The sequence below is a fragment of the Lepidochelys kempii genome, chromosome 17 (genome assembly GCF_965140285.1).
Source record: "Lepidochelys kempii isolate rLepKem1 chromosome 17, rLepKem1.hap1, whole genome shotgun sequence".
Taxonomy (NCBI): Eukaryota; Metazoa; Chordata; order Testudines; family Cheloniidae; genus Lepidochelys; species Lepidochelys kempii.
This window is the reverse complement of record NC_136396.1, coordinates 13,124,407-13,412,764: the sequence shown is the minus strand read 5'-3', so window position 1 is coordinate 13,412,764 and position 288,358 is coordinate 13,124,407. Positions and strand designations below refer to the sequence as shown.

General features: G+C 41.6%; 5 protein-coding genes across 20 annotated transcripts; 3 read left to right on the top strand and 2 right to left on the bottom strand.

Annotated features, from left to right (window-relative positions):
• Nucleotides 1-92,065: 92,065 nt before the first annotated feature.
• On the bottom strand, nt 92,066-213,821 carry LOC140899651 (S-adenosyl-L-methionine-dependent tRNA 4-demethylwyosine synthase TYW1). 12 transcript variants are annotated; one of them, XM_073315486.2, is made up of 17 exons: nt 213,423-213,818; nt 212,171-212,468; nt 209,356-209,498; nt 208,403-208,543; nt 207,745-207,846; nt 206,824-207,018; nt 205,005-205,286; nt 203,563-203,685; nt 189,971-190,097; nt 178,887-178,939; nt 175,657-175,775; nt 165,282-165,391; nt 161,256-161,433; nt 157,245-157,380; nt 120,397-120,507; nt 108,711-108,878; nt 92,066-93,839 (listed from the first exon to the last, which is right to left on the bottom strand). In XM_073315486.2, exons 2-17 carry the CDS (start codon nt 212,202-212,204, stop codon nt 93,618-93,620), a joined length of 2,244 nt encoding a protein of 747 aa, XP_073171587.1. In that variant the 5' UTR covers nt 212,205-212,468; nt 213,423-213,818; the 3' UTR covers nt 92,066-93,617. The 12 variants fall into 12 exon arrangements, 9 of the variants coding, with proteins under 9 accessions (XP_073171587.1, XP_073171588.1, XP_073171586.1 ...); XM_073315487.1 differs by having other exon boundaries at nt 213,469-213,818; XM_073315485.2 differs by lacking the exon at nt 213,423-213,818 and adding an exon at nt 212,799-213,400.
• SBDS (SBDS ribosome maturation factor) lies at nt 213,615-227,954 on the top strand. 3 transcript variants are annotated; one of them, XM_073315497.2, is made up of 6 exons: nt 213,615-213,829; nt 216,060-216,189; nt 217,356-217,556; nt 218,189-218,353; nt 219,136-219,290; nt 226,788-227,954. In XM_073315497.2, exons 1-5 carry the CDS (start codon nt 213,702-213,704, stop codon nt 219,262-219,264), a joined length of 753 nt encoding a protein of 250 aa, XP_073171598.1. In that variant the 5' UTR covers nt 213,615-213,701; the 3' UTR covers nt 219,265-219,290; nt 226,788-227,954. The 3 variants fall into 3 exon arrangements, with proteins under 3 accessions (XP_073171598.1, XP_073171597.1, XP_073171596.1); XM_073315496.2 differs by having other exon boundaries at nt 225,416-227,954; XM_073315495.2 differs by lacking the exon at nt 226,788-227,954 and having other exon boundaries at nt 219,136-221,411.
• LOC140899653 (merlin) lies at nt 223,908-250,802 on the bottom strand. Its single transcript, XM_073315499.2, has 17 exons — nt 250,485-250,802; nt 245,904-246,012; nt 243,022-243,147; nt 242,502-242,624; nt 237,206-237,289; nt 236,006-236,074; nt 235,670-235,752; nt 234,371-234,446; nt 233,693-233,830; nt 231,905-231,979; nt 230,781-230,894; nt 230,207-230,329; nt 229,019-229,236; nt 227,968-228,070; nt 226,724-226,851; nt 224,959-225,109; nt 223,908-224,227 (listed from the first exon to the last, which is right to left on the bottom strand). The coding sequence occupies exons 2-17, from the start codon at nt 245,991-245,993 to the stop codon at nt 223,979-223,981; spliced, it is 1,950 nt and encodes a 649-aa protein (XP_073171600.1). The 5' UTR covers nt 245,994-246,012; nt 250,485-250,802; the 3' UTR covers nt 223,908-223,978.
• A 2,228-nt stretch (nt 250,803-253,030) lies between these two features.
• MRPS17 (mitochondrial ribosomal protein S17) lies at nt 253,031-257,400 on the top strand. Of its 3 annotated transcripts, XM_073315436.2 has the most exons (5): nt 253,142-253,240; nt 253,491-253,571; nt 253,919-254,007; nt 255,558-255,704; nt 256,969-257,400. In XM_073315436.2, exons 4-5 carry the CDS (start codon nt 255,582-255,584, stop codon nt 257,257-257,259), a joined length of 414 nt encoding a protein of 137 aa, XP_073171537.2. In that variant the 5' UTR covers nt 253,142-253,240; nt 253,491-253,571; nt 253,919-254,007; nt 255,558-255,581; the 3' UTR covers nt 257,260-257,400. The 3 variants fall into 3 exon arrangements, with proteins under 3 accessions (XP_073171536.2, XP_073171537.2, XP_073171538.2); XM_073315435.2 differs by lacking the exons at nt 253,142-253,240; nt 253,491-253,571 and adding an exon at nt 253,031-253,126; XM_073315437.2 differs by lacking the exon at nt 253,491-253,571.
• Nucleotides 257,401-261,458: 4,058 nt separating this feature from the next.
• NIPSNAP2 (nipsnap homolog 2) lies at nt 261,459-285,875 on the top strand. The gene is made up of 10 exons (XM_073315780.1): nt 261,459-261,611; nt 267,972-268,111; nt 268,197-268,242; nt 273,798-273,892; nt 276,238-276,308; nt 277,590-277,730; nt 278,987-279,018; nt 282,087-282,181; nt 283,613-283,696; nt 284,522-285,875. The coding sequence occupies exons 1-10, from the start codon at nt 261,514-261,516 to the stop codon at nt 284,584-284,586; spliced, it is 867 nt and encodes a 288-aa protein (XP_073171881.1). The 5' UTR covers nt 261,459-261,513; the 3' UTR covers nt 284,587-285,875.
• Nucleotides 285,876-288,358: the final 2,483 nt, after the last annotated feature.

Genomic DNA, 288,358 nt, shown 5'->3' with positions numbered 1-288,358 from the left:
CTTCTCTGCAGGCCTCACCCCTCGCTTTTAACAGGGGTTACAATCATAGGACCAGAGCTACATGAGTGCAGGTGTCCTGGCGCTCAGGAGTATGGGCCAGGCTTTTATTTGTTTCTTTATTTTTGGGTGGCGTGCACATGAATTCACCTTCCTTCCCCTTGGATTTCAACCCCAAAGGCACACCAAAACATGAAGTTAAACTCAGTCAAAACCACCACCTCTCCCTGGATTTGGATCAAAATCCGAGGTTGGCCAAAGAGAAAGGGTTTGGGTCTGGATCAGATTTAAGCTGGAGTTCAGAGTTCCGAATCAGGGTGGAACCGGGGACCAGTGCCAAAATCTTGTGAGCTGTCCTGGCAATACTTTGGGGCTCAGGTTACAGGCCCTGTGGTGGGGGGCTGAAGCCTTTGGGCTTCGACTTTGACCTCTTCCCTGTCTTGGGTGGTAGGGCTCAGGCTTTGGCTTTGTCCCACCCCCCGGGGCAGTGGGACTCAGGCGGGCTCAGATTTCGGTCCCCCCTCCTGGGGTTGGGTCGTAATTTTTTGTTGTCAGAAGAGGGTCACGGTGCAATGAAGTTTGAGAACCCCTGCGCTAGTCAAACCCAGCGTTTTCTATGGTTCCCCCCCAATACCATAAATTGCCCCAATCTTGCTCAAAACTCAACAAGCAATGTCCCATAATTCAGCACAACTTCATTTGAATCTTTGTCAAGGTTTGCTCTCTAGTCTATTCATGCACACGCATATATATCCTAAACAAAAAGCTTTGTTAGGAAAGACTTACGATGGAATTCATTTCAATAGAGTCCAAGTAACTCAAAAATGTCCTTACAAAAATGTAACATTTTTAAAAACATCAAACCTCACGATGTCTGGAAATTAACACTGAAGGGAGCCAGCCTGCCCTTAGTGCCATAAAATAATCCTTCATCACTAACTCTTAGCCACCAGTCTTATTTCTTTAGTTAGGAGTGATGTTATAGTCTTGACTTTCCATTCCTGGAGTTTTGTCATTTGCAAACCTCAAACATCCATGAGTTTATCTGCACCGATTTCCCATTCATTATCATCACACACGAAAAAGGAAAGTTTTCCAAATAGGTATCTGTTTACTATCCAAAGGCTGTTTGTGGGGCCTTGTGCAATGAATTGGTGGGTCTCAGGCCAGTTCCCAATGGACACATGGCCTCATTATAAATATCACCATAGAAAAGAAGACTGATTGTTGACAGGGATAGCCAAGATGGCAGAGGACTGAAGGGGCACTGAGATTTAGCCAACCTCTCACTCTTGTTTGGTGGTGCCTCGACATCAGTGCACATCTGCGCTATCACTGCCTATTCTGAACCTGTTCTGGAGCGAAACAAAGGAGGTAAATCTCCAGAGCTGTCACCATGGAGGATGCTAATATCGGAAAGTAGGGAGATGAAACATACACATAGGTGCATTTAGAGCTAACCTACTGCAGAAGAGGAAGAACAAACTGTATCTGATTCAAAATAAGCTACAAGAAACCTAAGCCCAAGGAGCCTCTTGTTCTACCCAACAGCGCCTACCCCACTGCCCCTCAAGGAGCAAAAATATGTCAAAACAATACAATAATAAAAAAGAAAACAACAATAAGCCACAATACAGGAAGACTAGCTCTGTGCATACTTCTGATCTTCCCCCTACCCCACTATCCCCATGACCACCCCCTAGGCTAATGAGATTAGCATAACTAATACCCTACCCTAAAGCTATACTATCATGGAATAAAAGAGATCAAATCAAGCTGGTGCAGGTCATTACATTGGTTTAATGCTGTGGCTGTTTAAGTCAGGAGCAAAATTATCATTGACTTCAGAGAGTGCCAGACTGGTTGCACAACTGTATATACAGAAGACTTTGACCTTGACTCAGGAAAGCACTTAAGTGTGTCCTTAAATCCATCCCTATTCAGGAAAACACAAACATTTGCTTAACTTTAAGCATGTGCTTATCATAGAATCATAGAATATCAGGGTTGGAAGGGACCTCAGGAGGTCATCTAGTCCAACCCCCTGCTCAAAGCAGGAAATCATCCCAGCCAGGGCTTTGTCAAGCCTGATCTTAAAAACCTCTAAGAAAGGAGATTCCACCACCTCCCTAGGTAACCCATTCCAGTGCGTCACCACCCTCCTGTTGACCCCTGCTTGAGTCCCATTGACTTCAGTTACTTCAGTGGAAGCTAAGCGTGTACTTGAGCGTTTTCCAGATCAGAGCTTTGGCTAGAGACTCTAATTTCCACAAGATATTACTATTTATTATTCAGACCGTGTTACAGTAGCACTCTGAGGCCCCGGTCACCACTGGGGACCCATTGGGCGAGCTGCCGCGCATACACATATTAAACAAATATTCCAGGCTGCAAAGTACTTCCAACAGCAATTCAACGCTTTCTCAAATGCTCAATTTTCTGGAAAACCCGAACAGGTTCTGTGCTAAACTGTTGAAATTCTACCACGCACAATATCAGCTGTGCTAGGCTTTTTTTGCTTAGGTTATATATCTTGATTAATTGCATTCTCTCTCTCAGTTCCTCTCCTATTTATTTATTTATTTATTTATTTATTTAATGTTTCGTTTGAATTAAGCACCAGAGTCATCATTCATAGATCACTGTAATTGTTCTCCCATTCTTCTTCCGCCAGCTATTCGGGAAGCCTGTTTAAGGTTGACCCTACCAACCTGTATTCATTTGACTTCAAACATTTCAATTACTGTAGCGTTTTGATCCACTTGAACAGTCGTCGTGTCTAACACGAGCATTGCCAAACCGGTGTCCACTTATGTTTTATCCTCCCTAGATGGCATGCTGATAATGCTACTTAGCTCTAACGAGTAGTCTCGTTATCCCTATTGTACAGATGGGGGCACTGAGGTACAGAGGTGAAAGGTCACACAGCAGGGCAGTGATGGAGTGGGCAATAGAATGCGGGTCTCCTGAGACCCAGTCCAGTGCTCTAGCTACTGGATCACACTGATGGTGCTGCAAAAATAAGATGTGGGTGGCTTAAGAGGCACTGTGAACAGCAGCTCCCTGATGGGCATCTGGGATTGGCTGGAGACTGTAAACCGGCCCCGCCAGGCAATGTGGAAAAGGGCAGTACTCCTTGTTAACATATCAGCGAGTCAAGACCAGATCCAAGTAAAAAGGGTGACGCCTGGCACTGTTGCCTTTATCACAGAGAACTTGTGGAAACAATTACAGTTATTAAGTGGTTGTTAGCTGGGGAATCGACACCGAAGGTAATACAGGCTTGTTACGGGGGAGTTCCAGAAACAGTCACCTGCGCAGGATTCCTGGTAGCTCCACTGACCCTTGGGGATCAGAGGGGCAGGGGTGCTGGAACAATTTGTATAGTGGGAGTTCTGAGAGTCACTGAACCAAACCATAAACCCTGTATGTGATAGAAACCACTTCAAGCCAGGGGCTGCAACAGCACCCCCAGCACTCCTAGTTCCAGCACCCATGCAGAGGGGTTCAAATGAGGCCTCTGTTGCAGAGGTGTGTTGTCTCTGTACAGTTCCCTGAGATATGCATAGGCTTTCCTGCTGCGGGAGGCAGGGAGGAAATTATTTCTTCCCTTCGCCTCACCCTGGGATAGTAAGAACTCAGAAGATATTCTCCATCAGGCCCCAACAGTTTTAAGGTAAGTCAAATTTTAGGCATAAACTATTTAATCTAATGGTAAGGGAAAGACCCAGCAAATCAGCATGTTTGATCCCTCCTCCAGCTTTGCACAGGGCAATTTCCTTATGTAATTCCCACTATTAGTCTCAGCTAATCTGTTTGTGAATACCTCCCATGGTGATCTCCGTTAAACACATTAGCACAGAAAGAGAAATAACGTTCTCCAGTGACTTTCATGGCCCGCCTTTCAAAAGCTGTGGAACAGAGATAGATGCCCTCGGATAGCATTATATATGTGGATAGCATTGTTGCTATTGGTATTACCGTAGGCCTAGGAGCCCTAGGCATGGACCCCTTTTTGCTAGATGCTCTACAAACACAGAACAAAAAGACACCTCTCTATATATTATAGTACAACATACTATTCTCCCCTGCCTCAATATGTGGAGATTTCTACCTGAATCAATGGAATATTGAAGCATGTTTCCTATCTGTTTTTACCTTGATTAGCTCCTATCACATGGGCCTGCACGAATTTTCATTAAGTCCTTATTATGATCACTATGATATGGCCCTGTGTGTAGAACAGGGCTAATTTAGATATTATATGACTGATTACACTCTTGCTTGCACCGGTGTAAATCAGGAATGGCTCCATTCACTTTGGTGCAGTTACACCAGTCTAAACGATAGCAAAATAAAGCCTATGTTGAAAGCAGACTTGTGTCATAAATTGGCTTACTGCATATATACACGATCTTTGCGCATGTCACCTTAGTTTGAACTTGTACACCTTTCCCTTGAAAATCTTTTACAAAGTAGCATAATTTCTTTGGAGCATGGACTGGCTTTTTGCTACATGTACGTAGAGTGCCTAGGGACAATGGACTCTCAATCCCTGACTGGAGCCTTTAATTGCCACGACAATACAAATATTAAACAATAATACCCACTGCAGTCCTGGTCATGCCACTGAACGCCCTTCCTTTTCTGACGTTTCCTAGTAAACTAGCAAGTCTGCTCCGAATCCCCTGCACATAACCGGTCCAATTCTCTTCTCACTTACACGGGTGTAAGTCTGCATTCTTTCCACTGATGTCAATAGTGATGCACGTTGTTATAAATCACTGAGATGCGGGGCACATTCAAGCCTAATGTATCCCTCAAGTAGAAGAGGAGAAGCCTGCATCCACCTCAGGTAAAACATAGCAGGGCAGGTTTCTGATTCTCAAGATTAGGCAGCCCCTATGCCCTTCTAAAGTCATGCCTTTCCTCTCCATATGCTGTTTCAACAAACCCTTACTTCCAAGGGCATTATAGGAAAATAAAAATCTCTCCCTATTTTATCTTTGATTCCATATATTCCAAAATAAAGATATTTATCTTTGGTCCCATAACAACAGGAGGGGCACAACAGGATCAAGGGTATCATTTTCACAAGCATCTGTGTAACTTAGGAGCCTGAGTCCCTTTGGTTTCAAATGAGACGTAGGTTCCCCTAAGTCCCAGTTGAAAATGGGTCTCGTAAGTCACTAAGGGCGCCTGTGACATTTTTTCCCCCAAATCTGGAATCAATCTTCTGGCTAGGGCCTGAATGCAGCATAGTTCAGCTGCTCAGAACTTCAGGCCCCAACACAAAAGAAATAATCAAACTTAAGCCTCAATCAAATTAAGCACCACCTCTTATACACATCCTCCTTAAACAACTACTTTAAAGGTGCCCCAAGGCCTCCATTACAATTTTGTTTCACTTTATTTAAAAACCAGTCCCTACCAGGCAATTGCTTTTTGCTGCTCTCCTGAGCAATCACTGAGGACAAGGTTTTCAATGTCCCCTGTACATTCTTTTTCTCTCCTCCCTCCAAAACACATTTCAAGGAGTACCTTAAAAGTAGCTTTATATTTAAAGGGGGGAAATATAGAAGTCCCTGAATAAAAAAGATAAAGATTCAGAAAGAAAATACCCCAGCAGATGGAGGATTTAGCCCATATTCAAAGGGGACCTGAACCAAGCTAACACATTCGGATTATCAGTAAAGATTATTCCACATCTGGATCACTTAGTTTTCTCCTTACGTGAATGTTTCCCACTTTTCCCAGCTTCAGGTTCATGCTAATGCTTCTAGATCAAACACCTCCGTTAATCATTGTGTGATTTCACTCAGACAATACATTTTAACAATTTAAGACTGCTGTACAATTTTACAACTATTTTTAATTTATCCTACTAATTCAAACTGTAATATCCTGTGTGGCAGAGCTCCAGCCTTGTCCCCGTGGGTCCCGCGCTTCCAGGTGGTTTATGCTAGCTTCAGATGCTCACTGCGACCCTCCACGTAGCCCTTCTCTCTCTAGGGCCAGGGTTACAGTCTATTGAGCCCTTTTCATTATAAGCCAGCAAGGAGGTTGGTGAGAGAATTCCCACAGTCTCTGTTGTCCCTATGGGCTTATTCCCGAACAGTTTAGCCTCCTGTCCTGATAGGGGCCTGTCTTCCCCTCCCAGGAGGTGTTTCTGTAGTGGCGGGTTGTGGTGAACCTGGTCTCGCCCTGTACTCCAGGTTCCGGCCCAGAGATCCTAATGGCAGCAGCTGTTGGCAGCCGACCTTTCACTGCCAGAGTTGCTACATTTCCCTGGGCCACTTCCCCACAGCTATCCCGTTTCTCTCTCTTAATGCCTTCTTCACCCTTATCTTAGGGCTCCCTTTCCTGCAGCTTGAGGGTGTCTTCATTACCCAGCCCTTCAGCCGCACTTCCTCTCCTCTGGCTCCCTGGATCTCTTCGGCCTGACTGGAGTGAGCCCTTTTATAGTATCAGAGGGGCCTTAATTAGAGTCAGGTGTTCACATGAGCTTAACAGCCTCACCTGACTCTTTGCAGGTTAAGTGGAGTCAGGTGTTCTCATTAGCTTAATGGCTTCAACTGACTCTCTGCAGGCTAATTGGAGTCATGTATCCACCCTAGCCTGTAGCAGCCCCTGCTCTGGTCAGTCAGGGAACAGAAAACTGCTTATCTAGTGGCCAAGTATATCTGCCTTCTACTACTCTGCTGTACCCAACTGGCCTGGGTCTATCACACCTGCCAGAAACACAGAATGGGTTTGACACATGTCCCTTGCTCTGAAAAACAAAATAGGCTAGCGCAGTGTTTCTCAACAACTGGTCTGTGGCCTGGCACCAGTCCATGGCAGCCTTCTCCGGTCCCCGAGATCTCCCTGAAACAGTTTAGGAAGGCAGCAAGCCAATCCCTGGTATCAAAAAGGTTGAGAAACACTGAGCTAGAGTGAGTAAACAGATTTTACCTCTTCAGACCCACTTTGGTCCCCTCCTGTTCCAGGTACAGTATAGTATTTGTTTTGCGGGTATTAGACTTGTGCTTTTTGTGGTTGTGTAACAAAGAGAACGATTTTTCTGCTTGTTCTTCATTCCAGATATTCAGGTCTTGTCTATCTTAGAAGATGCTATGACAACTGGAGACTTGGAGCCAGACCCACAGCTTGTGTAAACTGATGAACTATGTAGTTTACCCCAATTGATGATCTGGCCTGTGGTAAAGGTATGATGCAGTAACAGAGAGAAAGCTGAAAGTTTGAGGGAGGAACAGGGTTGAGGTTATTTAAAACATTTTGATTGATTGCTTTTGGTAAGATCTTATGTAAGCCTACTGTGTCATGAACACTTAGCTAAGAGGATGTGTATTAAAAATTCCAAGGTCCTTCTTTTAAGAGTAGAGAGAGATCATAACAAACATTTTCAAGACCTCCAAGAAGTCCTGCATCAACACCAGGAAAAGACAAGAGTCATAATCTTGAAAAGTCTAAGGTTTAAAAAAAATCCAGACCTTCTTTATCTATCATAAAGCAGCAAAAACAGGGCACAAACTCAATTTAAAAATAGTTTTTGCAGGCCACCTTTAATTTAAGTGATGCCAGGTGAGTGCTTTTCTGCTTGAACGTGTGTCTTCCAATCCTCTCTAATTCCATCTGTCGTTACAGTTCATGAGCATTATTGAAGCACAGAACACAGAGTTTAATTATGAAGGTTAATACATTGAATTATACTAGCTGCTGATCTTGGCTTTTTCTTTTTTAAGAGCCGCATTTGTAGAATCAAATTAAAAATGGAAAAATCTTGTTCAGTCATCTACTCCATCGCCTGCCAGTGAAGCATTGCTCTGTATGTTAAGTTTTGTCCTGTCTAATTGTACATGTCCATAGCTAACTTCCTTTAGGGGATTATTCCACAATCCAGCATCCTCTCCCGACTGCTTGTCACTCTTACTTGGTGTATCACAACCAACATTTAGGCCTTGATTCTCCATGTGGGTGGATCCCTGTGCCTGGATGGAGCTCCTCTGTCTTCACTGGGGCCTCACACAGGATTCTGTCTAAACAAGATTCATTGATGGATTGGGGCCTTAGATTGTAAAGTAATTGGAGGAGGGGCTGTATTTCTCTTCAGCAGTGCAAAACATGCTTTGGATGCTGTAAAACACATCTCAGGGTCAGGAAGCTTTTCCCCATAGCAGGAATTGTCATTTTCTTAATTTCATACCATTACTCCTGGTTATACCACCATAAATAATTACTACCCATTCTTGGTGTTTGCACCTGTCAAAAGCTTGCAGGTTGGTGTCACATCACTAAGCCAAGCTGTTTAGCTCTTCATTCTTCCTCCCTGTAATGGGTTTTGTTGTTCATCTCTGAATTCCTTCCAGTTTGTCGGTCTTTCTGGTAGTGAGGTGCTCTGAAATTAACACCATGTTCCAGGTGAGGTCTCTCACAATCATACAGAACGCAGAACCACCTCTCTTCTCTAGGATATGCCATCTCTGGATATGCAGCAGATGCTTTAACGCCTATCGCAACGGCGCCGGGACCAAAAGCAACATCTACAAGCAGCAATAGTTTGAGAGCCCAGCAAAGCTGCTGTTGGAGCTACTGAGTAAAATGTCAGCAGATCTGTGCGTCTTTACAAGCAAGCCTGTTTCAGTGAAAGAGTTACAGTACTTCCTAATTTAAGAGATGGAGCAGCAAGACTATAACAGGGTTCAAAAAAGAGCTAGATAAGTTCATGGAGGACAGGTCCATCAATGGCTATTAGCCAGGAAGGGCAGGAATGGTGTCCCTAGCCTCTGTTTGCCCGAAGCTGGGAATGAGCAACGGGGGATGGATCACTTAATGATGACCTGTTCTGTTCATTCCCTCTGAAGCACCTGGCACTGGCCAGTGTCGGAAGACAGGATACTGGGCTAGATGGACCTTTGGTCTGACCAGTATGGCTGTTCTTAGGGTTAAGAAATGGGAATCTGAATACACTTGTCTTTTATTATACGGCTGATTCAATTTATTTAGTACTTAACTAACATATTGGTAGATACACCTGAATGAACGAAATGTAGTTACCACCATTTTTGAACTACATATGTCAAGTTGTGCGTAGCACAGGCCAAATTGCACATTCAGTTTCTTCCCTGCAACAACGGAGTTGCATGAGTGTCAATTAGTGCTGAATTTTTTTGTGTTCATGCAGCGCATGCTGACACAGCACATGCCATGTACCCCTCTGGTGGCTCGTGTTATGGGCTTGAGGCAAAAGCCACTTGGTGAAGTTCTCTGGCCCGTGTTAAGCAGGAGGTCAGACTAGATGATCAGAATGGTCCCTTCTGGTCTCAAAAAAATCTGTTAAGCTAGTGGACATGCTTGATAACAGCCTACTATAGCTACTAGCTAACAGAGTTACTCCTTTAACTCAAGTGATAGAGATCTGCACTATGGGTCTGAAGGTACTAGAGTCAAACTCTGCTAATTACCAAGGGAAGGGAGGGGGTTACACAAGAGGCAAGAGTTTATATCTGAAAAGCCACCGGCCTGGGCCAGATCATACACACTATTTTTTTTCTAATAGAACTAAAAGGCACTTTCAGGTTTCCTTGCCAGCTTATTTACTTCTCCTCTGCAAAATGAAAACAGCAGACCTATTATCCTGGGCTTTAGTCACGAGGCCCAAGCTCCTTCATATGCTCACCAGCCGAACAAACAGTTAACACTTTACAGTCAAGTAAATCAGGGAGGACAGAGTAAATGATGAAGGAAACCAAGATTGTGGAAACCTGTTAAAAGTATAGGGCACAGAAAATGTGCATCTTCTGTAGGCTTACTCCTTTAATAGTTAATAATAGATTCTATGGTGCAGATTTCACTGTGCTCTGGCATCTTTAACTTTGGCTTGCAGAGACTGCAACCCTTCACTACATTTGTTCCTTTAACTATTCAAATCATGGCACCAGCAGCCACCTCTTGGTAGACAGAAGATATATGGTACTTGGAGTTGCATCTGTATTCTTCTTCATGCAACAGCTGTTGGTATATTACTCTACATTATATTATTCACTTTGAAGTTTCTTGCCCCTTCTTCCTCCCATGCATCTGGTACTCAACACAGTCAGAGAGATGGTACTGGTCTAGATGGACCACTGGTCTGACCTGCATGGCAATCCTTATGGTCTTATGCACTTTGATACATGCTGAATTTACAGAATTTCTTAAATGGGTGTGTTGGTTGTCATCAGATGTGGCCATAGTAAGGTATAGTTCTCTGCCCACAGATTAATGGCAGAGTTTTTCCTGCGCTAACACTCCATGTATAAACAACCTGTCTCATTATATGCTGAAACATGTGGTTAAAATTCTAGCCCTTTTCTGGGAGATTAGTGGCTGCTTTTTCAGTCCTACTTCAAGACGGTCTGTTATTTGTCAAAAGTGTTATTAAACTCAGATAGGCATCAGCGAAAATGCTTTTCTTCCGAAGCCTGTGTTCCCCTTCAGAGAGCCACACCACATAAGGGCTTCTGAGGACCCGCAGCTCACCTGGGATCTGACTGCAAAGATAAAGAGAATTGCTCATTAAGATTAAAAAATCTTAACTGTGCTCATAACCGGACTCTCAGACATAGAAATGAAGGAACATCACTGCGTAATTTAAAGAAACAGCTCTGCTGTTGGGAATGCGGGATTAAGATATCGCTCAGTAAAAAAAATCAATTGGTGAATGTGATGGGTCACTGTTAACTGTTCTCTGTACACATTGTTCTCACTAAAAGGCAATTTCTAAGACTAGATAAATCCACTATGGTTATACTCCCGAGTATATCAAACTCCAATCCAAACACAACACAGTCCTTAATAGACCTAACATTCAGCTGTTATGCTCCCAAGAAATGCTCTGCATTAAGAGTGCAATGCTCATGGAAGACTATGGCAAAACTCAGTTAGGCTGGTACTCTTAAAAAGGAAAGCAAAGAGGAGCAGAATACAAACATTGTAGTCCAGCTGGGGAAATTTACAGAGTAAGTGACAGGGAATGAGTTCTCCAGTAATTTACGAAAGAAGTGGCTCAACTTATCTTCCATTGACTGGCAGGTTATTGATTTAAGGGGCAATAAAAACTCTAGGTCATGCACTTAATTATTTTTTAAACAAAGGGGGGGAGGGGTCAAGGCATACAACTGTGCCCTAAAGGAGGACAACTCATACTCCTCTTATCATCCGTTTGTAATCAGAACAAAGCAAAGAGCCAAAAGAAATCAATTGCATTTATACCCAGAAATCAGAAACAGAAGAAAAATGGGAACACTTTCAATCTGGCTGCTAGAAGAGAGAGAAAGCATGCAACTAGCCCACTTTCAATATAAAAGTCCCCCTCCTCCCCCACAAGGCCATCAGCAAACAACATACCTACTACAGTTGCTCTCAGGTGAACAGCTTCCAAAATCCATGATATGGGGCCGGTGAATGGCTAAACTGTTCTGAAGAACCTAGAGTAACTGTAGCTATTTGGAAAGACAGAATATAGTACAAGCTGTAATTAAAAGAGTCTTAAGGCTCTTTTTTAAAAAAGTGATTTAAAGGGCTAGAATCCCAATTTGGTGTTGTAGCTCGCTGAGGAGTGATCCTCTCTCACTTCAGTCCATCAGCTGCAGCAGCAAACCAGAGCCTGCAGATAACTTGCTGACAATACAGTAACCATGTAGCAAGCTGCAACAACAGCTCCTGGTGGCAGCAACAACAAATTGTAAATCAATACTACGAGGTCTAGGCATGGAGGCTAGCAAACCATGACGTGCAAGTAGTGATGCTGGCAACGGTGTCCACGAGGTGACCTGAATGAAGCATATTAGGAGCAGGAGGGAAAGAACGTTTGCAATCCACAAATGCTTTCCAGCTTTTTCAGTTTAACATAGGGTTTCTCTGTCCTAGTTATTAAAATGCTTGCATCTCTCCCAATACCAGGAGAGATGCGGACCCTGAGTATGGGGACAAATCCCTCACTGAAATCCGTTGGAATTTTGACCGAATAAGGACTTCAGTAAGTGGTCCAAACCGAGCGAGGGGTAAAGGACCTGCAGCTGAAACTGATGCACTTCCCTTGCTTCTGCCTGGCAACCATGTTAATACAGGGCCCTAGTCTACAACCGTCCTGGTCCCTTGTAATTTACATCTGTGCAAAGTGAACTGGAAAAGCTACCACTCTGATCTGGAATCTCTGTTTCTACCCAAGGCCGTAGGGAATCACACCCAACATATGCACTGGATTTCCAGGTGCCCAGATTGCAAAAATACTTGTTCTTCCTTTGATTTCCCAGGCTATTCCGTCAGCAGATTCATTCAGACCTCCCATTGTTCTCACAATGGATATCAGAATTCCAGTGTGCAACATTCCTTAAAGCTACAGTGTCTGCATTTTCTTAGGCATGGCAGTTATGATGGAAGCATGTTTCCTAACTTTACTGGGTTGTTTTCTCACTTTTGTCTTAGCAAACAGCGACTGAAGACTTACTATAAAGTACAGAATACTGAATCAACATACCTTGGTCCAGGCTTTGCCAAATCTTAAATAAGGGAAGGGAGAAGCAGGGAAAGAAAGACTATTCCTCCTTTTCCTCATCTTCTCTGGGCTTGCTTGAGATGGCAGCAAAATTGCAAAAAATGCTTGCGTGAATTTGAGATTGCAACCAATTCCAAGCCGTTGAGATAATTAGCAGGGTTATAAATGAATGAAGAACACTAGCAGAATGGAGGAACTAAAAGATGGGGAGAAGGGGTCACAAGTCACTTGTGGGTTTCATTCACATTCTAAAACAAATGCATCAAAGTTCGAGATGGTCCAAGCTGCATAGCTGAGATCGAGGGGCAAGGTTCTCCCTTTCTGATCCATCTTCTGGCTTTCTGTTGCTTGTTCTATGAGTTCTATGTTTGTTCTCTCATTAACATCAACAGGCGCTCCCAACAGAGAACCAGCATATTAAAACACCGCATTGTAGATGAGAGAGTTCTGCATAACGGAGAATTTAGGCCTAAATTTGGAGTCTTTCCATTCTGTTTGGATTGAAATGGCTTCCATGAATCTGCAATAGCTTCTTGACACCCATCTGGCTCAGAGAATTTGAGAGAAAGCAAATTTGGAGCCAGATTTTCAGAGGAATCAAGCATCCACAGCTTCAATTTGCATCACCTACTGACCCTTCTGAAAGCCAGTTTCTCTAAAATATCTGAGGCCTGATCCAAAGTCCAACAACTCCCCTTGACTCCAGTGGGCTTCAGATAAGAATTTTCACACAGCTCTGGAATATTGGTAACCAACATGACTGCCTCTGATTCTTCTCTCCTAATCAATTTGATAAAGAGTATACAGTAGATGTAATTTCCTGAGCTACCACTCTTCCTCTGGTTGAGGTTAACCATCAGTTGTAAGTTGCTAGTTAAATAAGCATGGTACAAAAGCACTTTGCTAAACAAAGAGGTAAAATGTTAGCAGAGACAGTCTGTCTCTGGAGACTCATGCCTCCAATCTAAGCTGGGAGATGTTGCTCTCTCTTATGAGTCTCAAAGACATTCAGTAGTAGTTATCCCTTGAATTATAAAATCTGTGTACTGACATATGTGAATTTATATGGGCTTCTAAAGGATGCTCACAAAAAATGAGAAATACACATCCACATGATTTGACTTGTCTTCATCCCATGACCAATTGCATTGTCCTTCCAGCCTAATATTAAACCCACCATAAAATACTACGCATTTCAATTAAAGTACCCATCCAGAAAGTTAAAAACTGTATCACATGCTGAAGTGTGATACACATGAAAAATTCCAGTTTGATAGAAGTGACAGGCCTTCATGTGCGGAATCTAATTTCCTGATAAGATCCTTTTGCTGACAATGTTATCACAGGATTCACTGGAGCCACCACGCTAATGGTTTGATCTGATAGTCAGGAATGAGCGTTATCAATTAAGTGGTTATGGAGCTGTGCTTTCAGAGGGCCCTTCAGCACTGCTTTCATTTCCAAGCTTCAACTCCAGACCTAGGTTTTTTTAAAAATGGGTCTTTCATTCAAGTCTTCCCATTTAGATTGAACGAAAAATTAAAGATGTCTCCTCCCAGAAAACTAGTTAATGGGCCTGATAAATCTCAAAGAACATCCCTGAACTTTGAGGATGTCTGAAATCCATACCGGAATTCTGCATGTGGCTGTTTTCCTTTATATTGGGCTGAACCAAAGCCATAGCAAACATCCCAACGTGTTCAAAATCGCGATTTGAAACTCGCCCCCTTGAGCCCATCCTTAGTTAAATCATATTAAAAACAGTTCTCATTTAATGTATATTTTAAGTGTCTTGATATCATTTCTATTCACGTAGGTTTTGTACAACTTTTTTTAAACAAAACCTAAATATTGTGTCCAATTCACGCAGCATTATCTCCTTCAGCAAATAAGTCTGCTGGTCTGCTTTCAAGGATGTGAGATGTTTGTTTTAATATATAGGCAGGCCCTGTGACATTGTACACATTCACTCAGAAATTCTTGTGCTATATAGCATTGGAGTGCATCACATTCCACATTAACAGATAGCAAACATAGCTGCTCACCATGTTTTCTTCAGCCAAATTTTTTACTCGTAAACATACATTGTGTTTACAGTGCTTTAGTAGCTGAAGTGAGCTACTGACATTATTCGATATTTGAGCATTTGCATGACAGATGTGCCTGGTGTTTACATAAAGATAAAAGACTTGGGATCAAATCCAGGTCCGACTGACTTCGGAGTGGTCTGGATTTCATCCATGGACCCTACCCAAACAAGGTTACATTCTCACCGATTGTAACATGGGGAAACAACAGGAGAGAGGGATAAGTAAATGCAGAATATTACAGTTGCTTGATTGGTACAGTAGCTGTTAGCGCCTAGGTTTTTTGGTGTTCTTTTTTTCTTTAATAGAAATTACATTGATTTGATTTTATTACATTGTAGCTAAAATAGAAATAGAGGATCACGAGTTAAGAGATTGTGGAGAAAGTGATTTTTGAGGCGAAGGTTGAAAGACCAGATGAGGTTGCATGTTGTATAGAGTCAGGCATCATGTAAAAAGCGTCATAGGAAGAGCCACTTGTGGGAGAACATGGGACTTGCCAGACTGGATTAGACCTATGGTCCATTTAGTCCAGTATCCTGTCACTAACAGTGTGTGAAGGGACAAAAAACCCCATAGTAGGCAGCTATGGAATTATCTACCTACAGGGCTAGTTTCTTCCTAACCTCCATTAACTAGAACAGTGGTTCTGAAACTTTTGTTTTCGTGGACCACTTGAAAATTGATGAGGGTCTCGGTGGACCACTTAAATGATCTTTCCAAATGTTGTTTGTACCATTTGCTAACTATTGTAAAGCACTTCGGATAAAAGTGCTATATAAAAAAAAACTTAATAACAATTAACTTTTTTTTGTTCTACAAATAAAAGCACACAACTCGTATTTTAATATCAGTAGTCTTACCTTTCTAATGCAATGGATGTGCCCTCTCTACCCCACAGCAGCAGCCCCCGAGCTGGGGCTGGGAAGGAGGGGGTTCTCTCCCCTGCCACAGCAGCCACAAAGCTGAGGCTGGGGAGGAGGGCTGTCTCTCCGCGGCAGCCACAGCCCTGGAGCTGGGGAAAGTCGCCTCTTTCTCTGGCCACTGCAGCCCTGCGTATCCCAAATTCCCCCCACCCCCTCTTTTCACCCCACTGCCCCCTCCTACCTACTCCCTATTCCCCCCAAGGCCACCACCTCACCTTACGTGTGTCTTCTCCAGGGTCCAGTCACCTAATTAACTGAGCCACGCCTGTGCAGCTCCACTAATTAGTGGGTGGCCTTTCATTCTCTCATGTGTGGCCATCCAGGCATGCTCACTTCATTGGATGCATACTGTGGAAAATACAGATGATGTTTGTTTTTATACACACAAATCATGAAAAAATGGGTGTTTATCACTACAAAAAGTTTTCTCTCCCCCCACCCCACTCTCCTGCTGGTAATAGCTTATGTAAAGTGATTTTGTAATCTTTACTATTGTAACTCTGGATGGGAAAGGACAAAAACGGAGCATTGAGGCAGATCTAATGGAGTACAGGGTCCAAGCAAGGAGGTGATGAGTGAGGATATTGTGAAAGCAGAATGAATTATATTTGAAATTATAATTCATTAAAGAAATGCTACTTGAAGGGTTTGTTGAAATATAGTTGTCAGGAAGAGAAACATTAAGGAGTGTGAGACAATGGGTCCTCAAACTAATTAACTTAGAGCTCCTACTGAGCTAGGAGATTGGTAAACAGTTAGTATGCAAATAAGATATGTATGTATATTTGTCAGTTTCTGCTTCCTTTTGTCTCTTATGTTAAATTGGCTTTGGCTTATTTGTATAAATAAGTTAGCTTGAGTCTCAGAGAGGGGCTCACATATCTGGGTGCACTGGCAAAGCGCTTTGCTAATAAACAGAGTGGTCTGACAAATTATGTGAGTCCTGAATCTGACTTTGACAACATGTTCAGTAGGCAGGAATAGAACTGTGCAGATTCTTGTCCAAAGCCACCACCTTATCGTCTTTTAAATCCCTCTTTAAAACTGACCCGCCATGCTGCCAGCAAATCACTGCCACTTCACGTTGGCTAGGCAAGTGGGGAGCTCAGACTTCTGCTCTTATGCTAAATCCTGTTCATTTCATGTTGTTACCTCATCTTTCCACCACACACTTTTTCTGTTACATCTTGCCTGCCATCTAAAATGTGAGCTCTCGAGGGCAAGGAGTGTCCTCTGTCTCACTTACATTGATTTTAAGGCAAGAAGGCACCACTACGATCATCTCATTTGCTGCGTAACAGAGGCCAGAGAAATGCACCAATTTTACTCATCTGTACAGTGCCTAGCGCTATGGGGCCTAATCTGTGACCCCTAAGTGCTGCCATAATATAAATAATAAATAAATAGTAACTATAATAATAAAAGGGGCTGGGGTTTGCTTTGACAGGTTGTACTTGTTTCCTACCAAACAGGAGGAGGATTAAACACAACTGCTCTGTGACGGGAGCGAAACCTTAAAATGCAGGATTATGTTAAACCAAAAAATACCAAGTATAGACATTCCCCATTTATATTTATTATATAAGTTTCATTCTGCTAGTGAAGAAAAAGCAAAGGGAATAAAACATATCAGAACACATGTCCCGTCTGGCTTTTCTGATTTCCAGCAGGAAGATTTGAACACCTTGTTTGTTTTACCCAAGTATCACAGAAGATTATTTAGGACTTCAAATGGAATTTGGAAACAAAAAATATAGTTAAACATAGATATGAGGCAATTCTTAATACACCTTTGTAAATTTGCCCCTATCCCACACTTTCCTGGCTTTGCAAATCATTCTGTCATGGGGCAAACAAATGTATCTCTGAAATCTAGATAAGTTACGAGCTCTGTTCCACCTATCTGGGTGAGTGGGTATTTAACCAATTTCCACAACAGTGCTGGTTACAATGATAAATGCTCCAGAAAAATCATAGAGGAGAAGATAAAAGAAAACAGAGGGTTTAAGAGGCAAGTTTTCTGTTGAGTGAGATATTGCAGTCACTGAACAAGAAGAAAAACTCCAGGAATTACTGTTTATATAAAATACAATCTCACCTGGAATATTGTGTTCAGTTCTAGTCACCCTATCTCAACAATGGAGTTGGGAATCAGAAATAGAGGAGGTCCAAAGACAGGCGACAAAAATGATTACAAACCTGGAAGCGCACTCATATGATGAGAGATTGAAAAGGCTGGGACCATTCACCTTTAAGGTAAGATGAGTAAGAAGGGACACAATAAAGACACACAAAATAGTAAATGGTCTATAGAGAAGGTAGGCTGGATTCTGCAATTCACTCAAGTGCACAGTCAATTAAACTAAATTTAAAACTGATAGAGAATTTTTTTTTGCACAGTTAGCCTTTGGAACTCAGTGGTACAAGATATCAATGAGGCCAAGAGCTTAGCAGCATTTATAAGAGGATTGGCCACACATATGGATAACAAGAATATCTCATAATAACAGAGGGATCTTGTTTAAAAGTGGAGGATTTTTGAAAGAATAAAAACGCTCTTGCTTCAGGACATAAATCAAATTCTAACTAATAGGCGTTTAGGAAGAAACTTTGTTCATGGGAAGGTTAATCCATAACTGCCTGCTGCAGTGTAGATTTGGTTGAAAACTTTGAAAACTAAAAAAAAAAAAACACAGGAAAATGTTTAATACCATTTTTGTTACATTTCCCCCTGCTTAAACCAGTTAGAGAGGGGGTTGTATATTTTCAAAATTTCAACACTTTTCCAACAATATCAAGAACATTTTCAATTAGTAAATTATGATTTTTCCCCAACCAGATTTGCTGCTGAGTTGAACCTTTGTCTCCAGCCTCTGATGCTGGTGACTGGTGGAGACAGGAGAGGGGATTAGATGGATCACAGATCTGATCCATTATAGCAATTCCTCTGTGCCTCTGTGATTATCATAGGGTCACTGCTACTTTATCACCTGCCCAGGGCCAAGAGTCACCAGCTACAAACAACAAAAACCTTAAAAATACAGCTTATAGAACTCCTCCCTTTATTATCCCAAAGGGAAGTTCTTGAGCTCTCACTTTTGATGACTTTTCCAGATCCCTTCCAGCCCTACCTTTCTATGATTCTTTATTCTTTTCTGCTCTGTTTCAGCATGTCTTTGAACAACCTGCTTCAACACAGGTCCCATTCTAGAGCGAGCCAAGAAGTAGGTTTCATTATAACAGCAAGACAGCTGTCAACACACAAGCTTTATGCTTTTATCACACGCACAGACCATTTCAGGAGGTTAGTGTAATTTTCGGTCCATGCTCCCTTAGGAGGAGAAAAAGGTTTCTTACGATCAGAAGGCCACTAACATATTTTTCAATCCTTTTGATTGAGAAATCCTTTTGATTGAGAAATCCTAGGGCTTGGTTTTACTACTGCATTTCTGGCTTGAGCTACTTTTTCAGTAAGGAGCTCTCACATTTGTGGACCATGTTCTACAATATTCATGCAATTGCAAATACCCAATAGTCTAATGGAGGCATGACTGCAGACTCCCAACAGTCGGTACAAAACTTCGTCCTTGATTCAGCATCCAAAGAGATTTTGCAATCATCAATTGGGTTTTATGAGCTTCTATATCTCTCTTGTTTGAGTGAATTTGAGGGGATGGGAAAGGAGGAAAAGAGTCACTTATCAATGCTTTGAAGTGTAGCAGTTATCATCAAAACATTAAGCAAGATTTAATGCTAACAAATTATGTAGCTTGAGTTCAGCCAAAAACAATATAATCAAATCATATTCTCTCTCTTATACATATATCTCACATATGATTGTGAACAGTAGATAGAGTAGGAAAGATTTCATTTCAACTCATACTTGACTGTTAACATTTCAAATGGATTCAAGGTATTTGTCTAAACTAAAAGCGATAAGTGAATCTGACAGCAAAGACTAATTGCATGTGTATAACTGTAGAAAAGCTTTCTGTGCCGGTATTTTTTACTGCATGCTGCGGATACAGTAGTACTGTGAATGAAGTCCATTACCCGCAAGATGTTGCCAAGAACAGTGTGGACTCTACCTTAGCTTTCTGTTGCCATGGTGAGCAGAGTTGCGTCATCCTTTTACAACGGAAACCCAAAACTAAGCAAGATCTGGTCTAGTTTGGGAAATGAAATGAAATGGAAATGAATCCAGCAGAGCTTCTTGTAAAATTGTCTTGGGCCCACAAACATTTAGTTAAATGCAAAGAGCTTAGTCTATGTGCTGTGGTTTCATAATGATATAGGAGCGATGATTAGTCACAGCTGGACAGGTGGTCACAGAAGGTGTGCTGAGCTGAGCAAGCTTTTGAGGAATGGCCCACAGATATCATGACAACGTGTGGCATCATAGGCAGAATGAGCCAGATCCAAAGTTGGGAAAAGTTTACCCTCTACACAGCTGAGAGGAGCAGAGAGAGAGCCAGGCACTCTATTGGACCTGGGCTTTCTAGGGGTCAAAATTGCTCTGCAGTGTAATTTACAGCAGCCCTAAGGCTTCAGCCGCCCCACAGGGACTGCCCTGTCCCTGGAAAATGTCACTCGCTTTGCCCCACTCCCAAAATTGCCCTGTCCCTGGAAGGGAGGGGAGAGAGTATCTGGCAAAAGACATATCTGGTTTCAAGACTAAGCTTGATAACTTTATGTAGGGGATGGTATGATGGGATAGCCTAATTTTGGCAATTAATTTATCTTTGACTCTTAGCGGTAAATATGCCCACTGGCCTGTGATGGGATGTTAGATGGGGTGGGATCTGAGTTACTATAGAGAATTCTTTCCTGGGTGTCTGGCTGGTGAGTCTTGCCCACAGGCTCAGGGTTCAGCTGATCACCATATTTGGGGTCGGGAAGGAATTTTCCTCCAGGGCAGATTGACAGAGGCCCTCGGGGGTTTTTGCCTTTCTCTGCAGCATGGGGCATGGGTCACTTGCTGGAAGATTCTCTGCACCTTGAAGACTTTAAACCACAATTTGAGGACTTCAGTAGCTCAGACATAGGTCAGGGGTTTGTTGCCGGAGTGGGTGGGTGAGACTCTGTGGCCTGCGTTGTGCAGGAGGTCAGACTAGACGATCATAATGGTCCCTTCTGACCTTAAAGTCTGAAGTCTAAGTCACACCCTCTGTCAGGAGAATCCAGAGCTGATATTTAGAGTACCATTCTGGTTTCTTTGCGTGGTGTAAACCAGCTGGAACCAAAGATCTGGCCTCTAGATAGGAATGCTTAAAAATACTCACCAGTTTCAGCTGGCCTCCATCTTGGGTTCAGACAACACCCAGAACCAGAACACAACTCTCACGAGGTGCAAACACCTCCAAAATTGTACTGCAACTCAAGCAAACTGAAGCGAACAGGTTGTGATGTAGATCACAAATTGCTGTGGGAACATAGTACATCAAGTCCTCCAGGAAAAGAGTAAGGCATGCAGGCCATACTATCCTTTGCAAACATCCTGGTCAAAGGCCAATGGGAATTAGGTGCCTAGTTGCCATTTGTGCCTTTGACAATATCCTCCCCGATGCTTAGTATGGAGCTTTCTCTAGGACAGAAAGAATAAGTTTGCCTTGATTTAGTATCAAATAGTAGCTATGGAGAAAGTAGGCGACAAGAACAAAGTGACGCATTGGATGCCCTGTTTATCTGGCACTCTGATATCATGAATACTTGGCAAACAGAGCCTGTCTCACTCTCATTGCTCTGCTCTTCAACAGCGGGGTTGAGAAAGTGCACAGTGACAGGCATGATAATGCTCTCTCATTTTGCACCTGTTGTGCAGAAAGATGCAGTATCAACGTTAATCTATCTCAATTCATATGCTAATATAGTCCCCAGGAAGTAAATTGTGAAAGGTGTGTGCATGCACGTAAGAAAATCAAAGGTGATTTTTATGGGTAGATCAAGGTAAAGTCATTGCGTCCCTATCATAGGATAGGAATCTGAGGAGTCCAGTGATGCAGTGAGTAACCAAATCTATTTGGGGGAGACTAATAAGGGGCTTAATTTGGAGTCACAGAAGAAACAGAGACTTCCCAAACTAGGGTGAGGGAGACAGGGAGAAAGAGCTTATTTATGGAAGCTTTGAAAGCAGAGATGAGGGAGTTAGGGGTTGACTGATGCTCTTCAGGGACCCCCAGTGCCCAGTATTGTTTCTGATCCAGGCCCCACTCAGTGTTAATCCACTGTGTTGGTTCTGTTCAGAAGAATTATGGAGTGTAATGGCTTCCTGCTTCCCTGAATCTCTGCGGCTCTTTCCTCTGCTGCTGCAGCATACTCTTGCATCCCTTTCTAAACTATCGCAAGTGAAATCCACAGTGAGATTTATGAATCCCCTGAAACTAAACTAAAAAGAAAAAGAGTTTCCCTTGTGAAACCTTGTTCTTGGGTTAATCCTGAACTGATATTAAATGGGAGCAAATCAAATAATGGTAGGACTAGGATGTGACGACTGCTAATATCTTCATGCAGCGTTTCCCATTAACGTATGTAGGATTACATCAATTCAATTCAGTTAGCGAAGGACAAAGATTAACCATTAGTGTGACCCTTATCCCTTAATCAGGATTCTTTTCAAAACTCATCATTTGATTCCCTTCCCCTCCTCCTGCCCCCCCCAGCCCTCCATGGGCTAGCTGTATGTTTTAAATAAGAAGCGCAAAGAAAACATCTTAACATGCAGGGAGAAGCGACCATTATGTTGATAAAAATTAGGAAGATGCATTGCCTTTTCAAACAGCTGCAATCACCCATGTGAATGGAACAGGGTGCTGTGGGTATATGTGAGGCTGAAGGGATGACAGAAGGAACAGAGATTAGCACCCAACTGGTCTGGACCTTGGAGTGGGTGGAGAGTGGGGGAGCAATGAGGACGTCCTCATTTACCCACTCACATGTCTGCACCTCCTGGCAAGGGCCAGAGTGTGTCACACTTCCTGCTGGGGACACAAATTACCCCTAAAGGGGGAACAAATTGCCCCCAAGCAGTTGAGGAGAAGGCAAAGGGATGGGGGAGGAGGCAGGACCCTGAGCTCATTCCCCACCACACCTGCAACCCCTAGAACAGTGTATCAATTGGAGGCCCATATTCCCTGCTTACTCAGCCAAAACTCCCTTTAACCTCTATGGAGAGTTTGCCAGAGTGAGCGCTTCAGGATTTGAACCTTAAAAAAAAACATATGGAGCTATAAGCAGAGTCAGGATGAGCTCCAACCTGACATCTGGTGGTGAGTTGTGGCAAGTTGTGGAAAAGAACTTCAGGGGCTGATCTCATTTGCATAGGCACACCCACCCCGCCTAGCATGAGCCCATAGCTGCCCAAATGGTCACTTTGGCTGCTGTGGGATCCCCAGTTTCTCTGTTATTGGGGCAGGAAGAATAAATTGTTATTATCCTGACTATGTGAATCAAGGACAGTGGAACTGTACTTGGCCTTTTGTTATAATGGAGGGACTCGCCATCAACCAAGTAGCACTCGCTAAACAAGGGACATGGGTTCCAAAACTCAGTGAATTGAGAGAGGTTGAGGACTAGTATTAATACCTGGTGGTATGGACCCCCTAGTGAGGGCCTTACATGCTAATTGCACTTCCTCCTTTCTCCACTGTGGAATATCAGAGCTAATTTTGATTCCATTAGGAGCCTAGTTACAGGTTGCTGAGCTGAATTCACTTTGGGCCAATGGTGCACCAGCACTGAGGCTCCCCTACTACAAGCTGAAATCACAAAAAAGCTGAACTTACTAAGAGCTGAAATCACTGAATGCTGTGTTAAGCAGTGTGGGGAGCCTGAAGATATATTGCGGAGCAGTTTATGGGATGGCTGGCGGAGCAGAGCAGCTCTTGGAGCAGAGCGGTTTGCGGGACGGCTGGCAGAGCAGAGCAGCTCTTGGAGCAGAGCGGTTCGCAGGATGGCTGGAGCAGCTCATGGGAGCAGCTCATGGGGGCAGCTGGCAGAGCGAAGCAATTCGTGGGATGGCTGGTGGAGCGGAGAGGAGCCCCATGGAGAGGTTGGGGCAATCGGCTTTGGACCACGTAAGGTGCCCCTTAACCCCCCCCCCCATCTCCACGCAGGTTGGGAGGTAAAACTCTGCAGATAAACTTTCAAACTCTGGTGCTGCACTGACCAGGGACAGAGACTTTTGGGTTGCTGGACTCAAGAACCAAAGGGAAAGGTCATGCCCCAATTTCCTTGGGGTGGGTTTTTGCTCATGGGTTGTGTTATGAATCCTGTTGGTGGTGTTTCCCCAACATAATGCCACATTGTTTCTCTCTGTTATTAAAAGGCTTTTTGCTACACTCAGACTCTGTGCTTGCGAGAGGGGAAGTATTGCCTCTTGGAAGCGCCCAGCGCGGGTGGCATATATTTGTCCCAGGTCACTGGGTGGGGACTCGAGCCGGTTTTGCGCTGTGTTATTGGAATGGAACCCCTAGATACTGAACCCGGCCCTTGTTGCTGCCAACTCTGACGGGCAGAAGGGTTACAGCACGGACAGGACAGAGCTAGCACAATGACAAGCCCCAAACCACGTCTCTTCCTTACCGTCTGTTTGTATATACACTGCACTGTTCCTTTCCAGGCATTTTCCCCCCAACCGACTTTTCACACCTTCCCCTAGCATCTATGAATCTGGGGACAGCAGCAATTGTCTGACTTCCTACAAAGGTACAGTATCCTAAAAATGCAAATACAAGCCTGTACATTTTATTCAGATTGCTGGAATTATTCAGTTCAAGGAAGATAAGTAACAGCCACCTCTATTGAGGTTACCTGAGAGCTGTCTGTTCCATTCACATAACTGTGTGCTGAAAAATGCTTACTTTTATAATAGTCACTCAATGTACAGGGAAAGCTCTGAATTAATGATGGAAATTTCAGGACAGCAGCTCTGTTCCACAATACGAAGAGTTTCTGATGAGCCTGTTCACTTCAGTTTTCATTGTATTATTGCTTTTCATTGCTTATTAACCTCCTATCAATATCACAGTCACTCAATGGTAATTTTATCATTTCATCATCCCATGCAGAGGGATTTAGGATGCTATGCATCATCAAAATGCAGATTAATAGATTCCAAGGCCAGAAGGAGCCTTTATGATCATCTACTCTGACTTCCTGCATAGCACAGGACAGAGAAGTCCATCCAATGATTCCCACATTGAGCCCAATAACTTGCGGCTCAGCCAGGCCACCTGTTACAGAAAGACAACCCATCTTGATTTAAAATACATGTAAACATGTTGAAATATAAGGCTGCCATGTAAGAAATGTAAATTCATAAAACTGATTTATGGCACATTCAAGGGAAATGGAAAAGAAAGTTTGGGGCTAAGAAATATATATATAAATCAGCCTCGGTGCTAGGTGACAGGAGGATAGCTAATGTAATGCCAATTTTTTAAAAAGGCTTCAGGGGCAATCCTGACAATTAAAGGCCAGTAAGACTAACTTCAGTACCAGGCCAATTAGTTGAAAAAACTATAGTAAAAACAGAATTCTCAGACACATAGATGATCACAGTATGCTGGGGAAGAGTCAACACAGCTTTTGTAAAGGGAAACCACGGCTCACCAATCTATTAGAAGTCTTTGAGGGTGTCAACAATCATGTGGACAAGGGCAGTCCAGCTGATACAGTGTAACTGGACTTTCAGAAACCCTTTGACAAAGTCGCTCACCAAAGGCTCTCAAGCAAAGTAAGTAGTTATGGGATAAGTGGTAAGGTCCTCTCATGGATCAGTAACTAGTTAAAAGATAGGAAACAAAGGGTAAGAATAAATGGTTAGTCTTGATGGTGGGGAAAGTAAGTAGTGGGGTCCCCCAAGAATCTGTACTGGGCCCAGTGCTGTTCAGCAAATTCATAAATAATCTGGAAAAGGCAATAAATAGTGAGGTGGCAAAGTTTGCAGATAATACTCAAGACAGCTAAGCCCAAAGCTGACTGCAAAGATTTACAAAGGGATCTCACAAAATGGCAGATGAAATTCAACATTGATAAGTGCAGTAAAATGCATATTGAAAAACGTAATCTCAACTATATATACAAAATAATAGGGTCTAAATTAGCCGTTACCACTCAGGAAAGAGATCTTAGAGTCTCTGAAAATATCTGCTCGATGTGCAACGGCAGTCAAAAAAGGTAATGTTAGAAACCATTAGGAAAGGAATAAATAAGAGAGAAAATGTCATAATGCCTTTATATAAATCCATGGTATGCCCACATCTTGAATATTGTGTGCAGTGCTGGTTGCCCCATCTCAAAAAGATATATTAGAACTGGAAAAGTAGAGAGAAGGGCAACAAAAATTATTAGGGGCATGGAACAGCTTCCATACAAGGAAAAATTAAAAAGATTGGGACTGTTCATCTTAGAAAAGAGACGACTAAGAGAGGATGTGAAAAAGGTCTATAAAATCATGACTGGTGTGGAAAGAGTGAATGAGGAAGTGTTATTTACTTCTTCACATAACAACAAGACCCAGGGGTCACCCAATGAAATTATTAGGCAGCAGGTTTAAAACAAACATAAGGAAGTACTTCTTCACACAACGTACAGTCAATCTGTGGAACTCGTTACCAAGGGAAACTATAAGGGTCAAAAGTATAACTGGATTCAAAAAAGACTTAGATAAGTTCCTGGAGGATAGGTTGATCAATGGCTATTATCCAAGAGGGTCTGGGATGAAACCCATGCTCTGTCCCAAAACCTCTGACTGCCAGATGCTGGGGACAACAGGGGATGGATCACTCAATAATTGCCCTGTTCTGTTCATTCCCTCTGAAGCATCTGGCATTGGCCACCCTTGGAAGACAGGATACTGGGCTAGATGGACCATTGTTCTGACCCAGTATGGCCATTCTTATGTTCTTAATATAAAGGCATCTAGATGCTATCGTGAGGAATGCCATAAATGAGATAAATAAGTACAATGATGGGACCTCTAAGCAGTGAGCCATGCCCGAATGCAGATATCTATCAGGATGAGGCTCAAGGAGATCTCAAACTCAGCTTGGGCCTAAGTCAAACTGGCACGGTATATGTTTAATATATTCAGTTATTGGTCACAAGACAGCCTGAGTGATTAGACTCAGCTACAAATGGACATACACTTCTGGACCCAGGTGAGGGAGAGAGGTTCAAACATCAGGAGCTGACCCTAGGTCCAAACATTGAGCCTCAGCCACATCTCGGCTCTAGCCCCACAGTCAGGAGGGAAGCTTACAGAACACACATTGATTAAGTACGGATGGTGCAAGCCAACTGAACAGCTGCACCTTTATTTTCAATTTGAACTTCAGTCTTAACTCATCCTGCTTTAAATCAGTTTACAAGATCATTCTTCCAGGAGACTACATTCATCCCATCTCTGTGTAATTTACAACAGCCTCCAGTCCCTGACACCCACTGACTGGATCACAGATTGCCCAACCCAGTTGAAGAGACAGTCTGTTGAATTTGCCAACCTCACATTTGCTTCAGCTAAAATCATTTCCGTTCTCATACAGTGCTCCGTACTGTGCTAGACCTGGTCATAGTTTTCTCTTTTTGCTTCATGCCAGGGATACCAGTTTTGAACAGAAGTGGAGCCAAGCTTCAGAGCTCAAATCTGAACCCAAAATCTGCCCAAGGGTCACAGCCCTTGAAAGTTGTGTGTTCCATTTTAGGCCCATGACAGAGACAGACCTTAGCTATCAAGTTCGGATCAAGAGCTGAACACAGAGCAGAATTTCTCCAAAGTTTAGATGCAGTGGGACTGATCTCATTTGCACTGAGATAAGTAAGGAGTAACCCCATTATCATGATTTTTATATTATTTTATCCGGACCCTGGACCTTGACTATACCTTGACCAAGAAATTTGGACCTTGACAAAAAATAATTGATTACCCCTGTCCAAGGCAGAAATGGTGACATAGTTTGTTTTCAGTGCAGAAATGGCCCCTCACAAGATGCTTCTGTGCATCTCATAGCAATTTCAGACAACTGTATGGCACATCCATAGCGGGGCCAAAGTATCTGAAAAGAAGATATGAGGCTTGATCCAGTGGCATTGCTACAGTCCCAAAGCATCCTCAATATTCCTAACTGGCATATCTGAACCCTGCAAGAAATGAAGATCATGCTTAGAAACCTCTTAATTTACGTGCCACAACCACTCCAGAAGTGAAGCCACAAGGAAGTTGATAGGATGCATCTGCCAATGTAAATATCACCCATCATACATCAGTAATCCCCAGATTATCATGTTAATAATATATCATCCAGGGAGAATTCATGTCCCAATTGCCCCATCATTTATATTATGAGCAATTTCAGACCAGGAGCCATCTTCTGTGTTCAGCATGGAGCATGCTTGTGGGTGTTGTAACAGTTGCCTTCTACACACTCTCTCATATAGCATATTTGTGATGCAGCCGTTTGGAGAATGTGTGTACTGAAGGTAGCCTTGTTTTCTGTTTTACACACGTAGCGGTTGTTATCAGAACACTGGTTCAGTAGCAAATGGTGACTGTAACCGTGGTAACACCCTGTAACAATTCTCCCACAACTGCTTTTGCACGAGTCAGTTCTTTATGTTCACATGAGTACTTTCTGCATAATAGGAAAACAAATCCTGGCTGTATTAAGATTAGAGTTCTATATATATCCCAGCACATCATACAGTGCCCTCTGGTGCATGCTTAAGTGAGGAAAGTTTAGGTTTTACAAAAGGATCTTGGGTATTAAATACAATACAATTCAAAGTTCAATTCATTTTAATTAAAAAATGGCTAATCAAAGTATTTTTGTGGATACTTGATCCATTTAAGATAAATTACTTTAGAAGCTATTGAGCATTTTTAAAAAACCCTTTCATACCATTTCTCATATGCCCAATGACATTACAGCACTTGATGGAACTCTGGTAGAGCTGTCTGGAAAACAAGAAAACTGTTTTTGTAAAAAAAAATCTGTAGTTTTTGACGTTTGTTTGCTCTCCCTGTTGGAACAAAAACCAGACCTTTCCAAACTTTTCAGAAAAAGACAGACAGGCTCATCCCAGAATAGATAGCAGCCTGGTGCTAAGCGCACTCCCTTGGGATATAGGAGACCCAGGTTCAAGTCCCTTCTCCAAATAAGGCAGAGCAGGGACTTGCACAAAGGTCTACCACATCCCAGGGGAGCACCCTTATCACCAGACTCTTGACTAGTCAGGGGCGGTGCCCTCTCTCTCTCTCTCCTTCTTTCCTTCCAAAATTCCACCCTGATATAGACACGGTCTAGATGAAATTTTCATCAAAACCAATAAGTTTCTGTGGAAAGTTTTGGTTTTGACAAATCAGCATTTTCCAATTAAAAACTTTGTGTCAACAAAATTCCAAGCCAACTCTAAACATTAGCGACATCACAAATTTCCATTATTTAAATGGATGCTGCCAAGTTGAAAAACAATGATCCTGCTCTCCGATACACAGTGTAAGTCTGGAGTAGCACCGCTGGCATCAGTGAAATTACTCTGGACTTGCATTAGTGTAACTATACATTAAACATAAATCAATAAAAATTTTGTACATTAGCAACAGAGAGAGGCCTGAGTGTCAAAATCTGGATCGAGTTTTGTACTTAGAAGACAGCCGGTGCCTGGCAGATAAGCTGTCAGCATCTATCTGGGAATGGAGGTGTCAGAAAAGGTTTCCTAGTGCGACGAGGTAGGGTGACATGGGAGTCCCTCCAGATAAGAGCTGCATTGCCTGACTTAGCTGCCAGGAAATATCCCAGGACTAAAGCCCACACCTGACTTGCCTCTCAGGTGTTCTGAATGCTCACTATCAAGGTAACTTCTGGTTGAAAGCTCTGCCATGTTATAAAGGTTGAGGTGAGGTTTATGGAGGAGTCACTTCACATGAGGGCAAGATGGCTGCCTAACCTGCTGGTGAGACAAGTTGAAGAGCTAACATTAATGTACTTATTTTTTTACTAACCAAAAATACTTAAAGTGATTTGAGGCAAACGGCAGTTCTGGTTAGTGTTGTTATGGCAGACATTTTCAACTAGATGGTCTCCCCAGTAGAAACCCAGAGGTTTCATGAGAGAGGACTTCCTGCCAGGAGCCAGAATTGACCACTATTCACCGAGGGTCAACAGTGTGCAGGCTTAGAAATCCTGTTCCCTCACCTGCTGAAGTGAAGACACGTAGGAACTATTCACTGATTCTTCCTCAATTCAATTCTAGTAAGGGGGAAACTGTTCAATCCAGATGTGACATAGGTAATTACCAAAAGAGCTTCTACAATTAGAAGAGAGAACTAGCCTCATAAAGGATATGATTGCTATACTGAATAGAAACTGAGAAGAGTTCTACTCCCTGGAGAGAAATAGTCACAATCAAAATGGGGTTTCAGGAATTAGCTATGAGGCTCAAAAGAGATAGATATGCAAAAGTGACTTTTTAGTGTACTACTAATTAGGTATGTGGGAGACAGAAACCAAGTAGCAAATACTAATATAAATATTTGACTGAAGGAAAGTGCATCGGAGGAGTGACTTGATTTTGTAGAGCACGGAAGCACTCATTGCTGTGAGAAAAATAATTAGTACCTAAAATGAAAAGAAAGGAAAATTGAAAAGAGCTTGGTACAGTAAAAAGACCTAGAAAAACAAAAATAATACAGGTAGTGGAAAAGGGTAACATTTTCAAAAGCACATAAGTGACTTAGGAGTCCCATTTTCAAAAAAAAGAATGACACGCTTAGGAGCCTAATTCCCATAGGCTTTCAATGGGATTTAGGCTCCTAAGAGCCAGATTTTTAAAGGTATTTAGACACCTAAAGATTTGGCTTATTCTTTTTTATTACCTTTCTTTGTGCTTCCACACTTAGAAATGCTGACAACTCCATTAGACAAGGCATTATTTTGGCATATCATGCCAAGCTGAAAGGAAATCTCAGCACATTTACAATTTTATTATTATTATTTGTATTGCAACAGCACCCAGGAGCTCCAGTTGTTGACCAGGATCCACTGTGCTTCGCACTGTACAAATGCACAACAAAAAGACAGTCCCCTGCCTCAAATAGCTTGCATCTAAATAATTTCCAGCCTACTTTTTTGCAGAGCCAAAACGTTTGTAGAAGATGGTTTAAGCACATAATAGAATAAGGTGTTTTGTGTTCCAATTGCAGTGTCAACACCAGATCCCTCCAAATACATCTGGGCAAAATTTTCAGTCAAAACATTTTTCAGGAAAAAATGCAAGTTTGGGTGACATCAAAACATTTGAATTTTTTCAGTTCAAAACCACTTTTCGTTTAAAAAATTCCTTCACATTTATTTTAAAAATGTAAAAACATTTTGTTTGACCTGAAGCTCTTTTCTTTAACTTTTGATTTGCCAAAAATTTTGAAAAAATTCATTTTCTCTTTGTGCCAATTTTTCTCCCCCAGAATTGTCAGTGAATCAAAAAATCCATTATTCACACAGCCCTACCTCCAAGGCCTTGGGGAGCTCATGCAACATATCTGTCTGTTTCCTCATCCAGGGACTGAGCGTAGCAATATTTACCTACCTCAGAATGAAGATGAAATAGCTAATGTTTGCAAATCATATTAGAAAGGAAGGATGATGTGGTTAAGGCATTGTTTCTCAGGAGATCTGGGTTCCTGGCTCAGTCACAAATTCCTATGTGACCCTGAGCAAGTCATTTAAACTCCCAGCACCTCATTTCCCCCTCTATAAAATGGGGATAGGCCTACTTCCTTTTTCCAATTGTCTGCATGTCTTGTCTATTTAGATTCTAAACTCTTTGGGGCAGGGACACTCTTATTTTGTGTTTGTACAGTGCCTACCAAAATAGAGCCTTGATCTCAAATTGGAGCCTCTAGGCAAAACTGTAATACAAATAGATAAAATACTATAATAATCAAACTATAATATTAACACAATCCTAATAATAGTATTTTAAACACAAAAGTGTTAAGTTTGGGGTGCTTCTGTGTATTCATCTCTTCAGAACCTTTAGGAAGTAACCTATTTCTACACAGAGGATTCTTGGATTGTAAAGCAGTACCCACATCAACTTGTGAATATTCCAGTTATCCCTCATTGAGAGATTCCATTGCCCTGTTGCTGTATCATTGAAAATTATGGAGATCATACTGCGAATTCTTCTTTGGTAGGTAAAAGAAAAAGAAGTCAAAACACACTCCGTGATCACGTGTAACTGTTATTAGGAATGTAAAGGAAACGATCAGATGCATGCAGGTAGTGCCAAGAATATTTTTTTTATTATCATCATAAGAGATGAAAAGATCCGTGGGAACAGCGAGCCTATTATAGGATAAAATATGAAAGTAAATTGTAGAGGAAGATAAAATAATTGAAGTAATAAGTGAAAACATGAACTCAGAAGAGAAAATACTATCATCTGATATTGGCTTTCAATGCAATAAGCTGGAAGGCGTCCATGGAAGTGAGAGTGAGGTTTATCCATTTAGGGCCTGCTACATGACACACTGGGGTTTTCTTTGAGCTTTAAAGTACATCATGGAAAAATTATAGACCAAGAAGAACTAGAATAAAAAGGATAACAGATCAGTGAGACTAGCTGAGGAAATGACAGACCTGGCACCTGGATGCACAGAATAAAAATAAACCATGTAAGAGGATAAGTTAGGGGAGCACAATCCACACAGATGCTTGTGATCTTAGGCCAGATTTATCACTGATGCAACTCCATGGATTTCATTACAGTGGAACCAGCGATCGATGTGACTCTTTGACCCTATATAGCATTAGAGCATCTTTCATCCTAATGGCTCCAAAAGTGCTTTACAAACTCCTGCTCACTTTAATGTACAAAAATAAAAAATTTGGATTTCAATGGGAGTTGGACTGGGCCCTAATTATAAGAACATATAAAGCATATAGATACCTTTTCTCTCACTAATAGAATACAGCCACCTGTGGGGTGAACAATAGCAGCTGTTTAACAATGAACACTCAAAAACAGTTCAGAACACGAAGTGAAACCATCAAGTTTTGCATTTTCTCATTTCTATTCTAGTCTGTTCTCCATAGGTTCTTGTACCTCCCTCATCACTGTACTATCTCAGTGTCTTCCAGTAGTGCAGTAAGCATGCATAAGTAATATCTGTCACATTTGGTTCAAAACTGTAAACCCCCTGAACTCTTTCCCCTCTTCAGTTTCACATTTCATTCAAAAGGCGGGACCTTTATCAGCAAGTCACTCCTTAGTATCTTTATGGAGCTTTCGCTCCGTGCTAAGTCAGATGCATTACAATCCTACTTAGAGTGTAAATTTATCGGGGTAGGGTTCGTCTTTTTCCTATGTGTTTGTACAGCATCTTGCACAATGGAGCCCTAATCTCTACGGGGGCCCATAGGCATAGCTGCAGTACAAATAAATAGTAACAACAGATACAATAAATGACGTATTGTAGAAACAGAAATAGGTTTGAGCCAACGTATCTGGATCTGAACTGTCCCATGTTCGGGGAGTTTAGTGTTGTTCAAATTCAGACTTTTCATCTGGGCCCATCTCTAATTGACACGCATCATTACGATGTTTATTTTCCTTGGAGGAGGTTACAATAGCTCTAACTCTAGGCTTTGGATTTTTATATAATCTACTCTAGCTAGTTACACCCAATTCCCATCACTAGAGTACCACAGCATGACAGTAACTCTTCCTTGGCTTCCACCTAGACCTTGGAGGTCATTCAACGGTGTCTGTTTAGGGGTGGCAGAAACCTTCCTCTTGAACTTCCCTGCTTAAATGGAGGCAGAAAGTCATAGAGTTTAAGGCCAGAAGGGACCAGAACAGTTAGTCTGACTTCCTGTGTCTCACAGGCCACCAACACCACCCAGTGACAGAACCCAACAACCAAAAGTAGACCAAAGAATTACACCCCACAGCAGACAAGACTGTTATGTGTCCCAGGAGAGAACAGGAGAGACTGAGGTGCACCAGGGCCTAGGGCAGGAAAATGATTAAGTGAGATATACCCAGACAGTCCTGGCAATTGACCCGCGGTCACAAGGACAAAGGACACCAGTGTGCTCTGAGCATACTTTGTACATCTGCAGGAGGCTCTTGTATGACGAGATAAGTGATCGCATTGCTGCTGACACACACCTACACACACAGAGGCATGTTTTAAAGCAGAATTCATTGTTTAACTCTAGCTTCCCCCTGTTTTTCATTCCACTGACAGCAAACGATCTAGACAGACCAAATGACTGCAGCACAAACTAGAACAATTTGCTGATGAGACAAAAAGAGGAGAGTGTAACTGTGGCAAATAGGAAATGCTAAAGGAGTTGGTTTTACGATCAGGCATGTAGAAGATTGAATTTGAGATTGAAAATGGTAAATAAATTTAGATTGACTACAAATAATCCAAACGAGAATGAAAATGAACTACGGGCAAAAGGACCTTGGGTGTCCCGAGTAGCTTTTTAAATTTCATTTCCACCTTGCATAGCTATTTACCGAAAACTGACGTTCAAGAGTAGAACGCTATGGGACATACTTTATTTCCAGGGAGATTTTTAATAAAAACAGGATATTAAGTGCGGCTTTCAAAGTAGCGAGGGGTGAAGGGCCTAGGTCTCAAAAAAGGCTTGAGGTTTGGGCTTGTTACACACACACGATTAGATGCTTGTCTGAATTATCTGGACTTCTCGGCTCTGCCGAGTTAGGTTGGAGAGGCTCTCTCATGGAAAGCTCAGAACTTCTTGTGTCAGTCAGAAACCAGCCACGCTCATGGTACTTTGGTGTTATCTCTTTGAACCCCGGTTGGAACCCACAAGGGCAGAGATGTTCAAAAACTGGAGAGGAAACAAGGAGGAGTTGAGGGCCAATTCCTCCCCATCCACCAAGGCCAAGAAGCTACCCTTGCCACAGTAGGCTTCATGAAGGGAGAAAAAACTTTCCCCATGCTTCAGACCACTGAGGGGTAACAGAGCTGCTTCAGGGATGCTACTACAGCTCTACTTTTACAGTTACACCTTTGCTCCATGAGTAGCTGGCCCTGGCCTTGTCTCATCCTCTGTCTCCCAGCTGCATGGGATATGGCGTGAGCTGGGCCCTACAGTACATGGGGCTATGCACCAAATCCTGGCTATACCAGCCCCACATCAGTTCCACTGCAGGCAGGATCCTCTTGAGGAGATGATGAGGGCAGGGGCAGAATTTGCTCCTCAATAAGCTTCGTTGACCATGAAAATAGGTTTGGTTGTAGTTCTTATGAGATTCAAGGGGAATTGCCAAGTCTCACTAACCCAGGTTCAACCATCGTCAGATAGTCATTCTCTGCATCTTCAAAATGCACAACCAGTCACAGCCAAAATCTCACAGAGGAATTATTTTCCATTCCCAATAGACTGGGAATAGTGAGGTACTTCAAAGGGGTGGGTGAATATTGCAAAGTGTTACTATGATAAGGGCTTCCTAATGCACAGCAGTTCCTTGGTTTCCTGCAGGATTCATATGAATATTCATATCTCTCACCTTCTTTGGTTTTTAAGGAGCAACAGTCACCATTGCATGTAGATATGTGTTACTCCAGAAGGTTTTACAATTGAGAAATCCCAGAAAGGTTTGCACATGTGTAACCCTTCTGCCTGTCAGAGTTGGCAGCAACAAGGGCCGGGTTCAGTATCTAGGGGTTCCATTCCAATAACACAATGCAAAACCGGCTCGAGTCCCCACCCAGTGACCTGGGACAAATATATACCACCCCCGCTGGGCGCCTCCAAGAGGCAATACTTCCCCTCTCGCAAGCAGATAGTTTGAGTGTAGCAAAAAGCCTTTTAATAACAGAGAGAAACAATGTGGCATTACGTTGGGGAAACACCACCAACAGGATTCATAACACAACCCATGAGCAAAAACCCACCCCAAGCAAATTGGGGCATGTCCTTTCCCTTTGGTTCTTGAGTCCAGCAACCCAAAATCACCCAAAGTCCTAAAAATCCAACAACCCAAAAGTCTCTGTCCCTCGTCAGGGCAGCCCCAGAGTTCAAAAGTTTATCTACAGCGTTTTACCTCCCAACCTGGGTGGAGATTAGGGGGACGGGAGGGGGGTTAAGGAGATCTTACGCGGTCCAAATCTGATGGCCCCCTCCTCTCCATGGGGCTCCACTCTGCCAGCCACCCCATGAGCTACTCTAGGCATCCAACAAACTGCTCTGCAATTAGCAGTAAGGCCCTCACCAGGGGGCCCATGCCACCAAGTATTAATACCTGTTCCCAGCCTCTCTCAATTCACAGAGTTTTGGAACCCATGTCCCTTGCCTAGTGAGTGCTACTTAGTTGATGGTGAGTCCCTCCATCATAACAAAAGGCCAAGTACAGTTCCACTGTCCTTGATTCCCATAATCAGGGTAATAACAATTTATTCTTCCTGCCCCAATAACAGAGACACTGAGGATCCCACAGCAGCCAAAGTGACCATTTGGGCAGCTATGGCCTCATTCTAGGCGGGGTGGGTGTGCCTATGCAAATGAGATCAGCCCCTGAAGTTCTTTTCCACAACTTGCCACACCTCACCACCAGATGTCAGGGTGGAGCTCATCCTGACTCTGCTTACACATGTAAGGCAAGATTTTCTTAAGTCACTAATGATTTTTGGTTCCTAAAATGTTAGCAACTTAAAGCAGCTGGATTTCAGAAAGTGTTGAGCACTCTGGAAATCAGGCCCCTGTAAAGGTTATCTAATATCCAAAATCAACAGTCACTCCTGAAACTGAAAAACTTGCCCACTGATCCCACTATTTCCAAATACCTGGAGTCAAACAGTCAGGTTCTCACAATGGGAGCAAAATATAGAAGGAAGAAATGTTGATCAATATCCCTGGTGGGTTTGGTTTGGAAGAGTATTCTTTAGAAACACTGCTGACCATTCTACGAGGTTATAGAAGACATCACTTTACCTTCAGAATAAAACTTGATAAGCAACCAGATAGTTCAACACTCTACGTTGGGAGACACAGATCGGCGTATCACCATGCCGCCTGCCAGAATCCAACCTAGGTCAGCAGTGACCTGCTGTAACCCACTGGTCAGTATGTGCTACACACGTATGCCCAATGTACAGAGCACACCAGTCTGTTACAGCTTCTCTGCTTGACAGCCTGGCTCTGTATATGTAACACACCGGTCAGTGTGTGTTACCTTTTCCCCTTTTGGTATGAGACTGGTTATAGCTCTCTGCTTGAGAGACATCCAGGGCCTGAACCAGGGACCTCCAAAGCTAAAATCATAAGTCTCCACAGCTCAAGCTACAGAAACAAACTCTCTACCTGGGGACTGTACAAGATCCATATCCTCCATGGATCTGGCACAGTAGAGGACACAAAACACATTCTGAGCAGCTTGTTACGCTACCATATGTGTAATGAGTTGGGGAGGAGATGTTCAGCCCAGCTCTTAGTGGACATGCTCTCATAGTACAAAAACTCCCATGAGAGTCAAGGCCTGGATGGGCCACTGAGACAAAGCTATCCTCTCATCCCTAGATATAGTTCCTCCAGGAACGTTGGTGAGACACTAAAGGGGAAATCAGACTGCCCCTACAGCACCTGTAATTCTGTGCACCGAGAGTGAAGCAGATTCTAGGGTTGTACCTATCAGCCATGAACATCACACTCATTTTTAAAGCTAGTTTTCAAAAAAGGAGAAGATTCTTATTATCTGTTTTCATAACTAATTATTGGAATTGTGGAGGGGAAAGCACTGTGTAATAAACATTCACATCAGGTATACTGCTGCTCTGAGTAATCATGCCATGGGGACCCATGCCATTGGAATTCAGAAGAACAAGTATGTCAATGTCTATAGGTGAACTCATCAACTTACAGTTGTTCAGGTTGGTAGGTCTGTGGTCTATAGCAGTTTTGCAGCCTATCCAGAGCAGCAGCATCCTTGAACTAAAGCAGGGTTTGCTGGCACTAGTCCATTTGCAACCATTCTAGGAGTGCCAGATGGGGGCTGTGTTCCTTCAGAGAGCTCTCATTAAATTCAAGTGTCGATCAAAATCAACGTAATGCTATTCCAGGTCAACACTGCTTTATTAAACATCTGTGTGAAATTCCCCTGGCTCATACCATGATTCAACTCCACCATCAAATTTATCCCTTGGTGCATTTACTTGAGAATGCAGAAACACTATTAGGGATTGGAACGCTTCTGGATTTTAATTTAAAAATGTCTATATCCTAGCAGATGAAATTAAGCTAATTTGGGGGAGAGAGGTTTGGGACTCTGAAATGTTTCCTACAATGCACATTTGGACTTGCATAAACTCTCATCTTCAAGGTACACTCCACTGTTTAGAAGCCCAACAAAGGTCTGACTGAGAAACATTAAAAAAAGCCAAGTGTGAGCAGGTAGAGTTCCCACCCTGCTCTGAACAGAATATCAGAAGAGGGCATAAACCAATTCAATTTCACCCTCTTCCCAGAATTTTTTTTTTCAGAAAAATGTTATCCCACATTTTTCAGTTTCCAGATTTTCACTGAAGAAAACCCCTCCCAGAAAATGGCAACCAAAATGAAATTTCTCCACACTCAAAAAATTCCATTTTTGTTGAAAGCCGTTAAAAAAATAATGTGTCATCCAAACAATTCCGAGCAAGTCTGACATGTAGGTTTCTCTGTGCGTCTCTGTGCACGTGTGCAGAATGAATACTTTAACAATAACACAGCTCAGCACCTCCACTTTTCAGATGCTCAGTGACGTTTTGGACACTTGCTCTGATCTGATTCCTTTTGCCCCAACTTATCTTGTTGAGACTGTATTTTTTTGAATGGCATAACCCCCCAAATATATTGTTTTAAGAGCCTGATCAAAATCCCATGGCTCATCAAAAGGCCATGGATCAAGCCCTAAAACTTCAGCAACTTTTCTTACTGAATTCAGTTTTTTCCAACTTCTGTGCGCCCCAGCAATGGAAACCCAAACCGGAAAGCAGTAATGCAGTTAACATGGTCACAATCAGGTGAGCTTTATAGTTTCCCTAGTTCCAATCAAACACAAAATGAAACTCTGAGGAAACTGCTCAGCTTTGGTCTTCACTGTTGTTATCCCTTAAAGTTTCTGCATCTACCGTCTAATGCCTAGCACCCTTTTCATAACCTCAGCTGTTGGGTAGGGTCCGTTCCAGGGACACTGCAGTTTGACAATCTATGCTGCAATGTGGCTCTTTCCCACATTGGCTGTCATAATGGAAAGCATAGAAGTACACATAGCTGGACATTTTAAAAAGTTGAGAATAACTACCCATTTTAAACGGAAACAGTAAAGTTACCCAGATCACAAGAAACCCAAATAATTTAAAGGGTAAAGAAATCTTCTAAACGGTAAAATATTGGAATTAGCGGCTTCCCTACAGCTCACCTGAACATTCTCAGCTCACCTCTCACCCCCATATTTTTAATTACTATCGGATATGTTCTGTGTATCAATTTTTAATGTGAACTGTCCACATCACTAAGCTTCTAAAGCTATAATGGTGGAATCCCAGCCAGCTGCTTTTTCAAACCACAGATTTGAATTATTTTTGCCCAAGCCTGAATGTCTACACAGCTATTTTTAGCCACACAGCGCCAGCCCTGCAAGTCTAAGTCAGTTGACCCGGGTTCTTAGACTCACTGTAATGGATCTTCTGTTACTGTGTAGACATACCCTCAAGGGCAGATCCTCGTCAGCTGGTGTTAGTTGTCATAGCTTTGATGACTTCCAGATGAGGATCTGTTTAAGTCTCAAAACTGAAGTACTGCACATAAATCATGAGATTTATAGATCCTGGGTAAAATTTTCAAAAGTAACTCAGGCTCTGAAGTCCCATTTTCAAAAGTGACTTAAGCTCAGATGTCCAGGGGTGTTAGGTGCCTAAATAACTTGAAAAATATGGAGAGACTAATCAGAATTTTTTTTACTCTGAATTGCAAAAAGTGAGCTTTCCAGAACGAGTGAAATTTGCCAAATTGTTGGAGGAAAAACAGAGCTCTGGGGTGACATCTAACTCCTTCCATTATCATGGATATTTTATTTGTTCTTGTTTAAATTATAAAACAACCACTCTTGTTTTCTAACTAATCTGTCTCCCTAATTTTAATTTTTTTCCTCCATTATTTTCTTGCTGCATTAAATAAAGTGCTGCTTAAATAAGCTGGTCCACAGCTCTGAAAACTCACCTCAAGGCTGGGCTTTGAGAATGTCATAAAATGGATTCCAAATTAGAGCTGAATGTCATCACTTAGGGATTTGCGCATTTTAATCAAGGAATGAGGCATGCATTGGACTCAGAGGTGAAACAACAGCAGCAGCTCTCTTTCGACAAGCGATGAGCCTAGCCTACTTGCCTCTGCCGGAACCATCCTAAAGATTACCTCTCTCTTTCTCATCACTAATTCCTATAAAATGCATGTCATCAGTGTGATGTTTTGAGGTTCACCCAGGCCAGCAAGGGGTTCAGTCACCATCTGCCTTGTAACCTGGGCTCTCTTGTGGCTGTGCAGCATTAAACCAGAGCTCTGCTGGCAGCCCACAAGCTTCACCCTAGCTTTGTCCCACTTGTTTACTCCTTGCAGGCTGACCTTAGGACCCTTCCAGCCCCAAATTCATCCTACTGCAGGGACCAGTACCTCTCACTGGACCCTCAGAGAGAAAGTGCCAATTTGCTGCCTTTTCAGAACCAGCAAAACACTCCAACCTGTTAGCTTTTTGCAAGCACGCACCTTCCTGAACTTACCCAGCACTGATGATTTATAATGAAAGCAAAACAAGTTTATTAACAAAGGAATCATGGATTATGTGACGCCAAGCAAAAGAGAGAAAGGTAGAGATGGTTACAAGCAAATAAAAGGAAAACACATGCCTAAAAGTCTAAAATTTAATCTAGCAAGATACAGTCTTTGTTCAAGATGGATTCTCTCTCTCTCTCTCTCTCTCTCACACACACACACACGCACGCCATCTCCTCTACTGGCCAGGATCCATCACAGAAACCAGATCACTTGGTCTCTTTGTCTCCTAAGGAGAAGGATAAAGATGGAGTCTCTCTGTATTCCTTATATCCCTAAGGGATGTCTGTTTTACAAGTCAGGAAGGCCCCCTCGGGATTCAGTTTCTTGTGACTCTGGGGTACAGGAGCCATGTTAATTCTCTGTCTCTCGAGTTCAGGAGTAGGAAAATTGCCCCAGTTTAGCTCGATGACTTTGTTTAATACTAATCTGTAAATCGAGGTAAACCCACATTCCTTTGTCTCGGACAGACCTGTTCATCACCTTTATCGAGGCTAGGCAGTCTGGTCTTACACAAGTACTCCTTTTCTTTTTTCATCATACAGAGAGAATTCATAACTTCACATATATGGTTAACACATGCATCTTACACTATGAATAAACAGTGTGTTATTGGCTTTCATAGGATATCTCACAGGCCTGCTGTGTACAAATGTTACTCCAGTAGCATGTAGGGTATGAATACAGAGGTGCCTAGGGTCACAAGCTGAGCAAAAATGACTCCTGGTGCCCCACACATTGCAAAGCACCCCCGTAAGCCCAAACACTACACACACAGAATCATAGAATATCAGGGTTGGAAGGGACCCCAGGAGGTCATCTAGTCCAACCCCCTGCTCAAAGCAGGACCGATCCCCAATTAAATCATCCCAGCCAGGGCTTTGTCAAGCCTGACCTTAAAAACTTCTAGGGAAGGAGATTCCACCACCTCCCTAGGTAACGCATTCCAGTGTTTCACCACCCTCCTAGTGAAAAAGTTTTTCCTAATATCCAACCTAAATCTCCCCCACTGAAACTTGAGACCATTACTCCTCGTTCTGTCATCTGCTACCACTGAGAACAGTCTAGAGCCATCCTCTTTGGAACCCCCTTTCAGGGAGTTGAAAGCAGCTATCAAATCCTCCCTCATTCTTCTCTTCCGCAGACTAAACATCCCCAGTTCCCTCAGCCTCTCCTCATAACTCATGTGTTCCAGTCCCCCAATCATTTGTGTTGCCCTCCGCTGGACGTGTTCCAATTTTTCCGCATCCTTCCTGTAGTGTGGGGCCCAAAACTGGACACACTACTCCAGATGAGGCCACACCAATGTCGAATAGAGGAGAACGATCACGTCCCTCGATCTGCTGGCAATGCCCCTACTTATACATCCCAAAATGCCATTGGCCTTCTTGGCAACAAGGGCACACTGCTGACTCATATCCAGCTTCTCATCCACTGTCACCCCTAGGTCCTTTTCTGCAGAACTTCTGCCAAGCCATTCGGTCCCTAGTCTGTAGCGGTGCATTGGATTCTTCCATCCTAAGTGCAGGACTCTGCACTTGTCCTTGTTGAACCTCATCAGATTTCTTTTGGCCCAATCCTCCAATTTGTCTAGGTCCCTCTGTATCCTATCCTTACCCTCCAGCGTATCTACCTCTCCTCCCAGTTTAGTGTCATCTGCAAACTTGCTGAGGGTGCAATCCACACCAGCCTCCAGATCATTTATGAAGATATTGAACAAAACCAGCCCCAGGACCGACCCCTAGGGCACTCCACTTGATACCGGCTGCCAACTAGACATGGAGCCATTGATCACTACCCGTTGAGCCCGACAATCTAGCCAGCTTTCTATCCACCTTATAGTCCATTCATCCAGCCCATACTTCTTTAACTTGCTGGCAAGAATACTGTGGGAGACGGTGTCAAAAGCTTTGCTAAAGTCAAGGAACAACATGTCTACTGCTTTCCCTTCATCCACAGAGCCAGTTATCTCGTCATAGAAGGCAATTAGATTAGTCAGGCATGACTTGCCCTTGGTGAATCCATGCTGACTGTTCCTGATCACTTTCCTCTCCTCTAAGTGCTTCAGAATTGATTCCTTGAGGACCTGCTCCATGATTTTTCCAGGGACTGAGGTGAGGCTGACTGGCCTGTAGTTCCCAGGATCCTCCTTCTTCCCTTTTTTAAAGATGGGCATTACATTAGCCTTTTTCCAGTCATCTGGGACCTCTCCCGATCACCATGAGTTTTCAAAGATAATGGCCAATGGCTCTGCAATCACATCCGCCAACTCCTTTAGCACTCTCGGATGCAACGCATCCGGCCCCATGGACTTGTGCTCATCCAGCTTTTCTAAATAATCTGTTGGACTGACCTGCACACTGGCCTGGAGTTTTCCCAACAAAAACAAAGGTATGTCATAGCATAACCGCTTCCTGAAGAAAATTTCTTCTGGTAAACTACTTTTAAAATATTTATATATTCCTCTGCAGTTCAGAATGCATGGCCATGTCAGGTTTCTATTAGCTCCATTTCTTCCACATCATTAATATTTACAGTGAAGGAAAAGCCAAGTCCTGGGGTTTGGCTGCGTTGCACAGAATACAGGTCAGGAGGGGCTGGTATACTACGGTGACTCAAAGCTCATCTTTGTATCCCATTGATCATGGTACTTCTCTGCACACAGCCAGTTGCCCTGCACCATGTTAGAGCAGCCCAAAAGCTGCTCTACCTTAAGCCAGGTTGCAAGCACTCAGAAGAAGCAAAAAATGCAGTCTAAGATCAAAATGGCTAATCCAATCAGAGGAAAGGAGTGGGGGCATTGGTTCTCTGCCACCAGAGAGTCACCCTAATGCTGGGGTAATTTCTCTGGGTACCTTAAATTGGTTTTAGGTCACAACAAAGGTGAAGGGCAAAGCAAGAGACATCTAGCCAAAAAAGTTTGTCTGACTGGGACATATCCCCTGCCCTCCTCTAAATTGCGCAAAATGTCAATCTTTTCTGAGGCAGCAGTGGCATTAAAACTATTTATGTCTGTGTAGCGGGGTGGTCACCCGCTCCTGCCCTGAAGGGCCTAAAACAGCCCAGGAGAGGGCTGTGGCTGGGAGAAAGCAGTTCCCAGGCTAATTGGGGGAAGCAGGCTCAGCTGTGGCCATGCCCCAAACAAGGCTCAGCAGGCCCTTATAAGAGGGCAGTGGGCCAGGAGCAGAGACATTCTCTCTCAGCCTTTATAAGGAGATGGGCCTGGCTGCTGGGGCACATACCTGGTGAAGCATACTAAGGTGAACCAGGGCTGGGGAAGGCCAGAGGAGCTGGGAGGCTCCAGACTGGAAAAGTCCCAGGCTTCAAGCCTGGCAGACGGCTTAAGATAGGTAGTGGGGTTGCAGGGGGCAGCCCATGGGTAGGCAGAGGCAGCAGGTCCAAACCCCCCTTGCCTGTTATGATTGGCTTATATACTGCAGTCTGCCCCAGTGAACAGGTGACTGGGAAGTAGCCATATACTGAGGCGAGGTGGGGATAGTGGGTGGGGGTTCCCCTGGGAGGGGGAGACCCAGATCTGTGGGGGTACTGCAGGGGGCAGCACCCCAGGTAAAGGGGCACCGTGGCTCGGGACGGACACAGGGGCCAGCAGCAAGCAGGACACTGGCCTGCAGAGGGCGTGCCAGAGACTGGAAGAGCTAATTCCCAAGGACGACCAGCAGGAGGCGCCGCAGGGTTGAGTCGCCGAACCGTTACAGTCAGATCCTTAGTTGGTATAAATTAACCTAGATTGACTTCAATTGGGCTGTGACAATTTACACCAGCTGAGGATCTGGGCCTTTGTGTTCATTGGAACTTTAAGGGATTAAACAAAGTACCTTTTCTTTATAAGCAAAACATATTAACATTGGTGGTGTTTACAAACTTGGTGACTGATTTTGCACAAGTGATGGGTGAACCCTAAATGGTTCAGTTCAGATAACTATCTGAAAGCTCACCCAAAGCTTCTCTGAAGTATCCAAACCTCATGAGTCTGGAAAACCAATCTGGAAATCTATAAGAAAAGGCTTTATTGTGAGATTTCATTATCTGTTCACTAATGGAAATACCTGCCAGAACAGTTTTTCTTGTGGTATCTCAAGCATTTCTAATCCCAGTCCTGGATGCAAACTGGGCATGGAATGCAAAACTTTTTCCAAACACTTCAGAAACTTGCAAAGGGTTCATTCTCAGCTTCTCCAGAGAAGAGTTATAAGGGAAGCGGGAAGAGTTATTAATATTTCTCAGTGGGTTCACACAACTGATTTCAAAAGCTTGGATCCATATCCAATATTCCAGGGCAGTTTTAGATCCAGAGTAAAGGCCCACACCTTTCAACTCTGGGATCCAATACAATTCTGATCAGAAAGATTAAATGCAATGCACTTGGTGGAAGGAATTTAACAGCCACTGGTAATGAGAATTTAGTATCAGAGTAGGACGTTAAATGGATTCTCAGCCTCAAAGGAGGAAGGAGAAAGTAGATATATACAGCCATTAATTATAGATATTTTTCCACCAACCTCTTTAAATAGTGCCATTGGGAATCAAAGAACTTCCTCCTAAAATATGTTTTTAATGTTAAGGTTTCATATAAACAGAATAATTTAATGAATACTAGGCAAGAATAAAGATCAACCGAATCAATCCAATCAGTCTGTGCAGTCAGGGGTTTTTAAAATTTCATAGGCAACACCACTTTGCAGCCCTTATGCTTGGCTTTTTGCAAATCTGTGACATTAATTGCAGTATAGAAGAAAGTAAACAATGTGAACAGCTCTTACGATCTGCAATATCTTGTACTTTATGCAAGATCAAAGGGGGAATAGACAGGAAAAGCTGTTAAAGTAGCCACCAATATCATTGTGTTGACAGTGTAGCAAAATATTAAAGAGCCCAACCCCCAAAAGGCATTTGATTAACCCTTTGGAGGCTGCATATACAACCTCCCAAGCACACAACTGTCCAGAAAACACCATCATGCTGTGGTTTATGCTGTTACATTAGATACTAAACCACATCAAACCAGTGGAAGATACAATGATGTAGTCACTCAAATCAATCAAATTATTTGAGCCAACTACATTCCTACAGTTTAAGCAACACAAACAAACTGGGGGAAAGGAGAGAAATGAAACTATAACAGCCTGGTGTGAAATGTTCTCCTGTTAGAAATGTCTCTGACTGGCTGAGATTAAGTAAAACCTGATTCCTCTTCCATTAAAGTCATTGGCCACATCTAGATAAGGAAAATAGACCATGACTAGCTAACACATTTTAACTAACATGTTTTACACTATTTTCCAAGTGTAGCCAGAGCGAATCAGAGGTTTGCGATTATGGAAGTGAGCCCTCGGTGTCCAGCAGAGAATAGAGTGAGAGCATTAAACTTATATTTACTTCTGATGTGCCCATGATTTCCACACAGATATCCAGAAAAGCTCCCTCCCTGTAATTCCACCTAACTTCCCATGGGCCTGTTAATAAGTGAGCCTCCTAAGTCAATATCTTAGACTATTGTTTTACCCCTGTAAACTCAGTTCTCGAGATTCTCATAGAATCATAGAATATCAAGGTTGGAAGGGACCTCAGGAGGTCATCCAGTCCAACCCCTGCTCAAAGCAGGACCAATCCCCAATTTTTGCCCCAGATCCCTAAATGGCCCCCTCAAGGACTGAACTCACAATCCTGGGTTTAGCAGGCCAATGCTCAAACCACTGAGCTATCCCTCCCCCCCATGGTCATCAGGCATTTTGTCACAACCTCAGGGGTTGCCCTGGGGAAGGCAGATCAGCACTGCATGTTGCTAACGCTGTTGCAAGCATCGCAAAGCATTTTGGGGAGGGTCAAATGTGTAAGTGAAGAGTGAAAGATTCTTTTGCAGGCTGCAAGAGGCCAAAGGGAGAAGAAGAAGAGAGCAGAGAACAGGTTAACTCAACATTTCAGCTAGCTCAGTCGGAAGATAAGACACTGGCCTCCGCAGCCCAAGGACACTGCTCACAGCCGAGACTTGGCTGACAGCCGAGAAAGACGGGGGCTTGAGGCTTTCCCGAGCAGCCGTGAGAAAGAAAAACCCAACTGCACAGACCTGCAAGGCAGCAAGGCCAGCAAAGAAGAAAACAAGGTCTAAGACTGCAGAGATTGAAAACACCGGCGAGATGGCAAGAGGGGGAGCCGAACCCTGCATCCTTGGAACCGGGGTGTTTTGAGAAAACTGAAGACACCATGGAAAGCTGGTTTGGACTGGCACAGAGGGCACCAGGAGCAGAGGTCCCTGAACGAAGCACCCCCCGTCCCCCTGCCCCCAAGGAGCCCGGGACTTAAAACCCTTCTGAGAGCTGGAGCAACTTGGAGATCACAGCGGACCTGGACGACCTGTGCACACAGGACAGAACTCTTGTCCACCCTTCCCCCTCTTCTTCTTACGTTACACCCAGGCCTGGCCAGCCTCGGGTAGTGCACGTGTGAGTATGAAAGTGGTTAGGGCTTGGGACACTAATGCTTCCTTCCTTCCTTCCTCTGAGTGACATGGGAAGCACCTATCACTCTCCGGTGTTATTTTATTATTTTATCAATAAAGTTTTAAAATTTAGACACTTGGTGTGTTACGTCATCTCCTCCCTTAACAATCCTGTGGCCTCAGACTGATCACCTGACACTTCAGGCAGATTAGGAACAGAAATCTGTCAGAATTTCTCATGTATCCTGAGACCCATAGCCCTGAAGATGATACACCCTCGGGGCAAGGAATTCTTAGCCTGTGCCATAATGGCCACAAATCTTGAGTAGGGGATTCTCCAGACCCCTTCTCTTCACTGCCTCTTAGAGGTTGAAAGTTGTTCTACCTCTTGAAGATGGCTTGTGGGAATTTCCCCAAACCATCTAAAATTCCTGCCTGGGTCATAATGAAACAAGAGAGAGAAATATTACAACCAAACACCATGCTCTGCCTAATAGATCCAGGGTTATATTGTCAAAAGACACTTAGAGCCGAAGTCCCATGGATTTCAATGGGATTTAGGTTGCTAAGTCACTTAGGCACTAGTGAAAATTTTACCCCCTAGTCTTAAATCTATGCAAAGGCTCCTCTAGATAGGCCCACTGTGTGTCCATACAGGGAATAAGCCATAACTTCTCGAGCATGCATCCTCTCCTCAGCTACCACTTTTGACACTTTAGCCCTGGCAACATGTCGGAGACCCGGTGTCTCATCTCATCCTCTATTTGACTCCGTGCTTTCCTGTATGTTTGATGTGCCTGGCTTTTCAGCAGAGCAAACACTTCCCACCCATCCAAATGTCACCCCACAGAGGGGATATTGCAGCCTGTCTCTCCTGCCAAGGTCAATGTCTGCTTTCTCACATCATTCGCTATTGTAATTAGGGCTCTTTGGAAAACCAGACTGGAATCCTGTCTGCCTCTCTGCCCTGCCATCCCCACTGCCTTTCTTATATCTTATTTCCAATAGGCAGCTCTCCCTTCCCTGTTTGTTCTAGCCTGACAATCATGCTTTTGCTTGTTGTCATGGCTGGAGGTATAAGCCTGAATCCAACTCATTGTCTAGCTTTAAAGAGACAGCGCTCATGTATGCATAGCCCTCCCTCTGAACTGTTTTTTTTCTGTGCTTTTTTAACCTTAACTTTTAATGAGATCAAACATGTCTTCATCTCAGCTATAATCCTGAGAGCCTCAAGCCTCTCGCTAAACCTCTCTCTCTTCCACTCCACCCTCATATGACAAGCGTAATTGAAATTAGATTTTCACAGTGCAGCTGCAGGAGGGTTAAGAGCGAACTTGTCCTACGTACAGCTTAAAACCCCAGGAGGGGCTCTTGCCAGCATACTGAGATCCTATTTAGTGATTATTTTCTTTAATACTGGAACTTAACACTCACATTTGTGTGCACAATACAACTAAAAATAATCCTAAGGAGCAGTCCAGTAGCTTCCTTGGGGTTTGCTTTAATTTTCACCATCACGTCAAACCTGCCATTAAATAACATCATTGCTGTCATGTCTCATCTGCTTTTCTCTCTTCTCTGCTTCCCCCATTTAGGCATCTCCTCTCTTTTACATTTCCCTCACTTACTTCTCAGCACTCCCCGGGCTTTTTTATCTTGCCCATCATTCTTCCAAGCTTAATGTCTTCTTCCAGCACAGACTTCTGGGAGATGCATATCTTTTTCGGTTCTTTCCTCTCTCTTTGCTCTGTGCACACATGCACACTCACTCATTCTCTCATATCTATAGCTGCCTGCATTCTCGTGGCTAATATTACAGTCATGAAAAAGCAGAGAGAAGTGGGGCAGCTCTAATGTGCGTCCCTGTGAGCCCTACAAAAACGTTAGCGGAGTCGATGGAACCTGCCTTATCTGATGTCAGGAGAAATAAAACGTTAGCCAGTCTCAACCAGCATTAATGCAAAAGGGAGAGAGTGTGGTCAAGTGGTAGTAGTATGGGAGAATTAGACTTAACGTCTTCATAGGGGTGGTTCAGATGTCTCGGTGATGTGTGTGGCATAAATGCCTGGACAGATTAGATGGCACGCCGCAAGGCTTATTTAAGTAACATTCAGGGATCCTCAAGGTGGGGGCTCCAGTACATTCTGAGCTATTCCAGTCCTGGTGAGGGTCAGCTCCACACTCTATTCCAAGCTCAGGCACTAACCCTGTAAAGTCTTACATACACGCTTGACTCTATGCATGGGGATAGCTGAGCAGGGATTACTCAAGGGCATAAATGTAAGCGTGTGTGTAAGTCTTTGAAGGATCAGAACCTTTGTGCATTATCATTAACTATGTCAATCAGTACGTAAAAAGCCTCTCCCCTCACACAATCAGAATTTTGTCCCCTTTAATAATGGATGGCTGTTTCTGAGACTAATAGAGGGGCCAGTGGCTCTAAGTTGTCCACTGCACACCAAATGTTCCAGCCCTGTGCTTTGCAACTCCAAAACGATGTTTAAGGCACTGGACCGGGACTCTCAAGAAGTAATATAGAGGGGCTCAATGCCAGTACAGAGGCTTCACATAGGTGGCCCAGGATCTGTGGGGCAGAATCCTTAGCTCCTTTGCCCCAACTGCAACAGAACCATATCGGGGAAAATCTTCACCATGGGGTTATCTACGGGAAGGGGTTCTCTAGTTCCTGGTGAATAGGCATGAGAACTTGGGTTTCATTAAAAGGAAGCCTTTTCCCCTCCCCTCTTTCTCAGAATTTTTGGCCACTTTTATCTGCAAAAATGGTAGCATTTAATGCTCTGGAAGAAATTGGTGATAACATTTCAGCCACAGCCTCCTCACCCTCAACTCCACTTCTCTGACCTCTCTGCGGCAGGATGGAGCATCTGATCACAACAGAGCTCCCTTCATCCCAAGCAGCAACCAAATGTCAGTGTTTTATCCACTTTTCAGACCACGGTTTGCCCTCAGCACTGAACTGGCTTTCCACATGGTCAGAGAATCGAAAATCACTTGGACAGAGCTGATTCTCTTACAGGGGTACCAGCTATATCACAAGAGCCCAGGAATAAATGTGATAGGGCATTAAAATAACAATGACAGAGGTGTGTTTTGGGGGTGACACTAAAGGGTGTGTGGGTTCATTCTGAAATAAAAGCATCTCATTGTGTTGGCCTCCCAGCCACTCCTGAACCACAAACTCCGTTGACACAGAAAAAACACAAGAGGGTTTATCTAATTCATGCCCAACAACCAGACCATGCTGCATAGCTGCTAAAGGCTCATAGTCAGCAGAAGATCAATTTCTGGAAGTGAGCCAGAGCTGCTCTGCCTCAATGCAGTTCCTATTGAACCAGTCACCTGAAAATCAAGCATCGCTTTATCTTTACTCTGCATTTGAAGGGTTTAATATGGGGTCAGCACTCCCAAATTGTCCCTTCCTCTTGCCCTCAGCTTTCACTAATTCCCCTAGGGTGGCACAAAATACACAGATGGCCTTTGTTTATAACCATATGTGGATGATGACTCAGATCATGTAATAAGGGAAGCATCCTGCTTGAAAGTCCACGTCAGCCGGGCTACATGGAGACAAGCATCTCAAGCTGCTCTGAAACTTGGTATCCCCAAGTATCTAGTTGAGAACCTTTCACTACGTCGCTACATGTGCATTGATACACAGATGACCATCAATATGCTCATTTTACATATACCACTATCAGAACCAAAAGTAGCATCCTGAAGGGACAACAGGAAAATCCAGCCATTTGGGTTATTCTCTGGCAAAACAGGCAGCTTGTCGATTACAGCTGACCTTTTCAGGTCAGTATTTTTCCAGAGCTACTTGATTTTTTCCAGCCTGAACAGTATTGCTACAGCTAAGTACATCCTGTTTTTTGAGGACAACAGTATTCCCTAGTGGCTAATACATATTTCCACTAATCTCATCTTTTGCATACGGCACTTTAGTTTCCGTGGCCAGATGGAACCATCAGATTTGTCTGGTGCTTTCCCCCCCCATCACAATCAGGTAGCTGTGATAGTATATCTGTGTTTGCCCGTAGGTAGACATCATGCAAACCACCCACATTCAAACCTTGCAGTGGATACCAGGTGCCATCATGTCAAGATCCCAGGTAAAGGAGGAAAGCCACCTACCTTCCTAAAGTCCCTGACACCTGCTTCTGCTCCTGATGTTTTTGCAACAACATCTCTCCCTGAATCACTCCTTCCTTGACAGGCCACTGGGTCACAGTCTTCTGCCAATTATGATAATCAGGAATCGCTTTGTATTATGGGGCAGAGCTCAGATCTTGCTAGCCCTTTAATCTGCTTCTCCAGCACAAGCATCAAGAAGAAAGATGGGCCAAAGACACCTGAGCCACTGGAAGTGCATGTGAGGAGAGAGATGGGAGCGTTCCAACGCAATAGGACCCAGGTGTGCCCCCCCCCCCGAATTTCAACATGAAGAAGAAGACTCTGACCAGTAAGACTCTGCACAATCAAAGCCACCATCCAGTTTGCCCATCGTTGTCCAAAGCCTCCACAGCACACCCTGCTCAGCTCAGTCCCTGGAGAGGGGGAAGCTTCGTGCCATTCTCTGAGGTAACACGCTTGACTCCACCCATCAAGAAGCACTGATAGGCTCCAGAGGTGCGTGCTGTCATTTGCAACGAGGACAGCCACCATTAGAGCGGAGACACCATTTTCAGCTGAACCCCCCACCCCACCCCCTTTTTTTGTTTTTTGCTGAAAAATGCAGATTCGGTGACACCCAATCATTCTGCGAATTTGCTTCAGTTTCACCAAATTGTTCCTTTAGATAAAAACTCTAGAAAAATCGGGGGGAAAAAAAGCAAAACATTTTGCTTGCAATGTTCTGGATCAAAATAACATTTTGTTTCGACTTTTCCCTTAATTTTAATAACCTTCAAAACCATTCAGAAATGTTCAGAACATACTCAGTAGGGAACGAGCACGGAGATGAGCTTTTAGATGGGACTCATGCTTCCAAGTCATGCAGTCACTTCTACAAACGTTACACTCAGCATATGTGTATGCAGCCCGTGGCAGGGACCTTCCTAGCCTGCTGCAACGTACTTAGGCTAGCAGGGTTCACACAAGCACTCTAAAACCTATCAAGGCAGACAGTGCTTTGAAGTTGCGGCTCAGGCTCAGAGGCCAAGCCGTAACCTCAAAACACTGTCTACGCAGCTGTTTTCAGAGCACTAGCCCAAGTCTATCAGTCTGGGCTGGGAGGCACACTGCCACGGAGCCATTCGCCTAAGGTCCCAATGTAACCCTCTGGCAGACCGAGGAACTGAGCCCAGATGTCCTGACTCCCAGTCCAGTGCCTCAAGCACGAAGCCGCGCTCCCTGCTACAACCTCCCATAATAGCACATTCGAAGCATGGAACAATAGTACAGTAAAAGCACCAGTAAACAACATTTGAAACAATCCAGCAAAGTCAGAACTGAACGCAGCACAATTGGCTAAAGTGAAAGAATTGCCAGCAAGTTTCTAGGAGTTATGAGACTTCCCCTGTGGCAGGGAGCAATATAGAAACCTCCCTCCTGGCAATGCCTTGCCACTGTTAATTAAGGTTCCTGCAGTCTTACTGGAGCTAAAAATGTTCTGTGCATGACCCAGAGAGGCAACTCCTGCACTTCTCCATCTGGTATGCCCGACCATGAATCTCCGGCTAGCGCTGTGATTGTGGAATTCAGACCAGGCTAATGGCAGCAGAATCCATCTTGGTACTTTAAAGGCAGAGCAGGATCACCTCCCTACAGACTAAAAAGAGTGGATGAGCCAAGTAGGCCCATTAATATGTTCTCTCCCTCTCTCCCTTTAATCACTGAAAATCTATTTTCAAGGGGTGTAGCGATCAATAATGTTAACAACAGGATAGCATGATATTCGGATCAGGAAGAGAGGCTTAAAGAGGCCACTTTGTTGTCTGCATGAGATAAGAGTGATCCTGAAAGCAATCTACTAATGATGTTGAATGGAGCAAGAAGGCTATAATATAGCTCAGGGTCAAGGGCACAGGAGAGAGGTAAGCTGCATGACCCTGTGGTTAGAATTTGAAAAAGGGTATCAGGACTCTTGGGTTAAATTCCCAGATGTGTCTCTGAGAAGCACAGAACTTGGGCACATCACTCAGTGTCTCGGTTTTCTCCTCTGCAAAATGAGGATAATTTTTTTATTATGGCATGAATGTTTAAATACTGTAATAGATTAGTACTAATAGCCATTTCACAGGTGTGCCAAGAGGCTTTGTAAAGTGCTCAGAGATTTGACTGAAAATAATGTGTACTGAACCCAATTATTATAATGAGCACAATCTATTTATTGTGCTTATATGACCCCCAATACCAGAGTACCTGAGCACCTCACTGCCCCTGTTTATCTTCATGACACTCTTGTGAGGCCGGATAGTGCTATTATTCCCTTTTTACATAAAGGGAACAGTAGCACAGGGAGACTAAGTGACTTGCCCAAGGTCACAAAATCTGTAGCAGAGCATGGAATTGAACCCAGGTGTTTCAAGCCCGAGGCTAGCACCCTAGCCACTAGCCCACCCTCCTAAAAACACAGAAGGGATTCAAATCCATCCATCAGGAGAGAGGATGCTGAGACACCCATTGATTCACTGGCTCAGGATTCAACCATAAAGACATCAGGATTAGTCAAAAATATTAACTAGGGCCCCAATTCTGCAATGACCTCAGCATAAGCAGACTCCTGTACCCACATAGGAGTGGGACCCCAAAAAACAAAATTGTCAAGTCAACATCCTGCACTGCTGAGCCTCTCTCAATTCTCTTTATCAGCATTTTAAGTACAGTTTCCTTCTCAGAGGATTTCAGTAACTATTTCACATGCTGTTTAAAGAAGATTCCTCTTTTAAGCCTTTGTTTAATCACATAATCCTGAGAAACACCCTTGGGGGAGGGGCGGGGGGGAGGGGCTGCTGATTGCTTTATCCCCACGTAATTGGAAAAAATTTACTGATCTACAGTAAGTCTTCTGGAAAAGTTTACAGTTTATAGCAATAATACCAAGGCAGTTTTTGTAATAAAAGGAAGCTAACCACACGCTTTGGAGAAAACAGGTCCCATTTTGGGAAACAGCAGCACATATTCAGCAAACATACAGCTACAAGGTAGGGTGCTTTAAAAGTTAGCACTGCAGAGTGGAAGGACAGTCTGGAGAAAAGGGACACAATAGAAAACACTTCCTGCAGGAGGCAAGGGAGGGAAGCCTGCAGAATACAGATTTTGAGAATATAGAGAGGGGGGTTGATACTTCCAAATACAGGGTCTAATCTTGCAAGGTTCAAGACCTCAAATCCCCACAGGTTTCAGAGTAGCAGCCATGTTAGTCTGTATCCGCAAAAAGAACAGGAGTACTTGTGGCACTTTAAAGACTAACAAATTTATTTGAGCATAAGCTTTCGTGGGCTACAGCCCACTTCATCAGATGCATAGAATGGAATATATAGTAAGATAGATAGATAGATATATACATACACACATACAGAGAAAGTGGAAGTTGCCATGCAAACTGTAAGAGGCTAATTAATTAAGATGAGCTATTATCAGCAGAAGGGGAAAAAAACAAAAAACTTTTTGTAGTGATAATCAAGATGGCCCATTTAGACAGTTGACAAGAAGGTGTGAGGATACTTAACATGGGGAAATAGATTCAATATGTGTAATGACCCAGCCAGACCCAGTCTCTAGTCAAACCCAAGTTAATGGTATCTAGTTTGCATAATAATTGAAGCTCGGCAGTTTCTCCTTGGAGTCTGTTTTTGAAGCTTTTCTGTTGCAAAATTGCCACCCTTAAGTCTTTTACTGAGTGGCCAGAGAGGTTGAAGTGTTCTACTGGTTTTTGAAAGTTATGATTCCTGATGTCAGATCTGTGTCCATTTATTCTTTTGCATAGAGACTGTCCAGTTTAGCCAATGTACATGGCAGAGGGGCATTGCTGGCACATGATGGCATATATCACATTGGTACCAGTGGGTATTAAAGGTGCTTAGCACATGGCAGAACCAAGTCTCTAGGAACTCCAGGTGGGCCCATAACAAAAAGCCCAGCAGCTCTTTGCACCCTCAGACGTTGTGTCTCAGACTCATCTTTAATAGGAACGTCCGACTTACCGAACTAAAGGGGACCACTGATACTTTGTCATCTGATAGTCTGTCTCCAGCAAGATGGTTCAGAAAAATGCTGATGCAATTCCTTCCTGACTCCTGGAGGTGATCGGATAACATGAGATTCAATTTCCATGGTCTAAAATGAGAGTGGTCTTCTAGGTAAAGCACAGGGCTGTGTGCAGCATTTCCCCTGATCTCAGCTGGAATGTCTAGGCACTACTCTGATACAAACAGCACTAATCATGCCACTTACGCTTCCCAACACTGCTGTGCAGTATTTCACGAATGTTAGTCACGGACATTGAGGTCCTCAGGTGGAAGATATGGAGGAAGGGCAAAGCATTTTTGTGTTAGCTGGTAAAAATGTTCAGAAACTAAAAATGTTTTTCAAAAAATAAAGCAAAGGATGTGAATTCTTGTAAAATCCAGATAGATTTCCAACCCTGAGATTACATGATCTCTTGATCTCCATCACAAAACTTGAAAAGCTTCATTTAAACTTAACATAGCACAATTTACATTGAATGCAATTTCAGCATAAACGTGTTTATAAAAGGGAGAAAAATTGTTGTCCATTCACCATGACAAGTAATCCATTACTGCCTGTGCCCCTACAGAAATAATCCCTTATACTTCAATTAAAATTTAGAACCTCATTAAGGAATTCTTCAGAGAGCGAGAAAGTGGCCTACACTGCAGTTGTTCCTTTATTTATAGAAAGTGGAGACCATAAGCAGTGATATAAATAGCTTTATTTGCATGCACGTGACTTCAGGATGTTTCTTTTATGATAATGAAAATATTGACTTAATGGACCATTATATGAGAAAATAGAAAAATAAACGTGCTGATGTATTTCATCCTAGTGTCTATTCCATATTAAAATACTGGCACTTAAACTATGGACATGGATAATGTATTGTCAGGAGCATTTTGTAAATGCGTCATGCGGAAAAACTAGTTAGAAGATTTCACAAAAGCTTCTGATCCTGTCAAAGCCTTTTCTTCTGTATTAAAGCTGTCTGGGCACTGAAGAAATTATGCTCACAACAAAATCACGTGTTTCTTGCCAGCTGCCAATATACTATTTGCAAACCAGCCACCAGAAGTACACAGTGTCAGATCATGATCTGTAATTATCACCAGAGTAGAAAACACTACAGTAAATCTACTATATGAAAATCAACAGAACAGTCACAGTATAATGGTAGTGGCATCATTTTACCAGGTGTGGTATAAACAGTGGCATGTGGACATGGGGTGCAGAGAGTTTACCTTATGGACATACATCGGATGGTTCACAGGGCCAAACCTATTAGGAAATGGAGTCTTTCACCTCTAGTGCATTAGTTCACATATGACACCAGGTAAGGACTAACTAAAGTGGATGATGTAATGACCACACCACTCCCTTTTCATTGAGAAGTACAGTCAGGCTGGACTACGGCAACTCAGACTTCCTGAGGGTCATCAGGGGAGCTATACAGAGACCACAACTAATGGGGTTGCTTCATGTGCTCATTTGCATTGTGCTACCCAGAATCCTCCTCCAGCTCACTGTGCTGTTCCAGTATCTCTGGGCTGGTATCTGAGCTCTAGAAACAAATCAAAGGTTTACTTCTCTGTCATGGTGGGTGCAAGATGCTCCCTCCTGCCTATTCTGAGAGAGTCATAATTAGGAAGGATTTTGTGCCAATGGTTTCATTCTCCATACCTCACTGTTCTTGGGTTAATAGAAAAGGAGCAAAGTGATCATTAAGTGCAACTCCAGTTGTATAAGCAGAATCTAAGAACACTGAATTTCCTTTAATCAAAGGAATCTAGATATAGCGCCGCACTCTTGTAATGTCCCACAACACTGCTTTGAAAAGACATTTAAATGAAATCTGTCTGGCATCTTAAATCAAACATCGAACAGCGCCTTTGAAGAGATCAGAACCTTACAAGTATTGTTCAAAAGTGTTCTCGGTTTAGTCTTAGGGAGGAGAAGGAGAAGGAAAAATAAGAAATAGATGTCTCTGAAGACATGAGTACAGTAGAGTGAAATAGATCTTTGGGGGGAGGAGGAGGAGGAATATCAAGGTAGCATCCAGGTAGGAATTCAGGGAAGGTACCTGATGCTACATTGTTAAGGCAATGCACTAAATTCTAAGTGATAACAAAACTGCAAAATGAGTTTACTTTCTGCGTTCCCTGCAATTAATAAAATCCATGACAAGAAATTATAATTGTGAGCTTCTTGGACAACATGGTAACAGGGGCCACATAGACACCTCAGATAGATAGACAGAAGCATAAAAAGAAATGCTAAGTGTAATGCTTATTTTTAAAACTTAACCTTTTAAAATAAGTATTTTCTAGTATTTACTGCTTTATGAGCTATGAGAACTGATTTTGTCAGCCTTTTGGCAGTTCTACCCTCAAGCCCAAGTTTTTCAAAAGTCACCAGCAATTTGGGGCACCTAACCTGAAACACCTTAGAGGGGCCTGATATCCAAAGGTGGGTGCTCAAGCACTTGTTTAAAACCAGTCCTCTTTAAGGAGTTTCACGTTACGTGTGCAAAAATTGAGGCACCCAAAATCACCACCATGTTTGAAAATCTTGGGCAAGAATCCATTCACTGTCAGATGTCTCTTATGCAGACACAGCTCTTAGTGAAGGCAAAAGCCCTTAGAAGCCACAAGAGAAGACAGAACACTTTTATAACCTGCACAAGTACGTGGCTCACTGTGACTCAAGTCAAGTTTCTGGAACCGTCTCTCTCATACTGGGAATGCTCAGAAACTTGACACTGGCATTTACATAGTCACTCCCATACTACAAACTTGCTGTCCATTCTTACATTAAGGACAGGTCCTTCCAGCAGGACTGGACCCTTAAGGGATGATGCAAATAAGTTAGACTCAACAGTGACCATCGCAAATAAAAGAGTCTAGGAAAACACTAGGTAAGTCTCAGAGTAACAGCCGTGTTAGTCTGTATTCGCAAAAAGAAAAGGAGTACTTGTGGCACCTTAGAGACTAACACATTTATTAGAGCATAAGCTTTCGTGAGCTACAGCTCACTTCCTCAGATGCATATCGTGGAAACTGCAGCAGGCTTTATATATACACAGAGAATATGAAACAATACCTCCTCCCACCCCACTGTCCTGCTGGTAATAGCTTATCTAAAGTGATCATCAGGTGGGCCATTTCCAGCACATTGTGTAAAGAGTTGTCACTTTGGATGGGCTATCACCAGCAGGAGAGTGAATTTGTGGGGGGGGGTGGAGGGTGAGAAAACCTGGATTTGTGCTGGAAATGGCCCACCTGATGATCACTTTAGATAAGCTATTACCAGCAGGACAGTGGGGTGGGAGGAGGTATTGTTTCATATTCTCTGTGTATATATAAAGCCTGCTGCAGTTTCCACGATATGCATCTGAGGAAGTGAGCTGTAGCTCACGAAAGCTTATGCTCTAATAAATTGGTTAGTCTCTAAGGTGCCACAAGTACTCCTTTTCTTTTTACTAGGTAAGTCCTCACCCTTGCAATCTTACAAACAAGATTTGACTTTCTTTACTTTACCTCACTCACAACACACTCCTCTCCAGCCTACTCCTCCACGCAAAACGTGCTGTCTTCATCTCTAACCATGCTTGTGGTTAGAAATAACATTAGATCAGTATTATACTGCAGACTTAACTGGTTGTCTCCCACCCTCTGTTATGGTTGTGTTTGGGACTTGAGAAACCCGAGCTGTTTTTAAAGAAGAATTTTGTTTGGTGGAATATATAACAGTCCCTCTCTGCTCCTACCTCATTCATTCCCTTCAGTGCAGCTATGCTTGCTACACAGCACAATCGTCCCATTATTAGACAGTTTATATAATGCTAGCTCTGCTTTAATAAGGTGACCATTGCTGCAGTTTCTGGCTCTGCTCCAGTCAACTGAGATACTGAAATTTGCACTTACACTGTGGGAACTAGCCCCCCTTAAAAAGGCGGGGGATCTAAATTTATTGTCGGGGCTGCAGTCTTTAGTTCAGATCTTCACTAACAGTCTCAGGAGAGACCTCAGCAGCTAAAAACTACAGAAAGGAGTACAAGTCTTGTAGCATGAGGATCCAGGAACAGACAGGACAATTAATGTGATTGAGGAGCGTAGTAAGAAAAAATGCTGACTTTGAAAAAAAAATATTTTGCCAAATCTCAGGGAAGCCAAAGTACACATTTGACAACTTTTATTGGAGCTGCACCTTGAACACTAGCTACATTTCCGAAGAAACAAATGGCACTGTTCTGCCTCAAACAGTGAATCCCCAATAGAGTCAAATCTTAATGGAAGCAAACAAAGAATTAAGGTAAAAAGAGGTGACAAATTATTAATTCCTCTTAAAGATCCACTTCTGCTGTACTCAGTGAACTGAGTTCACTTGTATATAAATTGCCTATTCCCTACTGCTGTTCCCTTCCCCTAACCTTTGTCTCCTTACTTATCTTTCTTAGAACGCAAGTTCCATACAGTGCGGAATCATCTTCTCTGGCGTTTGAAAATTGTCTCACACACAGTGGGCACTAGACGTGTGTGAATTATGGATTTTTCAGTTTGCTGGCAATTCAGAAAAATAGAGTTTTCGATCAACCCAAAATAAAAAAAATTCAAAATATTCAACAAATTGAAAAGTAAAAAAAATTGTTTTGATTTCAAGCATTGTTTTGTTTTATATATATGGAAATTCCTGAACAAAACGTCTTTTTGAATTGAAAAGCCAAAAAGTTTCATTTTGAAAATGTCAAAACAATGTTTTGGTTATTTTCAGAATTTTTTTTTTAAGGTTTTTTTCCAGCTGATACAATTTGCCAAAATCTACATGAATTTGAGACATATTTTGGTTGAACTGGATCTACATTTTTCACTAAAAAAAGTTTCATTTGAGAAATTTCAGCCAGTTCTAATGGGCACTACCATGAATAAAGTGTACCTAGAAAGAAAGAAAGAAAGAAAGAAAGAAAGAAAGAAAGAAAGAAAGAAAGAAAGAAAGAAAGAAAGAAAGAAAGAAAGATAATTAAGAGATTGTGACAAATAACAACTGCTTGTGCCTTGTCCTTATGGTCCCCTGCATAAACACAGATTGTTTCAATTGTGTACTACCTATTTATTTAAAAGTGTTCAGTGACTGTATCATTATGGAATTTGATATACAATGCTCAGGGGTGGCTCCCAAGGAGACATTCCAGTCTGCTGGGTAAACATTACACATCTTAAAACCACATATAAATGCATCTGCCTCCCACAGATCAGCCATTACAGACTACCATGTGAATATGTATTCATGGACTGATTGCCAGATTGTACCCAATCGACACGCAGACTCTCAGAACCTCTCAAGAAATAAATGAATCAGACCACTAGGCATATTCCTATTGGGGGGTGTTCCTGCAATTCTAAGGAAAATGTAAAGAGCAAAGTTGCAAGGGTAGCCTACACAGTACGGCATACTATTTATTAATTATTATTAATTATTATTATTATAGAGACATTCCAGAAGACTGGAAAAGGGCAAATATAGTGCCCATCTATAAAAAGGGAAATTAGGACAACCCGAGGAATTACAGACCAGTCAGCTTAACTTCTATTCCCAGAAAGATAATGGAGCAAATAATTAAGAAATCAATTTGCAAACATCTAAAAGATAATGAGGAGATAAGTAACAGTCAGCATGGATTTGTCAAGAACAAATCGTGTCAAACCAACCTGATATCTTTCCTTGACAGGGTAACAAGCCTTGTGGATAGGTGGGAAGCAGTAGATGTGGTACATCTTGACTTTAGTAAGACTTTTGATACTGTCTTGCTTGACCTTCTCATAAACAAACTAGGGAAAAACAACCTAGATGGAGCTACTATAAGGTGGGTGCATCACTGTTTGGAAAACCATTCCCAGAGAGTAGTTATCAGTGGTTCACGGTCATGCTGGAAGGGCATAACGAGTGGGGTCCCGCAGAGATTGGTTCTGTTCTGTTCAATATCTTCATCAATGATTTAGATAGTGGCATAGAGAGTACACTTATAAAGTTTGCGGACGATACCAAGCTGGGAGGGGTTGAAAGTGCTTTGGAGGCTAGGATTAAAATTCAATATGATCTGGACAAACTGGAAAAATGGTCTGAAGTAAATAGGATGAAATTCAATAAGGACAAATGCAAAATACTCCACTTAGGAAGGAACAAACAGTTGCACACATACAAAATGGAAATGACTGCCTCGGAAGGAGTACTGAGGAAAGGGATCTGGGGGTCATAGTGGATCACAAGCTAAATATGAGTCAACAGTGTAACACTGTTGCAAAAAAAGCAAACATCATTCTGGGATGTATTAGCAGGAGCATTGTAAAGCAAGACCCAAGAAGTAATTCTTCTGATCTACTCCATGCTGATTAGGCCTCAACTGGAGTATTGTGTCCAGTTCTGGGCGCCACATTTCAGGAAAGATGTGGACAAATTGGAGAAAGTCCAGAGAAGAGCAACAAAAATTATTAAAGGTCTAGAAAACATGACCTACAAGGGAAGATTGAAAAAATTGGGTTTGTTGAGTCTGGAGAAAAGACTGAGAGGGGACATGATAGCAGTTTTCAAGTACATAAAAGGTTGTTACAAGGAGGAGGATAGGACAAGAAACAATGGACTTAAACTGAAGCAAGGGCAGTTTAGGTTGGACATTAGGAAAAACTTCCTAACTGTCAGAGTGGTTAAGCACCGGAATAAATTGCCTAGGGAGGTTGTGGAATCTCCATCAATGGGAATTTTTAAGAGCAGGTTGGACAAACCCCAGTCAGGGTTGGTCTAAATAATATTTAGTCCTGCCATGAGTGCAGGGGATTGGACTAGATGACCTCTCGGGTCCCTTCCAGTCCTATGATGCTATGATTGGCGTTACCATCGTGCCTAGCAACCCTAGTCATACACCAGGGCTCCACTGTGCTAGGCGCTATACAAACACAAAACAAAAAAATAGTCCCTGCCCCAACGGGCTTACAGTTGTATGTGTGTCCTGGACCCTGCAATCTTTACTCTCCTCTCATATAAGTAGCCCCATTGAAGTGAACAAGCTTTTAACGAAAACTTATAGGACCAGGTCCAATATTAGCTTGTCAAGGCTGAATCCCCACTCTGAGTGCAGGAAGTGGGGGCCTGCAAGGATTTTAAAAATTAATACTTGCCACTCCAGGCTTGCATTACACTCCCAAAGTTACAGCTTTTCTCTGACCTTGCCTTGGCAAACACTGTCACCACCCAAATGCAAAAAAAAAAAACCCTTTGAACCCAGGAAGTAGCACTTAGGAATTCCTCCCTTTGGGGTACCCTCAAGCCCTTTCACCCCTGCTCCAGGGAAGAGCTGAGAAAGAAAACAAAGGAAATTAGCTGTGCTACCAGTTAATCAAACAACATGCACAAACCTCTTAGGACACTAAAAATCCAATCCTGTTCGTAAAAAAAGGTAAATTTTATTAAAAACAAAAATGAAAAAAATACATCTGGAACTTAGGCTTTTTGCTAGATCTTAAAAGAAACACTTACAAAAATTAAGCTTCAAGATAGCACTCTTGAGGTTCAGCATAAAGGTTACAAGCAAAACAAAAACATTTGGGGTTAGCACAGAGGAGATCCACAAGCCAAAATAAGAAATAAACCTGATCGCGTCTAACTAAACATTCCCTAACCAAATTATTTCTTCTAGGTATGAAAGATACTTTTGCATACCTGGTTCAAACCTTACACAGCATTTCTGCTTATAGCATTGCTGCTCCGTGTCCCTGCAGCCCAGAGAACAACAGACAAAGGGAAAGTTTCTTTCCCCATTTTAAAAAGTTCTAGCCTTCCCATTGGCTCTTTTAGCCCACTTTTTTTTCTTTACCTGGGGGACGTGTTAACCCTTTACAGGTAAAGCAAGTAGAGAACAGCTACCAAGAGGAATTTTACAGCTAACTGGCCAGCTGGGTTTCCAACAAAGGGAGCTATCCCCCACTTTATTTATCACATAGCTATTTTCATATTTTTCATTTTTAAAAATGGAGTTTTTGCCTGATCTTGATCCCATTGAAAACAATGGGATCAGAAGCAGGACCTATCCACCTGATCTTCTTATGGGCTAGTGAGCACCAACAGTTCCCAGTAAAGCCAATGAGAGTTATGGGTACTCAGCATCTCTGAAGAGCAGACCAGAACTGCTTACAAATTGCCTTATTTTGGCAAATGAAGGGCTTTTTTGTTTGTGTTTTTCAGTAGGGGTTGCAAAAAAAATTTTTTAAGTAATATCTAAAATGCCGACTTCTCTCACTTTTGCAGAGAGGCCATACCCACAAGCTGAGACCTGGCAAGACAATTCTGAGCCCACTGCAAATGTTTTCAGCCAAGCCATAAAACGGCAAGCACAGGGATTTATCACAAAAACACTGACAGACGCTTAACTGTAATGTCATGAACAGGTAAACAGCAAAGATCCTACAAAAACAATTCCTGTCTCAGTCTTTGTAAGAAACAGTAAATCTGGCTACCAGTTAAAAAAGCATTAGAGGAGATTTGAAGTAGGCATATTGGCTTGGCTCCTGATTCAGCGGTATCTAGGAAAAGCAATAACTACTGATGATGGAATGCCTGGGCTTGAAGCACTAACTAGAACAAGTGTTTGAATTTATAGAGCTAGTAACTGAAAAAGCCTGCTCCTGCTCCCACTGAAGACAATAGGAAGTTTTGGCTTCAATTAGAGCAAAAGTAGGTTTTTAAAGGAAACCCTGCTAAATGGAAACGGGCAGTGTTCACATTCATTCAGGCAGCCTTGCAGGGTGCATCTTCGGTTCTGTCACTGATCTTGAAGGCCTTGACTACACCCCGAACAAACTGGACTCATCGTTTTCAAGCTGTTTGCTGCCACTGGTGGGAGCATTACAACATTAACCCTACTTGGAGTGTCTCTGAGATTAGATTTCAGAGTAACAGCCGTGTTAGTCTGTATTCGCAAAAATTCGGATGCATCCGATGAAGTGAGTTGTAGCTCACGAAAGCTCATGCTCAAATAAATTGGTTAGTCTCTAAGGTGCCATAAGTACTCCTTTTCTTTCTGAGATTAGAGGATGTCAGAGTCCCAAGAGCTTTATTATGCCTCCATTTACACCAGAATAACTCGGGAGTAACTCCAATGAGGATATAGCAGTAAAAAAAAAAGCTCTGGAGCCCTGTCTACACTACACTTCCCACCAACGATGGAGCTGGACTAATGGTGAATTACAGGCCTGTAGTTTGTCAAGGAAGTTGCAGCCGGATTCTGCTCTCACAACAGTTTTACACCAGTGTGATGGCTTATATGTGCAGTTATTCCTGTTTTACATTAGAGTAAATTGAGATTAGACTCAAGCTCTCAGGCTTCTGCGATCCCCCAGACTCAGACATGGATGGCCCAGCAGTTTGTAAAACCAGCTGCTAAATCTCCATACTTTTTCTCTTCTCTTGAACTGGCCCAGTATGTACACTGGCTATACCTATGGGTGCCCTGTAGGATTGTGCTGGTCATTACAAGGACATAAACAATGCCCCTAGGGAGGATAAGGATGTGTGTAATAAGCTCTAGTATTAAGGGTTGTTTCTTGCAATTGAGTACCACTGATTTAAATGAGTTTCCATTACTGTAGATGAGGCAAAGTGATTAAACGAGCCCCTTGCTATTAGCAAAGCTTGAGAAACAGAGGTGTTAGCTGTCAACCTATTATCAGCGTAAAGCAGAAAGATGGTTTAAAGAGGGAGGATGGTCTTATGGTAAAAGCATCAGACTGGAACTCAGGAGATCGGGGTAATTCCCAGCTCTACAACACACACTTCCAGGGTGACCATGGGGAAGCTACAAAGGGTAATATTTTCAAAAGCACCTAAGTGACTGAGGAGCCTATGTCCTTTTTTCAAAATTGACCTAGACACTTAGGGGCCTACATTGCGTTGACTTTCCATTAGACTTAGGCTCCGAAATTCCTTTTGAAAATTTTACCCTTAATCTCTCTGTGGCTCAGTTCCTCATTTATTAGGTGGGGATAACATCGCTTACTTACTGTCTCAGTCTCATCAAGAATGTATGGTTTTGGGGGACTATGTCTTTTGCACAGCACCTAGGACAATGGGGCCCAAATCTTGGCTGAGGCCTATAGACGCTACAAACAACAGCTACATTCACAGTTTCAAGTGGCTGAAGCTGTTTGCACACACCGAAGACCAAACACCGTCATCAAATTTTATACAGAAATTACCACTGAGCTACAAAGCGTTCTTTTAGAACTAGCCCCTTCCAGCTGTAAGGACAAGGAGTCTGCCACCGTTTGCCAGCTCAGTGCAATCTGATTGGGCAAAGGGTGCTGTGCATTCAGCCAGACTCCCTCCTTGGTCTTAAAGGGATATCATTCCTTACAAAACTCAAAGCACAAGGGGCTTCCGTTCTTCCCATGTTAACCACGGGGCACGGCCAGGCTCAGCTCTTCGGAACACACGTTGGCCTTGCTACTGTGCTGTGAGGAGAGTGCAGAGGAGGCTGGACTGAGCAAGAAAATTAAGCTGTGCTCTGTCTCCATTAAATAACAGCTTAGCGTTAAATGAGAACCGCATCTGCATACTTGATCCGCTTGTGCAGCTTATTCTCAAGATGAATCCTTCACGGACATAAAACAGATTGCAACGGGATTGGCCTGGCCTTAAATGCAATTTTTTTAAAGAGAATTTAAGCAATAAACCTTTATACCTGCCATTTTAAAGGAAGCCAAAAATGCACGAGAATGAATACCCTGAATTTCCAGGCTTACTCCTTTGGGTGATGGATGGTGTCTAACAGATAGTAAATAACTCTCTTGATTTTAAGCTTGGTATCTTCATACCATACATTGCGTGACCAAATAGAGAGGTTGCCACCACATTTTGAGCATTTTCTGCTATGATATAAATTGGGATTACAGCCAAAGGACATTTTTCATGACTTTCTAGGATAAAAATGCTCAGTTTGGGGAGCCTGAAGCTGCATGTGGCCTTTATGTGCTTCCATTTGCTTTTAAGTATTACTCGGTCTTCCATCAACAATGTGGTGTGGGAATGAGACCCCACAGCACATTCCAAAAGCCAGGCATGAAAGAAAGGGCAAGTCATGATGTATGTGCTGCTTCCGTGTGACTTCTTGTTCTTAAGTTACCCGTGCCTACCTTTGTTATTTGTATTATAGCAGCACACAGGAAACCCAGTTACAGGCCCCAGGGTGGTAGGTGCTGTACAAAAAAATAAAGACAACCCTCCCTGCCCCAAAGAACTTACAGTCGAGGTGTCAATCAGAAGGTAACATCCTACTGTAAGATTCTATTTCATCCCTTTGGGAAATTAACACAATATTTCTAATTACTTTTACTTCTGGTGAAAGAAGCCAGATAGGCAACCCTGGAGAGTGAAGTCCTCTACTTTTTGATATATTAGACCAGGGGTAGCCAAACTGTGGCTCGTGAGCCACATGCAGCTCTTTTACACTTGAAGTGCAGCTCATGGAGCCCCTCATAGCCCCCCCCCCCCAATTCTCCAGCTACCAGACTGGGAGAGGGGAGCTCGGAGCTTCTTCCCTGCAGCAGGGCTACGGGCTTCTGCCCAGTGTGGAAGGGGGTCTCAGGGATTCAGTCCTACGGGAGGTGCCTGCCCAGGCTCAGGGCTTCAGCAGGAGTAGGGCTGAAGCCCCAACCACTGGCAAGTGCTTCCCGCGGGGCTGAAGCCCTGAGCCCCAGCACTATTAAAGATGGCCCCCACTCTCCACTGGTGGAAGTAAGTTCACCAAGATCTTTAAGGGTGAGAAAACTGGGGAGAAATCTGTGGGTCTCCTGAGAGACAAGCAGAGACCATCCAGAAAACAAAAAGGAATGAAATTATACATTCTTATAGAGCAGTGACAGCATGCAGGACACTACAGTGATACGAGTGCATATGCTCTAGCTGCATTTCCCATTAAAGAAGCCTGTCACAGTAACATACACTCGCTGTAATTACCTGCCTTTGACCACACTGCTTTACAATTTATAGTGTGCAGATGGGTTACTTTAGACTGTGTACTGTTCTATTACCTACTAGACAGGCTAGTAGTGGAATTCTGTCATCAAATTACCTCCAGGGCATCTGATAATGAATATTCCACCACTGCCTGAATGTTCTAACATCATGCTGGGAACATGCCCAAAGCAGGGAGGGCTTTTTGGGACTCCAGAATCTTATTTACAAAAGTAAAGTTTCCTAGAAACACAAAACTACAGGAGCTCCACCCACCCCACCCCAACTATTTCCTTAGTGCAGTTTTCCAGCTGGAATAGCTTCAAATGAATTTGGTTTTATGTGGCTGTATTTTCTCACTACTGTTTCTCAAAGGCATTTAATGTCTTGGGTAGCCTATTTGCTGAAAGGAGATGAAATGTTCTGTTCCAAGCAGATTTTAGCAGCTGAAATGGGAGGTGAACAAGGGATTAGGCTATTGCAGGGCTATCTAAACAAGACTAAATACTGTACCAGAGCAGCTTTAGTTATAATGCCATAAGCCTTCTACCAAAGAACAATATTTTATTATTAACATACTAATTTTCTGATCCACAGCAATCCTCTTGGAATCATTACCCAGTCCTCTGTATGGAAACACCACTGAGATTTATTTTTTGCAGAATTAATCTATGGAGTTGATTTCTACAATATGTGGATGATATATTGTATCATTCAGATTGTAGCCTATTGCTTGAGATTGAATCTCATTAGAATTCCCCCATGGTCCCTGGCCCTGGGTTGAAATATGCAAATGGTGTCACTCCTACATGATAATTCTGAAGCAGATTTTTATTTATTAGCTACTTTGTAAGTGTCGTGCATGCAAAATACACCAGCCCCCAGTGCAAGGAAATGTATTGTCAATACACAGCGTTGGAAATGACAGCTCTGTCTATTATTATGTAAATCAGCCCAACACACTCAAACAACAAGTGTGCTTTTGAAAACCCTCTCATTTGTAGATAAGATTTGACAGTGACCCAGCTGGGAATTCAGATTTAGCCTCCACACACAATAGTTTACAGCAGGAAAGTTGAGTGTTAACTGTTACAATAAAAACTGGGCCAAGGATCTACATGCCCTTTGTCCATTCTGTCCAATACAGAGGATTTTCAGAGCAGCGTCTCCTCTTCATGGTAGATACCACATAGGGGAGACAGTATGAGAAATTTCAGATCCTTCAGCAACACAGCCTGCAGCCTCCCAGCCCTTTTGCCATCACATGGACTAGGTCATCTGCCTCTGTCAGTGTGCGCATTGTGCAGGCTGCATTAGGGAAAAGGGAAGATGGGCAGCTTGGGCACCCAGTGCCATGAGCAGAGAAGAGCCAGATATATAGTATTAAAGCAGACAGCGCCCACTTCCATTTCTGAATCAGGTCCGAGTAGGAATTTGAACCCAGGTCTCCAACTTTCCAAATAAGTGCCCTAACAACTGGGCTACTGGCTATCCTGAGATCTCTCTCTCTCTCTAAATTCTGCACTGCAGCAAAATGCCCCTTTTTATGACAATGGGAAAGCAGGATTTGAGGCCAATCATTTGGCCCAAAATGACAAAGGAAAATTACAAGTTAAGGCTAAACGTCTTTATATAGGGGAATGTATTTCATACTAAAAGGTGGGGTAGGGCAGGGATCTGATTTACATGAATGCCCCACAAGAAGCAAGGAAATAGGTAAACCACTACATTTCATACCTTTTAAAATATTTTTAACCTTTTTTTTTGCTGCCAATACAAAGCATTGTTCACCTTAACCTTCTCAGAGTTCTGTTTCATTGAACATCACTGTCTCATTGCTCAATAAGAAGACAGAGTAACAATGAACTGAGCAAACCCAAATTATGCCACATGGAATCACAATACAATTGACTTTTACATTATGAAAATTGAGTTTTCTCCATACCCTCTGTGTATAGAGAGGGGCTAAAATCCACATCATTTCCCCAGAGCTCTCTTTCTGGTACAAGGGAATGGAAACAGGGTCCATTACAGGAAATAAAAGGAGGACCACAGTGTCCACCTGACATTTGCATATAATGAAAACTGTACTGCAAAGTTTCTCTTTAGCAAGTTTACGACTTTCAATCAACAATTTAAAGTAAAAATAAGCAAACTATGTTCATAAAAAGAAAAGGAGTACTTGTGGCACCTTAGAGACTAACCAATTTATTTGAGCATGAGCTTTCGTGAGCTACAGCTCACTTCATCGGATGCATACCGTGGAAACTGCAGCAGACTTTATATATACACAGAGAATATGAAACAATACCTCCTCCCGCCCCACTGTCCTGCTGGTAATAGCTTATCTAAAGTGATCATCAAGTTGGGCCATTTCCAGCACAAATCCAGGTTTTCTCACCCTCCACCCCCCACACAAATTCACTCTCCTGCTGAGCATTTGCTCAAGAAACTTCCTGAAAAAGCACAAGATCAAATCCGCACAGACACACCCCTGGAGCCCTGACCTGGGATATTCTATCTACTACCCAAGATCCATAAACCTGGAAATCCTGGGCGCCCCATCATCTCAGGCATTGGCACCCTGACAGCAGGATTGTCTGGCTATGTAGACTCCCTCCTCAGGCCCTACGCTACACCAGCACTCCCAGCTACCTTCGAGACACCACTGACTTCCTGAGGAAACTTCAATCCATTGGTGATCTTCCTGATAACACCATCCTGGCCACTATGGATGTAGAAGCCCTCTACACCAACATTCCACACAAAGATGGACTACAAGCCGTCAGGAACAGTATCCCCGATAATGTCACGGCAAACCTGGTGGCTGAACTTTGTGACTTTGTCCTTACCCATAACTATTTCACATTTGGGGACAATGTATACCTTCAGATCAGCGGCACTGCTATGGGTACCCGCATGGCCCCACAGTATGCCAACATTTTTATGGCTGATTTAGAACAACGCTTCCTCAGCTCTCATCCCCTAAAGCCCCTACTCTACTTGCGCTATATTGATGACATCTTCATCATCTGGACCCATGGAAAAGAAGCCCTTGAGGAATTCCACCATGATTTCAACAATTTCCATCCCACCACCAACCTCAGCCTGCTCCAGTCCACACAAGAGATCCACTTCCTGGACACTACAGTGCTAATAAACAATGGTGACATAAACACCACCCTATACCGGAAACCTACTGACCGCTATTCCTACCTGCATGCCTCCAGCTTTCACCCTGACCACACCACACGATCCATCGTCTACAGCCAAGCTCTGCGATACAACCGCATTTGCTCCAACCCCTCAGACAGAGACAAACACCTACAAGATCTCTGTCAAGCTTTCTTACAACTACAATACCCACCTGCAGAAGTAAAGAAACAGATTGATAGAGCCAGAAGAGTTCCCAGAAGTTACCTACTACAGGACAGGCCTAACAAAGAAAATAACAGAACGCCACTAGCCGTCACCTTCAGCCCCCAACTAAAACCCCTCCAACGCATTATTAAGGATCTACAACCTATCCTAAAGGATGACCCAACACTCTGACAAATCTTGGGAGACAGGCCAGTCCTTGCCTACAGACAGCCCCGCAACCTGAAGCAAATACTCACCAACAACCACATACCACACAACAGAACCACTAACCCAGGAACTTATCCTTGCAACAAAGCCCGTTGCGAATTGTGCCCACATATCTATTCAGGGGACACCATCACAGGGCCTAATAACATCAGCCACACTATCAGAGACTCATTCACCTGCACATCCACCAATGTGATATATGCCATCATGTGCCAGCAATGCCCCTCTGCCATGTACATTGGTCAAACTGGACAGTCTCTACGTAAAAGAATAAATGGACACAAATCAGATGTCAAGAATTATAACATTCATAAACCAGTCGGAAAACACTTCAATCTCTCTGGTCACGCAATCACAGACATGAAGGTCGCTATCTTAAAACAAAAAAACTTCAAATCCAGACTCCAGCGAGAAACTGCTGAATTGGAATTCATTTGCAAATTGGATACTATTAATTTAGGCTTAAATAGAGACTGGGAGTGGCTAAGTCATTATGCAAGGTAGCCTATTTCCTCTTGTTTTTTCCTACCCCCCCCCCCAGATGTTCTGGTTTAACTTGGATTTAAACTTGGAGAGTGGTCAGTTTGGATGAGCTATTACCAGCAGGAGAGGGAGTTTGTGTGTGTATGGGGGTGGGGGGGATGTGAGAAAACCTGGATTTGTGCTGGAAATGGCCCACCTTAATTATCATGCACATTGTAGGGAGAATGGTCACTTTGGATGAGCTATTACCAGCAGGATAGTGAGTTTATGTGTGTGGTTTTTGGGAGGGGGGTGAGAGAACCTGGATTTGTGCAGGAAATGGCCCAACTTGATTATCATGCACATTGTGTAAAGAGTTGTCACTTTGGATGGGCTATCACCAGCAGGAGAGTGAATTTGTGTGTGGGGGCGGGGAGGGTGAGAAAACCTGGATTTGTGCTGGAAATGGCCCAACCTGATGATCACTTTAGATAAGCTATTACCAGCAGGACAGTGGGGTGGGAGGAGGTATTGTTTCATATTCTCTGTGTATATATAAAGTCTGCTGCAGTTTCCACGGTATGCATCCGATGAAGTGAGCTGTAGCTCACGAAAGCTCATGCTCAAATAAATGTGTTAGTCTCGAAGGTGCCACAAGTACTCCTTTTCTTTTTGCGAATACAGACTAACACGGCTGTTACTCTGAAACCTGTCATTATGTTCATAAAGGCAGCTTTGCCCATACAATGATCAAATGTAACTTGAGAATGCATCTGTCAACAGAAAGAATTACAAAATGTATATTATGGTGTGGTTTATTTGAAAGCAATCAGTCAATTTGTAAATATTGCCATTTCTTGATTTGAATCGTGTTAATCATAAATATGATCTGAGGAATGAAATAAACATGGAATTCTCTAGATTATCTGCACCCATACTAAACCTAAGTGTTTCAGTAAAATAAGGTCCCTGCAGTTTTTTCCATATTTTACAGATATGGCTGGTGGTATCTATTTCTTATTTTTAAAATAATACTGAAACCCTAAAACTAATAACAGAAAAGAGACCTACAATCTGTTATTCTAGATCAGAGCATGTATTAGACAATATTTAATAAAGTACCAAAGGTTCTGATCCAACAAAGTGCTGAAACCTCTGCACCAGGCCTAGTGCCCTCAACTCTCAAAGACTTGAATGGGAGTTGGGGATGCTCAGCTCCTCCCAGAAGAGGAATCTCATAAAAGCAGGCCCAAACACAGCTACAGAACAAAAATATGAGGACAAGAAATATTGCCGATGCAATTTTAAGCCACATTCACGTTATATAGCTAACCAAATCATCTACCCTCAGGATTATATATTTCCTCACCCACCTACAAAAAAAACAAGGCACAGATAAAGAATATAGGAAAGATAAAAGATAAACCCTGCAAGGTGAGAAATATCAGTTTAGCCTTGCTAGATTTTGCAGATCAGACTCATCTTTAGCAAATCGAAGCCAATTGCAGCCCTCATGGGAACAGGAACGTTCTCCTGACTTCAGATGGGAAATGGACAGCAGGAGCAAATCAGAACAAACATCCTGTTTCCATGCTAACAATGAACACCAAGGGCCATAAAGGTAGAAAACTTAATAACCTAAATGTTTAGCAAAGTTTCTGTATGAGGCATTCAGACCTCAAAAACCTGTGTAAGCACAAAAGCTTGTCTCTCTTCCCAGACGAAATTAGCCCAATAAAAGATATTTCCTCACCCACCTTGGCTTTACCATATTAAGGAATCATTACACACTAAATATTTAGGCCAATATTTATTCCCACTTCTCAGGGCCTAATCATGGTTAAGAGACCACATAACATGTACCTGACAAATATTTACTCTTGTCCTTGCAGAAAGGGAATGAAGTTCTCCAAGCGAAGCTAGAACCCAGATGGAGCCTCTTTCCCTCCCTCCCCCCACCATGTGGTTCCAGAGCAAAACCTGCAAAGAGGAGACAGAGATTCCAATGGGTTGGCGCAGATACAGCCAAAAAAGGGACCTTCTGGTTCCAGAGAATTTTCTATAGTTCTGACTGAATCATAGAATATAGAATATCAGGGTTGGAAGGGACCTCAGGAGGTCATCTAGTCCAACCCCCTGCTCAAAAGCAGGACCAATCCCCAATTAAATCATCCCAGCCAGGGCTTTGTCAAGCCTGACCTTAAAAACTTCTAAAGAAGGAGATTCCACCACCTCCCTAGGCAACGCATTCCAGTGTTTCACCACCCTCCTAGTGAAAAAGTTTTTCCTAATATCCAACCTAAACCTCCCCCACTGCAACTTGAGACCATTACTCCTTGTCCTGTCCTCTTCTACCACTGAGAATAGTCTAGAACCATCCTCTCTGGAACCACCTCTCAGGTATTTGAAAGCAGCTATCAAATCCCCCCTCATTCTTCTCTTCTGCAGACTAAACAATCCCAGTTCCCTCAGCCTCTCCTCATAAGTCATGTGTTCCAGACCCCTAATCATTTTTGTTGCCCTTCGCTGGACTCTTTCCAATTTATCCACATCCTTCTTGTAGTGTGGGGCCCAAACCTGGACACAGTACTCCAGATGAGGCCTCACCGATGTCGAATAGAGGGGGATGATCATGTCCCTCGATCTGCTCGCTATGCCCCTACTTATACATCCCAAAATGCCATTGGCCTTCTTGGCAACAAGGGCACACTGCTGACTCATATCCAGCTTCTCGTCCACTGTCACCCCTAGGTCCTTTTCCGCAGAACTGCTGCCTAGCCATTCGGTCCCTAGTCTGTAGCTGTGCATTGGGTTCTTCCGTCCTAAGTGCAGGACCCTGCACTTATCCTTATTGAACCTCATCAGATTTCTTTTGGCCCAATCCTCCAATTTGTCTAGGTCCCTCTGTATCCTATCCCTGCCCTCCAGCATATCTACCACTCCTCCCAGTTTAGTATCATCCACAAATTTGCTGAGAGTGCAATCCACACCATCCTCCAGATCATTTATGAAGATATTGAACAAAACCGGCCCCAGGACCGACCCCTGGGGCACTCCACTTGACACCGGCTGCCAACTAGACATGGAGCCATTGACATGGAGCCATTGACATTGTTGAGCCCGACAATCTAGCCAACTTTCTACCCACCTTATAGTGGATTCATCCAGCCCGTACTTCTTTAACTTGCTGACAAGAATACTGTGGGAGACCGTGTCAAAAGCTTTGCTAAAGTCAAGAAACAATACATCCACTGCTTTCCCTTCATCCACAGAACCAGTAATCTCATCATAGAAGGCGATTAGATTAGTCAGGCATGACCTTCCCTTGGTGAATCCATGCTGACTGTTCCTGATCACTTTCTTCTCCTCTAAGTGCTGGATTATCTCTGGTCTGTGGTGACTGTCAGTTTGCACCAACCCTCTCCCTGCCTCTTCACCTCAGCTTCACTCCACACCTACCCAGTCTCCCCTCTTCCCTATCTTCCTCACCTGCGACCCTTCAATGTCTCTTCTGCTTTTCACTTTTCTTTCTATTCAGCTGATCCCCTACTAAATAAACCGACCCCCCAACAAATCGTGACGCTAACATGCCATTTGCTGCCATCACATTGTTCACTCTGCTTGTGTTCTACCCCTTTCCCCACCCTGTGTCTGTCTTGGCTATTTAGATTGTAAATGCTTCAGGGCAGGGGACCATCCACTACTCTATATTTGTACAGTGCCTAGCACAAGGTGTCCCATTCTTGGTTGGTCCTCAGGCACTACCCAAATAAACATGACTATTAACAACCACCTAGCACAAAAACAAGTTCCATTCTGATACGTTAAGTTATAAAGTGCCAGTGAATCAAGAAAGGATCAAGGTGATACCAGAGAGCTTACAGTGGGCGAGATAATAACTTTTATTGGAACAACATCTGTTGGTGAAAGAGACAAGCTTTCCAGCTACACGGAGCTCTTCTTTGGGTCCAAGCTTGTCTTTTTCACTAACAAAAGTTGGTCCAAAAGACATTACTTCACCGACCTTCTCTCTCTAATATCCTGGGACCAACATAGCTACGCTGCTTACAAGGTTATACCAGGCGTAGATGATGTTTATCCATCATTTTAATCTACTAATTGGCAGAGGGACCCAAAATCTGCACAGTTGTCACAGATGAACAGCATGAACCCAAATATTTAAACTTGTAACTGGATTGCTCAGACAGATGAAAGATGTTTGAAAGCTACATTTAGCTAAAGAGATCCCAATTGGTTACACAATGGAGGGCCCTCAACTGTAATTTATAACTATTAAATCAGCTATGTACAACAGCATAAGAACATCAGGGCTTTGCTAAATTATTTATTTGTATTGCAGTAGTGCCTAGGAGCCCCAGTCATGGACCACAACTGCATATGCTAGGTGCTGTACAAATACAAGATAAAACCATGGTGCTTTTCAGAAGCCAGACTTTTCATAGAATGGCAAAAAGTTAGTGAACTGAAAGTTAAGCACACTCACTGTTCTGAACGCTTAACCTACTTTAAATTGCTGAGACAGCCAAATTCTGCTTGCAAATCTGTGCTCTGGCTGTTATTTTGTATATTATACTAGCATCTAGAGGTCCCAACCACAGCTGAATCAATATAACAAGTGTGACAGGGTCGAGTCAGATGGCTATAGGAGAGTAATAGAAGGCAGATATATTAGCCCCAGGCTAAGTAGGTCCCTTTTCCCTGGGTAAGGTAACAGGGAAGGTTCCAGAACAATCAGGAACCTTCTGGAGACAATTAAGACAGGTGGATTAGAACACATGCAGCCAATCAAAAAGCTGCTAGAATCAATTAAGGCAGGCTAATCAGGGCACCTGGGTTTTAAAAAGGAGCTCACTTCAGTTTGTGGTGTGCATGTGAGGAGCTGGGAGCAAGAGGCACTAGGAGCTGAGAGTGAGAACGCGGACTGTTGGAGGACTGAGGTGTACAAGCATTATCAGATACCAGGAGGAAGGTCCTAAGGTGAGGATAAAGGTGGTGTTGGAAGGAGGCCATGGGGAAGTAGGCCAGCGAGTTGTAGCTGTCGCACGGCTGTTCCAGGAGGTACTCTAGACAGCTGCATTCAACAGGGCCCTGGGCTGGGACCCAGAGTAGAGGGCGGGCCCAGGTTCCCCCCAGATCCTCCCAACTCCTGGTCAGACACAGGAGTCGTCGACCTGGACTGTGGGTTCAGAAAAACGGCCAAGCTGAGGGCTGCCGTGAAGCTCCAAGGCAAGCAAATCCGCCAATAAGCGCAAGACCCACCAAGGTAGAGCGGGAACTTTGTCACACAAGCCACACTTAAAAACTAGAGGAAAGGCTTTATACCCAGTGTTGAAACCAGTAAAGGCAAGAATTTGTGCATGATACAGTTTGAAAACTTCCCTTGAACTGACTGCGGCCATGTATGGCAACTATACTGTACAGGAACAATGCACAGTCTTTCAGCTAAATGCAGCAGAGACTTTTTTCATCATGATCCTCTGTTGGAGATTTTCCATCACCTTTGAAGCCAGGAGATTTTGGGTGAGACACAAGATAACATGGAGTAACAAATGAAGCTGCCAGCACTGACCGGGAAGTGGAAGTGAGTCAGTGCAGCTGTAGGATAATGTCGACCGACCTGATAAATGTGATGCCTAAATGCATCATTTCCTCCCATATCAATGTACTGTGTAGGGGAACCTAAGGGTAATGAGCTTTATTGTCAGGCTGCACTCAAAACTATAGAGTGGAACAGGACTGCTTCCCTGAAAAATATTTCAAAGCCAAGTTCCATATTCTCAATGTAATTAGCCAGGGAAATATAGAAAAATTTCCTCCTGCAAAAGTTCAGTCCTTGTCTACTCTGGCGATATGCACAGATTTCAGCCACATATGTTACTGCATCACAGCAAACCCTTCGTGCAGACAGGGTAAAATGCTGACACTCAGACTTGCACCAGCATAGCTTGGCCTAGTCTCAAGCACTGTAAATAGTAGATATGCCTGTCTACAAAAGGGGTTCCGCACTCCAAGCAACTACACCAATGGCTGGTCATGGATGGCTGAAACTGAAGCAAAGGTGTCGTGTAGACAACACCTTAGTTTCACCTAGGTTCCCATGAGCAACCTGATTCAGAAGGAGAAATTACAAGTCGCTGACAATAGGACAACCACTCGGGGACTGCGTAAGTGCCAATAATTTTAACAAGTATCTTCTCATTTCCTGGGGCAATCCACTGAATGGGAATGGAGTATTTATTGGCTAATTATTCACGTCTGACGCTTTCTCTCTGTTTTCTAAATAACATGTATTTAGTGCTAAGATGATTTAAACAGCTGATCCAATCTGAGCCCCTGGCAAAGAGGATGAAATTTAGCATGGCAATGGCAGTTTAAACTCCCAGATGGCTGACCCAGAGGTGAGGATTACACTATTATCAGCATGCATAAAAATTCCTGGAGATAAAAGACATGTATGGCAAATCCATTAGAAGAGGGAGACGGAGAAATCGACCAAGAATACTAGCACTGTGGGGGAAAACAGTAACTAATCAAGCCTCTAAAATTTCCTACCTTTCCCATCAACTGGTTGTTTTCTCTCATATGAACAATATCATCATGGACCTGATCCCGAAAAAATTCGCCTGTTTTAACTCGATTCATGTGAGTTGACCCATTGATGTCAATTAAGTCAAGCATATGCATAAGTCTTTGCAGGCTGGGACCCATAGCAAAAATGTTGAAACTAGCGAACAACCTTTAATGCTAGTCTATAACAGTCATATCAACCCTTACTGGAGCTAGATATGGAGGCAAGCCAAATACAATAGGTTCACACATCAGATTTCCCAGTGCAAGAGCCCAGTCCAATTTGATCACACTCATGCAAGAAGTCCCTAAAGCGAGTTCCACCTAGGCCAGTGGTTTGATGAGAAAAAATCAAGGATCTCCTATGTGCTGTAGGAAGTATTGTTGGCTGGCTATCCAGCAGGAAGGAAGCCAAATAGGTAAATAGTTACCTTCTGCCTACTTCCATTTCAACTGGATAAGGCAGTACTCTTTGATTCTGTCATAAGCAATTCTGTGATGCTATTGTGCAGTTAAACAGCTGCCACATTCCACCCTTGAGATGGCCACATTGCAGAGGCAAGGGAAGTGATGTCTATTTATAACTTGCATAGGAGTTTGCAAAGCTGCTATATAAATGTAAGTGATACCTACATATACATTGTATATAAGCACAGTGTGAATTCTTTTCCTCCATGGCATCAGTCAGTTTAATTATGTTCTCAAGAAAAAACATAGAAGCAAAGGAGATACAGGGTTCAGCCTACTGTCCATATTCCCAGTGATTTTACTGGGATTTCTTGAGTCAAGGTTTGACCCCAAATTAATAATAATCTGAACAGCCACCCGTATAGAATTTGTCTTCTACAGAGAGCGGACACATGTTTAAATAGATATCAGTCAATATTTCACACATTCATATTCATGAGCTGTGAAATCGGTAAGTCCTGATTGCCCTTGGATTGGAAGGTAAAAGTTTTCATATCGTGCTTAAAGAACACCGAGCTGAGATTAAATCTGTATGAGGTTGGCTTCAAATACACCAAACACCAGTGGAAACAGATGTGAAGGCTCTGATGAGCCTGATGGGGAGCCTGTGGAGAGAAGAGTGTTCAGCAGTAATGAAGTGGGAGAAAGAGAAGTACAGGTTAGGACACAAGACTTCAGCCTCCTGACATCTATCTCTACAAAGGGTGAAATGATTTGTGAAGGACTGATATTTAAAGGCATGTAAGGCTAGCTTGTGACCTGGCCTACACAGCGGCTCAGAGTAAGGGTTTCAGAGTAACAGCCGTGTTAGTCTGTATTTGCAAAAAGAAAAGGAGTACTTGTGGCACCTTAGAGACTAACCAATTTATTTGAGCATAAGTTTTCGTGAACTACAGCTCACTTCATCGGATGCATACAGAATAAGGGGGAAATGAGAATTCACATTACATGCCTGCACAGACCTTGGGAATCAGCAGGCATGCTCCCCAGAGTGGCTGGGCCGGGGAATGGTTGTACCTTTGCTCTGCCCTTTTGGTGCATCCAACCAGTGTAGCTGGGCTAGCTCGGAAGGTGCTGTAATGTACTGCTGATATAAGCTAATAACAAACAACAATCTCACCAGAGTAAAGCAGAGAGAGAAGTATTATTAGATATTTGTATTACAGTAGTGCCTAGAGAATAGAGATTGGAGCTCCAATGTACTATACGCTGTCAATATACACAGAAAGAGACAGTGTAAACGCCAAAGAGTACACCACCTAAACGAACAAGACATAGGGGTGAAGCGACTTGCCCAAGGTCTCGAAGCCAGTCAGTGGTAGAGCCAGGCCTAGAACTCAAGTCTCCTAACTCCCAGTCCAGTGTCCTACACACTGACTTATGCTGCCTCACAGGTGGGTGAGGTTTACGAAACATACCATGCTGAGGGCTGTGACTGAAGGCACAATGTTTAGCTTGCCGTTTTCAGGGCAAGGAGGGTGCTGTATAATCACACAGAGCAGCAGCTGCAGCAATCGGAATTTCAGCCCTTGACCAGCAAGGGCAATATCATATGGCAGCAGCATCTTACTGCAGTGGCACTTGCATCATATTGCAGCATATCATTACAGACAGCAAAATGGAAAAGGCTTCGGGCCAGAGTCTATAATCCTCCGTCTGGCATCCAGACAACAGAAACCCCCTCCTCTCTAAAACACTGGGCTTGCACAGCACACATGGCAGATGGAGTTTTTATTGAACCAGGCCCAAGAGAGAAGAAACAATTAAGATTATTCCATAGTTAAGGTATAAATGTGATACAGGAAAGGCAGGTAATCCATCTGTCAGATAATCATCCTGAAACTGTAATTAACAACTGCCCCTGTAATGAGATGTACCAGTTCTCAAATATACTCCTCTCCATTTTGTATCTAACCAGAGTAGCAAGTTAGAACAAGGGTCTAAAAATAATTTATATTTCACAATTTTTAGAAGGTTTTTTTAAATCATCCTGTTCTTACTCCTAATCCCCAAAATTGCAAATTTAAGGGCTCATCTACAGTTCACAGCAAGCTGAGGCGTAAATCTACCCTACCTCACCATGTGGACACTGCTGACACACATTAAAAGTTCCCTAGTGCACTTCGATCTACCCTGCTTTGAAACAGGAATAGATCAAAGTGCACGAGGGAACTTTAAGTGCATCAGAACTTAGTCCGTGGCAGGCTAGTGCAGGGGAGGTTTACACCTCAGTTTGACATGAACTAAGTGTTTGTGTAGCCAAGCACTACAATTCATGCTACTTACATTTTTTTTTTAATATGGCTGATGAGCTGATTCAAAAGCTTTTGTCTCTATAGCTGTATGATATTACTAACATGTGTCTGTTTGCATCAGGGTTACCTCTAGAAATATTCCCTGTCAAAAAAGAGAATTTATGATGAAAGCAATATTGCTGACTTGTGATTTTATCATAGGTTTTGCAACATTTCTTAAATTCCCAGCTCCTGGACTCTTGTGAATACATGAGAATTTCAGATCTCATTTTTTTTAAAAAATAATTTTCTAGTCCTCATGGTAGCAGAGAAAAGCTTAAAAAAAAAAAGCACATCCTAAAGATTCAAAAGTCAGACTGGTGAATAAAGAGAGAACATCCCTCCCATTAACAAGTCTCATGATTTTTATTAAGCCAATCTTGATTTTTGAACACTTAGGACTGACAATATCATTATCAAAGTGAAAACAACTGCATGCACTGACTCTCCCATCAATCCTCTATGATAGAAAAGTGTACCCATTTTATAGCTAGGAGACTCTTCGATAAAAATTGAGGGTCTGATTTTCAAAAAAGTGTTGAGCACTCCCAATTCTCACTGATGTCAGTGGGTGCTCAGCACCTCTGAACAACGTAGCCTAAGCAACTTACCCACGGTCACGCAGCAAGTTAGCATAGTTTGAACCAGTCTCAAATAGGAATCAGGAGCCCTGAAACCCAGGAACTGCTGCGCTTGCTGTCACTTCAAATTATTCCCAGCGTGACGTCAACAACTTCTTCTCAATGAAATATTTTTAAAACCACAGGACTAAATATAACCATCCTCTACATCTGCATCTACAGGTCCCTGTTGGGTCTCCAACCTTCTTCATAATTAAAGATTTAACAAAGAGTTCTAAAATAAATCTCTTTGAGCATCAAAGATCCATCACAACCCCCATGATTAATATGTATGTTCCAAACAAAACCTATCTTCCCCCTGCCCCGTCTCCTACAAGCTGCCAATTTGCTACTTGTGTGTTTCCAGCTAGTCATTCACAGAAACATTTTACATAATAGACCACCTTCTTCTAAGCAGATTGCTGTTCCTTCCAGTTCATTGGGATCTACTACTTCAGAAGAGGGCTAGATCAAACAGTGTATGTGTCTCAGACCCTGCTGTCACAATCACATAACTCAGCTTGAAGGAGCCAGGCAAGCCAGATGAAAGCTTGTCTAGACAGCACAAGGGGAAGCTGTTAGGTCTCACGCTAATCTACAGGTTGATCTGGTGGAGCACAAATCTCTAAAGAAAAAACCAAAACCCAACTTTAGCCACAGCTCCACTTGCCACACAATTGACTCAGCTCCCGTTCTTACAATGTGCTCTGGCTGTCGCCTCCTGTTTGGTGGTTTATAGCTCTTTTAAAAACTTCTGCACTATTCCATTTCTAAAAGCAGTGGCCCAAAACATTGCATCTTCCCGTAGTACTGCTGGATTGCCTGTTGGTTACAGTGCTATCCTGGCATTTGGGCAACATGGCTTCAATTCCCTGCTCTGCCCCAGACTTCCGATGAAACCTTGGCAAGTCACCGAGTTTCTCTGTGCTTCAGTTCCTATCTGTGAAATGGGGATAATAGTAATTCCCAACCTCATGAAGTGTTGTGAGGGTAAATACATTAGAGATTCTGAGATGTTCAGATATGATGGCAATGGTGGCCAGATAAGTATCTAAGACAGCGTTTTGTGTGATTGCTGTAGAATAGCATCGTATTATTTTCCTAAAGGAGGACACGACATCTAACAGACAACCAGTGGATGTAGCAATTCTTTAGCTCCAGCATTTTAGTCAGAGTTGTCTGACTCAGCATCCAGCAGTTAAAACTTAAGGCAAAGTCATTTGTGCTGGAGCAGCTACAAGTTAAAAATTATCACACAAGTATCTACCCTGACAGGAAAATTAATTTCCCCCCTAGTTCAGGCATGAAACAGAACAATACCTACTTGTACAGCAAGACCCTTTCTGACTATATTTCTGCGGGGCATACAACCAGAAAGGACAACACAAAAATGGGAGGGTTAATAATAAATAATCTCGCTGCCTTTCAACACGTCAGTGTCTGCCTGTAAAAGCCATTGAAAAAGGTGTCACATTTCAGTGTGCACTAAAGATAGTGCTTTCGAAATGTGAACTTGCTGGAACAAACACCTGTCATAGCATCTTGAGAACCTTTTTCCTTAGTATTAGCAGAGTGCAGGTGAAGAAAGTCAACCTTGGTTTAGAGGAAGACTGGATGTAATTTTAGACCAGATGATAGCAAGGCTTTCTGCAGAAGAACCCTGGATCCTTAAGAAGCTCATTATATATGTATAACCTGAATTCAGACAGCCTGGATGTTCTTGACTTACAAGTTTGCCCTAGAAAAAGAATGCACTTTTGCTTGTTTGAATGATTCCACATGATGCTCAAAGCCGTTCAGGCACAACGCAATGACAACATAGCTAATGTTAGCTGGGAGAATTTAATTCAATACAATTTGCAATTGTAAAAATGTAACTACATGTTTGTTTTATAGCTGATTGACCATATCTGAGTTTAAACATAAAGCAACTCAAACCATTCTGTATGCTCCAGCTTCTTTTTTCGTTGCAACAAACACTTGCATTTCTTGATTTTAAGAACTTTTCATGACTTTATCTTAAGAAACCCTATGAAAGTAAAATGAATGCACAGAAAGCCTTAAAGGCATGCATAAAATATGAAGGGGGGAGACCCCATGTGCTAGCAGCAGGAGTAGAGTAGGGACTCTAGAACATGGGTAACAAGATGGACATCTTCCCTGCGTGATTGCAAGAAAATATCTGGTATTCACAAACAGAGAAGTTAGCTAAAAAACATTAAATACTCTTTCTTGGAGTCTGCAACATAACGCTACTTTATTTCTTAGAACCCACATGACAACACACAAGAACCCCAAAAACAAAGAGACAAAGCAGGCTGCTTGCTAAGGCAGAGACACCCAACTTGCTCTAGCTCTTCACAGATGGACTGCTAAATGCCCCAGATTGAATGCTTCCAAACAGACCCCCTACCCTGTAGCAGCAGGACCAGGAAAACCCCTGAGAATTTAAACAGGTTTCAGAGTGGTAGCCATGTTAGTCTGTATCAGCAAAAAGAACGAGGAGTACTTGTGGCACCTTAGAGACTAACAAATGTATTAGGGCATAAGTTTAATTCCAGTTCTGCAGTTTCTCATTGGAGTCTGTTTCTGAAGTATTTTTGTTGAAAGAAAAAACAAAAAAACTTCAAAAACAGACTCCAGCGAGAAACTGCAGAACTGGAATTAATTTGCAAACTGGACATCATGAAATTACGCTTAAATAAAGACTGGGAGTGGATGAGTCATTACACAAACGAAAAAACTATTTCCCCATGCTAATTTTTCTCCTACTGTTACTCGCACCTCCTTCTCAACTGTTTGAAATGGGCTATCCTGATTATCACTCCAAAAGTTTTTTTTTCCTCCTGCTGATAATAGCCCACCTTAATTGATGAGTCTCATTAGAGTTGGTATGGCAACACCCATTTTTTCATGTTCTCTGTATATCTATCTTCCTACTGTATTTTCCACTACTTGCATCCGATGAAGTGGGTTTCAGCCCACAAAAGATTATGCCCTAATAAATTTGTTCGTCTCTAAGGTGCCAAAAGTACTCCTCATTCTTTTTGAGAATTTAAAGTGATACCTTGTCATTTTAACAGTATTCAATACACTGCAGCATTGAGCTGCACTTCGTTAGCATAGAAGTTTGGCCTTGCCCTAAGGCCAATTTGTGCTGTTGCATGAGCAAGATGGAACCCACAGCTTGGTCTCTGATCACACTGGCTTTTTCAGACTTTACTCAGGCCTTTGTAAGAGCCTCCAATAATTGCGCTCATCTCATATGTACCACCTAGTAACTCCAGACAGACTCAATTCCTTGCACTCCTGGACTAAGGATTGTTCCATTATTTGTTTGGTCTCTCTCATTGTGCTTGATGTTATCATTTCAATCCACTCTTAAACATCAGTCAGTGAATCCGAATTCCTACCTGTCCAGCTTGACAATGAGATTCTATTGGATACTCCACTGGCAAATTTATCCCACCTTTTCTAGGCACTTGGCTTTCCTCAAGGAGGCTATCCTAACTTGCCTTGTCCAAGGTGATTTTGGACTCCCCTTCATAGAATTGACACAATATGGGCCTGGTTCACATGAAATAATTAGAAAGAACATAGAGATAAGCCAAGCGCATCTTGGTTGAAGAGAAGAAATGGCAGGGGGTGGGGGAGAAGCATCTTTTATCTCACTATCAAGCCTTCTGTTTTGCTTCTCTGGGGCATCCAGAACTACTCCTTTTGATCGTAAAAAGACCCTGTGAGGAATCATAGCACTAATGCAAACAGCCTTTATTCATGTAAATAGTCTCCTCAAGCTAAATTGGCCCCTCACACTCTATTAAATCCCATTGGCTGGAATGGGATTTCATGGGATGAAAGTAGATGCCCAATTTGCCTCATTGATTTCAATAGGACTGCAGGATGAGGCCCTAGACCAGCACATCCTTTTCAGATTGACAAAATAAGAGGGATAAGTCAGAAAAGATCAACAATATGGGAAGGTGTGTACATGTCCAGACTGGAACCCATTTAAAATCAACCACAGTCAAAGTCAGAGACACTACAGTACAGCCCCACAGTCATTAATGTTTACATTCAACGAACCAAGGAAGAGGTGCACAGTACTTAACCCACGTGTCTCAGTCCATGTAATCCAGCCAACATACGAGATCCGCTGCAAAGCCTGCTATTTTTCTCATGCATATGGAAGCGAGGTGGTTTGACAGGAGGATGTAATGTGGTGGTGAAGTTATGGTGATCTGAGTTGAAGTTAAATTTACTGTAGACCTATAACTACATAATCTTACGTCTCCCTAATATAAAGTTGGTTTTAGTATTTGTTAAGCATAATGGGTCTCAGTGAAGCACTAGAAACCCCTTCTGCCAATGTAGGAAGCCTTTGCACTATTGCACGTTAGTGGTACAGTTGCAGGGCCACAGCTGAGCTGCCATAGCAGCTATAGTGTAGACATGCCCTACATCATATGGACTTTCAATGAGACATAAATACCCAGATGCCTGCATCCCCCCTTTTGGAAATGGGACTTAAGCACTTTTGAAATTTTTTTACCTCTACTATAGTAAATGAATCGAACCAAGTGTATATTGGTGATTGACAAAACAATAAAGAGAAACCAAAACTTATTTCATATACATCACTTTTTAAAAAAACAAATAAACAAAGCTGAAAATTCCTGCAAATCAGGCATACAGACACAAAATTATGGGGGAAAGGAAAAGAATTCAAGTTCTCTGCTCAGCAAAGAGGAAGGAATGTGTGTCATTTTTATTGATATTTTCCCCAATATTCATTTCCTTTGCTCCATCATATTAAGTCACTTGCACAAACACCCGGTCATACTTGCCATCAGTTACTTTCACTCAGGGGCCACGACTCTGTGCCAGCTCATGAATCAGTTTGCACTGGATGAAATGAAAGAGAGCACCTTATTTAAATGAAGATGTCTCTTTTCATTTTCTCCTTATTGCATCATGCTAAATATAATATTCAAAATAATTCACAGGTGAAGCAAAGTAAAGGCAGAGCTGATGGAGAGCAACTGTTCTGGGGAAGTTTCTAATCATGATTTTGCTCTTTATGAAAAAGCTATTTCTATCCTTTGAAAAGATGAACTTTAGTGGGTCAGGGATGAAAGTGATGGTTCTTTACTCCATCCCTATCCATAACTCTACAGTGGCTGGATGTTGCAGCTACGAACATCAGCAATTGAACAAAATTGTGAAATGTCAGCCTTGATGATCATCATGAAGCTTCAAAGTTATCACTGAGATGAATTGGGATAGTTCACCCTCCTAGAGCTATTATTGCTAACCACAATCTCAGTAATATAGTGCTGCACTGGTGTTAGATTCAGGTGTGTGTCGTGGTGTGTGTCCTCCTCCCTCCTCACCAAGTACAGGGAAAGACCTTTTTAAGTGAAAGCTTAAATTCTGCAGAAAACGATGGCACCACTATATCACAAAATACCAGCTCTTCATGATCCCGGATAGGTTAACTTAGTTTACTGCATGCTCACTAAGAAGGTCTTACCAAGACAATGCAGAGGTTAAAATCCATCTTACTTTTGGATCCTGGAGTTGAACTTTCCAGGAGAAGCAGCTGGGTACTCTCAGCAAGAAAAGTCATGGTTTTGGACATTGCCCCTTGTAGTGGTGCCAGATCCTAAGTCTGGGGAGCTTCAGGCCACAAACAAAAGACTGAGCTGTTAAGTCAGACTTTTAAATGGACACGTGACCATTGCTAACAGTAACAGGCAGCAGGTTTAAATACCTAAGGAAATACTTCTTCACACAACGCAGTCAACCTGCGGAACTCATCGTCAGGGGATGTTGTTAAGGGCAAGGGTTCAAAAAAGAATTAGATAAGTTTGAGGAGGATAGGTCTACCAATGGCTATTAGCCAAGATGGTCAGGGATGCAACCCCATGCTCTAGGCATCCCCAAACCTCTGACTCGGACTGAACAATAGGGGATGGATCAATGGATCCATTGCCCTGTTCCGTTCATTCCCTCTGAACCATCTGTCACCAGCCAAAAGTCAGAAGACAGGAAACTGTGCTAGATGGACTACTGGTGTGACCCAGTGTGGCCATTTTTATGTCCTTAATGTATGGGAGGGTGGGAGTTTGATATAGTGTATCTATTCTGAATAGTATAAAGGCACACAATTGCTGAGACAATAGGCTCTGTTACAAACTGATACATATAAAAAATAGTTTGACATTCCCTGACTAGCAGCTTATTCAGTAACGCTTATGGAAAAGTGACATCAAAATCTCCGAAGAGGATGGGCCCGAGCCTGATCACTGAGCCCTATGGGAATTCTCCCACGACCAGGCCCTTTTATAAATCTATGTCAAAAGGGAAAGGATAGAGTTTGAGAACCCTAAAGATCACACTTTTTTCTTGTGCAGGCTGGATGAATACTGTCGCAGGACAGCCCTAGCACAGAAAGGGTGTAAATCACAAGCAAAGTGAATGTATTGTCGAGAGGCGATCTATTTTAAATCTACCTTAAAATAAGCAATTTCTGAGACGGCATCAAATGTTATCGTTGATTGTTCAGAACCAAAGGACCTTTGTCCGATTAAAAAAAAAAATGTCCAGCAAAACTAACAAACTTCAAAGTACCAAATATCTGAATCCAAATACAACAACATCTAGCCTATCTTCTTCAGATATATTAACCTAGGAGAGCACTCCATTCTGGTTGCATGGGTCTGAGTTTTAGCACATTTTAGGAACAGCACGGGATGGCAATTTATATTAAGTTTTACACTTGAAAGCTAGCTGTGTAAGAGGATTTGGTTTTGGATGTGGGCATTGAAAGACATGCATTGTGCTTAAAGTAAATCAGGTATAACTGCAAGACAAAATCCAGCTAGTTTTATTCACTTGAATAGTCCTAAAAGTGAATGGAACTACTCAAGTGAACAGCGTTTGGCCCTTAGTTTGCTCAATGTTCCTAATTTTCAAGGTTTTCACGTTTCACTCATCTCTGTAATCCCAAAGCCTTGCTCCTTAAGGCAACTAAAATATTGTACCTTGATCATGCCATTAACCATTGCCACAATCAAGGTGAGATATTCCAGCTCCAGTTATGCCTTTGCATACATGGCTGTAATTCCAGTGACTTCAATGTGAACTATGTCTGTGCATTTTAGGCTGGGATTGAGCCCTTAGCTGCACTCAGTACTAAACCCTATTCTGTTTTCCACTAAATGAAAAATGAACTTTTCGTTCTTTTTTCTCTCCACACCTTTGTACATTTCCAGTTGAAGTGGCCACCTGCTAGCGATCACAACAAATTTTCACTGTGCGCCGAGAGATTTATATTTACAAATCAGTAACCAACACCAGTCATTGAAACTCTTCCCTCAAGTTTTGCTGAATATTTTTTAAAAAGGCTCCAAAGCAATACAGGCCTGTTCAACTCCTGGGCATTTAGGTCACTCCCAAGTTAAAGACCAGGCCACACGTTATTTTGAAGATTAAACTATTCTTTTCTGACAAATTGTGAATGGTTTGTCAAAATACTTCGTTCAGGAGGGTTGGGGAGTTGGAATCGCACCTTAGCTGCTGCATTAGGAGCCTGCATTCAAATTACGCCTCAAGAAATCTCAGTGATGACACTTTCCTGATGTTAGCGAGCAAGCTCTTACGCAATGGTGCTTCTTATGCGAGTTAACCCCAACAGAAGAGCGGTGCGCAGCTGGGCTTTTGTGGGGAGAGGGACCTCTGACAAGATGGGATCAGAACAGAGAGGAAGGATGGGCCAGTGGGCACTAGCCTAGAAGTGGAACAATGTAGCTTGAAGTCTCTGCTCTTTCAGACTCCACATGTGACCTTGGGCACATCACTTAGCCTCTCTGTGCCTCAGCTCCCGATGTGTGAATGGGGATAACAGTGCTTGCCTTCCTCACAAGGGTGTTCTAAGGAGAAATACATTAAAGATTGGGAGGTGCTCAAATACGACAGTAATAGAGAATCTTAGAGAGACTGATAGAACACATGGGAGCATTTTCTGACTCTTTAGTGCTTCATGGGAAAGGATGATCCAGCACTTAGATGTTATAGAGCATTAACTGCCTAATTATCACCATAGCCGTCAACAGCAGCACACATCCCATCAGTAAAATCCAACTCTCAGCCTTCAATGATTAAATACAAGGGGGAAGCGAAATTGAATAACTATACTGCAGTGCATGGTCTGAACAGGGAGGTTAGGGTAGATTCAGAGCCAGGGGGCCAGATGCTGGGCTGATTTATAGCTGTGTAATTCCATGGAACATCAGTGAGGTTTGGAAGTGATTGGAGTATCTGGCCCTAGGAAACCAGAACAGCTACATCACAGAAAGCCTTAAATGGAGTATTGTAAGTACATTATAGTGCATAGATGGGCCCCAGTTCTACAATTTGCACGAATAGGCATGAGCAGTCAATTGCAGTATTGAGGCCTAAGTGCTAATACTAATCTAATAGAACCTATGCAGGGCATTAGATTTCTGGCAATTATCTTGATTTGATTTACACGGGAAACTAGAAGTGGCTTTACACTATGGTGCTTCTTAGCAACACACAAAACATCCCTAATTTCAAAGAAATATGTTTTTCACCCCACTGTCCCACCCTTGAAGGAACTTCTAATAAGACATTCAGGCTGCCATGAAACGTAACAGGATTGGACAAGGTCTCAGTCTACAGACATCTCCATCAGAGGGTAATTCCTCCTGTAATGTCTGTGCCGAGGAGCAGTAGCATGTCAATGTTGTTTAAACTTCAGCTCTTCACGAACAAATATGCTGTGTGATGATAGCTAAACTGCAAGGGAAGCCAACTTCTATTGGAACATGTTATTTCTCATTTTAAATCCAGTGGAGCACTTCTGAGTAAGATCACTTCTTTCCCACTTCCTTACTATAACATACAAGATGACTTTCACTATGGCAAAGCAAATTTGCACACTTTGATGCAATGAAATACTTCTGACCTCCACTGTATAAACAGCTCCACACCTTAAGGATTTGACAGACAGAAGATCGTACGTTAGCATGTAACAGCCATTCCAGCCAATGAGAAAAACCTCATTCTAGAGTTGAAAAAACCCAAGGGGATTTATCCAGACCAGTTCTGGTTCTTGTTTTGCAAAACCAGAACACAGCCTCCTCTGAATTCTTGGGATTTGTAATCTGTATTTTGAGATCTGTAATCCTTATTTTAAAAAGCCCTATTCACTTGGAAGAGACAGAAACAGCAAAACTCAAGTTTTACTAGTAAAAGTGAATTTTCTTACAAAATAGCTTCTAATGACGGAAAGCTGGGCATCTCAGTTTGCAGATGGTATAAAATAATTTCCAATATTGGCATCTTGAGACAGTAGTTGCTAAAATGTAGTTGAAAGGAAACAAGTGAGTAATCATAATGATGTGATTTTTTAAGATGTGATATCTTGCACTAACACCTGGATGAGAGCACTAAAAATGTTTGCAGAGCCAGTAAGCTAGTCCAAGCCCAGATCAGTGAGCAGAAAGGAAAAGCGTTGCTCCCTAGACTTTTTAACTGGGAAAAACAGTGAAAAATTGGAACCATGAAGTTGTTTTTCACACTAGGGTTTGGTAAGTATTTTGCAGAGGTGAATGGTGAAAGGAAAAAAAATCCACGTTTGATTATGGCTTTCTGACCATTACCTTAACCAAATATGCCAACTGCATTACATTATGAGTTTCCAATACCTTTAAGGGATCGATGAAATCTAATTATCTTTCCTTTACAATTCACTGAACAACATTCCTAGCATATTAGTATCAAAAGATAGATGAACTCCAGTCTCCAATTAATAGAGTAGAGATAGTCTAAAGGCCAGCATGCTGTCTTTGTGGTTGACGGTATGGGGATAACAAAAGGATGCTTACTTTTGACTTTGTAACCATGCACAAAAGCTATCAATTTTATTATACCCAATATTACAGTGAGCAAAATGTTCTAACCACTAGAAATCACTCTCTAGAGAATCATGGCTGTTTGTATTTGTCACCTTTAACCTCCATAGCATGAGAACAAACTTGAACATTTAGAAAAAAAGCTGGAGAAATTACCTATTAGGACATCTTCACACTAGCTCAGACCTCTCTCTCTCTCTCTCACACACACACACACTTTTTTCTAAAAGCAAACCAAAAGCTCAAACATTTAAATTCCCATTACAAAATTTTTTTTAAATGTTTCGTTCATGTCCCCATATAGAAAAAATGGTGAATGGTGCACAATCACACACAAGAGACTGCATTGAAAAGTCAAGTACTTTATTTCCTGCCTTTTCTGAATTACTTTTACAGTTTATGAATTGCACTTTTAAAAAATTACAATCCCACGAATACCAACATGTCCAAGCTATAAGGCAGGAATATAACTAATTTTGAAAATACCAGCTACTGTAACAAAGAAATTAAAAATTGCAACGACCTTCATAAAACAGCCAGGTTAGGTAGTTCGGTTTCAGTCAAGATACATTATGGCATTCTCTGGGAACCCTGAGAGAACACATCTAAAAGATGCATATATCTTAAAAACATGGCAGCAAGCATAGCTCTCTTTAACACATAGCTATAATATGCCTGAGATTGTATTTTTTTAACCTGCACGAGCAAATTATACTCGTCCTTAAAGTTTGCTGTAAATGGAAAATAGTAAAATACAACTCCATTCTATAATCATTATATGCAACAGGAGTCTAAGATCCATATAGATGGAGATTATAAATAAACCCACAATCCTCAGCTGGTCTAAGTCAACACAGCATCAATACTTCCACAGAGCTATTCCACCAGCTATTTACACCAGCTGAGAATCTGACCTCAGATATTTTCACACTGAGGCTTAGTAACTTGTACATGAGCAGACAGTGACATTGCACGGGGTTTTCATGGAGCACACTCAAGCGTATTTCATAAACAGAATGGTGCAAACTGTTGGGCTACAAAAGCAATTATTTCCTCAATGGTAAACAAAAAACACCTTTATTGAAATGTGAATTCCTAGTAGCAGTTACTTTAATCTCTTACAATATCACAAAAAGCCATCTGTGGCCCAGCCTCTCTGACAGATACATTTATAAGACGCACATCAGTTTGACCTTTACTTTTCTGTGATAAAAGACAACAGTTTTCTTGGAACAAAAATCCCAAACCTGATTCAGACTTTACTTACACCAGTTTTACACTTATAACTTGGACAAATTCACCGTTGTTACTGTATATTTACGCAGGTGTAAGGAAGTTCACAACAAGCCCCAAAGTCCACGCTCTACCATGACAATCGGAAGTTGTCACAAAAACTGAAACTGTTGAAGGGTTTAGACAACAAGTAACATTCCTGAATAAATGTACTGCTTAAAATCAAAACTGCTCTTCATTCACAACTGACAATTTTGATCAAACACACTGGCACTTAGGCTTGAAGATTAGCCACCATCACCCTCCCATACACACACACACACTGCCAGTAATGATCTGGTTCGAGAGATTCTGTTGGTGCCTTATTCCTAGTCGTTTCAAAATATTGTTGATTGTTCAGTCTTTCTGTTCAAAGGCAGAAGTGATTCTTTAGATATTAAGACTTGATGTATTTAGGTTTTCCTACTGGTCAGGGATTCAAATTAAAATTCACTGCTGCTTACTCAAAAAAATCAAATACTGATAGCCTACCTCACTCAAAACTCGCAATCAGTAGGACATTGTGCACAAATCTGATGAGCACGATTCAGCCCAAAAGAGTTCATACAAAACTGAACTCATTTTGCTTGGAGGCACAACTATTTAGAAAATATTAAATATAAGAATCCATGAAGTTGGAAGACACTTGGGCATGTTTTAAAGGCTTGACACAACCAGCATAATTAGAGGTGTTTTATGACTTCAGTGGATATTCTCCACCTTGCTGGATCGGGCTCTAGATTTATTTGTCTTTTCTTTATAGCAACGTGTGTTTGTGATTGACATACATGTTCATAAATCTTAGGTGCTGCCAATGGCATGGGTATGGGTCCTGGTATGGGTCAGGCTTTTAAAACCAGAGCTCCCAGGTTTCAAGCCCTCAGACAACCAGACGAGGGGGACAGTTACACTGAAAAATTCAACCTCCCTATCGTTGTTATTGAAACAGAACATTTAAATGTTGAAACAGGAAGCAAACAGACACCAGCTCTCTCCACTCCAAAAAGGCCAGCAACAAAATAATAAAAGCTGTAACACTAAATTGTGTGGGTCACAGTTACTCTCTAATTGCAAGGTCTATACGCTTAGAATAAAATGTACATGGCACCATGCCAATTATAGCAAATTGTTTATATGGATCATTTGTACTAGATTAAAAAGTGTCTGATATTTTAATTCGCAGAGCTAGAAGGAACAGAAAGGAAGAGATTATGAAGGGCTTTTGCCTTCTTGTTGCTGTCAAGGGTTAGGGCTTCATGCAAATATTCTGTATGAAGGTTATGCTATATAAGTAAGAAAACCAAATAATAGCTCTATCTATCAATCAGGTTAGTGATATCAACACCCCGAGATGTCCTTTGTTTTGTTCTTTCGCTGAAATCTAGTGTCCAAAGGATCAAAGCCCCTCTCTCTGGAGCCAAACACTGCCCAGTGTGGTGTTTTGGCGATGTAATCTGCTGCGGTGAAGGTCTTTGATCCCCTGCTTTCTTCATACTCCTGGACCAGCTCCTGAAAACGGTCATAATTGATCCACGTGCACCATTCTCCACCGATCTTGAACTAGAAAGGGGAAAAAAGAATATTGTCATATCTGGGAGCAATAAAGAGTACCAAAAAAAACTTGACTATATGCTTAGCCAAGCTGATGAATTCATAGCTACATTTTAAATTGGGTCGAACTGCAGCATTCTTATTCTCTAGACACAGCATTTCTCCCTGGGAAAAGAAGCCATCTAAAAATTAAGACATGATAATGACTGAATGTGAAAAGCCATACAGACTGCGTATTGTTCACCATCAATGGGAATCCACTTTTTCCAGTTCACATCTTGAAGCTTAACAAAATGCACACAGATGTGGAACAGTCCGTTTTCTTAAGGATCTAGTCAAAATTGAGTGTTCTCTACCGGCATATAGACTTAATTTCTTGGATGCATTACCTGCATGTCAAAAGTGAATGTCCTTCTGATCCTGTTAACACTCAGTGCTGCCTCCTCGGAAGGAATACCTCATCCTATCCTCTTTGGCTACACTCGACAGCCTATTTCGCAGCCATCTCAGCATTCACCCGAGCGTTCATTCTTATCTGAAGAATATGGTTTCAGGTGCTGGAAAAACTCTGTCTCAGCCTTGTGTGTTACAAAATGTTAGTGGGGTATCCCTGTTTTGAGGATCTTGTCCCATGACAGTGATCGACCTGTGTAACAGCCATCATCTTGACTGACACACTGGGATTACAACGGGTTCCTCCAGAGCTAAAAGCAAGAGATGCTCCCCGTTCAGCTAAATAGCCAAAACCCTGTAGCTGAGGGCTTTAACAACTCATATCCTCTGCAGATCAGCATGGATGAGGACTTGTAACACACTCTCATCAGTGGGTTACATAAGCATGCTGTAATACCGGCTAGAGGACATTAGCAACCACCGAGTGAAACGAAATCGGGTAAATAATACAGGTGTGCCTTTGTAGGAAACAGGTTTGAATTACTCTTCAAGAATAAGAGGACAGGGTCTGGGGAACAGAAAAAGGAAGAGAAGCTTAATTACATGAATTCTCCTTTTATGCAATGGGAATTTTAAGAATTGCTCATTTTGACAAGTCTATACTGCATTTGTCTAATAAGCCAGCTCTGCTAATTTAGCAACAGCCTTGACTGAATCCTCAATTAGGCGTTGTCGGTGCTAAGTAAGTGCCTATTACACGCTCCATCCAAGAAAGACTGAGAATGTTCTGGCACAGAGGGGGAGGGGGTTTTAAAAATTGAATGTTATGCATTTAAATGGCATCTGACTTGATGCCCAAGAGCTAAAAGCTTTTCAAGTAGGGGGAAAAAAAAAGCTAACATCAGCAACATTTGAAATAAAACTTTGCTCCTGTTACTATATTGCTGGCCATCTAATAGTTATGAAGATGGCTTGTCTGAAGATTCCTCAGCTTAGTTCTCTTAGCCAAGAACAGGAAAATGCAGAGTCATAATTGCAGGCAATGATTTCATTGTCAAATACTTTTTATTCAATGTTTGCTCTAAATATGTGATGATACGAAGGCAGTGTTCAAACTAGACGATGTATCTATTGTTCTACATACAGCTTGCAATAAAGCAACTTGCAATTTAAAGAGATGTTTTTGCCTAAAAGGCAGTGTGGTCTAGTGGATAGGGTAGTGCTCCCGGTGAGAGGAGAGCTGGGCTCTACATCCATTGTTGTCCCTGACACTGGGCAAGCCACTTCACCTTACCTTTGTTGCTCCCTTGCACCCTCTGTCTCTCGTCTACTCAGACTAAAAGCTCTGCAGCACAGGGACTCTCTTCTCATGTCCTACGCTCCTACCACAATGGGGCACTTCTCTTGGCTGAGACCTCCAGATGCAGTGGTGCTCAGTAGCTAGAGCTGGAGAATGGGAATCGGGACTTTTGTATTCTATTTGTAGCTCACTTTGACTCTTGTGACTTTGGGCAAGTCAGTTAACTTCTTTGTCCCTTACTCCCTAATCAGTCAACTAGCTATCATGCTCCCCCATCCTCATGGGAATGAGAGAGGCTTATTAAATGACTTAAAAGAGCTTTGAATCCCTAGAACAAAAGACATTTCAGAAAGTTCATAAAATGTATAAGGATGCCAACAAATGTTGGCATACAATGCACACGCAATATTTAAAGAGAGAAAACCAAAAAATGGATGGTCATTGCAGCCTTAAGCATGTGATACAGTGAAAGTGAACTGTTTAACGCACAGTGAATTAATTTTCATAACTACACAAGGAACTCCATAGATATGGAATGGATCAAAGAAATTTAAAGAAGCAAAGATAAAGGGCAACCTAGTGGATGGTGATCAAAGATCAAATAAAATTGTTAAAACCTGAAACTAAATCAGCAAATGAATAGTTCAACAAGCCTACTTTCTTGCAAACAAATGAGGTGCTCTTACCTTGGGGGGGGATGGGACGACGACTTTGCAATAAATTTTTTAACTGCATTCAGCAGCTGACAAACTTTGTACCCACTCCCACAATAAGAAAAACTGCTATTACCATAAGTCATCAAGTCAAGATGAAACAAAGATATAGATTAAAAACTACAGCAACAGTCCAGACAGCAGTCTACTGTACAAGCTAGATTATTAAATTGGAAACAATATGGCAATTTTGTGTATTATCTGAAGGATGAACAGAACTACCATCGAACCCATATCTGCACTGACAAGCTAATCAATAGTGATTCAGTTTCACCCGCACTCAGTAGAACATGAATGTGTGGATTACAAAGAAATTAAATTCCCGAATGGGCTAGCATTCAAGTAGTCTTCTTCACAGTGCACAGCAGCTGCTACAGATACAGAACTCCACTGCTGTCCAATTTAGTTGGGGAAAGTGGTCTCTTACAGAGATGAGACTTTAAAATGAGCTTTGGAGAAAAATTAGCTTTTTTTTTTTTTAAATAACTACTTACTTTTCTCAGACCACAATAGTGTTCTATTTCATTGCTCTAACTGTCCAACTAAGACTACACTCATCTTTGTCAAAGCATACTAGAATAATTGGGGGATCTAAAATGGTATGTCCAGCACTAGTGTCCAACGGGCTATTTTTGTAACAAGGGGGCAGAATTCTTAAAAGTTATGCAACGTGAGCTGTCAGATTCCTGAAGAAAATGTTAACCCGCACAATCTCCTTAAGAAAATCAGAAGATATTCATGACCGAATGCAATTATGCAAAGTGTCAATCTGCTTTATCTGATATGCAGGCTCTGAAAGGTCTATTTGAGCATTTTTTACATACAAATGGCACTGGGAACCATGGGATCAAATGCAATTACTCAATAGGATCATATATATGCAAAACAAACCAAGTGAGAACCTAAAACCAAGCCCTTATTGAAGCCCAAATAAACTGGGGTCAAACAACAAAAACTTGATAGTGCAACAAAGGGAGTGTGCAATAAACAAATAAGACCTGAATTATAGCAGGGAAACCAGTGTAGAATTCCAAATGCAACAATAATGCTTGCAGATCCATGCATGAAAAGTATGTAAAGTGCTTAAAAAGGCACGTAAGAATAAGGAGTCATTTTTAATTGGGCAACCCAAGGCACAGTGAAAGGAAGCAACTTACCCAGTCAAGGTCAATGTGAGTTGGGAGAGTTCCCACCCAGCTCCAAGCAAAAGACAGGCACTCATCATAATATCAAAAATTCACCCTTTCCGGGTTTTATTACACAAAGGAAATTCCAAAACAACATCCCAGGAAACCCAGGCTAAATCTTTTCCCAAGGACACCTTCCCTTCCGGACCCATACCAAATGTCATCATTCCCACTCTGAACTAGAGCTAGACAGCCCAAAAAGTCTAGTCAAAGATGCAGGCCGTTCTAGTTACTTATAGTTTTTGTGATGAACGCTCAACTCTTGTGGTGTCTAAATTAGATTTTAAGCAATTCAGCTACATCATCTCATGTGGATGTATACCATGTGGCACAATGGGGCCCTTAATCCCGATTGGGGTCCTTTACAGGCTTTCATAATCATCATCATCATCATCCAACTCCCTTAGCAACAATCAAGCTAAGATTCTATGGTATTTTGTTACAAAAACAGAAGAAATATTTAATATTTTTAATGCTGTGGTGCAATGGCAACAACACATGGATATGAAAAAGTCATCTTTAAGCACAGTGGAACATGGATTGACTTTCCTCCAAGGCAATAAAAATCAAATAAACTTTGCGGGGAGCGGGACAATGACTTCTTCAGTTGTCCACACAGATTTACTGATTGGAGTTCAACAATTTTATGAACATTCTCCAGCTAGCAAAAGATTTAAGACTTTCTATAGTATTTCAAAGTTCACACAAACAATGGAACGATAATGCTAAAAACTAGTGTTATTTCAAAGGCCAATACAGTTGGGATTTTTATTATATTTTTCACTACCTAGTTAGTCTGTTAAGGTAATAAATACAGGAACAAGGGACTACTTTTTTTTGTTAGATCAGTTAAAAAAACAAACAAACAACAACAAAAGCCACCACACAGGCTATGTGAGATTGTCTTTTCCAACCAGCTCTAAAATTAAGTCACTGAAGAGTGAAAACTCATCCCCTTTCTGGGTTTGGCTTTATTAACAGTAAGGTCAGACATTCACCTCAGGCTTGACTGCTCTACTGGTTCCTATCTCAGGGATGCTTAGCCCACACCATAGATCTGATACAGGCATATTTACACCACCTTCATTACCATAGTGCCTGAGCACCTTCCAGTACTTACTCTAGGGAGCCACTCCCCTCCACCCTGCCTCAATGTGCACAAAAACCCACTTAATCTTTTCCCAGCAACATCTATGGGGGGCCCAATCCAAAGCCCACTGAAGTGAATGGGAGTCTTTCCATTGATGAACTCTGGATCATGCCTGAGGGAAGAGGTTGATGGGAAGTGTGTGTCATTTCAGGCCAATACTGACAGCACATCATGAGTTAATGTTGACTACTTTGTTTTTTATTTATCCCTAATGGAAGTGTATCTAACATTATTTCAAAGGGCATTATCTACTGGAATACCATTTCCACTTGAATTTCTTTATGCTGAAAATAGAGTAGCTTATTATGTAAAACTGAACATTCCTGAAGGAAAGAACAGATTAAAATGTGGAAAACAGTTAATTGCTGCAGTGCATAAGCAATTTTTAGTAACTAATGTATAAAGAATTTATGTTTGAGATAATATAATTTGTAGTACAACATACTACATTCCATCAGACAGGCATAATTGCAGAGAAATAAAAGTCTCAACAGATTTATATGGAGGGATATAATACAGAAGAGAACCAAAGATTGTGACATGAAATGCTACAGTTGAAAAATGGAAGTCAGCCAAAAATCAATTAGTTTATCCTAATAAGGATGACACTATTATTCTCTTCTGAGGAACGTGCATTAAACTGAAGAATAAGGTGTCTCTTCATCCATTCACTTTGGTAGTTCTTTATATACTTATTCCCAGACAAAGAGAACGTACTCTAGGCAAAATAAGAAATTCAACCAGAGTGGTGCAGTGAAGCTTGTTGCCGTTACTATCCAGGTTTTACCCTTCTGGAGCTAATCCTGAGCTGGAAGGACATATCCTCTCATGGGAGAAGTGATAATTAGCTGCCCTGTCCACTTCATTCATTAGGGTCTTCTCCTTGCAGACTGTCAGGAAGGCTGAACTGAAAGGGCTATGAAACATGGAATTCTTTCCACTATTGACTGAATGGCAATAATCATGTTTCAGAGTAGCAGCCATGTTAGTTTGTATCCACAAAAAGAAAAGGAGTACTTGTGGCACTTTAGAGACTAACAAATTTATTTGAGCATAAGCTTTTGTGAGCTACAGCTCACTTCATTGGATGCAATCATGTTGTGTTTCATTTATGCCCCAAACTGAGGTCAAATGCAAGAGTTTAGCTACACAGCAATTCTTCTCACCACCACTATACAGGAAAAACAGGGCATTACTTTTTTCAATCAGTTATTCTTTAATAACCTCAAGGTTCATCATTTTACATGCAGAAGTTACCAAAAAATAATGGTTAAGCATAAATCATTTCTAGACTACATAAAAAAAATCACTCAGTGGAAAGAAAAAGGTGTGACTGCTTCAATGGCATTGCTTAGCGACACAAACTGCTCCAGGACTGTACTGTAGGAAATGATCCTGCATTGGCAGAATGATGGACTGGAGGATGTAATAGAGCTTTTCCATCTCTAACTTACAGAACTTTAAAATCTGGTTTCTGCAAGTGTTCAACCAACATTTTTCCAGTCTGCTAACAGCATCACATGTTAAAAGAGGGGTTTTCACCAGCAAATATTGAAGGGGAAGCTTTTTAAAGCTGACAGATGCAAGGTTTAATTCTGGTTACCATCTTCCTCCTCCTTCATCTCCCCATTTCAAAAAAACAAATGAAAATTTACTCTCTCACACCCAATTATCAGACATTCAAAAACTATTTATTAGGTTTCAACAGGAAGGACTCCAAGAGTGTTAAAACTCAAGCTTCTCAGCTGAGCATTCCAACTAGGGAACTCAGAACACAGGCTTGTTAAATTTTCCAACACACACACACACATATTGCTCTCCCCCTTGCTTTTCCAAACTGCTTCACACTCTTGTGAGCCAGTTAGGAACTAAACTTGACATGAACGATGCCTCAAAGCAACATTGTGTCTTTCTCCATTCCTGGAAGGCTCACAGAAACCAGAATTGTTAATAGAGGTTGCTTGCTTTTGTGTTTGGATCCCCCAGCCCCAGAGCAACTGGGGCTTGGGTGGGACTGGTCACACATATCCACTTGCAGAAAATCATTTTACATACTTTAGAAGTGTTCCATGTTGGGCTCGCAAACCTTAATATGTCCCTTTAACTCTATTGCACAGTACAGTCATTTGATGAAGTACTTGATCAAAAAAAGACCACCGCTTCCACATGCATTTTACTAAAATGTAAGACTTATCTTCAAAGCACAGGTTAGGGTTGCATCAGAACAACCCTCATGAGTCCCTATTTTCAGCAGCTTCCCTCAAATGATTTCTTACTGAGCTTAAACAATTCTTTTTCCATTAAACAAAAAACGTTCTTAGGAAGACGGCACAGATGTGCACACATAGCTTAGGATGCTTTTTTTTAGTTGCAGAAACTCCTGCAACTTAAAAATGTGCTATCTTGTAAAGCCTGTAGGAACACTAGCACATCATATCAGATACTGTCATTGATGGCTTGTGGTCATCTAACATGATTGTTACCACACGAACACACACCAAAATGCTTTTCATTTTCAAAGTTGTCTCAATATATTTAGGTTTCAGAGTAGCAGCCGTGTTAGTCTGTACCCGCAAAAAGAAAAGGAGGACGTGTGGCACCTTAGAGACTAACCAATTTATTTGAGCATGAGCTTTCGTGAGCTACAGCTTGCATCCGATGAAGTGAGCTGCAGCTCACGAAAGCTTATGCTCAAATAAATTGGTTAGTCTCTAAGGTGCCACAAGTCCTCCTTTTCAGTATATTTAGAGAGCCGATTTGTAAAAGCAACATGGCACTCTAACTTCCCAGAAAGAAGCACTAGATGTTACACCTGGGTCAAAATAAACCCGTATTTTGCCAACTAAGAGCAACACTCTTCTCCCAAAACACCAGCATAAAACAGATGTTTCCTTTTAGGCTAGTGTAAGTGCCACTCCATTAATTGCTCATTTGCTGGCACAGAAGGTAAGGGCTGTTGCCCATTTTCTCTCTCGCTCTCTCCCCTCCCCCCCATACATTTTCATGGAGACCAAGTGTATTAGCTCTGCAAGACTAGACAGCATTAAAATGGCTATTGACTATCGGTCTACCGCAGTATATTATTCTCTGAAGCCATGGCACCAGGCTTACAAAGATTCTACATGTACCATATTTGTGCATGTAATATATTGATGTATGAAGTGTGATACGATACAATGATTGACAGAGCCAGAAGGGTACCGAGAAGTCACCTACTACAAGACAGGCCCGACAAAGAAAATAACAGAACGCCACTAGCCGTCACCTACAACCCCCACTAAAACCTCTCTAGTGCATCATCAAGGATCTACAACCTATCCTGAAGGGCGATCCCTCACTCTCACAGACCTTGGGAGACAGGCCAGTCCTTGCTTACAGATAGCCCCCCAACCTGAAGCAAATACTCACCAGCAACTACACACCACACAACAAAAACACCAACCCAGGAACCAAACTCTGCTACAAATTCCGGTGCCAACTCTGTCCACATATCTATTCAAGGGACACCATCATAAGACCTAACCACATCAGCCACACCATCAAGGGCTCATTCACCTGCACATCTACCAATGTGATATATGCCATCATGTGCCAGCAATGCCCCTCTGCCATGTACACTGGCCAAACCGGACAGTCTCTATGCAAAAGAATAAATGGACACAAATCTGACATCAGGAATCGTAACATTCAAAAACCAGTAGGAGAACACTTCAATCTCTCTGGTCACTCAACAACAGACCTAAAAGTGGCAATTCTTCAACAAAAAAAACCTTCAAAAACAGACTCCAACGTGAAGCTGCAGAACTGGAATTAATCTGAAAACTGGATACCATTAGATTAGGCCTGAATAGAGACTGGGATTGGTTGGGTCATTACAAAACCTAAACTTAACTTTCCCAATACTAATTTCTCCCTACTGTTACTCACACCTTCTTGTCAACTGTCTGTAATGGGCCACTCTCTTACCACTTCAAAAGTTATTTTTCCTCCCTTGGTATCCTGCTGTTAATTGATTTATCTTGTTAGACTGACCTCACATTTGGTGAAGCAACCCCCAATCCTTTCATGTATTTATACCTGCTCCTGTATTTTCACTCCATGCATCCGATGAAGTGGGTTCTAGCCCACAGAAGCTTATGCCCAAATAAATTTGTTAGTCTCTAAGGTGCCACAAGGACTCCTCAATGTATGGAACAGAGAGGTATGAATTGGCTACTGATTAATGCCTGGAAGCAGGAGTCAGAAGGTACTCAAATACCATGGTCATGCGGTACAGTGCAAAAACCTAGACCAACAAATATATCTGGTTCTAGTCATGGCTCTGCCACGAGCTTCAAGTTATTTCACCTTTGCATACCTCTGTTTTCCCATCTCTGAAATGGGAATATTGCTGCCACCTCCACTTTCCCTCCCTATGTTGCTTAACTCAAATGCTTAAGACATCCAAGTTCCTCAGACAGAAGGAGCTATCTAAGTGCAATGTAATATTATAGGAAGTTTCCTTTTTAAAAGTTATGACCACTATATTTACTTATCTAGGGCCCCTCAGTGCAGCAATTTATGCCATTTTCTTTGCACCATTTCAGCATAAACCACCTTTTGTTCTCATTAACGTGCGCCTTGAGGAAAATTCTTAAAATTAGGTTAGTTGGGAAAAAAATTAATCCATTTTCTCATGCAACCTTTCCAGCCTCAGTTCCTTAATTTAAGCTGATGACAGTGAGATATCTTAATAAAACAGCTTTTATTATTAAACAGATGAAACATAATGGCAGTGCACAGTATTACATTATGCAAATTTTCATAACAAGGCTATTCACACCACCTGCCAATAGAAATCTGTCTGAGTCAACGTGAATAATTCATTAAGTTATTGTGGACAGTTTCTTTACCTAACTATTTAAGGTTCTTAATATATGCTTTCTTGTATGGCAGGAGTAACTGGACTGGAGCTGATGTGAAACCAAAAGAAATATGGCAGACAGCTGAATTCTATCAGGCTCATATCACCACTTCTAATTCAGAACTCAGCATTATTTTTAATTGCTAGCTATAACTTTAGGCTCCACGGGAAGCAACTAGGACTAGGAGATGAATCAAGTCATAAACATGTGACATGGAATGTTATAAAACTCTAACAGTGTATGGGACATCTAATTATGAGAATTTTACCACATACTATACCCTAGGGGTAAAACAAAAATCAGTATATCGGCACTGACCACTGGGGAACAATGATACTGGTGCAGAACTATATCCTTCCAGAAATCTTAAAAACCACCATCCATGAACAATCACACTGAAGATTTCCATTTTCCCCCCAACAATCTCTCTGTCCATAAGTACCCTAGTCACATGATCAGTGATTTTTTTAAACCCTTTAACAGCATTATCACCAGTTTAGACAATCAGACCATCATCCAAATTTAGCACTGATAAAGTTTTATACATTCAATTTGTTATCGCACTTTCTAAAAGAGTAAAAGCCTTGCAAACTGTCTGTACCATCCTCGGTACAGTGGCATAATGCCATCCACACATGGGATCTCTCTTCTGTAACTTATTAGCTGCTATTTATTAAGTCTAATCTTATACAGATTATTCTACATAAAAGATGCATTATTGTAGATTTTTTTAATATATAATTCTTACCATCATTATGGAGCAGCCCATCTACCAATTAAGCCATAGATACACCCAGACAGTTTTAATTCTAATGGATGAAAAATGGATTACTTCAGAATAACCACAGTGCCCTTTTTAATAACTAAGGGATCAAGCACAGCAGAACCAACCTCATATTTTGAGAGCGACACTAAAGAAAATCACAGAAGCATCAAGTTACAATCCCATGCCTGCAATAATATTGCTGTCGAGAAGTTAGACTATTTCATGGACAGGTTAAGGAGTTACATGGGTCTCCCTGCCTGCTGTAAACATTATATCTGGTTCAAATTTATGGCAGTGGAGGCTCAATTCTCCTCTCACCATGCAACTCTACTGTTGTCGGTACAGTTACGCTGACATCAAACTAGCATAGAATGCAGTCCAGATTTTGGATCCCAGGTTCTAGGAGGACAGAGAATACTTATACCCAAAAATTGACCTGCAAAATGTGGGACTGTTAGGGACAGGAAGGAAATAAAATGCTGTGGATCTTTCTGAAAGACAAGAATAATATCTTTTATTGGATCAGCTTCTCTTGATGAGAGAGACAAGCTTTGAAGCTTACACAGACCCATGTAGAACCCACCCGCCACCCTCTGGTGGGTCAGGACTCACCCTACTTGGACACACTGATTCTAAAGCACTGCAGCCCACAAAATCCAGTGCTGAAACCTGCAGACAATGTAGAACACAAGAGAGGGTTTGAGCTATAACCGTCACATCCAGAGCCAAACATTCCCAAAGTTTTGGGATCTCTGGATCCACTGTTTGGATTCAGATCCACCTTTACAAGGTCTGTCAATTCACAGATTTTAAGGCTAGAAGGGACCATTCAATTATCTTGACTGACTTCCTGTGTAACACAGGCCTTTGGATTTTACCTGTTTACCCCAAACTTTGATTTGTTTCTATCCTGTTTCGAACTGGGGACCTTCCACATGATAGGCACCTACACTACTGAAACCTCCTAAAGACTGATGAAGGTGGGATTCGAACCCACGCATGCACAACATAATACAGTAGTAGCCCAATGCCATGTCCAACTGGCCACCTCAAAATGCAGTCTCCTGGCAGGGAGAAAAAACCCAGGTGCCCCTTATGACAGGTGGGGATACTCATCACTACACCAACAAAGAAGAAGCTCACAAAATACTTAAATTCTTAAAAATAATCCTTCAGTGTTAAGGACTTGCCTTTAGCTGATCAAAAATGAACAGCAACAGAAGTAGAAAGCAAGAAAGGTACTACAAATACAAATAGCATTCATGAGAAACCCAGGAATGTAAAGCGACAGAGACAGCATTGATGGAAAACAAACCCATCACAAAAGCAAGGTAGGTTATTTAAAATCTGTATAATAGAATGTAATTGGCAAGCAAGGGTTTCAACACAATGGAATACATGGCAAACACCAGGGTAAAACAAATCAACAAAACAAAAAAAGAGAAGCAGACGTTTTTATTCCAGAAATTACTGCGATTGTAACTTTCATTCAAAAAGATATTTGCTGCGAGGCATCTGCAGAAGATTTTCTCCCTTATTAGTCACTCACTCTGATTGTCTCAAGGATACCATTTATTGTTACAACACAAGGAAAACCAGCTGCCTAAGTTCTCTCTCTGAAAAGGTTATTAGAATTAATTGTTAAATTAGAAAGTTGCCACTGTCTCAATATCTCCACCAATTAATTCAAAAGCACTGCAATAAATTAGATTTTTGTACTTGACTGTTCATAGGATTTGCCACAAAGCAAATGCAATTACTTGAGACTATAACAGCTATGCTGGGAAAATATAATCAGACGGGAGGGAGCTGGAATACTCTGGACACCTCGCAAGGGGAGGTGGAAGTCATCCGTTTAAGAAAAGACACAACTGGGAGGACACAGAAGAGACAAGTGGGACTGACACCTTCTGAAAGTGGCACACACTGGGCAATACAAGCAAGAAACAGATAGCTAAGGGGACTACTAATGTTGCTGCTACAGGGCTATCTACCTTCACTGAACACAATGGCACTTGCTAGCAATGGCTACTCTACACAGATAGTTTCAAGCCAACCTCAAAATAGTACAAGTATTAGCTTCTTCATCTACAGGTTAATACTGATCTATTAACCAAGTGTTTTTAATCACAGTGGCTAATGCAACACTGAAAGCCAGATTCAATTTCCACTGAAATAAATGGGAGTCTTTCAGCCAGCATCTATGGGAATTGCATTGGGCCTGAACGATAAAATTTTCAAATGTGCCCAAGTCCTATTTTCAAAAAGGATTTAGGCCCCTAAATCACATTCACTATCAATGAGTCAGCCACCCAAATGCCCAAGTCCTTTTGACAATGGGACTTAGGGTGAAATTTTCAAAAGTGCTTAAGTGATTATCCATATTTAAAGCAGTTGGTAGTCAATGCCCCTAATTTAAGACAAAACAGGTATTAAACAGCTCACTCTCTATGTGCCATTTTTAAATTCTCTTGAACATGCAGGCATTTCAATGAAGGGTTGGATTTTTTTTAATTTGAACTTAATAAAAACAGCTAGATCTTGCAAAACAGAATGAAGCAAATGAAGTTTCTTAATTATTTCTACTATCCTTTTTTCTCCACTCTTTTTTATTTTAAAAGGTTCCTTTTATGCAGCCTAATGGCTCCCATAGCTCTGGTTTTCCACGAGTAAAACATTGATGAGTTTTATTCTCTACTGGAGCTTAAAATCCAGAATTAAAAAGGAGTAGAAATAAATTTACTTTTTATTAGTTATTTTAGCTCCTGGGTATTGATTGCCTCCAACAGACTCCCTCTCCTCATGAATTTAGAAAGCAAAGTAGTTGTAGAATTCCTCACAGGTTAGTATCCATCTATTCTTGTTACTGTTAATAATGGTGTTACTTAGATTATGTATCAATGACCTAGGGGAAAATTGGTTTCCTTTCCTTAGGCCAGACTTTCACCTTGCTATGGAAGAGATTTTTCCATTGTGAATGCACTCTGGCACAGCTACCAGTTCCACCACATAAGATTTGAATTGAAAAATAAGGAAATATTATGAGGACATGGGCCAAGAAAGTAGCATGTCAGATTTTTTTAATCCTACTCCACACATACCCCCACTTGTTTTTTTAATGTGAATTTGGCACCTTTGAAAATTTCCTACTGGACATTTTCAGCCACTATAATTAGTTGCAAACACCAATTAAAAATAACTTCTGATTTTCTGCAAGTCGGTGTCTGCAAGGCACCGTACACGCAGGAGACAAGAGAACAGCCCCAAAAGGAGTTCACAATTTAAGTAAATGATCAGAGGTAACAGGTGAATACCACACAGACAGACACACACAGCATAATCTAATACCAAAATAAGAAGTAGTGATGTCATCAGCTGCCTAGCAAGTCCTTCGTTTTGCATTTTAAAATGTTTTCCTGTACAACAGAATGCCAAATAGTACAATATTTTCTGAACCCCACACGCTTAAAAATTAACCATCCTTTCAGCATTTCACATGCATTTCAAATGACTTTGATGGCATTTATAAGAAACATACATTATATATACACATACATATATGCGCCACTGAAACATGCTTTGCCTACAAAGTATTTCAGTGCCTGACAGAACTGCTGGGCTGGTGTTGCTGTTATGACAGCAGTAGTAGTTTCACAGTTGTTTATCTATCATTTATATGGATAGAGAGTGTATGAAATTATAACAGAGCTGCTTTATTGTTTGTCCTTTAAAATCAGTTTTCTAGAAATACAGTTGCGGAGACCTCTCAGATACTGCAAACCAGATACATCAAGCTGTTCTGAGGGGAAATTTTTCCATGCTTAACACCCACATATCAATTTGTCTTGTGTAGAAATTGTTTATCTCAAAGAAGAAACGCAGTCCCCAGTGCTCCTCCAACTTGGGAGTAAAAGGAATAAAGATGTCTACCGCTTTGACAGGAATTCTAATGATTAAAAAAATATATATATAAAAATATAACCCGAACCCCTCTAAGCTCTGGTGCCCCTTCAATGTCTAATCTGCATGAGGACACTCATTGCTGAACAGCATTATTAAAGAAGCAATAGGGGCGGGAGACAGCAACAACCAACCCATCCCCATTTAGTTTATTCCTGCTGCCAAAAAATACAAAGCAAAGACAGCAAGAGAGAGACTTTCATTTTCTTTGAGAGCCAAATGACTGACTGATATTTTCAAGATCTTGCTTGTGTCATCAAGGACAGTACTGCAGGTTGTAACAGGGCAGTCACTGAACCCATAACCATCTCCAAAACTAATCCACAGAGCTCCATGGGATAACTGCATTAAGGGATTTTTAAAAAGCTAATCTTCCAAACCTAGAAAGAAAATCCTGCTGAAGTAAAGCAATTGCTTAGACTCAGCAGCTCACAGCTTTTTGGAAGTGAGGCGTCAAATCTTTCTATGCAGTGTCTGTTTTCACCCACCAGGAGAGAGACGCCTTACCTTTTTGTGAGCTATCAGGAGGCAGTTTGAGTGTTCATGTTCACACGCGATGTCATAGTCTGGAATCAGGTCAGCCAACTCCCGGACGAAATGCACCACCTCTTCGTGCCAGGGGACATTGGCCATGGTTAAGTTGCTGGCCAAGTTTTCACCGCAGTATGTCACTCCCTGTCGAAACATGTTGAAGTAATTACCAAATGTCTTTTTAAGATGACTACAAATTTAAGGCAGCATTTACACACGCACATGTACAATTCACACTTAGCTATACTCTGTGAGCTCCTTTTTGACAATTTCACCCATATTATCAGCCAAGTGTGTGTTGGATGGGGAAGGACGGTCTTGCAGCAAGGACATAGGAATAAAGAGATATTCTCACCTCTGCGGAAGGCTCTCTCTCCACCATTTTTGGTAATCCACACCTCAATTTCCCCTTCTGTAAAATAGGGACTAATCCACCCCTTCCAACTCACACACTTTAATGCATTAGGATGTGAAAAAAAACAGCAGCAGCAACATAGCAAAAGTCAATAGGGCTTGTGCTCCTATGCCATTTAGGTGCTTTTGAAAACCACACCTTTAATGTTCATAGACAACTTTGAGATCTTCGGAAGGAAGGTACTATCACAGTATAAAGTATTACTGTATGTACAGCAGCCTAACAAAATGTAAAAAGTTACAAGAGAATAATTCCTTCCATCCCCTCACAAATGAACTCTCTGTCCCAGTGGTTTTTAAATTTTGCTCCCTAGAGCAGTAGTTCTCAACCAGGGGTACACGTATTAAATTTTGTTAGGTCCTCCAGGAGGTACATCAACTCATCTCGATATTTGCCTAGTTTTACAGCAGGCTACATAAAAAGCACGAGTGAAGTCAGTACAAACTAAAATTTCATACAGACAATGACTTGTTTATACTGCTCTATACTATACAATGAAATCTAAGTAAAATGTTTCAATTCCAAATGATTTATTTTATAATTATATGGCAAAAATGAGAAAGTAAGCACTTTTTCAGTAATAGCGTGCCGTGACACTTCTGTATTTTTAGGTCTGATTTTGTAAGCAGGTAGTTTTTAAGTGAGGTGAAATTTGGGGGTACACAAGACAAACCAGACTCCTGAAAGGAGTACAGTAGTCTGGAACGGTTGAGAGCCATTGCCCTAAAGAACTGGCTCTCATTTGAAGCTTCTAAATTTATTTAAGAGACAATTGAAAATACACCCACTAACTCGCTACTATTACTTTTCAGGATACACAATTGTAGTTGCCAGAAGTGTAAAGGAGATCATAAATAAGAAAAGGGGAGATAGGCCACACAGTTATGAATGGGATGTGCAGGAGACAATTATTATTAAAATGTGGTTCAGACTATGCAATTTTTGGAAACCAGAGCCTGCCTTCCACAGAAATCTCCACAACTGGAAGCCATCTTGTGGGGCTGCTGCAAATGGTGGACTTAGCTATAGGCCAGCACAGACTGCATTTCTGCTGCTACAGGTCAGCTAGTCCACTGATAGTAATGCGCTTTGTTCTACTTCCACAACTGATTGCATCCCAAGATCTCATAACTCACTACTGGCCATTTTAATTTCCTGCCACTGCTATTCTAAAAGAATAAAACAGCCTGCATAAAACAGACAGTAGGGAATTACAGTAAAATACACACAATGCCAACAACAAACCCATTAGATATTGTTCTGGAGGGGTTGACGAAGGTAAGAAAACTGATGGCCCACCCAAACCTCAAGGATGCACACTCCCATTCTAATTTCAAAGGAAAGAAAAAAAAGTCATACTGCAGGCATGCAAATGTTTCCTAACCCTCTGTGCAAGTGCATGAAGTGTGAAATTACTCTGACTCTTTGGAAAGCTTTGAGATCAAATCTGCTCATTTGTAAGGGGGTCAAGGAGCAGTATAAAGCAGTAAAGTGCACATGGAGAGCCCTCAGAAGGCAGGTGCTATTTGTGAATGCACAACAATGAAAGATCTGAATTTTATATCAAAAGCCTCAACTCATTGGGTCCAGTTCTCACCTCACTTACCATGACTTAAATCACAAACAACTCGGTCGAAGCACAAGGAGCTCTATTTGGGAGGTGGAGCTGTGCTCTTACCCCCACTGTACAGATGGGGAACTGAAGCACAAAGAGACCAAATGGTTTCCACAAGGTTACATAGGAAGCCTGTGAGGAACCAGAAATGGAACTCTGGTATCCCATATCCCAGGCCAGCATCCCTAACCAGTGGCCCCTTCCTTCCATCCAACACCCCCTTCCTTCCTCGTGACAACCCTGGTTTCCTTTGCTTCACTTCAGAAAGACCTTCTTTCTGTTTCTCCCTCTGTCTCACTCCCACCTCCTGACTTCTATTTCTCAACAACCCTGAGAGAAAAAAAATCTGAACTGCTCAGTAATATGAACTCAAAAAAAAAAAAAAAAGTGACAAAGACTCCTGTTGTAACAACTCCTCTGGCTTAAAGAAAAGTATGCTTATTTTTTTTTCCCATTACTGTACCTAGCTCTATTTTCATGACAGTGTAACTTGGACAAATATTGGCTCCAAGATGAAAGCAGGAACATAAGGCCTCTGCCAGATGACAGGTAGATTTTTAAACAAGGTAAAGAAGATCTCCTTGGCTTTTTCAGCCATGCAAAAAGAAACAAAAGATCCTAGTTTCAGAGGCTATTTTGTAGTTCTACAATTCAAAACCTGCAGCATTATCTACACTGAAATTTTGCAGGCTATTAGTTTATGTGCGCCATTTGAATATTTGGGGGAAGCCACACATTTTTCATAAATTCAGGGTTCTGAACATGCCACTTCCCTCCCTTCTAAGACCCGGTCTACACTAGGAAATTAAGTCAGTATAACTACATCACTCAAGGGTGTGAAAAATCCAGACCCCCCTCAGTGATGCAGTTAAACTGACCAAAGCCCTGGTGTAGACAGCATTAGGTTGACAGGAGAATTTTTCCATCGACCCAGCTACCGTGTCTAGGGGAGGTCAAATACCTATACCAATGGGAGAATCCCTCCCTTCAATTCCCAGTGAAGGCAGTCGAATCAAGAATGCTCAGCATTGTTCAGGAGACATCTGGCACCTTACAGGACTGGGCTCTAAATGTACAAAGTGAATAGGGAAGAAAATCACATTGCCCAGCTCTACTTAAATATTAGAAAGGAAATAAGTGTTTGAATACCATGCATTTCTTATGGATGTTAATGTCAATAAGGATCAGCATGGAAACCATTACAAACTCCCCTTGCTAGTACACAAAATGAAGGATATGGCATAGGAGATGCATTAAATTGCTCTGTTGACCCACATGCCATCTACAGGTCTGATTTACTCACACAGCTTTTGGATACTTAAAAATCCACAAGGCCATCCCTGAAGTGTATTCACTCAAGCATCTGCTGTGAATTCAGCCAATTACATCATGTTAAGGCTCCATGCCATCCCTTCACACCCCTTATGGCCAAGTGCATCTCTGTGATCAAATAAAACATCCCCAAACAAGTAGCAAAGATGATACAACGGCCAATGAGAGCGTGAGGGCAAGAGGTGCTCTTGCTTTTACCGGAGTTCCTCTACTCCGGTAAAAAGTTGGCCCCGTTGGCGCCACATTCCCACTGGCCATTTTATTATCTTTGCTTCATGATTGGGGATGTTTTATTTGGTCCCAAAATGCTATCAGATATGTGCCTTTAAAAACAGAGCACATGCAATTCTATGGAGGATTATGTTTTGAAACCTTTTTTCCATGGAAAGAAACTTCGGTTTCTTTTAATCAGTATTTGCATCTCCACCAAATGTTTATGGAGCCCTGATCCTTTCCAGCATTACATTCTGAAGACCCAATCCTGCAGGTGTTATTAACGTTTATTATAGAATCAGACATATAGGACCGGAAAGAACCTAAAAAGGTCATCTAGTCTAGTTCCCTGCACTCAAGGCAGGGAGGGTTAAGTAATAAGGAGACCATTCCCAACAGGTGTTTGTCTAACCTGTTCTTTCAAACCTCCAGCGATGTCATGTGCATTACTGTAGCACCTCTCAAGCACACTCAGAGACCAGGACCCCACTGGGCCAGGAGCAGAACAAACAGATCAAAAAGACAGTCACTGCCCCAAAGAGTTTAAAATTTAGGTACGGAAGTTGAATGTGCTCAGCACTAAAAAGAGGGCCAAGTCCTTACACTGCAAAGGCTTGAAATGGGGGCAAGTGATGAGCTGTAGCTCACAAAAGCTTATGCTCAAATAAATTGGTTAGTCTCTAAGGTGCCACAAGTACTCCTTTTCTTTTTGTAAATACAGACTAACATGGCTGTTACTCTGAAACCATAAAAGCAGCAGAGACTCTTAGGCTAGTGGAAACGTCCTGAAGAAGAAATGGAATAGCATTAATTAGAAACTGCACACATTTTTCACATTTTTAATTTATGGTGGGCTGCCTCCGTTAATCTACCCAAGTGAAGGATATTAAAGCAGCATACTGTAGCTCAGTACCAGTGAGGTAACAGATGCACTGTGCAAGACAGAAGAGACGCAGAGGGAGTACTGAACAGAAAAGTACATTAATTTAACCCTGCACTGGAAGTTTGAAGAGATTTTAAACGTGCCTATATAAAAGCAACCAGACACCCAAATAATGTAATGTATATCTCAAAGGCTCAGCTGTATAGAAACAGCTTTGTAGAGCAATATTTTCCCCTCATTCATTATGCAGATTATGATTGGAGCAGCATGAAAAATGTATGATTACAGAGGGGAAAAACTCCTAGGAAGCTACAACATGACTCATTCCTTTAATAAACTTCAAAGATATCATTTACAAGCAAAGAGAATGCAGTGGCAAATGGAATTACCAAGTACTTGGATGGTTGATTAATTCTCTCTCTCTCACACACACACGAGTGAAAATCATCTTAGCAACACACTGTACAAAAGCACATCAGCTTTCAACTTCTTAAAACTTGAGCTAATTAACAGTGCCAACAATGTCTGTAAAACATAAATGGTTGATTAGAGCAGTCCTGTTATATTTTTCACCAATACCTGAAAATAGCAATTACTAAGAAGCAAACCATTAAAAAGGAAACAGTTCTATTATACACAATAGCTTATATATAAACTTCTCCGTAGTGGAAACATCAATGACACTCTTAATTAGTCTTTAATATGCATGTTTTCAGCATGCTAATTATACTAACAGCTTTCAGACAAATACCTTGAAATCCAAACCTCTTCAAAAGTGTCTTTAATGCTCAGGCCAATTTGTGGTTTTGGTTCTGCGCATGTAAATCCAGAGTAACTCCACTGAACTGGTGTAATGGAGCTGAATTTTCACCACTGATTTTATACAATGTCTTGTGCTAGGTTGGCTGTAATTACAGTGAATGAGAAACACAAAAAGGAGTGCTGTCTGGTGCTTGCTCAGTCACCAGAGAGTTTCTTCTACTGAGATTTGGATCCTTTCCAAGGACCTGAACAATCATGAATCATTCTAATCCAAATGACTGTGGAGGGAGATTACCTGTGAACTAAAAATGAGAGAGTATTGCTTCTTTTCTAAAATAAACTGCAGGCCTTCCAATTTAATTATTATGAACAAGAGAACTCTCTTATCTTCTAAACCGCTGATTATAAGTTCATTAAACAGAGTACTGTGTGAAATGACAAAAGAATAAAGTGCTGCCATCAAAATGTGGCTGACCTACTATTAGAGAGACTGGATTACTGCTCAGAAATTGGGGCAATCTTGACCCAAGGCAAATATAACTACCTTAAACTGCCCGTTGATGGATCAAATACTCTGCAATAAAAATGCAGATTATTTGGATTTTAATATTGTCTAAAGCTATAATACACAGCTACTCCTCCCTGAAATGTGTTTTTTTATATCCATGCTCAAGTGGATTGACTAAAGGACATCAGTTTATTTGCATCAATTATATCTGCCAACCCAATAATTCAACTGTTTAGTCATGAATATAAAGACTACTTCCATGAATGTTGGTTGTACTCTAACATTTAGAAATGGACTGTATAGATATTTAAAGAAAAAAAGCAATATTAAGTTTTAAAGGACATCATGTTCCAAATCTGGCTGGTTTCTTGTTTGTTTAAACACCTGCCCATAGAGCACTTGATTAGCTGTCAGGACAACTGATCCCCAGCTAAGATACTGATTTGCTGTGTAACCTAATGCTAATCACCCTCTTTATGACTCAGTTTCCGCATCAGTAAAATAGGGATAATGATACTTATCCACCTTTACAAAGCATTCAGATCCACAGATGGAAAGCATTATATAAGTGTTATTATTTACTCCATTGGCATTAAGTGGTGACAGTGTTTAAAAATCATGGTCCAGATTTGGCTACCACCTTACGTTAGTTGTGCCATAATAATACTTTTAATGATAACAAATACTTTCAGATAGCTACATCAGTTTTCATGGTTTATATCTGCTATTTACTTTATACATTACTCTTGGCTTAGACAATGAAAATAGACGAGTCTTTCAGATTGGTTTCTGATTATTTTCACACATTGATACAACAACACAACAATGCCGCAATGTTTGGGCTGCAAAAAGAATGTGGGGAACGATTAAATCAAAACAAAAAAGTAACCTGCTTTAATTGTTTTCTCTCTCACATCATGAAAACATGTGTAATGATGCTAAATTTTGTTAAATGACTAAATTTTCAGCCCAAAATACCTGACAGGGTGTGTCTAGAATCCGAAACGTTTTAAAAAAAAAAAATACAACCTCCTGCTAAAATGTTCACACGTCCTGAACTTGAAGTAACTGATTTGACTTCAGTGGGATGTCTGATACAATTCGAGTTAAGCACATATCTATGCAATTTGCCACTCCGGGGCCTTATCCTGAAAAAGGAATAGCAAAAAGTGCTGGCTGTATGTTTTTCCAATACAAAATTTTACTTAGCCTGGTATTCAAAGGGGCTGGGCCTTTAGTGGGAGCTCACCCTCTCTGAAAATCACACCATGCAGCGTGCAGCTTTGGCATTTCCCTTTCTCTCTGTTGAGCTCTAACTCATTTAACCTAGAGTTCTGTAGATAACGGCAAAGGTCAGCGTTTCTCAAGCATGAAAATTATACATCAGTTGTTTTTGTTTTATAGCACTCGCTAGGACACGTGACTTAACTTCATCTTCTTTCCATCTAATTGCAGAATGGAACGCTACCCAGGCTCTGAATAGCTTTTTGACAGGTGAAGGCAATCAGCTCCCGCTTCTTGCAAGTAAAAGCTCATTAAAGAAGAGTTAATTTTCCTCTGTTTTAAACACTTACATAATCTTTAACATTTAATATGATACGGGTAAGCAGAACGGGGGAGATGCTTCTGTGTGGCTCTACCCAGCCAGCCTATTAACTGGTCATTTTAATTTGATAGCAAAGCCTCTGATAGCAGTTCCAGAAAGCCCTTCCTCCTTCTGACTGACACTGGATCCACCATCCCTTATACACTAGCCCAGAATCTCTGAAGTGCTGAGCGGTGTAGCTAGACAAATGCAGCAGCAGTGGTCAGAAGACTGAATGGACAAAGGCTTTTGGAAATTATACTGGGCCTGAATCTCATTTATACTTAAGGCCCCTTTACCCTTCCAGAGCTCTTCCTTGAAGTAGCAGCATGGTGTAAAATAGCCTTTGGGTAACTGGGAATCTGGCCCAATATTTTATTTTAAGTGAAAGAAATTGGTTAAATACAAAGATGACAAAGGAAGTGGACAGATTATGGGCCCGATCCTAGAGGCTTTCCTCATTACATGAGCCTACCAAAATCAAGTGTTCTCAGGGCTGCACAATTGGGCCTTTCTTTAGTAGTGCCAGCCTGCTCTCCAGGCGAACTGTTCCTGGGTAAGTTAGTGTCTGTTTATCAATTATGTACAAAGGGCCACGCACACACAATTGCCAGGTTTACTTCACTGACTGGTGAGGGTCTGCAAAATCAGGGTCAGAGCTGCAAGAGGGTATGTACACATGAACGCTCACACACACATTGTCTGAAAGCTACTGTCAGTTTGCAGAGAGAGGTTTGAAGTAAGTGCACACAAGGGCACAGATACAATGAACAATGTTAGTGTAACAGATTTGCTGTGTAAACCAAGCCATTTAAAGGTGTATTTGTTTTCTGGGTGCTTATCTGGCTTTCATCCCCGTAGCACCACCAGAGCTTTTGTAAATAAGTTAATCTTCTGCATATGCACTTTGTTTTCCATATCTTTGGTATTAATTATTAAGGATCCAAACACTGAATCTTTTATTAAATTTCACACATGTTTCTCTAATAAGTTGTTGAGCCCAATGTAGGGGTAACCCCTGCTGAAATTTAATGGCCTATGCATACAGAACATCTGACTACATGATCTAATGCTCCCTTCTGGCTCTAAATGCTATGAATCTATGAATGCGCTTGATTTGAAAAAAAATGCAAGATACTGCGTGTTTATTAATATAAACTGGTGGCTTTCTAGGTAAAAATCTGATAAGGTAATAAGTCTGATCTTTTAATTTTGATCTCCATAAACCTCATTCTCCTGACCCAGAGGTGTTACACAAGGGTAACCACTGCCAACAACAAAATTAATGCTAGTTTCCACTAAGTGAGAGAAGAATAGGGTTCAACAGAGTTGCACCAATGTAAGATGTGTAAATGAAAGCAGAATTACATTCTAGATCTTTTGACCTTCCATTACACCCCAGAGTGTTTCTGGAGCAACAGGGGATTAGCTACATTCATTTAAAACTAACAATTTATTTCAAGTATTTAACCAGAAAAATCCCACAGATGAAGCCTCATTTTGTAGCAGATGCTCTCCAGGACCTAATTCCTTTTCCTTTTCTTGGTCTCCTTTCTTGAACCCATTGCACTAGTGTAACTAGGGCAAAAAGGACTGTGATGACTCTTGGTCTCCAATGAGTTCTTCAATCTACTTCATTCCCAAAGGATTAAAAATACCACCTTGTAAATCAAAGAAAGATCTGAGGGAAATTTCAACATCACAAGAGCTCTGTACATCCTCTCCTGGGCACTACTCTATCAAAAATATTATAGCTGCGCTAAAGGACAGACCCCTATGTCTATCAGCAGGAGTGAGATCAAGAAGTTAAATAGCACCTAAGAACTCTAAGTAATACATAAAACTGTACCCAGCAAGTGCAGAAAGAAAGAATTGGCTCTGCGATACTTAGAGCCCCTGGATCTAATCCCTTCTTAGTGCTACATGACATCCATGCTGCTAGGAGTTTAAACTTTGACTCATTGCACTTAATCCACATAGTATTGCCGAAACTGTTGGATTACGTTCCTGGGCCAAATGCATCTCCAGCAGACCTTACTGACTGCAACAAGGGGACAGTTGGAGTGGGTTTGGCTCTTATTATACTTACATACAGCATAGCTCAATGGGGCCCTGACCTCAGCTGAGGTCTCGATCGTCCTCATCCCCACACTAGGCAGCCAGAGCTCAGGTACAAATGGGGAAAATAATTTAAGTAAATAGATAAAACATCCCAAGACAAAGTCATTGCAACTGATATACGCCATTGTTGTTAAGACAAAGATGTAGGTGTTGCCTTCCCATGTTGGCATTATTTCACTGGGGTATAAGTGGTCACAACTGTGTCTCTATCATCCTTGTTGGGATGCACAATTTCTCGATACCAGCCAAGAGGAAAGGGAGGCCAAAAAATAATAGGGAAATCAGTTTCACTCTTGAAGTAAGAAACCATGTAATCACATTCACAGAGATAGCACAGTAAGAGGAGTAAACTATTGCACCTTCCCCACTGAGCCAAACCCTCTGCACTTCAGAAATGCTGCTGTTTAGCAGAAACTGGCAAATAAAACTATGTGGAACAAATAAGGTTACTGGTTGGCCTAATGCTATATTTAGTGTGAGATGCTTTTTCCTATGCAGCACAAAATTTACCCCCTTTAAAATGTTACACCCATTTTAAAGAACTGAAAGATGAAAGAAAAACGGTTAAAAAAAAAAAAGCCTTGCCCCAAAATAAAAGCACTAAAAATAAAAAATCCACTGAAAAACCCATGAGGCAGTGTTTGTCCTTCATTGACTATAAATTACAGTCCATTTAAACAAAATAATCAAGTGTCAAGCAAATCTCAGCTGCAGGAAAGTGTCAGAAAATTTCATGACATTTTAAAGAGACGGAAATGTCATCCAAATCTAAAAATGTTCCACTGATGCATAGACAGCTGTGCCATTTGGTTCAGAAAGTGATCAGATCAGTTCAGTTCTCAGGAAAAGAAAAATCCCATCTTGAATGGGCATTGCCTGCAAATGCTGTAAGTAATAGGGTGCTTCATATTTAAGCTTGCTTTTTAAGGACATATACACTGCTGCAGTTCTTATGCATTAAAATAACAGGACAGTGCATTTCAATTTAAAAGCTCTGTGATGACTCAAGTGGAGAAACGGAGGCTATTGCAGGATCTGCAATAGATGGAGGTTCACCTAGTTTGCTGATAGTCTATTTCTATCAGGTGAATATGCCAACCAATTATTTGTGTTTTATGGTATTGAACTATCCACTTTTCTCTTCTATAACTTAGCTGCTGTCTTAATGTACAGTACCAAGTGCATTGTGAAAAAAACGCCCCTTTTTTCCATCCAAATTTAAATGAGAAAGCCAATGCACGAGTCGTTTTCATACCCTAAGAACTATACAGCTTATGTTGAAATTGTACATTGCAAAAATTTTCAGCCAGCTGTAATTGAGGGCCATGTACAGGGGCTGACAAGAGGAATGGAGAAGCCCCAAGAAGGTTTCCCACCTCTTTCTTCCCATATGCAGAGTCTTCCATTGACAGGCAAAATGCATGCGTTCTCCCCTTAAAGGACATAAGCATGAGATACTCTGGCCCACATACCGTCTCTGTGCTGGTGGCACTGTGCCTGCAACCCTCCAAGGATACCAAATTTATGTCCACAGATATAAAGCAGATATCCATGGAGTTGCAGGACGCTAGCGACAACGAGCGAGACGAGCAGGGCCATGGCCAGTGACTAGGCCAGGAACTGCAGCAGCAAAAGCAGCAGCATGTCAGGCCACTGTTTGCAGGAGTCAGTGCCCAGCCCAGGCAGCTCCTCCGGCATGGCTGTACCGTCCCAGCCCTGCACACTGGGGCCGCCACCAAGCTCATTGGCAGCTGTCCCTGGTCGTGCTAATGCAGTAGTCGCCAGGGCCGGGAGTAGGACTGCAATTCCGGGAGCGGGGGACATGGACAGAGTTAAGGGGGCCAAGGCTGAGGCGGGGCTAGGAGCAAGGCCCGGGCACAGGGCCAGGAGCTAGGACCCCAGGCCTGGGGTCGGTAGCGGAGTGAGGTGCCAGCAACCGCACACACCCCTGAACATTCCTCTAGGCCCTCCCAAGGGGACGTGCCCCACAGTGTGGGGACCTCTGTGCTAATGTGTACAAGAGGCTTGCACGCTCCCAGACAGGAGTCCCTTCCATGCAGCGGTGTGCCTCCCCTGTCCAGGAGCGTGCGAGCCACTTGTGGTGGGAGAGCCATGCTTGTGTCATTTATTTGCTCAGTGCTCGGGTAATCTTGAATTATTGTGTTAAAGAAAGTGGAGAGGAAAAAAATAGAAGCTATGTAGTGGAAAAGCACTGATACGCAGCTCACCTTAACTTCAATGAAGTCTGGTTTACCAAGGGACACCAGCTCAGCATAAGCTTTGAGTTCATCCACGTTCCAAGCTTTCACCAGTGTCAGTCTATATACTGTGCGCTGTTGCTGAAATAGAGGAAAACTCAGTTCAGTGACACTTGCTTTGTACTCCACTTAATGAGCCGTTGATGTTTCCTACTTTCTAATTCACAGTCTTCAAACTATCACCAAAAAAAGCATTTTATTGTAGAGTTATAGTTCCAAGTACTTGTGGTGAGGGGGGGAACTGCAGTCATTTAGATAATAAAGTGAATAACCCATGCTACATGAACTAACTTTTGATCTAGAATGACTGCATCTAACACTCTCTCTCCATATACAATTACATATGGGAGTATTTACTTATCAGGACAATCACTTGGTTCCAGCAGGAATCAAGAAAGTTTCTCCCCCTGTGGTATGATATTTCACCGTTAGTTGCAATATGGATATTTTACTTCATCGAGATGAATCATGTGACATTGCCAGTAATGGAGACGAGCAACTAGACTAGAGGGAGCCTTCACCGGTCCGGGTCTGACCGTTGCTATGGTACGCTAAATGCACTGTAGCTGTGGAAAAAGCTCCCTTGTGACAAGTAATGCATTTTATTGGAAACAAAAGTGACAATTAAAATTACTACCAAAAAATGTGTGTCCCATTCACGACCTAATCCATAAAGACTGTGCTATAAACCATTAAAAAAAAAAGTGTGCATTATTTGCAATGCTATTAAATAAACCAACATCAATCCATCAGCAGCTCTGAATCTCATCAACACATCACCACCACTACTGTTTGGTTTCTACCTGCTCTCCACAAAGCTGTTCTCTTCAAAAACTGCTTTATCGAAGCACTGGGATTTCTCCTTGCACTAGCCTATTTCCTAGGATGTCCACAGTAAACACGTTCATGCATAATACTGGCCCTGTGCATCTCTTAAGAATAAAGTGATTTTGTTCAGCAGCTTCACTCTTTATAGTCATAGATTTAAGGTCAGAAGGGACCATCATGATCATCTAGTCTGATCTCCTGCGTATTGCAAGCCACAGGACCTCACCCACCCACTCCTGCAATAGACCCCTAACCTCTGGCTGAGTTACTGATGTCCTCAAATTGCGGTTTAAAGACTTCAACTTACAGAACCATTACACTGATTTAAACCTGCAAGTGCCCCATGCTACAGAGGAAGGTAAAAAAAACTCCCGGAACCTCTACCAATCTGACCTGGCGGGGGGGGGGGGGGGGGGGGGGAGATTCCTTCCCGACCTCAAATATGGCAATCAATCACTTAAGACCCTGAGCATGTAGGCAAGACCCACCACACAGACACCCGGGAAAGAATTCTCTGTAGTAACTCAGAGCCCTCCCCAATTAGTGTCCTATCACCAGACATTGGAGATATTTGCTGCTAGCAGTCGCCGATGGGTCACATGTCATTGTAGACAGTCCCATCAGACCATCCCCTCCATAAACTTATCCAGTTCAGTCTAGAAGCCAGTTAGGTTTTTTACCCTCACTGCTCCCCTTGGAAGGCTGGTCCAGCGCTTCACTCCTCTGATGGTAAGAAACCTTCATCTAATTTCAAGCATAAACTTGTTGATGGCCAGTTTATATCCCTTCATTCTTGTGCCCACATTGGTGTTTAACTTAAATAACTCCTCTCCCAAACATGGTACTTATCCCTCTAATGTATTTATAGAAAGCAATCACATCTTCCCTGAGCATTCCTTTGGTTAGGCTAACCAAGCCAACCTCTGAGTCTCTCACAAGGTATGTTTTCCATTCCTCGGATCATCCTAGGAGCCATTCTCTGCACCTGTTCCAGTTTGAATTAGTCTTTCTTAATACAAGAGACCAGAACTGCACCCAGTGTTCCAGAAAAGGTCTCACTAGTATCTTGTATAACAATACTAACACTTCCCTTTCTTTACTGGAAATACTTCACTCGAAGCATCTTAGGATTGCATTAGCCTTTTTTCACGGCCATATTACATTGATGGCTCATCCGGCGATCAACCAATACACCCAGGCCTTTCTCCTCCTCCGTCACTTCCAACTGATACTTCCTCAGCTTGTAGCAAAAATTCTTCTTGCTAGTCCCTTTCTTAGGGCAAGTTTGCTCAAGCAGATACTAGCAACAACCTTTCTGTAAGTAGGAAGCCACTTAACTATGGGATAAGGTGATGCTCTAGTTTTATTTTTTGAGAAAGCTCATTTGCCCCCTTATTCCCCCAGCTCCTTCATCTTTCACTATATTCCAAACAGAAGCTGGTAGAATAAAACATTATTTATAGAGCAATTTTCCAGCAAAATTGTTTTTTCAATTAACTCATTTTACATCCTTGGCAGAGAGTACATTGTAAAATGTTTCAACAGTACCAGCTTACTTCGAAAAGATAATGTAACAAATCCATGGCAACCAAAGACTTCACGGTTGTCAGTACATTGCATACCACGGCCAGAAATTCACAGCAACAGCAGGGAGAAAAATCAAATGTTTCTGGAGCAGAAGAATCAGGCCTTCACTACTTGAGTTAGAAGAGACTCTCCGCTAGCTGTCAGAATTAAAGGGCCTAGGGCAGAATTTCATAAGCCATTCTAATTCCATTCAGTATAGGTGAGTTGTACACATACACACTAACCAGTTTATTACAAAATATACTAAATATTTCCTCACTCCAGAAGTATATGCTAATAATGATACCTAGCTCTTATATTATATTCACAATAATAATGATACCTGGAGATTTTATATAGAACTTTTCATTAGTAGATCTCAATAGGCTGCACAAAGGAGGTCAGTACTGTATCATTATCCACTTTTTAAAGATAGGGAAACAGGCAAAGGGAAAGGAAGTGACTTGCCCACAGGGTGGATTTGATTTAAATCACGAGTCAGAAAGACTCGATTTAATCATGGTTTTCTACATAAAAGTGCATTCTTGTTGGTTGTTATAACTTTAATACATATTCTTCACAACTCAGAGATAGATGTAGGTTTCATTTTTAGAAGGTACACACTATACATTTTTAAACAGTGATTTATTTTGAAAACTTTTCAGATTAGTTTTACAGCTATATCAGAAAATGGATGATTGTTTGATTAGTTCATTTACCAAAAGTAATTAAAGCAGATATTTATGAAGTCATTGGGAGGGGAACTATCTCCAATTCAACAGGTTAATCATTAATATTTGGAGGATTTTCTTGCCATGCTGTGTTAGGAGGAGATCACCACCAGACAGACATTTAAATTGTTTTATTTAACTAAAACAACAATGTTAATTATTCTGGATTTTTTTCTTCAACAGCATACATAATATTTTAACAAAACAAGCATATGTCCCTCGCTTCTCACATTTATCTCCAAACTTCTTCTCCTTGTCCAGATCTATTCCGCCCCCAACAATCTTCTATTCATTGAACTTTTTGAAACTTTGCACTTTTAGAGAGAGGTAAGGGATTGACTCTGTGTACACAAAATTGCAGAGGGACAATAGAGTTGAGGTCTGTTATTTCTCACCTCTATATATTTATTTATTTTAAAACATTTTTGCTGTTAACAAGCATGTTACCTCTGGAGACTACAAATCCACAGTTTGAGAACTGCAAAACTAAGCATCTCGGATGGTATCTTTAGACTGAGCACTGAGTCCCACTGGGTAGACCAAAATAATCTATACAGAAGCCTGTGGAACCCCATAAAATTGGGTCCCTAATCCATGAACTATTGGAACTCATTTACAAAATGTTTCTTAAACATTACATGAATATATTGTCTCATAGTATAGAATTAGAACTTATAATCCCTATTCCATGATGAGATATCTTTGAGCTATAGTGTATCTTAATTAAAACTATCTTTAGGTAGGTTTTTTCCTAAAAAGCATTTTATCAAAAAAATCCGATTTAAATTAAAAAAAATCCAATTTTTAAATTTTTTTTTTTTAAAAATCATTGATTTTTATCCACCCTGCTTGACCAAAATCACCCATTAGGTCAGTGGCAGAGCCAGGAATAAAACCCAGGGCTCCTAAGTCCCAGCATGGTGCTCTATCCACTAGGCAACACTGCCTGCTGATAGCCAAAAGGTTTCAAGTACCATTCCCAACTCCCAGGAACATCACACTTCCTCAGGTCTGTATACATCTAGTTTCCATATAACATCGTTTTCCACCTGATTTTTATGAAACTTTCACCTTTAAGTAAACTAAAATATTTAGTTACAATCTACAGCATATAAAAATATATAGTGTTTATACCTATATAGATATAAATCTAGAATCCATTTTGGATCACTTACTAACAAAGGACTAGCAGACAAAACCAGACTGGGTGCCACTGCCTGAAAACAAAGGTTGAAGACTCACTGCTCCTTTAGTTAATATTTCAAAGCATCTTGGGCCAGGTTTTTAAAAGGTATTTAAGTGCCTAAAGATGCAGATAGGCACCTACCTGCAGCTGTAGGCACCTTAAAAATCCAGCCCTTTGTGCCTTAGCGTTTCTGCCCATTATGAGCAAAAAAGCCTCAGCATGTCATGGTGGTATACAAGGAAAAAGGGTAAAATTTTCAAGAGTGCCTAAAGTAACTTGGGCCCAAATCCTCCAAGGTATCTAGGCCCCTAGCTCCCATTGAAATCAAAGGCAGTTATGGGCCTAGAGACCTTTGAGGAGCTGGGTCTTAGCAGCCTAATTACTGTTCACTTTCAATCAGACTAGGGCTTGGCTACACTTGCGAGTTACAGCACAATAAAGGAGCCCCGGGCGCACTAGCTCACTACCCATCCACACTGGCAAGGCATGTAGAGCACACTGACTCCGCAGCTACAGCGCTGCTGGTACTCCACCTCGGCAAGTGGAATAACGTTTGCTGTGCCCCCGCTGGAGCGCTGCAGCGCCAGTGTGAACAAGGTGTTGCTCTACTGCGCTCTGATCAGCCTCCAGAAACGTCCCATAATCCCCTTAAGTCAAGTGGCAACTCTTCTCATTGTTGTGAAATCGGCTGCAGAAATGCGGAAATGCCCTTTCAAAGCTCTGTTCTGGAGAAGTCGGCTGCTTATCAGCTCCGAGAAAAAGCAAATATTTACTATTTGTTTGAGTGAGTCAGAGAGAGGAGGGGGGTCTGAACTTACAAGACAGCATGCTGACGCACTCTCAGCATCCCAAAAACCCACTCTCTCTCTCCCCACATACACACAACACACTCCCTGTCACACTCCACCCCACCCACCCCCGCGATTTGAAAAGCACGTTGCAGTCACTTGCATGCTGGGATAGCTGCACACAATGCACTGCTCCCAATGCCATGGCAAGTGCCTCAAATGTGGCCACGCCAGTGCGCTGTCAGTGTGGATAGACTGCAGCGCTTTCCCTACTGCGCTCTACGAAGGCGGGTTTAACCCACAGTGCTCTACATCTGCAAGTGTTGCCATGCCCTGAGGCACTTTTAAAAATTTTACTGCTAGCCTTAAAAGCTGAACCCCCGAAGTCCTTGAAGGGATACACCTCTTGTAGGACCTTGCATATAAAGAGTCAACAACAGTTGGATATGATAAACTAACACAAAAGCTTATAGAAGAGAAGAAACCTGAGATTAATATACATTTTACCGGAAACCAACAGCATCCCTCTTGAAAGTTGGTGTGCTAGCTGCCAAATTCTGGATCAGTTACAATGCGTAGAAAGCCCACCTGTAGCAGCTGAGATAATCAATGAAGACACAATAACAACATTAATTTAATTTACTTTAACGAGTGATATCACTTCTAAAAGACTCTAATCCATGTGACAAGTATCCTGGCACATCAAGAAGAGGGAATGATTTCTAAGCCCAGAGTTTGGCATGAATGAAGTATCTGTCCTCCCCCTCTGGCTCTCCATTGTTCATAACCTTGTTGCCTTCTGGGAATGGTAGGGTGAAGGCTTTTGTGATATAACTGAATTAGCAAAAGGAAAGTTCGGAGGAGAGATAACAGCAAGGTCATGAAATTGATTATTAAAGAGAGAAAGAACTATGGGAATGCTAAGGATACAGCATCTTTTACAAGGTTATTGGTGGGAAAGGAAACCAAAGATTACAAAAAATCTAAACTTCAGTAAAATCTCTTCTGCACTGCATGCCTGACCATTTTTGAAGCAATTGTGACATTACTCAGGGTACAATCTGGACTGCTGACCAGCTGTGTCCCTCAACTCTAACCTGGGGTGCCTTTTACACAGCTTTGCTGTGAGAATAACCACTCCTGATCTGCTCCCACACAGCCTCTAGCATGTAAATTACTCCCAGCTACGTTACATGAGTGTTCTAGCCCGCCAGTCATGTACTATATTATATGGCGACACCAGCAAACTTCCAGCCCCAGACATTCCCCCCCCCCCCCCCCCCCCCAGAAGTGTGCATCTCGTACTGCCCAGCTTTTTGCTTCTGGATAATACAAGCTCATAGAAAGTCCATCGCTTCATTAATAGAAAATGATATGCACAGACCCTGTTATCTCAGATGGAGGTTCCCAAACACTTCAATCCAAACACACTGGTTTAGATAAAACAATAAAACACGTTTACTAACTACTGAAAGAAAGATTTTAAGTGATTACAAGTAATGAGGCATAAAAGTCAGGATTGGTTACAAAGAACCTAAAAAGTAAAATCCAACTAACACCTAACTTAACGAATTTAAATAAAAATGTCTCTCACCACACACTTTTGCAGTCTCACTGGCTGAAATCCTTTCAGCCAGGACCCTACTCCTAGTTCAAAGTTTTCTCTCTCTCTCTTTCAGGTGTTGTGGCTTCATAGGCAGAGAGAAAGGCAGGAGTATTTTGGGGGAATCTCTTCTCATTTCTTATAGTTCTCTTTTCCCTTTGAAGATCATTTCCAGCTCAGTTTCAGAAGACAAGAGGTCTGGGGGACAGGAACCTCCAAGCTGTTTTCTTTGCTGCTATGTAAATGTTTTTGCTTATACTCTTCTTCCTGCCAAAGAATGGCCACGTAACAGATGATAGTCCATTTGATTTTGTTGATACCTGGCTGAGGCGTTGGCTAGCCTTTTGTCCCTGGGGAACTGGTTTGAAGCTGTTTCCCCATAGTTGGAATATGTCTTATACAGTAGAATTTTATAACTTTACAAACCGTGTTGCCACACATATTTAACCACTACTTTAATGTTCAGCGGATTATGAGTTTTCAAATGATACCTCACAAGGCATACTTGGTACAAAATTTATCATAGTCTTGTAAAAAGGGTGAACACAGGGGTAGAGATTGTCACACCAATTAAATCAGAAATTGCTCCCCAAGGGTCAGCTAGGACTGAAAAATAAATATTTGTAGCTTCAACGTAATGTTAAATAAACTAATGGCTCTTAATACAAGTTTATCGATGCAAAGGGCCAAAGTCAGAAAGAATACACTCCAAATGTAATCAGTGAGTTTTGTGCCCTGCATTAATTAAGTCTAGAGGTAACATTGGAATGTCATATAAAAATAAGAACAGGGCCCAGTGCATTTCTGCTGTGTATGCGGAAAATGCAACATGCTGATAATACACATGCACAAATCTTTAGTGACTCAGAGAAGGAAGATACCGCCCTGTCAGGAGGTTAAAGCCCCAACAGAAACTTTTCATTAAAAAGTGGAAATGCCCGTTTGTATGGATTTCCATCACAGTCTCAATAATCCCCATTGGAATAGGCAGATTGAATACCAGTAAAGAAAAACTACCCACTCCATTTAGGCTACTCACAGAACCCATAGCAATTCTACCGGGTTACAATCTAAAGGAGGTTATTGACTCAAGGAAGGACACATTGAAAACACAACTACTGCCAGAAGCCAGATCTACAATAGCCCCTTTTTGGAAAAGAACAGATTACTAGCATGGAGATGGAGAAATGAAGTATGTGAAATCCATTCAATGGGGGGAAAAGATAGACAGCCTTATATCAGGATCAGCCAGATTTTATGAGATATGGTTAGCATTTTGGGGAATTTGACCAAAAATACACAGAATTTGACCAAACACAAAAACATCTTTTCAATATAACAAATACGGGCTAAGAATTACAATATTTGTTAATACATGAATGGAAAAGTCATGGTTGTTAATAATGACAAAATAAAAATGGGGAAAAAATTAGCCAAGATACAAATGGGGTGAGAATCTCTTTGCAAAATCATGGTAATTGCCACTATATGTAGCAGATAGCATGCCCCTTAGCCTAACTGAAGTGTTGACAGCTCAGGGCAGAACCAAAGATTTAAGAAACACATGCAATTCACAAGGCACCATGCACAGCTGTAGTATCTACTTGGAATGTGTTATCCACTTGAGTACCATTGGTTTGTAGCAAGATCTCTGGGAAAAGGCCGTAAAATGTTCTCCCAAAATTTACCAACACCTCATAATACCATTAAGTGTACGTTAGAGTAAATGTAATGAATAAGCACACTTAAATTGTGTAAGTGCCCACTTGTATCAGTAAGAGGTGACAGGAGATGTTTTTAATTGAGGGTAAAGATTAAAGGAGAGCCACAGAATTCTGAAAATGGAAGGAGGATTTTACATGAAGGAAATTAAATATTTTAAAATTTAAATTGGGGAAAGTGATAAACCTATTGTGCCCATGCAGATTTCCTTCTGTAATAATGAAGTACTGTACAGATTAGTCATTTGGTTTCCTGTCATCTAGATCTCAACTGGAACTTTCAGATCGAAATTTTAGTCTGTTTTAAAAGTCTGACACACTTCACCCAACTTTGTGAAACTGAAACTGCTACAAGTATATGAATAGTATTTTTAAATGGGAGAGCTGACTGATATTTAATAACTGCAGTCAACGTATATTATCAATCACTTTAACAACCCAACTGTTACAAAAAAATATTAGCTAATCATTAGTAGCTCTGAGAGAAACAGATGAAGAACACTGAAATATTGCCCAAAGAGATAGGAAAAAAATTAGCAAGCATCAGGGATTAATACTGCAACTGAAGTAACATCCTTCCAGAGGGCAATATACTTCAAGTGTAGGCTGAGTGGGGAAGAAAAAGACTAAACTCACTCACTTTTTCATTTAAAAAAAAAAAAAGTATATAAAAATGACTAAGGGTCCAATCCCTCAATGTGTTACATGTGAGTAATCCTTATATGTAATCATCAGCACTAACCCAGCAAAAATAGCCACATATTATTAGTGTTTGTATTAGGTCAGCGTATAGGGACCCCTGCAATGGCTATTAGCCAGGATGGGCAGGGATTGTGTCCCTAGCCTCTGTTTGCCAGAAGTTGGGAATGGGCAACAGGGGATGAATCACTTGATGATTCCCTGTTCTGTTCATTCCCTCTGGGGCGCCTGGCATTAGCCACTGTCGGAAGACAGGATACTGGGCTAGATGGACCTTTGGTTTGAACAAGTATGGCTGTTCTTATGTACGGACCCCACTGTAGTAAGCACTGAACTAACATAGAATAAGACATCTTACACTTTAAGAGTTTACAAGCCAAAACACTGGAATGTTAACATTTACTGTCTAACGTTACATGCCTTATGTTCCCAGAAAAAGCAATCGGTATTTCAATTCAGACAGCTATCACAGTAACTCTAGTTAAAATGTTATGAATAATAAAAGCTGACAGACTGTTGTCCAAGTGATAATTCAGTTGAGAAGAAATTTGAGGGTGTGGAAATGCAAAAGTTTTATTTAAAAATCTACGCTCCTCATCCTTCCAAACGCAACGACACATGGAACAGCGCCACTTAACATTGCTGCTATTGGAACTAGCACGATCTGACAAAGGCTGCAAAAAACTATATGCTCTTCTTCTAAATGGGATTCCTCTGACACAGACCAAGCTAAATCAGGAAATTAAAAGTTGTAGAAATGGCATCTAGGAGGAAGATACAAACATGTCACTTTGGAAAAAGAAAACAACATATGCCAATGAATAGTTCCGACTTGCTCCAATAATACAAAACACATCTCTTCTAAAATCACCCTTCGCAGGGGGAGTTGAGGGCAGTGTATAATTCAGCTCTAGGAAAATATCCATGATTAACAACAATTAAAAGGAGCAACAAACATACGGAACATTTCTTTAACCTTGTTTAAAATATCGACCTAGACCAACAATTATCAACAGCAGCAGAAAGTGCATTCTACAGTCATGGGGCATAAATACAGAAGGGAAAAACACTAGCTCCCATCATCACAAGGTTATAATCAAGGTAGATTAGATAACCAACTGATTCAGATCTTAGTGAACAGCTGGGAGTGTAGCAGGAGAAAAGAGCAGTAAAGCACACTGAAGCAATCCATTCACAGCCATAAGAGTCAGATCAACTGTAAAATCAATATATTGAAAGAGAGCTGAGATTTCAGAAAATTACTAATAATATTTTATAATGTCTGCCTACCTAAGGACGTGAGCTGCCACATTTGAAATAAGGTGTATCCTTGATACAGTACAGTCTGGTACTCTGAGATAATATATCCTTGACTATGAGAGCATATATGAGAGCATTCATCAGCAATTATAAACCATTCTTACTGACCAATGGCTTCACAGAAGCAACTGGGTTTTACAAATTATTGGTCCATTATTCTCAAAAAACTGAACAACAAACTCCTAGAGGACTATTTTTTACACTAACAATCTCACAGAGATAATTAAGATTTTTTTAGAGGCACTTAAGGAAAACTCTTCTTTAGATTTGCTTCATTCCACTAGCAAAACCAGATGCATAAACCAAGGAGTTCCTTCTACAATAAACTAGTCTCTTTGCAGGACACCAACAGATCTATTTTGTGTTTTTATATTTCTTGACTGGGCTGTATTGAAAACTGTTAACATTATAAGCTGCCACTTTAAATTCTCAGGAGTTTTCCTTGTACTCCTTGCAGACTCTGGGCCTCTGTAAGGAAGAGTGCACTCTGGTTCTTTAGCAGTCAGCCTGCAAAGAGTTAGCCCAGAGAAAGGTGGGATGAGTTGTGAGACTCTGCATAAGGGAGCAGCCTCCTTTGTGTGTCTCTGGTTTTTGGTTCTTGCATGTTAAGATTCCTGATTCTGAGAAATAAAGGAGCATTACATTACAATCTTCCAAAAAAAAAAAAAAAAATTTTATGTTTATCTAACTTCTGCGTGTATGCTGTCAACATAACACTGACATACTAACGTGGCTTTTATAGATGTGTTTGGTCAGTATTCCCTAGGCAATACAGTGCAAATGTAGCTTTTTATGTCCACATACTTCATGAGTTATTTACAACATACTTAATATATTTTTGTATAGCCAGAGCAATTACAACACTTAAAAATTTTTCACTCATTATTGAATTTTACTCATGATGAACAACTAGGGTTGCCATCTGTCTAATCACACAAACCCAAACACCCTTGCTCCCGCCAGCCCCTTCTCTGAGGCCCCGCCCCGCTCACTCCATCCCCCCTCCCTCCCCTCACTCACTTTCACCGGGCGAGGGTTGGGTTGAGGGAAGAATTGTAGGCTCTGGGCTGGGGCTGAGGGATTCGGAGTGTGGGAGGGGGCTCCGGGCTGAGTTGGGGTACAGGTGCAAGCTCTGGGAGGGAGTTTGGGTGCATGAGGGGGCTCCAGGCTGGGCAGGGGTTGGGGTGCTGGAGGGGGTGAGGGCTCTGGGAGGGAGTTAGGGTGCAGGGTACAGGCTCTGGGAGGGAGGTTGGGTGTGGGAGGGGGCTCAGGGCTGGGGCAGGAGGATAGGTACAGTAGCGGGTAAGGGCTTCAGCTGGGCGGCGCTTACCTCAGGCAGCTCCCAGTCAGCGGCACAGCAGGGCTAAGGCAGGCTCCCTGCCTACCCTGGCCCCGCACTGCTCCTGAAAGCAGCCGGCACGTCTCTGCGGCCCCTGGGGAGGGGGCTCCATGTGCTGCCCCTGTCTGAAAGCATCGCCCCTGCAGCTCCCAGCCAATGGGAACTGCGGAGGGCAACGGCAGTGCTCAGGGCAAGGGCAGCACGCGGAGACTCCCTTCTCTTCGCCCCCCTCCCGCGCGCCCCTCCCCGGGGCTGCAAGGACATGTTTTCGCTTCCAGGACCCGTGTGAGGTCAGGACAGGCAGGGAGCCTGCCTTAGCCCCGCTACACCACCGGACTTTTAACAGCTTAAAATCTCCTGGATTGGCTTCAGTAGCTTCCAGGAGATAAAGCCTGATTCCGGAAGACTCCTGGTGAAACCGGGAGGGTTGGCAACCCTATGAACAACAACAACAACTGTGTCTAAATGACAGACTCCAAAGTGTCTAGGTCACTTTTGAAAATGAGACTCAGGAGCTTAAGTGATGTAGGTACTTTTGAAAATTTTACCCTATGACTGTAAATGAAGTTATAGGCCCTATTTCTGATCTAACTGGCAATTGAAGAATCATCAGGTGATATTCCATGGCCTATGATTTGCAGAAGGTCAGACTAGAGAAATTTAATGATCCCTATATAAAAATAGAGCTCTGTGAAATTTTTTTATATATATAATTTTTCATTTCATTTTGGGGAAATTGTGTTAGCTCTTTTTATCTGGGGGTGGGGGAGAGTTGGGAGGCCCTGTGAGGGAGGGGAGGGGTTGCAGAGCGATCCCACCCCGCAATCAACCAGCAGTGGCAGCTCCTGTCCCTTGGGACAGGGCCCTGCTCCCCACTTCAGACACTGAGACCTTGCGCATGGGACTGCAACGCCACAGCCCCTCAGTCAGAATTTTTTCTTGCTATCCTCACCGTTCTTTTTTCCTATAGAATCCTCATCGATATCAAATCAGGGCAAACTTCTGAGAGGTAGCAAATTTGCTTATGAGAGGTTTTTCTGGAGCTCATAGTGCTATTCAGTTCATTAAAATCAGCCTTAGTACAGTATTTGAGCAGGCTAGAAGCCTGTTCAATATATACCACATGGCACAACCTATTCCCGCAAAATTCTTAAACCTTTACTATACCAGGGAATACTTAAACCAGGCAAATCTAGGCATCACACCAGAGACACTCATAAGTATTCTCTACCGATCTTTTCCCCTCTGTCCACAACAAGAACGAGTTATTGGCACTGCCATACTTTTGCAGTAAACGCCAAACACACTGACTCTGGCTCTTCTACTTAAGGAAAACACATTTCAAACAACTCCATGCAATAGGAACCTTGATGAAAAACAGCATTTTCCTATTAGATTCCTGTTGCATCTGAAGAAGTGGGTTTTTACCCACGAAAGCTTATGCCCAAATAAATCTATTAGTCTTTAAGGTGCCACCAGACTCCTCATTGTATTTGTTCCTATTAAATTATTATTGTACAACTGATTCGTTTCTCGAAACATTGCATCTTCCAATTGCCAAGGAGGGGCACAAAGAACAAAAATGTAATAAAAATCCTACAATAAAAAGCTTTGGAATCCAAAATTATTATCCAGTAGACAAAGAGATAAAACCTTTTTCTCCAGAGGAGACTTTTGAATCCTGTTACCCATCAGTATGGTCAGAATTTATGTCTCACTGCTAGAGAAGCAGAGAACACAACTGACACTCACCACTGATGTTGGACACAGGCACAGAAACTTACCGGAGTTTTACCATGCAATTAAATCTCACTTTTGAACCATGTCAAGAAGTTTTCCACTCTTGTACAATTTGCAAGTGAGCGTTTGTTCTAGATACAAGCTTTGACTTTGTCCACATCGCAAAGCCAAACTATCCCATACATCTGAGCAATCAGCTAAAGCCAATATAGGAGACAGTGCTCTCTTTACTATCCATCATTCCAGAATCTGCTAATGTAGGTTTTGCATGTCAGCTTGACAAAGTGCTCCCTTCCTGCTTCATAAACCAAGAGGGATTAGTCTGTTTTGTTTTTTCTTAAGTCATCTCTTTTTAATTCCCTCCTCCTTAACATTCATCTTTTTGTAGATCAGATACAATTATTCTCCACAGAACATACCAGTTCTAATTTCAGATGGGGGGGATGTACATCACAATTGTTACTATAAATGGCCCTGCACAGGTACAGTTAGAAGAAAGAGGAAAAATTTCCCTTCAAGGAGGGAGAAGGCACAGAATCCATAACACGTGTTACAAAAGCAATGCTCAAGCTTGTGCTTGATCGTGAACATCTGCAACTGATTTCAGTAGGAGCTGTAAGTACTCAGCAGCTCAGGATCAGACCTCAGGCCTGACTCCCAATTGCCTTGCATCTTGTGCATATCTGTGCAAAGCAGGTACAAAACGCTACCAAATCAGAACTCGCCACTCCCACCAGTGAGCTGTGTTGCTAGGGAATCAAAAGCAGGGCCCACAATGGCCAATGCCAGTAGAAGCACTCTGGGCTTACACACGGTGGGCCTTGGCATTCTGCAGACCACCAAGCTCCAACAGATTTGGGGCAAACTTAGCCTTTTTCATGGGAAACCCATACCTAATGAGACACTAGGAGAGAGATGCCTGCAGATATTTCCTCCTCCCTGGGAGGGCAGGATCAGGCATGCAGTCAGGCACCGTGCTGATTTAACATCCTCCTCCATTAAAGTGTGAGAATCCTCTGGTAAAGTGAACTCAGCATATTCATGGAGTTATAAGTCAGATTGTTACGTGTTCAATACACCCAAAATGTATGGGATTTCTATTCTACTGCTTAAAGCAAAGTCTTCTGAATAGTTATATACCTTCCTTAGACATAAGCAGACTGAAGAAGAGCTCTGTGTAAGCTTAAAAGACGGTCTCTCTCACCAACAGAAGTTGGTCCAATCAAAGATATTACCTCACCCATATTATCTCTATACTAAAATAAGAAATTTTATTCACCTGATCTTCAAAGTAAATTCATATTCTGTGCCTAATGGGATTAAATAAGTACCGTAAGTGGTACAAACGAAATGCAAAGGTAGCTTTGCTTAAATGGGAAAAAAGACTTGTGGAAGATTAGATTACATAAATCCTTCATGAAAAGGACTATTGTCTTACTCCAACATTGCAGATACTTGGTAGGTATTAGATTATAAATAGGAAGCTACTGCAGAAACCAGCTTTTGGATTTTTCATTAGTATTTCCTGCTCTCTCTTTGACAAAGAGCCTTGACTTGCACCCTGGCCTGAGACAACATTTTAAAAGGATCTGAATTGCAAAGTACTAACCCTTATCAAAACATAGAATAGCTTAAATTCTTCCACACAGACACAACTTTAGGACCACTGTTTCATTCCTGGTGGCCATGGCAGGTGGTTTATTATAAACATGGGAGCAGTAGGCAAGGTTAACTTTTGGAGTGGCAGCCCCTCTGAAGATAGAAAAATAGTAATTTCCAGCAGCCAGATTTTGATGCTCTTTCTCGGGTTGAGGAGCATCTTACTCCAAAAGCAATCTAACTTAAGTCCTGAGTAAAGTTATCATAACCTTGGCCACAATTTATCACACAGAAACAATCACTTGTTACAGGGATTTGCTATAAAAGAAAGCTGTAGCCATGCATCAATTTACGATATGCAACGTGCATAAGACCAATAAATCCAAGACACAGCAAATAAATTCAAAGGCCATGAGGTCAACAAATCCCAGATTTCAGCCCCTAATTTTAATGCAGAAGCCTCCAAGCTTTTGTAAAGCAACCTGGTGACAGAGTTTTAGCAAACAGATTCTTGGTTCTGAGAGTAAAGTGGCCCCATCTGATTCATCCAGGCTTAACTCCCAGCCTGTGGGAGAGCTCAAACTAGCCTTTCCCTAATTCACTACAACACCTGAGTTTCCAGGCTCTCAGAAGACACCATCCCAAGTGAACTATACCACCTAGTCTACTTACAAGTTTAACTCAAGTAGCACATAGCAATGAGGTTTCACTTCCTCTCTTTAGAATGTCCAACAGAGTCATTCAGACAAAAACAGTACTGCCTCTTGCTGAGGTGGTTTTATTATGCCGACAGGACAGCACTCTCCCCTCAGCACAAAACATCTGCATCAGACGCACTGCAGTGACACAGCTGAATAGCTTCTAGCGTAGATTAGCCCTTGGGCTTTGTCTTCACTGGCTTGAAAAAAAGGAAAAAAAAGGCTCTCTGGCAGTAAAAAACATAGGGAGGACAAGGCACTTCAGTTTTACTGCCAGATAACCTAGGCACAGTCAGCCCCAGGCAGGTGTATAGGGCTGATCTCTGGTTAACTCTATCTTATCTCCACTGAGAATTTTGTTACCAGGCTGTAAGAAAATATCTTTTTAAGCAGTGAAGATAAGGCCAGTGTTAGTTCAGATTTGACCCCAGGTTTATAATGTCAAAGAGAACCTGAGATGTTCCTTTAAAAAGTTATAGTTTTATTTACAAAATATAGATACCCCCCTACAGTGGTTGCATTCCAAACCATTTGTGCTCTGCATCAGTGGTGGAAGTGCAAGAGAACCGAAAGTGAAATCGACTAAGTAAATGTCAAACTGATTCAGGACCGGATCCTGTAAATACTGACAGCTTCTCTACACAAGAAAGTTGTACCAGCCAGGACAAAGAGGCAAATGCAAATCAGATCTATAAAATTTTCAGATTTAATGATCAGCTATTTTTATCCTTAGGTACCAAGGCTGAAATCCATAAAACCATTTCTCATTCTTCTATAGCCTCAATATATTTCCCTGTTATCAATGCAGAGAAATCCGTTTGTCAAAATGTGTATTTGTATTAAAGACGTGCAAAATCCTGCAGTCAATTCTTCTACATTTTATATCTGGTCCTTGGATGGGAGTTCATTTAACCCAACTGTTACTGGCCACATCTACAATCCTTCCAATGAAAGGACAGGAATAATCTACAGAGATGCTTTGGGAATATACCACTACCAATTCCCTCACCAAGACCCCCTTATCCAAAAAGCACTTAAGCATGCCAATGGAACTACTCACATGCTGAAAGTTAAGCATGTGCTTAAGTGTTTTGCTAGATTGAGGACTAAAAAAAAGTAGAGAACTAACTATGATTCATGTCTCTTGCTCACCTACCAAAATCGTACCACTAAACTTTGAGATTCTCTGTGACCCATTGTACTTCTACACCAATATTTGTAAGCTATTATCACCACTTCATTATCCCAATCATAGTCTTTGTTCTGTTTATTTGATTAAAAATCGCTGGAAATAAAACCTTAACTAAATGTTTGTGCTGAGGCCTGAAAACTGTTTTACTAAGTAGATCCAGAGACCTCACTATTTTTTCCACTTTAACATACTTATCTCTATAAATCATTTACCAAATTTCCTTTGGTGATTAAGAAAGATTTTTATTTCTAGGCTGGCTCCAGGAGACTGTCATGTAAAATTTATACTCACAGTAGAAAATCAAGTGTAATGTTCCTGAAAATAAAAGAAGAGCAGCAAACCAAATTATATCCAGCCATCAGCAAAAACATTCTTCAGATTTATTGTTAAACAGGCCGACAGGAATAATGATATTTCAGTTCCTTTTGGGAAATTAAGTAAATCCAACATTAGAGAAGACAAGTATCAGGAGCAGCATGGATACTGCGAACACATGGCCCAATCCTATAATGTTATTACGAAAACACAGGGCTTGAGCTACAGGAGAACTCTTAGGGTATGTGTACACTGCAGCTGGGAATGAGCCTTACAGCCTGGGCAGACAGACGTGAGTTAGATCTGCTCAGGCTACTGTGTTAAAAATTGGAGTGTGGCTATTGCGGCACGAATGGTTGCTTGGTCTAGTCACCCACGCTTAGATCCAGAGCTCGGTTGCCTTGGGCTCAGGAGCCTATGCCAACCTACCACCTGTGCCACAACATCCACGCTGCTATTTTAGCGTACTAGCTTGAACAGAGCTAGCACAAATCTCTCTGCCAGAGCTGGGAATCACAACTCCCAGCTGCAGTATAGACATACCCATAGGGAATAAGCACACTAGTAATAAGACCCCATTCAGCATGTGCTGAAGTGTTTTCCTGAACAGGGATGCTTTTGTGATTTCATGTCCAAGTGTTCACAAGATCAGGGCCTCTATGCATAAAGGTCTCGCTTTACCGACCAATGACATACAGCAGCAGTCACTAGGGTGGATACAGCAGCTGTTAAAACATCAGGCAACAACTATTCAGAATAGGAAATGACAACCACTATATCCAATTCAAATCGCATGGGCAATTTAGCGAGGCGGAAAGTAATAATCAGCCTTGGAATCTGGCCAGTACATGAAGGCTACCAATGTATTATCATGAAAAGAGCCACAGCAGTTTTAACAAAACTCAAGCAGTCAGCCCTCAATTTTAAATCGCATCTGTAAAACAGCATCTCCCCATATCACTGTGTTGGGACCCTGGTTACAACCCCAGCTGGAATACCAACTCAGTTCTGATTCCACATGACCACCGCAACATTTTAATGAAAAAGTGACAAGTATAGTTTAAGACCATGAAAATGCTATTAAAAACCAGAAACATTAGAAATAATTGTTCCTCAGTTTCCATCTCTGTGAAGTGCTTTGAGAGCGAAAGATGAAAAGCACTGTATAACAACTAGGTATTATCATCATTACTGAAGAGCAACATTTACAGTCTATTGACAAACAACATGGGGAACTTCATACGGGGAGGAGGAGGGAGGAAAGAGAAAAGGGCATGCTACCTATGATTATCCTCTGCAACAATCTAAATGAAAACCAGGGCCAAAAGGTTTTAAAAATAATCAACAGTTAGGAATATAAATAAGCAGACTGATTACCAAAATTGCAAAGCACCCATCAGCTCCACTGGCAGCTGCTAGCCACTCAGCACTTTTGAAAGTCAGACACTTATTTACATGCCTGTAGAAGACCCAAGAAGTGGAAGGCCAAAACTAACCCCCCCAAAAATAAGTCACTTTTAAAGTGATCTGCAAACTGATTCCAGCCACCTGCAACATTCCTAGTTCTCTTGTTGGTCTAGATGGCAAGCAGGTGCTCCCCCTTTTCCTTAGGTCAAGTTGGTGAATGAGTCACTTTAACCCAGTTCAGAAGGCCCCTGACTCAGAGCCACCAAATGTATAGTCAGCAAAACAGTCTACAGGCCAGTAACCTGGGGCCTGTCCTCGGTCAGCCAGCCTGGCTTCTGGTCCCCAATCTCTTATTCAGCTTTCTTTTCCTGTTTATATAGCCCAGTCCCAAGGACAGGGCAGGGCATTCCTGGACTACACGCAGGTTATCTTAGCTGTGAACTCCAGACTGTCCTGTAAAGGGGTAGTACACCCTAGCAGGGCGCCCAGCTAAAGACTTAGGAGCCTTACTGTAGGTTCCTATTGTTGAAAATCTTGGCCAAAGAAAATTACTTTTCAGCTCCAGTTGGATTTGATATGCTCTCATGCCTTTGTAATTTCTCCAGCTCTTAGGTGCTGGACTGCCAGAAGCAGTAAGTCCCCCTGCTCTGAAGTCCATTGTTTGGGGGAGCTCAGCCCCTCTGGGAATCCCATGCCCACCTTGGACAGCAAAACCCTCAGTGTGAGAAGGGCAGTGAGAGAACTGCCCGCCACAGCTGTCTGCATCCTCAGACAGAGAGTCCATGGTACTGCTGCTGTTTGCAAGCAAAAATAATCACACTCCAAAGACAGAGCCCCAGCCCTGGGAACTGATCCCATCCCCATCCTGTCCAGCTCAGACGCAGCTTCCCTGAGAGGGTGTGGCTGTCTGCAAAGCAGGGGGCACGGAGTGGGGGCCTCACTGAGGTACGGATGCACCATGGACCCTGCCACAGGATCTGCTAATGTAGAGCAGCTGTAGGAAAGGGGTGGGGGAAGATGTACCACCCCCCACTAGGGCAGCTCCGGGAGATGGGAGGCAGCAAGGAGAGAAGGTTCATGGATCAGAGACACAGGAGGGGACAAGGCAAGTCAAACATGCCCCCACTTGTGCATCAGCCCAAATGCCCCTCCCCAATCATGCCTGTGTCCTGGCAACCTAAATACCCTTCCCCACACAGCTTGGTAACCCTAATGCTGCTCCTCCCCTGCACTGGTGCAGAAGGTCACAGGGAGATTTTTTCCCAGCTTGGCTTCATGGCTGATGCACTCCAGCAACTCCAGCATTCCCCAGTGTATGGGGGAGTCAGCAGGGATCCACCCCAGCGGCTCCCAGGGTGGGAGGGTTGGTTCAAACTGTCACATTAGCACAGCTACCAATCTAAAATGCAGCATCCCCATCCAGGACCCAGAGTTCCACTCCCTGCTCCGATCCGTCTGGAGCCCAGAGTCTGCCCGCCCTGTGCAGAGCCCCTTGTCCCATCCCATGTCCTTCCATCAGTTCCATGGATTAAATAGCCGGGCAGTGCCCCTCCAGCAGCCCCTCCAGTAGCAAGCCCCCCAGACCCTACTGCATGAAACACTAAGAGGCATGATGCCTACTAAAATGAAAGATTTTCACAATTTGACAAAACTTCAGCTCTGTCACAGGTATGGTTCACTGAAAGCAGCAGCCAATAACTCAGACCTAATACATTTTATGTATGATTAATGCTGTGGTACATTGGCATGCCGAATGGACTGATATATGACAAGTTAATATTATGGTTAAAAGAACAGGGCTAACACGCTAAGCATCAGGAAAGCAACAAAGAGCAGTGCAGTTGCAAGGGCTAAATAATGAAGTACAGATTAATCTGCCATAAAAATATAATTACCTTATAGAACACCTCTCAAACACTCTATGAAGCAAGAGATTTATGAGTATTTTTCTTTGGGGTTGTCTAATTTACCTTAAAAAAATAGATTTAAAAGACCTGATTTGCTGTAATTCCTGCCTATTGAATTTAACCAAAAAAACAGCACACGAAAGATACGTTTTATGTCTTGTTGATTAAGAGAGCTTCGAAGGCAGCTGCTTTTGTATGCCATTATATTACTCCAATAGTTACAATCTAAGATAATGATTAAAATAAAAGGTAAATGGGCTTTAAAAATTTTAATTGCCCATCCTATTAAAAGCATAGCTCCAGCAGAATGCTCATGGGATTTTAAAAGAACATAATTTTTATATAGTACCAATTGCATGCTTTAGAGACAAGCAAGAAGATACAATCTGGGGCCGAAGGCGCTCTGATCCAGCTGATAGGGAGCTAAGCAGGGGTTGGGGAAGTGGGAATCCAACCACTGATCCATACACAGGGCACAAATCGGCTCTGCATCCATTCCATGACTGTTATTAATGGACTATAACAAGGTTCAAAAAAGAACTAGATAAGTTCATGGAGGATAGGTCCATCAATGGCTATTAGCCAGGATGGGCAGGGATGGTGTCCCTAGACTCTGTTGCCAGAAGTTGGGAATGGGCAACAGTGGATGGATCACTAGATGATTACCTGTTCTGTTCATTCCCTCTGGGGCGCCTGGCACTGGCCTCTGTTGGAAGACAGGATACTGGGCTAGATGGACGTTTGGTCTGACCCAGTATGGCCATTCTTATGTTATCAGCTGCCAATGCTTTTCTATGCAGAGCTTCTAATCTGCTGCAGCCACTTGTTTTTGGATCCAGCAACCCTTTCCCCCATCGTTCACCTCTGCATCCTGATGGTTAGAACCGAGGTGGAGTCTGCTCGCCAGCACACAGTGAGTTTGAAGGCCTTTCAGAATGGACACTCCCCATGGCTCTAACTATATAGCATTACAGGCATGAGGGTTTCACAGCACGGGGAGCCTTGTGTGAGACCTGCCAAAAGGGGAATATTGCTCATGCCAACTGCACTGATCTGGACATGGTCTTGCTCCTGCGTCTGTTGTATATCTAAACGAAGAGACATGGACATTAATTGTCTGTGTCCTAAAACTGCCAGATGGGACTCCGTCTCAAACTATGAGGAATTTTTATAAAAAGTTACCTTTGACTTTCCTGTAGGAAGACACTGCTGTTAGAAGCTAGACTGTGAAAAGCTAAGTCATTTTCATAGAGGCCATGTGCTAGAACCAGAACTATCATTTGCCCATTGCAATGCACTGAAACAATTTTGGACTTTTCTACTTCACTGTAAGGAGAGTTTCATTCCATCCGAGTTGGCTATAAGCAGATTCTCCGTACGTGACTTTACAACAAATTAAAATATTTAGAACAGGATCATGAGGAATTGCTCACTAATGTGATAGCAGGGGAGAAAATGCAAGTGGTGGGAGCACATCCAAAACAATGACTAACATTAGGACCTAATTACCAAGTTAATATTCCTGTAAAACAAATTGGGAGCAGTTTTCCCTCCAAGCCCGTTTGTATGCAAAATACAGAACCTAATAGGCCCTCTAAGCTGTTCTGCGCCACTGCTGGTACGTTACCCGATCTGTCAAGTCTCCCACATTTCGCAGTTGCAACATATCTGCCTCCTCGGGTATTTCTTTTTATTATTAATTTTATATTTTGTTGAGGTTTTTTTTCCCCCCAAAAAATAAGGGGGAAAACAGAAAAAAACCCTAAAAAGTAAAGGGAAGGAAGGTAGGAAGGAGAAAACAAAATTATATCTGTTTCTATCCACTAAGAATTAATCAGACTTCTAAAAAAGTTAGAGCAAATCCTTCCAAATTCGCCTGAGGTGCCTCGTGCCTCTTCTCTCTACCGCCACCACTCTACCGATGCTCCTGTCAGAGGGAACCATTTGAATCCTTTATAGTAACATTTTCTAAACTGGACTCAGCACAAGAGATGCACCTAGATAGTTGTGTGCCTTCTCAGGTGTCATTTTGTATTGATCAGAATCTCAAACCTGCTCAAGGCTTAGGCAAGAGATCACTAACTGGTTGTAGCCTACACAAATCATGCATGTTTCTTAGGTGTCCATCGGCTCAGCTCAATAAGTATTACACATTATTAAAACCTTTAGCCAAGGTTTTGGGTTAGTGACTCGGGGGTCCAAGATGAAACTCCTGCAAATGGAGCCTGGTTTTGAGGGTAGGTGCTTAGCACCATCTGAAAACCAGGCCCCTTCCAGGCATTTCAAATTAAGCACTCCAAAACTGAGGCAACAGTCACTACTGAGAACCTTACCTTCCCCTTGTTGTGGGCTGGGATTTCCAGAGGAGCCAAATGAGTTAGGTTAAAAGTCTATGCCTTAGGATCCTTTGAAAAAATCACAGCCCACAAAGACAAGAGCAGGTTAGTGCAACAAAGTCAAGGCACATACAGGAACAGAAAGACAAAGGCAAGTTTGTTACAAGGCTGGAAACCGTCTCTCTAGATTCCAGGCTTCGCCTTATAAGAAAATGTGATGTCTCCACATCGTATTTCAACTGCTATTCTCTTTGCTATTTGAAATTCTGGCTAAATGGATTTTACTGCAAACTACACATTCAGGAATTGTGGTTTCTCTGAGTGCTAAAATTAAAACAAAGTTCAGTCTCTTTTAAAAGAGAAACCAGGATAGACTACTGGTGTTAGCATAAAAACATAGAAGTGTAGGGCTGAAGAGGTCGTTTGCTGAGGAAGGATTAAGTATACCTAATGGATTTGCATAATGGCTTTATGCAGGATGTGTCGTTATTACAAGGACACTTCCTAATTCAGATTTCATAGACTTTTTTTTATGGACTATTGGAGTTTAATTTTAAAAAAAGAATGAGAAGAGATCATTTATATTGTGCCTATTGTAAAAGCATCCATCTGATAAACATGGAGACAGCAGAGTACTCTTCTGGGAGTAATAGTGGGGAGAGAATCCATCTTGCTCACCACAACCATCATTCCTCTGGCCCAAGAGAAAGTTAAAAATGTACACAATAGATTTGTTTATTTACAGACATTTGTACTGTGGACCATTTGTGTGGGGGTGACTTCATCTGGAGAGAAATGGGTAAATAAATGTGTGCAACTTCACAGTACCCAAAGCACATGCTTTCAGCTTCAGATTCATCTGCACACTAAATGCGGCCACATTAAAAATGGCCTGTTCAGTGATTTTGGAGACTTTCCGTTCTCTGTCATAGGAAGATAACTAGGGCACTCGGCTCAGAGTCAGGAGATGTGAATTCTATTCCTTGGGCAAGTCACTTTGCCACCCGATCCCTCCATTTTCCTTCCCATTCTTCATCTATTTAACGTGTACGCTCCATGGAGCTGAGACAGGCTCAGAGCACCCAGCACACCAGGGCCCTGATCTCAGTTGGGACCTCTAGGTGGTGCTGTAATATGAAGAACAATAATTTGAAGTTATTTCTCCCCATGAATCCCCAACTAAGTTTCTAATTTTTCTTGCCAGATCCCATTTGGCTGGCAGATTTGCAGCCTTTGTGGAATATAACTTGGGGAGCAAAACGCTGACTGTGAAGAAACTCCACTCCTATCCCCAGGGGGTGACTTTAGGAGCCCAACAGAGCACATGGGGCAGCTCAGAAGCTAGAAAAGCTATGACAATGCTGTGACCCTAACAATATCCCTATGCAAGAGGACAAGGTGCACATTGGTATCTGGATTTTCACCTGGCCTGACCTGATCAGTGTACCCCAGACCACTGATGTCATAACCTGTATCTAAAAGGTGTCAGGTAAAACATTAATAGAAAGCTAACCACATTCTGCTCATTGATATTATTGTGATATATATTTACAGAGGTCAAATTCAAAATTTACAAACATGCTGGAAATTATAAATGTGTCTGCCAACCAGGACAAAAGTTACCGTATCCTAGACAAAGAAATAGGTTCTGCCATCTGGAAGGCATCACCAAGGTACATTAAGACAGAGGCTCTCTACCTTTTCCTTTGAGGCCCACCCCTCCAACATGCTATAAAAACTCCACGTCCCACCTGTTCCACAACAACCTGTTTTCTGCATCTAAAAGTCAGGGCTGAAATTAGAGTGTAGCAATCAGGGCAATTCACTGGAACCCCATGCCACGGGGTCCTCGTAAAGCTAAGTTGCTCAGGCTTCGGCTTTAGGCCCAGGTGGTGGGGCTTGGGGCCCTGGGCTACAGCCCCATGCAGCAGGACTTCAGCTTTCTGCCCCGGACCCTAGTGAGTCTAACCTCAGTCCTGCTTGGCAGACCCCCTGAAAACTTCACGTGGCCCTGGGCCCCCGGTTGAGAACTGCTGCATTAAGAGACAATGGGAATGCAAATTACATAGAAGATACACAAGACCATCAAGACAGCATGGGGAGGAGATTGCAGAAAACAGATCAATTTGCATTTTAGCAAACACCAGTCGGGGAAGAAGCAGCATGAAACTTCCTTCACCAGGAGACTCCACGTCGCCTTCCTCACAGTCTGAATGAACTTTATTTTGGGGGGTAACCTTCAGAAGAAACCATTTCAAAGCTTCATTGAACTATAAAGGGAGAGGCAAAAAAACCCAAGTTATTTTTCACCTCAGACGACAAAGGAACTGAGCCCTTTGGACATTGTGGGAGATCCTAACCAGAGGGCTTGGTCAGCCATCTTGCTGGTAGGACTATCAGTAAGGAAACTGCCTTGAACAAAGCCTGTAGCTTCTTGTGTTCAAGTCTTTGCCTCTGGAAAGTGCTTTTCACTTTTACTTGCTTGTACCCATTTTCATATCTATCCTTTGTACTTTGAACTAACTTGAAATCCTATCTCCTTTTGTTAATACACTTGTTTTACTTTTAATCTAAACCAACCCAATGCTGTGTTTGACTTAAAGTGAATGTTAATTCCAGTTAAGGTGGCAAGCTGCTTGGTATTGTGCCTTTAAAGAACAATGAACCTTAATCTCTCTCTGAATGGTCCAGGAGAGGGCTGGACATTGCAGAGCACATGATTTTTGGGAAAATTCATGTGTTGAGGTCATCTTGCCAGATGTCACCAGAGCATGGCTGAGGTGTCACAAGCAAGCTGCTGGAACCAGAATTGCTGAGTCAGAGCTGCTTAACTCACAGAAACTCAGCACAGGCTTGGATGCTGGCTGGGAGCATCCAGACAAGAGAACCACAGTAGAAGAACATTTTGAGGCACTCAGGGTTACAGGGCAGGCACTGACAACCCCTCACTTCAGAATGTGACGAATACAAATTAGTAATAAATATTATTATTAGGAAGAATAATAATAAATATTATTATTAGGTACAAGTTACCAGCTGGTAGCTCAATGAATAAAAGGGACTTAAAAAAAACAACAGGATTGTATGCATCATCCCTAAGATTTCCTGAAATTAAACAAATGCATAATAAAAAAATACTTGCAGCTTTTTTTTTCAGATTTTGAAACAAAATAATTACCACTAGAGAGTGGTATGCATTTCCTAAAGCTTTGTACCAATATTAAGGCAATGACTTTTAAAGCCCTGACACTTCTTTTCATTGCACAGAATGAAAAATTAAAACTGCAGAACCCATAGCTTGAAAAATTAGTGGGATTCAAAAAAAGGATTTGACATTTATATGAATAAAGAAAACATCCAGAGATTTATCACACATGATTTTAGAAATGTGTTTTTATGGGGAGTTATAAACCCTCATGCTTCAGGCCCTAAGCTGATAACTAGCTCACAGTGGTTAGGGAGAAATTTTTGCTGTGGTCAGGTACCGCCATGATGTATCCTCTGAAGCATCAGATACTGATCACCATCAGAAAAAGGACTACTGGTCTGACCCATCCTGATAATTACTATCTTCCCATTATAATGTTCACACAAGGAAGAAAGGAAAGCAGCAGAATACAGACCCTGGACTTCAGAAAAGCAGACTGACTCCCTCAGGGAACTGATGGGCAAGATCCCCTGGGAGAATAACATGAGGGGGAAAGGAGTCCAGGAGAGCTGGCTGTGTTTTAAAGACTCCTTATTGAGGTTACAGGGACAAACCATCCCGATGTGTCAAAAGAATAGTAAATATGGCAGGCGACCAGCTTGGCTTAACAGTGAAATCTTTGCTGATCTTAAATACAAAAAAGAAGCTTACAAGAAGTGGAAGATTGGACAAATGACCAGGGAGGAGTATAAAAATATTGCTCGGGCATGCAGGAGTGATATCAGGAAGGCCAAATCACACTTGGAGTTGCAGCTAGCAAGAGATGTTAAGAGTAACAAGAAGGGTTTCTTCAGGTATGTTAGCAACAAGAAGAAGTCAAGGAAAGTGTGGGCCCCTTACTGAATGAGGGAGGCAACCTAGTGACAGAGGATGTGGAAAAAGCTAATGTACTCAATGCTTTTTTTGCCTCTGTCTTCACGAACAAGGTCAGCTCCCAGACTGCTGCACTGGGCAGCACAGCATGGGGAGGAGGTGACCAGCCCTCTGTGGAGAAAGACGTGGATCGGCACTATTTAGAAAAGCTGGACGTGCACAAGTCCATGGGGCCGGATGCGTTGGCGGATGTGATTGCAGAGCCACTGGCCATTATCTTTGAAAACTTATGGCGATCGGGGGAAGTCCCCGACGACTGGAAAAAGGCTAATTTAGTGCCCATCTTTAAAAAAGGGAAGAAGGAGGATCCTGGGAACTACAGGCCAGTCAGCCTCACCTCAGTCCCTGGAAAAATCATGGAGCAGGTTCTCAAGGAATCAATTCTGAAGCACTTAGAGGAGAGGAAAGTGATCAGGAACAGTCAGCATGGATTCACCAAGGGCAAGTCATGCCTGACTAAACTAATTGCCTTCTATGACGAGATAACTGGTTCTGTGGATGAAGTGAAAGCAGTGGACGTGTTGTTCCTTGACTTTAGCAAAGCTTTTGACACGGTCTCCCACAGTATTCTTGCCAGCAAGTTAAAGAAGTATGGGCTGGAGGAATGGACTATAAGGTGGATAGAAAGCTGGCTAGATTGTCGGGCTCAATGAGTAGTGATCAATGGCTCCATGTCTAGTTGGCAGCCGGTATCAAGTGGAGTGCCCCAAGGGTCGGTCCTGGGGCCAGTTTTGTTCAATATCTTCATAAATGATCTGGAGGATGGTGTGGATTGCACCCTCAGCAAGTTTGCAGATGACACTAAACTGGGAGGAGAGGTAGATACGCTGGAGGGTAGGGATAGGATACAGAGGGACCTAGACAAATTGGAGGATTGGGCCAAAAGAAATCTGATGAGGTTCAACAAGGACAAGTGCAGAGTCCTGCACTTAGGATGGAAGAATCCAATGCACCGCTACAGACTAGGGACCGAATGGCTCGGCAGCAGTTCTGCAGAAAAGGACCTAAGGGTTACAGTGGACGAGAAGCTGGATATGAGTCAACAGTGTGCCCTTGTTGCCAAGAAGGCCAATGGCATTTTGGGATGTATAAGTAGGGGCATTGCCAGCAGATCGAGGGACGTGATCGTTCTCCTCTATTCGACATTGGTGAGGCCTCATCTGGAGTACTGTGTCCAGGTTTGGGCCCCACACTACAAGATGTGGAAAAATTGGAAAGAGTCCAGCGGAGGGCAAAAAAAATGATTGGGGGACTGGAACACATGAGTTATGAGGAGAGGCTGAGGGAACTGGGGATGTTTAGTCTGCAGAAGAGAAGAATGAGGGGGGATTTGATAGCTGCTTTCAACTACCTGAAAGGGGGTTCCAAAGAGGATGGCTCTAGATTGTTCTCAGTGGTAGCAGATGACAGAACAAGGAGTAATGGTCTCAAATTGCAGTGGGGGAGATTTAGGTTGGATATTAGGAAAAACTTTTTCACTAGGAGGGCGGTGAAACACTGGAATGCGTTACCTAGGGAGGTGGTGGAATCTCCTTCCTTAGAAGTTTTTCAGGTCAGGCTTGACAAAGCCCTGGCTGGGATGATTTAATTGGGGATCAGTCCTGCTTTGAGGACCGATATTCTATGATTCTGTGATTCAATTAACTGTAATATGGTAGACGGCTTTACAAAAATCACCTCAGCCATGCTCACCACAGAAATCTCTCTTCAGCATGTTTTCAGTCTCTCAGAGCAGTTTATCTTTCATTCCATGTTCCACAACCACCAGTTTGCTTTGATGTGCATCTAACACCGTACATTCCTGATTATCGTTGCATGAAATTCAGTAAATTCCCATGGTTTCTTGTACTTAAACAGAAGATTATGCAGGCAATTAGGTGAGAAAACAGTGATGGAAAGAATGATCTAAATCCATTTGTCCTTTCAGATTTTCTGTACTTTACATGGTCCTTACATCAAAAATCAATGGTGTTAATGCTAGTCATAAAATTGACTGCTACACTATTCCCTTTCTGTATTGCTGACATTAATCAGAGCAGCTGAACCAACCCATTAAATTGAAACATAATGACAAGCCTTAATGTAAAAACAAACAAAAAAATCACCTTTAATTGGCAATTAGTTTACAGCCTTTGGTCAACCTCTAATTAAGAGATTCCAGTTCCAAAACGACTCCTCTCTGTTCAAGGTTGGTAAGCTTTCATGAGTAGGAATCCCCCAATTTAATTTTTTGGAAAACAATTCTTCAGTGTAGCAGCTTCAGAAAGGGCTCTGAAGATCGCTGTAGGGCAAGGCAAGCCTTCCAGTCCTTAGAGTGGCAAACCAAATGGGAATTTTGTCCAAGGAAGAAATGCAGCATCTGGCCCTAATGCTCAGATCCAGCAACATCAACGAGACCACAAATGGCCTGACCTGGCTGCCCTCAAAGGCTCCTAATTCCTAAAGTTGATGGATGTGGCTGGAAAGGTCAAAGGTTACCCTTCATATAGCCATGCAGGGCTCTGAATGCTGTCCAGTACGCAACGTCCTGACAAAGCTAGGAGCAGCTTTGGTCTCATGTCCTGCTAGGTGGATGTAGAATTATAATAAAGGAACTGTTTAAGGCATATATTCCTTGCATTCATGCAAAGACCCCAAACATGGCACACTATAGGCTGCAAGAAAAAGAACCCAGCTCAAGCAAATTGGCACTCAACTCACTCACAATATAGCAACCCCAACAAAAGTGAAAGTTTAGGGCCAGATTCTGCTCTCATTTGCACTGAGATCTAGAATAGTCTAATCTAGAATAAGGCCACCAACCTGAACCTGAACACCAAAACCTGGCCCTTTGTCTTGGAATGCATATGTACTACTTCAGTGTGCTGGGGTAAATCCTTTCTAGACATGTAGAAGCAATTAGCCAAAATCTGTCCTTGGTAGCTCAGGCATAATTAAGAGCACAATTTAACCTTATATGGAAGTCACAATTACAACCCAAACAGCCTACCACATGGAACAAAGGTTACATATTCAACCTTGTTGCGGATTTCTCTTATTCCAGTAAGAGCTATCTTACTATTCCATTTTTCTTGGGTGTGGAAGGATCCACGTTTCTTTCTTTCCCTCTGTTTTCGATATGCATTAGCACACCAGTATCTATGTTCTTCACAGTACTGAATTTCTCACTTTTGTTTGTGGTGCTTTTGCATCAGTTTTACATTCGCTCTCATTGAAATGAAAATGTAAATCACCCTTGGAAATGCTTTGTCAGCTCCTCTTCTTTCATGAAATGTCAAATAAAAAAAATTCAATGGATGAAATAAATACTTTCTTATAAATCACCAAGTTAGAGCTTCTTGGTATTTGTTTAAAAACAACAGAAACATCTAACAGTTAAAAGAGGTTACATCATTTAACAGATGGGAAAACTTGAACAGACCCAGTACAAGTCCACACAGCATTTGGTCCAGCACCATTCTAAATTAAATGAGATTTAATTCTCCTTTGCTTAGCTGACACAACCAGTGATCAGTCCCCATCTTTCCCCTGCAAGCGTTCCAACGAATACATATATGCATAGAACCTTTTCAGCTAAAGATCTCTGAGTGCTTTTCAAAAGTCAGTATGAGCAGCCCCGTTTTACAGATAAAGAATAAAGAAGTTAAGGGACTTGCCCAAGGTCACACAACATGTCAGTGTCAGAACAGAACTCTGGCTTCCCAAGTCAACCCAGTGGGACACAGTGACTCTTCTAGAAGGACAGAGAATGCTCTCTTTTGGGTATTTCCCAAGTCATCAACTCTCAAGGGCAGCATGGTCTAGTGGACTGGGACTAAATAGAGCTGGATTCTATTCCCAGCTCTGGCTCTGAATTGCAGGGTGACCTTGGGCAAGTCACTTCCCCTCAGTTTGCTCATCTATAAAATAGGGAAGATGATGCTTACCTCCTCTGTAAAGCGCTTTGAGATCCACAGCTGAAAAGTGATATATAAGAGCTAGGAATTAACAACTCCTGCAGAGGAAAAAATAGAAGTCTGACACCAGGTAAGCAAAACAGGAACTGATCCTTAACCAGTCTTTTAAAATGTAATTATTTGTAATTTCAGGTCTCCAGGTATCCCAATAGAGACCAATGATGTGGAATATTAAACAGGTTTGATTTTGCAATATTATTTACAAACTTCTTCGTTCCCTTTTCCTTTCTACAAGAGATATTAGAAAGGTTAGAAAAGGCTAAGTATGTGTTTAACAAAAACATCTGGACTTTGGAAAGAATAAAGATTCATTCTGGTTATACTCGGTACGCCATGCTGAAAGAGGGCAACATATTTCAGGGAGTATCATTTAACATAAAACATTGTACCTTTGTAACTTTCATGATGTTTCAATTCACAATGATTACATCAATAAATCTTGTCAACAAAATCATTAAAGCTAGCAAACAGCTGGTGGAGAAGAGATGGTCTACTGTGCATGAGAGGCAGATTTTTCTAAATTTATAGTGACACATAATTGAATACTGATTTCAATGTCTGTTGCAAATTTTGAATTTTACAGTCTCCTTAAAAAAATATATCTTGGTTCAGAAACAAAGACCAGTCTTTCCAAACCAACTAACAGAGATTTCTCCCCTCAACCACACAAAATAATCTCCACACAAACCAAAATCTGTTGCAAGCATAAAAGCTATAATTATTGGCATATATTATGTAATAGAGCATTAGCGCCAAAGCACAACTAAGATTTTACTCTGAAGATACATATTTACAAACATCATGTATAAACACACAGAACCAAAGAGTAAGTTGCAGTAAGGATCACATTAAAAAGAAGAGCTAAGTAAACAGTACCAGACACAAGCTTGCATAATTTTGAAATCTAGATCCAGGCATCTCCATATACACTCAGATATCTATGAGGAATTACGTAGAAGTGTGTCATAAATAGAGTCAGAAAGTGGTAAACTGATGTATAAGTGCCGTTTCACATTTTGAGGCCCTGATCCTGCAAATGGGTCTGCAAACACCACCCCTTAAGGTGACTCCATGCATGGAATACAGATCTACGTGTATGTATCGCTTGGCAGGATTGGGGAATATGGCACCGTATTTAAGGGTCTCGCTGTTCAAAATGTGAAGTCCTCAGTTAAACACAGTTAAGAACATTCTTTCATACTGAAGATGAGGAACTTCTGCAGCACTGCATCTGCAAAGAGTCATGACCCTTTTCCCAATGAAATTTCAATTAACTTGAAGAAAGGAAAAGATCTGAAACTTAGGATCTAAATCCTACAAAAAGATACAATTTAGAATGAACTCTGGAAAGGCTCACCAAGGAGTTCCTTAGCTTGTTTGACCCTTTTTTAAGGGCAGGTTAATGTCCTACTTGGTCTTCAATTCTTGCAGGGCCATAATGTTATATTAACCTAGGGTTTGGACTCCCCCTGCCCAAACATTCTAATCTGTTTAAGAGAACACTGGCACCTGCACTCTGAAAGTTAAAAGAGTGCAATAATGCCTACTTGGTGTCTGGCAACACAGCAAGTACTTTGAGGTACAGTGTACTGAGCAGATTGGAAAGGATTTATGATGATTAAGTCAAGGAGATGGAGAAGTAAGAGGTACCTGGGGGGCACCTAAAGATGACGAAGAGGTGGCACCATGCGGAGGTGGAAAAGAACTCTGCAGAATGCATCAAGCTCAGAAAATTGACTTTTTCCTATACTCTGGTATTCATCAGCTCCATGAATTTTTTTTTTCTGAGCAAACACAGAACCCTGCTTAAAAATTAGCTGAACTAATTTCTCAAAGAAAAATATACGTGTGAGCACACAGGTACCACAGGATGATGAAGAATCCCAAACCCAGATCTTAACACTCTGCTGGCACCTACTTCAACTTTTCTCCAAGATAATTTTATAGTTTCTGATGTACAAATATGTAAGTCACATACCAAAAAATAAAATGTGCTCCCTTTAAAATCGGCTAAATTATTATGCCATTTTTCAACCCCCCCCAAAGTAGCTGACCAACTATGAGCCAAGTGATGCTTGAGGTCCCCATGCAAGGTCGCTCCATCACTTGTGCTAACCGCCACACCCTCTTTTTAGGAGACATATCACCGGATTTGCATTGTCCAGGCAGCACAGACAGGTGCTTAATTTTTACCAGCTGTCATCATACAGAACCTCACCCAGTAGAATTCATGGAAATCAAGTCCATAGAATCATAGATTTTAAAGGCCAAAAGGAGCCATTAGATTATCGAGTCTGACTGTGTAACACAGGACACGGAATGTCACCCAATTACTCCTGTAGAGAGCCTAATACCCTGGGTTTGGCTAAAGCATCTCTTCCAGAAAGGCATTCAGACTTGAGCTAAAGACTTCAAGAGATGGAGGATTCATCATTTCCCTCAGTAGTTTTTTCTAGTAATTCAAGACCCGCACTATTAAAAGCAACAGCTTTATTTCCTAATTTTAATCTGTCCAGCTTTACCTTCCAGCAATTGGTTCTTATTATGTCTTTCACCACTAAAATGAAAAATCCTTTAATCCCAAGCACTTTCTCCCCAGGAAGGTACTTCTCCACCGTAAATTAAGTCACCCCTTGATCGTTTTCATCACCTAAAGTCATCTGCTTTGGAAGGATGAAGGGGTGAGTGAGCTCTGCTGGGTATTTCAGACATGATGTTTGGAAAAAGCACACTTTAAATTAGATGTTAGTTTAAGCACTCAGTTGACACCTGTCCCTTACTTTTCATTGATAAACAGTGCTTAAGACATGTTCAGAATATACATTTGGATCCGAAACAAATAAAGCTTTCCGAGTACTCACCAGCTATCTAACACTAAATCACACAGATCTCTCGGGAAGAGTATTTCAGAATGGAAAATTCATCATAAAGACCGCTGCAATAAAGATTACTTTGGAGAGAGCAAGACTTATGCCCGAAAACAGCTTCTCCACATGAGCTGGGAGATACACTGTTGCTTCCACTGGAAAGTGATAGCCTGATAAGAGATGGTCAGAGATTTTCTGAAGAAACTGTTTATTCAGAAAACACCAGGTCATTGAACCAGAAATTTCTCATGAAAGCAAGACTGGTTTGACAAACTAGAGGTGAAACTCTGCCCACTAGGGTTCTGATGAAATCCTGCAGTGCCACACAGTCTGCCCTGGAGCCAAGGACCCCAGGCTCCTAGGGTTTTCAGCTCCAGGACAGTCCCGCCATGCCAGGATTTCCAGGATCTCTGCTGTGGAGTCAGGACTCTCAGCACCACGGCAGGGAGCCCTGACTGAGACACTGCTCCTGGCTCTGCAACAGGGAGCCTGGAATTCCTGTGGTCTCTCAAGGTTTCCAACCCCCTGCTGCAGAGCTGGGATCCTGAAAGTCCTGGGATGATCTCCCCGGGGCTCTGACTCCAGACAGCCCTACCACGGGGCTTTCCCTGGAGCTGGAGACCCCAGGGCTCCCAGGCTACCTGGCTTCCCAAGATGCCAGGCAGGGACTGACTCTCATACTTGCAGTACCAACCACAACAGAGCCCTGCTCTTGTCTGGGCCCTCCATGTACTACTGTGATACAAGCAACCAACCACAGGTAGGATGAGGGAGAACGAGAATACAGGAACAACTCTTGCCAAACAAAGTTGTAGCAAGCACATGAAGACATTTTATGTCAGTTTTTAGAAGCCTTTTGGTTTTTGGCAGCACAGGGGATGAAAACCCACTATAAACTCTTAATAACAATGACCTTATATCAACTACAATATCATCTTGTCTGTGTCTTGGAGGAATTATGTAAGACACGACAGCTGAATGCAACGTGCAAAACTGAGGATTTGTGTTCCGTTTCCTGATACATAGCACTGCTTTCCTCAACACAATGCATCATTGCTTCCTTATCCCAACATCCATATTGTAGTGTGAACCGTGTACCTTGAGATCATCAGAGGCAGCATCAGCTTTCCCCACACTTAATTTATCAGAGTCCTACGAAACAGTGCTTAATCTCCAACTTGGACACAAAAGCATGCACACCAAGGAGAAAACCTGGAAGGTTCTCCTTCTTAATAAGTCACTTCAGGTGTTTCTAGACACCCCCTATAACCACAGCCATGTGTAAAATTACAAAATCATCTAAAATATACAAGATTCCTAGGGGATTTTGACATTTGCATATTTTTGCCCTGGCATTATGCAAATCATACCCCATTGCTGATAAAGGATATTGTCAACCTTGGCTGCTATTAAGAGGGTGCTGTGTTGTCAGTGTTATAAGAACACCCAAATCTGTCTTTGAAGGGAAAAAAAATGCAGCTATCAGCTTGGCTTTTTTTCCCCTTTCCTCTTCACCTTGACCAAAAGTATTTTTAGCTCTATGGATATAACTGCCAATATGTTCCTCACAAAAAATGAAGGTGGAAAGATTGTGACAACAGACAGGAATTCAGCAGTGACTGTACCTTATATAACCAAGGTCAAGAGAGATATTCTGCCAAAGGCATATTTCCTAGTACATCAAAATGTCCCCCTTTTTTGTTTGGTTGGTTTTGTTTCATTTTGGTTTAATCGAGTTTGGGCGTCCCCAAGCCAAATCCTGATCCCATTAAAGTTAACGGAAATTTTGCCCCCGACTTTGCTGAAGCCAGATTTAGCCCTGAGTTTAACAAGATGATCCTGTACACAGCCACTCTACACAAGTACCTTTACCCATGTGAGTACTGCCAGCAAATGAAACGGGTGTATCCGAGTGAGAAAGCTAATTGCGTGCGTTTGCAGGACCAAACCTTCAGGCAGTTCCATTGAAGTTAATGGGTCTATTCATGTAAGTAAATCTGGCAGAAACAGGCCTAATATTTGTAGTCTCAGAACACAGCAAAGCTTATTATATACACTAAATAGCATCTCCCATCTGCTCAGTACCAGAGGCAGCATGTAAAGTTGTGCCAGAAATATAAATAAAAGATTTTTTTCTGAGTGCTGCAATAGTAAAGACAAGAAAAAATATGTACACAAAACACCTAGCTTGTTAATTCACACAGTGCCCAAGTCAGATAAGTAGGGCTCTGTCAGAGAGAAGGAAAAATATAAAGATTGTGGCCTAAACTCACAGCTGGTATAAGCAGGTCATAAGCCTGCCGTGAATTTGGCCCAGTGTTCAACTGCCTTATGCAGTACAGCAAGAAAGTTACAACCTGGAAATATCAGGAAGAGGCAGCATCCTTACATTGCCCAAGTATATACAGCCACTATCTTCAGCCCCAATCCTGCAAACAAACTTTTACACATATGCTTATTTTTAGACATCAGTAGTCCCATTGCAGTCAATGTGTAAGTGTTCACAAGACAGGGGCTTTACTGAGCTCCTGGTGAAAGCTTTGGAAACAAATGTTAGCTATCACATGTGCTTTCATGAACTCTTCTGGGCTTCCTACCTTTCTCCAACTGCCTCGTTTTGGCTGCAAGCAGTTTTGGCAGGGACTACCTCCATTTTGGACAGCAAAATAAATACATGATTCTCTTCCTGACACACATTCTACCTCTCCTCTCCTGAAATTTATTCCCACACAAAAAAACCCAGAGTCCTTTGTTAGCTTTGAGTTTGGATTGCTATACTCCTTATCCTAACACCACAAACTATACAAAGCACAGAAATAAAGCTCTTAAGGCGTTCAGCACCCCATTTCCTTCAAGCCCCACAAAACCACACCCCCCTCCTGAGCGGAAAATGGGAAGAAAGGGAAAAAAGTTAACAAAAACTGTTCTTAATTTGGTACCTTTTCAGCCAAGGCCTTTAAACTGTCTAGAAACCTTTGCCAGAAATCCTTGAAGAGGGGACGGTCAATTTTCTTCAGACTTTCTTTGGTGCTAGCATCCACGCTGACATACAGCTGTGTTACTGGCTCAAGGTTCCTTGGCAATAAAAAGGAGAGGGGAATCATTATTTTCAGACATTACAGCTAACTGAATTTATGCTTTTTTACAGACGCATCCATAAGACATAACATGGCAGAGCAAATAACTATGCTGGACTCTGCTCTGTTCCCAGAAGCAAAAGCAGTAATGTAATATTTACAGCATACTCTCTCGAAGTTCAGCAGTGAATCTTTGCCAAATGGCTGGGGTTTCTAATAGCAACAGAAAATAGTCTTTCACCACATAATGTGCCACAAAGCAAGAAATACCACATACTAACCATTCGCGGAAGGGCCAAGCCCAGTGATAGTTCAACAATCCAATCCTCACTGAACAGCATCTTTCATCCAGGTAGAACACTAATTAAGAAAAGCCTTCCCAAGTGGCCTGTGATCAAAAGAGCCTGGAGTCTCACCTGAAGCATTTAAAAGCTTCACTTCCTATTGGAACATCTGCAGGCAAAGTGCCCTAAAATTCCACCTGTCCTACAAGAAGGCAGCCCTATTCAACAGAAATGCAGTGCTGCTCAGTGGAGTTCACCCGGCAGGGTGGGACATCTCTGAGCTAGGCAGGTGGAACTTTAAGGCTCCAAAACTGTAAGCCACATGCAAATGGGCTTTTTGCAACAAAAGAAGTATAAAAGTGGCTTTACAAATGTGCTCCTGGTACTTTGTAGAGGACCTTATTTCATGGGACCCGCTCAAAATTTTGCACTGAATCCTTTTCAGCTAGCACTACTGTAAACATGCTTGGGGCCAGAGACCTACTGTCATATGAGACATTGATTCCAAAGCATATCCTTAGTTATGATTTCCTCCCCACATTTTAACAGCCCAGGCTCCCAAGTTCCCACATTTTGAGGAGTGTTCCTCTAGTGCAAAAAGCGTGGGATATAGCTCCCACAAGGACATCAATGCCTTTGTGAAGTTGACTAAAGAGGTCATTACAGTAATCCCAGCCCACATCAGTCAAAGTGCAAAGAGCTGCAGCTTGGATTTCTGCAGGAAAGCGTATTATGCTCTAGCTCTTTTATAATTTAAGACATTACTCTTTTTACAAGTGTAATTTCCTAGTGAATGCCCCCTATGCTGATCCACAGAGGACAGGAGTTGTCACAGCCCCCAGTTAAAACACACATTCACCAGTGGGTTAACACAAGCACTGCGTAAGTGACTTCTAAAAGCTTAAACCTATTTTGCTGTCCAAGAGCCTGTGACCGATTTCATCCATGCTGGAACCCCAAGGCTAGCAAGTGTGATGCAGACACAGATAACTGGAGATGCAAAGAGCAGAATAAATAACACTGTATTCTGCTATGCAAGGAATAATGAACAAAGAGTAACAAGCTGAGAGAATCAGACTTAGCAAGCTCCTTAAAATCAAGAGAAATAGACAAAGGCAATTAATTTTTATACCCTTTTGTCTCTTCTGGGGGGCTGGTGATATTTGTCAAACACCAGGCAAAAACACTCTACCACAATGCCTTCTAGATAAAGTGACAGCTTCAAAATTTTATCACACAGCTCTGTGGGTCTACTAGCCAATATCTTAGGAAATTAAGGAAGAGCCTTCCACAAATGCTGCCTGTGAAAGCTGCTAACGAGCAGGCTACAACTCCAGTCTGATCTAGTGCTTTTAAAAAAGAATCCTTCATACAGCTGTCAATCACTCCTTCTTTAAAAAAACATGAAGGTGAAAACTAAAAGTGACAAGAATTGTCTGGAATGAGACCAGAGCTGAGCTGTCAATGGTTAGAAAATCCAATTACTCGACATGAACTTGCAAAGTACCCAAGCATATACCTCCTCTCCAGATTCAGACAAGAACAGATCATTAATGGGAAACAAATCTAACAGTTTAGATTAAGAACCGGTTTACTAGTGAGCATGCTCTGAACTGACAGTCCAAGCAGCAATTGCCCAAATGGCCAAGTGTTCCAGGTATTAAGGGATTGGAATATTCAATTACAAAGAGCGTAGCCAGTCTTTTGCATGTTACATTTGCCTAATAAAATAATATAATAATAATGATAAAAAGGTATCACTGAAAACAGAGCTAGTCACTTTCAGAATGGTAACTGGAAAAGTTCCTCTTCTCCAAGGAACCAAAGCACGCCCCATCCCCAGCAGCTGCAGGCAGCCAGCAGAATTAGTACAGTTATACCACAGAAAGATGGGGACTCGATCATGAGCGGAGGTTTTACATACCCTCTTGCACTATGCTGTTCCGCTTTGCAGTGACCGACTGAGCCCCAGCACCCACAAGGGGGCATAGCTGGGTCTGAAAGTACATGAATACACTTGTCATTCTACCCCACAAGCTGTGAGAGCTGCTGTGATATTCCACGGAGCTCTGACATGGATTTAGTAGCGAACAAACAAGGGACACAACCTAATGTAGTGGATATAATTACCAGCTAAACCTGAAAATGCTTTTGTACACAGCCAGTGTCAGATCCCTAAGAGACTTACAATACCGACAAAACATGTCAATAAACTGTACAGTCTAAGTTCAGCAGCAGGAATAAGACCACTCTTATCTCAGCAAGGTTTGTGTGTTCTTAAAGCAAGTCTTATTAACTGCTGTACCATATACCAGACTCGGATTTTGCTAGTTGGGATCAATGGACATGCTGATGAGAGAGCAAAACTAGAATTTTATCATTTTAAAAAAAAACAAAAAAAAAACCCATCATTTTCCAAGAAATATATTTTCAAAAATAGTGTTGGCTCTCTTTTTAAATTCTATGTTTAGTTTCTATCTATCAGGCTCATAATACATGGTTTGAAAAGTAACTTGATTACACAATTACCCAATCATTTGGAATGGCTTTGGAGTACCTAATTACTCACTCTAAAAAATGTGTGCCTCCAGCCCTCACATTCAGACCAAAAAAGGGAGCCAGAGAGGAAGCCAAAATATCAGAGATTACTGATGTGTAAATTATTATTTTGCAACAAATGGAATGTCCTATTCACCTGGAATTAGAAATTGTGGGAAATATAACACACCAAAGCCATCGCGGCTGTACCCTCCAGTGACACTGCTAGTGTTCCACCAGAGAGGAATTTGGGCCTATGCTGTTAACTAATGCCTTTCGAAGTGCTCTTCCTCCCTCTCCCCACCCCAAGTTGTGGGAGCTGAAGACAGGGTCTGAACATTAGCAGCAAGTTTTTCACTGCTGTTCTGATTTTTGGTTAAACAGGTGTCAAGCACTCTCAAAAGAGACAAATAATACTTTTAATTCACCCAGGACCTTTAATCAAAGTATCTGAAAATGCTTTACAAATATTAAATTTCACAACTCCCTCTGAGTGGTTAGATAAAAATGACTAATTACCTTTTGCAGGTGGGAATACTGAGAGAAGAAGTGAGTGAATTGCCCAAGGTAAAAAGGAAGCGAGCAAGTGAACTGGGAATAGAACTCATGAGCTTTAATTTGTGGTCTGTTTATGAGGAACACTCCCTTCCTTTACTCAATTGCAACACCAAAAGCAAAACACAATTTGCATTTCATTTGTTTTATTCTTATAGACTTTAGGTATCTCCAGAACCTTCCGGAATGGACGTTTGGTTATACTGCCTGTATTCAAAGTAATTGCACTGAATTTAAGAGGCACAGAAAAAAAATAATAAAGTAAATGTACATTGGTGTGGAGAAGAGAAGGAAGAGGGCGGGAAACGAGCCCAGAGAGACTAAAACTATGACCCAGGCAGATTCTGAGCAATAATTTTCATGGCTATTTGTCATGCAGACTGTGGCATTGTGTATTTCCACTATGATAAAATATAAGCACACCATACAACACCAACTCTTTAGAACAAGACAAAATCCATTAAAAAAAAAAAAAAACACTTCATAGGATTCTCACCTAATCTCCACAGGGAACTGTGCGTTTGTAACCAGGAAGCTGGAGATGTTGTGCTGGTGCAGCAGTTTTAAGAACGTGTTGATTTCCGGGTACATAATCGGCTCTCCCACCAGAGACAGCGCACAGTGTTTCACCACCATCCCTTCTTCGAAGCGATCTACTCTCACCCCTGGCACACCTGGAAAAAAGAGAGAGGTGGGGAGAAGAGTGCGGTGGGAAAAGAATTTACGAAATAATTCATAAAAAGAAAAGGAGTACTTGTGGCACCAAGTACTGCTTTTCTTTTTGCAGATACAGACTAACACAGCGGCTACTCTGAAAAGAATTCATGCAAAACCTACACAAACAGCACATCTTGGATATTCGTTGGAAACGGGGGAGAGAGTAAAGTGAATGATGAAAATCTGCTGTCCATCACAGGGAAAGAAGATTGGTTAATCCTTTAAAAAAACAAAAACAAAAAAAACCAAAACCAACATTTTACCCTCCAGTAACTGAACACCAATTTGTAAGCAACCCTTCTGAACCATCATGTACTTGAGCCAATCCACCTGTGCGGCTACTCATTTTAAGATTTTCATTGTGTCAAGATCAAGAAAATGGGACTGATGACTGAAGCTACTGAGCCAGATCCGCAGGTGGTGTAAATTAACATGGCATCATTGAAGTCAATGCCCTAACATTGCTTTGCACCAACAGAGGATGCCGCTCACTGTGTATACAATGAACCTGTATAAACAACAAAAGCAATATTTTAGTACACTGTATAGAATAGTCTCTCGCCCACACATAAGTCCTCAATAAAGCACACGTGAAGGAATAGGAACAAGGGAACAAAACCAAGAACCATAAGCCTTTCTTTAAGAAGAAATGAACAAGTTATGTTCCTCCTCCCTCAGAGCTGAAAGTAGTTTGTGCATTTCACACGAAAACAAAGGCCCACATTTCATTTAACACAGCAACAATATTCCATTGCAAATCAGTATTCGTCACCAATACCATCTGCTTTAAGACATTTCCTGAGACAAAAGACCTGTTAACACACAAACATTGCCTCATCCCTGGGTTGCAAGGACCACTTCCAAGTGAGAAGGTAGCAACAATAAGGCTACCAGCTATAGCTATCCCATGGAACAGTCACCAGATATAAGTGCTTTTAGCTCCTAATAACATGAGCCAGATTCATACTAGCAATCTGGGAACGAAGAGTGCTCTATCCCATCCATTACCAGCTCCCTGAGCTTCTGCGTCTGCACGTGAACTCATTTCACTAGGAATAAGAAGCAAGCCAATTCAAATTTCTATTCTGAAGATGTCACTTTATATTGGCCTGAGGTGCCTTGATGCGTTTGAATAATATACTAAGAATTTTAAAAAAGAGTTATGGCTGGAAACCACAGTCCTCACCTCACCTCATGTTGCCTAGACGCTGCAGCTCAAATGGTACAGAAAATTACCCACTAGACTGCAACGTCAAGATAAAGAAAGGCGTTTGAGGATACAGCGTCAACCTTAAACAGAGAAGTTGGTCTGTGACCAGAACCAGGAAGTTTAGTGCATTTAAAATGAGTTAGATTTAGTCCTGAGCCCATGATAGCTCTAATAATGTCTACTCACAGGGACCCTCCAGGACTCAAAATGGGAATTTTACCCCACTGGAAAGGAGAATCACAGATTTACAATGGGACAAACAGCACTTTCTTCTGGTTCTGGAAGGAGCAAAGATATCAGACATTAAAGTCATGACATTTCCATGTCTCAAAGTTATTCTGGGATGCATTTAGCTTAATTTCCCTTCCCTTATTAACCCTACGCTATTGGATAATAGTGACCAAGGCACCAGGCTTACAGGCAGAGGGAAATAAAAAATAATCCCAACAGCACATTTTTAAATTCTCTAAAAATTTTCCTACGACAGTTATTGTCCAATATGGCATGCACTACATACAAAATGGTGGGGTATTGAGGTTTTATAAGCAATCATTTTGACCAGCATAAATGATATGCTAGTTCAGGGTTATTCCCAGTGAGTACATGGGCATGTTAAGAAGCACATGAACTCCCATACACTTAATAACTAAACATAATGACCACATTCAACTTCCCATTTCCTGTGGATGAGCTCGCTTTCAGATCTACGGTGCTCACTCTTCCACCACCTCAGCTCTTTGTGACTTTAATATCACATTCCCCTTGAGCTGCAATGCTTAGGCATAATGAACATTAGGGACCAAACTTCCCTGTTCACACTGTACCAGCATTATAGTACTGTATTAAGGATCTTGTTTAAACACATCAGAAACACCCAGATAAGCGACCTTCCCCTCCCCACCTCTAACAGCACCTAGATTTTCAGGGCACACTTCGTTACAAATCCAGGACTGCAATACCAAAGGTACCTGCTTTTCTGGAGTGGGAGAGGGTGGGAGGATTGATTGATTTAATTATTATTACTATGCAGTGTCCACCTTTGTGAAGGGCAATGGGGTTTACTAATCACTACCTGAAAAAAGTATCCACCAAATAAATTATCCTGCCCCTGTCCCCTTCAGCAGCCAATCAATCAATAAGATCTCTCTCTCTCTCTCTCTCTCCCTCTCTCTCTCTCTCCCTCTCTAATTTACACAATGGAGAATTCTGTGGCTGGAAGCTATGTCAGGGTGGGGGTGGAGCAAGGAGAACCCATTCTAGCCACAGTGCCACCCTGCACCCACAATCCCCTCACTTCATTCCAGCAACAAAGACCAGCTCTTCTATCCCACTCCAGCCCCACAGCCCAGGTCCCACCATCCCTGGCCCTCTCCATTAGAATCAGGCCATGAATATCTAGTTCATCAAGATCCTAAGAAACTGTCTCGTCCAAAACATAACAGGATTTAAATCAGCAACTTAACGAAAAAGGAAGGCAGGACCGACTTTGCCTAACTCAAGCTGGGTTTACATAAGAGAGAACACCAATGAACTAGACAGGATCACTCCATACTGCTGAAAAAAGTTTCTGCCTGTCACGTTTCTCATCCATTGGGCGCGTTCCATGCTCAGCCATGATAGACAGATGGGTTACCCAATGACATCCAAGACAAAGGCTCGACTTGCACATTTTACGGATGCTTCATTTGACTCCTGACGCAGTCACAATCTAAACAGTCAATAAGAAAGAGCTTATTTCTTGTCAGAGTTTTCTTGTCAAATCGGTTGGCTTTTCTTGTGCACAAGTGTTGACCATGGCAAGGTAACTAATTTTCTGTATCTGAAAAAGGATGTGAGCTAATGAGTAGCCCATACGGGAAACAAAGCCAAGAAGATTCCAGGTTACACATTCAGGTGGGCTGATTTCCAGAGGTGCTGAGCACCTGCAGCTCCTATTGACTTCAGCTGGAGTTCTGGGTGCCAAGTACTTCAGGGGGAATCAGACCCTCAAGTGCAGAAACCAGGTACATAAACATGAGAGAAAACAGAAAAGGAGTACTTGTGGTTAGTCTCTAAGGTGCCACAAGTACTCCTTTTCTTTTTGCAAATACAGACTAACACAGCTGCTACTGTGAAACATGAGAGAAAATGCAGCCAATACCCTGCGGATCTCATTCCAATGAGGCTCTATCTATGGCACTCCTTCTGCTCAGGTTAATGGACAGCTCCTTTCCATTCTTACCTCTCCTTACCTTTTATACAGCAAGGTCAAGATTTGTAGTCACCCAGTCTGTCCCCACCCATTGTGGGGCCTCTGTCCACAAACCATATATCTTACCCCTGTTATCATACATGAGATAGCTCTTTCATGGCAGAAACTAGCAGCCCAGAGGCTGATCCTGAGTTCTAATGACGTAAACAAGACAAATCACCTGGGGAAAAACGACAATAAATAATGTGCCATAAAAATTTCACAGTTACATACGCTTGAGGGCCCTTATTAGTCTCATCTTTTTTTTCTAGTGTTCTAGAAACTTTTTGCTCCACACATTATTAGTTAGTGTCTGTTCTGATTCCCGCTTAACAGCTTCATTAAAAAAAATACATTTAAATTACCTTTAAATTGCTTGATCAAGCTCTGGTGGTTTTCAATAGCCTCTCGCAAGATCATTTCAGGTTGGTCCATTTTCCACCGCCATTCTGTGCCCACTGGATTTGTATGATGCCTGAAGAGAGAAATATTGATTTTTTTATTGTGATTTGTAACACACAAGAATGAGCCCACCTGCCAATCTTTGCACCTCTGACATTATTAAAAAAACAAAACAAAAGCCAGCTGCAAATCCCCAATACAACTCCAACCCTCGCACAACCCAATAAATATATGGGACTTTTCTAACAAAGCAGCCAGCTCCATCAGCCCTCATTTCATGGCCGATGGGTGAACACGGTGTTGGGGGAGGCTAGTCCCTGGCTGCTCCTGCTCTGCCTGAGGTCCCCTGCCCCCTGGCTGGAGCCCAGAGCACACCCCCCCTGCGACCACCGGCCCTGCAGCGTGCTGTGCGGGCAGCACATCCGGAAAGCCCCCAGCCCCAGCGCTGGGCAACGGGAGTGTCCCCAAACCCAGCACACCGGGTGGGCGTGGCTGGAGTGCCCTCAGCCCTAGCCCCAAGCCTTGTGCACACCAGCACCAGCCTGCCTGCCCCCGCCTCTTGGCCACAGAAGAGCGGAAAGGTAACTGGAAGCAGGCAAGAGGTGGCCTGGGGGCAGAGCGTGGATGGGGCCACACCAGGCTGTTTGCAGAGGCACAGCATTCCCCTGCCTATGCTACCCACTGCCCATGCCTCAATTTCTCCTCTCCCCAGGCAGAAAGGTGGGCCTTGCAGTACATTTTGAAAGCCATAAATCTAACTATTCTGGACGATGGGCAAAAGTTTCTTCAGCAGCCAAGGGAACACTCTGCCTCCAACCATGCCTCTATTAAAATCAAGGGGATCCAGCTCTAGAATCTCCAATGGAGTGCAGCTGCGGCAGTATGACACACTCAAGGAGGCAGGTCCCAGGCCATTTAGCCGAATATTGAAGGTACAGATGCTATCCTCAACTGAAAATGAAGTGATGTGTTTCTAACACAATAGCCTTACCCTTTCTGTGAGTTCCAGTGTAAAATGGACAAGAGCAGACTTTGTTATTCAATATAAAAAAAAAAGGACGGTGCAACTTGCAATAGATCAGAGATGCATTTATGATGGATCCAGTTAATTTCCTAGGTTTATTGAGGTGAGGCCTTCTCTGGTTACTTATAAGATTTTTTTTTTTAAAGTATTGAAACCTAACAAAGTACTAGTTCTCCGCACTGAAGTAAGCGGCAAACAAAACAATCAGTCAATCATTTGAGACACAGCTGGAGTAAGACCACAGTGCAGCAGCTTGCTCAGAGTCAGGAAAGCCCAACCACCCAAAGAAAGCATTTATATCAATATCTCAGCAGCTGTACTCAGATTCGCCTGTACTGATTATTTTTCCACAGGCCAGGCACCTGCAATTATATTTCACCCTCTACCTTAGTTTTCCAGATATACTATAAATCGATCGAAACTCAACTGTGCAAAACTCCAAAGGCATCTCCCAGACTCTTAACTCCCAGACAAAAAGGTAGAACATCCCTCATGATTTCCCTTTACTACAAGTGATTCATGTTGTGCATACCAGTAACAACACAGAAAGGGGTCCTAGACAATGGGCTTGATTCTGTTCTCTGTTACAACAGTGGAGTAACTCCACTGAATTCAGTGGGGTTAACTTGGTATAAACAAAAAACAAAAAAAAGAAAGAAAATACAAGCGCACACACTTCTGTGCCTCTTCTAAAAATAATACAGTGTGTTTGAAAACAGAAGGCCAAAAATGGAAGTTTCTCCTCTAATCTTGTGCATTCCCCCATCTTCTGTTCATGTTTTGAACCAATCTGAAATTCACAAAGGCTGCCTGTGTATTCACAAGGCTGCCTGTTTGTTCTCTCATTTGAGCACTTGCACCATCAATTTCAGTACAGCTCTCAGAAGAAATTTAAAGCGCTGTAGAGGGAACAAAATACCCTACTGGATCTCACGCAATGGCACTGATGGATTAAAACACTGAGCAAGGAATACAGGATCACACCTTCTATCCATACAGCATTCACAGTTCCGGTTACTGTACAAAATGCTGCTCAAGGGAGAGCTGATATCAGGAGCATTTCAGACAAGTGGTTTTTGACCTGCAGAACTCAGACTCTGATATTACTCTTCTATAGTCTTCAAGGCCACGTCTTCCTCCTGTAATCTTCCAGCTACATAGAGCTCATGCCTAATATCTAATATGTGGCTAAAAGAGGGAAGGAAGAGATCGCGGGCCAGAATTAAGGGCCTGACTGAAAGCCCATTGAGTTAATCAAAAGACTTCCACCAAGTCAAAGGGATCTAAGTGAGAAAAACCCTTCAACCTCACACTTTGACTGAACCAAACTAATTGATTCTCAACCTAGCACAAGGCCAAAGTGCCTGTTTGGGCCAAATATCCTTCTCGTTCAGGTAAAGAACAAATTCATGCACTGATGCCTGAAGCATCTTTAACTTCTCACAAAGGGAAGATACATAAATAAAAGTGAATCTCAATCAAAAGCAGCTTTATTCTTCTAGAGTTTCTCCAAAAAGCATTATAAGGCATTCATACAACTCTTACATTCTATTATAAGGTATTTATTCAACTCATACATGTTTAACTCCATCACTTGTACCATGCATATTTAATAGGGTGACTTGGCAGAAAGTCAATAGATCCTTCCTTGATGGACTCTGGACACCCATAAATTATGAGCGTCTCACAGGCCTTGAATTTTTTAACACACTAACTGTTTAATAAACACACTAGGTCATGTCTACAAGTGGCTTATTTGGAGTATGGAGTTTTAATGGGGACACAAAGCATATTTCATGGCTTTGGAGATTGCATTTCCTAGTTATTGCCAAAGCCAATCATTCACTCTCACCTTTTCATTCACCAGCAGGCTATAAGGTGTCCTAGAACATGTGCCCGACTAGTTACTCAGGTCTCAAGCAGGTAATCATGGGGGACTTTCTTCCCCTTCCCACACTAACACACCATACTCAAAACAAAGGGGAAAAAATCCTATTGTATTAGAGAACTTTCACATTCAAAACATATTCATTTAAGAGACTGCTCTGCTACTCTGAAATATAAGGCATGAGTGCTATAGTGTACTGCTATGAGAAACTGATGAAAGACATCACCTGAACACAACAGGGAGTTTTCAGATCATTCTAGCGGTCCGTCAGCAAATCAGCGTGGCCTACAAGTGAACCTTATTTGTATTCTCATCAGGCCCTTGATCTACCTATATCATTTACCAATACTACCCAAAGGACCCTGGCAATTAATCATAACTTTTTCCCAGGAAGATGAATGCTCCTATGGTGTAAATATTTACGATGAAGCAACCACTAGTTTACTACCATGGGCAAGTTCCATAAGCACTATTTGCTTAAAATGGAAAAAAGGTCAGTGGATTTACTGCAAACCTTTACAGAACAAGGAGTTATTTTCCACTGTGAAAAAGTAGCCCAGTCCATTATAAAGAAACAAATAGCACACAAAAAATTGAACTGCCAGCGTCTGCCTGCCTTGGTAACTCAGATTGGGAGACCCAGCAATAGGAAGCTTCTACAGACACTATGGGGAAGTATGGTCTAGTCGTTGGGGATTGAAAGTCAAGACTCCTAGAACATATTCCTGGTTTGCTCCTAACTCTCAATGTCATTTATCCACCCTTAGCTTCTATCAGCAGCAACACTTTTACTCTGTCAGCAAAGATGGTTTTGCGGTACATATTTCCTTTTTGTTAGTTTTATTTTGGGGGCTGAGATGAGGAGGGGAAAGAGCTGGGTTTAGGAACCACGTAATTTGGTAGAACGTGCTTTTTCTAATATAGACCTTTTCAATGCATTAAGAAAACAAGTACCTCTCAGAATTTAGCCTAGTGTATCTAATATTCTTTCCCTAAGGAAATATGTATTGCAATCAACACAACAACTGCTCCCCACTTAACAAGAATGAGGAGACTTCTCCTTCAAAATCAACTCAAAAGACTGTTTCTAGCATTCTGTCAAAAAAGGATTGGCAAGACTGAGTGCCATTTCACCAACCACATGCAATAATTAGTGGAGGGAAGTGATCACGGTGTTTCCAATAGCTTTATTATATTGTTGTATCTTTTTGACCCGAGCGCCTAGCCATAGTTCAGGGCCCTGAGGATGTTCCAGTTGGAAGCAGACATTGATGGAGTCTGGTATTTTCTTTGGTTCAATCTTGTTTATTTACAAGGAAAGTACAGAGTCCTGCTTCTCTGAGCATAGAAGGAATCAAAAACCAAAAGAGCAATTTCTTCGCTTACAGCCCCAAACCTTTTTAAACAACAGACCCAAAAGCACTCTGTCTTTTCCCAGGGTCACACACTATGCTCAGAGGCTACTGCTCGGCTTTCTTGCTTTTTCACCTCAGCGCCTCTGTCTGTTCTGCCATCCCTCACACCCACCCAAAAACAACACTCAGCAAAACCCCTCCACCCACCTAGTCCAAAACTCCTGGGCAGGGTCACCTAACCCTTTTGTCTTAGGTAGTGGCTTGTGATTGGTGGGTATGAATCCATCCTGTATTTAAGATAACTGTAAGGAAAAAATCAATCTCAACAAGGTTTTTACTCAACCCATAACAATGCTTCACCAGCTCATAACAATATTCATTACTGATACCACAGTACTGTATCACAAAAGCTTTACTGTCACAGAGAACACCATGAACATAAAAGGTACGAGATATCAAACATCATGATTTTGAGATACAAGAGTGAGAGTGATGAAAAGTATGGATTTCAGTACCAGTATGCGGTTGAGACTGGGAAATTAATGTTGAGGGAAAGGTATCTCAATAATGATACCACCTAGCTTTACAAAAGTGTTTTTGTCCATACAAAGGAGGAAAGTATCATTATCCCCATTTCACAGACGGGAAAAACTGAAGCAGAGAGGTAAAGTGACTTGCCCAAGGTCATCCAGTAAGTCAGTGGCAGAGCCAAGAATAGATGCCAAGTCCCAATACAGTATCCTGTCCACTGGACCAGACTGCCTGGGTTTAGAGGACTTTTTGGATACATGTTACTGTTTACTCACTATGTGACCCTAAGCAAATTATTTCCATTTGCTGTAGCTCAGCCTCCCCTTCTATACAATAGAGATAATAATACTCCTTACTTTGCAGGGCACTCATGCGGAAAATGCTATCTAAGTGGAGAGTACTATTGTACATATAGTGAGACCTATTCCTCACCCTATATTGCCTGGACTTGACAAGGAAGGATATATTTAGGTATTTGTACCGAACTGAGCACCTCATAAAGAAGTTGCTACAAAATGGAGGTGGAAGCCACTGTACCTATGGGGCTGTGGAAGGTATTCTCTGCTCTCCATTCAAATAACCTTTTTGTTAGCATGTTTAAGTTTCCACCATTTATTGCTGGCATCAAACCCAAGCTATGTATTTTGCACACCATCCAGCTTACCCTCATGTTTGAAGTCAATTGAACTGTATCTGTGGAAGGAATCCAGAATTAGACCCTGTGACAGAATTCTCCTGGTCCCTCACCTGGCAATAGGGGAAGATAAACTAAAGCCCCATGCTACCATTCAGCCCAAGGCTCTTTCCTCAAGACGGGCTTTATTAATACATACAAATTAAAAACAAGACCAAAGCTGGTTGGAACACTCTGTCACAGCCACTACCCATCGTTCAAGACTGCAGCAAGCCGAGAGGAAAGAAATACACCCTTTCTCTGGATAGCTGCACCTCTGCTTTAGCCCCCCCCAGGTTACCCATGTGATAGGCAGGGAACCCTCTTATGCATGGGGAGTTAACAAGCACCTTTATCCATTGTCACACAGGTGCTGAAACCCTGTAGGGTCCTTATTGCTGAGCCAGTGGGACCTGCAAAGGAAGGTAGGGGCTGGGACAGTCCGGTCTTATGGAAAACAAACTAGAGGACAAATCAAGCCTGGGGAGAAGGCTAAAGCTAGGGTTTAGGTAATGCTAATTTTGAATTACCCTATTTTTGTTAACAGAACAAACCCCTACAGGAAGATGACTTCACTTATTAAAATGAGTAGGTTGTTTGGCGATGGGAGGGGCCTTCTCCAGCTTACAGGCTCCAATTCTATTTAATGTAATTCTATTACATTCCAGTGTTGCTAACTTTTGTGATTTTATCATGATATTCGATGCTTCTCTAAAAGCCCCAGCTTCTGGAGTCAAGTTATTAGATGAAAGTCTGCTTTTGGTTTTTAAAAGGTAAGTTTCTTACCCTCCCAACTGCACAGAAAACCTTGAGAACCCAAAAACTCACAATGTATCTCCTTTGAAAATTTCATTATTTCTGGGGGCCTGACTCTTGCTCTTTGAACACTGTGAGTTGGCAATACAGATATTCAAGTATTACGGTAAGGAAATCCATCCCTGAGGAGTTCAAGCCACGAAATTTCAGGTTGCTGTACTAGCGGAAGACTGAGCATTTAGACACAGCTGTAATCAATGTAGTGTTAAAGGAAGAAATAAGAGCAATTTTTCTATGGTATTTTATTCTGGTTGCCTCCTACTCAAAGACAAAATAATAAAACCTATTCATTGAAATCTTATTTAACTGCTTCATCTCTCCACAGTAATTGATTGGGTTTTAGACACTCAGCCAAAGGATATAATCAAATCAGGTTTGCTTAGTGATCTCCTAAGTAATCGTGACAGAATATGCACAGTGTCGGAAAACTCAGTCTGTACGCTTCCTCTAACTGATTAAAAGATTTGATCACTTAAATTTTTCCATTTAGACAATTAAGCTGAAGAGACACAACAAATACAGTGGACAGATTGAGAGCAATAATGGATGGTGACCAACTACCTTTTTATTTTTTTGTGGTAAAGTGAATTATTAGTTTGGGATATTTATGTATTATAATAATTAAAGGTTTGTTCCTGCTCCCATTGCCAACTCCTACTCACTTCACTAAGACATGAATAAGCCCTTAAAAAACACGCATATTATCCCTGAGCCCTGTGAAGAGACTACAGTATTAGCATATGACAACGTGTACACTGCGCTTAGGAAATCCTGGGCCAAGTTTAATCTTGCCTGTCTCTGAATGGAAGTGGTATTGAAGACAGACCACCCCTAATTGCTTCCTTTCACCAGTGCAGGGCATTATATCTACACAAGGCATAATGCCTCCACGGATGATGGAGTGAGCCAAACCACACTTTTTAAAAAAGGGACCAAAGCTGCAGAGTTTAACGTGCCAAGGGCCAAGCCATGGCCACACTCATGCATATGGGCTTTAGGATGACGAGTATCATAACCAATGCTAGCCAGCGCCCATCTTGAGTGAAGACAGCCAAACTATAGCCATGTCTTGCCAGAGGAGTGGGGGTGGGACAGTCATCATTTACTTCTATGGGTATGTCTATACCATAAAAAAAAAAAAAAAAAACACTGCGGCAGCAAGTCTCAGAGCCCAGGTCAATTGACTCAGGCTCATACTACAGGGCTAACAATAGCAGTATAGATATTCAGGCTCAGGCTGGAACCTGGGCTCTGAAACCCAGTGAGGAGGGAGTGTGTAGAGCTAGCTGACAGGGCCAGTCAGGAGGGAAATACATATTACAAGTATTTTACTAGCATTGGATACAAAACCATTACCACATGAGTCTCCAACAGCACAGATGGTAAATGTGATGGGTTACCCTCCACTCCGGGGTGCCACCTGATGTACTGGAGTACCACTGAGCCTGCCTGTTCCACCAGTCGGGGCTCCTTGTTACCACAGTATCTGGGCACCTCACAACCTGGAATGTATCTATCCCCAAAATAGCCCTATGAGGCAGGGCAACGCCATTATCCCCATTTTACAGATGGGTAACTGAGGCACAGAAACTAAGTGACTTGCCCAAGGTCACACAGGGACTCTGTGGTGCAGTAAGGAATTAAACCTGGTCTTCCAAGTCTTAGGCTAGTGACCTAACCACTGGACTACCTAGGCTGTACCTAGGTCCCCCAAAAAACTGGTCAGAAAGAGGTAGGGATGACCCTAGATCACTGAAATTTGCTACACATCTGTTTTTTGCACCTGTATCCGTGTTTTTAACTGCACCTGACCTGACAGCTGAAGAGACACTCCTCCTGTTCATACCGAAGAGCTTACTAATTAGACCCATTTCATCCAAAGCAAATAACCTAGAATGTTTTTCAGCAGAGTCCTCTAGAAAGTGATTTCCTTGCACTCAGTTTGTCACCATTAGCAAAATCCGTTTTCCAGCATTACTATTCATTAGTGCTACTCCATTTCCAGCATTATTTTAAAAAGTGACAAATGGCTCCACAGAGCTATGAGTTAGAGTCATATGGCGGGTGTCACACTCGACGATTTATCCCAATTATCATACTTCCAAATTTACTCTCCCTTGGCGTCTCTAATTCAGCCCCATACTTCAAGACACAGACTCCTGCTGATAGAAAATACTGTAGTTGGATTGTTTTGGAGGGGAACGGTATTAAATTTTCTGTAGTAGAACATGAGGTACCAAAAAGCTCCGTTTGGGTGGTTTTATTGCTTTCTATTTTACGTTTATGATACGCCCCATCTGTGTTGGGATTGGATACACAATTACACACACGTCAAAATCACTCCTAATGGCACAGTAACCATTGCAGAATTAACTGCACCATTACAAACTGAAGTCTTGAAAAGAGAAAAAAGAAAAAAACAAACCACATTTTGTTTCCTAGCTACAGAACAGTTATGACATACTGTAGAATAGAGTGGGAAAATAACACCCATTAACTATGCCATATGAAGTTCACGGTGTCCTTTCAAACCATGAGGTGTGGAGAGCCTGTTTAGGATTACAGTACCAATTAAGGCTCAAGTGTAGATTTAAATAGGATGGCCAGTACAGAATGCTTGAACTTAGCATTTACATTGTAGTTATCTTCAAAGTCCTTTTCAAAATGACATCAATCGGTCTGCACTGGGACTGTTATTTAAAATACTTTTACTCTTAAATTTACAGACTATCAGAATAGGGGAAACAACTGACACTCAGGGGGATACAGCTGTTTTCACAGGATGATCTTGAGATGTCCAGCACGCTGGCAGAATATGAAAATGAATGGTGTCTGTCTATGTGCTCTTGGGGAGAAATAATACCCAAGCTAAGTACAGTTTGAACAGTATTGAATTAGTTAATGGGATAGAAAAAGAACGAACAGTTGAGAAGTTGAAATAACTTTCAACTCCTCCTATCCATCACATTTTCACTTCAGTGTTTTTATTTATACTGAGGGTTATGTTCTTTCCCACCAGGCTTACCTGGCCCTCCCTACTCAGGCAAAAATATTCCTGCTGAATACTATGAAATTTTTGCCTGAGTAAGGAGTGCTAGTTCAGGTATTATCTTAAATTTCAGCTTCCGACAAGCTCACGCCCCTCAAGGGACGATTAACAAGACCATCCATCTTGGGACTGGCACTTTGGCATGCGAGCGCACACAAAAGAGAGACCCAGTTTCATACAATCTAAAACATATGAACATATTTATTTAACACTTCTGTGACCCTGCACCATGGGGAAGTTTACTCATTTTTTTCAACTGAATCAGGTTCCGAGATGACTTATTAGTGCTTGGTATTTTTTCCAGTGGACTTAACATTGCAAGAAAAAACTAGCTGCAAAGTAAAGCACAGCATGTTCAGTTTCTTGGCTAGCTCCTTTATAGCTTAAATGTCATCTTTCCAGATGAAAAATTCTTTGGAAACTCAAGGATGCTTTTGAAATTATTCCCACCCTCACTATCGAAACAGCAAGAACATACACTGAATTAATCCCTCCACCAAATTCTCAGGAACTATAAAAGGATCTTTTAAAAATATCTTTTTAAAATGTCATATAAATAAATTAAAAATTAAAGAGGGCTATTAAACCACATTTATCATCATATTAATATTTTCTTACTCTGGATGCAAAATTTAGCAATCTTTGGTAATGAAACACCTTAAACTTAAAAACCTCCCATTTGCAACTGTAATAAGAAGGGCATTGAGGTACTGACCCTGCAACTGGATCTCCATGTGTAAGCACATGTCCAGTTGCAATATCTAGGCTATGTGTTACTAAGTGTGTGTACACAGCACTCAGCAGATTGTCAGCATGTAACAAATCCGATTTAATATTTGGAATTATTGTTTGAGGTTTTTTTTAAAATAGGTATGCTGAGTTCACAGAATTGCAAGCAGGTCTTTCTCTCATGCTAAGAATCCAGGAGATTATAAACACTCCAATTAATTCACCAAATGATAGAATCACAGTCCCCAAAGTAAATCATCATCAGTACTTTACCTCCAGCAAAACACACATTTGTTTGCACAAGCCAGGCTCGGTGTGGTCTCCATGCAGCGGTGACTTTCAATGCCATAAAAAGTATGTTTGTAGCAGCCTCCTCTACCTCGCAGCATAGACTAGAAACAGAAAGGGGAAAAAAGCCACATAGAAGTTTAACACACAGTTTGCAACCAAATGATGCAAAAAGCAAAATAATGTAGAAAAACAAGATTTGACAACTCTGGCCATATTTCAGCTTCCTTCATAGAAAGAAATAAGACAATGGATCAAACTTAATTCTTACTCCCATTATACAGGAGATCAAGCTAGATTATCACAATGGTTCCCTTCTGGCTTTACAACCTATGAACATATGAAAATTCCAGTGTAACTGACTTCACTAGAGACTTATACCTGTGACTAATTAGCCCAGTAACCTGAATACCAATAAGGCTGCTTAAATTAAGCTTCCTTTTGCCAAAGAATCCACAGCAAAGTCAATGCATTGGAATGGAGATCAAGTCACCAGTGCTGTATTAACTATAATACAGCAACACCCAAACATCTTTACAGGCATTTCTTCAAGTTTTGCATCATTTTTGTTTTTAATACGGTCATATAAATGCTGTATGGTTATTTGTTCCCCTAACAGATCTGCAGTTTCAATCATCAGCCACTTTGATGTTCATTCAAATCCATCCATGGACAGATTCCACAAGCCAGGTTAAATGTATGCAGTAGGTCACAATAATGACAGATATAGTCTATTTGAGAAAATTCATGGCAAGCAGATCAGTGTACACTACAGCAGCTTATGTATGTGCCTATATAAAAAGTTTACCTCAGTGCTGGGAAATTCATGACTCTCCTTTACAGGAAGGAAACAACAAACAATTCTGTAGCTTAAACATCATTTTTTCTTGAATAGTATCATACCCCACCACATCTGTTATTAAAGCTTTTAGCCTTACAAAAATACTCACTATCAATAACCAACAGGTCAAGCCACTTAGCTGTAAACTTAAGGTAACTTTCTTGTAAAAAGTTACTACAAATAGTAACAAAAACCAATTTAAAGGCTACCTTATTAAACATCCACTTGTTTTAATTCTCCTAAAAAACTGCTTCTTTCTCAATCCTAATTTAAATAATACAAACCCTCTTTTACACCAGGAGTCTGTTCCAGGAGGACTGCATTATTTCCTTAAGCCTGGGTTTGCAGCATCTATCCAAGCGGTTCTCAAACTGGGGGTCGTGACCCCTTTGGGAGTTGCAAGGTTATTACTTGGGGAATCGCGAGCTATCAGCCTCCACAACCCTTCTTCACCTCCAGCATTTATAGTAGTGTTAAATATTTTTTTTAAATGTGTTTTTAATTTATATGCAGGGGTTGCATTCAAAGGCTTGCTGTGTGACAGAGGTCACCAATACAAAAGTTGGAGAACCACTGTTCCCGTAGGAATTTGCAGTCTATTTAGAATGTATGTTGCTTGGGACAGAGATTGTTTTTTTTTGTTTTGTTTTGTTTTTTGGCACAACACATCAGATCAACAACAACAAATGGGAAAGGATTGCTATCACTATCAAGAGGGAGAGAGGAATATAATGGATTAACTTTTAAACCAAACCCTTTTAATCTAAAAGCCCCGGTGATTGAAATTAAAGTTTCATCCTCTTAGAGAAAAAGAAAATATAGCTAATGCCTAACCATTACAGTATAATTACGCACTTAGTGATTTTTTTAAAAAAGAGTTAAAAAAGGTGATTGTGCCCCCTGCCTTCAAACAGGTATTAAAGTACTTTTTGTATTATCGTAGCACCTAGGAGTCCTTGGAGCCCTTGCTTGGGCTTGCTGTACAGAACAACACAGAACAAAAACACAGTCCCTGCCCAATGCCATATGTATGGATTTGAGAAGATGCACATCATCTAAGAGAGCCAGATCGTGCAGATGGATATTCTGAGATGCCCAGAAATACACATTTTTCATACCTGCCAATTCTCTTCTGTAATATGGCAAAGCATAAATACGTCTAATTAGTTAAGATGGCACTGTACAGCTTGTTTTCTTTAATAAACCTTAGGCCTACTTCTGCTTTCCACTGGTTTAAATTAAAATCAATTAAGATACTGTCTGAAACTGGTAATGTAGACCAGATCTATACCACACACTTCAGAATAACTACGTACTGCCCCCATCCATTCCCAAATTGTAGTTCTATACTTTTTAATGGGTTTTATGTAATATTGCTTGAAGCGATGGCACTTTAAAACAAATCAGTTCTCTATTCTTCGCTCTCATTTGCGGCACTGACAAAATCGGAAGACTTTTTCTTTAAGTTTTTCGCTACCTGCTAGTATGTTAAAAACCACAGAAGGAACATTTTTAAAAGTAATTTTACAGGCCACTTTTTGCCATCGATGCAGTGGTCACCAAAAGCATTACCAGGATCAATATGCCTTACAAAACATTCATGACAGTACGGCAGGGTGCACTTTAAACCATTCAGAGGTGCAGATATTGTGATGTGAGACTTCTCCGTCAGGCATTTCAGTAAAAACTAGATTCAGCCACCCATGTTGGTAATCATAATTCAAAGAGTTCTTTTCAAAACAGACCACGCTAATCATGCGTCAAAAACAGACACACCAGGAACTTATCAATGCCACGACTCCAGAATTAAAGATGTGTCATCATGTTCACTAAAAGTGCTTAATCCTAGAGTTTATAATTCTGAGAAAGTTTTAGTAAAATATATCCTGAATTTGCAAAATTCATAATATTCTCTGTTAGGAGACAAGGACAAGGCAGTACAACCACAGAAAACCAGAAACATCAGTTAAAGGACAAACTGGTCTGAATACCCTGCTACAGCTATTACAATGGAAGGTGTCATCTTTGCTTTAGAAGATCTTGCCTCTGTGGTGCAAGCAATCTGCCCAATTACTTTTTCATGCTATATATTACTGCAGACAGGAGCAACAACAACAACAGGAATAAGCCGCAGAAAGTGAGACTACTAGAGAGTGGCTCCAACTTCTTGGCGTAAATCATATTTCTACTCTTCACAGCAGGGATTTAATAAATCAAAATGCAAAGTGACATTATAATAGACAGCTTAAGGTTTGGTTACAGGGAATATATTTTCAAACGGTTATTTTGGACAGAGAAGGGTCACACCTGATTTAGGTCTCTAGATGTTTATTTTTGTTAGTTTTGCAACCTTAAAAAAAAAATAAAAAGGTACCTTTGTCCACCGACAAAGCTTCACACCGGAATGGCTTCCAATCAATTTGTAACCTGGACAGAAGAAAGGGAAGAGTTAGTTCCATTGATTTTAAGCTGCAGTAAATGGCACACAAAATTAATCTAGTCTCTGAGCATTAACATCTCCCATCCCCTCTAGCCACCCCTAAAAATTAAAGGTGTTCAGATGATGGATGTGACACAATACTAGAGCTTGTCTACAGGGAGAGCTAATGAGCTGCAAGCCAGAGTGTGAATCTATAGCACACTAGCTTGCTGCACACTAACTCGCCATGTGGCCCCCACTGCGAAGTGCACTATGGAACTTTTAGTACTCTGTAGTGATGTCCACGCAGCAAACTAGTGCTTGGGCAGCTAGTGCGCGGGAGATTCACACCTTGGCTTGCTACACACTAACTCTTTATGTAGACACGCCCTACGTTAACATGGTGGAGAAACTTAACACACACATCAGCAATTCCCTGCATTAGAGTTATTTCATTGATAGCATCAGCCTTGTTTTATTCTCAGAGGGAAAACCACATGTCACCCAAAACTGACTCCACCTCATTCAGGATGGCTGCTGATTGTTTACAAATGATGTATTTATATTGCCCAGTCTCCCTCTGATGAAAAGATGGTGGCCCCAAGAAGGGGCCATGTAACAGAGTGGCAGACTCTAGGACAAATCACAGTGACAAAGAGTCTGTGTTGAGGCATCCGCTATTTAGGCACATTGTAACTATGGCCGAGTCACAACAGCAGGCAATCCAACTAGCTCCAAACCAGTCATACAGAGGATGGTATCTCCTCTCAGACACAAAAGGAAATAGGGTCTGGAACCCCAGGGTTTTTCCTGAAGACCCCTTGTAACAGCTAACCCTGGTGGAGGAAAGCTTAGGCAGAAAGGGGTGAATCTGGACTAGCTGCATGGTGCAAAGTCCAGCTGCTCATAGGTTTCTAGGGAAGGGCTAAAGAGTATAAAGCAGACTTCAAGGTAGGAAGACCATTCCGTCTCATAATGCATCATCTAGCCCCTCAGAAAGGTGCAGGAATCAAAAGCACAGGTTATACCAGAACAAGACTTATCACACCTCTGCTCACCTCTTCCAGAAGCTTCTCCCACACTAGTATCTCAGCCCAATTCTGAAGGGAGCACCTCAAGAGAATGATTGTTCCATCTTCATGCCCTTTCAACATAGACTCAACATAGTACCAGCAAATGGCCTATGTGAAGTGATATTTGTTCACTAAAACGCGTCAGACACCAACCCAGGGCCTCATGTAGGCCTCTAAATAGCCAGTGTATGTCATTCTCCAAATTGGCCAGACATTAAATTAGAGGCCTAGCAGTGACTTTTCCCCTGGACAAGGGAAGGGGATCTTCTTCAGCAAAGTTGACAGACCAAGGAGAATCATAGCCAGCTCTCCTCAGTCCACTCATGCCACAACAGGGATAAGAGATGGAAATGGAAAGGAGAATGATGGGCTTGGAATGGAAAGCAGGAAGGAAGCCTCGGGATTTTAAACTGGACTCAGGATATTGTGAGCCAGATTCTCAGCTGGTGTAACTTGGGGTAACTCCATTGTCTTCAGTGGAGTTATGCTGATTTACACCAGCTAAGACTCCAACCCTATATTCTGAAGATAATGTAAATTTGACATCACTTCATGACATTACAACAGTACTGACACACATTTCTTCAAATTCATTGGGATGAGGGGATTAATTAGATGATGTTCATTAAGCTCTAAGCACTATTACCCTAAATAGCCTACGTTAGGTAATTTTCCTCTTTGGAAAAAAAAATGCTTAGATACCCAAATGTCTGTAAGATTTAAATTCTCTACGAAATGGGCACAAAGAGATAAGTGGGATTTGGAAAGCCCACTTGCATAACTCAGACCAAATGCAGAGCTCTTTACTAATTAATGCAGACTGGACACCCACAGACCCAGAGGTTTACCTCAGCTAGCTAGTTTTTCTTGGTTAATTCCAGCAGATGTTTATGATGTTTATTCTTTTAAGGCAAATAAAAATTTATGAATCAAGTCCTCCTTCCTGCCCAGAAGCATGAGCTAGATATAAAAACCTACCATACGGCACAAGGAACCATTCGGCACACTGCCACCCAGAGCGAATCAAAGGGTGGAATTAGTGTGTTTATTTTACTTTCTTCACTTGTGAAGTTATCACACACATCTCATTGCCACCAGGCTCAGGGTGATGCTCCGTCCTGATTTACACACCCCTGCAGACTCCAATGAAGTCAGTGCAGAATTAAAATAAGAGTAAGAATCTGAGTCAGATGTACCAGTTACAAATAAAGCAGCATGATATACTGCAAGCACAGAAGAAGGCTGTGCAACTGTCTATCCATTGAGCATATACAGCACTCAACAGGCTATTCCTGTTCATAGGTGTTGAGCACCCTTCACCTCCTTTTGAAGTCAATGGGCGAAGAGAGCACTCAGCACCTCAACGGACTAGCCAAAAGCATGTTACGTACACAGAAGTTAGACAAAAATTAATTCTGAAGGACAATGAACTATTGGCTGCCAAAAATCCTATGGGCCAGAATGAATTACTTCAATGGAGAAAGACTGTGCCTACCCCAAAGAGCTTATAGTGAACAAATTGGAGAAAGTTCAGAGAAAATCAACGAAAATGATTAAAGGTCTAGAAAACATGGCCTACGAGGGAAGATTGAAAAAATTAGGTTTGTTTAGTCTGGAGAAGCGAAGAATGAGGGGGGACATGATAACAGTCTTCAAGTACATAAAAGGCTGCTACAAGCAAGAGGAAGAAAAATTATTCTCTTTAACCTCTGAGGATAGGCCAAGAAGCAATGGGCTTAAATTGCAGCAAGGGAGGTCTAGGTTGTACATTAGAAAAAAATTCCTAACTGTCAGGGTGGTCAAGCACAGGAATAAATTGCCTAGGGAGGTTGTGGAATGTCATTGGAGATTTTTTAAGAGCAGGTTACACAGACACCATCAGGGATGGTCTAGATAATACTTAGTCCTGATGGACTGGACTAGACGACCTCTCAAGGTCCCTTCCAGTCCTATCATTCTATGAATGGAGCTATTCCATTTTATACCTGCTGAGGGTCTGTCCCCATCTTTTTAGGAAATAACACATTTTGCCAATGTATTTGGGGACCTGTGTAGCCCCCAATTAACATTTTAAATGTGGGATTTATTTTCACCAAATCTACATAGAGAAACAGAGTTTAGGGCCAGAAGCAACCAAAGATCACCTACTCTGACCTCCTGTGTATCACAGGCCACCACCATCACCCAGCACACGCATGCTAAACCCAACAACCAAAATTAGACCAAAGTATTACACCGCTCAGGAGACTGTTATGCACCACAAGCAGAAAATAGCAGGAGCCAGATGTGCATCAGAGCCCAAGGCCCCCACAATGGCAGGGAAATATGCCCAGATAATCCTGGCAAGGGGCTTACACCCACATGCTACAGGGAAAAGCAAAAAAACCCAAGGCCATATGAGGCATGGGAGCCTGGTCTAGTGGATAGGGCACTTAACTGGGAGTCAGGAGACTTGGAGTCTATTCCTGACTCTGCCACTGCCCTGCAGTGTGACCTTGAGGAAGTCACTTCGTTTCCCTGTACCACTTCTTCCCCTCCTGTCCTGGGTCTGTCTTGTCTGTTTAGGCTGTAAGCATTTTGGGGTAGGGACCTCTTGTTAGGTTTCTACAATGCCTACCACCGTGGGGCCCTGATTTCAACTGGTGCCTGTAGGTACTACTGTCATTCATTTTCATTATTTGTCTGAGTAGAACCTACCATGCGCCTTCTTCCTCCCTTCCAAGAAGGTGCCATTGGCCACATTTGTAGCTCATGTCACTCCACAAAACTCCCATGCCCTATTTTTTTTAAAAAAAACATTTTACCCATTCATCAGGTGCCACGTGCAGCCCTCCATCGACAGTTTTAGGAGAGATTTATTTATTTTCTCCAAGACTACAACACCGAATGTCAGTAAGAAAGTCTCAATAGTATCACTTTTTTAAAAAAAAAAGAAATACTATTATATTAACGTTTTACTGAAAATAAAACCTACCTGCCCAAATCCCCTGTTGACCAGTTCATGGTAAAGAAAAAATTAGATCAATCTTAAGAGATGTTGAGACCCTGGGATCCTGAATCTACAAGGTTTATTTCCCTTGAGTAAGGGCCACTGATGCCAAATTCACTATGCCGAGCACCTGCAAACCTCCAATAAAGGCAATGGGGACGGCACATGCCCAGCACCTCCTAAGATTTTGCTCAACATTTAAGAGAGGCTGAAGCTCTCAGCCAACTTTAGCGATGAAAAGCGTCTCACTCATCTAGTTGGCCTGTGCCAGGAATTATACTATTGGAAGAAATAGCACAGAGATCTGCAGAAGTGCTTAAAAGCAACTTATGTAGCCAAGCTCTTCACCTGTTGTGTTGACTGTGTGGAAAGTTTGGTGACAATTGCCCACTCAGCCATCCTAATGGTTTCAAGGACTATAAAGTAATGGCAAAGTCCTAAGCCAAATGAAACCCATCCCCATGCAGGTTAGTGGCTCAAGTTTAACAGCTCAGTACGGCTATTTTAACGAGTAAAACCATTCCTCCAATTTCTCTGAAGCCCATTTATGTATCTCCCATTTGGTCTACCAATACCAGCACCAAGCCAGCCTAAGTAACACAGGAGAAAGGAGCGCAAAGGACTGTGCACACTCATGATTAAACTATACAGGATACGATAGCACTTTTTGTGGATGCAAAGGAGACAGAATCAAACTGGGGCTCTTCTCTCTCATTATGTTGTGTGTCTGCTACCTGAACCATACATAATGAACTCTTCAGTAGCCCAGGCCAGACACCTTTTCCATCAGTGGGGCCAGGTCACCTTCACTGTTATACTTTTTTTGGTTCTGTGGTAACTCTATTGATCTTCTTTCCTGTTTGCGATGCTTACAATTGCTGTTTCAATTAAATGCAGCTACTGGTCCCATGTAAAAGCACTCAGGGCAAGCCTGTGCATAGATATTCCCAAGGACATTCTGAACATATCCAACTGTTTTTGCTAGTAGTTTCAAAGTGCTAGCAAAGAAATTTCAAGTTTCACATCTTCCCAAAACACTTATAATGAGATACAGGCTTAAGTTGAAAGTTTAGCTTCAATATACTCCAAATAAAAAAAAAATGCTTTCCAGACAGCACTCTCTCGAATCACAACTAGATGGATTTATGGTCATAGCACTGCTCAAAAGAAGTACGCATCAACACATCTTTATCATCTTTATCATCATAAGCAAGATCATAATGAAATCAACAAAAAAATTTTTACTGAAAGCACAAGGACTTCAAAACTGGGACTTTGTACCAAGTGACCCTTCTCTAGCTGATGAATTCTGAAAAAACTAGAGCTTGCCAAACAGTGAATTTCAGTAATCAAGCCTAAATGTTATAAAAGACGTGAATTATAGCCTGAAGGTCAGCTTTTGAGACAAATGAGTGTCCTCTGGCTATAATATTAAGAGGATAAAAAGAACATTTGGTAATGATCTGTTCTGACAGCCAGACTTTCAAAAGAAGAGACAGAAGCTATGTTACAACTGTCAAGCAGCAGGGTGTACACAGTGAAAAAATTTAACCACAACTCAGACCCAAGCTGCACCATTTTTATCAATGGATTTAAAAAACAAAACAAAAGACCATTGTTTGGCATCCATACAAGGATCACATCCTACATTCTCCATCACTGAGAATTAGTCACCAGTGAAATGATAGTGTGTGTTCTCCATTACAACAGCGTGTAATCCATGGGAACTGAAAACATCTCCAGGAAACTCAGATGTTCAGGCCTTGTCTGCACTAGGAAGTTTTGCCACTTTAACTATACTGGTATAATTAAAAAGGCAAAACCCTCTTACTGTAAATGCAGTTATACTGGTATGGAGTGCGAGTGCTTACCCCGGGAAAAGCTTAATATATTTCGGTAAGTGACGTACGCTATACACCAGGATGAGGTACCTTTGTATCAGTATAACTGCATCTACACTGGAAGTTGTACTGTTAACTGTATCAGTACAAAACACCACCCCTCATAAATACAGTTATACAACTATCCAGTGCCAATATAAAACCAATATACCTAAAATAGAAATAGAAAGAGTCCAGTTCTTCCCCCCACCAGTTTTACATTTGTAACTTCATCCACTTACACTGACATAAGCAAAAGGTTAATCAGGCCCACAGAATCTCGATTATTACCACTTTCTGTGCCACTAATGCTATGCATCTAGCCGAGCAAATGAATATAGTCACTTCTCCATGAGCTCTTGGCAGCTCCCACACCATGACCCTGCTCAGCCTCAGTTACTGCTGCTCTTAGGGTGTTATTTCTTTAACTGTATATTCCATATTTATTTACAGATACACAAATTCTCTAAGTAAATTTAGCACATTTAGAGCCTCGTCATCTAAAACCACTGCATTCTTCTGCATACAGGCACTTGAGTGAGAATAATTTTATTTTATGTTTTCACAACTCATGGTTAATATTTCCACAACAAACATTTGAATTCTGTTGTTCTATCTATAGCATACATTTTAGTAGCTGCGCTATTGTTACCAATACATAATCCAGCCAGAAGACTGCTAGCACTCCCTGGAGTTCAAGGGCTTTATTTTCCTCTTGATGCACAGGGATTTACACAAAAAGAAAAGGAGTACTTGTGGCACCTTAGAGACTAACCAATTTATTTGAGCATGAGCTTTCGTGAGCTACAGCTCAAGAGCTGTAGCTCACGAAAGCTCATGCTCAAATAAATTGGTTAGTCTCTAAGGTGCCACAAGTACTCCTTTTCTTTTTGCGAATACAGACTAACACGGCTGTTACTCTGAAACCAGGGATTTACACAGGGATTTCAGGCTTGGGTATCATCCCCAAGCCTGAAAGATGAAAATATAACTTTAAGTATGCAACCCACACAGGGGTACATCACGCTTCCTAAACCTATCAGTGACAGTTTCTATGCAGAATGCAGCATCACATTCACAGCACATTTAGCCTTTAGCCAGAAATTTCAAAAGGGCTCAGTACCCATAATCAAGTTCAGATTTTCAACAGAGCCCAGAATATTGGGTGTTGGACCCTTTTGAAAATCTGGCCATCTGAATCAACAATGGGAGCTCCTGAGTACTTTTAAAAGTCTGGCCTCAACTGTGCATGCTGAGCATTTGGAAAATGGACCCTGAGCTCTTCCTGACGTCAACACCTGCACATCCCACACACACTGAAAATCTTAGATCAAAGCACTTTACATTGACATCCTAATGGGATGAGAGAGCACCAAAGACGTTACAGGACTGAAATAGCCCCTGCTATTTCAGATAGTGCGTTCTCTTCTATTATTTCTTTCCCTTGGATTTCTCTTCTACCAAGGCCCATTAAATAAATAACGAATTTTCTATAACCTGATGATTCTTTGACATTAGAGAACAGGATGAGAGAAAGTACACATACTATTGAAATGGATATTCCAAATCCTTTGGCATTTCCATTACCATTCAGCTAACAAACAGGAAATTAAGGTTATAATTAAATGCAACATCATAAAGGATGAGAAAGCAAGCCCCATGAAAGTGAGGACATTCTGGACATTATTAAGGCTCAAAATTCTGCTCTCATTTACGCTGGTGTAAACACAGAACAAATTCCATTGGACTTTCCAGCCAACAGAAGAATTTGGCCCAGGTTGCTTTGTAAGTATATAAGTAACATTACCTCAGCCACATTGTACTAAATATATACTGTGCAATACACAGTATATATACACACACATATATATACCCACACACATATATATACACACACACATATATATACACACAGTGTGCATATATTATACACACACACACAGTGTGAAATACACATGGATAATTACCCAGGCAGCTAGCCCACACTAAAGCCAATGGTTCCACAGCTTCTTTGCGCCAGTCCCCAAGCTAGCTCGACTGAAGATAGCTCAGGTAGATCTAAACAAGCTGCAATCACATCCCATGACTAAAACGTAGACCTACCCCAAGGTAACAGAGACACGGAAGGAGTCTCATTTGGAGTTTCTCCCTGCTTGGGTTCTCAGCCTTTTTTTTTTGCATTTATATTCCCACTGGTTTAAGGTCCTCTTTACTGTGCCCTTCTTAAGCACCATAAGACTGTAGCTACAGTCCTCACTATAGACTTCAAAATGGGCACTGTGGGGGGGATCATGTTTATGGATACAAAAAAATCACTTAGAGACAAATCTGCTTACTAGACAAATGATGATTTTTTTTTTTAATTCCCAGCCCTCACCCTGGGATCTGCACGTCAAGATGCGTTCATTCTGACTTGTCTATCGCCGATAATAAGTAGTCTGCAAATCAGAAAAGTTCAAATCCCATGAATAATTCATTAACCAGAACAGAATACAGCTTCCTATGCCACAGCTGATTTTGTAAAGCTAGCAGGATAGTGTAAAAGTTTACCATGTTTTTTGCATTAGTAAAATAAGCAGACCTGACCTGGATTACACACAAGGAACAGATGTGTTGATTCAGAATGGATTACTTTAAACAGTCACTCTCTTCTGATCATAACCATAATTTAAGGGTGCCTCTAAAGCTAAAGCCACACTTAAGTTTACCTCCTCATCTGAATTCAGCCTCCAACACTTAGAAGTCATGAGAGATAAGCTTTTCTACACACAAAAATTCATCTTCAGACCAAGCATACCAGGTTTCGGCCAAGAAGGAACAGTTTTGAAAAACTATAAGCAACTAAAGAAGTTAGAATATAAGCTATGTCTCAGCTCTACGTACATACTGTTTGCTCTGGCAAACAAAGTAATATCAATGGTTGATTTCTATTTTCAGTTCATTTCCTGTCTGCCTAAATAGATGAAATCTACTATAACATTACCACTGCAAAGTAATATCACTGTAAACATAACACCCACAGTCAAATACTTGAAATAGATTCATTGCTAAGACTCTCTCTCTCAAGTTAATTATGCCTTCAGGGATAACGTTGAAAAGAAAGTGAAGTTTAACCCATAGCAATCAGTAACTGCTAAATAAATTATATGATCTTTTGAATCCTCTGCACTTTTTTTTTTTTTTAAAACCACCTTGTAAATATGTCTCTATAGTCTGATCTCTGGAAGAATGTTGTTTTGACTTCTGAATAGAAAGGCGGCAAATTAAACCCCTATAGAGCAGGATGCTCTGATACTAGTTTTTGTGAATATAGTGTACTCAGTGCACAGCGGGAAACTGTTTCACTGAGAGGTTTTAATTTAACAGAAATGGGCATGCTAAAATTAACTCTTTGGAGACTGCAGGTTTATTCATCCAGCTATGATTGCTGGCATTTTCCAGAAAGCAGAAAAAGTAAATGACATGTGTACCTAAAAAAAATGCAATCTGCCAACAGGAAAGTGAATTCTTCTCTGAACGTCTCAAATGATGAAAATTTCTCAGGCAGATCTGCTCTGGTGTTTAAAACTTTATTTGAAGAAAAGTGGGCTCTGTGTGCAATTTTGATCATCTAACTGAACATTTTTTATGTTGCACCAAATAGATATATCGTCAGAGCCACAAAACCAAAGCAAATTAAAGGCAATTGGAAAGGTGAAGCTGCCTGAATCACTGCAGTCACTTTGCTTCACTCTTCCGGAAGACATAATGCAGACTCACAATTGGGCAGGGCACTACAATGCAAACATGGGGCCCAATCCCACAAGATGCTGAGCGTCCTCAGCTCCCATGGTAGTTGATGGCCCCCAGCATGTCAAAGGGCCAGGGCCATAAGCAGCATTTATAATTACTTCCTATCATCAAAGTGTTTCACCAACTGAAAGAGACAGTAAAAGCCTCTCCCCTCACGTCCATGCAGTAGCAGAACAAGATTCCTCCTTAGGACTCCACAGATCACTTAGCAGGGTACCAGCTACCATGCTGCCTAGCACATCGGGGTCAATCATCCAACCCAGGGAACAGCCAGAACCCAAATTCCCAGGCAGCTAGTGCACATGCTACTATCTCCAATAGATGCTACTGCACTGCATGCCATCCATCCCACTTCAGATTCCCTCTCCACCCTACGCATCTACCAGCACCCCTGCTCCTAAGACAACAGGCTAGGACAGGATTTGACCTTAAAGTTACACAGGGGCACAAAAGTGCACCACATATTCAACTACTTTGCAGCAGTTTACATTGCACTTGTCACCAAAAGTATGGCCTTCGGCAACAAAACCAAAAAAGACTTGAGCAACCCGGATGTGTTGGAGACACTTCAGGCTTCCAAAGGTGTCAGCAAGTAGCAAGACAGATACCCACGTGGAGGTATCTGTTCTGGGGATTGAGGCTTTTGGTCTGCAGGGCTGTAAATCAGGCATTTTTCATGCATTCTCACATACATGTTTTTTAAAATAATGGCCTTAAGTCCAATAACATTGTTCTGTATGGTTCTTGAAAGAAGTCATTATCTAGTTTTCCTCCAGTGGACGATTCAGATTAATTTGAATGAATTTCAGCACTAAAATCAGAGTATGAAATTGAGAAGAAAGTACTGGACTAAAATATTAGAAGTGAGGCCAATTTTCAAATGCCCTTCAAAAGCCCTCTCTTTTGGGAGCTGGATATGCACCAGGGTGTTTTCTCCCCAAAACATTAACAAACCGGCTCACGAAGAAGATTGGTGCCCACTAGACTCCAAAATTCCTGATCAGATACTACTGTTTATGACTTCAAGAGCTGCTGTGCCCTATTAAGTATTTTAGGCCTGGACTGCTTGGTTTCAGTAATCTCACTAGTGTCCTAACTTTGCAACAGGAGGGTGACACCTACAAAAAGTTTGTCCCATATCTATTATGCAGGCATCATGGAAACCAACATAAACAAAAGGCATACAATAGCTCAATCCTTTCTTCGCAATCCTTACATTGCACCCTTTCTAATAAAAATCTATACACAAACCTTTTGAAGCCTGATCCAGAATCTGGTCTCCACACCATCTTTATGGACCCTCACCTTGTTTTGTAAGTGCATCTCTAAGACCTGGAGTGATCATCTCCCTCCTTTCACTCTCTTCATTTTTCCCACTGCTCTGCTGAGATGGACCTGTCCTGCCAGCTTCTTCCCCAAGTTCACGTTCTTTCTGTTAAAAGAGAATGAATTACAATCATTTATCCGAATATGCAATATTTAGACATAGGAATATTCCTAACAACCTCAAATCACAGCTATTAAACTTGATAACAATTCTGGCACACCAAGATGAACCTGGCACTCATGCAATTCATTTGTTAAAAGCTGATCATCCATTATTTCACTCCACCTCTTCGTCATGCTGTCCAAAACACTTAAATACCTGGATTTATAAAGGAGTCTAATGGAGTTTGGCATCTAAATTCCATAGAAAGTCAATGGGATTTGAGAACCCAATTCCCATAAATTCCTTTGAAAATCCACAGCCATAAGGACTTTCATCTCCAAGCGCTTTACAACTGATCCGTATGTGCAGAGATCACATCTCCCAGCCAGTAAACCACAGCCACCTCTTGGGTAAAAAGTAGTTCCAGTAGTACTCAGCACTGCAGTTATTTAGCACAGGTCAGTGAAGAATGCCCCATAGCCGTTTTAAACCACTAAAGGGTTTTCAATAGGCAAAACAATTTACTGACTTGGAGACATGAAATGTTTCTCCTACTCTTACACTAAATACCATGGGACCTTTCCTGGCCAGTGCTTCAGACCTCTGTTTTATGTCTATCTGGAGCGTCACACACTCCAGAAACATAACTTGTCCTTTCATGCTGTGATGCTGCATCAGTTCAGGACTCTTGATGCAGACCCAACCAACTGCATTGTTTAGAAATAAGCTAATAAATCTCATCATGGAACCCAACTAAGATTAGAGCCACCATTATCAGCCACAGTATAACATGAGTATTGGACTCTCCAGGAATACAATGCTACAAATATGGCTAATTCCCAAAGTCTAGTTTGACATGAATAAAGAAAACACAGATTAGTATAAAGTTAAAAAGGGGACCAAAAAAAGAGTACATCATAATTGTGAATCCCCTGCTCTATGAGTATCACTTCTGAGATTGTATTGCCATTTATAGTTGCCCTGACAGCACACATGGAAGTATATATAATTACTTTGATATTTGATGGAAGGTATACTACATTTGTTCTCAAATTCAAAGAAAATATACATACGTTACAGACAAATGATGTTTAAAAATGGAGTCATTCTGATTTCCCAAAAATCAAGTTGTTTTACAACCAGGTCCATTTTAATCAGCACCCCGATCTAGGTCTATTTTAAATCAGTAGACAGACACACACACACACACACACCCCCAGGAAGTTCCAATAATTTTTTCCAGTTTTGGCTTATTTCTACTTCCTTTTAAAGAAACATACTATTAAACGTAGTATTCTATTGAAGATACTAATCAAACAACTGCTCTTAATTTCCTGAGCTCCACATGGTCTTCCTGACCAGATTCACAGTAACTCAAACAGTTCTCAAGACACACATACGTATTTCATTTGAACTCCAAGAAGTTTTCAGAAAATACTTAGAGCCAGCTCAGAACCATCAAAGAATTCAGTTTGCCGTTGCTTCCAGGAAGTCATATGGGATAGATTATTGAAGTCATATTGGATAGATTCTACCCACCCCTCATATTAGAGAAGTACCTTACCTGTTCATATTGAAGTAGTACCTGTTGATTTCAATAGGACTACTTGTGCAGTAGGCATCAGTCATCAGAACATAACAGAATCTGGCCCTTACTAAACTAGTAAGATATGGTCCAACTTTTGCTTCTTTGCATTCATAGTTTGTTCAAAAACAGTTCTAAGATACAAATACAGCATTTCATCAGCAATTCTACCAACATTTTTGTAATTCATCTGAAGTTTCTTAAAAGGTCCACAATATAAAGCACCCAGCCACTAATACAAATCACAGAAACGTTGAGCTGGAAGGGAGCTCGAGAAGTCATCCAGTCCAGGCCCCTGTGCCAAGGCAAACCAAGTAAACCTAGACCATCCGTGACTGGTGTTTGTCCAATCTGTTCTTAAAAACCTTCAGTGATTGGGGATTCCACAACCTTCCTTGGAAGACTATTCCAGAGCTTAAATACCCTTATAGTTTGAAAGTTTTTGCTAATACCTAACGTAAATCTCCCTTGCTGCAGATTAAGCCCATTACTACTTCTCCCACCTTCAGTGGACATGGAGAACAACTGATCATCATCCTCTTTATACCAACCCTTAACTTATCTGAAGACTATTAGCAAGCCCCTTCTCAGTCTTCTTTTCTCAAGATGAAACATGCCCAGTTTTTTTTTTTTTAACATTTCCTCATAGATCAGGTTTTCTAAAACTTTTCACTATTTTTGTTGCTCTCCTCTGGACTCCCTCCAATTTAGCCACATCTTTCCTAAAGACACAGTACTCCAGCTGAGGCCTCACCAGTGCCAAGTAGAGTGGGACAATTACCTCACGTCTTATATACAACCCTCTTGTTAATGTAAATATGCTTCTAAGTCCAATATAAGACACCACCTTCACTCATCAAGACATTTGGACAATAAAATATTGATGTTACTGAAAAGGCTTCATACATAAGCAGGGAGAAGGTAAGTTAGTCATCTTTTAAGTAACTATTGAGCATCTCTCTCTAAAAGCTCTAATTCATGTCTGGGCTAGATTCTGCCCTCCCCTTACTCAAGGTGGGCAGTACCTTACTTATAGTCGTCCCATTAACTTATCGGAGTGCAGCATTACTCAACGTGAGTAACAAGGTAAACTTCAGCTCTTATACTGCATAGAATCATAGAAACATAGGGTTAGAAGGGACAAAAGGGTCACCTGGGCTAACCCATGCCAAGATGCAGGATTTGTTGAGTCTAAACCATCCAAGACATATGGCTATCCAGCTTCTTTTTGAAAACCTCCAGTGGAGTAGCTTCCATGTCTTCCCTAGGCAGTTTGTTCCATTGTCCTACTGTTCTTACAGTTAGGAAGTTTTTCCTGAGATTTAATCTAAATCTGCTACACTGTAATTTGAACCCATTGCCTCTTGTTCTTCCTCTGTGGGCAGGACAGCATGTACTGATGCAGGAGCATTCCCTTTTACATGAGTAGAGAGCACAATGTGTATCTGTGTTGCTGTATTAAATGTAGTAATTCACATAAGTGTGCAGTACAAATAAATCCTATACCGAACCAACCTTTGCATTCAAGAAAAGTCATCTTGCATGATTAAGTGTGCTAGCATATCTATTTTTCTATATACTATAATATGCTGTATTATCTCAGCAAAGTATTGAAGCATAAAGAGTCTATTTAATTAGAAAAATATAATCAAAATCTGTATATTTAAATTCAAAAAATAAATTCTTATTTTTTCCTACCTTTAGGAGACTGTCTACCACTTTTTTCCCAGGCTGATTTCAAAGTGTGTAAACAGAACACCAATCATTTGTTCCAATCTTAACTGAGTACCCAATTTGTTTTGTGTTTGGTAAATATTTAATCCAAGACATTTCTTGAAGGAAAAGCAACTTGCTGCCCTAGAAGTTGTATTTATTCATTTGCTTAATAATAAACCTTTCATGTTTGTTATTTAGGATTTGAAAGAAAAGAACAAAAGTAAACAATTTAGCACAGAGAGCAAACTTCTCAAGGGTGATTTAGCAAGAAGCACTGAAGTAAATCTAAGCCAAGTTCATTGTCTTTCTGTAACAAATCAAGCAAGTAGTGGCTACAGCCAGCTTTTCTTGCCCTTGAAATAATGTGGTTGCCAATAAAACAAGCCAAACACTCATCCTTCTGTTCTATATTCACAGGCAGCAAAAGTCCATGGACAGTGAAAACTTAGGAATTCAGATTTTTGCTACTTAAGGCCCAAATCCTGAAGCCTGCGGGAGTTTTGCTACTATACTTCATTGGGACCTAAATAAGGACAATTACACCTCATGCTTCCGGGCACAAGCTGACCTCAATCTTGGGTCAGGAAAGAAATGTATTTCTCTTTATTCTTATATGTACAGCATAACACCATCAGCTAGGCACTTTATGGAACAGGCCAGAGAAATCCACCTTCCTCTGAATGACCAAATATTAGCCATTATAAAAGGCAGAACATGGGACCAGTTGCCCGATTTAGTAGAGAACGTTCTGTGTTCCTGGTTAGGATAGGAATAGAAAGCAGAACAACATTCATTATCTGCAAATTCACAGATCAAATGTTTCAAATGCTTCTTTATATGCATTTCTTACAAATATGCCTGGAAAGCGCACACAAAACGTAAAGTTCTTTCAGCAGCGTGTGTTTATTTGGGGTCCTGCCGATATCTGCAGACATGGAGGAGGACACCTCCACAGATGGTTATAGCTGAAACTGTCAAAACTTCTCAGCTGCATTTTTGGCTTCATTATGTAGAATTCAAAATATTCAGAACACATTCTGTGGATAAAATTAGCCATTTCAATTTAAACTAAGCACACAGTTAATTTAAGTCTTTTTAACCTCCCATTAAATGTGACTCTCATCCTCAGTGGGTCACAGCTGAAGAAAATCTGTGGATATAACTCACTATACAATTCTCTACTCCAGCATGGCAGCTGCCACCAATAATGTCCAAAAGATAAAACTTGACCATAGGAAACAACACTGTCCTGGCAATAATATGGACTAGATGAGCTAATATGTCTGTTCTAAATCAGACTAAACCTCAGCTGAATCAATGAACACCAGCAGCCTTCCAGGCAGTAACTGTTTGGGGTAGGATTGCCAGGTGTCCGGTTTTCGACCAGAACGCCCAGTCGAAAAGGGACCCTGGCGGCTGTGGTCAGCGCCGCTGATCACTTTAACAGTCCGGTCGGCGGTGCAGCAGGGCTATGGCAGGCTCCCTGCCTGCCGAGGCTCCGCACGGCTCCCAGAAGCAGCAGCATGTGTCCCCCATCTCCGCCCCCCCCCAGCTCCTATGCATAGGGGCAGACAGGGGGCTCCACACACTGCCCTTGCCCTAAGCGCCGGCTCTGCAGCTCCTATTGGCCGAGAACCGTGGCTAATGGGAGTTGTGGGGGCAGTGTCTGCAGACCGCATAGTGTGCGGACCTGCCTGGCCTCGCCTCTGCATAGGAGCCGAAGGGCAGACATGCCACTGATTCCGGGAGCTGCTTGAGGTAAGCATCGCCCAGAGCCTGAACCCCTGACCCCCTCCCGCACCCCAGCCCCCTGCCCCAGCCCTGAGCCCCCTCCTGCCCTCCAAATCCCTCGATCCCAGCCCGGAGCCCCCTCCTATACCCTAAATCCCTCATCCCAGCCCCACCCCAGAGCCCGCACCCTCAGCCCAACACCTCTGCCCCAGCCCAGAGGCCACTCCCACACTCCAAACCCCTCAACCTTCTGCATCCCAAATCAAGTCAAGCCCAATTTGTCCTTGCCTAGAGGCCGAGCTACTTTCAACCTCACTTGAGATGGGTCGGTATCCTTGATCAACCACAGATCATTTCCTAGCCTACACATGTCACAAGTGTATACAAAAGGCCAACACTGCGCTCATCAGTAGAGCGAGATTACAATTATATAAGGTTATTGGCAGAAACAGGTTAACATTGTTTCCCTGGCTAAGACCAAGCTGTACTACGAACCAAGACAAACTCCATGGCATGGTTTTGTACCCAGAGGTTACTCCATACCAGTTTACAGGTACAGTTTAATATATCAGTTTATAGCATACTTAGGCCCTGTTTACATCTGTAAAATTGAGTCAATACTACTTCCTTTCTCCTACCCTTTGTCCATCTCGTGTATATAAACTCAGGACAGACATACTTTCGTGCTGTGTATGTACAACACCTTGCACAACAGAGTCTCAATCTCAGTTGCAGCACTAGGTGCTACTGCCACAAATGATAGAGAGGGATTTCTGTCCATCAACTCTCTGAAGTGCTCAAACAAAAATCAACCAATTTGCTGAAGGAAGCAAAGCTGTGCATCACCTTAAAATGAAGAAAGGACCTGATGGGTAACGTATTTCAGAATAACCGCACCTTTAGAGAAAAGGAGTACGCTTTGGCAAGACAGAAGACAAACTTTCAGGGTTGACTGCCATTTAGGGACTATGCCAAACACTTGGACAGTGTGGGACGGGGCGCGGGGTCCCAGCGGCGCTTACCATGGCTCCCAGGAAGTGGCCAAGTCTCTGCAGCCCCTAGGCAGAGGCGTGGCCAGGCAGCTCCACGCACTGCCCTTATGCCTGCAGGTGCCGCCCCACAGCTCCCATTGGTTGCAGTTCCTGGCCAACGGGAGCTGCGGAGCTGGCACTCGGGCGGGGGCAGCGCACAGAGCTTCCCTTGCCCACCATGTACCATGGGGCCACAGGGACCTGGGCAGCCGCTTCTGGGAGCCACTTGGAGGTAGGGCAGTCAGAGAGCCTGCCTTAGCCCTGGACCCTGCTGTGCCGCCCTGGACCCTGCTGTGCCGCTGTCTGAACTTTTAATGGCCTGATCAGCACCACTGACCGGAGCCGCCAGGGTCCCTTTTTGACTGGGCATTCCGGTCGAAAACCAGACATCTGGCAACCCTACTCCAGTTGTGCACATACTCTTGGTTGTTAGTTGTGAAGCTTTACAGTTCAGAACAGTAAGCTCACTAAGTTAGGTTTGGATACCGACAGCAGACACCATGTTTCTTGCACAGATTTTGAACCAAAACCTGTTTCCTTACATAAGGAAAGCTCCCACCAACTTCACTCAGAGTTTTGTTTAAGTGAAGACAGTAAGATTTGGCCTTTCACAATGCTAAAACTATAAAGGCTCTCAAATAAATGTATGAACACTGAGGTTTACAAATCCCACAGGAGTTGAGTAAATATCCACCCCATTTTACAAGATGGCAAAATGAGCTAAGAGAGATCAAGTGACCTCCCCAAGAACACACAGTGAATCTGTGGCAGAACAGGAATAGTATCTAAAGTCTTTAACTCCTAGTCCCCCACTTCAATCCTATCCTGAACACATGGTTCATTTCCAACTACCCCTTTTCTTTTCTTCTCCCCGCCCTTGTATTTTAACTTTGCAACTGTATCCACACACAACATTATACTTGTTTGTTTTGGAAAACAAACCAAGAACATTAATATGAAGATGGTACAAAGAAAAACATGCATGCGTGATTAGCTCTCAACAGATCAAAAAAAAAATTAGGTGATTATAAGTATGAAGGTTAATAAAGCAATTCCTTTTGGTAGGACAGATCTGTATTTCTAGTTTATCACAATCATCCAGCTGTGGCAGACACACTGTATGAAGAAACAGTATCCCTGTGATTAATGACCATAGATTTAAAGGCTAAAAATACATCCATTAAATTTCACATTTATCTGACAAACACATTTCTGGGGAGTTACTTTAGAGGACAGAGAAGGTGTACCACATTTTTATCAATCAAAAGCAGAAGGAACTGTTAAACCTGTCACAAGCCAACACCTTCCTCTGATAAACAAAAGCTGGTTGGGGGAATAAAACCAAACCATATTCTCTGTTTGAAAAGCAACAAAATTGAAATTATAGCTAATAGCGAGAAAACATAGGAATTACCTTGCTAGGTCAGGCTGCATTCCATCTAATCTAGCATCCTGTCTCTGAGTTACCAGTACCAGATGCTTCAGAGAAAGGTGCAAGAAACTCCATGGTGGACTACTTACCGAGTAACCTCCCCATTGGGCTAATTATTCCTAACCACCCATCAGTTAGTGGTTGCCTTATGTCCTAAAGCATGGAGATTTTTAATATGCCTTGGAATTTATTTTATCCTGTCTAATGAAACTGTGGATATTTTCTCAGTGGTCACAAGCAGGTTTCAGGGGGTTCGCCAAGCAGGACCAGTGTTACACTCATTGGGGCCCCATGCATGGGGTTGAAACCCGGAACCCTGAGCCCCACCACCTGGAGCTGAAGCAGAAGCCTGAGCAACTTAAGTGAGCTGTAGCTCACGAAAGCTTATGCTCAAATAAATTGGTTAGTCTCTAAGGTGCCACAAGTCCTCCTTTTCTTTTAGCTTTGTGGAGCCCCCTGTGGTGTGGGGCCCCAGGCAATTGCCCTACTTCCTATCCCCTAACATTGGTCCTGGCTTTTATATGCAGAAAACCAGTTGTTGTGGCACAGGTGGGCCATGGAGTTTTTATAGCACACTGGGGGTGGCCTCAGAAAGAAAAAGGTTGAGAATCCCTTATCTATATGAAGATCTAATCCCTTTCTTGAATTCTATTAAGGACTTGGCTTCCATTTTAGCTTGTGGCAATGAATTCCACAAGTTAGCTCTTTGTCATGTAAAAACAGTATTTCCTTTTATCAGTTTTTAAAATCCACTTTTCCTTGCATTATGAGAAAAGGTCTGCTGCCTATATCAAATGCCCTATTTTGTATAATCCTAAGAAACTTGCAGTGTGTAAAAGGCAATACATAAAACAAAAATCTGGTCTAGATTTCCCAGCAAGTCATGTAATGGGAGATGGAATTTCATTCAGCAAAATTAAATGAAGATTAACTGCAGAGATCTGAACAAACATGCATTATTAAGATGCTGCTGTCATGACCTCGCTCATGCTGCCATAGCATAAAAATCAAGACAACAAGGATTTATGACTAGATGTCCCAGGCATTCAAATCTCTGCCACCAGTCCTTACACAGCCACATAAGAGATTAAAATTAGGTCCTAAAAATCTTCAAAAATTATCTTTTACTGCCCCCTACGCACAAAGGAAATGTGCAAGTGTACATCCCAAAGCCAGGGGAATATTAGAAGGATGAATTTGACATCATATAGTAAAGCCTGAAATATTTATAGATCAGCACTGTAAAAAAAAAAAAAAAAATCAGAAGCTAAGATACAACAACGTATTCTACAAATAGATTTTTAGGCCCCTTTCTGCTCTCACTCATCCCATTTTAAGTCAGAGTGATGTAATTCCACTGATTTCAGTAGAGTCAGTGTGAAATCAGAATCAGGCCCTGCGAATTTAAGTACTCAACACATGCAACTCGGTATTCTGTAAACTGGTTTTTAAAATTATCTTAATTTGAAAGACAAAAGCTCTCATTGCACTAATGCGCAGCAGCAGCTAAAGCAAGGACAACTCTGTAAAGAAGGTTTCAGAGTAACAGCCGTGTTAGTCTGTATTCGCAAAAAGAAAAGGAGTACTTGTGGCACCTTAGAGACTAACCAATTTATTTGAAGTGAGCTGTAGCTCACGAAAGCTCATGCTCAAATAAATTGGTTAGTCTCTAAGGTGCCACAAGTACTCCTTTTCTTTCTGTAAAGAAGGATGCTTTGGACTTAACCAACAATGGTACCTTCCATCTTGGAAATCAGACAACTCGATAATGAAGAATTAGTTTCACATTTCAAATTCTTCTGCATGTTAATATCACATCTTCAGTGTTTATTTTTATTACAGTAAATGACTGCACCTATGTGATCATTCCACAATTCAAGCATTTACACAAATTCGTTAGTAAGTCAGTCTGCATATTCCCTGGGAGATTCGTCAGAGGCAAAGCCATGCATTCTCATAGCTAACGATACAGACAGACACCTATTTAGCCACTCCCATGCAGCAATATGGTCATATCCTGCCATCGTTCTGTGTATGGAGCTCCACTGAAGTCAATTGGAGTTTTACATTAAAATTAATAGCAGGATATGGCTGTAGTTAAGAAACCTATCCTTGACAAGCAATTTTTAAAAGAAGAATGAAATGCAACTTTCAGACATTAAACACACACAGCCAACACATAGCTAGAGGAAATACAAGAGAGTCTTCCCCCGGGCCTGCCTGAGGCCAGGTCTCCAACTATAAACTTACATCAGTATAGCTACATCACGACGGGGTATGAAAAATGCACAACCCTGAGCGATGCAGGTTATACCAACCTAGACAGAGCTATGTCAATGTCCTGTCAACATAGCTACTGCCCCCCACAGAGGTGGATTAAATATGCTGACAGGAGAAGCCCCCCATACCATCTTCACTGAAGCGCTGCAGCATTTTAAGTGTAGACCTGCCCTGAGGATTCTTTGGAGGTATTTAACTGCCACAGGTGAGGTTTTTAGTTGGAATATCCATGGGGGAAGAGATTAAACAAAATACTTCCCAAGTCTAAGCTTTCTGAATTAATCCAAAATCCTAGACAGCTACAGAACACACAAGAAGTAGTTTACTCTTACAAGTAGCCTCCCTGAACTCAAGTGGGTCTACTAGTGTAAGAGTTGCAGGATAGAGTCCCTAGATTGTATGGGGTAGGGGATTGCACTTCTGGGATAGCCAACCTACATAGAGTCTGCACAAAGAAACCAGTTTAGGGAGGAGGAGATTAATAAAAGACTCCAGCTCCACAGACAAAATAAGGGGAGGATGAGAGGTAGAGACAGAAAACTCCGTCTTAGATCCTACAAAGACCAAGTGTCAAGCAACAGTGAGTTTTTGTTGCCTTTCTAACTTTGGTCACTACCAATGCAGTGATCACAAAACTTTAGGAAGCAGTTGTAGTTTACTGTTGTGGTCATTTGCTTGTTCATAAACTAGACAATGGACTATGCATATTTTTATTTTACATTGCACATTCCTTGTGCTGTTGCTAGATTCTATTAGTCAGTGAAACCTTGAGGTCTAATCTCCTCTAAAAATTGTTGCAAAAATGATTATTTTTTCCCTTTAGTGGTTTCAAGTCATGTCACAAATGAAGGCTACCAAAAAGAATCTTTTTTTGGACCAACTTCTGTTGGTGAGAGACACAACCTTTCAAGCTTTAAGCCTGGAGAAGAGCTCAAGGTGGCTCAAAAGTTTGTCTCTCTTACCAACAGAAGTTGGTCCAATAATCGATATTACCTCACCCACATTGTCTCTCTCATATCCTGGGACCTCCACAGCTACAACACTGCATACACAAAGAATCTCTTTTTCTTTTCTCCAGTGACCTCTAGTGGTGAATATGTGTGACAGTGAAGCCAAAGGAGGACTGTACCCTATTGCAAATAGGATCAAAGCGTGTTAAGGGTGAGGAAGATCTAGTAAGTGGAAAATAGTTTCCCTGCAATGGAGACACAGATACTAAGCTGACACTACACTAAGGAAAGGTAGACATTCAGATACAGGTCCCCATCTTTCCCCATGACAGTTAATGAGGCAGTATGAGCTCGGGGGAGAAGCCTGCTAATCTCAGAATTTCCCCTTGAGAAAAGAGATGAAGTATCCTCAGACAGCTTCATTCTGCATTCCTTGCACTCCCATGTTTCCCACTGAAATCAATTAGAGTTTTGGGTGTTGAGGCAATAAAAGATCAGGCCTGCCAGATTTATCTGCAACTGTCTCTTAGAACTAACTGGTAACTGCCGTTACTGTTATGGACTACAAAGAAACGTGCACACCAATTATTTTCATTGCACACGCAACTGAAACTTTACAGTTATTGCCTCGGATGCCTTACTAGATAAATCTAAACAGATATGCACTATATAACAGGAATAATGAGCATGTGGCAGAGGCAGGAGGTTTGCTTGTTTGTTTTTGGCGGTGTGTTTGTGGGTTTTTTTGTGGGTCTTTTTTTTTTTTTCTTAAAAAACACACTTAGCTACTGAGAGCATTTAATAAAACCAACATAAAATAGTAGGCCTAGTTCTGTAGTAGAAAACTCATCTTTGCACTTGGCAAAAATAACTTCTGTCCAATAACTTCTGAGGACACTTCCCATTCATCGTTCAGGAACACCACTTTTTCCTCTACGAACCCAAAGTAGAGTCAATATTTGTGCATGCACCCGTATTTCCAAAGAGAGAAACTTTGGGCCCTGTCCTAGCCCCATTGCATTTCAAACCTTTATTTTTCTTCTTTTTTATTAGACATTTATGCTGCAATCACCCCTAGAGGCATCAACCAAGTCAGAGCTGCGTTACTCTACAAATAGGTCAAATATATAGCAAGTGACAGTCCCAGTGCAAAGAGCTAATTCCTGCTCTCTTAAATTCCTGAAAGACTCTCCAACTTTCTCCTTTAGTCAGGAAAGACAATTGAACCAAAACTTCATGCTAGCAAGCACTCTTGTGACAACATGAACACAGCTCACTGTCGCAGAGTGTCCCCTTGTTGCAAGACCAGGTGTTGCAGCACTTGCGCCTGAGTTTCCCCTTAACACTCTTCAGCCTACTCTTGCCAGAGAGGTGACATGGCCCTGCAGCCAAGCCACTTTAAACATTCAATCCCTTCCAGGGTAACAGAGTCCCTTAGTCTAAGTCCAATGCAACACCAAAACAAAAGAAAGTCTTCTTCACGGCGGGCTTCCAGCAGCAATGGCCTGTCTCACTATCTCACCTCCGGATCCAATCACCCCAACCATCCAGGTCAGGTCTACCCTCCTTCAAAGGGACCCTGGCAGGCCACAGCCAATTCCTAGCTCACACTCAGCTTTTTCCCTCTTTAGGAGCAACCCATCCGCTCCCACCCCAGCCAGCACTCAACTGCTGGACTTTCCTCCTCAGGTAGCTCACCTGTTCTCCTCCTTAGCCACGGGATTCTGGCCTGCTTCCACATGGAGCTCCTCTTCTTAAATCAAACACCCAGCGCAGGTGTAGCAGGGTGGGACTAACTGAACAAGGCTGACTGGCCCTTACAGGGGAAAGCCTCCCTGTTACCCAAAGCATTCAGCTGTCTAACATGACTGAAGATAGTGTCATGCCACAGTCTCTATAAAGCAGGGGTGGGCAAACTTTTTGGCGCAAGGCCCACATCAGGGTTGCGCAACTGTATGGAGGGCTGGGTAGGGAAGGCTGTGCCCCCCTCAACAGCCTGGCCCCCACCCCCTGACCGCCCCAGAACCTCTACCCCATCCAACCACTCCCTGTCCCCTGACTGCCCCCAGGGACCCCTTACCCAACCCCTGCACCGCCGCACGCGTCCCCCTGCCGCCACCCCCTCACCATGCTGCTCAGAGCGGCAGGAGCTCGCAGCCCCGCTGCCCGCACAGCGGCGTAGCTGCGGGGGAGGGGTTACAGCGGGGGAGGGGCCAAGGGCGAGCTTCCTGGCCAGGAGCTCATGGACCAGGCAGGATGGTCCCACGGGCCGTAGTTTGCCCACCTCTGCTATAAAGGCACGTCATCGTCATCTGCTTGTCCACCTAAAATGGAGTTTTATCCATTGTACCATGGCATCATGGGTGACACTAAACAAATCATATTGTTCACCCCCAACTGGAGGGAAATTTTAAAAACGAAACATCTATGCTACCAAGAGCTGTACTCTGTGCACTTTTCAATCCACATTTTTCCAGGCGTCAGTGCCCTTTATTACACTCCCATAACTTTAAAATAAGACTATTGCTAAATCTTTTGAAGGGGGAAAAGAGCACTTCCCAACCTACCTCCAAATATTTTAAGTCACATTTTTGTTGTGTCCTTAGGTGATAGCCAACTGAGTTTACTGCTTAGTTTATAATTTACCTATATAGCTACAAGCCAGGGGCAGTACTATTTTAATCAGCTCGCCACCTTGGTGATAAGGAAACTCCAAGTACTGAGCTTGCTCTAATAGCAGTACCTTGGCCTTCTTCATGTGACCCATAATTTTGCCCAGATCTTCAACGTCAATGACAGAGTTACGGCTTCCATCTTCCTCAGCGCCCGACTCCTCCTCGCTAGTGGTTTCAAATAAATCCTCCACCTATGCAATAAAGATTGCAGAAGGAATTTTAGAAGCTTGCGTACTATATTAAATATAAACCCCTGCCTATTCGAGCCTGCTGATTCAATTACACAACATGCGGCAAAGACTTCTGGAAGGGTTAACGATGGGACATTTGACCTATACAAGGCACACAACTCCCAGCTGTAGCAATAAAAAGCCTGATGAATTGTTTTTTTCAATTAATTTAAGAGTACACAAAGCATTTGACCCTCACTCTCCTGGGAAATCTGGCTTCCAGATTCATTCCACTCTCTCTCTTTCCTGATCCGTCCATTTGCCACCATGTCATTGGCAGTTTAAATCAGAGGTTAGGACAAAGGCACCCAACTCCCATGGGATTTAGGCACCTCATTCCCTTAGGCTCCTTTGAAAAGCCACACCAGAGTGATCAATATCACAGTGAACAAGACAGGAAGGGAACTGCTGTTCAAATTGTAAACTCCTCAGGGCAGGGGGCTTGTCTTACTCCCCCGTAAAGAGCCAGGCACAGCAGCTGTCCTGTATCAATATTAACAAAGCCTATTCCTCTCGTGGTAGCCTAAGGAAGAGGCAGCCTTGCACCTTCAAACCCATCCAGGGAGAAGAGCAACTGTCTTCTGGTAAGGTCTACAGTGCACTAGAAATGATGCCCTTTGCTCGAGATAGATGATTCAAGTGTCTCAGCATCAGCAGCTGTTGCTTTCACTTTCTACAGAGCAAGAGAGATGATCCCCTAATCAAAACCTGTTATTAACACAAACACTGTGGGAGAGAGACAAGCAGTTAGACGTATAAGTATTCAGAGGAAGAGACAGAGCTGCCTCAGACAATGCTGCCAATCTGCAGCTGAAAAGAGACCCTGGATCAAAGCAGCCCACCTGACCAGAGACAGACTGAAATGCTAGTGGCGCTGTTAACTGCTCCTATGGCACAGTAAAGAAGAAGCTTCACCCCGGCGGTGGAGATAACGTAAGACCCCTCTGAGAAATCAACATGGCTCCCCTTTATGTTGGCTCTGGCACATCCTTGCTCCCATTTAAAGGGAAACTTCCCCGTACCATTCCCTCTAACTCCCCTTCACACACACAAGCTTCAGTTCTATTTCTTTTCTGGCCCTCTACTTGTACCCTCCCCAAGGCACAGAAGCAAGGGACAGGTGTGAGGGAATAGGTCACATAGTGGATCCAAGCCCTTAGAGCTGGGGAAGCAAAGGGAGGAGTCCAATACCGCTCCAAGAGAGCCCACAGATTTCCTTAAACCAACCCAGCTAAGAGAGACTTGTCACAGAAGTAATGCCCTGTGATTTTTGGACCTACCTCAGTGTTCTCCTGCTCCGACACCCTTTGTTCATGATCTGATCCCTCCTTGCTCTGCTTCCCTTTGGATTTGCACTTGCCTTTCTTACAGTTCCCGCTACAGGGCTTCTTCTCCCCTTTGCAAAGTGCCTGGAGCCTAGCAAGGAACCTGGCCTTCCAAGCGTCGAAGTCAGCCTCGATGCTGCCGTGCTTGCTTTTGGCTACATTACAGTCCCCCTCCGCACGAGTCATGACACGACTAGCACTGAGCATCCACAGCCATTTATCAATGTTTTTTCCAACCTAGGACAGGAGAGGGAAAAAAGCCCATTAACAAGGCCCAGGAACTCACAGAGACAGTAATTCAGAAAACAAATTGGACAGGAATTTAGAAAGATGTGGCTAGATGCATGGCCATAGCAGGCTGACTAAGTGATTGGGAACAAGGGATTTCTGCGCTCTAACACCAGCTCTGTTAGATGCAGAGTATGAACTTAAACCTTAGCTCTATACCTCATAGTTTCTTCATCAGTAAAACAGTATTGATATCACCACTGCGTCTGTCCAATTCAGGGTGCTAAACTGTAGGAAAGATGTGAACAAACTGGAGAGAGTCCAGAGGAGAGCAACAAAAATGATAAAAGGTTTAGAAAACCTGACCTGTGAGGAAAGGTTAAAAAAACCTGGGCATGTTTAGTCTTAAGCAAAGAAGGCTGAGAAGGGACCCGATAACAGTCGTCAAATCTGTTCAGGGCTGTCCTAAAGAGGACTGTGTTCTCCGTGTCCACTTGAGGTCGGAGAAGTAGTAAAGGGCTTAATCTGCAGCAAGGAAGATTTAGGTTAGACATTAGGAAAAACTTTCTAACTCTAAGCATAGTTAAGCTCTGGAAGACGTTTCCAAAGAAGGTTGTGGAATCTCCATCACTAGAGGATTTTAAAAACAGGTTGGACAAACACTTGTCAGAGATGGTCTAAGTTTACCTGGTCCTGCTTCAGCACAGGACGCTGGATTTGATGACTTCTTGAGGTTCATTCCAGCCCTGTATTTCTAGGATTCTATAATAGATGTGTTTTAGGGGATAGTTTTTTATTTCACAGCATTTGCTAGTAATAACTAAACCTATGTATGTAGAATACCAGGTGTTGCCATCAGGCCATCAAGCACCGTACAAGTACATTAGTCTGATAAACTACATATTTTTTCTCTTTCTGATTTAGATAATCTCAGTCAGTTCATAAGGTTAAACACCATCAGACTATCACATAGTTGGCGAATATCAAGATGTACATGATCCAGTATAGTAAATGAAATGCAAAGAAAGGAGTACTTTAAAAAAGGGAAAGAGGCAATAAGTCAGTGGTTTATTTTGCTCTTTAAAAAACATACAGAACAGCCTCTGACAAAACAAATATAACAGCTTTATCTACTAATTACTGGTTTTAAAAGCCTGGAAATTCATTTCACAATGAGAGATTTACAAAATGTATTCTGTAAATATTACAAAGGCTGGGGATCAGAGTTACTATATAGTTTTACAAGTGTCTGAATTGCCATCCTGGGGAAAACAATCCAGAGGTTAACATAGTACCAATTGGAATCATTCCTCTTCACTTTGAATGGGTGCTGCACTTGAAGGGGAGTTGGATCTGGCCTTAAATACTGCATTCTTTAAACATCTAATTTTCCAACTTCCTCTTAAAAGCAAGGAATCTCCAGAACACTAACTGCCTAACCTGAGCGGTGAAGAACACTATCAATCTCACTGATGTCTGCAGACACCGAAGATGCTTAGCAATTCTTCAGGATCAGAAAACAAAAAGAAAATCCAGAGAAACTCACCGTGTTGTAGTGGTCCACATATAATGAATTTCCCAAGCCAAACACAGCGTATCTCATGCCTTTCAGATAGGTTTTGCCAAACCTAAAGTCATTCACAGCCTCTTCTAACCATTTGCAGAACCATGCTGCATTTTCAGTTGGCTGTCCATCAGTGTAGGTAGCAACCAGAAACACACAAATATTTTTGCTGATTGCCTGAAGACAGCATAGCAGAGGAAAAGAATATTTTAAAGGGATGATCAGTGCATTTTCTAAAACAACTTTAATATTAGAGCGTCAGGAAGAGAATGTTATTGTCTTTTTAGAAGTCTAGGTATGAAGTCTAGGGCAGAAAACCCTAGGCATGAAGCTGGTAAATTCACTTTGTATAAACCATGGATTCAATAAATTGGGAAACTGTATTAATAAACATTTTGCCCCATACAGCATTTCCATTCAAAGATCTAAAGGAACTTTATGAACATTAACTAAATAAATCTCAACACCCCAGTGAAGTAGGGAAGAACTATTACTACTCCCAGACAGGACACTGAGGCAAGGACTTGAGAAATATCTCTATCTTACTGAGAAAGCTTGCAGCAGAACCAAGAAAAGAACTCAGATCTCCCAGGATCATAGGTCTGTGTTCTAGACAGACTATCATTCTACCTTCTCTTAGAAAAGAAATAGCAAGTTGATGTCAAATAAGGGCTAATATTAAATTACTTCAAGGTGGTGTTTTAGGCTGTAAGAAGCCCAGCATTGAAGGTTCCCATTTACCCCAAAGATGCACTCTTCAACACAAATCTTATGGGATTTGCAGAGAACTGGGGGAGGTCTGCAGGGAGATGCAGAAGAGATAAGACCTCTCAACAGACCCAGGGAATTGTTACATTTATATACTTTACCTCTCTAGGAAGGGGAAGAAAGAAAAATACTAACCTCTTCGGCTAGACAATCATCTGGATCATAGTTTCTCATGTTAATGATTTCTGCAGGCAAATTAAGGGAGAGAATAGCTTCAGCAAGAATTGTTGCAAATCCCTGGAGAGAGAGACATGGAAAGGCTTTATCTGCAATAATCCAACAGAAGGAAGAGCCAAACAAATTCAAGAGAGGGCGTTAGAAACTCACAAACCTTTTAACAAGAAGCTGATATTTCATATGGCTATCACGGACAGAAATAGAACAAAGACAACTATAAAACACAAATTTTCTTTTTTTAAAAGTGAAGTGCATTTGGTTTTGGAAAAAGTGAGTATTTCTACAGACACACAAAAATCACTCAACTTTAATCAGTTTTTGTCTTTGTCAGAGAAACATTATAAAGCAGAATCTCTCCACACAAGAGGAGTTTAAAGTGACACCAACAGATTAATAGAGTATATTTTAAAGGGTTCACGTAATAACCCTTAGATTTTTCGAGATGAATAATTATTTAAAAACTAATTTCCTCTTCACTTTTTTCATTGTATTGGACAACAAAAACCTAGTCAATTTCACTTTCAGGTTCTTGCACAATGCACTGTTTGCAAGCCAAAGTTACACTTCAATAACATTTTGAATTAACTTTGTCCAAGTAGAATAAAGTTACTTTTACCTTAGCAGTGCCAGTTTGAGAGCCATAGAAAACCTTCACCCCAGCAACATAAACCTCCTTCGTCTTTGGCATTGTATATCCATTTATTAGCACATCTTTTGTTACTTTAGATGGAGTTAGCTTCTGGGTGGATTTTTCATCCTACAAAACAATTGTAGTATCCCAATCTTACCCCTTTCAAACTCATCTTAAGCTAGTTTTCACATAAAATGCAAACCACCTGGTCAGATCTTCAGCATTAGGTTGGTGAGCGCTAGCAAATGTAACAGTGATCATTTTTAGAGTTACAACTGGCCCATAAAAACAATCAAACTAGCATCCTCTCATTTAAATAAGCCATGTTTCTGTAATCTTATCTCAGACTATAGGGCATGACTTGATCACAGCAGGTGTCTGAAGACATGCCTTCCTCCCATCCCACATATCTACACACTTCACCCACATACACAACTGAATATTTTATTAGGGAGTTTTTACCCTCTTAAATGGCATACTCCTGCTCCTAGTGAAATCATGGAATTTTTATGATTAACTTCAATGGGAACAGGACTTGATTCTAAAACATCAGGTGTAAGCAGCTGGCAGAGATAGGATTCTACATTTGAAAAAGTGCTGGCCCCGTCCAGAATGTCAAATCTTCACATAACAAACAGAAGCGATTATGTGAGATCAATTCACATGTCGGTTACAAAGCAGTAAAATATTCAGCAGGTATACTTTTGATATATTTCTAACACACTTCAAGTACTATGATTTTCGAGTATGCTAAGCCACATTTAAACTTTAAGAAGTTAGGACTTGCACGTGGCCTAGGACTACACTGAAATGAAATGCCACATTCCCACATCAAAGTGGGATACATTTCAGTAGTAATCAAAGGATTACTGTTGTAACACTCTGAGATACTTCCAGTTGAAAGACTATAAATGCTAGAATTGTGAAGTCTCAGTTACCTGCTTTTTGGCTTTGGTGGTAATGAACTGAAAGCAGATCCAAATACCGATGCCAAAAGCTGCACAAGAGTAGACGTAAAACCTGTTTAGCCATAAGGACATCAGATGAGTGTAGAAGAAGCTCCATGTATCCCCTGATGCATCTAAAATGAGAATAAATCATGACTGCCCTCTTCCAACTCAGCAAAAGCAGCAGTAGTTTCCTTCATCAACCATTTTAAAAAAGCAACACACGCACACACAGCATCTACCAGTCTCATGACCTTAACTATTCTCAGTCTCCAGATCACACAATGACAGGCAGAAATTGAAATGGCTTTTGACTATGGACACAACCATTATAAATGAATTAGGGACTAGCTGGCCTTTCACCCAGTAAGATACTGCTGCATAGACCGAGCATAACTACATTCTCATATGCATGCCAAAGCCTTGGACTGTTACATGACATCCTAAGTTTCAACAACATAGCTCTGGTGCGCTTAGTCTTAAACTTGTTCTATGCCATTATAAAAAAAAAAAAGAGGAGTCCAGTGGCACCTTAAAGGCTAACAGATTTATTTGGGCATAAGCTTTCGTGGTTAAAAAACCACTGCAGATGAAACTGAAGAAGTGGGGTTTTTACCCACCAAAGCTTATGCCCAAAATAAATCTGTTAGTCTTTAAGGTACCCCTGGACTCCTCGTTTTTTTGTGGATACAGACTAACACAGCTATCCTTCTGATACTTGTGCCATTATAGACTCTTAAGAATTAATACAGTCTTAATGCAAAAGCCAAACTTCATCTCATTGGCCTCAGTCTTGCAACAAATCCAATGAGTGCAAAACCTTGCACCTATATAGAGCTCTGCTGACTTCAAAGAGCTCAGTGCAGGATTAGAACCATTACAAACTGCTCAAATTATACAAGTTTTAATAAACTATGCATCAAGACATGCTTAATATTTTGATTAAACTGAACATACTTTATCAGCATTATACAAGGCACATAACCACAAGGTTTTTATTTAAAAACAGGATTAGCTTTTAAAGTATAGCATTAAGAGCAATATACGTTACAGTGTAGTAAACAGTACTACTTCCCCATTCTCTGTCTTTACTGGTTATGTGCAAAATGTTCAAAGGCTTAAAGATCATAAGCTAACAAAATAAGACTAACTCATTAAATTAATTCTTTCTGAAGAGCAGGGATTGAGCATTCACATTATTACTTCTCATGCTCCTAACTGGGCTCCAACATCATGACTCTAATAGGTACTGGAGTCTGAGATCAGGTCTGCTATCCAACAAAAGAGTGCAAGTAAGGGAAAGGAAAGTTTCTTGGAAACTGAATGCAAAATATTTGGTTTTCTCAGCAACCTCCATTGGGAATAGTCATAAGACTTCTCACACTGATTGTCAGCTCACTTGTTAATTCATTGCCCCAATTCCACGGCTGACCAGCCTTGTCTAGCATTTCAATCAGAATGAGCTACTTGAAAGGAAAGAAATGAGGAGCCACTGAGACAGCAGTCTGTAACCAGAGCCAACCCTACAAGCAGCTGCCTGTCAGAGGCCAGAGTTGTAGTACAGACAATGCTGGAGACCAGAAAATGTTTGTGAAAATCACTGTGAGCAACAGATGTTTTCCAATATTCTTGAAGCAGCAAAAACCCAAAAAGCGTGTCTAGATGGAAATTTGCACCAGTGTGACTACACAGATGTAATCACACAATTGCAAATTGCCCTAATCTAAACAAGCCCTTTAGAATCAGCTCAGTTAATAAACTAGTTTCCAAGGTCCACAACCAAACCAGGAGCGCCAGACAAATAAAAGCTTAGCCTAGCCTTCCTTGGAACAAAAATGCCTTTTTGGTAAAAGGGATATCTAAAAAAAGTATGTTTTCCTAGAAGTCTGGAGACCTCGGTACTATTCCCTGCTCTACCAGTGGCTTGATATTTCATCTGTAACAAGTCTCCTTCTCAACCTCTCTGCTCTCATTCCCACTCTTTGTAAAATGGGGATAATGTCGCTTACCCACTGAAGCAAGGCCAGAGAGGGTAACTCTTCAAACAAAAAGGTTTATTAGACGCTCAGCTTTGAATCCAAATAATCCTCTGGGTCAAGGTTTTATTGCAACAGTTTCTAATTCAATCCCACCTAAAAGCAATCTGGCCAAAATCTCTAATTACCCTCCTCCCATGCAGAAAACTCATAACCCCAAAGATAACCCCTCCCGTTCCTCACTGCTCCCAGTCACACATACCTTCCCTTTATGGAGTTTAGATACACTCAGCTGCCTGTAATTAACACCCTTAAACCCTGGCTGGAAATTAACACCCAAAAGCCAAGGCTATTAGCTGGTTCAGAGATGCTTCCCCCAGGGGCACCACCGGAGAAGGGTGCAGCAATAATTCAGGGTTACCTTCATATTATTGTTTCTTACATTTCTCTGATACTAACAGATTTCACTTTGGGTGTTTCCATCAGAGACATGTTCCAAACTCATTTCTATCTGTAAAGCCAGCCTGCACTCGGGTGGTCCCAGCAGCCCTAAGGTTTTAAGATATTGGTCACAGGGGTCACCCCTTCCAGGCTTGGCACTAATTTGACCCCTTTTTAAAAGAATAAGCAACCGAGCGTATGACGCACTCAGAACTAAAAGCGGCAAGTGAGCGAGCCCGTTCCCACCTTGCTGGGAGCAGCAGGATAACAGGCTATTCCTGATGTGTGATGGCTAAATCAGTATCATTTCAGTTTAATAGGAGATATGTCCTCTGTCAGGGCACTAGTAACAACGATCTCACCAGGTCTCTCCACACAATAGTACTTACCCATGGCAGGAGCATCAGCACAAGCAGCTGGCATAGTTAAGACCTGAAACACCAGCCAAAAATTCAGTATTCCAGAGCGTGATGTGGCAATTTGCAGCTACTCTTCTACGTCTTAGGTAACAAACTTAACTGAGACAGAGAAATCCACAGGAGCGGCTGGGGGCAGCCATGTTGTTTGCAGAGGGATGCTGGGAGGTTTTTTTCTCCTTCCTCCCCACTTCACTTCATAGATTGCTACTCATGAAAAGAAAGCTACACAGAGCTCAGGGCTGGTGTGGCAGTGTTTTCTTCCTCATGCCTAGAAAACAAAAGCACAGGCGATCACAAACACTCTAAACATTTACAGTCATAGAAAAACAATCTCTCATACGCAAACCATCAGATTGGCAGTGCCACTTCACCGGGCTAAAGAAAAGGGACACTAAAATAATACAGTAAAGACAATCACGGCGGGGAGGGGGGAGAGCAGCGAATCCTACACACACCCCACACACGCGGTCGCATAGAAACCGAATGCCACGAACAGTCACAGAAACACCCTGAAGCACAGAGCGACAGGCAGAAACGCAGCCCGCCCGGGAAACACGCCGTGCTACAAAAAAACACACAAGAGCCAGGCCACTCTCACCCCCGTCTCCGACACAATCACGGGAACACCGTCCCCCACGCCAGCCGGCCCTCTGGAGCATTTCACTGCTGTCGAGGAACCCCACCCAGGAGCCACTGGCATCCATGCCCCAGAGAAGGGAGGCACGCGGCCAAGGCGACACGGTGATGGGCGCGCGGGCTGACTGGGTGTGAGCTCCTCCGGCGGGGCCGGTCTCTCTGCCGCCTCCGCAGCACCCTGTCCGTTGACGGCGCTCCGGCCACAACCGCGGTGCGATGCGCTCATATGAATGCACCCTCACGGCGGTGTGGTCCGCTGGGGTCTGGTGTGTGGCTCAGGGGGTGGCCCGCTGCCACGGAGGGCCCACGGCGGGATGACACTCCCTGACAGGCCGCGTCCTGCCCCCTAGGTCCGGGGGGCTGGGGGCAGGCCCGGGTGCGCCTCAGGGGAACCGTGCACGGCGGGGCCGGCTCGGGGCAATGCTTTCAAACCGCCCCTCTCCCGGGCGCCGGGGCAGGCACGATCAGACCCCCACCACCACCACCACAGCGTGCCGCGGCGCTGTGAGAGCCCCGCGCCCGGGAGCCGTGGCCCGGCGCCCTCCCGCCCCCGGGAAGACTGGGCCCCTGGGAGGGGGGAACTGACCCCACGCGCGAGGAGAAGTCACACCCGCGCGCGCGCGCGCACACACCCCCACACCGCGCGCTCTTCTCCCTGTGCGGCCGCTGCCCCGGAACCCTTGATTCGCGGGCTGCGTTTCCCGCCCCGGACGCCTTTCGGCGGCCCCTCGAGCCGCCTGTTTCCGGAGCTGCGCCGACGTCACAAGCGGGGGCGGTGGTTAATAGCCGTGGCGCAGCGCCGCTTGTTGACAGGCTTCCATTCCGGTCTCCGCCGCCTGACGGGCCCCGGGCCCCCTGCGCCGCCATGTCCATCTTCACCCCCACCAACCAGATCCGCCTCACCAACGTGGCCGTGGTGCGGACCCGGCGCGCTGGGAAGCGCTTCGAGATCGCCTGCTACCGCAACAAAGTCATGGGCTGGCGGAGCGGGGCGTGAGTACAGGCTGGGGCGGGGGCTGCAGGGTTGTGGGGAGGAGGGAGATCTGGGGGCGGGGAGGGCTGAGGCAGGTGCAGGGCTGCTGGGGAGGGGGGGGGAGTCCGGTGTGGGTGCAGGGCTGGGAGGCGGGTGAGGGCCCGGGGAGACGTTTGAGGTGGGACCCCCCTCGCTGGGGGGTTTCTGAAGGGGAGGAGACTCGGATGTCTGGGGCGGAGGGGGGTGGATGCCCCAGGCGGTGCTGGGAAGCGGTGCCTGCCAACATCCAGCTCCCAGTGAAATGGACCAGGTCAGGCCCTTCCCCCGGCTGGGCTGACTCACCAGTACCCTACTCCTCTAGCTGGTGCCAACGCTTACAGAGCGGGGGTGACCTGCCCTCATCCTACTCCAGGAGCGGTTCCCACCCAGGCATTGGGGGAGGGGTTCGCAGCATGCAGGGAAGCTAGGAGTTGGCTCTGCCCTGAGTTACTGAGGGGGGTCTGAAAATACCAATTCTGTCTCCATGGGGGCTCTCTGGAATTTGAAGAGTCCATGCTCATAAGTTAAAGCATGTAGATGCTCTCATTCAGGAGTAAACACTGCCTTAATTTCCTGTAACTAAGCGTGGCCTACACTCAGGCTGTGTCTACATTACCACTTATGTCGGTATAAGTCAGCCTCTGAGTGACATAAGTTGCATGGAGCTAAGCACTGCTGTGAACAGCACTGTCGGTGGGAGAGCTTTTTCCACTGACATAGCTGCCACCGCTTGTTGTAGGTGGATTAATGAAATCCATGGGAGAGGTCTCTCCTGTCTGCTTCGAGCGGCTACACTAGAGAGTTTACAGTGGCACTCTCAAGTGTAGCCATAGCCTTAAAAGTTAGGCTGAGGTAGCTACATCAGTCAGGGGTGTGAAAAAACACACCCTTGAGTGTTGCAGTTTTGTCAAGGGAAGAATGCTTCTATCAACCTAGCTACTGTCAACAGGGGAGGTGGTGTTCCTTCATTGATTAGAAAAAAACCCTTCTGTTGGTGTAGGCTGCATGTATGCTGTGGGGTTATGCCAGCATAGTCTCCTGGATCCTCCTTGAATCCTTCCTTGCCCTTTGAAGGTATCTTCACACCTTTAGTTTATTTGCCTTTAACTTTTCTAAGTGTCCTCCTATCTTCTACATGAGGAAGTGTCCCTCCTTTGAACCTGTTGCTCCTTCTCTTCTTCTTGTGAATGTTGTTTTACTTCAGGATTTAGAAATACTCTGTTGCTACTGCCAGTTTTGACTGCTCTTATTTGGAAAATATTGATTTGTTTTGTGTGTCGCAATGTTTGTACTGAGGCTTGCAGTTGGCAGTACTTGTTTTATGTTTCTGCACCACTAATGTTGAAGAGGCAACAGCGGTTTGAGAATAAAGACCTGTCCCTGCAGTCACTATCAATCTAAAACTCTTATTTTGAATGTCTTTTTCTCTGGGATTTATATTATCCCAATCAGCATAATGTTTGAGAGCCTATTGAGAATCTTTTCTATTTCATTGTCTCAACCATGTTTTTTCTTTAGTTTCTCTGAATAGCTAAGGGTTTAACTTCAAAAAAAAATCAGACTAGTCCCACAAAATTAATATTTTTATGTCATATTTGGAGTCCTAAAGGAACATTAATGGCTGCACCGACTTAACTAGCCATTGCTTAACCCCAGCATCTAAATTTTTTTTTTGTGAAAACCAATTCTTAAAATCAATGTTGACATTTTTTAAAATTCCAGTGAAAATAGTTCTCTGTAAACATACATTCTGCAGTGCATGCAATACAAATGTTTCAGCATTGAGAATCAAAATGAGACCGACTTAACTGATTTTCATGGTCCCAGTTGCAAGAAGTGATGAAAGTAAACAAGCAATATAAACTAGAGGAGAAATACATTGGATGTTAAAATTCTTTCCTTTTTAACAAACAATGTGGTAATAGTAATCTAGAAAGGAAATTTGTTTCTCCTTTAAGTCACTTGCTGGTGTCCTCTTAAGAAGTTGGTAATGAATTAACCAGTCCATAAAGCTACAGTTAGGTTTACCGAGGGCCCCAAACAACATTCCTCTTGGTGAGAAAGTCCAACAGCTGCCCACACTCAAGTTCCCAGCTTCCACTAATTGGTGCCCTAGCCTCAGACAGAGAGTAGCAACCACAAGACTACTCCCTGCTAGTTAATACTATGCTTGCACGTTTTCTGATTGTGAATACAATTGTTGTTTACCAGTGAAAAAGACATTGATGAAGTTCTACAGACCAATACGGTATTTGTAAACGTCTCTAAAGGTCAAGTTGCAAAGAAGGAAGATCTCCTCAAAGCTTTTGGAACTGATGACCAAACAGAAATCTGCAAGATGGTAGGTCCTCCATACATGAAAGCATAGAGTTAACACACCTTATTGTGAATCACAGAAGATTCTAGCCATCCTCCATTAAAATTTAGCGAACTGAATCTCCATCTGTCAATTGATGCTGTTAGAGATTAATGAATTTTCTAGTATATTACGTGGTGGTGGGTTTTTTGAATTATTGATCAGATTTGGGTAAACACATTCTTTCCCTTCTCTTTGGAAATAAAGTGCTTTAAATCTGTGGTCTTCAGCACTACTTTGTACTTGTCCTGTGAACAAAGCAGGGTCCTATCAGATCAGTCGACTGATAGGGGATGTCCATGCAATGCCTAGTTGCTATAGACAAGTGTGTTGCTGATTCAGTCAAGGATACATTTCTTTCAGTCGCTACTGAACCAGCTTCCTGGTGGGGAGGGAAGGGGCATTCTTCTTGATACCTGATCTTTCCAGTGAGAGATTTATAAAACTGAGTTCTGACCCTTGCACTTTTTATATAGCATCATTAGGATGCATTGTCCTTTACATACATGTCAGAAGCAAAGTCCCCGTCCCAAAGAACTTTAGACCAATTTCTACTGGAAGATAGGGATGGAGGGAGAGAGGTAATAGTTTTGTTTCACACATGTTTTGATCCAAAGGATTTTTTTAGTTATAGTGGTGTATTTATAATGTAAAAGGAATGAGTGGGGGTGAATAGTTAATCTGCATTTTTAATCAAACAAGATATTCAGTAATGCTGTTTATTTTGAAATAGTTTCAGTGTTCAAGATAAACCTGTTATGATTTATTTTTTTTGGTTCCCTTGTTGGTACACGTATATAAACTGTTAACTTCACTTATAGGATTTGACCCTTATCTTAAAAACACTAGTTTCTTTTTTATAGTTTGATGAAACAAGCATTACACTTTTGTGTTAGGGTTTTTTGTATTATGAAAAAATTCTAAAGTTATACTTGACATGCTGCAGAATAACCTAGTCAAATTAAATATATATACACTATTTTTTATATATAATATACATATGGTATGTCTTAGCTTTGTGTGTGTGGGTGTGTAACTGTTACTTTGAAAACAAATCAATAACTTTCCCAGAGCTAGGACTTCTATTCCTCAATCAAATATGTATTATAATTATTTAATAGAATTTTTCATTCTTGATTAATCACGTCTAGATTTTAACAAAAGGGGAGTTGCAGGTGTCTGACAAAGAGCGACACACACAATTGGAGCAGATGTTTAGAGATATTGCAACTATTGTCGCTGAGAAATGTGTGAATCCTGAAACAAAGAGGCCATACACAGTAATCCTTATAGAAAGAGCCATGAAGGATATCCACTATTCTGTTAAACCAAACAAGAGTACCAAACAGCAGGTCAGTATCACTCCCCAAAAATTCTGTTTAAACTTAAAATTTTGTATGCAGTTTCATTATTAACATCCACAGGAGTCACTTGAGCCTAAATCTAAGGATGGTAGGTAAGCATTGTTTGACACAGAGGTGGCACAGGAGCTGAATGTCAGAAAGAAACATATGTTCTGAAATTTTGTAATTTGGTTTGTATCTGCCCATGAAACATGGAAAGGGAAACAAACTACAGATTATTAAAACAGCAGCAACATTGGGTGTAAAACAAAAGCAAGAATACTCAACGCTCATGCTGTCATCTTACCTCTTGTTCAGTGGGACAGTGTGTTTATCCTTAATTTTAAATGTCCTGGCTTTTATAGTTTCGATATAACCACCTTGTTTAACATTTCCAGCTTTTCTGACACCTTAAGTCCAATGCCAGCAATACTTTAACATAAAAAGGCAGATCTTCTCAATAATCAGTTCTGATAATATACCAAATGTATTCCTGGAGAATTCCAGGGGATCGTAACAAGGAACGTTGCTGGAGCATCTATAAGCTATTGTAAATAATGCTCAGTCTGAGTGGGATGTGGTGCTATGTAAATAACAAATGAGTATAAGTGAATTTCATTTGTAGTTAATGTCTTTTGCAGGCTTTGGAAGTGATCAGACAGTTAAAGGAGACTATGCAGATTGAGCGGGCTCACATGAGACTGCGGTTTATTCTCCCAGCAAAAGAGGGCAAGAAGCTAAAAGAGAAGCTCAAACCACTGATCAAAGTTATAGAGAGTGAAGACTTCGATGAGCAGTTAGAAATTGTAAGAATCTAGTTTCCATAGTTAATTTGTCTACACTTAGTTGCTGTCTTTTGAAAGCTACATGTAAAACCTGTGTTTGGGTTAGCTGAAATTGAACTAAAGTGCTGAAATCTGAATTAATCAGATACATAATTTAAGTGTTTTGGGTTTTGTTTTGGTATTTTAATTCTTCATGGTCTTAGTGACTGCTTTCAAGCCTTGCAAGGCTCAGGACTGTCAGAACACTTACTTGAGGAATGAGAGTTCTTAACCAGCAGGCATGACTCGGTTATCTTCCTGTACCCATATTTGTTGTAGAATTACTGCTCAAACTTAAAGTATAATGCAGCAACTTTTAGTGAGTGCTATGTTTAACATCCTCATTTTGCCAGTCCCCTATAGTTAGGATGTTAAATTTTCATTATCTTATGGTGCATGTGTTTTGCACTGTATCTTACTGCAATTCAGTTCTGACAGTACTGTAATTTATTTAAAAGGTATTCCCCCAAAATAATAAAACCATGTGTAATTAGTAATACTTTGGGATACGTACAACAGACTGGGCTGCTTCTGCAATTTCACTGCTGCATTATCAGCAAGTCAAGCATCAGCAGGTGGAGTTGCAAAACTCCCTTAAAGAAAAGATGGATCTATGTGGATTGATTAAATATAGGCTTTTAGGAATGTGGAAAAGCTTTCTTCAGGCCTATTGGGTCAGTCATCTCTGTATATTAAAATGCCATTGGAGAAAAGGAAACAGTATAGGCTAAAATCTTCACTGATTGATATGTAAAATGTTTCAGGTGTGCCTCATTGACCCAGGCTGCTTCAGGGAGATAGATGAACTGATCCGGTGTGAGACTAAAGGGAAAGGCTCGCTTGAAGTACTCAATTTGAAAGATGTGGAAGAAGGAGATGAAAAGTTTGAATAAAACCCTTCATCAACCTCACTTTTGTGGTAAACACTATTAATAGGTAGACTTAAGCCACCTCATTCTGTTACTTTTGTTTTTCCAACCTATTGCTGCCAAATAACTGCTGTCACTAGTTCTATTTGAGATTTTTTCTATGCCACGTTTCCTTGCATCTGTCTGGGTAACAAGTGCCTTTTTAATAGAGGTGTTTTGAGTGTTCAATTTGCACTAAGGATAAAGCTATAGGATTTAACAGTGAAAGGCTATACTAGCTTTTGTTTTGGTGTGGGTATTGATTATCAGTAGTCACTGGTGCTATCCAGTGGGCCAAGTCCTTTTCCCTTTAATTTAGTGCTGGGGGCAAGATTGCATATATCCCAGAGAGGCTTATTGTGTATGAGGAGAAACATGCACAGGCAAGTGAATTAAATGAAGTGTCACTTAAACCAGTGCACAGAGTTAGTGTGTACAATATTAACCTTGTTTAATGGCAACATAAGTAGGTGTGACCTAGACTGCCACATGCTACTGCTAGAGAACTTTACCTAGAGAACTTTTAGCAGACCATTCTTCTATATTATTCATGGGACACATGCAAAATATACATTCTAACTTGAGGGGAAAAAAGTGTTCCCCTAATTCATTCTTTCAACTATAAATGAATTATAATATATACTTATTTATAGGATCTGGCACAAGTGTAGTAGTCTTCTATGCTTCTGTGAGGCTGAAGCTGTGCTTCCACAATCTGCAAAAACTCATTACTAAAATAAACCTGATCTATTCTAGATCAAGGTATCTGCTCATTGAGATTTTCCACTGCTAGAAGTTGTATGTTCCTTTTCTCATCAAAGATAAAAGCCAAAATGCTTTCAACTTCTCTAGTATTGTCATTTTAGAGCCTTTGTATGTTTTGGTGATGTCCACACACACACTTTCTATCAACTAACCTGCTGCAGAAGATATAGCACTCTAAACTATTTTCGTGCTAAAATTACAGTATAGTTTTTTCAAACTAGATAGTGTATGAATAATACAGCTAAGCAGCTCGAAGGGATGCATTCATGCTTCCTGAGATAGAATACAAAATAGAGGGAAAAGAGAATAAATGATACTAACTCACCTACCCATCCATAGATAGTTCAAGGATAAACATGGAGTTTAAATAGTGCCCCTGTAATTAAACAACTTCTGACAGAGTACAATGCAGCAAAACATGCATTAGTTGTTTGGTACAATTTCTGTTTCCTAGTTCTAGGGGATGAGCAAGTACACTGGTCACTTGCTGACTCCTAGAGCTAAGCTGCATATGTATTTTGTGATGAAGTTGTCAGCTGTCCTCTGACTTGATGCATACATTTTCTGCAAAGACTTAAATGTTCTTAGTTTATAACTACAACAAACATACTGCTAACACAAGTACCTAGCAAAGCCCCTCTATCCCCCTCTCAGGCATTTACCTTCCCTTTAGTCTTACAGCCTGAGCTTGTTCACAGTTCAGATTACAGGGGAGGCTAATAATAAATTTAGAAGTACTTAAGTTGCATTGGAGTTTAAGTCCCACTGATAGTCAATGGGATATGGGCTCTTTAGTCATTAAGCATTTTGAAAATTGAAATTACCTGTGTGATTTTGCTGCTGTCTCTCCTTATATGGACACACACTAGACTAAGTAGCTATACCTAAACTATGTTAAGACATTGATTGTGCTAATATTTGAGTACTAAAGATAATCAGTACTAATATCCCATTGAGATTAATTGGGCAATTCCTTAGTTGCATTTAGTGTTTTGGGTTGCCTGCAGCTTTAGCCATCACTGCATCCATAATTAGAGCTGGTTTTTCTTTAGTGATAAAGCTTAGCTTCTGAAGAGCAAACTTGGGAGCTAGCAAGAGAATGAGATGAGTTGTAATAATTTAGTAGAAGCCAGTTCACAAACTGGTTAATAGTGGGGGAAGTCTATGAGCCTGTAAAGCCTTCTCTAGGATATGGGTGAGTTTTTTCAGGTTTTTTGCTGTAGAGGGAGTTCTTTTTTGATCTTTTTGTAATTTATGTACAGTTGGTTTGTTTAGTATTTATGGGTCAGGAAGAAAGGCTGACAAGTATCAAAACAAATCTTATTAAAGTTGACTATCACTTGTGGTGGTTTTCAGTTCTGCTTCAACACCTGTACTTCCTTGCACAATGTTTTCCTGAATATGGATACAATTCACATTTCAAAAAGATACATGTAGAGGTTTTACAATTCTGTCATCTTACTGTTTAGAGAATAAGCACGTTAAGTAAGGAAGTAGAGCCAAAGACTAGTAAAGGAGCACATGGTACACCTACTTGGTCTGTGCTCAGAGCTGAAAAACTTCCAGTATTTCATGCTCTGCCTTTAAAGGTAAATCCAAGCAATATATACATACACCTTTAAAAAGCAGACAGCTAGAAGAAATTGAAACTTTATTCACTATACTTTAGATATTTAACTTATAGGACTAGATGTTTATGAACATTAACATCTCTCAGTCCTGCATGTTCAACTGACTTTAGCTACAATTTTGTATTGTCTACTTCCATAGAAGTCTGTATGAAGATCTCAGTTAAATACACATTTAATACACAACATCCTCAAGTACAAATTGGTTCTGATAAAGTAGATGCTGGATACCATGTTTACCCTTCATCAGAGATTAGTCCCTCTTTAGCAGATACCATTAGGTTTCTTGTCTCTAGTACTTAAATTTCTGAGACAGTATGTTATAGAGTCTTCTACAGGTGGCAGCAGTGAAGGTATTCCACATCACAAAAATCATATAGAAACGGAAGTCTTGCACTTCCAAATTAAGGTTTCATTCACATCTCCATAAGACACCAAAATAATAGATGTATTAAGACCCACAAAAAAGCCTGTCCAATCCTGAATTAAGAGCCAAACTTTCCCTAATAGAAATACAAGTCAAGTATGCAGACAGTCTTATGTTAAGGATAAGTGAAAAAATGTTCTGTGGACTAACAAATATGCTGAAACAGGCTTCAGAAGTGTCACACCAGCTGCAAAGACTTAAACACAAAGTCCTGTATGCTCTATGTACATTTTTTTATAGAAGCAGGAATCTTCCAAAACATCACTTCCTCCCAGTGTGTTCCACTGACTGTTTGCTAATCTTCGCTTTAAAGGGTCCTGTACTTCAGTGGTGCTCTGTAGTTTAAAACGCACTTTAAATTTAAAATGCCTTTTCTCCTAAAGTGTTCTCACAAAGCACATATGATGTAACTTGGCTCCTATATTATTTCATGTTTGCTACTGTATGAAAGATGCTTGTCGTTTCCAGTGCTACAGGCATAGGCTGCCTGTCTGGAAACTGAGCAGCACCACACTCATGACAGGACATGTTTTGATGCTGACATCATTGGGTAGCTAAATGTATATAGTGGTTTTGTGTAAGTAACTTTTGTGGCAGGCAAATGGATTACTCTGAAATTCTACCTTTTCACCTCTTGATGAAAGCATTACTGAATTGCCGAAACACTTCAAATGTAGATCACGTCTGAGTCATGCTGCTGAACCTACAGGCAAATCAAAGAGAAGTTATTTCCACCCACCCTAAAGTTCTGTTTAAGCATATGAGTGGGAACCAGGAATTCCTTAGCTCTAATCCTGGCTTTGATATCAACTCTGGCCTTTAAGAAGTCACATCAAAATGGCTTGACTTATTTTCCTGCCAGCCCCATGGAAGTTTTCACACTGAAAGACATCACTTTGCAGTTTGGATTTTATTTTTCTTAAAACAATTACCTGTATTATTTGTATTAGGAAGATGCTGCTTCTGTCCAACCACATTGGACTGTGTATCTTATAATTCTGTGCCCACAGTCTGCAAGTTAAGGTCATGTGACAGTCTCTAGAGATTCTGAAAAATCTTTAGAATAAATATCTGAAGGAGGTCACGGGCACAGCTCAAGTTTATTGATCATAGAGTAGAAACTCTTGCCCTAACCTCATTCACATACATCAACATTCCTTTAAACCTCCAGTTAGTTCTCTGGCAACCAGCACAATTAGTAGTGCATAAATGAAGTTACTTGCTGGTAACTGTTAAACAACAGTTACCTGCCCTTAAAACAGTCTCACGTACAGACTGAGCTTTTATATCCCCAAATGTATTTACTCACTCACCTACCTGGAAGGAGCCAAGCATACAAGGACACAAGGTCTCCCTCATGGACCTACACAGCACTTGTGTGAAACAGCTGATAGAGAGGCAGTGTTCTATTACCATTGCCATGTAAGAGCTGAATTGTAGGTGGTTTGGTCAATTTCTGTTACTAGTATCTTATTACTTACCCCTTAATGCTGGAAGTTAGGTTTTCACAGCCATAAATACTAGTACAGAAGGGAGTCATGTTTTACGTTTTAAACTGCTGATGCCAGCAGTGAGGACACTTTACTTTCAAGCTTGGTCAAACTATAAAGAAAACGCAGCTATTGAATACAAATCCTCTTGTTGTCTAATGGGATTTATCTTCCATTCGTATTCCAGCTTTGACCACAGATGGAGTGGAGTCAGATGGTCTCATCTTAGCCCCCATGATGCCCATGTTATAAGCTGCCTTAAATGGCATGAAACTGAAGGACTAGAGTAACTAGCAGCCCTCCACAGTTTGGGATTGAGGGGCACTGGCAGAGCTGGGTGGAAGAAGCTTGCCCAAGCTATTAATTCCTTACTTTCACAAGCAATAAATTCATCCACATTTTGGGAAAATACATATAAATCCCATTACCTTTATAATCTGTTTTCTAGTTCCTGTCCCCAAATTGCTGGCAACCAAGGTATTTGTTTGAAAAGTTGACTTTTCCACAGGCACTGTATGTTGATTCTTGTTGGTACATGGGCAGCTGCTTGTGGCATTTAATGGATAAGCTGGAAAGGGCTTTCGAAGATTCATATCTAACAAGTCTCCAGCTCCAAAGGTTTTCATCCATGAGGGAGCCTTTAAAGAACAGAATATGTGAAACAGTGTTCTCACTACATCAGCTCACATTAAGCCAAAGGCATATCAAATTCATGGACCGGAAATTATAGGAGCCTTCTCTCACCCAAGCCTCCCTTTTTTGTCTCTCACATGTTAGTCTAAGATAAATTTCTAGGTTTGAAGAAATCTGGAAGGGCTGGGGCCCTGTTACTGTTGCACTGGTCCAGAAAGGGGCTTGAAAGTTTGTTTGCTGAATCACTAGAATCTGGCGTAAAAAGCTGACTTTCACACACACAAAAATATCATCACACCTGAAGAATAAATAGCCACAAAAAGCATGCAGTAGAAAGAGACTGATAACAGTTAAATGTAGCATAGTTGTAATGAGCTTGCAAGAGCTTATTTTGCACAAAAGCTTTCAGCCTTTATGGGACTCTGCCTGGGAGCTCACAGTCTTTTGACTGTTATATATTTGAGGGGATTCCTCCCATAAAAAGCTTCCAACAGAAAATGCCACTTTCAATGTCTCCAGACCCCCTTTTCACATATTATCAATAGAGATAGTGAATGGTGTGTTTCGTACCAAAATACGAAGCATACGTTTAGCATATGCTTTTAGAAACATTTTAGGGATTCCAATGTTCCTTCGTTTCTGGTGTCAACTGAACCTTCTATATTTATTAACGTCTACTGCATAAGTAAGGTTATCTGTTATTCTTATTATAAAACCTATATTTGTGGTTACATACATTTCCTATTGAACGATCCAAGGATCCAAGAACTTCATTCCAGTGAGAGTAGAGCCCAGTTTGTTTTTCCTCTAATTTCAGCGCATGGATTTCTGACTTCAGCTCTTTCAATCGATCTTCAAATTTTTTGCTCTTTTCCAAGTAATCTAACCTGCAGCCCACACAGGGAGAGAAGAAGCCAAAAAATGAATCTAATTAGCCAGTGGTAGCTCTAACGGAGGGTTTTGTAGTTTTTACATTCATCTATTTTGTAAGGGCAATTTGTAAGAAATGTTCATTCTAAGCTTCTGGGACAAAAACCATCCCCAGTGTAAATCCACTAATCTTACATCAGAGATTAATTTGACACTAAAGTTATTCAGTTGACAGTCAATAACTTCATCCAATTTGTATTTTATTTATTCTGATATTTGCTCCACATGACCTGAACCTATGTTTTCCAATTGTCTCATTACAGGGAAAGGCTTTCAGTGACCCTGACTTTTCTTTGGTTGTCATTACATTCATTCTGAATTGCTGACAGCACCTGCAACATTTAGCCCTGCTTGCTGAGGGAGGTTTTCTTTAATCAAGGAGAAGTCAAAACAAAGGGGAATGGTTACAAATGTAAGCTCAGGCTATGGGCTTCATGGGAAACCTGTGGACACACATTTACTTCCAGCTGATCACAGCAATACCTGCTCCCCCTCAACTATAAATCCAGCAGTCACACACAGAATCTCCTGTTAGGTGTTATTAAACAGTCGGAGAACCAGCTTTATATGGGAATCTGCAGAATCATAGAGGGTCCCGCAATAGGTATAGATAGGACATCTGTGGTCTCTTGTCTTCTACTTAGATGATAAGCTCTTTGGGGGCAGGGACCATCTTTTTGTTCTGTGATTGGACATTGCCTAGCACAGTGGAGTCATGGTCCATGGCTGGGGCTCCTAGGTACGACGGTAATGCAATTAATACGTGTAGTAGCTCCTTGCATTGTCAGCTAATTTACTATCAGAACATTAATGCATTTCAATCAGTCAAATACAGATACTGCTGAAGTTACAGCCCAGATACTCCCATATGGAGCCAAGTGATATACAGGAATCAGGCTAGATGACTAATGGTCTCTTCTGATGATAAACTCTATGAAAGTATAACATACATTATAGTGCATGCAGAGTGAAAAAAATTAAAACATGAGTCTTGCCACTTTATGTCCATTTGCCCAGAATGCAGCTTATAAACCATTTTTAACATTCAAGATAGCCTCAGAACCAACTTGGAACTCTCCAAGGTCTGTGTTGGCAAGCAAGTGTAATATCTAGGAATATTTTGAATAGTCTTTTGATAGATTTTAAAGCCAGTTTTCACAGGAATGTAGGAAAGACCGTAACAGAACAAAGGTTCCCCTAGTCCAGTATACAGTCTACAATGGGGCAAAGGAAAGAAAAGCCCTCTCAATGCACCAGTCAGTTGTTTCCATCCTCCTGCAGACTCATATTGAAGCAGATTGCTTTGCCCCAGACAATGCATTCCTTTAAACCCCAGGGCTCTGTATTCTTTGTGGCTAGATGCCAAGAAAACCTCTTTTCTCCTTCTAAAAAGCTAATGTGTTCTGAGCTGATGCTATTACTTCCGTATAAGGCAGTCACCCATATGTATTTTGGGGAACAATCCTCCACTGGTAGGAGGATACATCAGGAGACCTAATTGGTATTTTCCACTTCTAGTTTCTCACGTTAAGACTCCCTAGTTTATTTACATCTCAGGAGTGTTCCAGTACCTCTCTCTTTCTATCTCAAAGGACAGTCTCTTCAGATCTACATCTTTTAAATCCATCTTTACAGATCCTTTGTCAAAGCTGACATCTCTGGTGTCCGCAGGTGAATGAGGAGGATACCGGGCCACATGCTAAAAGACGCAAGATAATCAAAAAAAGAGTTTGTTCCATTAACAATACAATTAGAAGTTTTTTTTTAATTTCAAGTATATTTCTAGCTTCTACAAGAATCTCAAAAACAGTGTCTCCAAAATTGATGTCTTCCTATTGATTCTAAAGATGGCTGTAAGCATTTGTATCCCTTTCCTCCCTGGCTGGCTGGCCCTAAACAAATCTTTTTGAAATAAAATGTTAGCCTTCAATGAAATACATTACAATGCATACAGACTGCGTGCCAATGAGAGAGAAGCATCATGGCTCGAATGTTTCCCATCTAATTTTAAACTTTGTGGATATCAGAGAGAGTGCAGCGTGTGCATAGATCCACTTCCCCATAAGCAGGATGAGTGGCATTTGCTCCTGGCACCTCAGGTCACAGTGGCAAATACTGCTTCTATGCAAGACCACAGCTTTACTTTAAACACAGACCGGGAGGAATAAACTTTCATCTTCTCCTGTTACACTCACAAAAATAATAATTAAAGTACTGAGGAGTCTAGACACTTTTGAAAATTGGAGTTGGACACTTTTGAAAATTTTACCCTAAGTTGCTTGCCCTAGTTCACATAGTGACTCAGTGGCAGAGAATGGAATAGAACCTGACGATGCCAATCCTCGGTTTTGACAATTCAGATTCCCCCTTTTGCTATACTGGAGCATACAAAAGAAGTTTGAAGCTGCAGACAAGTTTTTGTCCACAAAGCTCCTTTGCTGATCCCTTCCTAAAGTTCTCTCAATGTCACGCAGTTTCCATATTTCGTTTCTGTCAATACGACATCCAGGTATCCTTAAATTGCAAACATCTCTGGGTACTGTGTAGGCTATGTGATTAACAGTGATGGTGACAGACAGATAATTTAAGCAATATCTGTCTAATCTATCATATATTAAAATTGTGAAGACCAAAGACTGCAAAGTACAAAGACATTATAAATACTTCAGCTTGGTAACAAAGTGTCTTGAGCAAGCTTCATGGAGAATGTGTATTTACTTGTTAGTTACATTGTATCTACATTTAAATGATGATTGGTTATTTGTCCACTCTCCAATAAAGTGCTGTCCATTAGAACCTAAACTGGGTAACTTACAGGATAATTAAGCTTCGTTACATCCAGAAGTTTCTGCTTCGCTTTTCGTTCAGCTTCCCTGGCTTCATGCAGATCCTGTTTTAGATGTTCAGCTTCTTTGGCTCTGTCAGACAAACAAACATACTGTGAATGTTAGGTGGTAGATTTCAAACACATGGCAATACACTGAGTTCATACACCTAGCTTGTTTCTGGAGAGACATCTGTTAGTCTCTGAAATAGTCTCCACAGGTGAAGGCCTAATTGCATGGGAAATTGAAAACTGGACAAAGCACAAAAAGAGGTGACTGCGGAAACAGTCCTGCATTAGCTGGCTGATTTAATAGATCTTTTCTATCTCTAATTCCTATGGGCCCAGTTCTGCACCCATTGTCTTGTAATCTCTGAGCCTTCAACCATTATCTGGCATCAAAGATACCCTCTGGGATGCTGGTTTGAAAAGTAAGTGCTCCTTGTTTTGGGGAAAATGCTGTTTAACACTATGCTAGCATAAGTAAAGTGCTCTCAGCCTACCAAGGTGATAAGTACTCTACAAATACCTATAACAACAAAGAACATGAGACACGCCCTGTATTTTAGGACAGCACTGAGCCCTGGGATTCTATACATGTGTAAACAATAGAATATACATAATCTACAACAGTGTGTATATTAAATGCACTACACTGGCTAAGAACCCCATAATAGAATCCTGCAAACCACTTATGAGTTTAAACTCCTCTAATTAGCATGGGTCTAGCATTCACAAGGCTTTAAATTTAAGTTTAGACTCTCCATTAGTAGCCCTCAGTCTTTCGATAATGCTAAGAAGGAGTTGCTGCATAGTCATGGTGAAAACTATAGCTGAAGATGCAATTTTTGCTAAACAATTTTTGGCACTAATTTCAAATACACTGGTACAAGGTGGGCATGAACAAGATGCACAAAGCTGTAAAGTGTTACCTGGGGAGTTCCTCCTTCCACACGTAAATTCTGGGAAGATAATCACACAGTATATCCACAAGTGCCAAGGCTGACAGATGTCAGCCACCAAACCCACAAGCATATCTAACCTTCGATCTGACTCTTTCACCAGTTTTACTGCGATCAGCTCTGTCTCCCGCATCTTCTGCTCCATTAGACGCTTCTCCTCCTTGGTTTTCAGTGCTGTGATCTCCAACCTCTGCCGCTCTTGCTCAGCTTCTGCAGCATTCTGGGCCAGCAGTTTGGCCTCTTCTTCTGCAATCTGAGCTTTCTCAGCCAGCAGCTCTGCTGTTTCCTGGGACCGGAGCTAAAAAGAGACATGATTTATCTTAGCTACTATGATGCAATATTTAGAAAGGAAAAATAGCTACAGTCAGCTTAGAAGCAGGAGGTCTTTCCCCAGCAGATCATAATAATGTTAACCCTTAACATACCAAGGATCATTATATTAGTCCTTTGCCCTCTTTACTGAGGGCCTAGAGCCAAGTAAACATTTCCAGGATATCTCATCTCCCTCTGCTCCAGTATGCTTGCCTTCCTCTCTCCTTCCACCATATATGACCTCTCCTCCTTCACTCAGCACTGGACTAAGACATCATCCAAAATGGGCAGAGCCTAGGGAACTCTGCCTGCCTCCTTTCAGCTGCCAGTCCCACCTGCTGCTGGCTTCAAACAGGCTTCTCCACAGCTTCCATTCCTCATGCAGCCTGCTTTCCTCCCTCTCTGGTTCCTGGCCCGAACAAGGTGTTGGCAGAAAAATTGGGGAAGTGAGTGGTTCCCAGCAAATGGAGATTGGGGGCAGGCCTGGCTCCCTGCAAGAGTGCAAGCATACCCTGCCTCCCAGAAAGTCTCCCTCCTTTCCTTAACAATAACCCTCAGAGTAAATCTACACTGCAGTAAAAGACCTGTGGCATTGCCATGGCTGGTCTGGGTCAGCCGACTCAGGCTGACGGGGCTCAGGCTGCAGAGCTAAAAATTGCAGCATCGACATTCGAACTTGGGCTGGAACCAGAGGTCCAAGACCCCATGAGGACAGAGGGTCTCAGAGCCTGGGCTCCAGCCCGAGCCCAAACAGCTACACTGCTATTTTTAGCCCTGCAGCCTGAATCCTGTGAGCCAGAATCAATTGACCCGGGCTCAGAGACTCGGTCCCATAGGTTTTTTATTGCAGTACAGACATTTCCTCAGTGTCCTAGCTAACGCCACAGGAAAAGGAGCTTATAAATCTTGATGTCACCCAAGGCCAGATGACATTCACAGACTACTGTAACGCTCACCAGTGCCTCGTTGGCTTGCCGGGCTTCATCTTCCATCTGGAAGAGGCGCGTTTCCAGCTCTTCTTTGGCTCGCTCGGCTTCTTCTCTGAGCTGCTTCTCCCTGGCCAGCCTTTGAGTCTCCATCTGGAAAGATAATGAGTGATGCTCACAGACTGGGACTGCCGAGCAAACTGGGTAAATATTTCTAGAGAACTGAAAGCTGTCCAGCTGCTGCATGGCTATCTGCCACTGTCAGGGCATCTTGCAAAGTGCCAGGGCAGCTCATCCGCATTGAATCCAACAGCTGGTGAGTCTGGTTATTGAAAAGTGCTGTCCATATGGAGCACGTGTGTCATGTCTCCCTTTGTACTGCACCTTGTCATGAGCATCCCTCTACCACAGATACCACCCATACACAACACACATCTCCTCAGACATTCCACACCTCCCATAGCTGCTCATATTCAGTCCCTCCACAGGCATCAGCACAGACACACCCACCTCTGCTTATGGTATGAACAAGTAGGGTGAGGAAGCATGTTTGTGTGATGAATGGAATAGATACTTTCAGCAACAAGAAGCAGAAGGAACCTACTTTTTGTCTAGCCTTTTCCTCCCTGGCCTGAGCTTTCATTTGCTGGATCTCGATGGAGTCAACGTTCCTCCTTCTCATGAACAGGTCGTGGTTTCCAATGCACAGCTGTAAAACCTGCAGAAAGCAAAGCAATTGCAACACAAGTAAGTTGCAGTGAGCTGGGGGAAGAGCACGGCACAGGAATGCAAACACATCTTCTACTTGGGGGCTAACTTCAGAATCATCAGGAGCTAGCAATTCCTCCAGGTTGTAGGTTTCTAGCCTAGCAAGTCAAGGTAAGGCACATCTTTAGTCAGCAAATATATGATTTGGACAGGTTGAGAGCAGGCTGAAAGTCTCTCTCCTTATTCAGTCACCGTCTCTGGCACCAATTTCTCCTCCAGTTCTGCTGGTGTAAGAGAGGTAAATGGAACTCGTCTGGGGTGAAGGCATATGAAAGAGAAAAGCAGTAGTGGCATGGCAGGTCATCTGCAGAAGACCCTGCACAGGTGCATAATAAGATTGCAGGTTGGGAAAGGATATGGTTTAGCTAGGGAGAGGACTGAGCCAGTGTCTTCCCCCATCAATCCCATAGGGATATTTCAATGAAAGATAATGCCAACCCAGTCAGCAGTATCGTATGCTGCTTCCCTTTCCTTGAGGAAAGTTGGGACAGCAACAGACTGAGAATCCACACAAGCACTGCTCCTGAGGAAGCAAAGGAGGCATCATGCCTTCCCACAATGCCCTAGCCTTAGGTCTGCAGGATTTCCCTGTGGCTCTTTGGTCTTTTACACAGTTGGTGAGTCTCCTCCCATACCCATTCTTAAAAAAAAAAAAAGTGCAAACTCACCCACAAACAGAATAATTTAGAGGAAATAGCAAGTGTTTAGACTAAGTTTTCTGGTCCCTGGGTGGTTCTCTCATGTAGGGCACAATATGGTACGCCAGTTTCTCTCATTAATTTTTACCAAATCACTGCAACACTAATTTTTATTATGGCTTCAGGCCTCTTAAGTACCAATACTCATGACACACGACCACGGCGGCTATTCTGAGAATAAGATTTCTCACTCTGATATCAATCAATGCAACTGGGATTGTTACTACATTCAGATTTTTTAAAAGAGCAGCAGCCCACTTACCAGTTTGTTCACTTTGAGCTGAGAAGAAAAGAATTTGAAAACTTCTGCTTTTTTATCAAGAGGTTTAATAGTTAGCTGGGGAAAAAAAATAAAGGGAAGCAGAAAAGTCTGGATCAATAAAAAGCTGAAAGTATTGAATACTATTTCTACAGCAGACAATAACGAACCCACACCTACAGGAAAGTATTATCCCCAGCATAGAGGGGAAACTGAGACAAGACGTTAATGATTACTCGAGACCTCAGAGAGAATCAGAGCCAGAGTTGGGATTTGACAACAAGAGAGTTCTTAGTTTCCAGTCCTGCAATCAGATTGCTAAGGGATTTTAGAAGCTGAAGCTGCCAGCAATGGGGCCAGTTAGTGCCAGCTGTGACAGTGGCTTTGTGACGAACTGGATTGAGGCCACCAAAGTCAATGGTCATCATTACTAATTACTACATGAAGTTATTACTAATCTCTAGAAGTTGTCATTTTAACAAATTTAATACTCCAAGCCTGCCCTTGTGAAGTATGCAGCACCACTGTGGTTATAAAACAAACAAAAAGGAAATACATAGCAAAAAGCCTAAAGGATAAAAACTCCTGGACATCAGGACCCATTCATGGAATTTTTGCTTCTCCATATTCAGAGTCCATCTCCCAAATTGTTTTCTGAGGAGTAAGTGAAAAAGAGCTATATTGCAAGAGGGCCAGCACAGAGTGTTTCACTTCCCATGTTCCATTCAACAGTACGATAAAAGCAGCTCCCTTCTTTTAGATCCTGGCTTTTGCTGCGACTCATGAATTAGCACTCTATTACGATTCACTCATTTGCATTTTGTTGTATAATCTCAGTGCCTATCATCTGATTTTAGATACGGTTTCACTCAGATTATAAATAACTTGTTATAGCTCATTTCACTGTGTGGGTAACAGTCATTCAAACATCTTGCCCAAAGCAAGGCTGTGTTTGAATAGCAGAAGATAATGAATGTTTTAATACATGTACACCCCTGACTTTGGATTTCCACTAGAGCAGAATTTGGACCCCAATTTGAAAGGGCTCATTGAAAAGAAAGGAACAGACTGTGTTCTGCTTTTATTGTTAATTCCTGGGGATTCCAGTGCTGATGTTTTCTCCTGATCAGTCTTCCAGTTAGCAATATTTCAGGTCTCTCTCACACCTTCCCCTCCACACTCTCCCTTCTTTGTATGGAGGATGATCTGTAATCTCTTTAAATTCAACTGAACTCTTATAAAATGTGCTGGGTTTATAGCTCTGGAGACAGAAGTCTTCTACTTATCCACAGAACAGGCAGAGTGCAGGTAGAAAATGCATAAGCCTCCCTACATTCCCTCTCTTGCCATAGTGCCTCCATCCTGACCTGGAGGGACCAGCTCTGTAAATGAAGATAAAGTTCAGTCTTCATGGACCATTCAATCCTTGGCTTCTCCACGGAGGCAACTGGAGCCAATCATGGTGGCTTTTGTAGGCCTTATCTTCTGGAAAATGAACACAAACCACCACACTTTTTTCACAGGTCAAAGAGCCATCAGACTGCAATGATGTGCTCAGTTTTCAGGGAGGGCTGAGCACCCATAGCTCCCCTTGAAACCAATGGGTGCTACAGGTACTCAGCACCTCTGGGGGGGAAATTCAGGCCCATAATTCTGAGTTTTGTTACAAATCCCCCATCCTCAGATTTTTTTTCAGCTGTTCAGATAGACAGACTGCTTCCAATCTATTACAAGAATCCCTGTGTGTGTACGCACGACCGCAAAAAGAGTAATAGGTTAGATCCAGCCTACCTCTTTCTCACTATAGGAAATGTTTCTGATACCACTCCATTCAAAAGACTTATTTGGAGAGAACCTGTTATTTATGTTGTAGACATGAATACCTTTAGCATCAACTCCAAGTAGGAGATCTGTGTCACTCTTATTTTGCTGCAAAGGAATACAATAAATTACGACCAACATCATTTTGGGTGGCATGTACAACCACACTCCAGCAACTTGTTTATTCTAAGCAATGTATTTGTATATTTTAGAGGCTAGTGTCTCCACCATATACGGGGTTTATTAGTCTACTGCCACCTCTAGCTAACAGGCGTGGTCCTTTAGCTTAGCCAGTAGAAACCCATAGTTTTAGATCCAGAAATCCCAGGCTCAGTCACCATAGGTGACCTCACTAGGGGGTCATCACATGCAGATATCAAAGACCTTTTACAGACATTACATAATTAAGCCTAATAGTTCTATTCACAGGAACTTATTGTATTTATTTTGCAGACTAGTAAGCTGAGAGAGAGTAGTGTGTCCATGACCACATGGCCAGTCAGTGGCAGAGGTGGAAATAGAACCTATGAATCCTAGTGCTAACTCCCCTGCTTCAAGTATCAGGAAACACTGGCACTAACTGGGCTGAGGATTTAGAATCAATTAATCTATGGCAACTAAAAATACAGCTTAATAGGATACACTTACAGCAATAGGAAAGTAATTGACACCATACATCTCCAAGTCCTGAGCAATTTTCAAATAGTTCATCTTTGCTTCATCCCTAGAAAGCACAGGAGTGATTACACCTGGAAATTCAAGTAAATTCCAACCATTTTCCTCTCCTCTAATTTTACATTACTGTTTTGAAGAGAGCAATCCTAAACAGGTGACTTGATCTTTTGCTCCTTTGTCATTTGGTTTACTTGCGCTTAAGTTTTGCTGTACAGCTTTTAAGATCTGCACTGTTAAGTTCATGATCTATTGCTGACAGCTTAACCAGTGCAGTCTACTCCAGATGACCAGAGTAAAGCTTTACCAACCCTGTTTGAGTCACATATAGTATAACCTTTACCCATTACTGGTAACTGGCTCTGATCTCATCTCTACGTGTCAGTTTTGCCTCTTTCAGATGTTCACAGATGCCACTGGCTAGAGACCTGTGTCATGGAAGACAATGTTAGAGTAGGAGTTTTCCCCTCAGGAAGTGGTTCACTGAGAAGTATTGCTGTAAGAGGCTCCATACAATATTATGCACTAAAGTCCAAGAGATACACCGAAGCGGTCCTTTGACTAACAGAGAACTTCTTCAGCCACTGATCAACATAATTGCCAATCCCCTTTCAAGGCAGGCAAAATAATAAATATTGAGGAGAGAATGTTAATGTGCATCCAGGGCAGCTAAATAAAGAAAAAATGAATTCAGACAACTTGGGCTAGATCAACTCCACATGCCTAAAACTCTTATTGAGTTTTATTTTATTGCCAGACATGTTGAGTACATCACTGTTAGTTGTATAAGCCCTGGAATATGAACATGGAACAGCACCAAGACAAACCCCATGATTCTTGCACAGGTGATGCCCCCCCTTTCCATCTTGGTTCCTAGCTAAATAGACTCGTGCCTCTATAGTCCTAGCAATTTCTCTCATTTTCTTAAGTAGGTATGAGATATATGAGGTTCATTCTCTGTAGCTTAACATGGGGCCTGGTATGGTGTGCCTCTGAAACAGGGCCTCAACCCCTCCATTGGCTTCAATGCAAGTTGAAGGCACTAAGTCTATCTCAATTGCTCAGCACCTGGTATGAGCAGGATCTTAGGACCAAAATATTGTATTTTTCCATTCAGCAATAAACGTTCCTATTAGGAATACAATGTTGATAAACCAACATAAATGGGGTCAGATACCCATCCGATGACTTATAACTGTAAAACTCCACTGAAGTCAAGTGGGTTGCACTGATGTAACAGATATGTCTATGATCTCCCAAGAGATGTTACAGTACCTGGCAATACCCCTGTGCTCTGCATACCAAGCCGATATCTTTTCTTCCCACATATCTGCTGTCATCTGATATTGCCGGAGGACCTACAGAACAGGGAAGGATTTGGTTTTCTTTTGAACATATGAAGACATGTGCTGCCAATGGCGTTTACCTCCTGCCGCTCCCAAACAACACAGTGTATAAGGGTCAACAAAATTCACAGCTGGGACTTGTTACCAAGTTCAGAGAAAACACACACACACAGTGTGAATTCCTGAGGTTACAGCCAGCCCCACAAAAACATTTGATTCTTCATGCAGCTAAAAATATTCATGTTCAGGCATGGGAAATACTTACTCTTTTGGGTAACAGCTCTTCTTGGGCAAGAAAGCCTGGCTCATGAAAATTCGGGTCATAGTCACCATACTGTCACAGGAGAAGAAAACACACTTGGTTAAATACCTGCAGAATGCTGGAGAATTTGGTAGCTGGACAACTTTTGTCTAGAATGACTGCCTCAAGGGGGAAATACAGTCCAAGTAAATGGGCTTTGTACAGGGATCCCTTAGATGGGTTTGGGGTATGGAATTTGTCGTTAGTCCATGGCCAGGGCATGTGGCTTCAACAAGCCACTATTCTAGCCAATGGACTGAAATACTAGGCACAGCCCCTTGCAGAAGTTCCAGTCTGTGAATCCATGTAACTACAGATCCAGTGACTCCTTCCCTGTCCCACCCTCCCACATCCTTCTTCACCTCAGCTGATTCAGACACAACAAGGAGCCCACTTCAGCTGCATTCTGGAGATATGGTGGCTTTGCCGGCTCAGCTATTCCTCCTGTACAAATACCACACATGGCTACTGCAGTCAGCAGTGCAGAGGGCTTTGTGCTGACCTTCTTTCATGGGGCAATTTTGACCCCTGTGAGCATATGGTGGCCTCTGATACTTAAAGATGCTGAATGTCCTTAGTTCCCATTGATTTCAGTAGGAACTGAGGGCACCAGCCACCTGCAGGATCCATGGACATCTTTTAAAGAGCCAGGAATAATTTTACATTTTAATATAAGCTTATACCAAAGTCCTATATACAGATTTTCAGGATCAAGATATTCACATGCTCGCACTCTGCCTCTTAGTGCAATACGACAATCCAGAGAACAGGATCTAATTTTAGTCCTCTTCCTTGTTAAAAACAATGTAAAATAGCAAACAAGCCTCTCTCTCCCTAATTGCAAGTAATTATATACAATATAACTCTTCTCTTTCTGCAATACCTCCATGTCCCCAGTTGACCTACTTTCTTCACAGCAAAGTTTAAGAGTATTGTATGCAGAAAAGGAGTACTTGTGGCACCTTAGAGACTAACCAATTTATTTGAGCATAAGCTTTTGTGAGCTACAGCTCACTTCATCAGAAAAGTACTCCTTTTCTTTTTGCGAATACAGACTAACACGGCTGCTACTCTGAAACCTGTCAGTATTGTATGTGTTAGTTAAACCTATATAATCATGTTTGATAGAAATTAAATAAAAAGAAAATGCACTTGTGTACTAACCTTAGCCTGCACAGCATAAGAAGCCAATAAAACTGTAGCCTCTGGAGAGCAGTAGATTTCTTCATCCAATATCTGTTTCTTAACCTAAAGATGGAAAAACAGTACCAAGTTATGAAAGACAATCCAAAATCAGGACTTAAACTAAGCTTGAAGTGAATCAAACCAGCCCACCACAGCCTGGCACCAGAAATTAACAGTTATGAGATAACAACAGCAACAACAAACAAAAATACACTGTAGAAACACAGGATATTCAAAGTTAAGGTTAAATGTACAGGAAACCAAGACCTTTGAAAATCTGGAAGTCACAGTTAAAGTAGTTTGGCTATCCCCACAGAGATACCAGTCGTCAGCTATCTACCCTGTCTTGCAGATACTGTATTGAAAAAGTGTACTATAGAACATGAATTTTATCATTTGTTTCATGCACACATACCCAATACTAAGTGAAATAATTGCTCACCATGCTAACTTGCACACTTTTCATCGACCTGCTCTAATCTTATGATCCAGGGATATGAAGCTTTTATAGAGAAACACACTAGCTTGGGGTCTAAAGACATGTGACTAGTTAGATGACACATGAATCATAGGTGGTGAGCACTCTCCGAAGATCAGGACCTTAATGAAGAGTGAGGAATGATTGCCTTCCATATGCTATTTGTCTATTCAGGAATTTGGCAGATTTCTGTGCACATGTTGTATATGACCATAGAGAAGGTCAGAAAGATGCTCAACCACTGTATGATTAAGATGAAAGTATCCTACTTTTTTAGATCAATGCTAAAATGAAGGCACTTGTTTTGGATGGATAAAGTACCATATAGTAGCACATGTTGCTTATTTTCTCAGCACTTCATTACTGGCACAGAGTTAAGGTCGTTTGGCTACTTTAACTGCAAATCTCCATGCTGCCAAGGGTTTGGGTTTCTTGTGAGTTTCATCTTAACTCTGGCCTGGTTTTCTTAAATTGAAATTTTCTCTTAACTCAAATGTTATTGAAAGGTAATGCGCATTCAAACCACTAATGTACGCCTCTAGCCTTCATTTCACTTTAACCCAGTTTTTTTCTGTGTGAAAATAAAAACGGGTCTACCTTACAGTAGATAAAAGGTGCTTTACAAGAGCAAAATATCATCAGAGATCATCTGAGAATTACTGAGATACAACATTTTCCTGGAAAACAAGTGTTCAACTAGAGATCAAGGGCCCAATTCTTATATATACAAAGCCTACTTTATACCACTCCAGCAGCACCAACAGGCCTTCATTGCCAGGCCCCTCTACGCTGCCAGAGTGGTATAAAGCTCCCTGAATGTAAATGAAAATTATGTCTTAGAAGTAAGTGTTAAAACTGAAGAAACATTTTAACAGCAGTAAGAAAACCCAATGAAAATATAATACTCAGTTTGCTTGACATCACAAATTCTTAAAATTTTAAAATGGCAAGAGCAGGTTTTTTTCCCATAAGTGCGAGAAAAATGTAAGAGAGAAGCTTTCATTACTGTGAATCTGGAATCATCAGGTTTACTCATTATGCCACATTCATATATGCAGAATGAATCACGACTCTCTCTCACCCATCTATCTGGCACTCAAGCATATATATCCAGGGGAGAAGCGATAACACATCTTGCTTTTACCATTAAAAAAAGTGAGCCAGCTCCTCAGCTACCATAAATCAGCATAACAACTTAATTGTCTTCAGAAGAGCTACCTCGATTTGCACCAGCTGGGAATCTGGCTCACTGTATCTAAAAAAGGCTCTAGCAGGTAGCTTAGGCCAAAAGTTTAAATTTTGTTTTAAAAGAGGCTTACAAAATGTAAAGTTAATAGAAATGTTCTCAAATGTAAAAAAAAATAAAATAAAAAATGCTCAATTAATACAGTTCTGCAGTGCCTGAAGCTCAAACATTGCAACATTGGACTAGTGAAGGAGAACCACAATGTAAAACTGACTAGTAAAATAGTGAAACTAACAAGTGTTTTAGTTGACCAGGCAGAGCCAAGTGCAGAAAGTTCAGGAGGAAAAAACAGCATAAATGGTAAAAAGTTAAAATATCTAACATTTTTTCCATTTTAATAATCTAAGCTGATATTAGTAACACAAGTACTAACTTGAGGGGTTTTGTTTGTTTTAAATCTGATTTTACCCAATAATTTAAAGGAGAAATGCAGCATAATATTCACAAATAGCCCTCTCAAATGCAAATGAGTTTAACCTAGAAACAAGTCTTGAGGAATTTATAACCTTAAACACTTCCAAAATGGAAGGAAGGAATGACCTGAGGTAACTCGGTTATCTTTATGAATATCCATTGGGATAGCAGATTCTGTGAACTGAAATGAATCCTCAAGGAAGGATTTTTATTATAAAAATTTATTCCTTTGGTGAGCACAATCTGTGAATGTGTGTATAGTGCAGGGGGAAACTCATTTCTAAGATGCTAAAATGGAAAGAATGAAAAGGTTTTTCTTCAAAATTGCAGCTTTCATGTTCCATGTTACAAATCACATCTTTCACAATTGAAAATGACCTTGGACAAATTCTATACACGTCTTTGGGATTTTGAAATTAAAGAATTACAAACATGAATTGTTATACTTCTTTCGACAGCAGATTGTTCATTAGAGATCAACTGAGAAAGTTATGAAGAGTTTTAGTCATGTAGTTTTATTCACACATATGGCAAAATGCTATTATGCCACATTAATATTTGGACATTTCAGTAGTCTATAAAGCTGAAATCTGTAGGCATGCGGATGTCTGTACATGTTTTTCCTATTAGTATCCAGGTGCAATCTGGTTCTTATGGCCAGGAAACTCTGCAAGTTCAAATTTGTTTTTTGCCATGTCTTTCTACTTTGGAATGAGAAGAATTACACTAATTGCATATCTGAAAGTCAAAGCTAGTCAAGGCAGGTTCAAGGGGAAAAAAAACAAAAGCAAAATGAGGATTAAAAGAAAGGCAAAGAGGAGAGTTTTTGTCCTGTCATCTCTTTCCTAAATGACTCAAGAAACCAGCTGTCAAATGGTTAAAAGAATCCAAGTGGAAGAACAGTTCCTTAGAACAATGGCATTTGTCCAACTACTTGATGAATTAATACCTGCCAGGAAACAAGTATATCTGCTGTGCTTCTATATTTAATATCATACAGCATATAGACAATCATATTCTATGCCTCCAACCTCCTTTGCACAGACATTCAAGTTCCAAAAACAAGCAGAACTGCCATGGTCCTGCTACAAAGAGGAACCCATCTGTTGAGAGGCAGATGGAGCAGTAGATAGAGCAGTGCTCTACAGTGGCTCTGTACACAATAGCAGAAACGTGGGGCTGGGGCAGGCCAAGGAACGGGCAGTGGTTCTATGAATAATTGGCCAAAACCTCCATGCATGGTGCATAAGAAGGGCTATGATAGCAGCTGTGGTGTGACAACATGGTTTCTCTATTCCAGGTTGGGGAAGGTTTTGAGCTCACTCATCTCTATGTAGGTCCCCAAGCAAAGCCTGTTAACTTAGCATGAGACACAAGAATTTTGCCCATAGTGCACAGCATCCACAGGATTACCAGAACCTTAGAAGTCTCCAAGACAAGCATAATGGAAATGACCAACCCTAGCAATTCAATCAGAAAGGCAGCTCTGCAGAGCTACGAGCTCTAATGTACAAGTAGAATTTATTTTTGTTTTTTAGCACCATCCATCCAGAGATCTCACAGCGTTTAACAAATACTAATTAAGCCTCACAGCACCACTGAGAGGGAGATAAGTATTACAATCTCAATTTTAAGAGGGGAAACTGGGGCACAGACCAGCTAAGCAACTTGCCCAAGATCATTTAGGGTGTCAGGAGGAGAAAAGAACACCAGAGTCCTGACTTAAGAATTCTGCTCTTACAACTACTGCACTATGCTTCTGAAAACAAACAGCTCCCCTCTTAACAGTTATTGAAGTGCTGGAAATTATTCCATTCTCTCCTGGCAAAACCACAATATTACTTCCTAATGCAATCAACCCCATTGCAGGGTGTCACCATGAGTAGGGTCAATTATACTTCTGTGAGCAGTGGGATTCCATTAAATTCCCAGGGATGGGAAACACAGCTCCAGTTGGCTGGCAGAAGTTAGAAGCATGCAAGGTGCCAGAGGACTTCTGAGTATCCCTGAATTGCTATCCAGAGAAACAAATATAGTATATTGGTGCTGTTGTACAGTAAATAGGGTATATGGTTTGCTTGATTTGAAGAGTTAAACCAGTCCCAAGCTTGGCTTATCTGTAATAAATTTGCAAGAGATTTAGGTCAAAAGTATGCTGAGCCCATTGATTTGTTTATATAAATTACCTGTTTATCCCAATAAAATTTAAGAGTTTGCCAGACAGCCTGTATTTCCATGTCCAATTTTGTGCGTTTTACATGTGATTGAACATTAAATCCATAAGGGATTCCTGGAATCTTATGCTGCTGTCCCAACAGATTTTCAAAACATATATTCGGGGCAGACTTTCTAGGTATGAAAACTGACAGATACAATCAGAAGAATGAAGTTGCATTCTCAGCCCAAGGGTAGAAATCCAGGAAGCTGAGCAAAAGAGAGAGAAACAGGCAGCAGCAACAGGGACTACAGACACTGATTTGCTAAGCTGGTCTGATCTTGCCTTCAAACAATTGAGAACCCCAGAGCTCAGAAGATTTACAGACCAAAGAACTGGAGGGTCTTAAAAATTTTATGGAGCTGTTCATATTTCCTGGTTTTGCTGTGTTTCTTCCTTCTCAGCCCAGCCAAGTAAAAAGCTTCTCCAAATCTCCCTGGGTCTGCTTGAAGGTTTTACACACACACACACACACACACACACACACTCTCTCTCACCCTTGCTGAGGAAAAAATAGGTAATTAATAATGATGAATGAACCTTGAAATACTCAGAGGTTATGTTCACATGGGATTAACACCCAAAACACTGACTGCTTGATTCACATTCTGGACTGTAAGTCCCAGCAGCTGTAAATCCACCTGTAATAGGGACACAGCAACACAAGCCACCAGGAGACCCAGAGCTGGTGTAGCCCAAACAATGGGTAGGTCCAGTCTAATAAGGTGAGTGAGCCCACTGACCAGGAGAGGAGACTATTATTGATTCCAACTAGGATATCCCACAGAAACACAGCAGCTTGCCTGCTATGGGCAGCATCACACTGAGGACTAAACTACAGACACAAACAAAGAGAAGACAAATCATGAAAAGGGATGGGATGAACAGAGCAAAAGTTAACAGTTAAAAACTGCCTCCTGACCTGCAAGAAGAATAGGTGCTGGGTAATTTCCTGTAATAGCTCCTCTTCCACTTTCTCTGGATAAAATTTAGCCAAAAACCGAAAGCTAACAGGGTCTTCTTTGGGGATTTCTTGATCCAAAACCTATTTTAAAATAAGCATTAGTAGAAGCAGCAGTGAAAATGGTGCAGATATGCCTCAGAACACAATTCCAGACATCAGTTAGAAAGCAGCAAGCATTTGAACCAAAGCAACCCTTTCAGATTTGAGCACGAAGGACATTGCTGACTCTAAATTTAACACTATGCATTATGGGCCTTATGCAGCAATCAGCTGGTGAAATCCTAAGGCTTATTTTATGTAGCAGATCAGACTAGACTATCACAATGGTCCCTTCTGGCCTTAAAAATCTAGAAATCACAGGTCATCACTAAACATATGAGCCTTTACCTCTTGAGCTGAAGTAGTAGCTCCTGTAGGAGTAACCTAACTGAAAGGAGGTTGACAGTTGCTGTTTTTACAGGCTAATTGTTTTCAGTACCTTTTTATCCATCTTTAACCAGGTGTACATTCCTTTTATTGTGTATTGCAAGCCAAAGAACCAAGTTTCCCTTAGTCCTAATGCTCGGCACACCAAGTCGAACAAGTCCTTTCCCTTCCACTTCATCTAGAATGAGAATGAAGAAAAAAAAAAAGAATGGATTTGAGGTGCTCTCAGGCTGGTTTTCTAAAGCATAGGGGATTAACCAGGTCATGGTTTGCTTTCTTCCTGAGAACTGCATTTATCTCATCTTTTGCTTTTCAAATAAATGTGTCACTGTTGCCTAGTGGTCAGAGGAAAGGCTCAGAAGCAAGGCCCAAGAGCCAAGTCTTCTTGATGTCTCTTCTAAACTCTGCCAGATTCACAGTGAAGCTTTTGAGTACGTCACTCTCTATCCTGCATTTTACTTACATATAAAATGGAGATGATGCTACATTGCAAACTTTTATTAATAATTTGTAAAGTATATGTAATAATTCATGCAAATTGGAGAGATTGGGGCAGTGTGTTGAAGGGAGGCCCAAGCCTAGAAGAACAGTAATGCATAAAAATCATAGGGTAAATCCATCCTTGATGTAACTCCATTACTTCAGGGAGTTACACCACAGACAGACTTGACCCCTTAACTATACAGGCTCTGATCTTACTCCCATTCAAGTCAATGGGGTTGGCCACTGCCTTCATTGGGATAGGACTGATCCCACAATAGAGGCAAGATTTGTTGTATCCAGAAAAAAAATGTAAAAACATAGTCTAATGATAGACCTAACATAGATATATGATTAGTTAGTTTGCTAGGCTAGCTCCGTGTAGGAAGAAGGTTTTGATTAAAGGACCTGAAGTTCTCTCACACAGTCACATAGATGTGCAGCCTTTTCAGAGGAAAAAAAATAAAGCTGTTTCTCCTGTTTGGCTGGGTGTTACAAGAGTTGCTGTCTAATAATGTGGGTCAGATCCTGAGAACTTAATGGCAAAAAAAGTGAATTTATGAGTAATATTTGGATGGGGAGAAGGAAATCATCCCAACAACAAAACCAATATTTTGCAAAGGAGGGGGAAGAGAATACATTACATTGAATTTAACAAGGTTCCTGAGCTGTAAGCAATATTCCAAAATCCTTTATTTCTGTTAATCTGACAAAATTATTTTAGATCAATGTGTAACAATATATGACCTGTAACTAGGTTATTTGATCTTTGGGTGACTTCTAAAAACCAAGAATTATGTAACAATTCACACCCAGAACAGACAATCCCAAACAAGATTGCCAGCTCCCACAATGGCAAATTCATTCAGCCCATACCAGTTCTAAATTTTCACCTTTAATTTTTAAATAAAATCATTTCCCACCCTTTTTTGCTACTGTTGATTTAGTATGTGTTGACCAGCTAGCCAATCTCTGTATTTCCTCCACAGTAAACCCAAATTCAACCAGTGACTGGTCATCTAATGCATTATTCTCCTGCATGTGGTGTTCATTCACTCTCTTCTTTTGCAGCCTGTATTTCTTGATTTTGTTTACAGGGGAGTCATAACTAGCAGAAAGAAAGAACTAGCTGGTGTGTCCAGATTTGTCCCCCGCCCCCATAAAAAGCTTCCCCCACGAAAAAACAAAACAAGAGCTTTGACATTCTAAAAGTCATTCTGACTAAACAAATATACTTGAGCATGGTAAACGTTTTTAAATCCAGAAAACAAGCAGGCACCTTTGAGGATAAAGTCTTAATTCCCAACTCAAATATGCATTCTGCAACTTGTAAAATAAATTACAGGCCCTGGACCTGCTCAGCACCCGCAACTCCCATTCAAGTCAGTGGGAATGGACCACAATCAGCACCTTACAGGACTATGTCATTTGTACAAAGATTATATATGTGCACCCACACTGATATTTACAAGAGGTCCTTGTATTGCACACCAGTCTGACTAGGATGAAAATCAGACTGAAATCTCTCCAGCTGGCATAATGCCACTTTAGCTGTACTGTGGTGCTACAATCAGAAATTAATTTTACTGAGGTAGTTTTAGGTTTTTATTGAGCATATGAAGTCAAGGGTGCATAACAGAACATGTTTTCTGAGACAATTAATGGCCCTCACCTTAGGTCTGATCATTTATTTCTTAAATAGCCTATTAACGGAGGACTTTAATGGATACCCATTACAGAGTGCATGCCTTGATTAATTCTTTACATGTACGACTGTCCTTTCACATGTACCATCTCAGTGTACTTTAAAAATGAACATTTAATAAGTTAATGCTACTAATCATTACCTATATATGTAGGGCAAGGTCAGTGGCAGCACAGGCTTCCTTACACTGCCCCGTCGGCATGCCTCCACCATGAAGCTGGAGGGACCTACTATAAGGTTGTGGGTAGTTCTGTCTATTCAATCCTTGGCCTCTCTGCTGAGATTCCCAAGGTGTCAACAAGTGGTTTTGTAATGTGGACACTTATCCATTGGGAACTGGACTGAGACCACCCAACTTACTTCACACAGGCCACTGAACAATCAATACATAGCAATGCCTTGCAGGCAATACTGACCTAAGCTGGGTTCAAACCAGCTCCCTACAGGTGAGAGACTATGGGTCTGATTCTCAACTGTCCTGCACCTCATGTACCCATTTACACCTGTATAAAATACACATGAAATGCTAGTAGATCAGAATCCCAGGTGTATGTGACTACATAAGGTGCAGGACAGTGGAGAGGCAGGCTCAAAATCCCATTACCAATCCCATGAGCCATCCAGTCCCCTGATTAACAATTATTTTTCCAAAGCCTGTTTGTGGTTCTATTCAGAATTGTCCAAGTCAGACCTTAGTAACATGGAGGATGTAAGTTCTCTCTCTCTCCTCCCACCTCCAGGAAACTTACCTCACAGCTGAACTCCATTTCAGCATCCATGGTTATAACTTTCACTTTAAAAGTCTTAGGTTGCTTCTTCTTCAGCCCCCTGATGGACATTTTATCAGGACAACTGCAGCTAGAATTGAACAAGAGTAACATTAACAAAAGTATACATTTAAATACACAATTTGGGGCTGCAAATCTACTTTCTGGAATAAAATAGTAAATCCCAATATAAAATAAGTCTGATCTAGGGAAAGGAGGAGGAGGAGGAAATCACTCTTTATTATAAGCTGTCTCTGTATGTGATAGCATACCTGGAAACGATAGAAAATCCAGACCATAACCAAGAAAGGAGATTAAGATTTTACGGTACAGGAGCAATTATTTATATGAGTAAGTCTCCAACTTTTCCTCCAATTCGAGCAAACATTCAGTCCCACCATGGCAAGGGCCAGTTGTCTGCTTCTTATCACATGCGAGACACGCATCCCCAGATCCAGTCCCACAAGATACTGAAGTGCTTCCTTCCTCTGTTGCAGCATAAATGTCAGAGTACAACAAACTACAACATCTCACTATTGTGTTGTAATAACACAAATATGACATTTATCTTGTCCCTTTACAGACCTAGACAAAATTCTCCTTAACAAGACAGGATCTCTGTTGCATATGCCATACTCTTTGAGCACAGAACTGCTGCTGACATCAATGGAAGCTGTGTTGCAGAATATGAAACGAAAATACGCACCAAAGAGCAGAGATCCACAGCGCTGACCAGAGAGGACTATTTTATTCTTAATCATTCTCTGCCTTTTACAGAGGATGCCCTCATCTCATTGAGACATGTGCAACAACATATGCAGTGAATAAATTGCATTTTTACACTTCTCTAGGATATATATTTAAAAGATCAGTTAAGTCTCATTGATGTAAGGTAATTTAAATATTTATTTTCACGTCAGTTCTTGTGATGTGAGTTTAGTTCAGTTTTGCATAAGCCCACATAACATATTTTAAATACAGTTGACTGAGTACTTTCTATAAAACTATATGGAAAATGTGTGCTATTTCCATAGCCGGATGGTTTTGTGGATTCTAGCCCAAGTAAACGTTGCAAGCAGTGGGCTCGGCAGTGGGACATGGATCCACACTATGCTGTCCTCAGGTGTTATAAGTGTAGGAAAGTAATCCATAAAGTTTTGTTCCATAAACTAAAAACAAGAATTAATAGCTTTGATTTGAAACATACACAGCCTAGTTAACATATGAGGGCAATATAGGCCAAGAAGAGACCCAGAGTTCTTGGTTTCCTACAAACTAAGGCTGTTCTTATAGTGTGGCTACCTTCAAATCTTGTCTTAAAAAAATTGCTAAATAAGGTCCCAGTTTAAATTGAAAAGGCCCATTTGTCTGAACTTCCCAGTAATTTATAAAGCATCTTTGTCTCTTTTTTTCCTCTTCTACTGAGCTGTAAATTGGCAAAGATGCAAAATAAATGGAAAATAGTGTATTTCAACCAAATATCTCAAGCACATGTGCGCGTGCACACACACAGAGGCACACACACACACACACACTCACACTCTCTCTTTTTACTGATGGAAGCACAGAAGCAAAGAGCAGGTCAGTAAGGTACCCAAGGTCACACAAAACACAATGGCAGAGTTGGGAATAGATTCTCAATGAAGAATTCATCCCTGCACCAGCACTGAGACCACTGCAGAAATCATGGGGACGTGGCTCACACTCTCCCAATCCTGAGGCTGGAGGCTGGTTTAAACTCAGGCACAGATCAGAACTGCCAAGGTGTGCCTTGGCTATAAAGCCGACTAGTGTGGTTGAGGAACAGCTGGGACGCAGCTGTGCCCTAGCCAAACCCTCTCACTCACACCTCCAGAACAATCCCTGTACTGAAAGTATTTTCCTGGAGGGGTGCAATCACTTTTCACCAGTCTAACCAATGCAAATTCTCCACAGGGCAATTGGAGCCTGCATTCTAACCACTACAGCATACTGCCTCTGTATTTAGTATACAAAGTTGTACTTCTGTCAAAGGTGACATTAACATTTTGCCAGCTCAGCCACCATCATAAGTCTCAGTAAGGATCTGAACTGAAGCTATATGAAAACAGTTTAATTACTTTGATACCTTTTTAGGCCCCAATCCACCAAGCTATTCTAGATGTGACCGTGCACATGACAGTAATAGTACCTTTGTGTGTCTAGTATATTCAAAAGGACACTCCCACACATCTTTTCCTTTTATAAAGGTAACTAATACTTCCACAAAGTACAACACATACAGAGTATTACAGAAGATGTACTTAGCACTGGTACAGGAGATGACAGTTAGATGCCAGTGGAACCAAAGTGAAACAGGGGAATGAAACCTTCTACCCCCCAATCCTGCAGAGACAGAGAATCAGTAGCTAGAGACAAGAGAGCAAGTAGTTACATAATCTGTTTTTAATGTATACTTTGAATTCACTAATCCAAGGGTTCTCAAACTTCCTTGCACCAAGAACCCCTTCTGACAACAAAAATTACTACATGGCCCCAAGTTTTGAAATGTCAGAATTTCTCACTAAATGAAATTTCCTAGTTTCAAGCAGACCTACTCTGAGGAACGTAAGAGGAGAGCTTTTCCACAATAATTAATCCAAGGACCCACTGCTGATTTTCTTCACACCAGTTTAAATCCAGAATAACTCTACTGAACCCTAATGGAGTTACACCTACTTAAAACCCTTGTAAGTGAGAGAAGAGTAGCAACAAAGAAATCTTTTTCAAATAAAAGAAACCGTGCAGGCCAGCATAATCAGGTTTTGAAATCCTTTGTGAAATACAAAATGGTAAACAGTGTCAAGTCTTCTTGCTAGTAATAACCACTTTGGACTGTGAGTCATGGGAAACTTGTATCAAGATACAATCTCCTTCATTGAGTTCCAATCATTTATTTAGGAAATTCCCAGAGAGACAGAAGCTACAAATTTTGATAAACTGAAACATGTAATAATATTTAGTAAATAACAATGCAACAAGCCACAGCAGGTACATAGAGAGGGTGAGGTGAAAAACATAGTAACTGGCTGGATAGAAAATTATTGACATTTTAGAGCCAGGGAACCATGGAGAAGTGGTGAATTTTCAGTTCTTCCTCCTCCCCCTCATAATTCATTGAGGAAAGACATAAGCTCTGCTTGAAAGGTGGAAATAGAAATGTAGTGATCTAATATAATTACTGGAACAAAATTATTATGGCCCCACCTTTCACCATGTTCACTGAGGAAAGTGGTTTGCTAAGCACTCTGAACTTTCAGAACCCAAGCAGCCACTCCTCACTGGACTACAGTCCTCTTCCTGCCTGGTACAGTCCGTGAACAAACCCAGAAACTAGCACCTGGACCAAGGGATCAGAATGAAGAACGATAAAGGAAAATAGCAGCAGGAAGAACTGGCAAGGCAACTCTTGCAGGAGTGTTGCAAAGATTACAGTTTATTTATACAGCACATAGGTGTGCATTGCACTTTACAGACATATAAAACAGAACATGTCCCTGCTCTGAAGAGATTATCAAAAGTGTAAACAATCCAGATAATTAGACTTATGACATCAACCTAAACCAGAATTGGAAAGAAAGTGGAATCAGTAATCCTGCTGGTCATAATATAGCTACCAGAGGTAATTAAATTACCCAAACCAGGATATCAAAAGATCTCAACCAAGGCCACTGTAATTAACCCTCCCAAGAAGCTGAGTTTTATTCAACTTCAATTTAGTACTACCAAGGTAAGTGGATTGTTCATGAGACTGTATATGGGATATAAAGGCTTTCACGTACATGGTACTTGCTTTAATCCAGCTCTGGCTGATATGGATAGTGAGTAAAAGTGTTACAGTCTGGATCACAATTTGGGAGTCTCAGTCCAAATCCCTGTGTGTGCATCACACACCCCCAAGTGGAAGAGCATCCACGTGTGTGTGTGAGATGCACACACATCTCCTTCTTTAATTGGCAACCTTGTTTTCTCATCAGATAAGCCAAGAAATGAATGAGCCAAGAAGGGTCATCTTTTAATTAGGATTACTTAATTCTTTCAGATTAGGATTCAAGCATTTTGGTGGGGCAGTGATGGTGCTGTATGTGGTCGGCAGATTACCATGAAAGTCTTCAGGCATGTCCGATAAGCTCTTTTCACAAGCACCAAATTTGTGCCTCACAGGCACCAAAATAGTGTTTAATGAATTAAGGTTTGTGAAGCACTTTGAGATCCTGCAGTAAAAGGAGCAGAGTACTTTAAAAGCACTATATCAGCAGAAACACTGTCTAATTTAAAAGGCTCTTGCCTTCATCATCACTGAAGTATTTACTGCAGCTTTTATTCACAAGTTCCACTGCCTCATCTGTTTTTCCTGTTTCCCAGGTGTCTATACTTTAAAACCAGAAATTAGTGCAAATAAACAGAATGTAGACAGTTAAGAGATAAATGGTGTTTTGTTTCTTTTAGAAATCTTTAAATTAAATGTTTGTCTCTGTGCTCCCCACTCTGATTTGCTTAAATATTATTTTTAACATGTGTGAGTGATATAAATAATTTCCTTACCTCTCAGATAACTTCTCTTGAGTCTAGGTTCTCCAGTTGGAACCAGATTTATTTCCCCGTTTCCGCTCTGAACTAAGATAGGACAAAAAAATTACTTTCAATCCCAAATTCCACATTTTGCAGCATACATCAACGTCCAGCCTCACTCCTCACTTCTGTCATTGAAATTAAGACCCAGGCTTATGTTTAATAGTTGCTTCCCTTTCCTTTGTTTCCTATGAATTGCAGCATGTTAGCGCCCTCTGACAAATCAAAGAATTGCTTTCCCAGGTGATATGAATGGCTTTTAACCATTTCCTGCCTGTGCTGGCTAAACTCCTCCCCAATTTTCCATTCACTGCAGTTTAAGCAGCAAGACCTTAAAACATAAGGAGGGCTTCAGGAAGGAGCCTGTAAATCTTGATGCACACATATGTAAAAACTGATCAGACACACTGGAAGAGTGTCACAACTCTTTTAAAGACATTTGATCGTATTATTTTGACAGTATCCCCAGTCACAAAGAGAAGCTTTACCTCAAAACTGCCAACCACCTTAAAAAAAGGAAACTGTGCTGTGTACTCTTCTTAGGTAAACACCACCCTGCCTCTTGCTACTTCCTGCTGTGGTGACATGTGAGGCGATGATAAAATCTAGAGAGTAGGACTGTGAAATGGGTAATGGCCAATATATTCACAGACCAAAACTTACCCAGAAACAAAACTGAATGCAGTTCAGCTAGCCCCAAATCTGAGGAAAAGTGAAAGAAATGGGATGGGGGTAACAGTGCCAACGAGCTGCTAAAAGCACGTTGCCCAGAATGCAGAGACTCAACTGCACTATCCTTTGCCATTTTTAGGGCTATAACTCTGCAATTGTGCCACCATAGCTTTGTAGTGTAGACATGTGATACATCAGTAAAAGGGTTTTGCCATTGCTGTAGTTAATCCACCCCTCCCAGAGATAGTAGATAGTTCCATCGACCTTGCAGGATTTAGGTCAGCTTAACTACATCTGAGGGGTGTGAATTTTTTATATTTCTGAGCAACATAGGTAGATCAACTTAAGTTTTAGTTGTTGACCAGGCCTTGGAGTTGAGCTACAGTAGAAGTCAATTTCTTAAATATCCAAATTCTACTAGGAAATGGATAAGCAAGGACAATAGGCCAAACTCCCGTGTCTGTTACACCAATGTAAACTTTTACACAGGTGTAACAGCAAAATTTGGCCCACTGATCTGATTTTGGTCTGAGCATGAGCAGAGGTCCAATAAACCCCTCTGAGAAAGGCCTCTTTCATCAGATTCTGCTCTCCTGAGGTGCAAAGGACACAATTTCACAATAAAACAAAGGGTATTTTATTTAAACAGAGTTCTTAACAGGAACTCTGGTGAAATGGAACAAGGCACCTCAGTTCCTACACCTTTGCATCCTCATCTCCTTTGGGCACCTCTAATCGGAAATCCACAAAAGACACTCATAGCTGAATAATGAAAAATGTAATTATGAATAATTTGACAAAATCTTCAGCTCTGTTCATCACAATGAAGAGTTCAACCAGCTCTATTCATACCCATACGTGAGAGGGGTTTTGCAAGTGCTTGAACTTTGACTTGACGTGATGCTGACCCCAACGGGAAAGCTGGCAAGGAAAGGTAGGGTTAGAATGGTCCAGTAACACAAGACTGCAGTTCTCCTCTCCGCCGTAGAAAGTAATTCCCTAGTGACAGTACTGGCCAGCGAAGGAAATGAAGAAGACACGACTTCTCTGTCTGCCATCAGGGCGGACCACATTGCAGGGGGGTGCACACACAGACTCCTCAACCACCTCTGGAGGTGGCAAAGGGCGGGTCAATGGAAAGTACTTGCCAGAAACACTCCGCAAGAGCAAGCTCATGGTTACATGATGTTCCTGGAAGGCCAGATGAACCATCTCACCTCAGCTTTTGTTACCTCTTCCTCTCTGTCCTTCGCCTCAGGCCATTCCAGCCGCCCCATTCCCACCACCCCAGTCCAGCCACCCTGCACAACCAGGCCTCCATCCTGCCCCCCCCCCCGAGTAGGCGCACCCCGTTGCTCAGGTGCAGGGATTGAAGTTGAGCCCAGATTCCCCTTTATTACAAGCAACAGATGTCCCCCCCCTGCTGACTGGGAATGGCTCCCCCTCCCCTGGCTGAGGGGCTGCAGCCCAAGCTCCCCTCCCGTTCCAGCCCATTGTAGCCCCCCTGTGTGACTAAATCTCAGGGTTGGAAGGGATCTCAGGAGGTCATCTAGTCCAACCCCCTGCTCAAAGCAGGACCAGTCCCCAATTTTTGCCCCAGATCCCTAAATGGCCCCCTCAAGGATTGAACTCACAACCCTGGGTTTAGCAGGCCAAGGCTCAAGCCACTGAGCTATCCCTGCCCCCAAAGGGAGGCAGGGAGCCATGCCCCTCCACGCTACTCCCCCCCCCGTGCCACAACAGAGGGCCTCCCTTTCTCCTCCCCTGAGGAGAGGAACAACGGGGCTCCCGCCTGCACGGCCCCGATGCCTTTAAATGGCCCCGCCCTCTCCTCTTCCGCGGTTGGCCACGCCCCCTAGTCTCCCATCAGGGCCAGCCCCCTCCCTTCCGGCGTTGGCTCCGCCCCGTTCCGGCGCCGGCTCCTCCTCCTCGGCCGACGTGAGGTGAGTCCGGGGTGCAGGCGGGTGCGGAGCCGGCTTTTCGCTCCCTGCTTAGCCGGGGGAGCCGGGAGTGCTGCGCTGGCCGAGCCCGTGGGCGGAGCGCGGCCTAAGGCCGCTGTACGGTCCCGGGCCGCTGCTCGGCGCTGGGGTCGGGGGAGCGGCCCAAAGCAGGACCGCTCCCGGCCATGGGGGGCGATAGGGTCTGGGGCTGGCCTCTGCCGAGGGTGGGGTTGGGGGATGGGGCAGTGGGGGGGGTCTCTGAGTGAGGGGGACTCTGGGGGCGGGATGCTGGCAGGGAGGGAGCTCTGGGGGCTTCTCAGGGCAGGGCCACTACAGCTCCCTTGACCTGATCTTTTTCTCCGTACAGGTTACCTTTCCCGGCGAGACAGCTTCGGCCCAGCTCCTCCAAAAGCACTTAGGTGGTTGACTGCCATTGACATCAGTGAGAGTTAGGTGCCTAAATGCTTTGTGAGGATCTGGGCCTTCCTGCCTACAGCACTTCCCCTCCCAGTGCATCTCTGATGCCTTATAAACGCTAGTGATTCCTCTTTCACAGCACTCCTGTATCATTATCCCCACTGAGCTAGAGTCACGGAAAATGACTTGTTCCCTGTGTTCACTCAACAAGTTAGGGGCAGAAATAGGGCCCAGGAATCCTGACCCTCAGTCTAATGCTCCAGCCACTAGACCATGCAACTGAGAATTGATACTTTGTTTGCTTGTGAATGTGCAGGGAAGAGCTGGCTGTTAACTCCTGTGTTGAAATGTGCGTTTTTGTTTTGTTTTATCTTGTAGGTATGTGGAGATCACAGTAAAAAGTAGAGAGGGAAGTGTCTCTGGGGTTTTGGAGAGACTCTTCAGCCAAGCATAACATTGCACAAAAGGTGTGTCAGAAAAGAACAATGCTATTTTCTTTCTTTGTCACATTAATTGTTTGTAGCTGGAATTTGCCAAGGTCTGTGTCAAGAAAAATTGTTCATGTTAGCGCCCTCTCGGGCTTGGGACTTAAGATATACATTTATCTACTTTTGTAGTATTTCCTTAAATGTATTATTTACTTTTCTAGCGCTGAGTACTGTAGAAATAAAAGTATGCATCACCTTGTATATATGTATGTAATGTATGTACTTCTGCTTTTGTTGCTTAGTGGGAAATAACTCGCAAAACAATATGGCGGATCAAGAATTCCTTTAGTGTTGATGACTGTCTTTAGCAAAGTTTACTTGAACAAGGGGAACAGGTGTTTACTGAACTAACAATTTTAACATTGCCCTAGTTTATTTTTATTTCTGAAGACATAGTTTTCCTTTAGTGCTCATCAGGGTAATGTGCAACTGCGGAGAAACTCTTCCCCCCTTTAGAGAACATAAGAATGGCCATACTGGGTCAGACCAAAGATCCATCCAGCTCAGTATCCTGTCTACTGACAGTGGCCAATGCCAGGTGCCCCAGAGGGAGTGAACCTAACAGGTAATGATCTAGTGATCTCTCTCCTGCCATCCATCTCCACCCTCTGACAAACAGAGGCTAGGGACACTGTTCCTTACCCATCCTGGCCAATAGCCATTAATGGACTTAACCTCCATGAATTTATCCAGTTCTCTTTTAAACCCTGTTATAGTCCTAGCAAGACTGGTGTGATAGTCACACACACTTATTTGCACAGCAGAACTAATTTTAAAAGTAGTCATCTCATGGAATGCATCTGATGTGAGAAAAAAACATTTAACTTAGTTAACCCCCAGTGCACCTTGAAAGTGTCATGACATCTTTTTCAAGTTTTAGTTTCTGAATTAATAATCATGCAATATACAGACATATGTACAATATTTTTATCCCTAAAACTGTGGAATATTTCATGTAGCAGTTTTTTTGTTTTGTTTGGGGCTTTTTGTTTGTTTGTTTGTTTGTTTCTGGGTTTTTTCTGTTCCACATCATTCTTTTCATATGATACAATGTTAGGTAAAATTGTGAGGGGGGTTATAGGGAAGATACCAAAGAAAGGTAAGACAAGAACAGTAATTTGGATATGGATTAGGTTCATATTAACCTAATTAGTTTTTCATTTCTAGGTTATGAATTTGGATCCAGCATTTTAATCGGATGGCTATTTGAGCCATGTAAAATGAACTGGGTGCAGTTCACTTTTCAGTGGACACAAGGGGTCCAAGTCTACATCCCTGAAATCACTACCTCAGTTGCTGTCTTCAAAATTTGGGTGTAGAGACTGACATACATTCACACACCTACTTGTAGGTTTTGATATAAGGCTAAGGAAGGGGAATGTGGGGAACTTGAACTGCTGCTGTCTGTGCCTTACCTCTTCTAAGGATTAAAATAGATTTTGGGTTGGGACCAGGCGCTTTGTTATTTTGGCACTGATCAGAAACCACTTAATTTTTTTTATGAAGTAACATTGCAGTTTTCTTTCCAGGCACTGGATGATCATAGCTAAATAATGTCTGGACTACGTGGAGCTGTCCATGCAAAATGGATAATAGGGAAAGTAATTGGAACTAAAATGCATAAAACTGCCAAAGTGAGAGTGACAAGGCTTGTGCTGGATCCTTATTTACTAAAGGTAAGGTCTGGTCACCAACTTATTTTGCAAGACCATTTTCATATTCAGTATCAAAAATTGTATTGATGCGTTGAAATACTAGGATTCCATTGTAAACTGTTTACATTGTTAACTAATTAAGAACATGAATATGGCTCTGAATGTGACTGCATAGAAAGTAAAACCAGTGTAAGAACATAAAATTTTCCATATCAGATTAGCTATTAAATGTATTTCCTTGAATGATTCTGTAAACACACATTTGGATCTGAGCTGGGAAAGTGGACTGCTGATTTCATGCTTTGACTTTTTGAAAAGTCCTTTTAAAATTTTTATAAGTTTCTGGGCTTTTGCTCCATTTTGAAAGCTTGAAGTTATAAAATAAGATGTTTTTGTATATGGTGATAATAAAATAATTGCTTACTATATCTTTTTTCCTAACCACTTTGTTGAATAAGTAATTGCAGAAATATTCTTTAGCATTGCAATAATTAATTAATAATAAAATAATCAGACTATTTATAAGCAAGCCTCCCTCAGTTATTATTAAAGACTAGATTCAGGAGAAACTATGCTCCCTTTATTCAATTCAATTTTATAAGATAAAAGAAGGTAGGTTAGATTTGTAATTGACTCTTTTCTGTTTTAGGGTGCATTTTCCACAACTTTTCAATCATAATTTACATAATCTTCTCAAAGGATGTAGTCTGGATCCTGATATTTTCCCCAGACAATAAGTTACTAAAATTGGACTAAAATGTGCTCATATGGGAGATATTGGTGCAACACTAATACCACAGTGATAGGGACTTGGGTGTATTGAGAAGGATGAGAATTATATAGTTTCCTGACCGCTTCCCCTTTGCAGTTTATGCAAATTATTATTAGGCTTGGAAGAGTCTTGACAACCATTTTTGCTGAATGTGATGCACTGTCATGTTGGTGCATCTTAAGCACGGGAAGGACTGAGATGATAAAGCAGAGGTAACTAGTGGTCAAGAATGGAGTTGATGAGTCAGGGATTGGTGAATAGTGACAGTACCTAGGGCAAAAGACCTATCCCGGGTGAAGAAGAGCGAATGTTACATTTGCCCAGTTCTACTGTTATAGATATGCATCTACCAGTGGCTTTGTTTGGGCAAAAACCCTGTTAGTTGTGCATACCTGCACTATCAGCCGGATAGTGAAACTTCCAATTCATTTTGCTTTTGAACATAAGTTTACTGGTCATCTTTTAGTTTCGAGTCCTAATGCCTGGGTTTCCTTTTCTCCCTCTCTCCAACAGTTCTTTAACAAGCGAAAAACTTATTTCGCTCATGATCCATTGCAGCAATGTGCCATCGGAGACATTGTTCTTCTAAAAGCTTTGCCTGAGCGGAGGACCAAAAATGTGAAACATGAACTGACTGAGATTGTTTTCAAGGTTGGAAATGTCATAGACCCAGTGACCGGAAAGGCCTGCGCAGGAACCAGGTTCCTGGAAAGTCTAACAGACTCAGAAAGTCTAACTGAGGCAGACACTACCTATCTAAGTGAAAAGCTCCAAGAACTAAATGTTTCCTCAAAAGAGAAATAAAGGGTGGGAAGAGGCCGTAAACCGAGGGCTTTACCTCTCATCTTTACATGAGGGATTGGTTGTGCCTATTGTCTTAGGATGTAAAATCTTTTTATTGTTAGTAACAACAAATAATAAACTGAATTACTTCCAACACCAAAATGACAGATATTTTAAAATTGGGGAATTTATCAATTAGAAGTAATGTGGAGAAACCTTAAATTACAGTTAAGCTGTGTTGTCAATGGTTTATTTTCTTAACACACAGTTTTGCCCTATCTTTAGCAAGAATGTCAAAATTACCACCTCAGTCACAAAATTAAGAATGGTTCTTCTTTATTAAGATGTTTAAGAGCATAAATTTATATATAGTTTAATATTCATGGGAGGATGTTTTTCCCATGTTTGACTGTCTGTACCCTGGAACTGAATCTGTTGTGGTTTGTAGCCTTAAATTTAAAGTAACACAATTATAACTTTTTTAAAAAATTTGTAGAAATCCTATAGCCAGATGTTTATTTAATTTTATTATTAGTAATACCACACTATAGCAGTAAGCCTGTTATAACATTTCATAAACCTTCTGTATAAAATGAGTAATAGAATCGTGCATTTGAACCACCTAATTTTAATTGCTTACTGTTATAAATTTTATCTGCTTTATCACAAGACATACTAAAGGAAAGGTTCCCATGTGAAATTGATAAAAGGCTAAAATGAAACAGAGGCATAGTTTGACAAAGTGAAGGGACATAATCCAGCACCCCTTGAAGTCAAAGGGGAATGGGAAGTCAATGAGAGTTTTGCTATTGACTTTCATGAGAGAGGTTCTTAAATAGGGGTAAAATCCATATATGAAGGAGAAAAGTGGGTCCTTCATGATTCAAATAGCTTGTAAAACAAAGGAAAAGTAGATATGTATCTGTTTTAACCAAAGTGTTGTGCTGCAAATAGAAAAGTTACAAAATCTGAGTATTGGAAAAATCCCATGAATGTAATACAAAAGAGTGGAAGTAAAGATGCCTGAAGTCTTAATCCCTTAATAAGAGAATCTAATTAAGGCCACAAATCCTGCAAAGAGATGCAGGGATCAAGTCTCTAAAAGCTGTAAGACAGAACAAATAGTCCAGAGCAATTCAGGATTACAGTTGACTTGGTGCTGGGATTCTGGGCCTGTTGATACTATTTCACCCCCTTGCCATAAATTAGAGCTGTTCCAGGGGTTGCTCAGCAGTCAAATCTACAGGGACACCCTCTCCCACCCCCAAAATACAAGGTTTGCAGGGGACAGCAGAAGATCATATATGGTGCACCTGCACAGGGGCCAGGCCCAGTGCTGGGGGAAGGAATCTTCACTCACTGACTCTTCAAATGGGTGTATAGGTGTGCCTGCATCCATCACTTTGCAAGGTTAGGATTGCAGCCTAAACTTCCAGTGAATCCATCTCTGTGGATGAGGTGCTACTGATAAAGCAAGATTTTGGAAACTGAGCCCCTCTTCAGAAATATGAAATCAGTTGTGCCCCCTTCCAGTCTCCCATGTGTCCTACCCATTTTAATTTATATCCTTTCAGCCCCCAGGGGTGCTTGTGTTATACTGTGGGAAATGCTACACTAAAGGCTTAGGCTCTTGTGCTTGCGAATCTGTTCAGCAGTTGCCAAAAGCCATGCATTGCTCACCAACTCATTCATTATCCGTGTGCCCGCTGTTCTGCACTAGCAGTTATATAGCACTAGAGAAATTGGATTTTGTTTTGTTTTTTTCAAATATTGCGGAAGAAGAATATGTAAAGAGGGAATGGAATTCATGTTTCTCAGACTGCAGGTGTCTTGTGAAAAGTGCTTCACGCTGTTTGCTGGAGATTTAACATACCTATTCTGCTTAAATCAAAATATGAGACCAACAAGAGAAAAAATCTGAGGTATGCTCATTTTAAAAAATTGTAAATGAGGAGTCTTAAGTCAGTGGCTACCGTTGATTTAAGATGCAACATCAGACTTCGCTAATATTGAAGGAAATTGTATGTGCAAGTTTGTATGGGTCTCCGTGCAGTGGGTGCTAATATCAAATCTTAAAGTAACTGGCCAAGTGAACTTTACTTGCCGTTTAAACCAAAACTTGTAAAATTAACTATTATAAACAGTACTTGAACTCATTTTCTGTTGAACAAGTCAAACCCTCACACTACTGGAGGTTTATGGACCACCATATGTGTTAACAGAATTTATATCCTCTCTGTGCTCACCACCATAAAAACAATTGGCTGGGCAAAGTTTTTGGTAGTGCAGCATTATGTTCTGATAGGCTTTCATATAATTTTTTAGTCACTAGGGGATTTGTCTTTCTACACAAAGTAGTTTTAACAAAGATCTAATGGACACCCTTGCTAGCTGGAAGCATGTGGTGTGAAAATGTACCTGTTCAGTGAATTAATAGGGCTGTCACTGAAGTCCCTGTCAGCAGAGAACCTACGGAAGGAAGTGTCATGGAGAGATAATTACTTATTCACAACTGTCACAAGTTCTTTTAAAACACCTGTTTACTGTACCCGTTCTAGCTACTCGTGGCTGTGTACCTTAATGATTTATAAATAGAAGTCCCAAAATTCAACTACTACTTTAAAATATATTATATATTATCAACTTTTACAGTCCTCCATTTTAAAAAAAAATCTGTCTGAAATTTTTACACTTGTTAAGTTAACGCCTAAGCCTAGAGTAAGAGATGAGGGAAGGAAAATATTTTTTAGTTTTGTGTGGGGGTGAAGATCTTACATTGTTAAAGTTATGTCAAAAATCAGTTCTGTATTTGATTTGGAAAGTGGGAGTCTGGAATGCTTACATCTTTATTAATGTATTTTGCAGGACCTTGAGCTACAGCTTCTGTAATTTATCCACTGTGCTCATTAAAAGTTATTTGTTTTCTGGGTCAAGATTGAGGCACATTCACACAGTAGTTCAGAGGAGTTTTGCACTGGTGCTGGTTGGGCTGAGGATAGTAGTAGAATGGTTTCCAGGGCTGTCACACTGACCTCTTTCAGTACCCCTACATTTGCTTTAACCCTGTTAGTACTGCCTTGCTTGTCTGGTATGTATGGGAAAATACACCTTGCCTATGTAGTGTGCACTCAGCATTGTGGTATACGGATGCCGTATCTCCAATGTGAAGGTATTTTCCAGTTTTGGTTCTTTCCTCCAGCAAAAAAATGAAATTGTAACTATGAGTGACAAGTGAAACATATTGTTGTGGTAACTGAAAAAGACTTGAGTTTTTCCCATTACTTCAGTGTATTGCTGTTAATATCTGCTCCTGCAGGGTTCCAACAGGAGGGCGACAGGAAAAAGAGCATTCTAATCTCTAATAACTTGTTGGAGTGGTAAGAAGCTACAGCTAACCCTGAACACAAAATACTTCTGCATCCATCACACACTTCACGAAAGGAACAAGTGTAAAGAGCAGCCAACCATTAGACCCTTAGCTCTTCAGAGCTGGGACTTCTGCACATGGCTGGGTTTTTTGTCTTGCAGAGCAAAAACCACAGTGGCAAGCATTAGCAAGTAATACCTTAGGCTCTCGAGCCCACTAAGACTTATGCATCCTCGGGACTCCTCACAGTAGTAAAGTTAAGCATGTGCAAAATAGTATCCTTATTTTACAGAGGAGGAAACTGGCACAGAAAGGTGAAAGGGCTTGTTGCCAAGGCTAGAAGCCAGTAGCAGAGCTGGCTCCTGCACCCTGGTCTCCTTACAGAGATAATGTTTTTTTGGCTGAAGTGCTGATGAGATGCAGAATTATTCTCCTGCGCCAGAGAGACTTTGTTAGTCTTTAAGGTGCCACAAGTACTCCTGTTCTTTTAACAGTAGAGGAGGAGAAGCACTGGCATGACCCCCAAGGGACTTACACGTGGTGGGTGAAGATAGGCTTTAACAGATTTGCATGGGGGCAAATGGGGCTCCACCCTAAAATCCCCTCCATCCCCTTCTACTGATGCTGCAGGTGCCTGGCTTGATGGGATGTGTTCGGGAGACGTAGAGCCACGGATACCAAGCCCAGCAGCCGAGGGGTTAACGAGTAGGGTCGTGGGGGGGGGGTGCAGAGATGGGGGGGCTGTCCCCCTTGACCCCCTTCCCCAGCGCGCCACGCTCCCCCCCCCCCCATCTGCTCTGGGGTCTTGCTCACCCCCCGCTGTCCCCCTAGTGGCCGCCAGCGGGTACAGCAGGCCCGGGTTCTCCCGGGCCCGGGCGAGCTTGGGAGGAGGAGGAGGCCAGAGCAAGATGGCGACCCGAGTGCTGCTGCGGCGGAGCCTGGGGGGAGCCGGCGGGCTGGCCAGGGCAGGGCCTCGCCTCCCGGCCCGCGGCAGCCTGGCCCTCAGGTGAGCGCGGCGCTCCTCCAGGCGGGACCCCGGGCCTGCTGTGCGGCGCGGGGAGGCCCGGCCCCCTGGGTCCCCCTCGCGGACTCCTTCCGCACTGTGAAGGGCGCCCCCTTGGCCTGCGGGGAGGGGCCCGGGCGGCGGGACCGGGGGCAGGAGAGGGGCAGCCCCGCGTCGTCGTCCCTAGCCCGGGGTCTCCCGCAAGGTCGTGGGCCTCCCCGCTCCGCCGAGGGACAGCCCGCGCCGGGCACCCACCCCCCGCGCCTCCCCAGGCGTGTGCACCCCCCCAATGCGGGGCCCGCCCCACGGATGCACCGTCCGCCTCATACCCGCCCCGCGACCTGGATTTGGGATCATGCCCACCCAACCCCGTCCCCTCCTGGGTTTGAACCTCTCCTCCCGCCCCAACTGAGACTGGGAACCTCCTACACAATCCCCCTACACAGGCACCCCCAGAGGGAAACCCACAAGACAGTGTCTAAATATCTGATGCCCCATGCCCCAACAGGCACCGCTTGGAATGGCTTTGAAGAGTCTGGTTTATTTGTCTACTTTCCCCTTAACTTTGGTATTTGTTTCGGACAAATTGGTTCCATTTCAGTGAAGTGTTTCTTCCAAATTTTTCTCTTTCAGGGCGATGGTGTCAGGGCAAATATTTAGGATTTGTACTCAACTTGAATATAGGTTTTCGGCTAAAAGAAAACTTGATGGATAGATTTAAGAAATATTTATTAAAATATTTAATAGAAATATTTTCCTGTGTGCTTTTAATCTATCGTAAGCAACTTTTTAAATAAACATTTTCCAGCGGCCTACTGTAGCACTGAGAACAGAGAGGTGAAATCGATTAGAAACTGATTAGTCTTTTACTATTTTTCAGTTGAAGGGTAATGCCAAAAGTGAAACAGTGAAAAATAAACATACATTTTCAAAATTCTAACTTTCCCTTTGTTACAAGTTACCAATGATGCTTCTTAAATAAGGAAAGTTGTTTTGTTACATTGTTTTAACCTGGTAGTGTCCATTTGAAATCTTGGGTATCAAAGATTTTTTCTTAAAAAAAAACAACACAGGAGTACTTGATTTTTTCTGTGTTTTTTTGGCTCTCTATACAAGCCAGTGTGGACACACCATTGCACACTGCATGATTGCTTACCTACCAGGTGCAGTTGTAGGCCTTGATCTTGCAAACACTTAGGCATATGCTTTACTCTGAGTACCTAGCTCGACCTAGTGACTTCACGTGCTTAAAGTTCAGAACATCCATAACTGCTTGCAGGATTGGGACCACAGCTAGCAAAATCAAGTAGTGCCTTCGTAAAAGGACTGATAATGATTCCACGATAGGTTGCGTGTAATGCTGTGAGAATTATGGCTCCCAGAAAACCAAAAATGTTATGCTGTGTTGTAAACACTGTATACCTACCCTTTATCCATGATGTAAACACATTCTTATTGGCATTAGAGAGATGATGTCAAGTAGTGTTTTCTTAAACCTGTTTTATAATCTGGTGGGACATATCAGGAAACATTCCCAGACAGTAAGGTCAGATTGGAAGTAAGGTATATATGTTTAACAATTAGAGTAATTAACCATTGGAACAATTTACAATGGGTCATGGTGGATTCTCTATCACTGACAATTTTTAGATCAAAATTGGATCTTTTTCTAAAAGATCTGCTCTAGGAATTATTTTGGGGAAATTCTATGGCCTGCATTATGCAGGAGGTCAGACTAGATGATCACGATGGTCCCTTCTGGCCTCTGAATCTGTTAGACTGTGGAGTGATCTTCCAGTGGGGAATGCCATGGCTTTGGATATTTAAAACTGAACTGTACAAAGCACTAATGTTCTACTGCAGGGAACATTTCTGAACTAGAAAAGAGATTAGACTAGATGATGACCTACTTGGGTCTTTTCTGTCTCTTTCAGAGCTCAGAATAGCAGTCAGGATATCCTTTAAAGAAAATCTATTTCTCTATAGCTGGAACATTTTTGGTGGAAAGCAGCTCATCTACGACCAACGCATATACTGGCTTTGTAGTAGTAAGACAAGGGAGACGATTCTCAAAGTTTTGCTGACATCAGTGATACTGTGCACAAGTCTATGCTGATTTTAAGATTAATTAGAAATATAGGAAAGTATCCATTTTTGTCAAACAGTGAGAATTGTTAAGGAAATAAGTCTTACTTCAAACTACTGAGAAGTAAAACTTTGGAGAGTTTAAGGGGATGCTGTCAATTTATAATTCATATTGTACGCATATTTATTATAAATTTGATTATTATTTCAAAGTATTCTAAAAATCCAAGTTCTTTTTTCCATTTATATCCTGTTATCTTTTGCATTCCACTACCACTCAACAATTAATATCAACAAAGTCAGTTTCTTTCTTGTTTATAGTCAGTTTCTCTTTGAAGTTCTTAGCACTGACATCTTTGAATTGACAACACTGGAGGAAGATGCTTTTGTTTAAAAACAACTGTTTATATTGGAAGATGTTTAAAACAAATTAATGGAAATATACCTGTTGGATCTGAGCTTTTAAAAATTATTTCCCTCCCAAAATTCTAAATGTTGCTCATGTTTTAGTTGATAGTGTTCGTATTTAAAAATATTAAGCACTGTAGTATCCTTATAAAATACACCTAGGAAATGAGGACTTCTTCTTTATACTACCAGGATTACATCTAAGAAGTAGTAACTTTGAAAACAGAGAGATAATCATATTACTTTATAATCTTCAAATACTGTACCTACCCAGTAATATGTCATGCAAAGCTGATTTCTTATGGTTGTACGTTTATTGTATTTGTTTCATTTCAAGGTTTTCATTATTGTCCCTGACAAACTCTTGAGAAGGGGACTGTTCAGCAATAATTATCAAACTGGGCCATGGTTTTAATTTACTAACTTTTATTTTTCAGTTGATCAGTCCTCTGCCGTGAAAATTCACTGTGTACCGTACTGATTACTGACATTCAAGTCTAGCCCCAGAAGCTGTAGCCCTGGTTGCATAAGACATTCATTTGAAAAAAATGCATTATTTGCTATTCAGTTACAATATGCTAAAGTTCAGATACAGTCCCGGAGCAGGAGAAAAAAGGAAATAATGTAACTTATCATGAGATTGGTCTTTAAACTGAAATGTTCTGTATAATTATGTGCTTTGCAGTATCTCTGTGGGGGGAATTAAAATAGTTTTTTTCCAATAGAACTGTTGTGTTCACAATCAGTTTTGCCTTACGCTTTCGTAAGGATCTGTAGTTTGTGGGCTAAGTGCCCTTATGCAGCATTATCTATTTTTCTGACTCTTATGTTAATCAATGTGATTACTTTGCTAACTCTTCCAGCTTAAATCCATGGGAACATGACATGTCTAGTATTTTTTGTCTTATCTGAAGGTGAACACACTTATTTCAGAACAAGACTTTGTTCCTTCCAATTTTTGTAACTCTAATAGGGAATGTCATTCACATTTAAAATATATACATGTCTCTGTTTTAAAAAGGAAGGATGGGTTTGCAGTTTAAGCCCAAGACTGGCAGCCAAGAAAGTTGGGTTCAGTTTCCAGTTTTTCCCCGTAGTCAGTCTTGGCGAAACAAGGGTTACATTTCTCAATAATGGCCACTAGTTTGGGACCTACCCGTTTTTGGGTGCCCAACTTGATATACCTCAGGCAGGATTTACCAGCTGAGCGCCAATGACTTTTATGTTAATCAATGGGAGCTGCAGATGTTCAGGACAATTAAAAATCAGATCCTAGCTGTCTGAACTTGGGACACAGAATAAGTGTCCATTTTCAGAAATGTTAACTGTAACCTTTCTTTGTTACCTTATAAGTAAAATGTTGCTCATGCTATCTAGCAGGTGTATAGTAACACTTTATTAATCAATGTTCATAAAGCTCTTTGCAGTTGCATGGTACTTTGTATCCAAGAATTGCAGAGTTATTAATGTCACCATTTCATTGAGAGATTAAGAGAAAACTACCTCCTAATTTTATGTGGCAAATAACAACAAAGGCGTAAGTGTCTCCTATTAGCTGAGGAATTGGTCATCCAATAGTATCCCATAACTCTTCATGTTCTTGCTGCTGATAGTGGTAATGTTAGTGCACAAATGAGGAAGTAAATATGATTACTTAGGACTTTTATTGTCAGGATGTTTGTAGACCATCAACTTATTCTCACGACACCCTCCAGGGAAGATGAGTACATATCAACCTTATATAATAGAGAGAAGGCCTGACTTATGGATTGCATTGGCTATGTGGCACAGAAGGGCTACAGATCAACTGCATTAGCCCTATACCCCGCAATATCTCTGGCACTGGAGGTCTTTGTAAATACTTCTGTTTAGTAGTATCCTGTTTAGCTTTCTACACAATAGTGTGTGGGGATTTGATCAGAGAAAGTGAATACACTTTTCAATAAGTGGAGTGGAGCAGTGAGAGATGTTCTTGTCATTTCTTTGTGTTGAAGGTCACCTCATTCCCAGCTATTCTTTTCTTAGCTGTCACATGTCTTCTGCTTCCTTCAGCATGTTGCTTGGATAAGCAATATAAGATACCACATCACTTTATGCCTCTTTATTATTATTGGGATTAGAAGATTGTGTATTGGGGGGGGTTATGTGTTTTTAAAGTGAACTGCAAAGTGTTATTTTTCCAAAAACAGTTTTTTTCCAACATTTTTATTTCTGGAACATTTTCACAGTCTATTGAGAACCTTAAAGACAATATCACAGCTGAAGGTTGTAATCTGTCCTGATCTGGATCTCCCAGCCAATAAAATCCTCCAGAATAATTCAGTATAATTAAATAATTTAAAATCTTTCCACAATCCTCCAGGAAATGGGGAGAAGCTGCGAGCAAATGCTCCTAACGGGTTTGGAGGAAGGAAAATATTGTAAGATCAAGGCCACCGTTGTACATTATAAAGATGAAGCAGTAAAAAACAGAATCTTTTCTGTTTGCTGTTCACTTGAATGAAAGATTATTTGTATTGGTGTAGATAAAGCTAGTGAACATCATTTGGTGGCTCTGGTTTCTGTCTACCACTGAAAAAGGGGAAAAAATAGTCCTAATATATTCTTACTTTCAGAAGAACCATGTTGTCTGTTGTGATTTTATTGTGTACTGTATTGTTGTAAGAAGGTAGAAAGTAGCAGTTTTGCAGAGGTACTTGCAGAAACTAAATTGTTAAACTAGCTAGGCTTTCAGACACACTATCGAAGTCAACTCAGTTTTTAAGTGGGAAAAACTGTAAATATTGAACAAAGAAAATGAATTTGAACCCTGAACATTATAATGGCTAATGTTCAAAAATTAAAATCTATGCAGACTCCTTGACTTCTGCCACTGTAACCTGTTCCAAAAGTAGAGTATACTGTAACCTGTATTATTTGTTTTCTATCATGTTTTCTTGAAATCTGTTTCAGTAAACACAGGAACACGTGGCATTTACTGTGCCATTCACAGTAAACAAAGCAATGTTTGCACACGTCTTTTCTTGTGCACGTGCACTAGGGTGTTCATTTTTGACCGCAAGTTTCTGGGGGGACGTAGCTATCTTGCTTGAGCAAAGATAGTTTAAAAGAAAAAAATATATAGTGGCTCCCATTCTCTGCTCTTACAGAGCTCTAATCCATGCAGGGGCAGGGCAGGGAAGCAAAAGTGGCTTTATGCCTCACAATGTTTTGGGGTTGGCTTAAAACCTGATATACATTAGGGTTTTTCTTTACTGGCAGCGCTTTAACGTGGTTGTGAAGTCGTGGCCCCAGTGCTGGGGGAGAGCTCTCGCAGCACTGTAAAAAAAACAAAAAAACAAAAAAAAAAACCATCTCCACGAGGGGATAGCTCCCAGCACTGGTGCATTGTCTACACTGCCACTTTACAGCGCTGAGACTTCCAGCTCTCAGGAGTGTGTTTTTTCACCCCCCTGAGCGAGAAAATTGCAGCGCTGTAAAGTGGCAGTGTAGACAAGGCCATAGAGCAGCATCAAAACTACTTACCATATGCTTGACTGCAATGGCTCCTGGGTCTGTTGCATCAGCTGGGACTAGCTGGAATGCAGAAGCATTCCAGCCATGCCCTTCCTCAGTACAAGGGGTGCAAGTGGGGTAGTGTAGCTGCACCAGTTCTGTGCCATCCCAGGAAGTCTTTTCAATCGGTGTATACCTTGCTGGGTAAACATTGTACCTTTACACTGCTGGAGAGTGAGGTAATGGGAAGACTTCGCATCATTCCTTTGTATACGTTACCATATTATGTTAAACTTGATCTTGACTGACTTTCCTCCTGTCTGTGCATTTTTAATAAACATTCAGTAACTATGTAATATATTCATTGATGTGTAGGGGGCTGGCATCATCAACTAACAGAGCAGGTGAAGACAGCTGGTTAAAATCACTCTTTGTTCGCAAAGTGGATCCAAGGAAAGATGCTCACTCCAATCTACTAGCCAAAAAGGAGACCAGCAGTCTGTATAAAATACAGTGTGAGTGATATTTTTATATTTATCATTTCCTTTTATCTTCTTTTATTTTTGCGACTACATTTATCCTTGAATTTTGTTGTTTCAGTTCACAATGTAAAGCCAGAATACCTAGATGCCTACAACAAACTTTGGTAAGTTCATATATTATACTTTGTGGTTTTCAACATGTGAATCTGAGCAATGGGATTCTGTAAATTGGCTGATGTGTGATTTTTTTTATTTGGGAAGAAGAGAATTATTTTGAATAAACCATTTATTCTTGGAGACAGTTGGCACAGATGCTTCTTTCCAGTTCCCCTAGTACCGCCCTGTTCCTTGGGCTGTTCCTTCACTGAACTGCACCAGATGCTGTTTTTAGGATTCATATGAGAAGGACACAGGTGCACATTTCTTCCCTCCCCTAGTTGTCTTAAGGCTATTGCAGCCTTTTTAGGCAGATGCTGCTGTTCCAGTTTGCCCTTCATAGAATCATAGAATATCAGGGTTGGAAGAGACTTCAGGAGGCCATCTAGTCCAACCCCCTGCTCAAAGCAGGACTAATCCCCAAATGGCCCCCTCAAGGATTGAACTCACAACCTTGGGTTTAGCAGGCCAATGCTCAAACCACTGAGCTATCCCTCGCCCCCCACAGCTTCCCTCCTTCCTTCAGCTACAATGTAGGAATCTACCTGGTGGGAGTCCTGTCTGCAAACGGGAAGAAAAGAGAGATGGTCACTTGCGAGGGGCCACTAAATATCAAATATAAAACGGAAGTAAAGTTTTGAGGGAGGGGATAAAACCCCAAGCTTTGACATTCACTCACCCTGATGATTCTATGAAAAGTCACATTTTTGAGAACCGTATATTAAGAGGTATTGTGAATCCTTGTGCAGGCTTGATCTGCAGTGAATTTTACCCACAGGGCTGTTATATAGGATTTCCAAAAACTCTTTTGCTGTTTAAAAATAAGTATCAGTATTTATGTTTTTTGAATGTACTATACTAATTTAAAGACCAGTTACAGAAATGTGAATTCTCATTTGACTGTCTAGTTGCTGTATTAGAGCCATAGCCATTACACTTTGAAAGAGCTGAACACACCTTGGGAAACATGAGCCTCCCATGTTTCAAAATGGCAGTTCTTTCTCATTGACACTGATCATTTAAGAGAAGATATCAATTAAATAGAACACTGTTTTAGGATAATGATATCCTAGTGCAACCAATATTGTTTTAAGTGTGGTTTGTTGGCTAGAACGGTAGTCTGGAGGTCACAACTCCTGACTTCTGCTCTCAAGAGAGTTAATGACTCTCCATGTAACCATAAGTAGGTTACCTGACCTCTGTGTGCCTCCATTTACTCATCTCTAAAATGGGAATAATACATAGCTTCCTTACAGGGGTTCTTTTAGGCTTCATAAATTAATTTTTGTAAAGTGCTTTGGTTTGCTTTGGATAAAATCACTATTATATCTCTAATACAGTATGAATGATCCTATTGTTAAAACACCCAAAGTAGAGAGAATGTACTGGGGGAAAACTATTTTCTTCATTTAAATTAAACAAAGGTTCTTCTTTGCTACACAAGGGGGGAATCTTTAAAAAATCGTTTCCAGGGTAATCTTTTTTCCTCTCATGACTGAAAGAAGAAAAGCATACCTCGAGAGGAGCAAATCACTTTCAACCAGCTCAGTATAAATGTATATAATTATATGGGGTAGGGAAGTGGAGAAATGGCACTGCTTCATCAGATAAATAAATGTTAAGTCAAAGCAGAGATGTTTATTTTCAAGGAAAGGTACAGGGAGAGTGATTGCAATCTACTGAAAGCTATGGTATTTGATTTGATCTTTCCAAACCAAGTCAGCCTAAGTATTCAAGTAGGAAGGAGAGAATTGGGTCCATCTTAAGAATGGAGGGATGAAAACCTGAAGCTTCCCTGAGCTTCCCTCGGTATCCCCAAAAATTCATCTTGAGCAGTCTGAGTCCTCATTACATACTGCCAACTCAAGATGATAAGGATTAGCCATCATGAATCTTGGCATCCTGACCCTGGAGGCTTCACCAACAGGGTAGAATTGGTAGCAAATCCCAAGGTGGAAGGCAATTTGGGTGAAAGTGATAGTGAAATAATAGATGTCATGATTCTAAAGGAAAGGAAAGATGGGAGCAACAGAATAAGGACAAAGGACTTCAAAAACGCAGATGTTGACAAACTTAGAGAAATGGTATGTAAGGTTCAGTGGGAAGAAAATCTAAGGGTAAGAGGAGTTCAGGAAAGCTGGGAGTTTCTCAAGGAGACAATATTAAAGGCACAACTGCAAACTATCCTGATGCAAAGGGAAGACAGGAAGAGGTCAGTGTGGTTTCATCAGGAGCTCTTTAATGACCTGAAAATCACAAAGGAATCCTACAGAAAGTGGAAACATGGATGAGTTGATAAGGAGGAGTACAAAGGAACATTGCAAGCACCTAGGTACATAATCAGAAAGGCTAAGGCACAAAATGAGTTACACCTAGCAAGGGACATAAAAGGCAAGAATAAGAGGTTCTATACATACGTTAGGAGTGAGAGAAAGATGAACCAAAGTGTAAGTCCACTACTTAGTGGGAAGGAGAGTTAAGAATGGATGACATCAAAGAAAGCTGAGGTGTTTAATGCCTATTTTACTTCAGTCTTCGCTAATAAAGTTAATAGTGACCAGATACTTAACACAATATTAACAACCAGGGGTAAGGTGCACAAGCCTGCATTATGAAAGAACAGGTTAAAGAATGTTTAGACAAGTTAGGTGGATTCAAGTCACTAGGGTCTGATGAAATTCACCCTGAGGTACTTAAGGAACTAACTGAAGTAATCTCAGAACCATTAGCGATTATCTTTGAGAACTCATGGAGGATGAGTGAGGTCTCAGAGGACTGGAGAAGAGCAAACAGGGTACCTTTCTTTAGAAAGGGGAACAAAGAGGACTTGGGCAATTATAGACCAATCAGCCTAACCTCAATACGTGGAAAGATACTGGAACAAATGATTAAACAATCAGTTTGTAAGCACCTACAGGATAACAGGGTTATCAGGAATAGCCAGCAGGACTTTTTCAAGAACAAATGATGCCAAACCAACCTAATTTCCTTCCTTGACAGGGTTACTAGCCTCGTGGATAGGGGGAAGACATAGATGTGACATATCTTGATTTTAGTAAGACTTTTGACAGACTTCCACATGACATTCCCATACACAAACTAGGGAAGTACAGTCTGGATGAAATTACTGTAAGGTGGGTGTACAACAGTTTGAAAGTCCATACTCAAAGAGTAGTTATCAAAGGTTTGATGTCAAGATGGGAGGGATCCTGCAGGGGTCAGTCCTGGGTCTGGTACTAGTCCATATTTTCATTAATGACTTGGATAATGGGGTGGAGAGTATGCTTATAAAATTGTGGATGACTCCAAATTGGGAGGGGTTGCAAGCACTCTGGATGACAGGATTAGAATTCAAAATGACCTTTACAAATTGGAAAATTGGTCTGAAATCAATAAAGTGAAATTCAAGGATGACAAGGGCAAAGTACTTCACTTAGGAAGGAAAAATCAAATGCACAACTACAAAATGGGGAATAACTAGCTAGGTGGTAGTGCTGCTGAAAAGGAGCTGGGGCTTTAGTGGATCACAAATTGAATTTGAGTCAACAATGTGATGCAGGCTAATATTCTGGGGTGTATTAACAGGAGTGTTGTATGTAAGACACGGGAGGTCATTGTCCCTCTCTATTCAGCTCTGGTGAAGCCTCAGCTGAAGTACGATGTCCAATTCTGGGTGCCACACTTTCAGAAAGGTGTGAACAAATTGAGAAGAATCCAGGGGAAAGCTACAAAAACGATAAAAGGTTTAGAAAACATGACTTGTGGGGAAAGGTTAAAAAAACTGGGCATCTGCAGACTTGTGAAGAGAAGACTGCGGTGGGACTTGCTTAACAGTCTTGAAATACGTTCAGGGGTGTTATAAAGAGGACTGTGATCCATTGTTCTCCATGTCTGCTCAAGATAGGACAAGAAGCAAGGGGCTTAATCTGCAGCAAGAAAGAGTTAGGGTAGGTATTAGGGAAAACTTTCTAACTATGAGGGTAGGTAAGCTCTGGAATAGGCTTCCAAGGGAGCTTGTGACGGTTTTAAAAGCAGGTTGGACAAACACCTGTCAGGAATGGTCTAGTCTAGTTTACTTGGTCCTGCCTCAGCACAGGAACCTGGACTTGATGACATCTTCCAGCCCTACTGTGTAAATTAATAGAAAAATAGTAGAACAAAGACAGATATAACACTAATTCATGAACCTTCAGAGATAGGGGGCTCCATTCTGAAGCTTTGAGAGCCAATTTGACTTCTGATAATAAAAGGCAAAAAGGTGGTGCTCATATATATGAATCAGATGAGATTCTTCCTAATCTAGAGCAAAAACTAGCTTTCAGTTTTATTGTAGTAATGATGATAATTTACCTTACTGTTGCAACTGCTATCCTAGGATCTTGTTATGCTTCACAAACATAAATTCTTAAAAATTCCCAGCTCCTCTGTGAGATCAGTGCATAGTATTATACCTGTTATGCAGATGGAGAAATTGAGGCACAAATGGTAATGAGATTTGCTCAAGGTCACATGGAAGGTCAGTGGCAGAGCTAAGAATAAAACCCAGGTTTTCTAACTCTGAATGCTGTTCCTTACACATAAGACCATTCTTCTTCCTTATTTATTATGGTACATAGAATCCGTGGCTGCTAGCCAGAATGCTAAATGTCTGACAGTTATTCAGCAATAAAAAGTAATAAAGAGAAAATTCAGCTAGTCTGAAACAAGCTTATTCATCAAAATACAGTATAGTGAAATCTGTTTTAAACAACCATGCAAGAAACCAGTGGTTGCTCAAGACCAGGTTGCATGTAGGAGATGGATTTTAGGCAGCTTTCGCTGTGTACGTTGTGCTTTAATGGATAAATTAGTTTCAGACTGGATCTGCTTTCTAATCTGTTCAGTAATGCTACAGCGTGCAACCATCACTTGACTTTACTCATGTCCATCAGACCAAGTGATTGATTATCTTCATCTGTGTGGCATAATAGAAATGTCATTGTTATAGAACTTTAGTGTCAGAGACGAATTATCCTTTCCCATCTCTGTGTCTTGCCATTGCTGCTAACAAAAGAAAACTTTTTAAGTTGTTCCTGAATCAAGTCATGCAAGTGTGTTGCACACCCTCAGACTGGGACATCTTGCTAATATATCAGGTAACCTGCCAGGTAACATTACATGTTTTATGGGTTCACATCAAAAGACCTGATGGGTCGTGCTGTGTATTAGACACACAGATTAATACACACAGTGTATTAGACACACACAGAATCATAGAATATCAGGGTTGGAAGGGACCCCAGAAGGTCATCTAGTAAACATACAGATGGTTATGTAAACATACAGATGGTTATGCTTAAGTTTACACAGAGAGAGTTGTAGTGATCAGTTTTTCCTGCATACAGCAGGCTTTTGTATTTCTGCTTTCTCTTCTGAAAAATGAAGTTTGTGAATGTTCATACCATAATGAACATGTGGTGGCATAGTTTTGAGTTAATGGTGGCATAATATGATTTGTTATGCATATCAAATGTAGCCTCCCTGAAGGAAATGCAACGTAGTGTCTGTATTCCTTGTTTTTAAGTCAAGAGGTGCTGCCAAAGATTCATGAAGAAAAACACTACCCATGTGCACTGGTGGGGACTTGGAACACGTGGTACGGAGAGCAAGATCAGGCTGGTAGGAGATAGAAGTACAACAGAATGTAAAACCGTACAAGTGAAATATGTGCTTGGCAGGTTTCTTTTTACATCATCACTGTTGTTCATAAACCTTTAACAGTGTACTTGAGGATATGTGTGCTGTTGATTACATAAAATAATTGGTTAATGATTGTTAACTTTAAAATTGCTTTGTTTTTATCACATTGAATTTGATACTGAAGTGTTGACTCATAAAATATGCTTATTCAGGTGCTCGCACTAATCTAATACTCTCTCTCAAACACATTTGTATACTTAGTTAATACACTTTTATCTCCTCTCAATGAGAGGATGACAGTACATGGTAAGCCCCTTTCTCTTGTTCCTGCATTTTTTTTGCACCTGCATACAATTTGTCCCTGCATTATTTTTCAGGCATAGGATCACGCTTCTGAAAATTTAGGCTTAAAAGCCATAGTTAAAGGTGTACTGAGATAGAATTTAGCTGGTGTGAGCCAGTTTAAAAGTTTAACTTTGACTTTCCGTGTCCTATTATAATTGGTCACATGGCACTGTTATGCAACGTTGAAGTTATCACAAAATGTAATGGAACTCTTGTCTCATGGCCAGTTGGGTTCTGTACTGATACCCTAGATATTTCTTCCTTAAACGGATGGTGTCCTGTAATTCAGGATCAAAATGTAACCTCCCTTCAAATTGATGAAAATATGCTATATAACTACAAAGTGTTGTATCTGTGTTATAATCTGGTCTGGGGAGACGTCTAAATGATTTTAAATGGCTTTTAGAACAGTCCCTGGTCTCTGAGAAGTTAAAGGGATATAGCAGCAGCTCTCATGTTGTGGAAACCACATAACCAGCATGCTGTGCTCTCTTTAGTTCTACAGCAGACACACACTGTTGCCAAAGCTATCCTAATATCAGTGCTGCTGCTTCAATTACAAGAGCATATGCTAATGTGTATGTTAATGTCAGCTGTATTTGCTGAATATTATATAATTATAATATTAGCATTGGCTAAAGGTGAGAGGATATCTGTAGACAGAGATTTGTCAGCTTGTAAGAGAGTATTTTTAAAAATAAAGAAAATGTTGAGGTACGGAGCGGAATAAACCTAAAATACTGCTTGACAATCTCCTTTGCGAATTCAGAAGCATACTGACAGAGAATGTCCCTGCAATCATTTCCAAAGCCTGCCTAAGCATTTTATGGCAACCGTCCTAGCAACATAACAGAGGATTAAAGGGTTCCAGTGTATTCGATACCTGTCTCCAGTTTATTGCTAGTACTGGGTTGCTAGTACTGGGTACTAGATGTTAAGTACCAAAAGCAGCTAGCCTGGCACACAAAGGCCACAACGCACTGGATCCAAGTTTGGATCTTTGCAGAAGCAGCACACGTCTTCTGGCAAGTGGAGTGCCTTAGGTTGGTGTCTAGTCCACTCTTCTGGTAGATGCATGAAGCAGCATTAACTAGTTCAGAGCAAGGCATTCCCATCCCATCTCCATTGGAGGAAAGGTAGCTTTTGTGGGTCTTCGAGGGAAGATGGAAGAAAAGAGGGTGGGAATGGGAGTCTCAGTATTTTAACACTGCTGTTCTGAAAACTTGTAAAGAAGTCTTGTTACACAGAGCACTTAAAGGGCATTGTCAAATTTCAGTCAAAATAGGCATCCCATCTTGAAATTATTATTTGATGAGGAAATTCCTCCTGATTCTAAATATTGTAGAGGGTTTTGGTCTTGCTTGGCGCACTTTTTAAGGTTGCCTCTTATCACTGAGCAATTAAAAAATTAACAATGGCATCTGTTTTATTTATCTATCCTACAAAAAAGTTTTGTGCTCCTTCTGTTTGAGTAGTTAATTGAAATACAAGTGTCACCGCTGCCCTACTATCAGTTGAAGCTCTGCACCAAGTCATTTTTGGCATAAGACACTGGTTTAAGTTTCAGAGTAGCAGCCGTGTTAGTCTGTATTTGCAAAAAGAAAAGGAGTACTTGTGGCACCTTAGAGACTAACCAATTTATTTGAGCATAAGCTTTCATGAGCTACAGCTTTTAAGTTGAAGCTCAACTTTAATTATAGTCACATAGAAGCATCCCATCTAAGTAGTATACAGCAAAAGCGCCCTTCAAAAATCTTTGTACATTCTTGCCTTTAGGGTAAATCATCTGTTGCTAGAATAGCAAGGAAAGCCCCGTGTCAAAAAGCAAATGTCTCGACTGCATAGCACTGAGAATGCATTTTGAACATGCTAGTCAGCTTTTATTTTTGTATCATTTGTTAGTGTTAATGGCCTCATTTACATTATGGTGTTTCATGTCTTTTGTCATAAGCCTCTAAAATGGTATATTTCTATTTCAGTACATCTCTGGCGGTATGAGGGAGGCTATCCAGCTCTTACTGAGGTCATGAATAAGCTCCGACAAAATAAAGTAAGTCGGAATGAAGACTACATTTTAAACTTTGGCTAGAAATAATAAATGTTTTACTGAGAAATATTTTTCCCAATGTCACTAGAGAACATAGTCTAGCAGTCAGAGCAAAAGACTAGAAGTTTGAACTCCTACAGTCTATTTCCAGCTCTGTCAGACTAACTGTGCGACTGTGGACAAGGCACTTCATCTTTCTGTGCCTCATTGTACCTGTCTGTAAAATAGGGATCACACACCCCTCTTGGGTGCTGAGGTTGAATGTGTTAATGTTTATATAATGTTTTGAGTTCCTCAACTGTATAACATTGTAGAAGTGCAAAGAGGTGTTAGTCATTTATATTCTGCTGTTATGAATTGGCTGTGATTCTCAGCTTTTTTGTCAGAGCCCCTTCTTGGGATGGTTTGCCAGCGGAGCATGCCCCCACCACCATGTCCCCTCACATAATGCTTCTCCTTTACTTTGTTCTCGTCTTGTCTTTTTATTTTCCCTCCTGTCTTATTCTCATTATGCTCTTTTACATGATTTTTGCAGATACTCTTTCTCTCCCCTCCCCATTTTCCCACTTATTTGAAGGTCACATGCTGGGGGCTGGAGGTATTTGTTGGTGCCAGGCTATACTTACTACAGTGGGAGCAGAAAAGTGATGCTTGAGCTGGCAGGCTGCTGTGTGAGCCTTCAGCACTGTACATGTGAGCTGCTGCCACAGCCAGTGACCTTAGGTGCTGTGTAGAAGCATGGAAGAATGTCCACTAGCTTTTAATGAGCTACCCACTTCTTTTCCTGCAAATGCATCAGCATGTTTGCTGTATATGGGGATGATGTAGATCTGGAGTCCTACATCTTTTCTCACCCACCCTAATTCTCTCCTCTGCCCCACACAGCCACTGGCACCAGCTCAGATGAATTACATTCTTCAGGATACTGTCAGTAGCCATTCAGAACACACACAATCTAATTATCAGTTAAAACATTGTTGTCATGCACCCACTCAGTACAGTCTGTGTAGAAAATCACTCCTCTGGATTTTACTTATTTAGCTTGGCATTATTAAAACAGCTCACACCCAAACTGCTCAGTACAAAAATTGTTAATATAGACTATGATGTGTAAACACACTGATTGATAGTTTCAAAGCTGCCTAAGGAATTTGGATACTATTAAATTCAATGGGAACTGGGTGTACAGATCCCCAAGGTGGTTTTGAAAATCTCAACCACTATAGAAGTGTAGAATTTGTTAATGTAACATATTAAAGTTTAATGATGACTGTTATTTTTAAGGAATTCACAGAGTTTCGCAAAGAAAGAGGTAACATGCTTCTGTCTCGCAAGAACCAGCTTCTGTTGGAGTTTAGTTTCTGGAATGAACCTGTTCCCAGGGAGGGTCCTAATATTTATGAACTGAGATCTTATCAACTTAGAGTAAGTGTCAAATATTTTGTCTTTTGTGAATGATTAAAAATTTAAAATATTCAACACACATGTACACATGTGTAAAATAAAACACAGACCTTCTTAAAAATAAACTAAGGATCTAGTCTTGTTCCTATTGAAGTCAATGGCAAAAGTGTTATTGGCTTCAATGTGTGCAGAATCCAGCGATAAACGCTGGATCCTAGAAGGTGCTAGCCATTTCCTGAGAAGTGCTGAGTACCCTTGCCTCTCGTTGACTTCAAAGGAAATGCGCGCACACTCATGCAAGAGACTGAAAGAAAATCTATAATAGCTGTACAGTGTAATTGCAAATGAATATACAGTCATAACTTTAAGCACTTAAAGGAATCAATGTATTTGATAAATGATGGTATTTTTCAAATGGAAATCCTGTGAGAATGGAAGCCCCTGTAATATCGATGACTGAATTCTCAATGTTGTATTCTCCTAACATGTACGTGCAAGATGAAAGTAGCTCAAAAAAGCATCACTGACATTTGTGGGAATGTCAATATCTTGTTTTAAGCCATTTTAGTTCCCCTTTGTCATTAGTGTGTCATAAGCACTACAATAATACAAGTAATTGATTATGATAATAATAGATTTCAGTAGCTCTTGGCTCATGCCATTGTATTTTTCATTTTTTCCTCATTTTTATTTAAAAAAAAAAACACCCTTCAGATTAGTGAAAATTAAACAGTGCTCAGTTTGGCAGAAAAGACATGCTAAAAATACATTTTTGTTGGAAGCACTATTGAAAACCTGTAATAATGCCAGCAGGCAGGAGTGAGGACTTGAGCAGCTGGCATGGTCTGTCAAGCCTGAAAAATTCTATTCTAAAAATATTTGAAAAGTCACATCTCAGTTTCTTACCTTTTACATTTAAGGACCCTGCAGAGGCAGCATGCACAGCCTCTCAGGGGAAAGAAGTGCCTTCTGTCACTCAAGGTACTCCTTCAGTTGGTTAATGTGGTGTGTTAACAGACTCAAAATGGGAGCCCTATAAATCTTAACTTGCTCAGAAGATTGATGGCCATAAGGTGGTGCTTAGATCAAGCAGCAGGCATATCACTGTCAGTTTGTGAAATATGGAAGGAAGCCCCTCTTTCCCTCCCCTTTATATTTTTGCTTCATATAACTCCACATTTGTCAGATCCATTTTCAAAAATATGCCACAGAACTGTCCCAACACTCTAGTTTTCTTTAAAATACTAGACCTGAAATTTCTTTCTTTCTTCTTTCAGCCTGGAACAATGATTGAATGGGGCAACTACTGGTAGGTGTATTTCACCATGTTGTGTAGTGTAATTTAAGTTTATTAATTACGTTTCATAGTTTAAAACCATGTAGGTGGAGATGGTAGAATAATCCCCAAACCCTTCCAGATACACAGAGCTAATGAGCTGCTTCTGGTCCTACACAGCTCTGACAAATTAGTTCTTTTATTTTGTCTTTCTGGGAAGGAAAGGGAGTGGCTCCATGAACAATGCTGGGACCTCTCTTGTTTGTTGTCATTTTAAAAGCTGTCATTCTTTTGAGAAGTAAATAATACTTAACACTTCTATCATATTTTTCATCCTTTAATATTTAAATGCTTTATCTTCACAACAACTGTGTGAGGAAGGGAAGTATTATCCTAATTTTACTATTGAGGACTCCGAGGCACAGATTGGGGAAGGAATTTTCCCAAGGCCACATAGCAAGCCAATGTCAGGGCCAAGATTAAAACTAGATTATTTTGCTTGCTGTCCTATGTTCAGTCTACTTTCCCAATCAGTCTCCTCAGGGACAGTACCAATGTTACTGACTTGGTGCCTGATCCTACTGCATTGAAGTTAATGGGAATTTTGCTGTTGACTTCGATAAGAGCAGGCTCAGACTCTTGGCAAGAGTAGACTTCTGTAGAAGAGACACCACCACCTTTCTAATACACCTGGGCACTACTGGCATTGGGTTTCTTTCACAACTACAAAATGAACTACCGTCCTCTACCACTAAGAATCTCACCTATTCTCACTTGTAGATCTCTACCGGCTAAACTCTTTTGCCACTCCTGCTCATGTTTGTCCATAGTAGTGTGATCAAAACAAATAAAGACCTTTACACAAAGAGACTGTATGTGTCCCAGTTTTTGATACGTCTCTGTTTCTTGAGAACTTCTTTTGGAACACCTGAAATTTCCCAGTTTTTTACTTCGTCTATCAAAATGTTCAGGTTTCTTATCATTACAAAATATCTTATAGCAGTATATGTCCCTGCTTCGTCCTTCCCACAGTAAGTGTGTGTTACACGCTGACAGTTGTTCAAAACCAAAGCTAGTTATAACTTGTCATGTGCCAGAGTTGTAGTAATAAGGCAAATGATCCAGCCTAATTAATGCAAAACCTCTGCTCTGACCCCTTAAGAAATGGGTGGTGGTGGGAGGGAGAGCTGATGGTCTCTGTTGGTTCCCTTTTCTCTAAAATTGCCAGACTCACATGGAGGAGGGAAAACAGGTGTGGAGGAACACAGGGGGAAGAGGCAGAGCCTTTCTTTGGTTTTCCTGTTGCTCCAGATGGAACTCATCTAGCTCAGGTGGAACAAATCAAAGAAAGGCGCCAAAAGGCGGAGGACTTGCGTATTTGATGATCAGAAAAAAGGTTGTGCAAAACATGCTTGTTTTTTAGTTTGAAAATATGGTCACCTGACTCCTAACCCATTGGCCAATTCGCCAAAGTTAGCATCCATACGGTTTGACTAGTACACAATACAATATATTGGCATTGGTTAGGTGGTGGTTGTTTTAATTTACAAGGAAGGATTTTTTTCTTTTCCCAAAATATTAAGGAGTCTCAAGATTCTAATAATTTATGTGTGTTGCTGCTTCTGGAAGTCATGCATTTGAAGGATTGCCAATAGAATTGGCATACTTTTTTTTCCTCTCTGTGAGAGGCCTCTGTAGATTCCATTTAATTAGAATTAAATGTAGTCTCAGATCTTTCATTTTGCTTTATAACCTAGAGCCAACTTCTGTGGGTAGAGGGTGCCCAGACTGAGGAGCACATGCTAGAGTCTTCCACGAGCCAGGCTTCCTATGGGACACGGGCAGCCAAGGAAGCAGTGGAAAGTGCTTGGCTTCAGCAGGTTTTGGATACTTAATCACTTGCTAGTTTTGTTAGGGACAAACCTTCCCCCTTCTCACTTGGCGTTTTCTGTTCCCTATGCTGGGTGTACCCAGCTAAGGCCAGATGTCCCGTCTGCCTTCTGAGCAATGCAGTACTGTAGTGCAGAATTCATGGCAATGCATTGTTTTCTCTAGAAAGTACTGCCCTTTGAAACTCAGAGGGTTAACTACTTAACACTATGTTGATCATTCTTGGCTTCCTCAGCATCAAAGTTAGAGATACTATTTTTATAATGCCAAACCTTAGATTTTTATCTTTTTAAAATAAAGCTCATTTTAAAACCCTCCCGAGTATCACATTTCTATTTTGAGATATAGGTAAAAGTGTTTGTCTCCTCTTCAGTATATAGGCCTGATTTTTATCTTGTTTAATACCCGTATAAGTTCCTTACATTTACATTACCTACATCCAAGCAATTCTAATGAATTGCGGTTGCATGATTGTGAGTATTTACAGTTGTTTTGAATAAGAATGAAGACTTGGGTTTTCTAAGAGCATAATGTGCATCAAGATAATTTGTTTAATTTCAGTAATTTGCCAGTAATGTGGTTTCATACTATTATTGTGGTGGTACGCATTCACATACATTTGTAGGTTGGCAACAGATCCACTTCAGAAAATGTAGCAGCTTCTAGTTGAGTTAAAAGTTTAAAAATAGGCTTGGGGCATCATGTGATGCAACTGCCTAGGAAAGATGTATGTGTACAAGAACTTTGCATTCCAGTAACTTAAAATCCATGTGTGTAAGTGTGAAAGACAATACATTAACAAATACCATATCTTCCTGATATGACTAACACTCAAAATTAGTATAAAGTTGGCAGGTGTGAGGATTCACTTTCAGAAGACTCTTTTGATGAACCCTTTAGAAATTTCTTGCCGTTTTAAACCATAACAGTGATAATCATACTGGCTCCAAAATTAAAGTTGAAGACTAGAAAACGATCAGCATGCAATCTAATAAAGGTGTGTGTCTCCAAGTTTAATGTGGCTTAACAAGTTCTATTTTAATTGCTTGTTGCTGGGAATAGGGTTGTATTTTTGTTTTTTACATCTGGAGCGTGCTGCAAAATGCTTTAACATTTGCGATGGGGTTAATTCTAATTCTGCTTTCCTTCCAATCACCACTTGTTTGCTGTGCCCATCTACTGTTTCTAGAGGTTCTGTTTATCTCTTGTAGGGCTCGTGCTATTCGTTTCCGACAGGACAATAATGAAGCAGTTGGAGGATTTTTCTCACAAATCGGACAGTTATATATGGTTCATCATCTTTGGGGTAGGCTTCTTTGTTTTCTGCTATACTCGCTCCTCTATCACTATACTAAATAGGTCCTTAAAACAAGGACCTATTCCGTTCGGTGTAACTAGATATGTGGAATAGATAGAGAACCATGTGAATTGCATTTTGATTTCAACAAGGGTTTTTTACATTTATTTTCCAGTTTTAGTTGCCAAAGTTAAAAGCACAAAATAGACATTTCCTTGTCCTTTTGTAACTTCTATCAGAAGTTACAGTAAAGCATCACAAACCTTTCTTATCAGAGTCTTACTGTTTGCTTCAAGTAAAGTGGATGTAATGAGTTCAGTCCTGCCGTTTCTTCCCTCAGGCCAAATTCACACTGAAATTAGTAATCAAAGATTTAATTTCTAAGGGTCAAATCATACCTTCCTAGAGGGAAGGAAAAATCAAGTGTCTGTTCAGGTTACCACTGTCTGCTCCCCTCACATCAGAGAGAGTTGAACATTTATTTATTTGCAGTGGCACCCACTGTGTGCTAGGGGGTTTCTGGACAGTTCAGGAGGACAGGCCTCTTCAGAGAAGCTCACAGTCTAACAACTGCATTGAGGAAATGTGTGCTGCAGCCTTCAGGCATCAAGGGTATCCACAGGAAATTGGATTCCAACACCATGAATCCTAGAGCACCCATGCAGAGATCCAGCCCCTGTGTGCTGCATTATCTAATCTATTTCTAATGCAGCGATAATTATGGTATCAAGGCCCCCTCAATGCCCTTTCTGCCTCTGGCATCACTTGCCACAATTACATCTTACTTCCATTTGAAAAAAGAAAAGGAGTACTTGTGGCACCTAACCAATTTATTTGAGCCACTCCATACGGCTAATGCAGTGCCTTGCATAATGACAGGTTTCAGAGAAGCAGAAAGAAAAGGAGTACTTGTGGCACCTTAGAGACTAACCTCAAATAAATTGGTTAGTCTCTAAGGTGCCACAAGTCCTCCTTTTCTTTTTGTGAATACAGACTAACACGGCTGCTACTCTGAAACCTTCCATTTGAAAGGGGCTAGTCAGCATGGGAGTGGAGCTTAATGTTCTGATGACCTACAGTGACTTCTACCAGCCTTCCGAGCAATACTTAAGGCTGGTTGCCAGGGTTAAATGTCAGGCAGAGCAGTTGCCTGAGGATTCCACATGCAGCAAAACCAAGGGAGCACCAGCCATGTGAGAGTCACATGGAATGGTTTCCATACACGGTGTAGACTTTTTCGCTCTCTCTGCCTTCACCCTTTCCTCTGATCTTGGAGCTTTTCCTTTGTTTTAAGGGGAGCATCTGAAACTACCTTTTTCTTTTTCTTCCAAATGACTGCAGCCTCTTAACCACAGAATTAAATATTTTAAAACGTGATTGTTATGGACAGCAGGACATTGACTTAGTACTAAATTTTGTGTGTGTACTTTTTTACTCTAGCTTACAAAGACCTCCAGTCCAGAGAAGATACAAGAAATTCTGCATGGAATAAACATGGCTGGGATGAACTAGTATATTATACAGGTAAGAGCTGAACTAAATTGGAATGGGCCATGTAGTAAACATTTTTTTTTTTTAATGGACAGAGATGCCACCATGATTGTTTCAGTAAGTTACCGTGTCGTGAATCTTTTATTTTGCTGGTATGTTTGTCAGTTACAAAGTCAGTTTAAATAATCTGTTTTCAGTTTTTGTAAATGTCAGCAAATTGATGTACAGTAGTTCCTGTATCAATGTTTGTATTAAAACAGGTTTGTACTAAAGATCATCTACTAAGGGAATAGATCTGTTCAAAGATTTAATTTTCTGTGCACAAAAACTTGTATGGTAAATAGTGAAATATATCTTTAAAAGAATCCATTATATTTTCTTTGGAACAAGCTATAATGTGAAACACTGGAACCCTGTGACATAAATTCCTCTAAAGAGGGAAAGTAGACTTTGGAGCCAGGATCCAGGAGACCTTTGATAGCAGAAACAGCTTTCATAATAAATCTGGCATGTAAGCTATGCTAAATATTTCAAATGTTGTTCCGTCAGATTACAATGGAAATATTACAGTACAATTGCAAGCTAACCTTAAATCTTGCTGAAAAGCAACAAGTGTTTTTTGTCTTCAAAACCCTTAGTGCAGATTTAAAGTCTATTAAATAATTTTGGTTTTTTTTTGCTTCCTCTCAAAACTACTATTCTTCGGTGACAGAGGAAAGGGGTGGTTGGTGATTAGTAAAGATTTGACATGCACTAACTAGTAGAGTAGTTTGATGACAGCGATACTCCAAGTTGAGTATGCAGAATTACCAATGGGATCTTTATTAGTAAATGAGAGCCTATCTTTCCTTTTTTCAGTGCCACTTATTCAGGAAATGGAGTCCAGAATCATGATACCATTGAAGATCTCTCCACTTCAGTAAAGTTATTGACTTACCTGTGCCTACATGAAGTGACAAGTATTTCTTAAATTAATTTGATGGTATACATCATATATCATGGTCAAAGAAACATAAAAGTACCATATTGAGATTGTCAAAGAAACCTCTTTTCTTCAGAATCGAAAGACTTTTCGCATTTAGAAATGTACCAGGAAAAGAATAGTAGGGTTGTAGTTTAAGAACTCAAAGACATACCCCAGTTCATCTGTGACACTGGCCCCTCAAGCTGAGCCTGGCATACAGATACATGGTGTGTCTTGGGGTTGTATTGATGCCACGCTTTAGTAGCATCAAAGGGAGAGTTACACAGCTGTCATTTAAAGTCTTGAACTAATGCTGTGTTTAAATCCTGGGGAAGTTGTTACAGTTCAGGGGGCTTTTGTATAATGGAAAATGTATATTCATTTTGTAGTAATTACCGATTGAAAAATCCATGTTGGTTGGTTCCCATAAATAGGAGAGATTTAAACAAAGCTTTGTATCTGAGAAATTCATACCATTATATCAGTTTTATTGGGAATTGAACCAGTAAATAATTCTAAATTTACAAAGTAGCTGAGAATATTTAAATGATAACGTACAGTAGAATTACTGAACTACTCTCCCTTATAAACAAAGTGCAAGTATTAGTGGAAAATGAATTACAAATCAGATGATAGCTGATGAATGTACAGAAAATAGTGGATTCCATTTTGATAAGGCTCTGGAGTAGAAACAAACACTTCTATCTAGGTGTCTATAGCTGGAGTTAACTTTATGAAATTATTTAATCAATGCTTTGGGCTGTATGATCTACAGTACTAGAATCAATGTTTGCAAGGAACACAGATGTGAAATTTTACAGGCACTCACGTTTTGTTAATCGTGTATTTCTGAAAATAATTCTGAAGGCTAGGAAAAGAGGTTTTGTTTAATAAGCAATCATGACTTCGGATAGATGCTTGATCAGGTGTTTCACTATCTCCACAGTAGGTGCCTCTGAAACGATTTGTGATGATGGCGCATGTTGAGTCAATATGATTAGCATAAAGCAATGTATCGTTATGTCCAGTTCTGATTTGATTTCACTTTTAGAATAGAGCATATCGACTTTTTTAGTATCTATCATGATGTGGCCATCCTACAAGTGAAAACAATAATGTCTATTCAGATTAGTTAAAGAATCACTGTAATATATTGTATGTACAAATCACATACTGAATGTCCAGTTTGTACATTTCAATGAGTTTTCTGCAATAACATATCAGTCAATAAAATCCTTTTAATTTTCACATATTACTGGCACCATATGTCTCCATCCAGCTGCGCAGTGTTTATTATGAAAAAGGCGGGGAGGGTGGAAGTATACAGTATTTCAGTTTAGATGGCCAACATTGCCATAATATGCCCTTTTTCCAGAAGTTTATTACTTCCACAAAGACACACTGTCAGCTGATATTTACTTTACATACAATTTCCAAATAAGATACTAAGTTGCAAAAGTGTGTGGTGATGTGATGTGGAATAGGGAATTATGCCCACAGCCCTGATCCCTCAGTTAGATTTGCTGGTGTGGAGCCCTGCACCCATGTAGAGCCAGCAGATTGTCATATAGGCTACAGGGATCCATGTTGCCAGATCCGATTACAGGATCAGGACCCATGTTGGTTTGCAGAGTATGGCTTCAAACGATCCATGCTATTATTATTATCCAGTGTATTCTTTGTGTGTGTGGCTTATTTTTGCTTTTAATTACTGAACACATTCATTGCTCAGGAGAGTGAGGGATGAACAATGCCAGTTTGAGCCTGGCACTGCAAGCTTTAACATTCTTCTGATACTTCAGTCTTGACCCCTTGACCTACATCATCCTTGTTTCATTCTATTGCCAGGCCTCTCTTGAGTAGAGCTACTTAATTATGCCCGATTGTTAGATGGCTTTGCAGTGCTAGACAATGGCAACTATGCTGAATCCTGCATGTTAGCCTGTAATTTCCATCCCCTGTCTCTGATGCTCCAGTCTAGATGCCCAAACTTACTATTGATTGGCATCAGTATTTTCACCTTGGTCTCCGCAGGTGAAAAGCTAATGCACTAACCTACCCATTTTGGCCAAGATAATACAGCATTTGAAAAATGCACATGGATGTGACACACATCTGCAGGGCTGCTGGAACAATTTTTATAGTGGGGGTGCTGAGAGCCATTGAACCAAACTGTAAACCCTGTATATAATGGAAACCTCTTCAGGTCGGGTGGTGCTGCCTCCCCCCACCGCACTCCTAGTTCCAGCACCTGTGCATATCTGGTCTTTCAACTTAATAGTTTCCTAACTTTATTATTAATTTCCTAACTTTAGTATTATTTGTACTGTGGTAGCACCCAGTGTCTCCTAGGCACCGTGCAAGCAGAGTGAAAGACTGTTTGTGTGCTCAAGAGCTTACAATCTAAACACACGAGAGAAAGCATGGGGAAAGGAATATAATGCATGTGCTTGAGCACAGACTGAAGAACAGATTTTTCTAAGTGAGCAATGGCTTTGCATGATTTTCCTACCTCTTCTGGGTCAAGTAGGGCATTTCCCTTCCCTCCTGTAACTTCCTCTACTTTCTCCTATTCCCCTCCTGTCAGGGGAGCGCCTGCCTACTTACTTACTTTACCCCTGGCACTGCCTACTTACTTTACCCCTTGCACTGTTTCCCAAAATTTTCCTGGGCTCTTTTGTGATGGATCTTGTATGCAATTGGACTGGCACCTTACCTGTGGTGTGGAAACTTTCCTCTTGCTGCTGTTCTCACTGCTGTACTGCCTCTGATTAGCGGTCTGTAAAGCACAGAGTGCTAAAGAGGCTAGCCAGGAGAAGAGAGCTTACTGAGCTAAATAATAATTCTTGATTCCACCTAGGAAGAGGTGTGGCTTGCTGTTTGCCCAATGGAGAACGGTTTTCTTTTCAAAACAATCACACCTGAAGAAGTCCTGTGAAATGTCAGGTACAATCCACGTTTCCATTTTCCACTTGTAATCACGGTGACGGGCGTGGAGAAGAATTTCAGAAGTACACTGAGGCCTCAGTTGTACGAACCCTTCTTCATATGCTTAAGTTAATGCATTGACTTCAGTCAGGCTACCCATGCTTAACATTAAGTAGGTGTATAACTGTTTGCAGAGACAGGGCCTGAGTGAGTGCCGTAGCTGTGTATTGGACGTTAGATTTCTTAACAAAAACTCTCTCATGCCTGGAAACTCTACAGCTGCATCTCAGAGCAGAGCAGAAAACACCCTGAATAACAGCAAGAGCAACAGAGTTCTCTCGCCCTATTCAAACACTCCTACCTAAACAAAAGACTTATTGTACATGAGCTGTTCTTGGAACTTGCTGAGATTTCTTTCCAGATGAATTTAAAAGGGAGTATTTTTTGTAGGCCACTGTAGAGTCTTGTAGTAAACAGCCTGCTGTCTTGCCCATTGCTAGAGTACAGATGCAGATTTATCAAGCAGAGCAGATGTTGCCCTCTGAGTCAGCCCTCACTAATAAAGGTCTGTTTGAAAAGACATTTTCAAAAATAAATCAGCTTGTTGGGTTATCTGCTCCTTGCGTTAATCAACTAAACTTGCTAAAGAACAAACTTGGAAGGAGTGGCCAAAAAAAGAAAAACTTATGGTGATAGTGTGCTCATCTTTCCTTGGAAGAAAACCGACGCCCATGCTGTCTTCATGCAGTATTTTGGAATTTTGTACAGAAAATGACTCACTTATTACCTCCCCCTCCTTGTGT

Excerpts from the sequence above, each read along its gene's own strand:
- LOC140899653 (XM_073315499.2), bottom strand. The coding sequence starts at position 245,993 with ATGTCCATCAGGGGGCTGAAGAAGAAGCAACCTAAGACTTTTAAAGTG. Across the intron at positions 226,852-227,967 it reads TAACGAAGCTTAATTATCCT|CATGTGGCCCGGTATCCTCC; the intron begins GTAAGTTACCCA and ends TGCGTCTTTTAG. Across the intron at positions 225,110-226,723 it reads TTTGAGATAGAAAGAGAGAG|GTTAGATTACTTGGAAAAGA; the intron begins GTACTGGAACAC and ends TGTGGGCTGCAG.
- LOC140899651 (XM_073315486.2), bottom strand. The coding sequence starts at position 212,204 with ATGCCAGCTGCTTGTGCTGATGCTCCTGCCATGG. Across the intron at positions 209,499-212,170 it reads TGCTGATGCTCCTGCCATGG|ATGCATCAGGGGATACATGG; the intron begins GTAAGTACTATT and ends TTCTCATTTTAG. Across the intron at positions 190,098-203,562 it reads GTCACATGAAGAAGGCCAAG|AAAGAACGTGAACTTGGGGA; the intron begins GTACTGCTATTA and ends CTCTTTTAACAG.
- SBDS (XM_073315497.2), top strand. The coding sequence starts at position 213,702 with ATGTCCATCTTCACCCCCACCAACCAGATCCGCCTCACCAACGTGGCC. Across the intron at positions 216,190-217,355 it reads AAACAGAAATCTGCAAGATG|ATTTTAACAAAAGGGGAGTT; the intron begins GTAGGTCCTCCA and ends AATCACGTCTAG. Across the intron at positions 218,354-219,135 it reads TCGATGAGCAGTTAGAAATT|GTGTGCCTCATTGACCCAGG; the intron begins GTAAGAATCTAG and ends AAAATGTTTCAG.
- NIPSNAP2 (XM_073315780.1), top strand. The coding sequence starts at position 261,514 with ATGGCGACCCGAGTGCTGCTGCGGCGGAGCCTGGGGGGAGCCGGCGGG. Across the intron at positions 273,893-276,237 it reads CGGAGAGCAAGATCAGGCTG|TACATCTCTGGCGGTATGAG; the intron begins GTAGGAGATAGA and ends TTTCTATTTCAG. Across the intron at positions 282,182-283,612 it reads TATGGTTCATCATCTTTGGG|CTTACAAAGACCTCCAGTCC; the intron begins GTAGGCTTCTTT and ends TTTTTACTCTAG.
- MRPS17 (XM_073315435.2), top strand. The coding sequence starts at position 255,582 with ATGTCTGGACTACGTGGAGCTGTCCATGCAAAATGGATAATAGGGAAA. Across the intron at positions 255,705-256,968 it reads TGGATCCTTATTTACTAAAG|TTCTTTAACAAGCGAAAAAC; the intron begins GTAAGGTCTGGT and ends TCTCTCCAACAG.